Source organism: Molothrus ater, chromosome 5 (assembly GCF_012460135.2).
Source record: "Molothrus ater isolate BHLD 08-10-18 breed brown headed cowbird chromosome 5, BPBGC_Mater_1.1, whole genome shotgun sequence".
NCBI lineage: Eukaryota > Metazoa > Chordata > Aves > Passeriformes > Icteridae > Molothrus > Molothrus ater.
In genome coordinates this window covers 61185681-61474038 of record NC_050482.2, presented here as the reverse complement: position 1 = coordinate 61474038, position 288358 = coordinate 61185681, and the positions used below count along the sequence as shown (strand labels likewise).

The 288358-nt window shown below is 41.0% G+C and overlaps 2 protein-coding genes across 13 annotated transcripts; both read left to right on the top strand.

Moving 5' to 3' along the window:
* Positions 1–41881: 41881 nt before the first annotated feature.
* RESF1 (retroelement silencing factor 1) lies at positions 41882–78778 on the top strand. Of its 6 annotated transcripts, XM_036400539.2 has the most exons (6): positions 41882–42094; positions 50452–50629; positions 57232–57316; positions 62578–67864; positions 68604–68678; positions 69829–76166. In XM_036400539.2, the coding sequence occupies exons 4-6, from the start codon at positions 62617–62619 to the stop codon at positions 69969–69971; spliced, it is 5466 nt and encodes a 1821-aa protein (XP_036256432.1). In that variant the 5' UTR covers positions 41882–42094; positions 50452–50629; positions 57232–57316; positions 62578–62616; the 3' UTR covers positions 69972–76166. The 6 variants fall into 6 exon arrangements, with proteins under 6 accessions (XP_036256432.1, XP_054370787.1, XP_036256430.1 ...); XM_054514812.1 differs by lacking the exons at positions 50452–50629; positions 69829–76166 and adding an exon at positions 78632–78778; XM_036400537.2 differs by lacking the exon at positions 50452–50629.
* Positions 78779–96783: 18005 nt separating this feature from the next.
* On the top strand, positions 96784–263030 carry BICD1 (BICD cargo adaptor 1). Of its 7 annotated transcripts, none has more exons than XM_036400293.1 (10): positions 96784–97050; positions 182461–182673; positions 218678–218830; positions 221959–222396; positions 228425–229519; positions 235193–235344; positions 241985–242302; positions 243261–243451; positions 257028–257103; positions 262849–263030. In XM_036400293.1, exons 1-10 carry the CDS (start codon positions 96838–96840, stop codon positions 262934–262936), a joined length of 2937 nt encoding a protein of 978 aa, XP_036256186.1. In that variant the 5' UTR covers positions 96784–96837; the 3' UTR covers positions 262937–263030. The 7 variants fall into 7 exon arrangements, with proteins under 7 accessions (XP_036256186.1, XP_036256187.1, XP_036256189.1 ...); XM_036400294.1 differs by having other exon boundaries at positions 257018–257103; positions 262849–262953; XM_036400296.1 differs by lacking the exon at positions 243261–243451 and having other exon boundaries at positions 241985–242192; positions 257018–257103.
* Positions 263031–288358: the final 25328 nt, after the last annotated feature.

Genomic DNA, 288358 nt, shown 5'->3' with positions numbered 1-288358 from the left:
GCATTAAAGAATGCCAGATGGATTCTGCATACCTACTTGTGAAACAATGGCACACACATAACTAGTTCATTTTGTAACACAAAGATCACCCTGTTTCCCATGGTTGTTATACAATTCTTGACCAAAAGTTACATGACTCAGTGGTTGGCCGATATTCCAACAGGCAGTGCCTTTCCCTTTTAGACATCCTTCAAGATACATCTTTCTAATAACATAGACAGTGTTTTGCAGATGTGGCATCTTGACGATCTTTGCTCAAGACACCTGTGCATAACAGACATTCTTGATTTAGGGTCAGTGAATAGATTGTGCATGCATTCTTGTCCAAGGCTTAATTTCTTTTAGAGACTATACAAACACACACACACACACTCGCACACACAGCTTTTGCATTAGTTATTACTATTTGCTTAATTACGGCAGTGTTACTGTCATAGTGATGTATCAGGTTTACCTAAATGTATTTGATTCCCTTCAGGTTCTGACACCAGAAGGACCTATGCTGAAGTAAGTAATCATAAATCTTACTTGATTTGTAATTCAGAGCTCTGTTTACTGCTTAAGGAGCAAGGAGGTCACTGAGCTGTATATAAAAAAAGGAAACATTGTCAGAGTTTAAATAGCAGTAAAACAATTTTATAGTTTCTACTCAATCTTGTTTGACAGCTTTTTTTTTTCCACATACACAATGATGGCTTGGTTATCCAGGCACAAAAGATGATGGTATTCACTCAGTGAGGATTTCGTTTTCCATGATTTGAACTCATGTACTGTGTGGGGTCTTGAAAGCTTTAGCCAGCCCAGCTCAGCTGCAGAGCTTCAGAATGACAGCCAGAGTGAGGGATCCCTACAGACATCCCTGTGTGGGAGACTGCAGTTCTCAGAGGTGTTTAATGCATCGCATATACAGGGTGCCTGGAATGCCTCTTTGTAAAGGGTGAAGTCTTTTCCTGTCTTGGAATAAGATAAGGACATATGCCTAAATGGCCTCCTGGGAAAGAAGGGACATTTAGACACCCCAAAGTAATTTTCAATTGATTATTTATTTACAACTGGCAGACTTGTATTATACCACGGATTAAATCTTACTCATCTATCATGTTCAGCTTGAAACCTTCAGAATGGCTTCCATTTTTTTTATACTACAAATCTTGTGACCATTAACTATCTGTAAATTACAGTATTTTTCTTACATAGTGCCTTTTAGCCCACAGCATGTATTAAGGGCTTTCTAATTACTCATGGAGATTCTGGTTTTCTTGGACTACCCGATATAAAATCACCCTGAGTTCTTCCAAGTGATGTAGCAAGTGTAACATATTATGTTCTTTGAGGTCAACAAGAGTGGTCTCACTGCATACTTTTATTTTGAACATAATATTTATGGCACTTCCATGGATAGTTCATCGCAGGTATCACATGGTATGAAGAGTGACGGAAAGGTAATCTGAAAATGTCTTTTCCAAAATACTTGCTTTTTTGTTGTTGCAATATACACTTATCCAGACTGCTAGAACAATTCAGCAGAGGCAATGACATTTCATGGAGATTTTGAAAGATATTCCATCTTACATTAACTTAGAGAAGCTAAACACACGTAGAGGTTTATTGCTTTGGCTTCCCAGCTGAGATTTGTAGTAAGAGTATTGCAATTACTCTGAATGGATTACAAATGTAATATTTGTATGTGAAAGGAGCAGGAAAAACAATAGAGGAAGGGTTAAAAGGATGCCTTGTGTTGGTCTCTAAGTAGGAAGATGACTAAGAGCAGTAAAACTGGCAAGCACCAAGGAACACACCGTTCAAGGGTACAGCATGTACCTTATCTCTGATGCCAGAAGGTTTCTTTGCCTAGCAGTCTCTAACTTCTGCTGCTTTCTGGTTTGTTAGGCTGTATGAATTCTAAGATGCTCCCTTGTATCCTGCTTTTGTCTTTTCAAAGGATGACTGTAAGTCAGTGGTGGTGATGGGCTCAAATCCCAGGTCATGGGCAGGTAAGGAGAAGGTACTTTGTACAACAATCATTTTAGAGCTGGAGCTGAGGTGGTATTTGTGTAGGAGACCACAAGCAGTGCTGGGGTACAGCCAATTCTATAGTGATCCATCATGATGATATATATTGTTTTCGGTGTACTTCCTGGCTAATACATAAACATCACCTTCCCTAGAACTAATTTGCATGCATTTACCTCCTACTGGAAGTCCTTTAATGGTCCTAGAGTCTTGTCTGGAAGGGTCTCTGGTGGTCACCAGAGTGGTCAGTGGAATGTCCCCAGGGTTATAGATGATTTTGCCACTAATTTCTTTTAGCACTCCTGTTTCTCATTGCATGGCTTTGCCACAAAAGCCACTATATCCCTCATTATCTGTCTATCCACTGGTTCCAGCTACATTTAGCATCTTGTGTGTCTACTTCTACATTCTGCTATCTGCTTCTTTGAAACTCATTGTTCCCATACTTGGATAAGTAAGGCATCATTATATTCCATTCCTATTATCAATTGCCTGTCATCAGGAGTGTATAAGGGGGGCAGCCCCCCAAAATACTCTTGTCTCTGCAGGAAGTTGCTTGGTTCATGGGACCAGCTGGGGAATGTAAGTTCCCAGTACTGAGCAGTAAACAAAGTTTTGTGTGCTAAACTGTGGTCTAGATGTGTTGAGGCACTTCCTAATTGTTCCGGGCCTGTTACAATCCATAAGTGCTCCTTGTTTTAAATGAGGCTGTAACTGAAGCTGAATAAGACGTCCCTGCTGCTCTGTGTTTGTGGATGACAACAGGCAACAGCAAAGACACTATTTGTGGGGCAAATGTAGATCTACTGTCTGGCTTGCAAGTCTCAAACAGAAGCAAGGCAATGCTGCTCACATTGTGTGCAAAATAAACATCTCCTGGGAAATAACGTCAGCTACTGCTAGGAATTATGTAAGCAGAGGTTAGAGGTAATTGCATATTTGGCACACTGCAAAGGCTCTCAAGTGAAGTAAATATTAAAGGGAATACCACGTCGATATATGAAGGAAGTGGAGAGTAATTGGAGTAATGCAGGTCTTTCAAGAGATGCAGTTGGAAAGCAAAAGGAAAAACTATGTCTAAGAACAATTTGAGGAGTTGGTATTGGTTGCAGGTGAGTTATTTTGATCCAAATTTTTGCAATAAGTAATTTTTTCTTTGCTCTTTCTGCTTAGCTTGCAAACTGTCAAAGATGACAAAGATTAAAAATTCCCCTAAATAAAGTTCTGTTCTTGAATTAAACTTGTATATAACATAAACTGAACTTTCACAGAACACCCTAGAGTTTTCAGGTGATTGCAGGGGAATGGCTGGCAAATTCTGTTGGCTGACCAAGCAGTATGGATGGACCAATACTGGCTGCACATAGGAAGGGAAGAAATATGTTTTTCAACTTCACTGCTTCTCTGAGGATGGCATCCATCAGGAATTGTCTAGGCTCCCCTCTCCTCTGCTTTGAATTTCTTTATCTGAAGCTTAACCCTTTGAAACAGTCAGCCTGGCTATCCTTGTCCTTGCCCTCCCCTTTTCACAGAATCATAGAATTACCAGGTTGGAAGAGACCTTTGAGATGATTGAGTCCAACCCATGCCCCAACACCTCAACTAAACCATGGCACCGAGTGCCACATCCAGGGTTTTTTTAAACACATCCAGGGATGGTGACTCCACCACCTCCCCAGGCAGACAATTCCAGTCCTTTATCACTCTTATACTCAAAAGTAAAAAACTTTTTCCTAATATCCAATCTATATTTCCCTTGGCACAGCTTAAGACTGTGTGCTCTGGTTCTGTCAGTGCTGCCTGGAGAAAGAGACCAACCCCACCTGACTCCAACCACCTTTCAGGGAGTTGTAGAGAGTGATAAAGTCACCTCTGAGTCTCCTTTTCTCCAGGGTAAACTCCCCCAGATCCCTCAGTGGTTCCTCGCAGGGTTTGTGTTCCCAGCCCCTCTCCAGCCTCATTGTCTCCTCTGGACGCGCTCCAGCGTCTCAAGGTCCTTCCCAAACTGAGGGCCCAGAACTGGACACAGCACTCGAGGTGTGCCCTCACCAGTGCCAAGCACAGGGGAAGAATGACATCCCTGCTCCTGCTGGCCACACTATTCCTGACACAGGCCAGGATGCCCTTGGCCTTCTTGGCCACCAGGGCTCACTGCTGGCTTGTGTTCAGCCAGCTGTCACCAGCACCCCCAGGTCCCTTTCTGCCTGCCCTCTGTCCAGCCACACCATCCCCAGCCTGTAATGCTGCAGGGGGTTACTGTGGCCAAAATGCAGGACTTGGCACTTGGACTTATTGAACTTCATCTTATTGGACTCTGCCCATCCATCCAACCATTCGAGGTCTCTCTGCAGAGCCCTTCTCCCTTCCAATAGATCGACACACACTCCCAGCTTGGTGTCTCTGCAAATTTACCAATGAAGGACTCAATCCCCTCATCCATGTCATCAATAAAAATACTGAACAGAACAGGCTCCAGCACAGACCCCTGAGGGATTTTAAATCAAATTATCTCACATATGTTGTGTAATTTAGAGAAATTCTATATAAATCATACTTCCAGACTGATTTGTTTCTGTTAAATTGGCACCAAACTTGTAGTGCTGCTGAGGAAATAACATACCAGCAAGACAGGGAAAGGTGGATGGTGCTGCCTGTTCATGCCATACAGAAATGTGTATTCTGTGCCAGATGTTAATACAAACATTTCTGGGATATTCTGTTTAAAGTAAAATAAAAGCTTCCAGAAACAGCTTTGTGGAATGTTTAGTTAATGGTTGCAGTAGGAAAAGCTGTGGTTGTCAATAATCATGCACTAGGAAGGAGACAACAGGAAAGTGTGTCATGGGAAAGAAACCACAGGAGAGAGATTTGAGGATGAAGGTCAGAGAACATATGCTCTTGGCTGCTTAGACATCTGTGTGATCTTTTAGCCTAAATAAGGAGAAGCTTCCTCTAAACTGCATAGTTACATAATAGTGAAACTCAAAAATTTTTTTCAAGTGTCTTTCTCTTTGGTGGTGGCAGGAAGGAAAGAAAGAAAAATAAGGAGCTAAATGTATTTTACAAAAACTAACCACAAAAAGAAGTGGAAAAAGGCTACTTCTCCTTCAAGATAGATTGAGTAAATCTCATTTTTGAAAAGTCTAGTCTTATGACTCTTAACCAACCACAGACTTGCTCACACTCTACTTTATCTACTGCCTAGTTTTGTCTTGTGCAAAGCCACATTGCCTGTTACAATGCTTTGTGTCTAAAAATTACCAGGAATATGGTACTGTTAAGTTACAGGAGCATAGATGAGGAATACACGGAGTGCAGGTAGGTTGAGTTGCAAGCTGCAGGTTGAGCTCGGGGTGGTGGGAGCCCCAGGCCATGAGAAGTGACCAGTCCCAACCCTTTGCAGGACAAAGGGCACACGGGGACATGAGGGCCAGCTGGGTAACTGGACACCCAGAGCCATGCCAGGAGCCCAGGACTCAAAACCCCAGGCTTAGACTGTGAGAGTATAAAGGCCCATGGATTCCTTCTCCTTTGGCGTCCCTTCTTGGAGGCACCTGCTCAAGCTGTTACTTTAGCTTGTTCTCAACTTAGTTGTTGCTGCACCACAATTAAGTTACTTGAAGGAACCAGAGGCCTGAGACTGTGAAGGAGCCTCAGCCTCAGCAGTGAAAGCCTCTGGTGGTGGGAGTGTGACTGCCAGAGTGGCTCCTGCATGGTCAGACAGGAAAGTTTCCTCAATGATGTAGTAGCCTTGTATAATTTGAGGTCTACCCTGCAGCCATGGGGTGATGTGATGGACACACTTGACCCTACCTGTCCTTTGGTTCAGACTCACCAATGACAGGCCCTATTATATTTGCGATCCCCCCAGACGAAGGAAGGAATGATGAATCTGACTCCATGTTCTCAGAAGGCTAATTTATTATTTTATAATACTATATTAAAGAATGCTATACTAAGTTATACTAAAGAATACAGAAAGGATACTTACAGAATGCTAAAATGATAATAATGAAAACTCGTGACTCTCTCCAGAGTCCTGACACAGTTTGGCCCTGATTGGCCAATGAGTGAAAACAACTCACTCCAGAAACCAATGAAACAATCACCAGTGGGCAAACAATCTCCAAACACATTCCACATGAGCAAAACACAGGATAAGCAAATGAGATAATTATTGTTTTCATTTTTCTCTGAGACTTCTCAGCTTCCCAGGAGAAGAATCCTGGGCAAAGGGACTTTTCAGAAAATGTGAATGCGACAAGGCCCCATGTCCTTGGGGTGCACTTGCAAGCTGTTAAGCCCCTGTCTCACCTACAAGGCAGTGAAGGCATTTTGAAAATATGTTTCAAACGATGGTTTCAAAACCCAAGGTTCAAGATAACCAAAGGTACAGAATGAGATATCAGAGCTAAGACAGGATATTTGTCTTGCTATTGCTGTTGACTTGCAGCCAACTACTTCAGTGCACAAGCATGGAGAGCCCATGCAAAGTGTTAAAAACGAGAGCAGGCTCCCGGTACAAAAGTGATTTCAGTATTTATTGTAAGAAAAGAAAGGCCTAAAGCAAGGGGCCCGGGCTGAGCAGGAGCGCTCCTGCTGAGGATGCTGCAGCGCCGGCGCTGGGGCTGCTCAGCAGCGATGGCCCCGATGGAGCAGCGCACATTCAGTGGGTCAGAAGCCCCTTTTTATCCTGGTTTTTGTCCCTTTGGATTGGTTTCTTTTTGGATCCTTCATTTGCACGAAGGTTTAAGGCGCCTGATTGGCCCATTACAGCTCTGTCCAGGCTGGCTCGGGGACTGCTGCACTTTACTGAGGTGTGTTATGGTACATTGTATTTCTTATAACTACCCTTTAAACCCCTTTTACAATATAACAACCAAACTAACAGTATATGCTTAACAATCTATCAGCTATTTTACAACAATTTCTAACCTGTTTTTAACACAAAGCTTTGAGCTCCCTTTGCTGAAGCAGAGGCTGCATGGCAATGATACCTCCCTGAGGCCACTCCTTGGGCTTGAGAGATCCCATACCCATGACAGGTTCTCAGGAAGGGACTGGGAGCATGCTGAGCTCATACTGTGAAGGATTACTGACCTGTGTAGGTACTCAGGTGTTTGAGTCTGGGTAATTCCATTAAAAGTGAACCTGATTTATTAAAAATATATGGATATTGACCTAGTACGTATATCAACTGTGACAGACAAAAACTCTCTAAGAATTTAGAGTTAGAAAGTTTATTATTGCGACGCCAGGCAGCTTGCAGGATAACTCCCAAATACACACCACAATTTACAGGTGATTACAGAGTTCTTTTATCTATACAAGTATTGAATACTTAAAATACAAATACATATTCATAACTTTGGTACATCCCATTCCCCGCCTAGTACGGTAATTAGTTCAAAAGCTATTAAGCATGCGTAGTTTGTTCCTTGAAATGGGTCGGTGGTCCTTTTAATGGGGAGGGGTCCCAAAATGAGGAAGTAAATGAAGTCTTCCTCGTTCTGACCTTTCTACCTTTTCAATGTAGATATGACAAATGAACCCTTGGTAGAACTCCCATTCCCCGTCTTCAATTGGTTTCAGAACAGAGGAGGCCTACAATTGTCTTATGTTCCTAAAAGCTATTTATCAATTTCTATATTCTTCATTATAAACCCAGCTAACCAAAGATTGTGTTGACAAGCAATCAATTATTAGTTAACTACTAACTCTTAACTTCATCAAGGCCTACCCATTTATTTTAATTGACTCTAATAAAGCTTATCTCTAACTAAAATCTTAGCTCCTCTAAAATCCCTAAATTCCTTAAAGTTTATGTCTCAAACCATTGATGGAGTCTCAGACCAAGACAGGATCCAGATATACCCAGGCTCTGGAAAGGAGTGAAGGGATCTACTCAGCACCTCATGACTCAACAAAACAGTCCTTCTTACTTTTCATGCCTCCAGTCCCTGTCTGAGCCATTCTAACTCAATTTTTCTTTGTATGTCTCCCCAATGCAGTAATTAATAAAGTGAACTTTGCCATTGAACTTTGTCAAATTCCATCGAACTTTGTCAGAAATCATTATTCTACCTCAATAAAACATTTTACTGCTTCTCTCTTTTGAGTGTGGTGCATCCTTCTTCCATGACAGAATCTGCAAATATTTAATTTAATTTTCGACAGTGGATCTGATTTGCTTGCCAGATTGTCTCTAAAGAGATGTACTTCACACTTATGATGAGCACAATAAAAGCAGTAGGGGAAACTCACATTTTATTCACCCACTAAAGTAAAATTATTCTTCTTACTGGTAGAAGTTCTGCAAGATTAATCAATAGAACTGTAATCACAGAGTTAGCAGAGCAGAGTTTATTGGGGATTATAACTAGTCCTTTTATTATTCGAAGTTTTTAAATTGCTTTTTAACAATTATTATATATAGCAGCAATGGCTCAAAATGGGAGTTCCTTTTCAGTCATGATCTGTAGGGATTGGGTCACCTTGAATCAAACAAATGACACCTTGTAACGTGGGGAAGAACTATCAGTTTTATTGATTGTGTCTGAATGTCATCATATGAGCACACAGAACAGATTTAGTGCCAAGAACCCATCTCCTGACATTCTGAGTTCACTGCAAGTTCAGGGGTGGATTCTTCTAAGCTCAGCCTCTTTCTCTGGCAAGAAGGACTTTATTTCATCACACTGTTACATGCTAGAATGAAAAATTGTACAATGGGCATTAACTGTTTTTCACTGTAGCAAGTATTAATAAAACAAAATAATTATTATAAATAAAACAAATTAAAAATTTGTTTCATTGGGGTCCCATTCTCCCCCATCATAATTTTCATCAGACCTGACTATAAAAATGTATGTATTCAGTTTGTTGCCTGCAGCTGTCCCCCCTTTGCAGGCCCTGTGGCTCAGCATTCAGGTGACAACCCTGTATGGCAAGAGTTAAGATGCAGCAGAAGCCTGAGAGCAGGTCAGTTCCATCACCAGAATATTTTCCTCATTCAGATAATCACAGACAGAAGGGATTGAAGATATTGTTTTTGTGTGGTGTAGAATGAAGCAAGGGATAACACATTGAAAGAGATTTATACTAATACAAAACTGGGCTATGTCAGATGTTTGATAAGTGTATGGAATTAGGCAGAAAATAAACCCCCCCACATTCAAGCTTGTCCTCAGAGATCAGAGGGCCTGAGTGAGACATGTTTTAATTTCTGATTATAACCAATTTGGCACTATAGGTCATGTTCAATAAGAACTTTCATAATCACAGATTAACAAAAAGTGTAGTTCATTCAAGCAACAGGTTCTGGGTTCTTGTTAGATTAGTGGTGATAAATGCACTATGTCCACAAAATATAAGTGTATAGTGCTGTGTAGAGGTGTTCCCAGGTACACTCCAGTGCAGTTTGGTGGAGGTGCAGATCCTAAAAAAGAGATGTTGCTGCTCTGGGGAGGACAGAGCAGCCAGCCCACAGTCTTGTCTGCAAAGTGGGTTCATATTCTTGTCCTCCCAAAGTAGAGGATTTGAAATATAAAATTCATATTTTGGCAGAATGGAGATGTGACTGTAGTCAAATATGGTTGGTTCAGGAACATCATATGCTGCAAGTGCAGGATTCAGTTCAGGAACAGCTGTGTTCTTGTGCTGATATTGGTGGGGACATTTTTAATATTCAAATTAGAGACAATGAAGGTCTTTGGTTAGAAGGAGTTGTGTGACTTATAGAGAAACAGAGACAGAACAGAACCATGACACTTCAGCATCCTCCTCCTCCAGCTGAGGCAGCAGCAAAGGCCATCTGACCTTCCCCAGAGAGTCTTTGCATCCTCATCTCCTCAAAGGACAAGAATTATCACAAGGCTCCCATGGATGAGAGGGATGAGGCTGGTACAGAGCCCCTGTTGTTGTTCTGTGCTTCTCAGAGACAACACTGGGCTGTGAGGTCTCTGCTTCCTCACAGACAATGCTCTGTTGTTGTGCCTTGCCCCAGCCAGGTGCAAGACAAGCATGGCTTAGCTCATGTTTTTGGTCAATCTTCCTCATCAATTCTTCATGAAAATTTTGGCTGCCACATCATGGTAATTATCAATCCTGACACAGCAAGCCTGGCAGATTTCAAGTATCATCTAAAGAGCAAATCAGAAGTGTGGATGTGAGCATTTTGAACTGTTATGAACATTTTACAGATGTGATGTACTCCTGTTCCTTTTCTACCCACAACACAAATGAACCTGCATGGGTATGGTTTTGAGATGCCCATCTGGCACACAGCACAGTAGGATGGTTTCCTAACCCTTCTTAATCTCTTTAAAATTAAATGTTGACATTCTGATATGCTGAATACCATGGGAATCAACAGAGTCCCCGATGAGAGATCAGCTTGCAGTGGGTTTCAGTGAAAAAGGTCAGAGGGAAAATTGTGTGATTAATCTTTGACAAGACCAATTGACAAATTATTACAAATATTTTAGAATCATGATAGGTCGCAACAAAGTGATAGAGCCGCTCTAATATTAGTGTTTTGTGTAACATGTTAAAGATTACCTGCACTCAAAAAAGCCCCAAACCAAACCGAAACAGTAAGTAAAAAGAGTCCTTGTGTTATTTTATTGTTCCTTTTTTTAATATAAAGGATTTCAGTGTCTTCTTAAATTTGTTGGTTTGGGTTTTTCCATCCTAATGTTTTACCTTAAAATTGTGAGATAGTGATGGAGAAAGTCACCTAGCCTCACCATCTGAAGCTAACTTTGCAGGTTTTTTTGTTATTAATCAGTAACTATATCTAGGCAGCTGGGATTAAGCAGCAGCATTGTGAAATTTATAGAAACTTGTAGGCTTGGCTAATCCTTTGTTTTAAGGAAAAGGGAGCACAATCCCGAGATGAATGGGCTGTCTGGATGAGAGCCATCAGCAGTGAAGTCAGCAGGACTGAGCAGTAACTGGGGGAAAAGTGGTTCTGGCAGGGGAATTGTGACCATGGACCCATTGACCACCTCCTCAAAATGGACCCCCAATGCAAATGGAGGGAAGAACTGTCCAAGAGGACTAATCAGCATCAGAAGAGAAAGATACAAATTAGCAAATACAGGTTTGAGTGCGAAATAATGAAAAACTATGTAATTTGTTACCACTTCACACTGAATTGCTTAGTCATTTGTTAAAATGTGCTATAAATACTAAATGATAAAGTCAAATCAATTATATATATATATATTAACAATAATAACATATATCACAAATGTATAAATACTGTGAAGTTTTTATGATTGGGGAGTCAAGCCTTTGGGGCTTACCACATACCTCCCTACTTTGTGCAAACTACAATAAAGAAATAGAAGTATTTCTCCTTGGTGTATGAATTTGAGTTGCCCGCTGGGTAATGACCCTTCATTTGGGACAATAAAAGCACAATGAGGACACAAAAAATATGCTAAAACTCACATTTAGAGGCATAAATGAAAAAGTTCATTTGTAGGAGCAATGATGGTTATTGTGAGGATGGAAAAGGGCTCTGTGAAAAGTGCAGATTATATGGCTCTTCACAGATATTTACTATATGTATTATGTTGTATTGATTAGTAGTGCTGTATTAACATTTTAATAGTATGGTAAATGTAGTTTTGTAGTTAAAATGTAGTTTTTGTAGTTAAAATAAAAACTGTGTATGTGGGATATTTTTTTTTAAGGAGAGGAATGAGGTACTCACACCGAGATAGCAGCCACAGGACACCTAAGTCTTTCAGAGAAAGAGAATTTATTGCACCATTATCAGAAGAAACCAACTTCTTCCTGCCTCTGACACTGTCAGGATTAAGAGGAAGAAGTTGACACTGACCAGAATCCTTTGTTTGAATGGAATTTCTGCATCATGTATGAGATGTATGAATATGCAACAGGTTATTACTTTTAAGGGTTAATCCTCTGTTAACGGGTGTCTTTTTTTGGGCTTATTCTGCCCAGAAAAAGGTACCCAGACTGTCCATAACTCTTTGTTTCTATTGTTTTGTATTGTCCTAAACCTAATTGTCCAAATTTTTATTACTCTAATTATATCACTATTTTAATAACCATTTTATTACTATTAAATTTTAAAATTTTAAAAACAAGTGATTGGCATTTTTCACAGCTCCTCTCAAGTCAGTTGAACTGGAGATGGTCAAAAGATTGGATTTGACCTTAAGAGAGTTTGTTGACAGGAAATACTCGCGCACCATTGTATGAACTGCTTAGGAAACACCCTGGTGAGAACTTATGGGGGTGACTTGGTTTGCAGCAAACTGAAACAAACCTACTTTCAGTCGTCCACACATGCACCAGAGGTGTGTGGTGTCCAAGGAGGCCACCCAGGGTTCCAGATACCAGGGCCTGGGCGTTCAAGCTGTGTGACCACCAGGAGGGCACCACGAGGCCATCCAGGTCTCCTATCCAGAACTGTTGTGACAGGGAGGACAAGTGATGCTGTGTCTCAAGGACTCCTCAGCTCCTGGGTGGTTGTTGGGTTGCTGACTGTGGGGCAAGGTTTGGATAGTCTTGTGTCTTCACAGTGGTCAATTGTGTTTCTGTCTCTGGGCATCATCAGAAGTCCTTACAGCTCTTTGTCTCCATGGCTGACCTGTGAAACTGGATGGTTCTTGATGAGCTGCTAGCTGGGTGCTGTTAACACAGGCTCTTCTCCCTGATGGGTGCACTTGGCTCTCTCCACACCCTAACACATTCCCACTTATGTCCCATTCACACCAATTTTAGCCTTTCTATTACAGCTCTCACCATTAAGCTCCTGGACATCGTTGTTTTCAGCTGATTATGTTGCAAAGATAAGACCTAGGGCCAGGCCTAAATTCCTTTCCTTTGACCCAGAGCAGTGTTCATCACCAGGGTGGTTTTATTTATTTTGTAGTGACACAGCTGTATTGACAGAAACTAAGAAGCCTCAACTATACTAACAAAAGAAAGATCCTGCCAGTGTACATATGCCACTTGAGGATGAATCATTAAAACCAAACATCACAAAGACTCTCTAACTAGTCAAAGTTAGAAAGTGGTATGTTTATTAAAGCTGCACGAGGATTTTTGCCTTCTTTTTATTTCTCAAAATAATACATATGCACAACCCCAGCACCTCCCATCCCCACTTTGTATTAAAATGAAGTTATTAGTCCTTCACACATGCACAATTCTTCTCTCAGATTGGGTTGGTAGTCTCGAATTGGGTCAGTGGTCCCAGGGATGAAGTCAGGGATGTCTTCACTGAGGTCTCTGTGACCCTCTGGCACAATCCAAGGCCCCCTGCTTCGTGATGGATTGACACAGAGTCCAGGTTCTGGGCGTTGTTCTACTGGTTTCAGTATGTTCCTAGAATGGTTCACTTGCTCCTCTTTCTTCTACAAATGAGCTCATAATATAACAATTAGCTTTAGCTTAAGCATCTAATAATCATTAGCCTATTGTTGGTGTATCTAACTTCAATATTAATTGGTTCTGTGAAAAACACCAATCACTTGCTTGTAAAATTTTAAAATTTTAATAGTAATAAAATAGGTTATAAAAATTGTAATAAAATTAGAGTAATAAAAATTTGGACAATTAGGATTTAGGACAATAGGAGACAATTAAAAACAAAGAGTTACAAACAGTCCAGGTACCTTTTTCTGGGCAAAATAAGCCCAAAAAAAGGACACACGTTAAACAGAGGATTAACCCTTAAAATCAATAGCCTGTTGCATATTCATACATTTCATACATGATGCAGAAATTCCATTCAAACACAGGATTCTGTCTGGTCAGTGTCAACTTCTTCCTCTTAATCCTAACAGCATCAGAGGCAGGAAGAAGTTAGTTTCTTCTGATAAAGGAGCAATAAATTCTCTTTCTCTGAAAGACTTAGGTGTCCTGTGGCTGCTATCTCGGTGTGAGTTCTTTCTTGAAAAAAGTATCTTACATAGAATAGTTTCTATTTTAACATTATGTTATAACCTAAAACTATATTTAACACACTACTTAAAAAAATACAGCATAAACTTCTAACATAACACATATATTCATTTTAATATTTGTGAAAAGCCAATCATAAAATACGCATTTTTCACAGTTCTAGCCCTCAACTAAAATTCTAACCCTTTAAAATCATGATTCAAGGAAACCTATACGAACTATGTATAATTGTCTTCAGCTTTTCTTCATCTTTCTCTTATTTTTGCAATAGCTGTGCCCTGCTTTTATTATAGTTATCACTTAGTGTATATATATCTGTTGTGGGAAGGATGTTAGCAGTTTTTTTCCTTCCAATGATAACAGAACACTTACTACATGTAGCAATGCTGATCAGGATCCAGAGTTCTGCACACCCAGTCCTGGAAAAGACAGGAATCCCAGCAAACCCACACTGTAGAGGCACTCCCACCTCTGCAGTGAGAATGGTTGATTTTTCTCTGGGAGGTTGGGGCTTTCTTTACCTTGGTATCCTGTTTATCTGTAGATTACCCAGGAGAAGACGGTACCTAAGATTCTTCATGCATTCTTGCTAATCAAGATAAGTTTATTTACTTCAGATGCAGACTAAGAGCTTTTCAAATGTTGCCATAGGTGTCATGTTTTCCTAAGGGTGATTCTGGATAGCCCTAATACCTTTTTTTTGTCTTGTATAGCAGTTTAGAGTTCCCAAATATTCCAATTACACGGTCATTTATTATTTAGTTTACAAATTAAGCTGCAAATGGCTGGCAAATACAAATGTTCTTTCTCCTTCCCCGCCTTCTGAACATACTTACCTGCTCTTTACTTTTTAAGGTCATCAAACAAAGCTGTTAGAGCCAAGGAAAATTAAATCAGAAAATTAAATCCTCTAAAACCCTGTTTGTCTGGCCTTCCTTCCAAACCTATTCCACCCTGGTCATCCAGCCTTTACCTTCAGAAATAATAAACAAGAATGAGCTTTGCTGATGAAAATTCAACAAACATGTGTTGAAAAGTTGGTTTGTTTTTTCCTAACAAAACTCGTGCATTGCTGCCTGCTGAAGCGTTTCTGTGGTGCACTGAAGCAGCATACATTGTTTGTGCTGAAAGCAGAGGAAAAGGTATAGGTGGCCTGAGAGCAGAATTTTGATGGGAAGACTGATCAATGACAGCTCCAGAGGTGAGTCAGCCCACACAATTTTTTTCAGTCAGTAACTTGAAAATAATTGAATAGGAACAAATAATTGAATAGGAACAATTCATGACATAGTGTAGGCTCATATCATCCTACAGACACATGCTGACTGTGTAATGGGAAAAGCCAGGTAGAAACCCAGGCAGAGGAGATTCCTGAAGTTTCTGAAGTGGTTTTTGGGTGGGCAATCACAGCTTTCCAGAGAGTGCTTCTTTACCTGTCCTCCATTGGGGAAGGCCCCTCAGACTTTAGGCAGCAAAAAGAGACTCAGCCCTTTTAGAGAAAAGTCCCTTGGCCTCCGTAGGGGCCTGAGGGACAGAAGTGTGCTGGTGCTGTGTCCATCTGCTCCATTCCTGCACAGTGAATGCATCTGTCCTTGAGGAGGGGTACCTTGAGATGCTGCTTTCTTGTGCAGACTGTGCTAATGCAGCCCTCGGTATAACCTTTTATATATTCCCCCTCTTGATGCCTTGAGAAGGCTGACCTAGAAGAGACTAGACAGAGTTAAAGAATAAAGTATTTATTATCTATTTATTAGAAGGCTTCAGTGGATACACCTTGGGCAGCACAAGAGCCCAGCCAGGGCTACACCCAAGATGAACCCAAAAGGGTCACCGAAAGTCGATGACCAGTCACGGTCACAGTCTCACACTTTGATAAGTTCTGGCCTATTTGCATATTGGAGTTAATTGCCCAGTTACAGCTTTAGCTTATCAAGTCACATCCTCCTTGTTTTTCTCTCTTGAGTCCACCATTGTTTATGCTCTTGGGCCTGAAATTTGGATAATTTGTCCTTGGTCCCCAGCTAGAGAAGGAATTGTTTTGTCTCCCTACTCTGTGAAGAGAGCTCACCGTTCCCTAATATGAGGCTCAGAACTACACACCAAAGCAGCACAGAATCTGAAAAACATAAAAGCTAAAACCTGAAGCATCACTCCACGATGCAGTAAAAAGCTGCACTTTTAGGGGATTTCCAGCAAGTCCTTTCTGAGCTGAGTCTTCTTACCAGAGAGTAGAGAGAACCCAGATTTCCTCTTGGGGCCACAGTGGATAATAGGCCGAATGAGCCTTCCTGAGGCATATTGTCCCCTTCAGAAAGTGATCAAACTGTGTGTAGGATGGAGGTCCTCCAGCCTGCCATTTGTGCAATCCAAGTGGAAGGAAAGATCTTTGGGAATTATCAAAAAGACAAACATCTAATAGAAATGAATGGCACCTTTCCCCCCTTAAAATTACATATAAATAACTGGACTTGATGGTACTACTTCTCTTAAGACGTGAACCTGTAAAAATGTATGAAACATATCACAGCTTTTCCATGTTTAGAAAGTTCAGCCCTGAGAAAGAAAGTTCTATTAATCTGCTTTTTATTCAGTGCTTGTCACCGTGAGAACATGTGATGCATTTTTTGGGAAAGATTCTTCATTTGGCATAGTGTACATGACTGTACACTGCCAGTAATTTTGCTGATTAGTTAAATGAGGGAGTAAAAGATTGTGAGATTACTCTGTATAGATTTTGGTTGGGCTAGTCAATCTTTAAAGGTCCCTTCCAAGCCACTCTGATTCTGTGATTTTAAAGTATGTGCCAGGCATTCTGGGAATGCATTACATTTGATTTAACAGGGTTAAAAAGCAAAAGCTATCAGTATAGGGACAGAAGAGAAAACACAGTTTAGCACAGAATAATTGGCTACTCAATCCATGTTTAAATTCTTGGGCTGCTTCTCCTTTACACCTGATATGACCAAATGCTGTTTATGGGAGAAAAGTGTCCAGCTACTGATCTGTATTAATTTGATAGAAGTGCCTCCCTAAATACATTCAGTGATAACATATATCCAGGAAAACAATGGGATTTTGTCAGTTTGTTCCCATGAGATTAAATCACAGCTTCTCTGTGTGACCTTGCCTCCCCACCTTGCTTTTCATTTATCCAGGCAGAAGGGCTTACACTGTGCTTGGAGATAGCATTTAAGTATGAATTAGCTTAGTTGTCCTTTAATGAGCTGGTTATATTCTGGCAAAAGAACAGCTATTCACTCATGAGAAATCACAACCAGGACCACTGCTGTCTTTAGCACTACAGAAAACATGAGCTCAGTGACAGAGCCACCTCTGACACAGAGTGGTCTCACCAAATCCTCTGAATTCCTGGCTTTCCCCAGTAGATGATCATGGACTGAGAGCCATGAGTACATTCAGAGAGTGAAAAAATAAACGTGGTTTGATAAAATTAATTTAAATGGTACCTTACACGCTTAGGATCTCGAAAGTCATGGGTAGCAAGCTTGCAGGTTTGATATCCAAATTCCCAGTGAGACACACAAACCACAGTGGTCAAAATCAGAGTCTTACTTGACAGAATCAAATACAGGAACATCAATGTACAAGTGTACACATTTTGCTGCTGGGCTCCTTAAAAATCATCGCTGGTTTTATGGGTTAAGAGTTGCTGCTTAGTGTACATCCAGAATTGCTGGGTTATGCCAGAAGGTCAAGATGACCTAAAGAATCAGTAAAGCATTCAAAAGCATACCTAGGAACAATGACTTTGAAGGCCAGCCTAAAGATCTTGGCTTCAAGGTCCAACTCAAATCAAGAATATGAACTACATAATTAACTGCTTTGGCTCAAAACCAATGTCCTTAAAGAAGAAGTAATTCCAGCAGCAGGAGATTGTGACCAGTGACTGAAGAAACCCCCTGACTCAAAAGATGAGCAGTAATTATGTTGCCTGCAGGACCAGCTAGCAAACAATGAGCAGGTATTAGATAGGGAGAGAGAGGCAGATCCAAAGCATACAGTGGTTATAAATGACTACTCCAATTTAATAATTAAGGAAATTTATTAAATTATCAAAGTATAAATTTGGAAAAAGCCACAAGCAATTTATCTCTGAGCCAGGCAATCAAAGTTGGGGAGACTCAGGGTTTGGCCTCTATTGCACCAAAGTCCCTGTGGGTCCCCGAAATGTCATTTTGAAGGGGTCGTTTTATACAGTCTTTTGCGCTCTGGAAGGGGGCTCCTCTTTAGCATATTTTAGCATATTATTGTAGCTTCTTCTTTCTTGCTGCCATGTTTCCCCAGAATCAGTGGATAACTCCTGGAATCCTGTCAGGTGAAAACTTTCTGGATAAAGTTCTGATGATGCCTATCAAATGCCTCCTGCTGGGGTCTTGTCAGACGAAAAATCCCTTGAAATATAGATCCCTGGAGACAGTGTCCTCCTGGTGTTTGAATCTCCATTCTTTATCACGTAGTCTATTACTGCTCATTGCCCAACACTGGCTTGATACACAAGATGCTGTGGTTTTAATTTCCTTTAGCACGAATTATTGTATAACATATATCACACAGTTATGCATATATTCTTCAGATGGTGTGCTAGCTTTGTGGAATTACCTCCTAGCACCCAAGCTGAGCCTTCAGTCATGTAACTGACACTCCTGCTCCTCTTTGATAGGGAGATGTTTGCCTGCAGCCACACAGCTGAGATCCCCAGGTCCCTGATAAGGGCTTGGTGATCCAGCCCATGCACCCAGATCCCTAATGTGGCTCACCTCACTTCTAGCTCCTCATTTCAGAGCAACTGGAGTCAAGGTGCATTGTGTGGATCGGACAGACCTGCTCTGCTGCCTTCTGGTATTTACATTGATTCTTATGGAGCCTTTTTAGGTTTACTTGTGTGAGGAATAGCAACTTGTTTTTCATAGTTTAGGAAGGTTTATTAAACCTTATCAAAAATGTTATAAATGAGAAGCTTGACTAGGCCAATATTCAAGCAGCAATCAATTTATTAATTAACATGGTGAAGTATGAGCAATACAGCGCTGGGTACAGTGGGGGAAGTTTTCCCTCCAACTGCACACCGATAGTTGAGGCTTACAGGTATTTACAGGGGTACTCATCAGCTTTCTCAGCAGTTTCTGTTCCCAATTTTTACATCACAATTCTATACACTATTGTGATTTAGTTTTTCTCAGGATGTTTCTCAAAAGGAGTATCCCAGATGGTGGTGGTCTGGTTTCCAAAAGAAGATGAATCCCATCTGGTGAAGTCCAGCTCCCCAGATGTGGATCCACCTTTTAATTACAAGGACTATAAATCTCATAACAGTGATGTCCAGCTTCCCTTGGTCAAAACTATTAATCCTTGAGTTGATGTTCATCTTCCTTTCTCAAGCTGCTTTTCACTGTTAAGGTGTGAGATAAGCATGTTTCCTTTTTATATATTCCAAAGCTATAGTTTCAAGGATACAAGCAATATTCTAAAATTATACTTCAAAAGGTTATTATTGCAGAACTCTCTAAGGCTTAACTACCAGCAAAAAGCAACATCCTTAACACTTTAATTCCAATGCTCCTAAATCAACTAAGGCTAATTGCAAACAAAAGATAGGTTCAAAGGCCTTCTTCCATGCTTTACTTTCCTCAGTTATTATTAGAATTTGCAACTGTCCCATGGTCGGTCTCCACATATATTGCAATCACAAATACACACATTGCCTGTACATACCCGACACGAAACACAGCTTTGTATTTCACAAAAATACTACAGAAGACTGAATAAAGAAAAAAGGTTACAGCGATGGGAGCAAAAGATTTTACCTGCCTTGTGCTCAGTCCCCTCACAGTGGAGGTTTTTTCCTTTCTAACCCTTTAACCCCTCCCAAAGTTCTGTCCATCAACCCCCTCTTCGCTGTCCAGTGGTGGAGATCTCCTCCTCAAATCCTGATTGGAGCTCAGGTGTCACCACAGTGACAAGCCAGCCCTCCCAGATGTTCCCACTCCAGCTGTCCCTTGATAACCACGTGAGGGGTACAACATAACTATAAATCTATAAAACTTTTCTTAACCTATATACATGATATTTGTCTATTAATTGTGAGAGTCAATCGTCACATGACTCATCTATCACACTTGCTTTAACAGAAAGGGGCTCTTCATTTGGGGGAGCAGCAGCAGCAGAGAATGCAGGTCCTGGGCTGAGTCAGGAGTAGGAGATGACTGCTTGTCCTGGGAACAAAAGGGAGAATCATTCCCTTGAAAGGCCACTCAGGGCAGAGACATCGAGCAGCTAACAGCTCTTTCAGCAAGCTAAAAGCTCTTCCCAGCTCCAGACACTTGTGCTACCGTGCCTGGATGAGGAACTGCAGTCTAGAAAATTAGAACAATGATGATATTCAAGGGAGAGTGAGCTCAAAATTTACGCTGCTGCTGAAAACCTAATAGATTTGTGAGAATGAGAGTATTTTCTTGGAAGTGGTTGATTTGCTTTTGATTCAGGAACAGGAGTGATAAGATCCACCAGAATGATGTTAGGATCCCACTTCTGGAATAATGTTAGGGTCCAATAATTAAAAGATGCCTCTCCCTGAATTAAGGTGCAAACAAGATCATATGCCAAAGTCAATGGTACAAATTTTACCTAACAATAAATGTGAGGTAGAGAGAGAGATTGAAATAGGAACAGAAGCAGAAGAGAGAAAAATTATTGTCACTACCACATGGGTTCTACCATGTTCATCTCTTGCACAAACCTCCACTTGCTCATCTACTCAGAATTTGTGCCTAAATCTGTTCATGTGATTAAACCAGATACTTGGTGGCTAAATTTACCTGTGACAAACACCATAAGATTAGTCAAATGATGTAAAAGAACTCATCATAAACGTTCTGTACGACATAATGTATGTGCACATGGTTCTAAAACCCCACAGAAGTGCAGGTCATTTACAGAGGCAGAAAGGTGGTTGTAGTGGTCATGGCAGATAGGGATTAATCCAACAGTCCTGAAAATCCTCCAAACAAGCACTAAATACCTACACTCGAAAAAAAAAAAGCCCAAAACAAACCAGCACTAAATAGCTATACCAAAGGAAAAGAAACAAAAACAAACACAAGAAACTCCAATGCTCTCCAGCTTAATTAATTAGAAAAGCCACAGCTTTACTGAGCCAAAGGAGAATAAAGATTCAGTACCACAAAACCCAGGGTCTTCACCATGACTTTTGCATCACACATGCAGGGTTCCTGCAAACTACAGCAAGGAGAAATAACTATTTGGTTGTCTTTGTTGATGTCATTAACCAGCTAGATTGAAATTCTCCCAGGAAAGGACAGCATGGAGGTTTTTGCCCTTCCATACCTGACAAAATGCATGGTTTCCAGAGGATGCCCTTTCATAAAATCCACTCGTGCTTCAGGGAATTAGTTAAACTGATTTGGAAAAAAAAAGAGGTTATAAAACATACTTCATGGTAGTAGAAAATCCTCAAGTTAATAGAGATGCAGAGAAATCAAATCAAACCATTGGAAAAACCTGAAAGGAAACAGTAACTGCAGCATTTAAATCATCACAGGTCCCAGAGGCTGATCCTCTACAAAAGCTGCAGCCAAGCTCAGCCTGTCTGAATCAAAAATGGCAAAGGTTCCCCCTTCAGAGCTGGGGTACTCCAGACAACTTCAGACCAATTTACAAATAAACAGGAAACTGGCCCTTGAAAGGCAGCATTCTGTTTAGTATTTAGGTAGAAAGGGAGTGTATTTAAGAGGGTTTGTAGTCAGCAAAGGGTCAGATCTCTGGATTACCTGTAAACCTAACCCTGAACAAGCAAGGCATTACCAGCTGAGCTTTGGGGTGAAATATTTCTAGCAGACTCTATCTCACTGGGACTCCTGTGACAATTATGGAAACTCAAGAGAGGAGCTGAACAAATGGTGGCTGGTGTTGTAATAAACCCTATCTCTGCAAGATAACCATCAGAACCCAAGAATCAAGGCCCCTCTGCAAGAAGTGAGAACAAGATGACAACCTTAAATCTGCCAAACAAGGAGATAACACTGGAACAAACCATTGATAAGCCAAAGAAAAATTTTGGTTGAACTTTTGCCCTAACCTTTAGTTATTTGCATAGTAAAATGCACATCCATAAGCTGTACTATCCCCTCACTCAAATAAGCCCTTTCCCAACAAAGCATGCATGATAAAATAAATGGTGCTATGCCTTTACAGGAAGGTGGGAAGGTGTGCTCACAAGGAATGTGGATCTAGACTTGTTTGTAGGGAAAAGTCTTGAGGCAAGAGGGTTAGAAATTAAAGGGTGATTGATTAAGAATAGCTGTTTAGAGGATGGATATTGCTTGACATTTGCTGTCCTTGCAAAGACAGAGGAGAGAATGCAAAGATATTCTGATAAGGGAGGAACTGCTTGCAAATGCAGGATGGAAGGAATGCCAGACTTGCAAGGCTATTGACATAGGAGAGGCTCCTTGGACCCCAAACCAGCCTAAACTAGCTTTGTGGCTTGAACTGTGACCAGGAGACCAGAGAGCATGAGCAAGAAGAGAAGGTGAAAACATCTCTGAAGAAGATAAGGAAAACTAGCTTCAGGGCTAGGTGGGACTAAGAAATGAATATGCATGAATACATTGTGAAACTTGATGCATATGGAACATTTCAGGGAATAAATAGAGGGTGACTTTTCCATTTTTCAGAGGGCACTTGTTTTTGTGGAGATATCCCACGCACACCCAGCGCTGAATAAACACACATCTACTTTACTTTACAACTTTTACCAGTTGTGGAGTTTTTCCATCTATCAGTCTGAATGCATAAAAGCAGGTAGCTGGTCTACTGAGTGGGTGCTAGCTTTGGATTTACCATGTTGCACCAGTCTCTGAGCAGACATGAAATAAATTTCTGGATTCTATGCGAATTGGCTTCTTGCATGCTGGGTAGACCCCATGTTTGGGGTTGCACTGGGACTGCTGTAGCTGGCAGTCACTGGCCTGGTTTTGCTCTTGTTTTGTCACAAGATGCTCTGTAAGGTCTCAAGTTCTCTGCAGTGTTGTGCATGACACACATATCCTCCAGAGAGGTGAGACAAGAAAGCTGTAAGACTGCTTTTAGGGCATTTGATAAGTTCTGTTCTTAAGACACTACACAATCCTGGCTTGCTAGGTCCACAAATACTGAAAATGCCTTAGCAACTTTTAAAACAGTGTATTAACCTATACTGAAAGCATCCTTACTGTGATAAACGAGTTCACTGGATTTCAGGATCATATCATTATCTTTATTATTGTGCAAGCGAGAATAAGCAAAGTTCAGCGCTGGGCGGCCGGGAGTCTCCGCTCCTCTAGGCTCGCGCCGTTCCTGTCCCCAAGGTTCGCCTTTTATTGCCTTCTTCTCCCGGGTCCCAGGGATGACGTGGTCTGTCTTTTGCGCTTGCTCGTTCAGTTGCTAGGGGGTCTTTTTCTGCCTTCTGGTGGTCGTGGGATGAAGGCTCCAAGTCTTCCTCTTTGACCGCTGAGTGAACTTTCCCTTATAAGGCATACCTATACAGTGGAATTTTCAGAACACTCTGCGATTCCTGCAAGCCCAAGCAATTCTTGCGAGTTTAGGGACTGTTGTTACAGCCTTCCTCTGTGACCTCTGGGTGAACTTTCCCTTATAAGGTATATCTTTACCACGGAATTCCCAAAGCACTATGGGATTCCTGCAAGCCAAGCAACCATATGTGGCTGCACATTTAAGAATCAAGCGGTTTTAGCTATAATTATTTAGCTATTGATTTAATTAATGCACAAACGTACTGCTACTTATTACACTTACTAAAAAGAAGAAGAACTGGAAAGCATAACAGACAATGCACCTCAGAAGCAAAAAAACTTCCCTATGGTGGGTCCAGCTAGAAGTTGTTTGGCAACAGAATAGACAAATACAACTAGCATTTTGACTTATATACATGATGTTTGTGATTGATTGTGTTCAAATCAAAAGCAACTTGGAATCCTAACCTGCAAATGAGCCCCAAACTTTTATGTCGAACTTATGCAGACAGTTGCATCGTGAAAACTCGGGTTGTTCTGGAAGTGAGAGTGGAAATGTGCCTGGGCAAGTGGAAATATGAGAAGGAACAGTAGAATAAGTAACAAAATAATGGCATATATTGTTATCTAAGGTCAGAAGTTCACCTGCATCAAAGTGCAACATGGGAATGGTTTCATTCCATGACAGAGAACAAGAAAATGAAACCATGAGATAAGATGATAGGAGGGTAAAGAAACTGGGCTAGAGCCAGAATGGAACTAAGAAAGGAAAACAAAACCAAAACAATGACCCAGCAGTGTTGTCTGAGACTCACATGCAGTGAAGCTAAATACCAAGATCACAGTCACTGTTGACTCTCGAGGGCTAACCAAATGCTGTTTGTTTTTAGCAATGAAGAGGAACTTAGGAAATGTAGACAGGATTCAGTACTGGCATCTCCTGTCCAACATGTTGTGCACAAACTGTACTGGCCAGATTACCTGGACACACACATACTGATACTTCTGCTGGTGAAAATATGAGTAAACAGAGCCAGCTGATTTATGAAGCTGAAATCACTTTCCTTATCTGTAGGGCCTTGAAGTGAGTTTCATTTCATTAACTGCCATATAAGTTGTCAGGGAATCCAAAGTGAGAAGGCAAGAAGAGATCTTTCCACCACTTCATTGTGGAAGGAAGTGGTTAGACTCATTCATTGGAAAAGAAAGAAAAGGTAGGAACCACACACAGTGACTGATAATTTAGAGCATAAAAAAGCTGATTTCTATATAGTCGCGGGGTCCCTTGATGCAGAAATTTGTGGTAGGAAAACTAAGATGTGCAAATACAAAATGTGTCTGAAAGCACCAGCAGAAACAAGTAAAACAGAAGGATTAAAAAAATTGTGACTGTTGACAGCACAGAGACCAGATTGTTACCAAGACCCCAGAACAGCAGTGAGTATACCAGGAAAATGAAGGATGGAACTGAAGATGTGGAGAATGGCAGGAAGAGGAAGAACAGTATTTGATCCATAAAATCTCCAGAGGGAGACACAATGGAGGACTGTATCAGAAAAAGTAGGTCAGGTAGGTTGGACAGGATGAAAGAAAAAAACATTTACAGTCACTGCCAACACAAGAAGTAGCTTGAAGAGTGAAAGGCACATTCAAAAACCACTTGTTTTTCCCCAGACAAAAGAGACACGATGAAGAGTTTCAGCTGATATTCCCTTATCATATCCAAGTCATCTTGGCCAGACTCTCTTAGTGATCTGGCCAAGACAAATGAAATATGACAGATATTCTTAGTGGTTGTGTGTTTGATGCTATAAGACCATGAATGGGTGTTAAATCAGTATTGTTTAAAACAAAAAGCACTCTCTCATTCTCATTTTGCTACATTAGCAGCAACACAGACTGAGGGGTGGCATATTGAATAAGGAAAATTAAAGCTCTGGGTGGATGAGTTATAGGTGTTGGCTGATAATAAATAGGTAGAAATAGAAAAGAGAAAATAGAAGTTTCTGGTGGAACACCCACCTGAATATAACTGAAGAACAGGGGCTTGGTCATTGGACTGATGATGGCATGGCACACTGCTCAGACCCTATCCATGGTGAGGGGGGCCAGCTCTGTGGTCGCCTGTGCACTCCTGCAGTGAGTGCTTTGCTCACAATGTCTTCAGTCCCAAGAGCAATCAGATTTGGGATCAGCTTTGGAAACTCTCTTGGCAATACATGCTATTATCCTCATTACATTAATAATCATACAGTTCCTAGGAAGAATAAATGCAGCTGGTGATCAAAGAGACATGGTGTTTCCCACGGACAGAAAAATATGCTGCACATGTGCTCATGATTAAACACACTGATTAATTAATTGCACAATCTTTAAATTACACATGTTAGGCACATGAACACCATGTGACTCTTGCTCAATCCAATTAATGAGTGGGAATGGGGTCCTGTGGGGATGCATCCTCACCCCCTCTTCTCTGGCCTGCTTACATCTGCTCTGTGATCTCAATAATTGTGGGTAAGAGCTGAGCAGTGAAGTACCCCTTGGCTGTACTGGGAACTCTTGCAAGGCTGGGGTGGGGACAGCACTGACCCTACCAGGAACTGCTGCTGCCTGGCCAAGGTGGAAGAGGAGAGTAGGAATGATCTGTCATCCTCTGGCAGCCCAGAAATACCCCTTATCTGGATTGCAGCCTGAGTGGAACAGTACTACCCTTACTGGAATTTTGAAATTTTCAGTAATTTCCAGTCTTGGATTGCGGCCAGAAAATTTACTGGTGACTGAAGCCAACCATCTCAGGACCCTATAAAACAGCATTCCTAAGCAAGACCCTTTCAGCTCTTCTGAAGTGCAGTGGGCTGCACCAACACCTCCCTCTGAGTGGGACCTCTCAGTGTGTGAACTCCCAGTTTGTGAAACTTGGAGGACTTTTGGCTGGTAATGGGACCTGGGTTAATATCCCAGCTACTCATCCCCTGCCATTGAGAAACACCAAAAGGCATTAGATGTGGGTGTTTCACTCATTCTGGAGGGAAATTTTTAATAGGTGTGCCTTTGTAAATATACATATTGTGTGTGTGTGTATTGACTTGAACATTCTACAGCAAATATAGTAGACACGTTATCATGTTGAATCCATAACTGCCATTATTGTCATGATTGTAATTGATTATTGGCTAATTTAATATTTAAGGGCTCCTAAATCCTTTAGACTTAAACTATTGACCAAGTCAAAGCCTAAGTTTGTACCCAGCTGCACCCAGGCTCCTCTCTAAGAAGGAGAGAGGGCCACCCTTACCCTTTTCTGCCTTACTCCTTTTACATCGCTGCCCTCCACCTAAATCACTGGTTCTATTTTGCATTTTGTTTATATGTATTATGCATGTAATATGTAGTAGGTTGAACCTTGCCATCAAACTTTGTTGTGCTTTTGCAAATTCATAATGAAATCTGTTTTCACCAAAACCTTTGATGGTGATTCTTTAAGCAAGCGAAACCATTTTGTGACGGGTCCAAGGCAGAAAGAGGCTCTAAGACAATTGAAATTGGCAACTTTTCTGCAAGCTGCAAGACTAAACATGCCGGATTCAACACATCCTTCTTAGCCACCATGCCAACTGCATTGCCAAAGGCAATATCTTGCCACAAAAAAAAAAAAACCATCAGAAAACCAGTCAGCTGCAAATCAGGTGATACAGTCCATGTTTGGAAACACTTAGAGAAAACAAATGTTCCAGGTATATGTGGTCAGAGATCCTGAAAACTGCTTTAAGGCATAGCTTATCTGATTGACTGGGAGGAAAAACTTTATTTGATTTGGCATTGCCTGAACAAGAAAATACTTCTGTAAATAAATCTCTTGTCCCAGACAGTTGCATCCATATTACAACAGGCTTCAAGTGGAAGAAATGGGAGACAACACAAACCTCAGAGGTGCATTTGCCGTTACTAAGGTAAAACTGAAATAGACAGCATGGTTATAGAATGGCAGTGATTGATTCTGCTCATCTGATTCTGAAACAATGGTGCCTGTACTATCAGTATTCATTGTTATATTGGAGTTATAACTGTTACCCTGCCTGTGGCATGTGGGCTTTGTTGTTGTTTTTGTTCCAGTCCTAGGCATACATCTAAAGATGGTTCCTGTTCTGATACCAGTCATACACGTCCTCAACAGACCCTCCACGTGGTCATGTTGCAGGTCCCTTGTGCAATGTTTGAATTACAGGGTTGTGGTTTCCTTTGACATTGGGCTGCAGCATGCACCATTTCTGTGAGCTAAAGAAATACGTTCTACTAGTAAAATTTATTGCTTGCATAATTAATGTCTTAAGAGCAAAGCATTGCTGTCAGTCTGGTGACAACAGTAACAACATGAATAGTTTAAATACCATAATTTTTGTTAGAAATGAGAAGCTTGACTCAGCCAATATATCAAAGAGTAATTAAATTTTTTAATGAATATGGTAACGTATGAGCAAAACCAGCACTGGGTACAGTGGTTGGGGATTTCCCCTCCAACTGCACACTGCCTGGCTTGCTGGTATTTAGTGATCATATTCATGCATATTCATAAGCTCTCTCAGCAGTTTCTATTTCCAATTCTTTACGTCACAATTCTATACTTCAGGACCGTAAATCTATGATGGTGATGGTTTGGTTCCTTTTGGTTTGGTTCCTTTTCAATTTCTATACTCTATTGGGATCTATTCCAGGTTTCAACATCCCAGGATGTACATCCCAGGATGTGTATCCCAGATGGTGGGGTCTAGCTTCCAGATGTGGGGTCCAGCTTCTATTTTCTAGGACCATTAATCTATGATAGTGATGTCCAGCTTCCCTTTTTGAAATCATTAATCAGTGATGTTGATGTCCATCTTCCTTTTTCAGGATGTTTTCACTGTTTCCTTAGGAGCTTGAGATAGGTTCACTTCCCTCTTTTGCTTAAATCCGTTATACATTCTAAAGCTACAGGTTAAGAATCCTTAATACAAAGCTATAATCCAAAGGTTCTTATTACAAAACAGCTTTATTCTTAATTACAAGAAAAATCTCTTATCAAAAAGCAACATTCTAAAGTTATAATTCAAATACTCTTACTACAAAAGAGCTTAAGACTTATAATAGTTAATTGCAAACAAAAGATTGGTTCAAAGGCCTTCTTCCATGCTTTGCTTTCCTCAGTTGTTTATTAGAACTCATCTTTATAACTGTCCCATGGCCGTGTTCCACACATTTCACAATTACAATTACACAGGTTACCTTTATTTACCTGACACAAAACACAACTTTGTAATTCACATTTTTACTGAAAAAGCCACATTAATTAGCAGTTAAAACAGCTGTATGGAAACTTCCTAGTAGCTGTCTCTGTTCTCTGGTATTAGAATCACTCTCCCAGTACCCCTCTGGCCCCAAAGGTTGACCACGAAATAGGAGATTTGTTGGTGTCTCTTGTTCTTCGTTGGGAGAAATTTGATGCTGGTGGTGGAAACTTCCTCTCTCTAGGGTCTGTGCTTAGATTTATTTTTATATATTTTGTAACAAGCACCACATCTTCCTCTTTCTTCATTGCTTCACAATTTCTTATTATAACAAAATTCACTGTCTGCTATATTTTATATTATGTTAGACACTTCCTCTTTGTTCTCTCTCTTTTTTTTCCTCTCCTTAAAACTGGTTTTATCCAGCTCCCAAGGCTACATTCCTTTAGTGACCAATAACTGAGTGCCAGTAATCTGTTTATGACCCTGGGGTCTCTGGTATCATCATGTGCCTGGACTTTCAAGGACTCTGCTATCATCCTGCACTCCTACTCTTCTAGGCAATTCTAGGTCACAGACACAGAATAATGACCTATTTGCACTAACCACAGTTTCACAAAAAAAAAGTTCTAATACAGTTTAGTGTACAATTGCACAAAGTTCACTAATGTCAGAACCAGTTAGATAACACTATATGTAATCTGATTGTTAGGCAACTGCTGTTACAGCTAAACCAACAAATGCAGAGCCCCTTGCGGGCCAAAACAAGCTCAGACAAAGCAACTCTTGGCAAATCTCAGCCCTGAAGCAGTACAGAAATTAACTGCAGCCTCCTGCCCCTGTACCAGCAAACACAACACCAATTTACCTGGGCTTCAAGGCTACACCATCAAAATACAGTGTCCTGACAGCATTTCCATCTGTGACTCCATGGGTTTTACATCTATTGAGATACAATGCGCTGGCAGCATGGCTCATGTTTTCTCTGCTGTAACTTGATGTGCTTTAATATACTGTATCTTGATAGTTTTATCTGAGTGCAGAGTTTTAATAGTCTTAGCACACTCAACCTTCAAAATTCGCTTTATTTATTAGTGGTAATACAAGAAATACATACATTGCCTTTTTTAAACTGCTTCTCCTTAATATCTGTCTCATTATGGCTTATTACTGGTATTAGTTTAAATTTGATTCTGTTCAGATTTTGATTCCATGCCCTTAGAAAGGAAGGACCAAAACAAGAATGCACAACCACTGTGAAAGAATATCATGTGGGTAGAAGGCTTTGGAGCACGAATTTATAATTTCAGCACAAGCAAAATGCGGCTGGCTGTTAGAATTTCAGTGTTAAGTGCATTGGATGTGCAGCTGTGAACTCCTGGGCAGATGATCCCAGAATGCAGGCCTGACAGTGATTTTAGAGGTCATGAGGTGATAAAAGGATGAGTGTTTTGAGATTCAGATTATTGAGTGCAGGGATTATGATTCTGGATATTTGCTTGAGCCAAAATGCGGTGGAGAGATGGGAAATGGGAAGGTTATTTCAATAAGTGAAGAGATTGATAAATGCATGAATCTGTCTAGGAACCATTTGTGGATCAGATGTGAAAGCTCATCAGAGAAACAGGATTAGGAAACTGACTGAAAGAATGGTGAATATGTCTGTTAGAGAGAATGCCAGCCTGGGGCATGTGATGCGGTCAGTAAAACCAAACATCGGTGCCCAACAGAAACAGGAAGATTAAGAAAACAGGAAACTGGAAACTGGAAATACACCCCACATGTGGGGTGTATTTGTGACTCTGCAAGTCACTGACTCAGCTGGAGGCCCTGGCTTCAAGGGTTTAGTGACCATGACCGGCCTCCAAGGTCTGAGGATGAAGCAACAGTAGCAAGCGTTGACCTTCAGCTGTCCTGACTACATAAGCGGTGCACGAAAACTGTTACAGAGTTGGAACAAAGACAGTGGACAGGAGTGGGAAGAGCTGAAATTACTGGTTATCCCTGATCTTGACAGTTTAAAGAAAATCGGTTGATGGGCATTGGGGATTTAGTTCTTTGAAACCTCTTTCTGCAATGCAGATGCTGTTCATTATGCACTCAGCTTCACTAGAAACTCCTTCAGAGTGAGATATTTTAACGTGGATAACTGAGTTGCATCAGGAATGGTGAGAGATGCAAAATAAAATAGGAAAATATAAGAATAGAAATGATGGAAGTAGAGGTGCCCTTTTGAATATGCATATATGCAGCTTTGTGTTGGAAACTTTTGACAGAACACAATTTTAAGGATAAAGGTGAAGGTCCTGCTGTGGCTATAAATAGGATGGGTTGTCTGTCATATAAAATCAATGAAATGACATAATGAAAAATGAGTACTTGCACCACGGTTAAAATGGGTAGACTACAAAAAATATTCTGCTGGTTTAGATCCCTTTGATAGCTGTGAAAAACGAGGTTCAGTCTCCTGGTAAAATTTAAAACTTTAATAAAGAACAACAGGAGACAAAGATGATAGAGCAAAGTTTAACAGCTGGGTGCTTGGCATTCAGCCAAGAGCACACCTGCTGTTTCAGAGACAGCCTTTACATACCTTTTCCATTGCACCAGCCTATTACCTACTCATGAACAATTATGCATATTTAGACTTTTCCCCAAACTAGTTTACATGTTCCAAGAACTGTTTAGCATGGCTCCTCCTCGATTCACCTTTTTGGAGCATGAGTATTCCTTGGCTGTGGTTTTAGTCCATCCTTGTTATCACATCCAGCCTGGGCTTTGGTCCATACTTTCTACAGATGGTGGTTGCTGATAGCTGGCTTATCAGTAGCAGGGGTCTTCATCATAACATTAATTGGATGTTATCTCAACCAAGCAGGCAGTTCAATTACCACAAGCATAACTATATCAGCTATTTCACTACTATGTCTAAGTTTCGTTAATAGCAGAAATAAAAACTGTATCTTTATAGCAAAGTTACTTTAACATTATACATATAGCATCCATTTTAATATCTGTGAAAAGCCAACATTATAATGAATATTTATGACAATAGCCATGTTATTCACTGCAAGGGGAGGACTTGGAAATATTGGCAAGGAGTCAAGGACGGGGCTTGGTGTGCATGACCCAGTCTCAGTTCAGAAACATGAACATCCAGTGCCTGCTGACAACCATCAGCTCACAGTGACCCCAGCTTCTAATTACTGCAGCACTGAATTGGTTGAGTGCAACTGTGTGGGTGTGATAATCGGCTGTCAAAAAGGAAGGAGTGTGTAACACTGAGCTGAACCTTGGATGCCTTGCCCAGCTGTCTGCTCTTGCCACGGCCAGTGGGGCAGGGCTGACTGGGGCACAGCCTCAGGGTGTGTCAGCAAGGGCCAGGGGATGCACCCAACCAGGGCTGTGATGTGGATACAGGTAATAAAAAAAGGATACTGTTCAACAGCATCTCCATAACAAGCAAAACACTGTTTCTTTCAGTGAAAACACAATTTCCACCTATTATTAGCAAATATCACCGAAATAACAAGTGTGGGAGTGTGTCTGAGAGTGTAATTATTCTGAGAATTCATGTGTGCCTTCATTATTCTGCGAATTATGGAAAGTCAGTGCAATGGATCAGTAAGGTTTTTTGTGTTCCAAGATGCAGGGAACAATACTGTTACTGATGGTGGGTTTTCAGTGGAATAAAATTAACTTTGTGTGGACTACAAATCATAGTGACCTGACCAGTTTATTCAGACTCAATCTTGTCAAAAATCAACATAATGTAGAGCAATTATAAATGGAATCTGAGCAGGTAGATGAGCTGAAACACACAAATATGACAGGCCATGGACTGCATGTGAACCCGTGACAGAATGGATATTGAAACCAGAACATGTTTAGGCCATAGTACCTCCATTTTAAAATGGCATCATTGATAATCACTCCCAGTCCTGGCACCAAAAGATCCCATTCTTCTTTGGTTTTTACCTCATATTATAACTAATTATCCATTTGCTCTTTTCACTGTTCCTGCACACACCTGACTGTCTCTGCCCAGATTCCTCCCAAGAAACCCAACACTCACCATAGTAATTCTATCTAGTTTACCTGAATTCTGCTGCTGCTGATGTTTCTTCTCAACTTGGTGATTCCAACACTGTAACCTTGGCAATTTGGCCCAATGCAGTGTAATGCATATAATTGCTGGACTGCACCAGCCTTCAAGTAGAGCATCCTGACACCACCTTCCAATAATTAATTCATGGTGGTATGTGTCATGGACTCCTTTACTTTTTCAGAGTGCTCTCCTGTGCACAGTTCAGCCGTGGCACACACCAGGGCTCAGTATACCTGATTCCTGCAGACTACAAGGTGTAGGTTTCATAAATCAAGCACACAGAGGGACAAAAAATTATCTCTTTTACAAAGTAAAATTCACAGGAACCCATCTAATGCATAGCCCCTGCCTACCTAATACATATTTATTAGGGATGTGATCTTACACAATGCTTAAGTGACTTGAGTGAATATTATCAGTTAAAAAAAATCGAAATTCTTCTTTAAGCAACTTCCATTGTAAAAGTTATCTGACAACATCAGTTATATTTACAAAAGGTGACAGAAAATTCAGCCTTGGGGGCAGATACCTTGACTCACAGAGTGCTGGTCACACCTCACTGTATTCCAGTTCCTGTTTGCACAGGATACTGTGCAAGTGTACATACTTTACCAAGGAGAGGCCGTGGAGGAAGGGGCAGGGATGCCACACCAACAGCAATAGGCTGGGAGGTATGCTCTGACAGCTTGGAACCTGGAGAATGCAAAGGTCAAGGATCCCCAAAAGATTAGGCACTGGCTGGCAAGGAAACCAATTCACAATGAGCATCCCAAGTGCATCTGCTGCAGCAGACTCCTGATATCTCTGCTGTGATGGGAACTTGTGAGGGTGTGAAAGGGTAATAGAAATGTAGCATGATATTGAGTTTGTTTTAATTCAGAAACAAGTTTTAATTCCTCATTTGTACAGGCCTTTGAAATCCCTTTGGCATGTTGAGAAGGATATTCAACTCTGTAGCTACTGATTTTCAGATGACAGAATTATAGTATATCTCAAGTTGGAAGGGACTCATAAGGATCATCAAGTCCAACTGTCTGCTCCTCACAGGACTTTCTATAGCCAAACCATATGACAAGGAGTGTTTCTCAGGTCCTTGAATTCAGACAGCCTTGGGAAGCTTGTTCATTGACTGGCCATCCTCTCAGTGAAGAACCTTTTCCTAATGTCCCCTGTGGACTCCCCTCACACAGCTTTGTTCCATTTACCAGAAACTCATGCATGACTATAGTCGGAAGGCACTGCCCTTAGCAGACGCTTCTGTTGCCTGACAAAGGACAAGAGATAATTAGCCATGCCCTGACAGCCTTGGCACATTACCTGCCTCAATCATCCTGGAGACTGACAGGTGACTGAAGCCAAGCATTTTGCAACCCTGTAAGCAGCAGTCTTAAGCGAGACCCTCCGAGCTCTCCTGGATGTCAGCAGCTTTGTGTCCCAGCCTCTGACTCCAGGTGGGACAGCTCTCAGAGCTGCCAGCTCTCACGCTGGTACTTGGAGGACCATCTCTGGAAGCTGTGTTGAAAGGGGGCCTGTGTTGATCCACCACTCTTCAATGCTCAGCTTGCTCAGAGATGCAAAGGCATTCCTTCGCTGACCTCGGCGCGGGGGGAATTTTTAATAGGAACCTTTGTAGATGTTGCCTTCTGTCTGTGTGTCTGAGTGTCTGATTGGCTTTAGATCCCTTAGGGCAAGTACTGTATGAAAATTGCCAGCTTAGATTTATAGTTCAGTTACTCTACTTATGGCAAACTCTATTGAATAATTTTCTAAGTGTTAAAATAATGATTACGTGCTTCTAAATTTTTTAGACATAAAACTCTTGAGCAAGCCTGAGGCTAAGTTTGGCAAGGGGATCCATTCTGAATATTGTGACCCAATGGGTATGTCTCCCTCACTCTTTAGCACTCCCATCCTTTTGTAACCCAGAGTCTGTGAAAATTATTTTAAACATTTTTGGATGCAGTTTTTCTTTGTATGCTTTATTCTATGTGGTAGTAAACTTTGCCACTGAATTCTCTCAGTGTGAAAGCCACACTTTCAAAATATATATTAAAACCTCTGTTACTAATGACTTTGATGATGATGATTCTTTAAGCAGCCAAAATACTCATTCATGACATCCCTCTCAAGGAAGTTGTAGGCTGCCATGGGGACACCCCTCAGTCTTCTCCAAGCTGAAAAAATGAAGTGGCCTCTGCCACTCTTCACAAAGGTTACAGTTGAGGCCATTCACCACCTTGGTCACCCTCTTCTGGTCACTCTCTAGTAATTTGATGTTATTCTTATATTGGGTTGCCTAAAACTCACACACAACTCTCCCTACAGTGGTGGGGTCACACCAATACAGGGTAGAGCAAGACAATCACCTCCCTCAAAAGGCTCAAAGTGCTGTGCTTGATATCCACCTCAGGATGTGGTTGGCCCTTTTGGCTGCCTGGGAACTCTGTTGATTCATACCCAACTTGCCATCAATCCAAATCACCAGCTCTCTTTTCAAGGGCCTTTTCTTCAGCCTCACATCCCCGCTACTAGTGAGAGATGACTCTGCCTGAATTAAGAGATTTACTAGTGAGAGATGACTCTGCCTGAATTAGAGAGTTGCTAGTTGAGAGATGACTCTGCCTGAATTAAGGTGCAAATGAGACCATATGCTGGAGTCAACTACATGGACTTTATTTAACAAACATGAGGTAGGGAGATAGAAAAATAACTAGAAAACAGAGGAGAGAGGAGGAGAGAGAGAGAGAGAGATATCAAGCAGATCCACCATCCATGGAGCCAGGGGTGTCCCATTGCTCCTTGCTCACCCTGGGCTTCTCAGTGGTGGGGTGATACTTGTTCTTTTGGTGGTCCCATCTTTATACAGTCCAAGTTCTGAGTATCAATGGAGGTGTGTTCATGTTCCTAATTTACACATGAAGTGAGGTTGGGGGTGTCTTCATGGCATGCAAAAGTGAGGGTAGGCAAGGTCCTCTTTCTGAGAATGCTTCCTCCAAGGCTTTGAGAGGCTTCTGTTGGTTGCAGGTACTGTCTGTCCATTATATGGGGTGATCTTTGTTTGACCAGTTGTATGTGTATGAGTAGTTGTTTCCTTTCACACAGCTTGCCACAACAGAAATTTGTGTCTGGATGCATTGACCAGGATGTGCTAACCAGATAAAGCCTCCACCAGGCCTGGAATGGGAGCCTTCCTGTTGTAATAGTGCAGAAGAGCATTTCTTCGGATAGGGGTACACATTTCTGTGCAAAAGTGGTAAGGGCAATAAGCAAAGCACTACAAATCAAATGGCAATTACACACGCCCTATCGCCCACAGGCCAGCGGCCAGGTGGAAAAGATGAACCATCTTATTAAGCAGCAGATTGCCAAAATATGCCAGGAGACTAATTTGCATTGGTATCAAGCTTTGCCTATTGCTCTGCTTAGACTGAGAGTCAAGCCAAGATCGAAAGAAAGGCTAAGCCCATTTGAAATTCTGTACGGCAGACCTTATGCTATGCAAACTGTAAATGGGGACGCTGTAGATCAAATAGGTAATCAGTATATTTATGACTATGTGATTATGGTGGGGAGCAATTTGACAAGAATGCTGCGGTGGTGATTGACCACCAACCTAAACAACCTAACTGTAAGTTGCATCCTTTAATCCCGGTGATTGGGTGTATGTTAAGAATCTTTTAGGAAAACCCCTACAAGAAAAGTGGGAGGGACCTTTCCAAGTGCTGCTGACCACCTTCACCGCGGTTCGAATCAAGGAGCGACCTACGTGGATCCATTACTCACGGGTCAAGAAAGCACCGGGGAGTAAACAAGAGGAGTAGACACCGTGACCCGGATTCCACTCCAGACCCCTACTATCCTGATCATCAGACCCTTGGGGTTCCATATGAATGCCAGCCAAGTTCTCTTTGGATCCCAGCTAAATGGATAAGACCTGCCTTGGATGTGGAGCCTTCTGAATCAGCTGACCCCTCGGGATCACGAGAGAATCCAGCACCACCCACACTAAGGAAATACAAATGGTAGGAAGATCAATGGGGGAAACCATACTTATGATAGTTATTTTTCTAACATCCATACAATTCGGGCAGAATGTAGTTTTTCCTCGAAACTCTGCCCCAATAGACCCATGGTCCAATGCACACCAGTGTATTCACCCGGAGTCAGGGATGAAGGGGCCCTATTTCGAGGTTTATGCCTTACGTAACAATCAGCCATACCCAAAAGAGGAATGGGATAAGCGGACATACCTAGTGGCACAGAAGGGAGATCAAATCCAAATTGGGTGCCGGGAACTTGACCCAGTAGAAGGAAAAACAAGGCGGCTGGTATTAACAATCCAACCCTTGATGCCAACTTTTAAACATAATCTGATTACCTTTAGTCCAGTGAAAATGGGCAAGCCCACCGTTTGGATCCAGCAAAAGGGCCCAATTTCATGTCTGTGGAGTGACTTCAGGGAAGACCCACCTGGATCACAACCCCGAAACTCGGTAATTTATAGAGAAGATTCACTTGGGGAACTACATCCTCAAAATATAACCTTTGACCCTCACCCTCTCCTCTTTCCTGTGGGAAAGATCGTAGCATCTAGCGGTCCCGAGGAAGGGAAAGCACAGTGTGAGATGGCATTTAGATTAGATCAGTCGATGACGTTCGCATGTGAAAGGGAGTCGAAAACGCTGGAACAGGGTACTAGTTTCCCCAGACGTGTTACCAGATACGAAGTGGCATCACCGGAAGACGTGATCTCCTTATATCTAAATTTAGACTTGCCCCAAGAAATTACTCCACCAATTGAATGTAGAAAGGTGCATAACTTAACCTTTATCGGGCCCCAGGTAGTAAAAAGGTCAGATGAACAGAAGATTTATGCTTAGATGCTGAAAATAGTGTATGCACTTTTGAAATGCTTCCACACAATAGAGTACGGTCGCAGGTTTATTATGTAGGGAATGGATGCACCTGCGTCAGAACAGCTTGCAGTAACGTAACTGTAGATAGTTGCCAAGAAGAAACTAACAATACTAACTTTTGTGTATGTAATTTTACCAAGATACCGCTCCTGTAACCACCCAGCAGCTAATTAATGCAGACTACGACCTGTATCATGAGTTGCCAAAATTACAGATAGGTATGGATGTTGAGGTTCTTAAGGCGATGCTCGTGCATCCAGAAGTAAGAAGACTGGTGTAAAAAGTGAACCAAACAGTTAAGCGCATGGTCCTACAGGTGGAGCACAACTCAGAAAGAATAAAAAACATCCTGACTGAAGTAGAACAAGTAGGCCAACATCACTGGTGGGACGTTTTCACAGGATTTTCCCCAACAGCAACACAGGTCTTTCATTACCTGGTACACCCGATACTAATCTTAACTATAGCAATGCTTATACTGACTTTTATGAACCTATGCTTGTGGTGGAGGCTGAAATCCTTGATGAGTAAGATCCAAATGATTTGGGCGATGGTGCGGGCGTATCAACGCCCCGAAGGATTAGAACTTGACGAAAGAATTCGTAAGTTATAAGAAAAGGAGGGAAATGAAGCCCCTAAAACAGTTACTTTCAAGAGATGATGGGTTAAAGCATAGAATATAAAGCAGTTATGGGAAATATTCAATGTTAGGAAACCACATAGAGCAATAAATTGGGTAAGGTATGGAACACAATGACAGGGAAGAGATAAGGACAGACAGTGATAAGTTCAGTGCATTTCAGAGCCAAGAAGAACTGCTGGGTAAAGCACGTTTAGGGCCAACATGTCAAATTGACCCTGAGACCCTTGCCAAGGCCTGGAGACTAAGCCAACTACACCGGGAATTGACCAAATTTGGGGAGAGGTTCAAAAGTTTAAAGAGGAAGACTCCTCGAAGCTGATGAAGGCCGACCGGAACGACCCCTGAGAAGATCCTCAAAAGAGAAGTCCCCGCCCACGCTCCGCCTACACCACTCCCCATATGTATATGCATGAATATGATGTAATCCCAAACCTAAAACTGTATAAAAAGGTACGCTTTTGCTGTAAAGATTCAGAAATCCCATTTTAGGATTTCTCCGATGTCGTAATAAAATACCTCCTGCTTATTTGACTGAGTCTCTTAAGCAGTAATTTCTCGCCTTTTGGGGCAAAAATCGGCATCAAATCTCACACCTGAGGAGTTGCAGCTGTACTAATCACCAAAGATTAGGAACAGGCCTGCCCTTCATAGGCCACAGCTGTGTCCAATAAGAAGACGAGTGCTACAAAAGAGTGGGTTAGCTGGATGAGGAGAGAGCTGGAGTTTGTTGGCTGTGCTGTGAAGAAGAAGTAGAAGTCAGTGCTGTGAGGAGCTGCATGTGAGCAATCACTGAGAAGGTATGGGACTTAAGCAGTAAGATGACGACATTTATCCTGTTGCAAGTCCTTCCCTAGCCTTAAACAGTGTTTCAGATAGGCAACTGTGCTTTTTAACTCCTTACAGTTCCCAATTTGCACATGTAACCAGAATTACCCTCTCCCAGGTGATGAATCCAGAACTTGCTCTTGATATACTCATAGAGGTGGATGACTGTGAGAGCTCTCCAGTCAATCTAGATCTCTCTGTAGGATATCTCTAGAAGTGGGTTGTGGGATTTTTGAGGGGGTCTTGGGTGGTCTCAATTCTTTGGTCAACAGTTCATGCCTGCTTCTTGACTTCATCTTGGTACTTGCACTGTTTTTTGGGTGTAGTCTCAGAACAGGGAAGTGGGCCCCAGAAAGGTGCTGCTCCTCCTACATGCAGATTTCCTCTCCCGCCACATCCTGTTCAACTCTGCCCACTTGCACTACAGTGGCTACTGCTGCTGTTTCACACACAGCAGAACACAAACTCCTTGGTGCCCAGGCTTCTGCACAGCCCTAGCCAGGGACAGGACACAATGATGCTTTATTAGTCCAAAGAAAGGAACAGTGTGTCTCAAAGAAGCAGATAACAGAATGTAAAAGTAGACACACAAGATGCTAAACGTAGCTGGAACCAGTGGATAAACACATAATGAGGGATATAGTGGCTTTTGTGGCACAGCCACGTAATAGGAAGCAACAGTATGTGCCCTAAGAGAAGGTCAAGACATGGTCATCTGTAACACTGTGGGCACTTGGTGAGTGGGACCACCAGAAACCCCTTCAGATAACCCTCTACAAGTCCTCATAAGAGGACTTCCAGTAAGAGGGAGATGCATGGAAATTGGTTCTAGGAAAAGTGATGTTCATGTCTTAGCCAGGAAGTACACTGTAATCCATATGTATGAGCATGGTGGAATAACTGCGTTGCTGTAAAGTGTCCTGACACACCTAATTAGAGAAATATTCTCCAGGTGACAAGGAATGCCTGCTTTCTAATACTTCAAAACTGTAATAGAAAATTTCTTAAGAAAAAAAGAAGGACCAGGCTTTTATATGGTGAAGTTATTGACTGCCAGTCATAGGCCAGCTGTGTCAGCCCAGCAACTTTAAATACCTTATCTGTAGTATCACTTGTTGGCTGCTTAATAAGGAAATTTGCCTGCCACATCCTCACCTGTGCCACTGTTCTTCACATCCTCAGAATGTCAGACTTCAGCATTGTTGAGTTGTCACTAAAATGCAGGAATAAAACTCCCTAACACTGGGAGTAGTTTTAAGAAGCAGGCATTGCTTCATGATGGTGCAGGATGCACTGGGATAACTCCAGTGAGTTTTTATTAGTCTCCAGTTGTATGAGCAAATGGCATGAAAGAAACTTATCCAACATCAATTTTATGTTGATAGGAAAAATATTTGCTAATATCTTCACAAAAAACTCGATGGGTGGGGGTCTTCACTAATGATAGCAGAAATAGGGCATTATTGTCTCCAGGAATGACTGAAAGAGCCAGTCAGGTTCTGGAAGATGGCTGTGGGGGCCTTTAGGGGGAATGGATCTTCATGTCTTTATGAACACCAAACTGAGCAAGTTACAGAAGCCAGACAGCTGGACCCAGGCAGTTTGATTTTCTGAGTTGAGAGTAATAGGAGGAAGTCTATTTTGGAGCTCAGGAAGCCTGAACTTGAGGGGAAAATGACCATGCATGTTCAAGAGGGAATATGTAGTAGGTGGTTCAGGAAATCCATGCTTTCCTAATACCTCAGCCAATGAGGAAAGGAACACAGCAACACACAGTCAGGAGTTTAGGATAAAAGGAGGCTGTGCCCTCCAAAACCTCGGGACACTTCACAGGGGTCAAGCCCAGTGTACTCTCTCCCTGTATTGGAATTTGCTGGACTCCTCTCTCTCTCTCCTTTACAGACACTGGCTTTTCCACACAACGTGAATAAGCAGATGCTTCTTTATTTTGGCGCCAGGAAAACAGGGAATTACTCCTCCTAGCACGTTCTACTTTGTAAACAAAATCCATCCTTTTGATGCTGGGTCATGGTTATGTAAGTTCTTCTACATTTTATGCATAATATGCCTGCTCTTAAATCTAACCTTCACCGTAACTCGTTTTGCTAGATAAATAAGTAACTTCATCAGTATTCCTACTTTAAGACAATTGGGGCATCTCTACTGAGCTCTACTGATTGGAATCCTTGCTATTCCAATCAAGGTGGGAAGGGTAGGGGGTTTCCAAGCAGCATAGCTGCCCTGCATGATGATCTCCAGAGTTTCTGGAACAAAACATAAGACATTCATTAGCTTCTTGGCGAGGTTTCTGCTGCATATTTTAAACACAGCACTCCTGGCATTCCCATACGTTACACTTCACAATTTTCTACTTGTAATCACCACCACCTCTTTTATATTATTAAAACTATTCTTTTATAACATTTCTTCCAACTGAGGTCTCAACTGGCCCTCAGTCCTCGGGGGTATGTGAAAGAACCACTCTCTTTTTCTTAAAAAAAAAAACCGTGACGCGCTCGAAGCAGGGAGCTGTGGGAGCTCTCCGGAGAGCTGAGGAGGCAGGAAGGGAGGCAGGGAAAGGGGCAGGGAGGAGGGGCTTAGCCTGGAGGGATCTGAGGACCAGGAGGCTCAATCTATCGCCGGGTGAGCCCCGGGGCAGCGCGGCCCCGATCCCGCAGAGCCGCCGGGCGGGCAGGGCCGGGCCGGGCAGGGCAGGACGCGCCGCCCCCGCTGCCCGCAGCTCCCGCCCCGCTGCCCAGCCGGGCTCTCCTTCCGTCTCCCATCGGGGCCGACACTCGGGGCTCCGGACGAGTCGCTGCCTGGGCTCGGTGAGGACGTGCGGCGGCGAGGAGGGAGGGAGGGAGCGGGGCGGTGGGGCCGGGCCGTGCTGTCCTCCCTTCCCTTCCCCTGCGGCCCCCGGGGCTGCCAGGAGCCGCTCCCCGGGAGCTGCCTGGCCCTGCGGAGGGCTCGGGGCGGGCGGAGCCCTCTCGGTGGCCGGGCCCGGGAGCGGGGAGGCCGCAGCAGCAGCAGCAGCGAGCGGGGGCCGCGGGCTCGGTGGGGCGGCGGAGCGCGGGGCCCGGCGGCTCGTCCGCTGCTGGTCTCGCAGAAACAATTACCATCAATTAGCGAGAGAGTCCTGCGAGTCCTGCCTGAACAAGGACAATGCGATGCGCAGGCTCCGGAACGCATCCCCCGCCCCGATCACCTTAAGGAGGCAGAGGTTTGTTTTTGCTGTTTCTCCGTAGGGTATGACAGTGCAGGGAGATGCGGTTGAAAGATACTAAAACCACCTAAAACAACAACAAACGAGGAAATCCCTCCCTCTTCCTCTCCCTCACAAAACTGACAAGAGAAAGTAATCGCTGTCAGGGTTGAAGATTGGCTGCTTCGAGTGTCCTGTGTTTAAATTCTGCGATCAAAGTCCAGCGTTAGTGATTTTTGTGCTTCAGCCTCTCAGATAGGCATCACAAGATGTGCGGTAAGGAGCCGGTGCTCTGCTTTGTGTAAGAGGGACACCTGCAGTCGTGTTTTATGATATAACTGATAAAATTGTTTATACTATCAAAGAAAAAAAAAAAAGCAAAACCAGAACGCATTTAAAGAGGTATAGGCTCGCTATTTCTGCTTTGAGTTGTCTGAGTAGTGTAGCTGATAGAATGAACTTATTTATTCCATCTGCAGAGGCAGATGGAAATATGAGAAAATAGTGCAAGTACCCCATCAATGTATAGCAGCTTTCTTCCCGTGCTTTGTTGGTCCGTGGCATCAATGAAAACCGGAGGCATCAGGTAGAACATGAGTAGATTTTCTGCCAGAGCACTGAATGTGTTTCAGAAGCCCATAGGAATGCTGGCAGTTGTTTTCCTAGAAGTTGTTAGGGGCTGACTCAACTCTTTCTAGGAGCTCCGTGGTAACTTTGGGCATTTCCCTGCTCTTAACTAGCCTCCTGGGAGGACTTAAAAATAGAATAAGACAAACCCAGCTCGTCATGACTCCTGGTAAATAATTTCTCCTGAGAAAATATTTGTCTGAGAATGATGGGAGTAAAACTTGTTACAAACATACATCAAAAACTCCTACTGGGCTCTTATCACCCTGTTCCCTTGAACTGGCCAACTGATGTCCCAAAACATTCAAACAGATATTCCTGGCAGAGAAAACAGACTTGTGATAATGGTTGCTTTTCTTGATGCCTGTGCCAGTATAAAAGTTCCCCTGGGTCTCAAGGTGCAAGGTCTTGGAAAATTCACTGCTGTGGTTCCCAAGATGTTTACCAGGACCCGTTAGTTCAGTGTGTTTGTGTGGCTCACTGCAGTGATTTGGGAGGCAGAGTTCAAGGATCCAGATCTCTTTGTATTTTGAACTTAAACAGTATTTTTTCCCTCAGAAAAAATATATTGTCTGATGTCTTGACAGAAGGCAGAAAACATTACAGCATGCTTTATGTCAAGTCTGTTATGGGGTGTTTTGGTCTAAATAAAAGCTAAAACTTTCTCCAGTTCACTGGTCTGCTAGAATTTTTGGAAGTTTTATTTTTATTGTTATGATTCCGAATTCTGTTTAAAATACAGATGCTTTTTCGCTCTTCCCCCTTCCTACTAATCTTCAAAAAAGTAGTTGTAAATCACTAAAATACTCTGATTTGAAGGAGGCTCTCCCTCAAATATGGACTCTTTAGAACCCAACAAATTGCTGACTTGGATTGTTTTTTGCAGGCTAAGGTGTTTCGGTAGGAGAATATTTTTATGTGTTTCTAAAATTTACACAAATCAGCCTTTCCCAACTGTTTTATTTGCCTTTTTTTGTTCAGTTTCATTTGCTGCAGCCATGAATGTCATATCAGTGCATTGGGGATGTGAGACTATGATAGGATTTGTGGTCTTGTAATAATTAACCTGTTACATTGATGTTGAGCCTTTCTTCTTTGTGTTGAAGATTAACAGTTGTCAGAGGCAGAGCAGTACTCCCCACCCCATAAATTAAAAGGCATGGATGAAGACACAGCAAAAGGAGTAAAAGAGGGAGCAGAAAGACAAGAAGGTGCAGTTCAATTCTCTTGATGCCTAGAGGAGCTTCTGCTTTGCTAAGCATAGCTATGAGAGCCTGCTGGTGACTTAAAAGGAAAGAAAAAAGAAAAGTGAGGAAAAATGGTGAAAATACCCATTATGGTTTTTAGCATTAGGTAATGCTAATCTTTGCCTTTTTAAACTGTTAAAGTGAACTGATGAAAGGAGACTGGTGCTGCACAGGAAATTGGAATTCAAAATCTGCCAGGGGATCTTTTGATATACCACTGGTAATCAGGACATAGGAGACTCTGGTGGTATTGTTGGTATGGGTCATTGCTGCTTTGGTAAAAGCAGCACTTGAAGCTTATTGACGTCCCTTCTAGGAGCCAAGACAACTGAGGAGCTCCTGTTCCTCCACATCTGTCTGAAGAGACACACAAGATTGCTGAAGTGATCTTTTTTTCCTTTTTAAAGTGAAATTGTGGATGCCATTTTATTGTCTAATTTGATTCATCCTGAAGTACCACAAGTGGCAGCATCAGTGCAACTGAAGAGATGGAAATGGGGAAGAAAATAGGGTTAAGGAAAATACAAACTTACCAACCTGCCGTTGTTACTCAAAGCATTTCTAAGCCATATTCAATACTGTTACATGCTGTTTTTCAAAGAACTGTAGAAATTTCCCGTTGCTGACAAGGAATGGATTTTTATTTTTTCACCCATTTGATTGCTAGACTCTACTATCATGTTTCTGACTACTATTTGTCTTTCTGATAAACACAAGCAATTCAAGTTCTCAGGAGTTTCAAAACTGCATAGGGCAGTGGAAATGTAGAGCAAAAATGCTGCATGAATTTTTACTTTGAGGAATTTCAAGGAAGCTAATTTAATGGAAGGATTGATATTATAGCAGGTAGGAAACTTCACCAATCAGAAGATTTTTAAAGAGACATTTTAAAAACACTCCTGTGACCTTGAAGGTAGCGCTATGCCTTCATGCTGGATAGAAATGGTCTCCATAAAATGCAAATATGCCAAAGAGGTCTTCTAGTAAGTATGTGCTTGTGAAAGATTCCAATGACTGAAATTCAATTAATGTCTTAATTTGCACTTCAGTCAGAATCCTGTACATAGATTGCAGACTTGTCTCCAATGAGTGGTCTATAGGCTTTGGATGGATGATTAGGGATCAATACTTCTAGAAGTGGATGTCTACAACTACTGGGGATGTAAGACAGTTCTTTAAATGTGCATTGAAACTTGAAAAGAATTTGGAAATTCCTCAGAGGCTGAAGCATGTTGATGGTTTCTCCGCTTATTTCTGTGAAGCACTGAGGCCTGAGCAAAAGGCCCTGAGCTGAAGTTGACTCTCAATGAACCTTCCAACCAAACACTGTATAATATTTGTATCCATGTATTACTGAAAGATGCATGATCACTAGTGAAACAAGTAGTGTGATAACAATGTACTTCTTCCTTTGTTTAGAGGCCATGAAATCAGATACCTGGCCGTGTTTAGAGGTACATGGTCAAAGCCAAATCCCTTGGTTCCCCCTTGAGCCCTGGCCAGGCTTTGGGTGGAACTCAGGAGGAGAATGAAACCAGATGTTCCTGCAGAGAAGGTATGGAAGCTTGTTTATTCACCAGCATGGAAGCTGGACCCTCTCACAGCAAAGACGGAGACCTTGCCTGTGGGTGGATGTGCCTGAAGAATTTCCCAGTTACCAGAAGTGGCTCTTGTGTCCTTGGCTGTGGCTGGAGCTCCCCAGCTGAAGTGCAGATCTGGATGATAATAAAATATTAGGTGATGTACCTTTCTTAATGACTGTAGGCAATCTTCTGTAGTAGTGATTACGTGCATTGTTTAGCTTATCTTTTTGTAATTCTTTGTGGTTATAAACTATAGTAAATTACACTTATTTCTTAAAGTTGGTGTTTGTGTCTTTTGTGCTGACCATGTCCTGCTGGCAGACCAGTGTGATGGTAGATAGAAATTTGCAGTTGAAGTGCAGGAGTGTAGGTATTTTCTAAAAATGTTGTTCCATCCAAGACAAGGCAGCTTTGGACTCTGCTTCATCTTTAGCTTCCATCATAGTAATCTTCCATCATAGTAATCTTCTTTCATCATTTTCTTCCATCATAGTAATATTCACAACCAGGAAAGCATGAGCTATAGGTAATACTTACAGCCATGTGTTTCAGTTATATACATGAACTTTTCTGCAGAGGCAAGGATACTCCTGTATAAAGGGGTCTGATGCTACCATTAGAAAAGCCTTCATCTGTAGGATTCTGAATAGAATGTTTGGTGACGTCAATTTGCCTGATGAATCCAGTCCCTGTTATTAATGCCTTTTCCCCACAACTCTTTTCTGTTGAAAATTGCTTTCTCAGGCTTAAAGCTATTATTCAAAAGCAATAAATGCTTGGTCGATACAATGAAGCAATCAAATACAATCTTGAAGATTTGATTTTGTTCTGAACAATGGCATCGCTTTTGCTGGTGTTGGTATGTTGCTTGGTGCCGTGGAGAGCTAGAATGTTAAAATTCCTTGTGAAGCATGGTTCCTCCAAATGCCTGATGTGTCCCTAGTGCTTGCAGAAGAGTCCCTTTTACCTTTCAGAATAACCTCTTGGAGCTCAGTTTAGGTGTTGCTTATGACAAATTCCGATTTTTCTGTATCTAGTGCTTCTGGTTGTTGATATGTGGAATGGTGTTTATCTCCATTAGCTCATTTGTGGTGAGAAGAATGAAAGAATGACTTCTTTATTCTTGACCTCTTGACTATGACCACAGTTCCCATGACACTTATGACAGTGTTGCTGGGTGCAATTAGTAGCTTTAGGAGAGCAGATTAGGACCATTGCCAGCTGCCATGGCATGCCTTTTCCTTGATTTTTGATTTTTGTACTATCCCCTGAAAAAGTCCTAAAATGCAATTACAAAATTGTAATTTGTGAACTGCAGAATTACTGAGTTCCCACTAAGATTTAAGGCACATTCAGAGATTGATGCTCGTTTCGTTGTGTTTCTAAATTTGTTTTGCCGTGGGCAGGGTCAGAAAAGACACAGACACCAACTTAAGGAATAAGGGTAATTTAATACAATATGAAACTGCAAAGAATTACAAAAATATAAGATAATTTAAGCATCAGCTGGGGGAACCTACTGTCACAGCAAAGGACTGGAGAACCACTCCTGGTAACTGGGAAATCCTGCAGGTGCTTCCACCCACAGGAAATGAGGCTTCTGACTTAGCTGTGAGAGAATCCCATTTTTACTCTGCTAAATAAACAAGCTACCATAACTTCTAGTGCAGGAACATCTGTTTTTTTCTTTCTCCTGCTGGGTTTCTTTCAAAGCCTAGCCAGGGCTCAAGGACGAACCAAGGGAGTTGTCTTTAATCCTATACTCCCAACCAAGGCTAGATTTGGCCTTGCCTGGGTTGTAAATACTGAAACCATGTTTTGCCAATGAACAGATACATACAACATTTGGTTGGAAGGTTCATCTAGAGGTCAGCTTTGGCCCAAGGTCTGTTGTTCAGGCCTTAGTACTTCAACATTTCGCTGTTGTTACTGTGAAGTGTAATAAGTGGAAATCTGCAGCTGTAGGCCTGCATCAAACATCCTTGTTGAAATGGAATTTCAAAACTTTTTGACGTAAGTACTAAAATTGAAAATTTGTGAACATAACAGGATGTTCTTTTTGTTTAGGTGGGGGTGAAACAGCTTAAACTTCACCCTACTTGCAGAAATCACCAGTGATGGAGGGAGGGTGGCCATGTTGTTTTTGATGTTAAAGGATGCTGATATCAGCCTGACTGAAACACCTCAAAATTAAACAATATGAGGATGTTAAGAAACTGGTGTTTCCTGATGGGAACTGGCACTGGCATAGATATGGGAGACAGATGTTTCCTGATAAAAGGAACTAATGAGTGGTAGTACTAATCATGTATTTTAAATGAATTATGCTCTGCTGAGCTAGCCTAGCAATGTAGGTCATCACAGTCAACCACATTATCATATAAAAGCCCAAGGTCTCTTTTTTATGGTAGGGATTTCCAGCACATTCCTTTTAGGAGAATGTGTGGAGATTCTTCCTTTAAGTGGGGATGCTTCTTGTGGTAACTCCTTGGGACTGAGTGAAAGAGATTTGCCCATGGTCATGAGTGTGGGTGACCAAAACCAATCTCTTCTTGACAATTATTAAGCTAGTTTTGAAAATACCAATTAATAAATAGTGCACTATAATAGCAGTTAGAGCCTTTTGTACTGAGGAAGGTCATGGAGCATATAATCTTAAATGACATCACATGGCACCTATACGACAGCCAGGGCATCAGGCCCAGCCAGCATGAGCTTGTGAAAGGCAGGGTCCTGCTTGACCAACCTTGGTTTAAGAAGGCAATTTAGGGGAACGCTCTAAAATGAATTACTTCCCCTTAGTTTTAACCAATCCCTTTCCAGCAATGTGGAAAAATAACAGTTTACTAAAGAAAACCTGAAATAGCAACAGGCAAAACGTATCAGTAAGAGCACCAGTTTTTAAGGAAGTTGCTGGAATCTCCCAGACTCCCAGGGAACAAAGAGAAACTCAAAATGGCAAAGTGATGGCTTCCCAAGATTGTGCCTGCCACGGGGGAGACAAAGGGGAAATGGCAGCAGCCCCCTCCTCTCCCTTTATCTCTCTGGTGGCTGAACTCAGTCAAGGGCTGGAACTTGTGGAGGGATTTTGCCTTCTCCTGGGCAGAAGACAGCAAGGCAAAGCCTTGGAGCCTTCTGGCCTTGGCTGGGCACTGCTGGTGGGCTGGGGTCACCACGCTGGACCACCCTCTCCACACCAATGGAGAGGGGACTTTAAACCAGGCCCTGCCTCTGCCCCCGCCCTTGACAGTAGACAGTAACTTAATTGAGGTGGCCAACACCCCAAAACTTATTGTCATTTTGCAAGTTCTTACAAATGGCCAATTAGGTCTATTACAAAATGAATGATTTGTTGAATAGACCAAGGAAAGCAGACATAAGACGTAAACCAGACTTGTTACCACACAGGATTAAAAAAAAGAGACATTGCTAGCAGATAGACAATGCTGTGTGATTGAGGTACCTATATTACAGCTAGCAAAGAAATAATATAGGTTAGGATTCAATGTATTTTATCATCCAATTGCTGATGGACTGAATGGTAAGATACATTGAATCTTACATCAAATCTTTCCTCTCAATTTCTGGAAAAGTATCTACAAAGATGCATCCAAGCTTCGTAGGAGAAACCACACTACACATTTCCAGGGAGTGTGTGAGAGATTTCCATCTCTGTAATAATTTGTGTGGCTTTTATAGTTGTAAAGAGCATTGTCTTGGTCAATGACATTTACTTTTCTTAATCTCTTCCCACATCTTCCCTCCAGACCAAGATGTTGATTTTTAGTTGGGGATCTCAGCCCTTCTGGCAGAGATGGCCCCTGCCAGGCCTTTGGCCTTGCCTGAGTTATCTCTTCCACGTGCACCAGCCATCTGTGGTAGGGAGCGATGTCCTGTCACAAACAGGGAGCTGGGCTGCTCTGCTTCTGTGGGCTCAACAGCATGGCTGCAGGCAAGTGTTGCAAAATTCACTCTGAAATAGTTTTTGATTGGGAAATGCAGCTTCTCGAGTTGCCAGTAGAGCCTAAAGGCATGCCAAAGGCAAGAGAAAGCTCCACCTGAGCACCTGGACTTTTAAAGACTGTGGGAATGAAGTGTGCTCGCTTCATCTCCAAAGAAAAAAACCCACTAACAAACTGAGAAATACTGTTTATTCAGTATTGGATAACACTGGTTAAAATCACATTGAGAGTCCTGGTCTTGGGAGAAGACAATGTAAAAAACAAAAAGGAAGGCTGGGAAGGACAGCCTGATGCAACATGAAGGCTACAGGAGTAAAACATAACCATCCTATAAACATTTTACTGAAGTCCAAAAAGATTAATGTACTGGCTTTCCTAGATCAGCTACATGGGTAATCTTGTTTTAGAAGGAAGTCAGGTGTGACAAGCTGACTTTCCCTTCATGAAGCTGTGCTGACTGTGACTGATGATTGTCCTCCAAGTGTTTTTCAGTACCTTTCAGAAAAATGTTTTCCATGATTTTACCAGACCCTGAAGTGACACTGACAAGTCTCTGCTTTCCAGGGTCCTCCTTCTTGCTCTTCCTGAAAACTGGGGCAACATTCACCAGTTTCCAGTCAGCTGAGGCTTCTCCAGACTCCCAAGATCATTTAAAAACCACCAAGAGAGACTTTGTGATGACATCAGCAGCTCTTTAAAGACTATTGGATGAGTCCCATCAGGATTTGTCAGAAGTCAATAGGTAAAAGGGGGAAATACACTGTTGGAAGTGGTGAAATGGGAATTTGCAAAGAGAAGTGACTACTGGTCTACAAGTGCTTAAGTTTACTGTAAACATTCTGTGTTTAATTGGCAATCTGAGATTAAGGCAATTTCCAGCAAATTATCTCATGTAACTAAAGAATTTTGGGGCAGGAAAACTCCTGTGTGCTGGTGCTATTGTGACATCCAAAATGTCACATCTAAAATGTATCTAAAATACAGTTATAAAGAGAGGAAAATGAGAATTATGGATGTTTATGTACTCCTTTCTTTGTGTGTGTTTAGTTGATTCAGGCTGTTTTTCTATAACACCATAAATCAGATGTGCTAATTAGATTTAAGTACTTTAGGTTAAATGAGATATGCCACTACAAGTCCAGGAACAGAAACAGGAGAGCAAAATTTTGCTGGCCTGCAGCTGAACTTTTGTCCTTTCAGTTCTTAGAATCTTCTGTTTGCTGAGCTACATTCTGCAGAGGTACAAAATAGCTGTGATCACAGTGGCTGGCACTGAAATGCACATTTTATAGGGTTTTGACTCTATTAAAGGGAGCTTTTAGCAATGAATAAGAATATTTTAGAGCTATTGTGAGTGCCTCAGTTACACTTGTTGCAGAGGAGATTTAGACCACTTAAAGAAGCACTGGAACAGATAGCTGGAAAAGTGAATTTTATTGAAGTAAAATGATGTGAAAGTGAGGCTTAAGAAAGTGCCCTGGGGAGGTTTAATCTTACTGTACAAATACAGTAACAATAATAATTCAAAAGTATTAATACATTATCTTAATGCCTTATGATACAAAGTTATGCACAATATCAATCACCTGAGATCCAAGTTTCTCCTCGAGGAGCAACTTAGAGGTGACCCAGCTCAAGGAGAGGTTACAACTGTGCATCTGGGAGAGATCAAAAAAAAGCTCACCTGGGCTTTCATATTTGTGGGATAAAATGGTTGGCTTGCAGTCAAATTAAATGTCATGGAATTTCCATGAAATTCCTTGCACCCACAACTTCATTTGTTCCTTTCTAATTAGTTCTGGAAGAACTACCTGCTATTGATGTCTTATTCACTTGGCTGGTGTTCCCAACTCTCATGCATCAAAGCTTTTTGTCTCCCTGTTCCTATGTGGGTTTTCAAAGAATAGGTTGGAACTAGGAAAGTGCTTGACCTGGTCATGGCCTAGGCCTTTACCTCCTTGTGAGCCTGAGCCAAACTGTCAATAACTTGGTCAAGGAGTTGAGCTCATTCCTATGGCTACAGTCAATCCACTTTATTGACTCTTAAGAGTAGTAGTACAGTTATGTGCACTGAAATGCACTCTGTCATCAGTGTGTGTTGCACTGCACATAAGTGGTGAGGGTACAGTTATTTGATGAGTTGCTTAGCTTAGTAATTATAATTAATGCTTATTATATACCATTGCACATACAGATACCAATATCATTGAATATTTTTAGGAGAAGGGTTGGAAGTGTTTGTGGCTCATACTCCAGTCTCAGGTGCAATGTGTGCACAGCAGGGAATAGAGAGATTAGCCCAGCTGACTAAACCTGGGCCTTTCATGACAAAAGTTTAGAACCTAGAAGACTTGATATTTGCATTTGGAGGAGGGAGTAGATTGGGTAAAGAAAAAAGACTGCAAGACACTTACAGAAATACCTTTGGTACTGGCATGCAAAAAGACTCCTTTAAAAGTTAGCCCCAACACTTCACATTCTGAGCAGGACCCTGGCATTTACCAGGAAGATAAAAAAATCCTGATGTTCTTTAAGGGCTGAAATTTGGAATAATTTCTTGTGTGAGATTCCAATCTACGTGTGGTAGGAAAGCCAGCAAGATAATGCTGATGAGAGACATCTGGAGTGGGAGGAATTTCAGCTAATACTGCTGGAGCTCCCTTGGCATCAATGGCAGGACTGTAGCCATAGCCTGCAGGTAAATGAGTAAAGGTATAATTAATGCAGGTAAATGAGTAAGGTATGATTAATGCCATTCCAAGTACAAGCAAAGTGAGCTTGGTAGGCCTGGTGGGTGGGACACTGGTGTCATGTCTTTAATGTCCAAACTGACTGTGCATAGATAAGAGGAAAGACAAATGGTGTTGATGGTTTTGGCAGCTTTTGCAACTGCAGTATGAGGCAGAGAGGGGACAAAATTTATGCCTAGGTAGCTGTCACAGGCAGAATGGAAGCTTCACCCAAGTTTTATCACGTGTAACCTCCTGTTGAATCACAGGGTGCAGAAAGGATCTGGTTTCTTTCTAGACTCCTCCTCAGAGAGGAGTCTGGGTGTGGCTGGATCCAGTCCTAGCTCCAAACTTACTCAGAGGTTTATGTCTAAAGAATTCCATGGGTGTAGTTGAATCTTTATACAATTTTATCACACAGGATAAGGGAAGGTAAACCAATATGAAAAAAATTATTTATTTATATGGTGATCTTATTTATATGGTCATCTTATACTGATGATCTTGATCATAATACTAGTTAGACTAAAGAACCTTCATCAGAATGAATTACTACACAGTATAGATAACTATAATTACAGTGACACAAAAGCTGGCAAAATAATCAGGTAGAGATTGATGTTGCTTACTTATACCCATGTCTGTGGGCATAGCTCTTCAACTCAGCCTCAGGAAATAACCTTGGAGGTGTCCCCACTCAAAGGAGGAATCTCCACACACACTTCTAGAAGGGGGTATGTTAAGAGTGTGGGAACCATGAAACAGTGAAGAAAATAGCAAAGCTCAATGTGAGATGGGCCCCACACATCAGAGCATCAGTGATCAGAGCAGACATGGAAACCTGATGGAGGTTTTTGTTGCCATGGCATCGGGTGGGAATGTGAAGTGGGAGAGGAGCAGTGCAGTCTTAATACCAGGAAATGTTTTGTACAACTGCTACCAGGTATACCTCCTACCAAGAAATACTGCATACGACACAGCCACTAAGAACAGAAAATTTGACCACCCACAGCACTTTGCACAATAATGGCTAATAAGGTATAAAAGGACTGATTTTGTGTTCAGCTGGGGGATGAGAATTTGACATGAAAATTGTAGGAACACATTTTCTTCGCCCTCTGCAGAAGGGGCACCTTTTGGTAGGACTTGTCTCCTTGGCTGTGCTGAGTGTTTTGACGTGAGAAATTGAGCTTGTGATTGCCATTGTATTGTCAGGGCTATATTTAGCCTCTCTGCAGTTTATGCGCTCTCCAGTTTGTGCTGGCACTCCAAAAGAGCCATGTCTGTTGCATTTAGTAAACCATAGTACTTGTGAGCCTGGCTGGTTCTTTTGCATGCAAATAGACTGTTGGAGCACCCAGTGCCAGGCCTTTAGTTGTGTGTTCATAACAAGTCTCTGCTGTTAAAAATTGGGACTGGGTTTTTATAGAGATCCACTGTCAGTCAGATGTTTCTGGGCCAACTGTTCCGGGTCAGCAGCCTTTAGCTCAGCAGTGTCAGGTAAATTATCAATATTGTCACTTCTTTGTTGCTTTATCAGGAACTTTTTTACATTCTCACCTGTGTCAATTTCTGCCAGGAAACATTGTTCCTCACATCCTCAGATGTTCAGCTTTGGGATTATTAAATCAGGCTGGTCTCAGCATTGCTCTACACCAAGTGCAGCATGATCCCCCTTCTCCATCCATCACTGACAACTTTTACAATCAGGGTATTGTTCGAGCTGCTTTACCCCCACAGAGGCAGTGTGTCCTGCTCCAGTAGCCCTGGTCAGATGCCAGGACCCACTGGACTTGTGAGCTGACTGGCTGGGGCTGTTAAAAGGGGAAGTGGGTGCAAGTGAATGCTCACTGTTTTTTCTGTTCTCTGGAAAGAGCCATGAAGAAGGTCCCAACCGGAGAGTCGGCTGAGTAATGATAATTACACCAATGTGGCTACATGTCATCCTACTTTATTCGGCAACTTTGGCATATTCATTTTCATTTTTGGCATATTTATCCTTCTCTATATAATGTTTCACACCACTAATGCTTAAAGCTCATTGGTTAAGTAGCTATATTCATGCATACGTGTTAATTACTGATTGGTTGTCATGCTATAAGCATTTTTAGCTAAGGTGTGTCAAATTAGCAGTTCCCACAATGTGCTTGGCATCTGGTCTGGTCTTGGCACAATGCTCATTCTTCCTTGTTGTATCTATTCGAGGACAGTACATGGTCTTCAAAGTAACTGTAATCTGCAAGCCAGGGTTGTCCAATTCCTGTAGGAGAATAGCATGGCCTTGTTCTGCTAAGAATCCTTCTACAGAGACACGATGAATTTTGGGGCTCACAGGATCACAGCATGTTAACAGCATGGGTCACTGGAGGTAGGGGAGGTGCTTCTCAGAGTGCCCAAAGTAGGGGGAAGTTTGATTCAGAAGTACCAGGAGATTGTAATTTGATGCTTCCCTGGAGCATCATGGAAGGTCTGGTCTGTGACTGGTTCTGTCTGTGGAAGTAAAAAAGCTTTGTACGCCTTTCAGTTAGAAATATCTGCAGCACGGCCTCACTGAGTAAGAGTGGCCAAATTATTGGGGTGGAATACTTGTAAAAGGATGTACTGTCTGGAGCTTACCTGAAGCAATCTGTATGTTACCATTCTTTCTCGTAGCTTACTGCATCTTGTTCATCTGACATGTGCCTGTAGTCCTGTGAAAAACAAGGCATGTAACACAGAGGTATATAAATATAAACTCTGTCACTGACCCAGCTGGGCAAGGTTCAGCTCAGCAGAGGCTGTTACTTGCCTGTTCTTTGTGGTGCATGGCTCTGCAGCTGCATGCAGTGATAAACTGCTGCTGTGCAGACCTGACTGGGATTGTATAGGAGTTACTCCACAGCAGAGGTTAGAACCTCTCAAAAACAGATCCTCAGGCTGGCTGGCTCTTAGGGAAGTCACACTTGACTGATCTTGGGAAGGGCTGAAGGGGCATCTGTAACCTGTGGACTACTGCAGAGGGTGAGAGAAGTGTTCCCCCTCCCTCGTGATCAGCTGAAGGCAGAATTTTGACTGTCCATGAGGACACACAGATGATGATGGCATTGATGATTGACTTTCCAAATGGAAAGTCTCTGTAAGGTATGCCTTCCATGGCACCTGAGAAGGATCATCAGGTTCTGTCTGGGGTGCTAACTGTGTGTCTGGTAAGTCTGGGTAACCAAGGGCTGGGGGGTTTCCAGCTGATGAAGAGATGGGAAGGGCCCTAGGGCCCTTGATCAAGCCCTGGTGTGAAAAGGTGCAGCAATGGGGCTTGTTGGTAAAAGCTGGTGAAACAAGTGTTGGGGCTCTGTGTGCTGCCTGGTTGGAATACCTGGATCTAAAGAGGCTTTCAAGATTCCTTGGGTCAGGACCCTTTAGCACAGGCTTAAGGGGGTTTTTAGCTCCTCTGACACAAGGGGTTTGGTGGTAACTGTGGCTGCATCCTGACAGAGGAGGCAGGATGGCAGAACAAGCATAGCAGAAAATAGTTGGTGGTACATATAGGTAAAACCTTATAAAAGAAAGGTTGTAAAGCATGGTTTAGGCCTTGCTATTCTGGCTAAGCTGGCCTGTTGAGTTCTCATGAGAAAAGAATCATAAGAATGAGAAGCAGTTTGCATAACAATCTCTTTTTGTGAGAAAACAGTTTGCACCTGCAAAAATAAGGAGTCCATCCTGTGAGAGTCCGTGAAGATAAAAAGTAAACATACCTAGAAAGAAAAACATTTGATGGACATGGACGCTAGCCGTTACCAAGCAATGAACTGAGTTTCAGTGATTTTCTGACCCATTGGATTCCAACATGGTGCCTTCTGATACCAGATGAAAGGAGCTGTGTGCAATGAAGATTCAGCTATTCTGCTCGAAGAAACGAGCGTCTCATCTGTCTCATTCCTGTCTCTAACTCAAGGCCATAGTGACAAACTGGGACCCTGTGGTGCTGGGCACCATGCTAGTGGGCTCTGAGTGAGCCAGGACTCTTAACTAGTGGGTGCTGCTGGGCCTCAGATGGAAGACAAACTCATAGGACTCTATCTGGCACATGGGCAACATCTAAAGAATGATTGATAACCAGCCTAATTCTGTTTAATCCCAAATCTCTGGGACTGCCCCAGGAAATAGTCAGGGGACCTTGGTCATCTCAAGGCCTTTATCTTTGAGCATATGTTAGTGTAGTGTATCTCAAAACAACAGGCGATTCTTGGAGATGGTCCTGTGTGGTTCCTCTAATAATAATTCCTGTAACATATAACTCAAATAATGGTTTACAAGAACCTCAAGGTATATCCATTATAAGTTATAGGACTTAACATGGCAGTGAACCCCTCCCCTTGTCTCCAGCCTGTAAGGGGTTCCTAATTTGTTTTGATCTTGACAGTGATAATGGTAGGATTCTACTCTTATTGAAGTTTTGGGCTGCACGTAGTCAAAGTTCCTCCTCTAGCAAGGATTTTACAGTTACTAATGGTTGGTATCTTAGTCTTGTTTGCCTCTCTCACAAGTTATGTTCCCAGAAAATGTAAATATCTTAAGTTTCCTCAGCATTTGTCTAATTCAAGGATGTGATTTTGTTTTATCCCCACTCATTCTTCAGGAAATACCCAGTGTAACGTTAGCAGCCTGAAAGGTTTACCTTGGATACAAAAGTCGGTTTTCTTTGCTAAGATTCCTGCATCACTGTAAGTATTGCCTGGACACTGATGTTAATGTTTTTTAGGAATTTTATATGCCACTTTGTTTTCCTGTCTTCTTTTGTTATTGGTGTCTTATGAGAGCAGAGAAAGTAAAAGAGTGAAGAAGATAGAGCTGTATTTGAATCTTGAAAATAACACCTATAAAATTATAACACTGGGTCTTTCATTTTTTATGGGCTAGATATGAGTGATATTTTTCATTCTCAAATTTGAGATCAGAAGAATCTTAAAATCTAAAAGAGCCCATGAAGGAAAGTCTCCCATTGGTGATTTGGGAGAAATGGCATGAAACATTCTGTTTAGAGACTGTCTAAGACCCTGCACAAAGCAAGGTGTTTGTTCTGTGCTAGCTGGGTGTGACCATACTGAGAAGAGCTTGTCAAGATGCAGGCAAACATTCATTCTTGTATTTTGTCCTGGGGGCTTTTGGGCTTTTTTGTGCATTTTTGGAGGCTGAAATAGTGCTTGGCTTTGAAAATACTGCCTCTAAAAAACTTACAGAATAACATGCTCACCCATTTGGTTTGTTGGTTGTAGCAGTGGGGGACAAGTGACATAAAACGCCTTATGCATCTGTAGGAGATCAGTTTATCAGTAGAAACTGCACCCTTTTATACCTTTAATCTCTACCTGACATAACTGAAACCAAAGCCAGACCTAACAGAACTTAACAGAAAGAAGGCACCCATTGGCTGACTCAGCTGCCATGCTGCTGTCCATGTGTCCTATCATCCAATCAGCTTCCTGCTCGTGGGCTGTCCATGTGTCCTATCATCCAATCAGCTTCCTGCTCATATGGCTGTCCATGTGTCCTATCATCCAATCAGCTTCCTGCTCGTGGGCTGTCCATGTGTCCTATCATCCAATCAGCTTCCTGCTCATGTGCTGTCCATGTGTCCTATCATCCAATCAGCTTCCTGCTCATATGCTGTGTTATAGTAAGCTCCTGGAGCCAGGTCTAATAAGCTCTCGGAGGCTTTTTAACACATCCAAGATTGCTCAGCTACTCTTGGAGGCATAAAAATCAGCAGGATGGCTTCTGTTGCAGTGTTGGAAACAAAAAGTTTAGTAAAAGGCAAAATAAGAAACAGAAAAGCCAAGCAAGGTGCCAGACGTTCTTGCTCCTGGTAAAACACTTTACAAAAGTGATTACTTTCTTTGTTCACTTTTTTTTCTACTAAATTGCCCAGGCAGGACCTTTTGGCTTCTGTCCAGTTAGCTAACCTTAAGTTTGAGGTGAAGTTTTCTGGGCCTATGAGGTGCCTTTCTTCACCTAATTGAGGAGAGGGACTTCTGGGCTTCTTTCCTTTTTGAGGGGACAGAGGATAGTTTTGTCACTCCATCAGCGGGGGAGCACACTCCTATGGTGCTCTCCAGGCATTCCTCCAGCCAAGGACAATCTCCCAGCTGTCACTCAGCTCCTTGGCAGTGCCATCCCCCCGCTTGGCCCAGCCCCTCAGTGACAGCTGCACTATGGCAGGGCCTGCACTCGGGGAGCCCCCACCCGCTGCTGGTGGCCTCACGCCTCGGCAGAGCACGGCTTGGCCGCTTTCATCGCTGGTGGCCCTGTGCTCTGGCTGCCTCTTCTGAGTGGATGTGCGAGACAAGTGTTCTGGTGACAGCCACAGGCCGGCCATGCTGTTGTCACCAGGCCACGCTTTGTGCGTGATGTTGCTGTACTTGACAGGCTGGCAGTCCCTGATGTGCCTGTGGCTGTGCTGAGGGCCTGAGCTGCCATGAGGGTAGGACTGTAGCAGAGGCTGGCCTGCAGGCCACCTGCAGTGAGCTGAGCACCACCAATGTGCTCACCAGGACCATCCTGATCCCCACTCACCCCGTTCCCCATCCTGGGGCCGGCCTGCCTTGACCCCTGCATGTGTGTCCGGAGCCTGGAAGAGTGTGGCTAAACCCCCTGCCAGAGTTAGTGTTTTAAGCAGCAGTTCCCACGTTTTAGCACACTCTAACCAATATCTGCTGTGTCACAAGGATGTGGGTTACGAACAGCAAGCAATGCTTGTCTACAATCTTCATTTGTGTTTATAAAAGCAAGCTGCTGCAACAGAATAGTTCTGGCCTCATCATTGTCGACTTATCGGGAGAGTGTGGCTTGCAGTCTGTCCAGGAACTGCACAAATTACTGCGCTGGACCCTGTAGGATCTTAGCAAAAGAAGATTAGGATTGGTACCCATTCCTAGGAGTCACCACAGGGCCTGCAGGGCTAGGTGAGCGATGATACCACATGCACCACGTGGGCAGCCTGTCTGCGCTGCAGGGACTGCAAAAGCACTCTGGTCAGCTGTGCAGTGGTGATTGATGGATTTCTGTCCTGCAGCGCTTCTGCCTGGGCTGTACATAGCTCTCAATAATTGGTTAGCCAGACTGCAAACTGCCTCACTGTTAGAATCAGTTTTGTTTTGAATGAGGTCCCATATGTCTAATTTAATAAACTACAGACTTAAAATTTAGCAGTGGTTTTAATTGAGATAAAATAATATGATCAAATCCAGTAGTTAAAGAAAGAAATTTGGCAGTGGTTCGGATAAAGCATAAGCAAAACCAATCGATCGGGATATGGGGAGGGCTTCCCACCCTGCCTCACGTACAAAAGGATCCAATGCAGCTTATATACTGTATGCTAATACATATTCATTAATACTTTCTGTAAATCTCCTCCTATTTTTGATTCCTAATATCTACATCACTATACTACACAGTGCATGCTCCACTTGTTTCCAAGGGGTCTTCTGGCTCTTTGGTGGGCTTTTCACAGGAAGGCTCATGATCTTCTGTCCTTTGAATAACCTGGCAGGTGGCGCATGCACATTAAGCTTGGTGTTATTTAAGTAAGGCACTGTTTTCCAATTAAATCTTACTTATTTCATAGATAAGACCACTATTTTAGACTCCCTGTCGGGAATTGTGCCAACTTAATTTAGTCAGTCCCTGCTCTGGGAGTTGTCTTAACTTCAGTTGATGCCAGTTTTGGTTTGGGAGTCTTCCTGACTTCATCCATTCCCAAGGCCAAATCCAACTTTTATATCCTGTTTCCCACTTTTATCATCTACAAAGAAACCCATCTGCTTCTCTAATCACATATACTTTTCCAATTATTTTCCTAAAATATTGTGGGGTGTGAGGACGTATGCAGTGCTGATGGGTTCTAGGCAGTTTAGCATGATGGATTGGAGGATAAACTGCTTTCTTTTACCAGCGCCCTCAGTTCTTTAATTACCTTATAGTCCAGCTCTTAGTATGCTGGGTGTTGGTTTGGCACATATATTACTGGGCAGGCTGTAACAAAAGAGGCCAATTCTGCCTCCTTCGTTGTGGCTTTCCTGCATTTTTGCCATTGCTGGACTACTTCGTCGCCATCTTGGGCAGGGAACGAGCCCACTGCCTGCTTGTAATGTGGGAATTCTGCACTGAGGGGGGCAGCTATGCAGGGATTTTTATCAGAGTAAGGCAGCTCTGCAGGGCTGGGATTATCTCAGGATAAGGCAATTCTGCAAGGTTTGGGTCAATCTTGGGGTTGTATTCAGGTTCTGGTGGCGCTGAAGGTTCAGGGGACTCAGCTTGCAAAGCTGTGTAATCCTTTAATGGCTGCCATGGTTGTCCCCCATGTAGTGAAAAGTGTCTGTCCTACTGCTTGCCAGGTTTCTGATTGAAGGGGTCCATTAAAGGGGAAATCTTTAATGTGATTAGGCACCCAGTCCAGCAGGGTGCTTAGTTTCACATCAGCCATATTAACAGATTGCTGAGGTAGGAGCCACCGTACCCGGCCCAAGCTCCTGCTTTGTTCCAGGGATATTCCACCTCCCATATTTGCTCCCAGTGGGCTATTCACCTTCCAGGTGAGGTGTGTGCACTTTTAAATTCCTGAGTTCTTTCCCAAACTCTTCTTGGATCCTTCCCCAGATCCTTTTCCGGACTCTTCCTGGCCGGTTCCTTGACCTAGTGGGAGTTGCTTACTGGAGCAGTCCACTCACTCTGCAGCACCCTATAAGTCCCAATTTGGGCCAGCCATCTGTAGTAGTGGGGAGCAAAGCGACACAGGCTCCCTTAAGCATCTGAAGGAGATCAGTTTATCATAGAAACTGCACCCTTTTTATACCTTAAATCTCTACCTGACATAACTGAAACCAAACCTAGACCTAACAGAATTTAACAGAAAGAAGGCACCCATTGGCTAGCTCAGCTGCCATGGTGCTGTCCATGTGCTCTACCATCCAATCAGCTTCCCGCTCATGGGCTGGCCACATGTTCCTTCAGCGAATCAGCTTCCTGCTCTTGTGCTGTCCACGTGTTCCTCCAGCCAATCCCAATCTCACTCCCGACTGTCATTCACTGGCTCTCTCCTCGCTCCTAACTTCCTCTCCCTCTTCCATTGACTTCCATGTGTCTGTCCTGCAGCTGTGCCTCTGTCCAGGGCCTTCTGGTGAGCATAAACCTTAACCACTCTGATAATTACAACCCCATGTCCTACAGTTGGTAATCCATGTGCACTCTGGAATATGGCACATGAAGGCTTAGGGATATGTGGCTTTGTCAGCTCCAGAAGTGCTGCTCTCGTCTCCATGCTTCATGCTATGAAGGTGTCATCTCCATGCTTTTCCATGCCTTCTCCCAGCTGAGTAAGTTAATGCTACCAACAGAACTAGGGGCTCTTTGCTTGTAGCCTGCTAGAGACACATTCTCAAAATTAAACTAGTGGGTCACATTATTATGAGAGATTTTTACTAAACCCAAATTATTTTTTTCCATATATTTTGTTGCATTTAAAGGTGTAATTGAGATTGAGTCTTATTGTCTGAAAACCCTGGCCTGTATCTTATTCTATAGTGTTTCTTATGTTCAGCTCTTAAGTATTGCTATGTTGTGTTACACACGTGCCTTGGGGGTTTTTTCCCTTTGTTTTTGCATGAAGAAGGCAAATGCAGCAATCTATTGTTAAATTAAAAGGTTGATAGATAATAGAATTAGCAGAATAATGTGAAGGTTTTGTTAGTCATTAGATTGTCAATAGAGTTGTTAGTTGCTTCTCTTTTTATACTTTACTGTGTTCTGGGAAACAATTTATGCAACTTGACATTGACAGCATTGATGTCCACAGGTTGTGCTGGGGTTGCTCTCCTACCCAGCAATTTAGGTTCAACAGTTCTGTTCATGATGCATTCTAAATCACTTCTTAGTAAGTGAAATAGGTCTTGATCAAAAGGTTGTAATTTTTTATAAAATTTTTTTTCAGCATTTTGGTTTTGCCTGAAGAAAAAGAAAACAAGAAAAGATGGACTGGAACGTAAGGCCAGTCCAGAATGCTGATGCAAATACAAACCTACAAAGTGAAGGAGCATGTTTCACTCAGTTACTTCCTAATGGACATGGCTTTCCTCAGACAAATGCCAACTCCTCTAAAAATACATGCACTCGTGCGGAAAATAACCAAATCGTGTATATGCCAACTATCAATGTTGCCTTCCCTGCTGTAAATGCCGAAGGATTCAAAACTTCAGATCAAACCTCGCCAGGAGCATCTGTAACTGGTAATAATTTCTTTATGTCAAAATTCTCAGTTAAAAGACATCAGCCGATGTATGGAACAGGTCTGAAACCTCCCCTTCAGAATTCCCCTTTGCGGCCAGAGATGACTCCGACTTCTTGGCCAGTGTCTAATCCCTACAGTTATCCCTGCAGGAATGTGCCCCCCCTGTCCTCCCAAGTGAACACAGGGAATAATTTGAGAAATGTGCTTGGGGAGCCCCAGTACACCAACACCAACGCTTACACGGCGCAGCCAGAAATGCTGCAGCATAATTCCCTGAGACTTGCAACACTACATCAAGGTGGCATTCATCCCCAGAATAATTCTTTTCCTCTCCCTACTTCCGGGCAACATGTTCAACCCCAAATGTTTAATTCCAATAATCAGTGTAAAGTTTTGTATTCGGTGAATCAAAATACTGGGACAACTGTACAGCTGCCACAATTTCAGCAGAGTCAGATGGCATCAGAAGCTCCTAGAGGATGTTCTGCACCATCTTTGTTGCCTGCCAGCTGTGTTTCAAGGCCTGCAGCACAATCTTCAATGGGTGTACCACAGGAAATGCAAAATGTACCCAATGGATACAACATTACCCAGCAGAGGTTCCCACTGGACCCAAAAAATGCTCCTGGGTTTAACAGTATTCAGCAACACTGTCAGAAGCAGCAACCTGGAGAAGTCAGTCAATCCATCAGGAATGTCTGTAATCCAAGTGGAAGTGTGACAGTAAATCGGTCTTTTAGTGAAAGTTCTGTGTCATCCCCTGGCATTCCCAAAGAACTGCTTGATGTTGTGAAAGAAATAGAAGCTCTTTCTTCTAAGCCTCTGAGTGATCCTGCTTCAGTTCCAGAGAGCCAGACTAGTGGTTTGATAAATGGGCCTATTAATGCTCAGATTTCCTCAGCAGCAGCAACACATGGAGGAATTACAAAGGAGAGACTAGCTTGGGAAGCTGAAAAGCTGAAATGTCTTAAAAAAAGGGTTGTCCTCCTTGAAACGGTTCATAATTATAAAAAAAAAATCTATAATGAAAAAAATACTCATTCTCTTCCTCCTGGTTATCCATGTTCTCCTTCTAATTGTCTTCCATGTATGCCCAAACAAAATGTACAGCCTCCCCCATCTGAAGCAGTGAGGACAGAGAGGCCCACATTCATGGTTCCACATGAAGAAAGAAATGACAAAAACCTAGCCAGTGCTGATAACAGAAGATTGGAGGTGACTCAAAGTAGCCCTCAGGTGAAGCAGGGAAGTCTTTCATCAAGCTTCACTCCTGTTCCCTCTCAGAGCAAAGTCCCAGCTCAATTTAATAATCCTGAGAGCACCTTGGAACAAAGGGATGTGCATGCCTTGGCCTCTTCTCCAGGAACTGTGACTTCCTCGAACAGTGCTTCGTGTTTTACTCCAGCAGGGAGCTCTGTCAGGGCTGCATCAAAGACTGTGCAAATTGGCCCTGAGAACTCATCATTTCTTCAGTTTGTATTGAGCAGCACAAATGCACTGAAAGAGAAGACAGCTGGTGCTACTGCTGATAAAATACTGACAAATCTCCTGTGTAGTGAAAAACCGCTGCTTGATACGTCTGTCTCGGGTGGAAGCTTGCTAAAAGACACCAGTGAGAAGAACGTAGAAGGTCTTAAAGGTGAGCAGGCATCTGTGGCTCACACAAACTCTGCTGCATCAGAAACAGCTGCATCTGGTGATGCTCAGTTGCAGACTGAGGTAGCTCAGAAAAAAACACCATTTACTGAAAATGCATCCTGTAGCCAGAGCAATTGTAGTTACTCTATGGAAGAGGTGGTTGCGTGCCTGCGCCTGTGGGGGAAGTATCCACCAGAATCTGTAAGTGTGGAAAATAAACAGTCAAATGAAAGCCTCACAGCAAATCAGGTTTCACCCTCTGACCAAAACACAAAGAAGGGAGAAAAAAATCATGTGCTGGAAAGCATGGATGAGGCTGTTTTGCCTGTAACAACTACCTCTGTGGGACAAAAGCTTGATACACTGACTTCCAGTTTGATAAAAAATTTCGAACCTCAAGTTGCAGTTGTCTCTCCTTTAGTACTTAGTGAACAAAGAGCACTAAGTGAGCAGGCAGGCAAGATCCCAACACCTGAAGGTAAAACCTATCCAGTGATCAACTCGGGGAGCACGTGTAGCTTGCAAGAAGAGGGGGAAAATGGTTTAAGTGTGGCAAGTACTGTCAAAAGAACTATAGAAAACGGTTGGTCATCACCCACTGATTGTGTTCTGGAACAAATAGTGGACTCACATTTGCAACAGATCAAAGCAGGTGATGAAAACCAAAGCAAAGTTAGCCAATCTGCACAAGATGCAAGAAAAAATCTGCAGCTTGGATTACAAAACAAGGCTCCTCTTCCTGAATCAGGCACAAATATTTGTAGTCAAATCTCTCAAGAAGGTACAAGAGACCATGAAGACAAGCAAGCTGTGTTAGAGGCAGGGGATGCATCCACAGCTCTGCTGGAAAATGACATGTTTTGTATTTCTAGTGTATGCTCTCTTGTTGAAGGTGATAAATTTTATAACCCACAAATAGCAGGCATGTTCAAGTCAGTCTATGAGACACAGGCATCAGAAGGAAACACATCTGGTGCAAGGCAAAAGGAGCAACATCTGGACTTGAGTAAAACTGAGCTGAGGAATAACACTTCCCAAAGAGAGAGCTTGCTGCTAAAAATGTTGGAAGAATCATCAAGTCATTCGGAGAAGGAAAGCAGTGGCAATCCTCCTAAAGCAGTTTCTACCTCTGAACAAAGCACGTCATTCAAGGCATCTGCCAAGCATCCTGAAAATTCCCTAGAATGTCTTGCTAATATAAATCAGAAGTTAGCTCAAAATTCACTGGATTCCTCTATCAGCATAGCTGCTAAAACAAATGCACCTGCTGTTTCAGGAGACCACAGTAAACAAAATTCCATGCCCAGTAAAAATAGCATGGAAAAGGACGTGAACTTTTTTGGAGCAAAGCCTAGTAAATATCTAAAAGATCAGCTGCTTGCTCTAGTGAAGGAGTTTCCATATGGCATTGAAGGTGCTGATATGCTAACAAAAGAAGCAGCACAAAATCGTTCAGCAGCTGAAGGGACAGAGAACCAGTCTCAAAAAGAGGTTAAAATTTGTGACAAGAATTCTCATTTGAAGGACCCAGTAAATCAGACTAAAGTTGCAGTGTTAAGATCTGAACAGGTTCAAGAACTGTCTCCTGGGCACAACCACTGTCCCTCTAGTGACAGCAAGAGAGAAGTGAGTCAGCAGTCAGAAAAGGCTTCAGCTGACAAGGACAACCTTGAAGGCAGTGTCCAGCCTAGTCAGGATCTATGTGAGAAGGAAAAAACCCCACAAGAAACTTCTAAGCCCAGTGAAAAAAGTGAAGATTGCTCTTTAACGGGTGGTCCATCTGTAGCATATAAAACATCACATTATCCCTCTCAATTAGAAACATCTGGTTCAGAGGAAAATGATTGTCAACTTTCAAAAGCTGAAAATACTGACTCTGCAGAGACAGAAGAAAAATCCAGTCAATCTGATGCCTTGAAAAAGGAAAACTGTGCAGTGGGAGGAGACCTGACAATTTCTGAAAAAATCCCAGACAGTATTAGCAAAAATAAAGATATTTGCAAATACACTTCTGAAATGAACAAAAAACCTAGGCTGAAGGTGGATAATGAATACAAACTGCCTACAACACAGCAGGAAAAAACTGGACCAGTTAATTCCTTTGAAAACCAGGATGCTGATAAATGCAAAAGCAGCAGTTTGAAGGAACATCTACAAATTGACAAAGGAACCCAAGTGTCAAGTAAAGAATTGAATTCTTTCAAAAAAGAGCCCCAGACAGCCTCCGAAGAGTTAGGAGAAAAAACTGATCATACATATGCAGACAACAGGGCAAAGTTGTCCGTAAAGGAGAGAGTTTTCAAAACTGAGTCCCTTTCAAAAGATACAACCAAACCAGGTCTGACCATAAAATCCAAAACAGACATTTTCCAGTCTGTGAAGTCAGAAATGGTTGAAATTAAGCATTCTGAAGTCAGTCAAGGACAAAAAATTAAAACTTGTGAAGAGAACTCAGCTGAAGAACAAAACTGTAGGGAACAAAAGGAGGTGCTTAGGCAAGATGTAGGAATTAGCGTCAAAGTGCAAACAAAATTACCAGCAGAAATGAAACTCAAAAAATTGAGTAGTTACCGAGCCGATGCTGTAAAATTCTCAGATAGTAGCACTGTAGACTTCAAATCAAGACACACAAAATATTCTCAGCATAAATCTGTGAAAGTTCATCCTTTGCAAGAGCAGCCATACAAACGGAAGATGAAGGAAAATATGGTTGGGAAGAGAGAATTTAAGAAAGCAAAGCTGGAAGAGGAAGGATTGAAACAATCCGAAGGAAAGAGTTCTAAGCAGCTTGCACACAATTGTTTGCTAAATGCTGACAAAGCTAAAAAACTGAATGGAGAAAATGGTTGGAAACCAAGGAGTTCCTTAGCAGATTGCTCTGTGCTTAAACTGCAGAGAAAAAGGGCTCGATCTTCTAGCATGTCTAAAAACTTCTTTTCTAGCAAAGAAAGACATCTTGATGGTCAAAACAAAGACAAGTGCTCTGAGAAAATGTTTCCTGATAAAAATCTTCTATACCTAAACAGAAGAAATAGACTAAAGCTGCATCTTCAAAAGGAACCCAAAAAGCACTACCTGAACAGAGTGGCATTTAAACGTACGGCACAAGAGCGCATCTGTCTGACAAAATTAGAGACATCACCTGTCAGACATGTCTGGCATAGAGCCAGCAAAGTGCCACAAAGCAGCAACTCAAAAAAAGATGTGTCTGTCTCGACAGTTGAGAAATCATGCAAACAGGAAGTCCTTGAGTTCAAGCTGTGTCCAGAGATAGAGTTCAGGAATCCAGCCCCTGGTGAAGAAAGCTTAGCTGCAAAGAATTCTCCAGAAAGAGATAAAGTCGTTGTAGAAGGTATGATGTTCTCTTAAATATTCATTTGTAAATAAAAACTATGTATTCATTTTTGAATTCATGTTGCACAAAGCTGCAGACAGTGAAAACATGGGACTGTGGAGGCTGAAGGCTGAGATATCCTAACTTGCTCTCTGACAGACCACAGCTGTGTCTTCAGCTGAAAAAGAACATGGGAGTTTTCCTTCAATTTTCTCTAAGTCTTAGTGAATGAAATTAGAATACTTAAGAGCATGGCAGTTTCAAGTAACTTTGGGAGAAGACTTTCTAAACTATTTGTAGAAGTTGTAGAAAGTAGATTCCCTTGGTGTAGTGAGGTGATCTGATCAAAGGTGATCTGATCTGTATTCCCTGTTCTCCTGCTTGTGCATCAGTCTGGCTGGGCAGAGGAGGGAGAGATCATTTGTGCCATTGAGGAATAGAGTGGGCTTAGGCCAGGTGTATCCTGCCCATAGCCCCCATAATCTTTGCCATCTTTGCTTTAAACATTCATTTTTCCTGCTCTTCTCCCCTACCCCATTTTTCAACGTTTTACATGGTGCATTCTGAAGCATATTTATATCAAATGTTGTATTTTATTTTTCTCAAGCTGTATATATCATCACTTGGAAGCCATTTTCATACCCAAAGGAAATTTCCTTTTGCGTGTGCTAGTATATGTGTTAGAATTTAATGCTGAATAGAACCCAAAACTTATGATAAAGAACCTCAGAAACATTTTTTGAAAATTTCTTTTTAGGTGTCAAGAGTAAAAAAGAAGATTGGTTAAAATGTGAACCAGTGAAGCAAAAGAAACTGGAAGAGATCTCTACAGGTGAAGTGACTTCTGAATGTCCCATTTGAAATACAAGTTTAATCCTCTTTGCTTGGTTTTAAAAGGTCCTTTACAGTAGTAAACCTTAATAAAGTATTTAAAATTATTATTTACTCATTCTCCTGATTAAATGGATACCATAGAATAGACTTAAAAGTCTCAAAGATTTGTATAGCTTTTTATTGCTTTATGAATATGTTGTTGGAAATGTTGAAATTTTTCTGTGCCATTAACTTGGATGTAGCACTAGTAACATTTAAATACAGTTTTCAATTGTATATAAAGACTCTTTCATGCTTTAAAATATAGAAAGTGATGTAGCAGAATCTAGTGCAAAACCAGAAAGTGATTTTTAAAATAAATCTGACTTTCACAGTACTTTGCTGCTGTCCACACACAACACCTGTGCTCACAAGTTCCAGGACCTGTGTGTCCCAGTAGTCTGGACAAGATAATCTGTGTGACACCCAGAGGAAAAGTGGGGCCACTATGACATCTTCCTCATTTCTCTTGAATGGCAAATTGCTTTTTGGATGGTCTTTTATACCCTCTAGGAATCAACTGTCACGACAGTGGCAACTTTCATCTCAGGATCTTGTTTGTTCCATCCTTGTGTAAATCTTGGGTGAGGTTGCTCCTAGCTCTTCTTGTTTCTTTGCTTTAGGTACCTCTCTAGCTTGGGTTTTGTTTTTCTAGTGGTATAACAGGAAACAGAATGCATTCTGTAGCCTTCTTGCCATCTGCTTCTTAGCTTTAGAACAGAGGGCTTGCATGCTGGTACTTGTGTTGTGATGTTGCAAGTAACATAGTTTGCATCCTTTGCATCTTTTGTTGCTGTTGCCTGTGTCCTTGGGCTTTGGTGTCTGCCATCATTTTAGCCCTTCCTCTTGCTTCTTCTCTTCCTTTCACAAATGCATGTTTTCTATCATACCTTTCTTAATACTCTCCAGAAATCTCTCCTGTGAAGACACCCAAATAGCCATTTTGTGCTGAAAGATGCATTGGAGATGGTTTTAAATCTGAAGTGCCTGGTGCTTTAGGAAGGAAGTTTGTGGCATCCTTTTTTGTCACTGGAAGGTCTTAGGTACCACATGTGTAAGGAGTGGAGTCCTTTGTGACTCTTGCTTTAACATGCTTGTCTGTCTTGCAGCTGAGGACAGTATTCCCCTTGATACAGCTATACAGATCCTGGGAGGAGATGGAGAGACTCTTCACATTCCTGTCAAAGGCTCAAAAGAGATGTTTCAGACCTACAGGAAAATGTATCTGGAAAAAAAGATGCAAAAGTCTTGATAGCACTCCTGTATCAAAGGTCTTACTGTCACTGAGAAAAAAATGCCAACACTAAGATGATTTTTTTTCTGTTTACTTCACGTTGCTGAATAATTGTAAAAGCCCACAGTTTTCTGGTGGGTGAAGGAAAATTTCCTTCCCCATTTCCTCATATTTGTGAATAATTACCATCTTCTTCTGTATTTATTGTCCAGATATTCTTTGGTGCTGTAAATGCTGTTTTAAAACGTATTGTTTCTTTTGGCATTTTTGATTCTTTTTTTTTTTATTAAGATAGAGTAGCTCATTGAATCTTGACCGAAAAATAACAAACTCATTTAAACTGTTATAGCCTCTTTTCTTTCCTGATTCTCAAAAACTTCTACTTATTATACTTTCCATTGCTGGCAGTAGAAGAATATTTCTGCTGCAAAGGGACTGCAGTGGATTCCAAAGCATTACACTTCTGTTTCACACTTATGGTAGTCTGATGGTTTTGCTTCTGTTTTTGTAGAAACTTTTTTTTTTTTCTAAACTGGGAATAGAAATATAAAGGCCTCAATGCAAGCATACAGATCCAGGGGCATTTATGAAGTATTTATGCTGCTACCCAGTTTTGTTACATTTCTTTTTTTGGAGCTTGTATGAATGGTTTGAACACAGTGCTGCAGACCCTTAGTTTACTGGAGACTTCTCTTGTTTTTCTTTCTCTCTTTCTTTGCATTTCTTTTGTTGAAGTGCAGGGAGTTCAAATTCACTCTTGTCTGGATTATGCTGCTGAGTTCAGCCAGACTGTGATTAATTTCTTTGTTTATAAAGTGTTAGATTATGTTTGCTTACACATTCACTGTGACATAACAGTTGTATTTGTCATTGGCTATCTTTTGTTTAAGTGCCTTTTCACTGTTACTCCAAATTTAAAATCAAATAGTATTTTTACAGAGATTTGGTACTTGATTCTTTCTATCTTATTAAACCTTTATGCTGAACAAAAAACCTGTAGATACCTTACTGAACAATTTTTATACTTGAAATAAACTTTTGAGGACTACACCTTGTCTTTTTTTCCTAAAAATATGAAGTTGTGCTTATTGCAGTTAGTTAAATAGGAATTGAAGATATTCTTGCAGATGAAATGCAGCTTTAAAATAAGTGATAGATCTTCCTGGTTGTAGTTGCAAGTTTATTAGTTTGTTTCTGTCTCTGGATGCCAAACTATTAGTCTGTGGGGAATGTTGCCACTGGAGGATTTTGTAGTAATGTTGTCAACTCTGAAAAGGTTTTTCATTTTCTTTAATTACCTGTATTATACTGCCTGCATGAAGGAAGATTTACTGCAGCCTTAAGTGTACCCAGTACAAACAAAACAGAGTTCTTATCAGGAATTTAATCTGAGTTTTGTTCTGCACAATGATACATGAAGCTGACATAAATGCTTGAGTGAATTCTTTTCAGTAGGAAATTTGATCCATTGACCCATGATGTTTATATTCTAAATATTTGGAGAAGTCTTCTCACTGATCTTGTGCACCCAATGAGCAAGAATGCCAGTTTTGAGTCCCAGTGGATGCAGCTGTGTCTCCTTCCTCCCTTATACCAGGAAGTGCATCTTGGCTCGGTGACAATGTTTAACGTGACTTGTGCCTGCACTGATTTGCTGATACTGGAATCTCTCTGGTAAATTGCTGTGGCTCCTAAGTTGGCCACTATCCATTCAGACAGCTGCTGGAAGGAAAACATCTGTAAGGAGCAGTGGTAGGGCTGCAAGGAGTACCTGCAGAGAAAAGCCTGGAGACCATCTGCTCCACGGAATGAGCACTGTGGATGTGTGCATAAATGTCACATGTAAACACCAGGCCTTACTGTGGTCATGCTGGCTTGACAGACAGATACAGAGCAGACACAGCTGTCTCTAACACTGCCTGTTCCACCTCTGGGCATCTCCAGCAGCTACAAGATAAATGGGCAGCTACAGGAGCCAAGAAGAAAAACTTTCCATAGTGAAGCCTGATGCTGCTTCTCAGCATTTCTGCTCTTCATCTCATGCAGCTAACTATGGCTGAACCTGTTCTGATGTGCGAGTACATCCAATGCAAATTTCTCCCCTGATAGGACCTTAAACAGCTGCAGACAAGATGCATGAGTCCCTAAACCTTAAATTTTAAAACATTATGACAAAAATAAACTTTTTATAGAAAGAGTATGGTAAAGAGAGCATAGGACGAAGTGGACATGTTTAACATTTGGAGGTGACTATTCCATACACATGGTAAGTTCTTAGGGTTTAATGGCTCTGTAAATGTCACTGTTTTTGTGGACTTGTACTCATTTAGTACTGTGATGAAAAGTTGCCATACACAGTGTAGAGAAAGTCTCTCAGGGATTGGAAAGTGCAGTAAGATGAGAAACTCCACTGCTGCCTGGGAGGGAGGCACTCTTCTGGGTTAGTGCAAGGGGCTTTCAGCTGTTCTGTACTCCTGGGAGGCTTTGTGGCAAGGGAGATAAGCAACTGCAGAGAGCTGTTCTGCAGTGTTTTGATGAGAACCTCCCTCACTCTGTGTGCTGGGAACAGGAGAAGGGCCAAATGCACAGTTAATGAGCACTAGACATGGGTGCTATCTATACCTGCAAGCACTGTTTTCTATATGGAGCTGGCCAGAGGTCTTCCTGGGATTCCAGCAGAAGAAATCCCTGTTGTCTTTTCATAGCCCTGTCCATAGGTCTGTCCATTGCCTCAATGAAAAAACTGAGTGTATTGCACCCTGCAATGATTGCAAGAGGGGGAGGAGAGGTGCCTGGGGTGATGGAGAGAAGCTGGGCCTGAAATGAGGGTTACTTCATATTAAATAAATATTAAGTATAAAAGGGTTACCTGTGTATAAATACTTCTTTTTTTCCAAAAGAAAAATCCAAATCACTACTCAAATGTTTTTAATAACTGGAAATTAATGAACTTAAAAATTCCTGAGGCAAGTTTCATCCTGTAGCAGGATGCTCTGCCTGGAGTGGGGGTAAAACAACTCAAACCTATTTGGAGAGCTCTCAGTGGTGAATGCAGAGCAGGGTGTCACGTTGCTTCCTCCCAAAAATGAGCTGAAGCACCAGTACCAAAGTAAGTATATCTACTTACCTCACTTGGGAGATTTAGTCTGTGTATTCATGATAAAATACAGAAGGGGAATTCTGTTCTGAAATCGCTGTTCTCCTCCTGGCTTCTGTTACTCCAGTGGCCCTTTCAGCAGGGACAGTTTCTGTTACAAGCTTGGTGAGAGGGTGGATTAGCTGTCATCTCCCAGAGAGTGGCCACCTGTTAGCAAGGTCTAACACAGACTTGATTTCCAGCACTTGTTGTTAGCTCCTACTTCTTTGTCCTTTTTGTGTCATGTCCTTCTTTGTTTGCTTATCATCATTTGAGTCGATCTCAATTCTTGAAAATTAATTGCTGAAGAAGCCAATCCAGGTTTCTCTAGAGGAGGTTGACTGATTCACTGGTTCCTGCACTCCCAGCTTTTATTCTGGAGTCAGCCATGAATGTGGCAATGGGTTTCTTTCCCTGATAGATCAATACTGTGGCCTGTGGAAGATACCTCTCCTTTTTTTTTTTTCCCAGAGGCTCATTAAAATGATTATTAAACTGAAATTTTTTATTAAAAATAACCTCTGCACTCATCCGAGAGGTTTTTGATAGAGCCTCTGAATGCAGAAGCACAGATGCAGAGAAGAAAAGCTGCTCTGGAGCATGGATTGTAAACTGTTAGACTGAATGTTTGAAGTTGCATTTCTCCTTTCTGATGCATGTCAGTGCCCTCATATCCTTTGTTTACAACTTCTGACAAATCCTTTTCCCTTCTCTCTCAGTTTTTTAAGAGAAGCTGCATGCAGTCGAGGGTCACAGAAAAGGGACCATTGAGCTGAGATGGGCCAGTGACAAAATTGCCAAAGCAGCACAAACATATTTAGCATTTCTTCTGTGGGACAGAGACTGGCCAAATCACAGACTTACTATAACTGCAAAATGGTGAGAGAATTGCTGACCTGGAGGTAATATATTTAGCTAATTGCTGATTTAACATCTGGTAAGACCATAGGGTTGATGTTGCAAAATCCCAATGCTTGAACCAGCTGCAGAGCGAGAGAGAAGGGATCAGTTTTCTCTGGGTGAGCCTGGGGAGCTGACTCCTCAGGAAAGCAGCTGTGGGATTCACATTCTCTGAACCTGAGAGAAGCAGAGACCAAAACAATTCTTATCTCATTTACTGCTCCTGTGTTTTGAAACATGTAGGATGTGTTAGTGTAGGGGGATAGAATATAAGAAAATAAAGGTAGTGTAGAAAGTAATCTTACTCCTAAGGAGTTGCAGCTGGGCCAATTATGAGAGATTAGGAACAGGCCTGACTTTAACAGGCCACAGCTGTAAGCAATGAGAAGAGGGCTGTAAAAGAGTGGGGTGGCTGGTTGAGAGGGGAACTGGAGTTAGTTGGCTGCTGCAGGAAGCAGCAAATTCAGTGCTTAGAGGAGCTGCCTACAAGAAACCTCAAGGAGGTATGAAACTCTTGCAATAAGGAGACAACAATATGGAACCTTTGCAATATAATGTCAACATGTTAGAAAATTATTTGCCTAAAAAAATTACTTAATTAAATTCTAATATAAGTGGTTTTTTTTCCTCACCAATCTCTACAAACTGTGTCCTGATGGTCGGTCAGGAGACAGTCAAGAAATCTTGTTGAGTCGAGTGCTTCTGCAGTTCCAGTTTAGATGTAGTGTAATATAGTATAGAATAATACAGTATAATAAAGTAATTAATTAACCTTCTGATATCATAAAGTCCTCATCATTCTTCCCTGCATCGGAGGCCCTGCTTATCTGATAGTAGGCTGCTTCCCCAGGAATGAGGAGCAATCTGGCTCCAGAAATGAGCAAGTACAGAAGGTCACAGGTCACTACACCCTAGAGGATGAAAGGGAAAATCAAATACCAAGAGGTAGGTGTAGCAAAACAGGATCAGCATTGAAAACCCCACTGTCTGGGAGTCCACAGCTACAAAGCTGGACACGTAAGGTGGGACACACCCTTCATGAGCATGGACCCAACAGCTGCATCTTGCAGACCCTCTTGAACTGGGAGAACTCAGGATTTTGAGGTGCTTGTCATACTCCACGTTGCTAATATCTATCATACCTGCACACTGCCAGGTTTATCATGCTTCCATACTTGTAAGGTTTAGGCAAACATAACTGGCATAATTTTGTTTTCCTTGTGTTTGTAGTACTTGAATTTATCTGGCACTTTTTCAGAGCAGGAGCCTGCAAGCTGTGGGGCTGGAGCCTGGGGAGTCAGAGGCACTGTGTAGCTACAGACACCCAGAGTGCTCAGCCTGTAGAGCTGTCTTTGAAGCCTGGAGGGGTATCAGAGGGCACTTACATCACTCATGATAAATCTCTAAGGGCATTTATGCTGCCCTGGCACACAAGAAACTTATTTCTACTCTATTTTAAGGAAAAGATAGAGTCTCCTAAAAGAAAGGGAAGTACATTCTGCAGTCACTGGCCAGCAGTGGAGAAATAGCCTGCCTGGGAATTACAGTAGCCCTAAGAAAAAGGCATTGTTGTAGTAAAGGTTTAAAATGATGAGAATAAAGTTATTGTAAAAGGACGATTCAGAAAGGAGAAATCCCAGGAGAACTGGATGAGAAAAGGCAGAAAGTACAAAAGAAAAAGTTTTAAGCTGCAGTTATGTTCAGTGAAATTACAGTGTAGTATTAAACTGAGCTCTGGCTATCACCACTAAATCCACTAGATGACAGTGTGGAGACTGCATTCAGCACTACAGCAACATCTGCCTGTTCTTTAAGGGCCTGTGGCCATTGTCTTGCTGCTAGAAACCCAAAGTTTGCAGTGGGCCTCTGCTCCCACTCAGGGGCTTTAGCCCTGTCAGCAGAGAGAAGGTTGTCTTGGTCAGTACTGTAATGTTGCTTTGTTCTTTTAAGTTTTTTTTTAAGCTTTTTGATGTTTATGTTCTTGTAATGGACTTTTTAATGCATTTTTTCCTAAATAATTATTGTTGTGCATTCTTTTCTGGAGGAGGAGAAATTTGATGGACTGTTGGTTTGTCCAGTGTCATTAGAGAGGTGGCACTGTCACCCTCCAATCCACTGTCACTTTTGAAAATCTATAAATGTTGGAGTCAGAAATTAAATGACCTTTTTACCTTGCAGATTCCATTGTCCACGTTTTTTTATTTCATGTCCTATAGTGACACTGTAACACTGGCATGAAAGAAGTGATCATCATTTCTATGGCACTGGCTGCTTTTTCCAAAGCCTAGAGGTCTGGGGATTTGGATTTGGGGAGTAGCAATGAAAAGTGGTCTGAAGGATGGAGGGACACCTGCCACCTCTCTGCTGTGCCTTGCAGCCAGGCAGGGAGGGGGACAGACTCTTTAGCAGAGCCTGTTGTGACAGGACAAGGGGCAATGGGTCTAAAATAGGAAAGGGTAGATTCAGAGAAGATAAAAGGAAAAGATAAGGGTGGTGAGACACTTGCATAGGTTGCCCAAAGAGGTGGTGAATGCCCCATCCTTGGAAACATTCCAGGTCAGGTTGGATGGGCTCTGAGTCTCCTGGTCTTCATGTGGTGGCACTGGCTGTTCTTTCCAAAGCCTAGAAATCTGGGGACTTGGATTTGGGGAGTAGGAATGAAAAGTGGTCTGAGGGATGGATGGACACCTGCCCCCTCTCTGCTGTGCCTTGCAGCAGAAGGGGGGGACAGACTTTTTAGCAGAGTTGTGACAGGACAAAGGGCAACGGTGGTAGATTCAGAGAAGATAAAAGGAAAAGATAAGGGTGGTGAGACACTTGCATAGGTTGCCCAAAGAGGTGGTGAATGCCCCATCCTTGGAAACATTCCAGGTCAGGTTGGATGGGGCTCTGAGTCTCCTGCTCTTCATGTCTACCCAGAGCAGGAATGTTTGGGGGGCACACACTGGTCAGAGGGCACTGAACCATCCCATTGCTGGCAGTGAGGCTCAGCTGATTAGCCCGTCCCTTCTGCTGGGTCTCTCCCCTGTTAAAAAAGATGCCTTAGTTTGAGAGACATGAAATATTAATCTGTTGTGCCATTTATTCTAGTGCAGCTTACCATGTGCTGGAATCCCAAAGTGCCCTGAATTTTGTCTTAGCCTCTTACAGATGCCTTGAAACTGGCATTTGGCAGTTGTCCTGGTGATTTTATAACACTCAGGGTTTTAGGATTTTTGATGCATATGCTGCATAAACTTGGCCTTATATGGGATAACATGAAATTCCACATGTGAGAACAGATGGATTTTCTTTTGCTCTGCTTTTTCTTTCCATCTAGGGGAAGATTTGTCAGTCTAATTTTTCTTACTGCCTTTTCTGTGGCTAGAAAGAGGAAAAGAAATGCCATGAGTGATCTCACTTAATAACAACCAGTCTTTCATGGCCTTTGTATCAGGCAGCTCTGTGGAAAAGGATTTAAAAATCAGCATGTCTGTGAGTCTTTCTTTTCTTCTAAATTAACTATATATTGCAATTTCATAAACAATTATTTCAGTCTCTTTACTTCTCAAACACAGTATTATTTATCATTAAAGGCTGCTTTGAACATAAAACTATTAGGATGCCCCTTATTAGAGTGGCTTACTGCAGCTCCCTTTCTAATGAATTTTTGCTTTATGACTTGCTGGCTGAGTTTGGGCTCTTGCTTTAAATCACACAATTGATTCAGTGTTCAAAGTCAGTTTATCAGACCGTATCTTCATGGAATTGCCTGCCAGCAGAGCAGCCGAGGCAATGAGAAATTAGGATGGAAAACAAAGTAACCTTGTTTTTATAAATTGTCAAACGTTTGGGCTTTGCTTCTGCAACCCTTAAACTCAGAAGGGCGGGGAGCTTCTGACGCCAGCCCAACAAAGCCAGAAACAATCCTCTGAAGTGGCACTGCTTCCTTCTGGAAGGGATGATGGACAGCCTGGGACTGGGGCAGCTTCTCTGATGGGTTTGTCACATGGCTGGCTCCCTTCTCCTAATTTTCCAGGGAGATGTCTGCAAATGCCTTTGCTGTAAATTCATTTTGGCAGTGGAGTGCAAAGGGAAGGTGTCAGGCCCCAGGAAAGCCTTTGCTGATGCTCCCAGCGATGCCTGTCAATCTCTTTGCCTGTTGCATAAAACTATGTAGCAGCAAAAGACCCTTTACAAGATATCACAGTTGAAGTGGGGATGAGAGTCCTCATTGGAGAGGATGAGGTTATGGTGGATACTTTAGGAAAAATGTTTGTCTTCTCTCAGCTAGCCTGGTCCTACCTTGGTGAAGCAGAAATCGAGGGATGCCACGAGGGAGACGTTTAAAATTGTGCTGGGCATAGACTGGGGGGTGGTTTGTGCATCAGAGATCTGAAGTCACAGAATCATGGCATCATTTATGTTGGAAAAGACCTTTAAGACCATGGACTCCATTGATTAACCCAGCACTGCCAGCCCACCACAAAACCACATCCCCAGGTGTCACATCTACACATCTTTTAAATATCTCCGGGGATGGTGACCCAGCCACTTCCTGGGTAGCCTGTTCCTAAAGTCAAGGGCAAGAGCTCACCTGCCCAGGGATCAGACAACCATCTCATCACCTCGATAATCAAATTTATCTGCTTTTATTTTTCAGTGCATCAGTCACAGCAGCTCAGCTGGGCCAAGCTCGGTATCACACATACATCAGTGGTTTTTAGGCAGGGACAGAATCTGACCCTTTAACAGAAGAAAATTCCATGATGTAAAATCTCCTGGTACTTATGGATTAAGAATTACCATGGTAAGTACTTCCTGAATGTGCAAGTGCTTAATTTGGGTACTTGCACTAAAAACTCCTTGTGCTGTGATGCAGTATAAAATTTTACAAATACTTGATTGTGTGATGCTGCCAAAACAATTTGTAATTGACCAGCAGAACAAAGAGTTAAATAAGTAACCAGGAAAAATCCTGATTTTGAAAGAAATATCTCATTTTGCATCTTCTTCTCAGAGAAAAATATTCATATTAAATATACATCAGATCTTTATACAAGTTTTAGGCACTTTTAAAAATACAAATATGAAGTGTTTTCCCTCTAAGATTTTGTTCTGGAAGTGCTAAAAATTTGTGTGAAGACAAAGCAGCTTGACATTGAGCAAGGGAAACACAGTTTGCTCTAACTTCTTGTGAAACTACAGTAACACAGACCAAATTTTGGGTTTAAATGAGGTAGTGCAGCCCCACTTGGAGTCAATTTGTTGTGACTGCTAACAGAACTTGATTCTATAACCAGTGAATGCTGCTGCACTGTGCAATAATCATATTAATAACTTCATAGGACCAAGTCATATTATCTGGAAAAATAATTCTTAATTTAAAAAAAAGACTTTAGTGTGATTTTTCACGTGAAGCTTTTCCAACATTGTGCATTGCATCTTGGATGTTACTTTTGAATAACCTGATGCTATTCAAAAACATAATTATAAAGCACAATTTTCTGGTCAGACACATTTTCCATAATGCTATGAAAATCCTGTGGCTCCCACAATGAAACATTCATGTTTTTTAAGTAAAGAATGCACTGAATTGTGTCACAGATACCAAGACATTAAGAAAGAATGGAGATTGACACGAATTTATATCATACAAGACACTGCAATTGGCATTTGCAGTTAATTGTAGAAATCCTTCAGAATGAAACATTTTGGGTAACTTGGAAGAAGTTGAACTTCAGTATATTCTTCATTGAGTACAATGAAAATAATATTTCAATTGTTCTAATTGCAAACAGAAAGTTTTCTTAGTGGAAAATTTTAGTTCTGCAAAAGTTGTTTTTATATTCGGAAAGGAGCCAACTGTTTAATGCCAAAAGGACTTTTAATCAACTGTTCAGTACAGGGTCCATATGGCAGAAAAGAAGACCTGTGGTCTTTGATCTTATTTGGGTTTCATCAAAGAGAAGGAAACACATGATCGAGACTACTCTGAACTGTAATTAAACGTTGTCCTCCTGTTGACCCAGTTATCAAGAGCTACTTCTTCATGTGAGCTGGAAAAATCAAAGTAAGGTTGGTATGACAAAGTGGTGCATCTGGGTTTGGAAACCAGCATGTAGTAACTGTGCTGCTCTGATGGGCCAAAAAAGGGCAGAAATGCATTAATTGCCGCTTTGATGGGGCTTGATGAAAAATACATACCTGCAAAAGCAGAAAGGGTTGTAATAAATTACTTTTGACTGGAACCTTGGATCTTTGGGTGTTGCTTTAATATTTTCTGTGGAGAAAATAAACAAAGCTCTAGTTAAAGTAATCTGAATAACTCTGTCTCCTATCTGAGGAGCAGGTAATAAGCCTTGCATTACCTGGCAAAGCATGGAAGTCCTCAAGGAAAGCCATGTGGTAGAAAAAGGCAGGGTTTTTTTAGAAAAGGAGTTGTTTGATGACCAGTTCCTGGGGAGACTGAGAAGGTGGAGATCTGGCCTGGAGCTGGGTGGAACAGAGCTGAAGCTGCTTGCCCAGAAGTTGAGGACCGGAGGGGTGGAATGTGGAAAAATGCTGAGGAGAGGAGCTGCTTGCAGTCCTTGCTGCTAGCAAGCCTTAGCTTTGTATAATTTCTTGATCAGTTTTTAGAGTAAACTGGTGTTTAGACACTCTTCTGCAGGCTCTGTGACCAACTTGCTATGTCACATCCCCCCTGAACAAGAAAACTGGACCCAGCCTGTGTTCACAGCCTGGGGCACCCTTGGGCTGTGCAGAAAGTGCAGGTAGCATATGGATGAGGAGTTGTTTTCTAGGTCAGGCAAATCAAATACATCAAATTGGTGGCTACAGGACATTTATTTGGAATAAATGGAGAGGAACTGAGAGCACTGGATCTGAAGGACACAGGACTCGAACTCATGAACAATACTAGTTCGTGAGTTATTATTATTTTCTTGTATCTATTAGCACAAGATACAAGAAAAAGGAAATTTGGGCTCAGCACTGTAACTTTTGCACATGAAGCTTATCTAGGGCTTTACCAATTGGATTAAAGTTTATTAATTCTGGGAAGAAATAGTGGGGTAGATGATCAATGGAGGAAGAGAGAGGAGATGGCAAAGAACTATTAAAATCTGCAAATCATTATAGGAGTGCCTGTTCTGGATTTAAATGTGTTAATATAAATTAATTATGAACTTGCAATCAAAGGGAAGAGTGGAGTATTTATGGAAGGGGTACAAAGTAGCATAATCTAAAAATAAAGTAGTTTGGGCTGAATAAGAGAAAAAATGGGCCAAAAAACTTCCAGTCATCTATCTCCAGCTTCCATGTGTTGATGATAATTTGTCTGAGTTTGTTCCTCAGTGCTGCAGAATATTACAAGATCAAAAAGGCTGACCCATATGGAAATTTCTGCTGGAAAATAAAAGCTATTCCTGCTGCTTTTCTGACATGAATGAGGCCTGATACAATGCAAATCACAGGAGTATAGAGAAATGCAGCTGAAAAAAATTGTTTTAGAAGAACTTCTTCCTTTTCCAAGGAGTATACACATACACCCTTCTGCCTGGGTACAGGCACCAGGATACAGGTCTTTGGGGGCAAAAAATCCCATGAAAAAAATCTGATGGAATTTATTAGGATTCCCTCTTAAAAAAAAAAGGTAAACGTGGCCTATCCTCCCAAGAAAAAAATCTGAAACATTTCAGTTGAAATATGCTGAAGAAACCCAAATAAAATATCTACCCCTATGCCTAAGTTTTAGACTCTGAAAAGATTTAAAGGTATACAGACATGAAATGGAAGCAAAACTGTCCTTTGTATCTGGGCCAATTAACTTGATATTGCATTGTATTGAGACACTAATTAGATCTTCATACCTGGTAATGTGATTTAAATTTCAGTAAGATGTCTGATACCAAAAATTACAAATAATCACCACCTTTAAACAACAGCATTCTAAAATTGCAAGACTCAGTGGGGATATAAAGAATCTCTAGTATGTACCTGAATAATATGCAGTAATTTTTAGGTTGAAATGATTAATCTAGCTGTCCTGTGGTTGGAGATGAACATTATCATCTTTCCTGGGCATGAATACTTTGAAGAGTCTTTTCCCAAAATCTGTTAAAGAGGCACTGAGGTAACCAGTGCCTCTATAGCCAGTAAAACCAGTTCATTATTGTAGCTGAAGAAACAAATTTCTCTTCTAGCAATACTAATTTCTTACAGTACCTATTTGTCAAGATGGTTCTAGTAATTATAGTTCCTTATCAAAATGGAAATCAGGTCTCTTGTTGATCAAATTCCTAATCTATCTTTGGCACTGGCTGGGATGTGAGCTGGAAGGAAATTAAATGCTGATGCTTAAGGCAACACTTTGATTTAAGCCTGTCTTAAATTTCTTGGCATCACCTTTAGAAACAATGTGAAGAAAAATGCCTGGTTGTACATGAGTGCTCCATTCTTTATTCTTCTCTTATTTTTCTGCATTTCCTGAGTTTATATGATTTGATGACCAAATTCTGAGTTCAATCAGCTTTTGGAAAAAAAAGTCTAATTTTTCTCCTCCCTGATGAGGGAGAAAAATTACAGATATAAAAACATCATTTTGCCCTATGGACTCCTTGCAAAATCTAATCCTGCACATGAAAACAATGCTGCAAACAGCAGAAAAGCTCACAATTTTACTGGAGATCAGATTTCAACCTCACAGGAGGGCTACTTCATTGAGTTCTCCATTTTTTCCCTCACCTGTAAAAATTTCTATTGTTCTCATGTCTCCACTCCTCCAGCTTTAAAACTTTGAACTTTCTTTATGATTCAAGATCCATAGATTTTCTCTAAGGGAGAAATAGTGTTGGTTTTGAGTGTTTGATGTTCTCATGGAAACATTCAGTACCAATTACTAATTGAATTTCCCATTTCTGACTATATGTAGCTTTTGTAAATAGTCATTCTGATGAAATAGAAGACAAACAGCTGTACTATATACATACACCCCATCTGATGTGTTGTCTCTACTACAGCACTGGTAGTAAAGAAAAAGTCATAAAACCAATCTTGGATTCATATTTTTTCCAAGATACTTCTCCGATTTCCAGCAAGTTTTAGTTTAGAAACTTTCTCATCTAGAAATTGTATCTATGTAATGTTGTCTAACTGTCCTTAACAGATCTTTCCTTCTAGGAAGCCATCTAGCAGCTTTCAGAATTTATTTATACTTTGGGCATCCAAACAAATCAGGATTTTATAAAATAACAGGATGTTATGTCCTGCAATACAATTAGGCACTACATGTGCCGGTGGATTTTTTTCATTTGTCTTTGACCTGCTGCTGAATGGTTTTACTGAGTGCCCCATGGTTCTATCTAATGAAAAATAATAACTAATCATTCCCTTGCTACCTACTCCATGTCAGTTATGTTTTTCTAGACCTCAACCATGTCCTCAGTTAATCTCTTTTTTCAAAATGAGGAAACCAAATCTTTTTGCTTTCTTCTATAGCAGAGATGAGTCACAAATAGGAAACAATCTGACCCTTATCTATACCCTTTCTAGTTGGAAAATCTCATTTTTGCAGTGGCCAGAGCCTCACAGAAGCCTGGGTACACCACAGCCTTGTGGAGTACCAAAAGTTTATCCATATATAAAGATAGTTAATCCATATATTGCCTTGCTGTCCTTTTGCTGCTCAGGGGATAGAAAGGTTCATCCTGCAAGCGCTGTCTGCAGTGACGCGGGAGAACGCCAGGTGACAAAAGCTGTTGTGAACGTAGAATTAAGGTCACTTCACCGTGTGCACTGCTCTGCATTCATCTGTGCTGCTTTTCTCTTGCTGCTTTGTTAGCTGGGCAGTCCTGCCAGATCTTTCTGCAACTTCTGGCTAGCAAGTTAAATGCTGTTTGTCTGAAGCATTAGCCCTCCTGGATTAAAAAACCCCAAACCCAGAAATGATAGAGGTTTACATGCCACATCTCTTTGAAGGTTTTTTTTTGCTCCCCTTCTGTTTGCTTGCAGTTGTTCAGCACCCTAGAGTGAAAGAAACAAAAATAAACATAAGAATTCTTTTTTTTCCCCAACATACTTTGCCTTCCAGATTTTCAGGCAAACCATTTCCTTTAGTTATAAACTGAAGGCAGAGACTAAAGCTACGTTCCCTGATCTACTTGTGGAGTCTCCATGAGCAAAATTTTCAAGACCAGGCTATAAAGGCACTGCAAGGAGTGGCATAATAACTGCTGGGAGTGGGAGGTCTGTCTGAGAACTCCTCTGATGCTGCAACCAGAAAAGCCTGAAGACAGGGGATCGATTTGTTCAATGAGTCCTTGCTGGCTTTGGCACATTTCATTATACAGAGTGAACAATAATTGGTCTCATTGGTATATAGCTCTTTTATATGTGTTTTTAAGGATGGAGATACATCACATGTGTATTTTATCAGTACTCTGTCAGCACATGGCAGCTGAACCCAGCAGTAATGACAGGATTATTTAGATTAGGGCTTATATATAGATATGCTGTGAATTTTCACTTTATTAATGGCTTTGCAGGACTCCTTGTCTTCTATGCAGTATAAATATGAAATTAAATCATGTAAAGAAATGTAGCTTTTGTTGTATGCCTTCATAGTATCAGTGGTAGGGTGGCAGGAGAAACCTGAGGAAAGCAGAGAATGTAAAAGGGGAATGGAGAGAGGATAAAAAGAAGAGGAATATGCAGAACAGAGTGCTACATAGTGTTGAAGGTGGATTTAAGAAAAACAAAGCTACTCAAAGACCAAAAAAAAATTTTTTTGACTCCCAGGGAACCAATTGAAGCTTCTTGGGAACTACTGACATATAAATCAGTGAGGAAGAACAGGGAGCAGAAATGTAGAACATCCATGTCTGTGGCAAATAATTCTTGTAGTAGGCATGAGCTGGTCCTGCCTGCTGCTCCCTGCTGTTCAGAAATGTCTGCAAGTGATGCAGTGGGAAGTGCAGGAACACATCTGGAATGTACCACAGGAACCTGCCCTGGCCATTTGAGAGAACAAACACCCTGGGCACTGCACAGCTCTGCTGTCCCTGCAGCTGTGTCAGCATGGAGCTGTGTTAGTGGTTAAGATGATGAAATAGTCTGTGGAGCAGGTAAATGTGATTTTCCACATGTATTGGCAGGTCTGCAATATTCAGCATGAAGGATTGTTTAGAGACATACTCATTTATTCCAGATCTCATTCCCAACTCAAGGAATAAACACCATTAATTCAGAGGCATTCACTGAAAACATCAGAGAATGTGATGTGCAGAAAATGAAACAAAAGGCTGCAGAGACCTTTATCTTTGAAGGGTTTTTTTAAATTCCCACTGACAGTCAGTACCTCACGCTCCAAAGATTGAAGCATTTGTTCATGTAGAGGTTAACTGCAGTCAGAGGAAGCAGTTTAGCCATGCTCAGACTGATCCAGAATTGGGACAGCCTGTCAGTTTAGGTGGGAGGGTGTCTGGGGAGCTGTGCCTCGGGCACTGCCTGATCCCAGTGTCCCAGCATCCCCACGCTCCCAGCTCCCTGAGCCAGCCTGGCAGCTGTGATGCTGTGATGCTGTGCACTGAATAAGGTCAGGGAAGTAATCCACCAGCAAATTTTGAGCACCTGTAATACATTTTGCTTTTCTCTTTAAGCAGATCACTGGTTAGAAGGAAAATCAGGAGCCTCAGAGCAGCTAATGTAACCTCTACCTACATTTATTGTATCCAATCATTACAACCACAGCTTATTAATAGCAATAATTGAAAAGAAACTTTGCTTAATAGTGAGGTTTCTTTTCCCCTTAGGCTGCCAACAGCTTTCCCATATATAATCTCATTTTTCAACATAATTTCATCTATCAGGCTGGCTATAATAAGTTTTTACTTCATTTTTTAGTGCTTAGTCACCCAAGTAAGTTTTCTTCTGATATTTTTGTTCAAGCTCCTCTATCAAGACAGCAGAATCTGGAGCACACAGAGACTCAGACTGAAGAGAGAGCTGCACAGGAGAGCAGGCAGCTGGCTTGTCATCCCTAGCAGCTCCTTCCCTGACATCCATTTCCCATGAGAATGGCAGCAGCAAGGTACTGTTGGCCGTGTTTTCTGAAGGGAAAGGAAGGGAGGACCTGTTTCAGTGTGTGGTCATATCCCCAGACATTACTGACAAGGATCAGATGGCAGATTGCCATCTCTGAGGACAATTCCTTTCACCCTGGGTTCTGTCTCCAATCCACTGACAACTCTCAGCCAGTCACTGAAGCCTCACACATTTCCCATACACTTTCTGATTTTGGTTTTTTTCTTATTGTCATATTGACAAAGACATCCTTCCATCCCTCCTTCTCTTTCCCCTCTCCAGCCCTGATTTTCTAGTTCCCATCTACCACAGGTGGAAGAGAAACACCAATGTGGTACTGCCAAGCTCAACCTACTTAGTTCCCCAAGCAAGGGACAGGCTGCACAGAGAAAAACTGCACATACAGGGCTCACATGTCGTCACCATCATATTTTCTGAAAAATCCCTTTGCCAGGATTTCTTCTCCTGGGAAGCTGAGAAGCCTCAGAGAAAAATAAAAACAATTATTATCTGATTCGCTTCTCCTGTGTTTTGCTGCTTTGGAATGTGGTTTGGAGATTGTCTACCAACTGGTCATTGTTTCATTGGTTTCATGTGAATTGTTTTGACTTAATGACCAATCCCAGCCAGCTATGTCGAGGCTCTGGAGAGTCACGAGTTTTTCATTATTATCTTTTAGCCTTCTGTCTGTGTCCTTTCTCTATTCTTTAGTATAGTTTAGTATAGCATTCTTTAATATAGATCATAAAATAATAAATTAGCCTTCTGAGAACATGGAGTCAGAATCTCAATTCCTCCTCCTGTCTGGGGAACCCAGAAAATACTACAACACGTCAGAATTATCTGGGGTCTTCACCATGCACAGTGAGCATGCACAGCCAGTCCTGGAGGAACATGAAGTTGCTCTGCCCAGTCTGTCTCTGTGTTGGGCAATGGGCAGCAGCACCTCAGTGCCAGCATGTGATGGTTCCACCTGGAGCAATCTGCTTCCATGAGATGTTGGATGTTTTCAGAGCAATGAAATCTGCACTACTCAGGGACTTCTGGCTGGATGTCAACATAGGCCACTAGCAAATTTCTCCATGAAACCACCTTCCCAGCAGTTTCAGATACTGTTCTTCAGTGGCTTTTTGATCCATGGCCCATTACAAGGCTCACCTCACTATATTTGTACTATCCTACCAACCACAGCTCATGATGCTCAGTAACTCAGCCCCCGATCAAGGCAAAGTCATGATTCTCCTGTAATATCAGTATTTATAAACAAGTGTATAAATAAATGTTTGTCTGTGGGTGTTTAACTCTTGTTTTATATTTACTTAACACCACATCTCAACTGCTTTTTGTAAAAGACAATGAAAAATATATTCTGCTTGCCCTTTTCTTTGGATAACCCTAAAGTGTATGTCAGTGAAAGCTGCCTGTTCCAGCTTTCTGTGAATTGATGTCCAAGAATGCCAGCTATGGGCCACAGAAGTCATTCAAGAGACTTGACTGCCCTGACCATTCCAATGTTCAAACCAATTCCCTCATCCTGCTCATTCACTTTCAAAACATGTTTCTACTCTGACATGACTCTCTCTCTTGCAGAGAGAATCTGTGACAAGCTTGCAAATCAAGCTCCCCTCTGCGTCTATCAGTAAATTGTCAAATCCCTTAAAATGTAGCAGCTACCATTTTCTCACAATATTAAGGAGAGGGATTGCTCTTAAAGAAAAGTAAGGAGGAGAGGAGGGTTAGTATTTGATTTTCTCCTTCTAGCCAGGCACTTGTGTTTTCTTCTCCATGGTGGTGAGTCTTCTTATGGAAGGTGTTTGCTATTTCTTCATTTGCCTGTCTGTGACAGCCTTGGGTGATCTGCAGCTGACAGCACAGCAGCTGTCAGTCAGGAAGAAGCAGGAAGGCAATCAGGTGCCCACATTTACTTTTCTATGGCTGTACTGAATGCTCCAGATGACCGTCTTTCTTACAGGGAAGTTGACATCCCCATATTTGCAGACATTGTTCCATTCATATTGCACACATAGATAAATGTGATGAGAGCAGCTGCCTGTGTTCTCAGCCTGAAAAGCAGAAAGATTTATGAACTTGTTAATTTTAAAAGGAATAATAAATGGTAGTTGTCAGGCATCAATGTTATGTAATATCAAGATATATTACCTCTGCTCATCAAAGCAGGCAAGAGTGAGAGGTGATGAGAGAAGATGTCAGTAGCAGAAGTGAGCTGCTCTGCAGGACTGTGCACCCTGCTGCCACACTTACTGCATGAGCTTTGTGTGGACTTCCCTTGCAGCCAGGTTTTCGCAAGCTATTCTCACTGCTGTATTCAATGTGGGACATCAGGGAGCAGCTGCTTTGCATGTTGTCCTATATAACCGAGTTGCTTCAACTTTTCACAAGCCTATTTTGGGACTTACCAAGAGCTGAGCAGAAGGACAGCTCCCTTCTTGTAATGTCCCCTTCCACAAGCAGAGCTACTCTCTCTTCCATCTTCTCCCATGCAACCCACACTCCCATTTGCCTCTCACAGCCTTTCTGAAGTTTTCCACACAGTATCTCCAGCAGCTCATAAGGGGGAGCAGTAGCAGATGGGTTCCTTGCATCAAAGGAATTGCCATCTGTTATTTCTCTTCTCAATTTTGTGCACTGCTGGCAAGAATTTGACTGCTTCTCCTATTCTCCCTTGATCCTCTGCTGCCCAGCTGGGCAAACAAAGGTAGGCAAAGAGCAGCATCCCTCTTGCCTTTTCCTCTGCTTGTACCAGGAACTGCTGTGAGCAAGGGTAGCACCCAAAGGTGGCTGTATCCCCACTTCAAATACTCCCCACGCCGAGCTCCATCTGCTGTGCCTTCAGAAACTCCTGATCATTGAGAAGGAATAAAAAAAGCCTAGCAAGACAACCTCACAGAAACTCCCAATTAACTTTATCCCCCTCCCAAATGGTAGCACAGATCAGGAAAGGCTCTGACACTATAGGATTGGTTTACTCTCATCTTACACTGTATTAATATAGCTAGATACATTCAGATAGCTATTGTTAAAATACAACACAACCTTCCTATATATCTGCACTGATGAGACTTTCTTTTGAAAGAAAAATGTTTCACCCAAAAAAACCCTCCCATGTTCTTCTCCACGAGACCTCTAGGAATTCAGTCATGTTTTGGGGACTGTAAGGTGAGGGCTGGAAACTGCTCCATGCTCATGATGTTTTTCTAATTTGCAGGTTTAGTTAGAGTCCATCTCTCCTGGACCTCAAAGTTCATAAGTTCATTCAATAATCTCTTGGAAGTGTTTAATTTTTTTGTTTGTGGTTTTTGTTTTTGGTTTTCTGTTTTGTAAGAATAAAGCTCTTGATTGTAAGGAAATCTGGAACAAAGTACCAGCCAGTCTTGATTTGGCTCAGAGAGCATAAGGCAAATTATAATAGCCCAAAATATTACAGCAAAACAAGCCATGAAGAAAATATCCTTAGAAAGTTTTATGGGTTTTAATTTTTTAAAGGGTTAGATTTCACAATACAGAATTCACATGAGATAATTTTATGTAGTACCTGTTTCAGCTATTGCAATCTGTGTCTGTAGGTTGAATAATGTGATTATTATAAGAAGAAGCATTTACAGTATAAATGCAATTATTGAAAAAGTTCTAGAAAGGATATTAAAGTGGTTAAGTTTGCAGTATCCTGCTTTGTGATAGAACAATCATTTAATCCAAGATGTACCAAAAGTGATTGGGAAAATTCCCACGGAAGTCAGTCTCCAGTTCAAGATCTTAATCTCCTAATTGGACTTTGACTCCTCTCTTAGCTGAGGAAAATAATTGTACCTTTGATCCAGATGCCTTCTTTGTAATCCATTGTTTTAGTGCTTTGAATACACACCACCCATTCTGTATTAGGTACTTTGATAAAAACCTAACAAAGTCCAAGTTTATAGGATAGTGTCATAAACCTGGCATCTTTCCCAAATGCCACACTCACTTAATAGAAATGTAATGTAATTTTCTTTGTGTTGTGTGTTCTGCATTCATTGCAATGTGTTTTTAGAGGCTGAGTGATGAAATATTAGCTTAGAGCTCTTGAAAAAAATCACTAAATCATATCCTTTTTATAGTATCTGAATCAAATTTTCTTCACATTATCAACACAGCATAACAGTAAGATTCCACATAGAAATTTCAGTTTCTCTCTCAGTGATCACTGTCTGTAAATGTTTTTAGTCATTGATGCACAATAAGAAATGTAAGGCAAATGCTAGCTTTAGCAGAACTAAGTGCCTTTTGAAGCTGTATTTAATAGGTGCACTGCAGATTCTAGGCTGTCAAATTCAAGACAAGGCACATTGTTATACAGAAATTTGTTCTCCCACACTAATGACTTCTGAGGAGAAAAACTAGTCAAAATGGGATCATCACCTGCAGTCTGGCTCTTATTTTACAGTCAGATCACATTTCAAATGTGGGATCTATCTATTATTCTGGTTTTGCCAGCTGCTTTTGCCCATGCTGTGGTGATGGGAAGAAGCAGGGGAACTGAGCAGCTCTGCACATCCACTCACTCCAAAGCTGTTGGCAGTGACTTGACATAATAAAAGGAAGAAGAAGACTGGAGGAATAATGTATAACCTCATTTCACTTCCCAGAAACACACTAAAGATGACTGAGAAATTGATTTGTGAGAGTCTGGAAAAAAAACACAACAAACCAGAGGGTTTGAAAAGTGCCAGAATAGAGCTGCCAAGAAAAGAGGGCATTGTGCTGTGCCTTTGGGCATTGAGGACAGCAGCGGGCTGGGGGTGCAAGCAGCCATGAGAGGCTTTGGGCATCTCTGCTGGAGCAAAAAGCCTCTGCTCCATGGAGGGACCAGGTGTTCCAGACAGAAACTCCCTTGGTCATCCCCACAGGTGCTGCACCTGCCTCAGGAGGGTCCTGGCTGGCAGCTTGGCCACAGTGTGACAGCTGTGCCCAGGGTGCTGCGGAGCAGAGGGGACAGTTTGGCAGCCCCCAAGCACTCAGATCACTGAGATCACTGCTCTGAGGGTGTCAGAGCCCCCAGGCTGTAGCTGGGCTGATGGGGATTGAAGGAAGACGAAGTGGGAGGGAGTGGCCATTACAAAGCAGGGGGAGCCAGGCACTGTGGCCAGCAGGCAGCCCCGAGGAGCACTCCAGCTTCTTTCTGTTTTTGGAGTATTTCTGCTGTAAATCTGAGATAAACTCTGTTCTCCCTTCTCCTCCCAGGTTTACAGCTGTTCAGTAAGGAACACTGTGACACTGATTTATCTAGGCTAAATTGCTGACAAGTTGTTTGCACAAAGGATTCTCAGTGGGCAGGTCTTCCTTGTGTCACAGGAAAGTGCATGGTGGTTTAAATAGGCATAATAATCTTTTCTGTGCTCCTTTCAGCCATTATTTATTTGTGTTCTGAGTCCCTGCATAGAATGGAAGAGCAGTGTCCTGGATCTTGAGCCTGGGGCAATGCTGTCAATTAAAAGACTCAGCTTACAGTTGTGGAGCTGAACCAAGACCCATGTGCAACACTCCCTGAAAGCAACACCCTTTCAGGCTGAAATTATTTATTCAGTACAACAGTTATAATTCACATTCTTTGCTGCAGTCTGTAAGTTTTCTATATGCAAGTAGCAGTTGGCTGCTTAGTTATTGCTGACTGTATTTTCTAAATGTTCTTACACTTAATTTTTTGTAGTTTTCTTGTAAAATTCATTTTTGAGTCTCTAATCCCTGCTCATTACACACAAAGCATCCTGACAACCATTTTTGTGCAGCCCTTTTCCCTGGTTTCCCTGTTGAAGTGTTCTGTTTTACTCCATTTTCCTTTCAGGTTCCATATGTTCTACACAAGTGGTTTTCAACCTCCAGCTTTTTGGAGCCCAAAATGATTATCTGGTAAAATTACAGTTTCCTGTATATCACATTTAACTCTACCTGATAAAAGGCTTATAAAAATTAAAATTATTTACCTTTGCAGGCAGTTCACAGAGGACTCACATAAGGACACAGCTGTTTGAAAGCCTCTCTTCTGAATGCTGACACTCATTAATCAGCGAAACATCATTACTTTTTATTATATGCATTATTGTTTCTTAACTCCTGTGTTTAGTTTCTCTTAACATTCTCCATAAACTAATTTTCTTTAAGCCTATTACCATTTCTATTGGACTAGGATCTCATAATATCTTTTTAAATTTCATTTTCTTCCCAGTGTCTCCCTTTTATCTCTAGGCTGACCATTCATTACAAAGGTAATGTTTATATTCAGTGCTGGAGAAAAATAAAGCTTTGGCAGTGTTACAGTCACTTGTTTATTTCCTAACCAGACCCAGCACAGTTCCCATAGAGACTTCTCTCAGTGCTTTTCCTTTTTTCCCCATTCAGGAAATCAATGCCATTTTCATTAACAATGACAGATTAGTCCTCATACCTTTCTTTTTCTTGTTTTTTTTTTCCCCCTTTGGCCACTCTGGTGAGCCTGCCAAACACTGCTAATTAGCAGTTCTCAGTTGGTTTGAGCTCTGGTGCTCTGAGATGCTCCATACAAATGAACTCACAGGGATGTCTGTGAATGCTGCAGGTGCAGATCCAGCCTTCTGCCATACAGTGCAGGCTGCTTTTACAGCTGCACTGTCACTAAGGCACAGAACCAATCACTCATTTCATAGAGGTCATTAAATGCTTCTTAAATGATCTGAAATTTAATAATATCTCGAGTAAGATTTGAATTGTGGAATTTTCCCTGTCCTTGAATACCTGATTGGTTAAAAAAAATGTGTAATCAGTACTGGAACCTATTATCCTTGGTTTAGGAATCCAGTGGTATCACATCTCAGGAATTCAAAGGAATTCAGTTTCATGCCCGTGAAATGGATGCAGTCAGAATGAAGCTTGTTTTATTAAAGTATGTGGTATGACATGTAGACGAAATTACTTGAGACTTGCTTGAAATATTCATGTGAAGGTGGTGCACAGGGCAAAATGAAGGAGAGATAACAATGTAGGGTGATATGCCAACCTTTAATAAGACCAGGGTATGCTTTTTGAACCTAGGGAGGCAGAAAACCCGAGAGCATCACAGCAGGGCTTAAACCAATGTGAGGTGATCACACCAGGGCAGTGGAATTATTTGAAATGCCAGTATCGTTGTTTTAGGGCTATCTGCACTGATGAGTGAGCTCCTAAAGGTACCAGAGCTGTGACTGAGACCAGAGCTTTGCTGACACCACTGAATCCATAACTTGAATCCATAGTTTATCACAGGCACCCCAGAAAGCCAGAGATCTCCATCAGAGGAGGTCCCACTGCCTCTGTTATGGGATAATCCCTAGGGAATGACCACCTTTGGGTCATGCTGCAGCACCTCCTTCTTTAAATGAAGAATTTGGCTAAAACTTAGATGCTATTTATATTGTAAGATCATCCATCTTTTCTCATCTCCACAGAGTCAGGAATGAGGCAAAATCAGAGCTCCTTGTAACAGGGAAAGGAGCTTGAATATTTTCCAGATCCATCAGTGACCTTAGTAGTCCATTATAAATACAAATGGAGAACCCTGATAACAGAATGTAGGTGCTGGTTTTTAGGCCTAAGAAAAGACAGAGAAGTGAAAGGTGGGATCCACTCAATTAAATATGTATGTCTGAAGGTATCTATGTGTGTGCTGCCCAGCCCAGTCAGTGCAGAGAAACTGGCAACTGACAAATGGGGACTTTTCAGAGAAGACTTTTAAAGAAGTAGATTTTTAAAACAAAGACAAATATCACCAAAGAATCCAGGTCTGATATTGTTTACATTTAGGAGGCAAGAAGAGGGATAAATGGGCACTAGTCACAGAAAATCATGGGCATCTTGGTGTTTTCAATTCAGAGGAGCTTGAGGACCTCACAGTCACTGTGCACTGCTATTGTATTTGCTGGGAATGTCCCGACAAAGGCAGGAATGAGGATTCTGACTCCATGTTCTCAGAAGGCTAATTTATTACTTTATTATACTATATTATATTAAAAATACTATACTTTACTAAAGAATACAGAAAGGATACTTACTGAATGCTAAAATGATAATAATGAAAACTGGTGACTCTCTCCAGAGTCCTGACACAGCTTGGCCCTGATCGGCCAATGAGTGAAAACAACTCACTCCAGAATCCAATGAAACAATCACCTGTTGGATAAACAATCTCCAAACACATTCCAAAGGAGCAAAACAGAGGAGAAGCAAATGAGATAAGAATTGTTTTCCTTTTCTCTGAGGCTCCTCAGCTTCCCAGAGAAAACTCCTGGGCGAAGGGATTTTTTCAGAGAATGTGAATGCCACACACTGCTGCACAGGGCACCACACCTGCCTTCCACACTGCACTTTCTTTTGGGGTGTTGCAGAAAAACTGACACACTGTAAAATACCAGATTTCCCCTCTGGGGTGCAGATGTTCTGAAGAGGTGAGGTTGCCCTTGGCTTGTGAGTGAGATTATCAACCAAATGATGCTAAGTGGAGTTATACCCAGGCTTGTTTAGCTGTAGGCATCCTGTGCTTCAGCCAGTTTCCACACTATCCTTCACCCAACCACTCATTTTTAGCACTGGTCTCAAAGATGTTTGTTTTCTGATCTATTCCTGTGCTCAATAAACATTTCCATGCACAGGGGCCTAGGTGCAAAGTTGAGAAAGGCAACTAGACTAGAACTTAAAAAGGTCTTGAGACAACATTTTGCTTCTCCTTTGAAATTTGGGCTTTTTTTTTTCCTTCTGATTTGTGGAATCTCTCATTGTCTTTTAAGAAATGGGTGTTGAGGTTCGCTGTATCATGGGAATTACAGTTGGGATACTGGGGTTCTCCTCTCTTTTGACATTCACTCATCAATGACAGCCACTCACTCTTCTCATATATTAATATTCACACTTGTTTCTTTCCTATTAATATTCACACTTGCTTCTACAGTAGAATTTATTGAATATGTGCATTTTGGAAGAGAATTTCAAGCTAAAAATTGACAGAACTTCCATTACTTTGCTTGCTTCTTCCACGAATGCTCTCTAGACAATGACAAGTGTTTGTGCAGGCTGGATTACAATGTATTAGTTATGTATGCATGCACATATATTTATAAAATTGATATATGCCACATACTGTATGCATACATTGTGTAACTAGTGCTTCCATTTGCAGATCTCAAAGAACTTTGCTGAGCAATCTAATAATTTTTACCTATTTCTTAGTCATGGGGAAGCCATGGTAGAAAGGGAATGTGGCTTGTTTAAAACAACATTATCAGGTCAGCAAGAAAGGAAATCTCTGTCTTTGATTTCCGATACAGTGCTGCCTTGGTGGGCATTGACATCCATCTTCTTACAGGTAACTTCTATTTAAAACAAACACCACAATTTGGAAATTCTAACTCAGTTGTCAACCTTTAAAGGAGTAAATGTAAAAGTAAAAAAAGTCTGTAACACGTGAAAAACAGGTCCTGCCAGTACTTAGAGCAAAAATTGACCAATATCAATTCAAATCTATTTGCAGGCCATAGTTTGAAGAAACATTAAATTGGAGTCGAAGACTCTGAGTATTAAAAAAAAGGCTATGACATTGATCCAGGATGAACTCACTCTTCCAGTTCAAATATGTAAAATGCGCCTAGTCTGGTGTGTTAACTTTTTACTGGCAGGCTTTGTAAGAGATCAGTTCCTGTCTGTCTGCACCACTCCAATTTTATGCTGGACAAGTAGCATCTGTCTTTCTGCAGTCAGCATAAAGCCGGCATAAAACTGACATAATCTATGCATCAGGTCCCCCGGTTAACTTGACAGAGAAACAATGGTGTGACTGCATCTGAGCTGAATCAGTTTTGTCCTGCTGTCTAATCAGTGGCACTGAGACCTTGTGCTAATGGTGATGGAAGAGCAGCCCTAGCCCAGTGCCCCGACCCCGCTGCTGTTTCGCATTCAGGTTGCCTTGACCAGAACCAAACGCACTGATTCACCGGGAGCAGGGAATGGAGCAGAGCTAACTCCGCTTTCCCAGTTTCCCGAAATAGCAGGGGAATACTTGCTGCCGCGCTCCCGCAGTTTGCTGGGCTGCATCTCCCTTCCTACTTATACTCGCACCGCCGCCGCTGCAGCAGCATCACGGCGGGCAGAACCGAGAGGCGCTGACACGGCGGCGGAGGGGCGGGAGGGGAGCGGCAGGGAGGGGGCCCGGCCGGGAGCAGCCCCGCAGGCGCAGCGCCCACATCCCGGCGCGGCTCCGCACCGCCCGGGCAGCTCCGCCGCCGCTGCTGCGCCGCCTCCCCGCCCGCCCGGCGGCGATGCCAGAGCCGAGGACGCTGTCATCTTAAAGAGCGCAGGGGAGGGACCGTGTGGAAGGGAGGAGGCGGGCGCCAGCGCCGCAGCAGCAGCAGCAGCAGCAGCATCAGCAGCATCTCCGCGGGAGCCGCCTCACGAAGGCGCGCTCCCGGCCGCCCCGCTCGCCGCCCCGGCCTCCAGCGCGCCGCCGCCTCCCCGGGCAGCGGGGCTCGCCCGCCCGCTCGCCAGCCCAGGCGTCCCCGCTGCCGGGGCCGCCGCAGGGCCGGGGGAGGCGAGCGCGGCCTCGGCGCGTCCCGGGCGGCCGGCGGGGGAGGAGGGGGCCGCGGCTGCGGCGGGGCGGACCGCGCTCGGCGGCGGCGGCTGCCGCAGGCGGCCCCGACCCCCATCCCCGGGCCGGGCCGGCCGTGCCGGTGCCGCCCCTCGGCCGCGCCCGCCCCCTGGCTGCCTGCTCGGCGGCGCGGCAGTGCCGGCGGGGCTATGGCTGCGGAGGAGGTGCTGCAGGGCGCAGACCACTACAAGAGCGAGATCGAACGGCTGACCCGGGAGCTCTCCGAGACGACCCACGAGAAGATCCAGGCGGCGGAGTATGGGCTGGTGGTGCTGGAGGAGAAGCTCACCCTCAAGCAGCAGTACGATGAGCTGGAGGCGGAGTATGACGGCCTCAAGCAGGAGCTGGAGCAGCTGAAGGAGGTGAGGCAGCCCGGGCTTTTGTCTCGGGGGCTGCGGGCAGGTGCGGGGCCCCACACGCGTGTCCCCACACGCGTGTCCCTGCCCGGCCCTGCAGGTGGGCGATGCGCGGGCCCCGAGCGGCTGCGGGCTCCGCTCCGGGCTGGGGAGGAGGGGATTCCCGGGGCCGAGGATCAGCCGGGACCGTGGAGCTTAAGGACGGATTACACGAGATCTCAACCCCCTTGCCCTGAGAAATTTCCCCGGGGCCGCGCTCCGGCTCCGGCAGCTTCCCTCAAGTTGTGGGAACGGGCGTTTGCGGCAGGGGAGGGTCCCCCGTCCTACCTGCACCACATCGCCCAAGGGTTTTTTAGGAAGAGCAAAGGAAAGAGTGGGATGAGAGCTGGGCCAACGCAGTGCATAAGGAGTCGGGATGTCTGTAAACAGCTGTCTGCAGTGCGTGAGAAGAGAGACAATTCCTTTTGAAGTTATTTATAGACCCGCTTTAGTCTGCCAGTGAGGGGAACCGCTGCCATTGGGAGGGGGGGCGGGTATACAGCACTCTCGAGGTCACCCATCAGTGGAAATTAAACTTCTGCGTCATGCTGAAAGGGTGAAATATTTGATTGGAGGAGTGATTTGGGGTAATCTTTCGAATGTGTTTTTGTAACACTCCAAGTATGAAGTAGGTGGGTGTTACACCTTGCCTTTCAGCTCTGCTAAACATGACTCTGACTTCGAAAAATCATCACCGTCCCTATGTTCATCCTTAAGGGAAGTAACTTGAGGCTGTTAACAGCGCACGTACGTGGGAGCTGCGGGAGGGCTGTGTGTGCACACGTATGCAGCACTCACAGCTCTGCACCTCATGCTGTTTTTGTACCGCCTCAGAATGTAGTTCCATTCTGACTAGGTTTTGTAAACAGAAGGGAAAGCATAAAACAGATCTCCTCCCAAATTTAGAATGTATCTTTTTGTTCTACAATAAAACCCTGCTGTATAGAATGTACAGAGATTCTGTTAGAATTAGTGACATTTCTATTAGAAACCATGAACATATTCCATATGGAGGAAATGCACTTAAAAAGTCAGGTTATTTCTCTTTATATTCTTTAGACTACTGACTGATGCCCTTTTAGAAGTGTTTTTAATAAAATAAGGGTTTCATTTTACTTGCAGGTATATGAGTTATGCCACAGACTTGGTTCAGTGTCCAGAAGAGTTGAGAACATTTTATTTTCAATATGAAGAATAAAGCTGTTTTTCAGAAAAACCTATTGGTCTCCTTAAACTTGATCTCTACCTCCCTGCCCCCCCTGAGCCTATGGAGTAGGCTCAGGACTTTTGAAACCAGTAATCACAGAGTGAGGGATGGAGATACATAACTTAGCACTGGCATGAAGGCAGTGCTGTTTGAAATGACCTGACAGTAACAGAGGAACAGAATTAAAAGGGGAAAGTGCAACAGAAGTTTCTAGGGAAAAAAAAGAAGACGACAAAGAAGGAGATAAGCAAAGCTGCAGGTAGCTGTTATCCCACCATGATCTTGTACAAAGGAGGACTGATGAGAAGCCAGGATGGCACATGGCCATGGATAGGAGAGATAGTGCAAGGAATAGAGATGAAATTATGAAACTAGAGGGATTAGTCAGTCAATGCAATTAATTGAAATCAAAGATGGGCATAAACTCTCTTCCTGTTTACCTCTCCTTGAAGTCGGTGCATGCTCTGCAGCCCAGAATATCTCCTGTGGGGCCATGCCTTCATGCTGTGCCAGCCACAGCATGGATACTGAGGGGATTTTCACAGAAGGAGGAACAGGAGAAGTCCTGTAGCTTGCCTGATGCCAACCAAGCAAGAGTGGAGCTTTTCCAGTTTCCAGTCCAGAGCCAGGGTTCTCTATTTCAGAGCTGTCCTTAGCAGCAGGTAGGGGCATTTCCATCCCCCACCTAGGGTGCAAGCAATTCTTTTCTTGCTTTTAAGCTTCATAGCAGGAACCACACTGATTCTTACTGCACATGCACTCTGCAAAGGAGAATTTTCTCTTAGCCCTTGCTGTTGCTGCAATCTGTTTTCTACTTCTGTGTTAGCACCTCCATTATGACAGTTCCCTCAGCACAAGTCAGACCTGTGCTGGTGAGACAGAAGCAAATGGTGCCTCCAACAATACCAGTGAGGCAAAATTCTGAAAGCTCTTAAGGGGGCAGAGAAGTCCAGAGACACATTTTTGGTTTAGTAAAGCACCATCCAAAATGTGTGGAGGAGGGTTTTTGTGTCCTTCCTCCAGCAGGCCCTTGTAAGAATATGCTGCCCAATGGTAGGACACTGAATGCTAAGAGTGACTGACTGACAGACGGACAGGAATCTGTGCTGTGCTCTTACTTCACTGTGTTTGCATCCTCTTTGAAGCCATATTGGGGCATAGAAACTAGGCCTCAGATTTGTGCTAGAATAAGCAGTTTGTCTATTCCCAAGGAATAGTAGGTGCAAGAGGGTGACCAGGATCATGTTAGGACAATTTCCTCTCCTTCTGCAGTCCTTCTCTGAACAGATTCAGTTACTGGGGTTGACTTTTTGAGACAAATCTTAATTTTTTTAACAGTTTTATTATTGATTGCTTGTGTTCTGTTGTTAGGACCTCATTGTATTTATTACTCAGTTGAAGAGCTGCCTATCTTTAACTTTACTCAGCCATGGTTTGGCAGACTGGGATCTGAAGATTTCTCCTATCCTCCTTGGCAATCCAAAACTCCAGTGGACTTGAGCAGTCCTTTTCCATATAAATGGCAATACCTCTGCTGTACAATAATTTCCATCATTGGAGAGTGAAATGGGAAACTAAGGCCATTATAGGATGTTGAAGTAAAAGCAAATTATGATATATTACATTAAATATTAATACTTGTGTACAGGATATATGCTATCTACCCTGCAGTATGAATTGTTTTGGTAACCTCTGATGTTTCTTCTGCTGAGTTCAGAGGTCTCTGCTTTAGCCCAAGATTTTGATGTTTTGGGCTATGAAATAAATTTATGTTGCAAAACCAGTATTATTATTTAAAGCTTTATTAATTTTCATAGGGTTTGGGTTGTTTTTTTTTTTTCTCAGTCTGAAAATGATGTTTCTCTAGTCAATTACATCTCAGTCTAGTAGAATTTTGGATCTTTGGTGAAACACTGTCATTTTAGGGCCCCTGTTACCAATGTTACTTTAGCTGATCTGCCTTTTAATCTACAGTCCATAAAAATTCAGAGACTAGGACTTGATATTAGCCATGGGATTGAAGGTAGCTTGTTTTCATTGTCTTGCTGAGCTGGGAGTTTAATTACCATCATATTTTATGTAAAGCATCTTCCAGTGGTTTTATTATATCTGCTCTTACATGTTCACATTGCATTTGCTGTAAGAATAATGTGAGTTGTTAGTTCTATTTCTTTTAATGGAAGTGTAAAATGGCTTCATATTGATCTTCTTGCCTGTTTACTGTAGCTGTTCCTGCTTTAGCATGGAGGTCCCTTCCAACCTCTGCAATTCCATGATTCTCTGATCAGCCACTGGACACTGGTGGTCCATAAAGTTTTTAAAGCAGAGAATTATCAGTCGCATCTGCTCATGATTAAATGGAGATAGAAGGCTTTGGTGTCCAACTCTGCAAGAGTTAGGCCTGGGAAGTCCTAGCAGAGATTTCTCTTTGGGAATCAAATCATGAACATGGCAGCTGTTCCTCCCCTTGACTCCCTCTCTGACTGACTAATTTAGGCAATATCTCACTTGGCTTCTTGGCTTTTATGTATTTCATTGTATGGAGACAAACTCTTCTGGGTTGCACAGGGCACTGGATATCTGATTTCCAGGCAGTTTGGTGCTTGCTTTACTTAAAAGCAAATTATCCATGGTAAATGCTTGGAAACCAGACTAGTGGTGAGTAGCCCTGTCCTTGGCAGGTGTTTATTTTCTTTACCTCACAGAAATGTTGTATCAATGATCATGAAATGCTTACTCAGTTTACTAATAGGGCTTCCAGAAGTAATTCTTGGTCTGTGTCTGAAAGAGTTTTTTGAGGAGTAGAGCTGAAGGTCTCTCTGGCAGCTTCTTTTCTGTTCTGCTCTTCCTTGCACTATTTCAGCACAGGTGACTCAAGCTCCACCTCTCCTCTTCTGAAGTGACGCTGCCCCTCCAGCTCCCCCACTGTTCTCCAAAACCTCTCACCCTCCTGCTACTTGAATCATCTCTGCCTCTTCCATCTTTGAAGTGTACATTTGGTGGGACTTCTCTGGATTCAAAAAGGCTGGAGGAGAGGGAGACTCCTCCCAAAAAGTATCCCAAATACAGCCGTCTTAAATGTGGATTCTTATACACACCCATCTACATCGCAGGATGGTTAGGAAAGTGTGAAGCAGCTCATAAATTGCACTGAGATGTTCTAAATTCTGCCCAAAGCTAAATGTGTTCCAATTATGGAGCTTGGGAGCTGTGAACTGCTGCCATCTCAGTATATCTTTACACCTCCTTCCAGTGGCAGCGTCTGTGGGCTTGTGTTGGATGAGGCGAAACATTTGGGCATCTCATCCTGATCTCACCACTTTGTCCTTGGTGCCTGCTCACGTTGTGTCACTCAGAAAGGCTGTGCTGCCCAGCACCCAGCTCAGAGATGAGCACATTCAGTTATAACAGGCTGGGGATGGACTGACTGACTGACTAATGGGTCAGGTCTGTGGCAAAGGATTTGGGAATCCTTTGGACAGTAAGCTGAATGTTGGACAGTGGTGTGTCCTGACGCAGAATTCTATCAGCATCCTGGACCTTTAGTAGCAGAACTAGAGCTGGTAAATTGAGAGAAGTGGTTCTCACTTCCAGACTGGCAGTTGTTAAACCACATCTAGAAAACAGCATCCAGTTTGGGTGCCCTTAATACAAGAAAGACACAGATAAACTGGACTGCATTCTGCAAAGGACCACCAAGATGGTCAGAAGCTGAAGCACTTGCCCTGTGAGGAGAGGCTGAGGAGGCTGAGCTTCTTCAGCCTGGAAAAGAGAGGGCTGTGAGGGACCCAGCATCAACCTGTGCATGGACACAAAGTGTGTTGAGATGCCAGAGCCAGGCATTTTGTGGAAGTGCCCTGTACCTCTAGTTGGAGACCTGTCACTGGTGGTGTCCCCCAAGGGTTGGTACTGGGTCCAGTACTGTTTTAACTCATCAGTGACTCAGACAAAGGGGCAGATGCCTCTTCAGCAAGTTCACTGCGACACAAAGTGGGAGGAGTGGCTGATACCCCAGAGGGCTGTGAGCCCTTCAGAAGAACCTCGACAGAGATGGGAAGGATGGGCACAGAAGAACCTCCTGAAATTCAGAAAAGGCAAGTGAAGGATCATGTACCTGGGGAGGGATAACCCCATGCACCTGGCTGGGTCTGGCCTGCTGGGTCTCTCCAGCTCTGTAGAGAAGGACCTGGGGGTCCTGCTGGACAACAAGCTGTCCATGAGCCAGAAAAGTGTCCTTGTGGCAAAGAAGGCCACTGGTGTCCTGGGGAGCATTGCCGGCAGGTTGAGGGGGGGATCCTGTCCCTCTACTCAGCCCTGTTGAGGCACATCTGGAGTGCAGTGTCCAGTTCTGGGATCCTCAGGACAAGACAGACATGGAGCTCCTGGAGCAGATCGAGCAGAGGGTGGCAAAGATGATGAAGGGGCTGGAGCATCTCTCTTACAAGGGTAGGCTGAGTGAGCTGGAGCTGTTCAGCCTCAAGAAGAGCCAAAGGAGAGGGGATCTTTTCAATGTCAGTAGTATCCATAGGGAGGGTGTCAAGAGGATGGACCAGGTTCTTCTGGTGATCTTGAGTGATAGGACAAGAGGCAATGGGCAGAAATTGTTGCACAGCAAGTTCTGCCTTAACATGAGGGAGAACTTCTTCACTGTGTGGGTGACTGAGCACTGGAAGAGGTTGCCCAGAATGGTTGTGGGATCTCCTTCCCTGGAGGAAGGGAGGTTGGAGCAGCTGACCTCCAGCTGTGCCTTCCAACTGCAGCCATTCTGTGATTCTGTGGAGGGTGGGAAGACAAGAGATAACTGGCATAAATTGAAACTACAGAGGTTCAGACTGAATTTAAGGTAGATCTGTTTCCCTGTGAGCACGGGCAGTCCCACAGGTGTTGACCAGAGAGGTAATGCAGTCTCTTTCCATGGAACTTTTTAAGCCCCAACTGGATGCAACCTTCAGGAACCTGGTGTGAGGGCAGAGCTGGTCCTGCTGTGAGAGGAGGTTGCACTAGGGGAAAAAGGGGGCAGAGAGCAAGGGGGTTTGAGCAGTGCAAAGTCTCTTAAGGGTGCCCACTGTGCACAGTTAAATTTGAGTGGCATGTTGCTGTGAGTTACCCTATGCACAGTCATGTCCTGCCTGGAAACAGTGACTGTCAGCAGGCCCACAGCCTCACCCTGTGCTTGAATTTCATTTTCTCTTGCTTGTTATTAAGTCTGCAGTGACCTGGGGTTACTAAGGGCGGAGTTGGATGTGCTCATCTCTCAGCAAGACAATCCTACATCTCCTTCTGCCATTCCTGCCCCTGTTCTGGCTCTCAGCTGTGCAACTGTTCATACTGTCACAGCAGGATAGGAAACTAGCCTCAGTTAAAAATAACTGAGGAGGGGTTCTTGCTGTCTGTAACCCAGATTGGTTTCATCATCTGATTCACAATACCTCCCAAAAACTGTTTTACCTTTGCCTAAAAGTCAGCACGAGGAGAGGAGTGAATGCAGAGAGAAGAGGGGGATATTGATGTTAAAAGAGATGCTCATCGAATTACATCAGGATTGCTTCCTCCAAGAGGAAATGAATCCTGTGCATTAGCCTACAGAAAACATAAGCAGCTGGAATCATGTTAGGGGAAATTAGAACTATTGTTGGAGCTTTGGCAGCACGCAAAGAAAAATGTAGATGAAGCTTTTGGGTTTTTTTCCAGGAACCTGTATTCCCAGTTGCTCTCAGTTAATTGTGTTTTATCCTTAGCAGCCAGTACAGATGAACATGCAATATTAGTCCTCCTATGATAGCCAGCCCTTTAGCAGGGATGGTCAGCTTTCAGCACTGGGGGCTCACATATTCACAAAACAAATCTAAATCTTCAGTTTGTTTTCTCCCAATAGTTACATTATTTTCTTTCATTTTATTCTTTCATCAAACAAATATCTTTCTAATCTGAGCAATTCTGATTGAATCAGTCATCTGGGTTGAACTCTTCAGAGATAAATGGAAGTTACAAGTGGATTTATGTCATGGAAAAGTAAATTTTCCATAGATTTTCTAGGAAATATCGGATTAGTACCAAATCTAATATTACTGATTGAGGTGTTAATGGGTGAGCCACACATTATCATTACGAACTACTTCCTGTGTAAGGCCTATGAATGGAAAATTGGGGGTCACAGGAGAGATTTTAATCTGAAGGTCGCCATCTGTTTGGAATTACGCCTTTTTATAGTGGATTAGAAAAGAAATCATTTGCTACCATCTATTGACCTTCCTTTAGGTGAAATACTTTATCCTTCCCTTCTGTGTTGCCTAGTGGATTTTCTTTTTCAGGGTGTGTGTGTGCAGTCTGTGTGCACAACAGCATCCAGGGTGAACACCTGGCTTTATTGAAAGTGCAAGAGGGGCAAAACAATGGTGGAGAAAATAGGATTTGGCATAAAACAGTAATTTGTGAGCATTCATCATGGTAAAATGAGGAGCATTCTCAAAGTCAGATAGAGTGAATTTGCACCTGGGCAACTTTTATATACCTTATGCAGTTGGCAGTTGGAGGAAAATACATGCAAGATCATGTGTTTTTCTGTATTGAGGGCTTCTAGAAGAAGAGCTTTCTTCTTGAGATTGAGTGTGGTTTTTCTTCAGTACCTCATCCTCTCTTATGTTTCTGCATCAGTGTTTTCTCCATAGGGACAATGAGAGTAAAATCCAAATCACCACTTGCTCCTGCTTCAGTTTTTCCTCTGTTATAGATTTCCCTTCCCTCTTTGTCTGATACCTGAGGGGGTAATGTTTAATTCAGCACAATTCTGTACTGTACTTTTTTTTGGGGGGGGAGTGATGATTTTAAATTATAATGACAGAGACTGAAAAGCATGTATTCATTTCTGCTGAATTGTCTTACATTCCTTCTGTGACTTTCATAGCCTTCTTCTTTTCTCATTTCCTTGAGAAATCAAAACCACTCATTTTATGTGGGAGGAGAGAGAGTATTTGCCTAATTTAGGGGAACTGATATAGCATGTAGAGACATGAATGTGCCCTTTGTCCCTTTATCACTTGCATCTCTCACAGCAGATATTTATGAGGAGAAACCAGCAATTTTTTGTACTGTACTGTGAATGCACACTGTGAGTACAGACCAACTACAGATGGAAGTAGCTAGTCAGAAGGTGAAAAATTTGCCTGAGCAAGGGCAGGTGCCTAAAGCTGAGGTAGGCAGGTAGAAATTAAGCTAGGTTGCTGATTAGTATTTTGTTGGTGTCTCTACTTCTCTGCAGAGAGCAGTATTAAAAATAATTTTGAGATTATAATATTTATACTTCTGAATTTCTTTCACTATCAAAGTTTAATTAACTTGGTAGTTAAAAGAAGGAGCAGGCCACTGTCCTAAATCTATGGTTTTGGGACAGACCTATGAGACACCAAAAGGCTTTCACTAAGACTGAAATGTGTCCAATCCCATTTTCTTCATCTCTCTTGGGGTTCCTCCCTCTCTGTCTGCAGCCTGATTCTCATTCTTGTACAGTTCTTGTCTCCTCATGATGGTTTATGTACTTTCACATTTTTTTTCAGTCTTTGCCCTATATCTTACTTGGTGTTCATTTGCTGCTCTCTAAGATGTGGAACTGATTTTTTATATTAAAGAGCCTTTTTGTCATTGTGTGAATGTAAGAAATCTGACCATTTTTGGCAGATTAGATCTTCCATACTATGCTCAGATACTGTAAGGACATGAGGGGCTCCTAGAAATGTTGTTTCAAAATACTTTGAAATGTTTTAGCATGGACTGAAAATGAAACAACCAAGGATTTGTCCACTTTGCTTTGTAGCAGCCTCACCATTAAAATCATCCTAGGAAAGATCACTATTAGGGCAGCTTTAAAATCAGATTGGCTGTGTGGATGCAGAGGAAGAAGACACCTTTCCCTAAGGCTTTAGGAAACTCAACCCCCTTTAAAAAAAAAATTGTATGGCTTCTGTAATTATTTGTTTAAGCCCAGACAAGACAGCTGATGCCCAGTGAGGTTAGATAATGCACTCAGACCTTTTGATCAACACTGGATATGGGGCCCATGATCCACATGGTGCTGCCATACCTTCTCCACACCCTTGCTCCCCTGAATCACACCTAAGTTACCCCTGCACTGTTTTCAACCCCTCTACACAGCCAGTAGTTATGTAGCTGATAGAGACAACACTGCTGAGCCAAGAAGCATCAAAGACATCCTCAGTTAGCTGAGCTGGTCACCTTTCACTTCAGTCAGTCACCTCTGGGGATGTTTCAGCTAAATTATATGAACTTTATTTCCTGGTGGTTTGGGTTTTTTCAGTCTGTGTTTGTTTGTTTTTAATTCTGTGATCTCTCAGAGCTCACAGGTGACACACAGGTGGCAGGGGCAGTGCTGTGAATTTGATTTGTACTCTTAGAAGTACAAATCTTGTACTCTGTCAGCACCAAACAGGCTTTCCTTGGATGCCTTAGGCACTCTGGATGGATTTAAATGTCAGTGTACTTAGAATGAGCTGCACAGTGCTGCTGTTTGTCATCGCTGGCTAATGACTGATTTCCACTGAGGAAGCTGGAAGCTGCTAATAGCTGCAGTTTTAACTTCTGTTTGGGATACTTAGAGGGGAAAACCCAGCTGCAGCTCGAGTAGTTGTAAAGCTCAGATAGGAAGACCAAAGCAGACTTTTAAGGATAAAGATAAGAATTTGGGTCAGGCACAGGGAACAGGTGGCTTGGTGAAACAATTAATTTATAAAAGGCTTGGCTCTTGGCCAAACATGAGCACAGCATGATTTGGATTTTGTCTTCTCAGGACTGGAGTATTGTCTACTCACAAGGCAAGGTGCAGGATGCCAAACTGCACTGCATCCTGGCCCTGCCCAGAAATGTAGAACTCTCAACCTTTTGGCATTTGAGTTTTAAGAGAACTGGAGCATTTGGTCTGGAGGCAGATGGAGAGTTCACACTTGGATTAAAGTGCCTGTGTAGTCATTGCCTCTGGTTCTGAATTTGATGGCTAAGCCAAGATACTTAACAACTGTATTGTCCAACTTGAATCTGTGATTATTTTTATTAAATATGGGCTCTCAGTAGCTTGTGGTTCCTATAATAAATACTATCAATAAAGAGAAGTTTGTGGGGCTTATTTTTTTTTAGGTGAGTAGGAAAAGTTTTGCTCATACCCTGAGTACCTCATAGAGTTTTTACAAAGCATTAAAAGTTTGCTTGGTTCTGGATAATTCCAGGTGACTGCACAGCAATGGCAGACATGCAGAGCTCACCTGAGTTTAGTTGAAGAGAACATTTGCATTGTTCTTTCTTTCTTTGAAAACTGCTTGAAATTCTCACCTACAAACAGCGAGGAAAGGTTGGATTTAAGCATCCCATGCGAAGAATGCTATCTCTAACAATAAACCCTCTACTCAGGGCTGTGCCTAAGGGTCATTTATAGCAGGTATGACTCCAAGACCAATGCTGAAGTCCTGCCTCCATGGGTAAGTCAAAGATAAAAGGGAGCAATGATTTATTGCTGAATCCCTGCCTACCACCTGCTGGCAAACAGCACTGTCATCAAGATGCAAGGGATAAAATATGTTACAAACTGAGAATTCAGATTTTTTCCCACCAAAGTGGGAAGAACTGGCGTAATTATTGTGTCTCAAGCATGTGATCTTGTTCTTGCAGTTTAATGAGTTGTTATAACTCTGCTGAGCTTCTGTGACTGCTCATGTGCATGCACTTGACCAGCCCCAAATGTGTGAGAACAAGGTGAAAAAACCCCCACAGCCAAACACAAAACACAGCAGAAATCTGAAGGAAAGAGTTTTCAGCTGACATGGATCTTCCCATCTGCAGTAAGCTAAAAATGTGCACTAGATCAATTACTAATCCATAAAATCTCAGTCATAAATCTGGGTCCTTGGTGACAAATTTTAAAGTAAATTATAAGGATATGGTACCAAGGACTCTGTGAAATAAAGTGTATGGTATATAACATCAGAGAAGAGGAACAGAATTTAGATGGAATATAATTGTCTGTGTATACCAATAAGGGAGATGGAGTCTTGTGGCATTGTTAGGAGTACATTACTTTGGGCATTAGGTAATTCCATTTCTTGGGCATTAGGTAAGCTTTTAATTTCTCTGCCAGCTAAGGGCTGATGGCTGCCATCTGATAAAACAAAACTTTCATTTAAGATGCTGTAAGCTCAGCTGTGTAAAAATAGTAGCAAATCTGGAACAACACAGTTGAGGGACAACATTTTTTCCAAATATGCTGAATTTAATGTTACAGTGATGTTGTAGATTCTTAGATGCTTTGTATTCACAAAATAAAATCCACATTAAAGTAACAGAACTGAATTATCAAGTTTAGATAAGATTTGGAAATTTGTCCTCAAAGTCTGTATTCTATTTGTATTGGAAAACATTGGGTTCGCTTTATGAAGCAGTCTGAGCAGCTTTGCACTGAAACCTATATATCTAGACTTCTTTTTGCCCACATACTTTGAAATTACAGATCACATACCTGAGTGATTGTTGTGTTACACACATAGGCTCCTGGCTTTAAGCATTTTTGCTGTAAAAATTATTTAATATTGCATCATAATTTGTAATTTAAAGTATTTTCTGTCTAATTGCTCGTGGAAAGATAGGTATTCAAGAGCAGAAAATGCAGTGATACCTTGATTATAGTTTTAGCACTTGTGTTTGAAAAGTACTTTACTCACAGTTCCCTGGGCTGATGTTAGAGACACTCAGAGGCATGCCTGTGTTTTTATGGTTGTTGAATTTGCTTTTGTAGCAGATTAGACTGATGGGAAGACAATGTGGCATTCACATTCTCTGAAAAAATCCCTTCACCCACGTTTTTTCTCTTAGGAAGCTGAGAAGCCTCAGAGAAAAGGAAAATAATTCTTCTCTCATTTGCTTCTCCTGTGTTTTGCTCCTTTGGAATGTGTTTGGGGATTGTTTCATTGGATTCTGGTGTGAGATGCTTCACTCATTGGCCAACCAGGGCCAAGCTGTGTCGAGACTCTGGAAAGAATCACAAGTTTTCAATTATTATCTTTTTAGCATTCAGTAAGTATCCTTTCTGTATTCTGTAGTACAGTATAGCATAGTATTTTTTAATATAATATAGTATTATAAAGTAATAAATTAGCCTCCTGAGAACATGGAGTCAGATGCATCATTCCTGCCTTTGCCGGGCATTCCCTGCAAGTACAATAACTTAAACCTAAAATGAGCCTTGTTTGGGTACACATACCTATTTTCCTGGGTGTAACAGGCAGAGTTGCAGGTGGAGACCATGCTGTGCTCACTTTTTATTCTATAAAAGTCTCTCAGTTGCAAGATGTTTCTTGAAATGCGGGCCTTGGTTTCTGAACCAGTGAGCCTGAGGTTGGCACCCCCAGGTGATGCTGAGCTGGGTACTGAGAGCTGCTGCTTTGTTGCCATCACTCAAGGATGTGCTTGTCAAATATTCCAGTCTGAAGAAGCAGGTTTGGGAAAGGGGATCCTGAATTCTGCCCCAAAACCCAGCAGCAGAGATTCTCTCCTGCCATCAGTTATTTTTGTAGCAGAAAGTAATCTACCCCTTGAAAAGGCATCCAAAATCTGATAAGCAACCCTTTTTGGAGCCTGCAGTCCGATGGTTTGTGCTGTCTGTGGAGAAAGGAATTGCAGCTTTGCAAGTGGCAGTGTAATGAATAGTCAAGCACTTAGCAGAGCACTGGCACTGGATGGATGCAGGGAAAAGCCAGAGGGAGTGAGTCAGCATGACCTTGGCTGCTGCCAGAGTATCACATCCAGCCCTCCAGGGGCACTGACACTGGTTGGGGTCTTTAGTGGAAGGAGACTCTGGTGAAATAAATCCACTGCAATAATTAACCACTGCTTGTGTGTATTGTATTTGCAGGGAATGCCCCGACAAAGGCAGGAATGATGCATCTGACTCCATGTTCTCAGAAGGCTAATTTATTACTTTATTATACTATATTATATTAAAAAATACTATACTATACTAAAGAATACAGAAAGGATACTTACAGAAGGCTAAACAGATAATAATGAAAACTGGTGACTCTCTCCAGAGTCTCGACACAGCTTGGCCCCAGTTGGCCAATGAGTGAAAACAACTCACAGCAGAAACCAATGAAACAATCACCTGTGGGTACACAAGCTCCAAACACATTCCATATGAGCAAAACAGAGGAGAAGCAAATGAGATAAGAATTGTTTTCCTTTTTCTCTGAGGCTTCTCAGCTTCCCAGAGAAAAATCCTGGGTGAAGACATTTTTTCAGAGAATGTGAATGCCACACGTGTGTCTGAAAAGTGTCACTTGCACACAGAGTAGTTTGCAAAAAAACATCAACTTATGCCAGTCATAGTTGTTCGAAGGTGGTTTTGTTGGTAAGCAGGTCTAGTTCTTTGTTACCCTATGGCAGCACAGGCTGCACTCGGGCAAAGCAGAAACAGCCTGAAAATTTGGAATGCTGCTCGTTCAGTGAGCTGCAGTTTGGCACACTGAGTCCCAGCAGGGTGGGATAAATGTTATTTATTGCATGGCAGTAACACCTGGGGATTCTGCAATGCCTGGCACAAGGAATTGCAGGTGTATAAATAGAAAAATAGCGATTTTACTGTGGAAGTAGGACTTTCCACTACTGTGGAAGTAGTCAGGGTTTTGGTATTAAGGAATAATAAGGGGATTTACAGACAAGTAATAGAGGTTCAGAAGCTGTGGTGGGATAGGTTGTTCAGCCATAATTTAAAAGGAAATCTGTGACTAAATCACAAGGAAAACATGGATTTTTCTCAGATTCAGTCCAATCATTTATCTTCCAAATCCTTCCATTTAAAAAAGCCAGTCAGCCAGAAGGCAAGGGCAATCAAGTGCCCTGTGCTCACTGACCAGGCTGTGCACTGGCAGTGTCTCTCACCGGTGCCAGGGTGACCAGTAAGGCCATTTAGGAATGGTGTTATGGTAGTTTTGCTACTTTATCACAATCAAAGCTAAAGGAAAAATGAGGATGAAAAAAACAAAGATAAACCTCTTCGTTTGGTTTCTCAGTTCATTATTTGACAGTGTTTCAGTGGCAAAAGCCCTTGTCCTTAGAGATCATCAGCATCCTTCCCCTGTGGGCTGTAGGGTCCATTTGTGGTCCCCTTCCCACATACTCTGCTGATGCAGAGCATGTGTAGAGTACCTGGGGTCCTGGAATACATCCCCATCTCTCACCCCGAGCTGCCCTTTCTGCTTTGCTCTTTCCCCCTTTGAAAGCTGACTGCTTCTGGCTGCCATCCCACAATTTGTTACAGTCTTCCTACTCCTTCCCACTTACCTCTTCCTGAACCACAACTCTTCTCTGCTGGGACTTTCACATCAGCATTTACTAATCCCAGCAGCTGGTTGAAAGCCTTAATTTTTCCTTTGCTCTTTCCATACACCTAGTTGTTCATTGCTGGTGGGAGAAACCAAATTCCAACCACCTCTCCCTGCAAGGAATGCATCTCCTTGCCTGCTGTCTGTCGGTAGCCTCACCCCACAAAGTACCCCTTGTTTCTATTGCTGTATGGGGAAAAGTTAAGTGACAGGCTTTACTGTAGTGAGATCCAGCATGTGGCATGACCTTTACAATGGGAATATGTGGGAAATCTTAATTTAAATCTGTGAGGTGAGACTTTTGCAGTTCTTTGGGAATTCAGGCCAGCTAAAATCTCCTGGGGTGTGTTGAGCACTAGATGAGGCTTCTTGCAGTGCTGGCAGTGGTTAATGTGGAGCTTGGAGCAGGAGTTTGTAGAGGGCAAGGTCCTTGGGGCAAGGCCTGCCCTTGCCCTCCTGTTTGTGCTGAATGAACACACTGAGCCTCTATTCTTGGCTGGGACAATTAGGTTCTATGGCAATATGAGTAATTAATAATAAAATGGGGCCTCTTCTGTGGATGAGCTGTTAGAAATAATTTCCTTCTGCCAGTTGCTTCTCTAGAATGTGGTTTTGAACTTTGAGATCCTGAAAGGGATAGTGGAAACACAAGCAGCTGTCACAAACCTTTAGCTCTGTTTGTTTAGGCAGTGGTGGAAAATCACAAAACTAAATTGTGGATGGTTCACTGGTTTGTGCATCTTTTGTTGTAACATCAAGCTCTTATGCAATGGAGCCCTGTTTGATTAAAGACTCTTCTCACCAAAAGTGGGTTTCAACTGTCTAGATTTTTAATAAGAATTGAAAAGAAGCAAAGCAAACTACTGATCTCCTGATTGTCCTTCACCCAGTTCATGTGTGGCACACACAGGATCAGCTGTACTGGATCAGGGTGATACAGCTGCTGCAACTGCAAGAGGTAGGCTCTTGTTCCCAGGTGTGGTGGATCTGAGCCCTGCCTTCACCCATGTGCCACCTGGAGCCCAGAGGTGGATAAAGCATTTGGTTGCTTTGTCACATCACAGTCCTCCTTCAACAGCTGTTCCTCATCCCCTTGGCAGCAGGGGTGGCATCTGGCCATGGAGATGGGCTGTGAGTAGTGGCAGCACAGTGCCAGGAACAGTGTGACACAAATCCTCCTGTCCACATGCCTCATCCAGGTCTGAAAACTCCTCTTGTCCATCTTCTTTCCCAGATGTCACATTCACATTTCTGAAAAATCCTTTTGCTCAGGACTTTTCTCCTGGGAAGCTGAGAAGCCTCAGAGAAAAATGAAAACAATACTTATCTCATTTGCTTCTCCTCTGTTTTGTTCATGTGGAATGTGTTTGGAGATTGTTTATCCAACAGGTGATTGTTTCATTGGTTTCTGGTGTGGGTTGTTTTCAGTCTTTGGCAAATCAGGGCCAAGCTGTGTTGGGACTCTGGAGAGAGTCACCAGTTTTCATTATTATCTGTTTAGCCTTCTGTAAGTATCCTTTCTGTATTCTTTAGTATAGTTTAGTATAGCATTCTTTAATATAATATAGTATTATAAAGTAATAAATTAGCCTTCTGAGAACATGGAGTCAGATTCATCATTCCTTCCTTTGTCTGGGGGAAACAAACACAGTACCCAGATGTCAAGGAAGCTGAACATTAGGGGCCTTCAGAGGCTTCTTTCACAACTTTCTTTTTATTCTTTGCCAGACCTCTGCCAAAAAAGATGGCAATGACTCTGAAATTTAAGCTTTTATATCCAAGGGTATGTTATTCCTCCAATTTTTTTACTATGACTAAAAAGAACCTTCCTTCAGTGAGCACAAAGCTGACATTTTCAGGAAGCTGACAGCTGGTACCATGATGCTGAAGATGAGTGACTGAGAATCTCACAATGTCAGTCATGATTCAGGGGTTTAGAGTACTGGGCTCCCACTAAGCAATGCAAGAATGCAAGTATCCTTGGTAAGTTTGTCTAATGAGGAGGATATTCATCCCTGAATTGCTTTTTAAATTAATGTTCTGTTTCTACTCTGGTAACCTAGTAATTACAGTGGAACTTTGTGTTTTAACATATTCATGCCCAAAATTTCTTCTGGTGGTCAGTTTATTTTTATAAAGGTCATGTTGTGGCCTGCAGCCAAAAGCACTGGTGCTAATACAGAATGTGATTTCTATCTGTTCTCACTAGGTATGCAGAGCCAGTTACAGTGAGTATTTTTTCAGGTTGTTTTTTTCAATAAAAGTATTGGACTCCATGACACCAGTGTGAATTATGATCTGCTGCAGCACCTCTCCTGAAAGCAACAGAATTATGCTGGCAAAGAACTTGGTTCTTCATAGTGTCACATCACACAACTCTGACAGTGACTTCATTATGGCATTCCCAGAACTATAAGGTGTTTGGATGGGAGGACTTGGCAGCACACTGGAAGCACTGGTGACTCAGTGCACAGTGCTCTGCCTTCTGAGTCAAAAATGACCTGGTGTCCTGGCACTGCAGTTTGTAGTTTGGCTTTCTTGTTGTTTTTATGAGATGCAAACCCCTCTGTTTTCATGAAATCATTGCATAGTACTTTTTGTAAAGGAAAATTAATATTCTTGCTACCTTTTTTTTTTAATTTAATATCAAGATAGCTACTGTTGGCTGCCTGTTTTTACAGAGCTGGTAGGAGAGATTAATCCTCTTTGCAATCTGTGTCCTTTAGTCAAATTTGATCATAATTTGCCATCAAGATGTTTCAAGTTACTCCATAGAAAACAGGGTAAGAATTGTTCCTTGTTTGCCCTGGATAGTTAGGCCTAAACTTGTGTTCCTGAACTTGGCTCACCTTCCATGCTGAAATGCAGATGACCTCCAGATGTCCTTTCCTCTTCAAATGTGGTTTGAGTCTGAGTGAAGGAGTTCTTAAAAGTGGCTTCAAAACTCACTGTGTACATGTGAAATCTATGGAGGATCTTTGATTCTCTGTTTGAATTCCCTCATCCCATCCAAAAAGGTGAAGTAAAGGAATGTAGAACAAGAGGTCGGATTTATAAAAGGAGCATCTGACCAGACAAGGCTGCATACTGGATTGTGCCTAGCAGAATTAACTTTTAATACCTGTGGAAGACCTCCTGAACTAGCTGGAACTGAGATACTGGTGTTGAGTAAGCACAGTAAATTAATTGGTGTTGTTTTTATGAACTCATTGCTAAAGGTTTGTTTAACCATGTCTTGATGGAGAGTGCTGGGGGTGTCATTTTTCCTCATTATGCAATAATAAGTGTAATCTAAATATGAAACTTGGACGTATGCAGGCCTCTTATTCTCCAGGAACAAACAGCATTCAGAGGGCAGATAGATACTCATGGACCAACAGGATCCCTGAAATATCCATCCTTCCCCCTGAGATACACAGGGCTGGATCTGCTGTGGCTGTAATTTGGGCTGTTCTGTGAACCACCACTACCAGGAGAGAAAATGGACAGTGTTGGTTCTTCTTCCCTCAACAAGCAACAGTTAAATAAACAGCAGCTCCCCAGTCCTCTCTGTCTCTATGCACACTGATTTGTAGAAGTATATAAATGCCAGCAGGAACTGGAATGAGATGGCATCTCAAACAAATCTCAAACAAATCTTCATTTGCAGCAATCGCTGTTGTATTTGTGGTCACAATAACTTTGGCCATAATTTACAAGTTAGGCTTGGATCTGTAACTGAAATGAAACAGTTTCAAAATTAAGCTTAAAGCAATTTAAAATAAATTGTGGTTCTGCCTTTCAATTCCAAAGGAAGCCTTTTTTATTTCCCAGGCTGTATCTATTTTGTGCACATATATTTGTCATTTGGAGTGGGTGGGTTTCTACCTTCTTTGCTATAGCAGTGCAAAGTAGTTTGAAAAAATATGGGGTGGGGAAAAGGTTGCAGTAGGTATTAATTTCAAGTTAAACTATTATTTGTGTCTTCTGCAATAGTTTTTATTTGTTTGTTTGGGGGTTTTTGAGCCATAATAGTATAATACATTCCCAAAATATTTCTTCTGAAAATTAAACTATTATTTTTATCTTCTGCAACAGTTTTTATTTGTTTGTTTGTTTTATTTCTGCCATAATAATGTAACACATTCCCCAAATATTTTTCCTGTCTTTAAATCCCTTTAGAGGGTTGTGAAGGAAAGTGAACTGCATTGCAAGACTATTTTCTAGGATAGTCTTCATCAGATGTGCAGGTGATCATGCTCTGTAATGGATGCAACAGAGGGCAAGAAAGCAGCAGAAAAATAGCTGAAATTTACAGTTGGTAAATTGTACTGCCTCTGTCAGCATCAAAAAAGCTGGTTTGTTTCATATCTGCTAAAGTTCTCATCCAGAATAATTTAATCAGTTACAGGCTTTATAATATTGACATTTTAGTGAAGCATTGCTCTGTAAACATCACATTTCTGTGCAGTGCTGCATACCTGTAGTAATTACCACGGCTTAAAGAAGTCTAGTTCATAATTTATGAATGACGCAGACATTCCCACAAGTCCTGAGTGATAACATCTTTGATTTGAGCTGTACACAGGCACGAAGAAGCTCATTTTGAATTCACAGGGATTCAGTCTTGAGTGAGGTGACAGTTTTAGTGCTAAACATACCACGAGAGAGGAGAATTTTTGTACATAGGTACATGAAATCTGCTGGTGGCTTCTGCTGCATTGCTGGTGCCTTACTGGAGGTGAAGCCATTTGTGTGCTGCCAGCCAGGGCTGGGTCCCCCATCTTCTGCATGCAGAAATAACTAAAGAGATGTTGAATTTTGACAGCATTTCTTCCAGAGAGAGCACCTCAGGATAAGAAGCTGGTTTGGAGTGTTTGAAGAAAACCAGGCTGACCCAGTTTTTCTGCACATTTGGCATTTACAGGAATGAATTTACAGCAACTCAAAGAGACCAGGTAGTCTCACTCTCCCTCAAGTCCCACCATGAGAGCACAGGAATAATTAAGCCTGCAGTCATACACATTATTCCTGCTGTTGTTTTGCCAAAATGAGGGATTACTGCCTTTACTTACCCACCCTTACCTATGGAGGTCCTCCTCATTGCCCACTGCTGATTGTTCTTTAATGCAATTCTGGAAACATCATGTGAAAAGGAAAGTCTCCAGTCCTTAACTAAAAAATTTCAGTAATATTGTGTGGAAAAAAGATCTGTAGGGGATTTTTTAATTTTTTTTTTTTTTTTGGTGCATGGCTTAGCAACAGGATCAGCTGCAAAATAAAATAGGCTATAAAGGAGAAGGGAGAAGAGGTAGGTCTTGAGGGGCAGAGATATCCTGTGGTTACAACAGGGAAGTCATGGTGATTCTGATTAAAAAGCTACAGACTGATCCTAAGTAATATTCAAGGAACTATTTCCCTGCCTTAGTTTTCACACCAGAGTTGATAACTAGTGCTTTGATCTGTGTGTTTTCAGTGCCATGCAAAGTAGAGAGCAGCTGGGTTTGAAAGCTTCAGGCAGTCTGTCTGCTTCAGCTGTGTGTCCCTGAAGGCTGGGCCAGCTCAATAAGGGCCAGCACAGGAGCTGTGATTAAGCTTTGGCTTAGGGTCTGCTATGCTTATTCTGAAGGTTTCTGATGCTTCAGGGAGGTTGAAACAAATAAATAAACAACCCTGCTGTGTTTACAGTGAAGAAATAAGATAAACCATCTTCCCAGCTGCCTGCTCTGCTCCTCTGCTTGGCTTCAGCCTCCTTATGCTGGGGTGATGCTGCTGGGGCAGGGAGCAGCATCCTGGTGGGTTCACACTGACCAAGGGGCTGTGCCTTCTGCTGTCCTGGGGGAGGGCTCCTGGGGCTTTTGGGGAGCTTTTTTGGTTGGCTGTGCCTGTCCTATGGAGACTTATTTCCCTGCCAGAGTATTGTATTTGCATTGCTCCCAGACAAAGGAAGGAATGATGAATCTGACTCCATGTTCTCAGAAGGCTAATTTATTACTTTATGATATTAAATTATATTAAAGAATACTATACTAAACTATACTAAAGAATAGAGAAAGAATACTTACTAAAAAGAAGAATAAAAATAAAATAAAAAGAAGAATACTTGCTAAAAGAATAATAATGAAAAACTCATTACTCTCTCCAGAGCCCCGACACAGCTTGGCCCTGATTTGCCAAAGAGTGAAAACAACTCACTGCAGAAACCAATGAAACGATCACCTATTGGATAAACAATCTCCAAACACATTCCATATGAACAAAACAGAGGAGAAGCAAAGAATAAGAATTGCTTTCCTTTTTCTCTGAGGCTTCTCAGCTTCCCAGGAGAAAAATAGTGGGTGAAGAGATTTTTTCAGAGAATGTGAATGCCACACCAGAGAAGAAGGGAGAGCACCCAAGGAGAGTTGTTGGCCTGGCAAAGCTTGCCAGCTGGGTGAGTGTCAGAGCAGTGGGGTTTGGTTCTGCTGGGATATCTGGGGAGTCTCCTTGGGGCTGTGAGTCCTGCTTACCTTGGAAGGAGATTCTGCATTTTTATCAGTGTATATTTACCTGGTTTGCATTGTTTCCTGTGTGGTCAGGAATGCTGGCTGTGGGAGCTGTCTGGTCTTGTGTAGCCATTCTTTTTGCTGTGTGTCTGTCTTGACTGTGTAAAATATGCAGCTTCTGCTGGTGCCTCCTGAAAGGTATCAGAATATTCTCAGCCCTGGTCGGGTAAGTAAGGGCTTAAATAATGTGATTTCTTCTGTCTTACAGCTTTAGTAGCTCAGCAGTGGAGCTGTAACTTGGGGGTGGTAACTGAGCTTCTGGAATCCTTTTTTTCTGGGGCTGTGTGGGAAGGGGTGAACTCTGTGACTTTCTTATCTGTTTGTGAGTGGTTGGGAATGGTATTTAGAGAAGTTCTTTTTTTCTTGTTAGCTCTCCCATAAAATTCTAAGCATAGAATCCTAAAATGTCAAACTTTTTATCCTCTTTTCTGAGGGAAAGAAAGACAACAGTGGAAGAGAAGACTTGATAATTTCAGCACAGGACTGTGCTTTTATTTTGGCTGCAGTCTGAGTTGATCCTCTGGGCTAACTAAGTGTCAGATATGTGATAGAATTGAAATAGAGATTGACTTTCCTGCTGGTTAGCTGACAATTTAGTGATGTTTCTGTGTTAGGCAGTGCATGAGTGTGAACATTTGTAGCCTGCTCTACAGGTATGAGTTTAAGAAATGAAATATTTTGATGGTGTTTCCTTTCCCTCCTGCCATAATCTGATGGATGAGGCTTCTGTGTTCTGTAAGGTGCTGCATGGGTTGGTCCAAGGACTCAAGTTCAGTGTTAAGGGTTTTGTGTTGTGCACCTCCCCTTGCCTGAAGAAGGTGCTGGATGCAGCCTTCAGTTCATCATGGATGGTCTTCAAAGAGATTTTAACTGATAGTTTAGGGTGCAAAATTTGTTACAGACATCAAGTAGCCTGGTTTTTAGGCCTCAGCTTTTTATGTTTTGTGCCATTTGTTTCTGCATACATGTGTAGGGGGATAGAATATAAGAAAATAAAGATAGTGTAGAGAGTAACCTTACCCCTAAGGAGTTGCAGCTGGGCCAATTATCAAAGATTAGGAACAGGCCTGACTTTAACAGGCCACAGCTGTAACCAATGGGAAGAAGAGTGCTATAAAAGAGTGGGGTGGCTGGGTGAGAAGGGAACTGGAGTCATTTGGCTGCTTTGTGAAGAAGAAAGAGTCAGTGCTCTGAGGAGATGCCCATGAGAAAACACCAAGAAGGTATGGAACTCTTGTGGTAGGAAGACAACACTATGGAACCCCTGCAATAAGATGACAACATACATGTGTATATTAAATATGTAAGGTTTGCCTTAAGGATAGCACAGGCTGTTAAGTTTATGATGATTTCCCTGAAATAAAACGGGGTTGGATGCTTACGCATATTTAGGGTAATTGCCCAGTAGCAAGTCTCTGTGCTAGTGGCTCTGATTAAATGGAAATTGTGCTGAAAAGAATGATTTTCTACAGTTACACTAACACATTTTTTTTATTAAAAGAATTCTTGATTAGACAGGGCCTTCCTAGTAGAAATTATACTGCCAGGTTATGTTTTTATTTTATTTTCCATTAATTAGACCTGTGTTTTAGGAGAGTCTATAGGGAAGCTTGAAATTCTAGTCTTGTCCTTACTATTTGCCTGGGTGGATCAAACTGCTAATAGAAACCTAAAATGTGATTGTTATTCCAAATTATTGTTCAGGTTTAAATGTCAGGGGGCACTATGGAGGCCACTAATACTGGAGGTACGAATTAAATGTAAATTCATACTGGTTTAATTTCTATTATAGTAGGTTTTTCTAAATACCAGCTAGCAGGTAATTTTTCTAGTCATGGGCGTGACAGTATTTCAGTGTTGTTTACTGCATTGTCTGAATTTTTTACTGCCTCTCAAAAGATGAGAGTTTGTGTGCTCAGTATCAGCTTATCATCTTGTCATTCTTTTCAAGCTACAAACGTATTTTCAAGGGCTGTAAGGAATGTGTGGATTTTTGTGGGTGTGAGATCGTCTGGGTTTTTTTTTTTCCTTAATTGTAGCTGTGTTGCAAAGCTCAGGGACTGGAATTCAAGAGCCTTCCCTGCATGGGTGCAGAAATGTGCCCTCAAAACCAGGGGACTGTTAACAGAACTGGGCTTAATGGATAACTGTAATTTTAATGTTTTAAACCTTACTTTGTGTAACTTCCTCTGGCTGAAGCGAGACCTCTAGCATGCTCTTTTTCAAACTTGTAATACCATCTATCTGTCCTTTGAAATAATCTCTAAGGATCGTACAAAACATGCTTCTTGCATGGTAATAAATCACAAATAATTGCTGATGCATGTGTGTTTTCTGTCCATCCTTCCTGCTGTGGCACTTTAGTCTCTCTAATTTCCTGTTCTTCAGTGGTTTTATCTTCTTTTTCCAATTACTAGGATTTTCTCTCTCAAGTGTCTGGAGTAAATCTCTGGAAAACTGCATCATGTACAGCTGTTTAGATTTTTCCAAAATATTTCTTTGGCTTGTACTCAGAGACTATTTAAGTGTCAAATAAATTAATGGGATTGTTTTAGAAGAAGAAATATTTCTTCACTAGCTAATTTTACATATGTAAAGGGGTATTTGAATTTTTGTGTTTGATTGAAATGAGTAACCAATTAATGGATTTGTCTTTAATAGTGTTACATCCTGTCACGAAAGCTTCCGTTCATCTTGCTCACCTTCTTCCACCCAAATGTTGCATGAGTAGCCTTTGGGGCTGCCCCCTTACCTAATGGAGGGACAGACAGTTGGACTGCAGGAGGTCACTTCTGGAAGTGCTTCTGCTGTGAGGAGCCCCTGGCTTGTTTGGGGAGGGCAGCAGACTTTGAGATGAGTTCATGTTGGGGAAGATAACTACTGACGTACCTACAGCTGCACCATTCAGATTTGCTCTTGGCTGGATGAACAAATTCGTGGAGTGCAAGGGTTAAAAAGTGCTTAGGGCTTGTGTAGCCTGGCCTGGGGAGTAAGAGCTGGAGTATAACTCTGCTTTAGCTTTGTGCTGAACCCTATGGCTTGCATTTGTCTTGTGGGCTTCTTCTGAGAAGGCATCCAGTCTGCATGTGAAGAAATTGAAAGGCAGACTTGATTGTTTCCTTCACAATTAATTTTAGTAGTTCTCTCCCTCTGATTAAAAATTCTGTACCTAATTGTGTTTGGTTTTAAATTTAAATTATAGATGAAAATTTCCTTTCTATGTGCTTTTCTTTGCCAGAGTAAAAAGCCTCAAGGACATTGAAATTTCTGCCCAAGGTGATTTTCTTCTTTCCTTTTTCTTTTTACTAGATGTTGTAGTCATGTCACTCAGCTATTGGCTTTCATCTCCAAATCAGAGTGAGCTCCTTACCCTTGATGCTGAGTTTTCCTATAACCTTGAGACAGAATTGTAATTCTCTGCATCATCTCCTGATTTTTGGTGTCCTTTTTAAGTGAGTTATTGGAACTCTTGGTTAATCCTACATCTGTGCAGCTAATACCTTATTAGGGGAGAAAAATTGCATTCTTGCTTCCTAATTCCTTTCTATATGTCTGAGGTTTATGTTTGCTCTTTACTGACAAAGAATCATATAGAGACTTGTGCTGACTTGCTCATCCTCTGTGTCTCATTTTTCTTCAGAGCTTTTGCAGCTGCTGACATTATTCATAAAAATACTGAATAGCATCAGACCTGTGCTTTGTTAATTAGGAACAGTCTCTGCAGCCTGTAGCCTTCAGTAGGAAATGGTGAAAGTTTAATGAAAAAGCATCTTTGACCCTGTGTTTCATCTCTTGTATATCATCTGCCTGCAGTTATGCAATTTTCCCTGGATAATACTGTAAAATTGAGAGAAAATGAAGATTTTTGATAGCTAATTTCCAGGATCTTTTTGTTGTCTTTCAAAAGACTGAATTATGAAGGAAAGAACTGCTTTGTATCTGAGATACAATTGTATGAATCTTGTACTAAAATCTTTCAAAGAGCAGCATGAAAAATACTGACTAATATCTTCATTCTTCCTCATTCCATAGCTGCAGATAATGATTTTTAAATTTTTTTATAGTATTGTAAAAAGGTTGTAGAGAATTCCAAGGTTGCAGAGTTTCTTTTGTGAAGCTACACAATGAATTAAAAAAAAAAAGAACCAACCAAAAACCAACAAAAAAAACCACAAACCAACCCTGTATCCTCCTCCAAAATAGTGGTGCATTTATCTACACCATTATATCCCTGACAGTGTATCATACTAAATTAATTAACTAAGCTAAGAAGAGAAAAAGCTTTTAGGGTACTAATGTACTTCTTAACCAAATCCCCTTTAAGATGGGGGTGGTGGTGTGTATCTAAATCTGTGTGTTCATATAATGTCTTTAAATGTCAATCTAAAATAATGAACATTATCTGGGGCTGTTTGAACAGAAGAATTCCGTTTTGGAAATGCTGAAGCTTAAATCAGAACAAATCTGAGTTTTCTGAGCAGTTAAATTTATTTAGCTGGGAGAGAAAATGTCAAATGAGCCAATGCTGTCATGGCCTCATCACTCCCAGGTGATCTGAAAGGTCTGGAGTGTTATACTTCAAAACTAAGCAAAGTGCCATTGCTATCCTCTTTAATCTTCTTTGTTTGTTTGTTGTTTTGTGCTGTTGTTGTGTTTTTTTTGGGGGTGGGAATCACCTTTTACTGAGGAGGAGAAGAGATGGGCTGAGGGTTGAAAGAAATTCTGGCAGCTCTTTAATGAGAAACTTTGTGAAGAGCAGATGTCTCCGTGCTCTTAAGATGCAAAAGTCATTTTTCATTGGCACCATATCTGTTTCAAATCAAGCCTGGTGAGGTAAAAATGATGGTAATTGAATCACACTTTCTTAAGCAGCCGTTTTCTCTTTTTCTGAGAAGAAATGAGCAGGAGCACAACTTGCATTGTATTTGCACTGAACTCCTTTGGTGCAATTTAATTTTTCAGTTTCCTCTAATTTTACCCCCAGCCAGCTTGGATACTTCAAATCAATGGTTATGGTAACTCAGGTGATTGTCAGGATTCCGCCAGAGGGTGAGTAGCACCTCACTGATCTAAACCCGTCACAGGGCTAGGAGATCATTCATGTCCTTGAAATCATAGAATGGTTTGGGTTGGGACTTTAGAGATCATCCAGTTCCAACTCCCACTGGGTCGGGTTGTTTAAAGCCCTTTACAGCCTAAAATATGCTTCCAGGGATGGAGCATTCACAGCTTCTCTGGTCAACCTGTGCCAGGCCCTCACCGCCCTCACCACCCTCACAGGAAAGAATTTCTTCCTAACATCCAATCCAACCCTCTCTTCAGCTGAAAGCAGTCAACCCCTTGTCCTGTCCCTCCAGGCCCTTGTAAAAATTTCCTCTCCAGCTCTTGTAACCCCTTTAGACACTGGAAGGTGTCACTGTGATATTTTGTTAAAAATCCCTTCACCAGGATTTCTTCTCCTGGGAATCTGGGAAGTTTCAGCTTCTCCCTGTTTTGCTGCTTTGGAATGTGATTTGGAGAATTGTTTACCCAGCATGTGAATTGTTTTGACTTAATGACCAATCCCAGTCCAGTTGTGTCAGGTCTCTGGTCAGTCACAGGTTTTTATTATCAATTCTTTTCCAGCCTTCTGTCTGTATCTTTGCTCTATAGTTTAGTATCGTTTTAGTATATAATTTTCCTTTAACATCATAAAATAATAAATCAGCCTTCTGAGAACACGGAGTCAAATTCTCATCTCTCACTTCATCCTGGGGACCCAGCACCACAGCAGGAAGGTGCTCTAAGATCTCCCCAGAGCCTTCCCTTCTCCAGGCTGAACACCCCCAGCTCTCAGCCTGGCTCCATAGCAGAGCTGCTCCAGCCCTCTGAGCACCTTTGTGGTCTCCTCTGGATTTGCTCCAGCAGGTCCAGCTCTTTCTTAGGCTGGATGCAGTGTCCCATGTGGGGCCTCACCAGAGTGGCTCTTTAGACTATGAGCCAATGGTGAAACTGTTAATGGCTTAGGTTTTTTGTATGAAAACACTTAAATTTTGTTGAAATAGGTTTTGTAATGATGGATAAACTGGCAGCTGAGAGGAGTCTCACTTAAAGAGAAAAATGTGTTTTCATTTGGAAACAAATTCAAGTGTACATTTGATTTAGCAGCAGAATAAATATATTTTTACAGGCAAACACACAGGTGTTGGGGTTGGGATTCTGTTGAAAAACCTTTTTCAAACTGATACTTTAGTTGCAATGTCACTGCTTACCCATCACCAGCATCACTTTCCCCAGTCATAGTATTTTATCCCAAGAGGTGAATGGAGGGCTGCAGAGAATCACCTGACCTTGCAGGTCATCAGAAAGTAGTTTTTGTTTTGTTATCACAGGAATTTCATCAAGGCATCTGTCCTGTTTCACAAAAGTTTGTCCAGAGAGGGGTGTGTAAGTTTGTACTATCTACTTTGATACTTAGAAAACTTACAAATAAAAAAATGTGCTGTGCAATCTGATGAAGAAGGAAGAAAGAGAGGAAGAATCTTTTGTAAGTTCAGAAGACAATCTTTTGGGGCAAAAGGCTTGTGGCCATCATTAGTCAAGGTGTAAGTGTACTTGGAGAAGGGGACAACAATCTCAGTCTTCATGGAATTCCCATTTGGATATAATGAAGGGATAACAACTCCATTGTGCTTTCTGTCAAGGGACTGCACAGCTGGAAAGGAATGACAGGAATAATTTGGCTCAGATTCCAGGGGAATTTTCCTGTAAGGGGCTTGAGATGGAAAAATTAATTGGAAAGTGCCAAGAGCCCTTTGGGAAGATCTTTTCTAAGTGACCGTTTGCACAGGAGAAATTGCTTCCCTGCCTGAGCTGTAGAAGGAGGAATAAATCTGTTTGGTTTAGGAACCCCCTGATTATTTACCCCTTTGAGTACTGGTAGTTCTGTACTGGGATAGCTCAGCTTTGACAGTGCAAGCCATTAAATTTATATGCAGGTGCAATTTAGCCTGTGAATCTAAAGAAAGCTGCCTGATTTGTTAACACAGTGTGGAAAACGTGGTATGTTTTGAGCTCTAATGAACTAGTAGCTAATGAACTTTGCAATCAGACCATAATTAAAATCACATAAATATGTTGTCTTGTGGGTATATTTGTGGCATTTTTTTTTTTTTTGTTGGTTGGGTTTTTTTTAAACCTAGCATTCAAATCTGTCATTAATTTAAGCATAGCATGTTAACTAGAACATTGCTCTGTATAGCCTGTAAATGGTTATTTGCTAAAACAAGATAAAATATTGCAATTGTTTTGCTTCAGTAAGGATGTAAACAACCTGATTGGAAACTAATTAGTTACTGGTTTCTGGTGGGATGTGTTGTTGATCAGTTGGCAATCCAAGTGCTGCTATTTCTCTACATTTTGGTTGCTCCCTGATGTCCTGGAGATTAAATGCAGGTGACCCAGAGTACACCTTTTTGCGCTAGTAGTTCTTAATGTGTCCGTTGTTTCTAAAATATTTTTTACAGGTGAATGCTGCATACATACATGAATAAAAAATATAATGTTGAGTGGAAAAGTACTCTTTGTGTATGTGGGTTTTGGTGATGAGGTTTGATGTACCACAAAGCTTCCAAGGACTTCACTGACCACTCAAACAGGAGACCTTGATATGTTTTGAACTCCTTTGTTGTGACAAACAAGAGGTACATTAGCTTCTTCAGTTGAGGTAATCTCAAATGGAAGTGGCACATTTGCTGTTTTTGTTTGGTTCAGCTGCAGCAAAAGAGGGTTTCACCTTGGCTCGTTTAAAACTTCAGAATATTTAAATTTGGTTTTGATTTTAGGGCATGGAATGGTTTGCCAGTAGTAACAAACAGCTTTCTGTAGTGCTCTTAAAATAACATGGTTATTTCAATGACTTATAGCATTGCACAGTCTATTAGAGTGATAACACTGCACCATGTGATTACAGTTTGTATTTTTTCTTCTGCAGTTCCAGTGTTTTTGTTTCTAATTATTTTTTCCTTTCAATTTTTTTTTATGGAGACATATGTTGCTTATTAAGCAATCCACTATGCAGTTAAGTACAGAACTTGATTATTTGCCAGGTTTGCATCAGCAAGGCTGATGTTACATATACTTGTTAGGCAGAACTACTGTGAGCTTATTCTTGCTACCCTGCTTTGACAAAATGAATTTAGTAGCATTGCCAAAGCCTCCACATAGAGCTGCAAGCTCTTCTGTTGGGACTGTTTATCTGCTTAAAGGTACACTTTTATTGAAATCTGTGGTGGATGTACTTGAGGCAGACTATAAACTGTTATGAAAATAAAGTATTAAAGCAGCTGCATGCCAGATTGTATACTGTAAGTTAATAAAAAAAGGGTCTGCAGAACAAATGGAGATTTTGGTACTATGAAAGGAGAGAATCCCACATGGGGGGGTAGTGGTGGCAGCACCTAAATAAGCAGGTTTGTACATAATTCCTGACCTTCTTTCTTCAGGCTTTGGCCAAACTCAAAGCTTTTAGCCCATGAGGACCATGCCATCATCATTTAGGTGAGAGTCTTTGTCAGCACCAGGAAAGACTCAGGTCTCTGAGGCTGTGCAGTGACTCTGTTTTGAAGGGTGATGTAAATGAAGTGGAGCGCAAGATAACAGGGCTGAGTAACAAATGTTTTAACTAGTTAATTGGTTTTTTACTTTAATCAAGACAGATGATCAAGATGCTCTTTTTTGTGTGGGTGATATTGTATCATTTCTATGCTGGAAATCCTCATGCATCCAGGCAGAGGAAATGGGCTCTAATGAGTACATCTCCAGTCAGACACTGGCTTAATGGATCATAATGGGAATTGAGTGCTTCAGATTTCTTATGGAAAAGGCAGAATCTGTAACAGCTGTTCTTTGAAATATAATTTTTCCTTCCAGCAAGATATGAGAGAGATGAAGAAAAGAATGTGTGGAATCAATCCCTGCCAGTTACATCTCATCTCTTATTGTAGCTTACTCTGCGTTGAACACCTTTCAATGGATGGTTTATTTCTCCAGCATAGCTGCACTCTTCATTTCCTCCTCAAGACTGTTGCTCTCTCCCATCCTCCTCTATGGAAGCACCCCCCTTTCTATCTGTAGTTGTGCAAATTATACTGGAGGGATAAGTCTGGAGGAATGCCTGAATTCATGGGAGATGGGAGAACAAATCTGCTTACAACTCCTTTAATCAAGCAGCAGATGGTTGTGTGATGCTGGAGCCAGTGGTTCTGTGTGTTTGCACGAGGAAAAGGAGAAAGGTAAAGCAGCCATGGCAGCCTACCCTGGCAGTAGTTCTCTATTTTTGTGTTTCCTACATAATTAACTAGCTCTGCCTGGATCTCTTTGCTCATCATCCGAACAGCTGATTTCCTGAAAATGCTTCCAGTTTTGTTCCAGCCACCTCCAGCTCTCTTGCTGAGATGTTTCTGGAAAGGAGCCCTACCCTAAACAAACACTTTAGAATTAACCAGAGTGATGGTGGTGGCTTCCTGCTGGCACTGGAGTCCTCAGTGATGACTCCTTGCTTCCCACACTTTCAGCAGGCCTTTGCCAGACAAAGGGATGGCTCCATAACACTGCAAACCAGATCCAAGCTGTAGTCTGGAACAGAGCAGTTACTCTGGTCCTGTGATGCCAGCTGAGCCAGTCACAGGGCTACATGAGGGAAAAAAAAGCAGCTTCTGTCTCATGGCAGCAGCTTGTTCCTTGAAACACGTGCCTTCTGCCTTTTTACAGGCTGGCTTGTGGAAAGAAGGAGAATTCAGCAGTAACTGCCTTGTTTACCAAAAAGTATTTGTGTATCCACTTGCTTAAGCCATTTAGACTCAATCTGGTGAATGAGTTGCTTAAAGGAGGATGATGAATGTATGCAAACCACATTGTCCAGCTGAATCTTGTTTACCACACTGAAATGTCAACATTATTTTCTGCTGCTATCTTGAAGTGTCAGTATTTCTGTTTTCAGACAATGCAGCATTGCTGGAATACCAATGAGGAGTCAACAGACTTCTGAAGCTCATAAGTCCTTCTATAAATCCATGTGTAAGATTCACTTCATAGCTGTCATTTTGGGAAATAATGAGGTTTTGGTGCATGTTTATCAGAATACCTGATTTTCTCTCCACTACTTCCAGGGTCTTTAGCCGCATAAGAAGGAATAAAAAACTTTATGGAACTTAATGGATACTAGTATGTGACTTATGATTGACAAGTGGGAACATGTTTGTTTAAAATTAAGGGTACTATCAAAAGTGTTTAAAGTCTTAAATGATGGGGCTGTCTGCAAAAATCTGGGTTTTTTTTGTGGTGTGGAACAAGCCAATAATTACAAACTGGAGAGAAACATGGATTATTTATTTCAGAGTTGTGCAATCCAAGGTGCTTGGTGGAATTCCACAAATGAGGCACATCAGCTATGTTTTACTACCTCTGCATTTTAGCAAGGGAAAACCAGTAATTATTAGGAGAGCTATGTAACTTGTAGCCAATGAAGAGTCTGTTTCTATCAGTTAATGATTCTCTTGCTTCTCATGCTGGTTAGTCCACTTGCTCAGTCTTTCAGTCCTCTTGGGTTGGTGGTCCTGATCTCCCCCTCCTGGAATTACCTTTTATCCAGTTGAAGCTGATTTCAGCACAATTGCTTTCTTGGGTTTATCAATTTCTTCCTTATCTTGAGAATTCTGCCTGAAGACTTTGTGGCCCATAAATTCTGTGTTCTTCCTGTCTGCTATCATTGGGCATCCTTCTTCCCAAGGTTTGCTAACCTACCCCTAGGTCTGAGATCACTGAAGCATATCAAGCCCTGAACTTTCACAAGGCAAGTCTTCCAACAGGTAATCTGGTTTTCTCACACATGGAAGTCATTTAGAGCTTGCTTGTTAGCTGCTGTTTTATGGATTAGATCTCCATTCTTGTTGATCAGACTTGAAAGTATGCAACAATCAAAGAACATCCTTTCTTAAGAAAATTTTTACATATTCCCCATCTTGCAACAGTGAAGGTTTTTTCATTTATTACTTTTAAATTGAGTCTTTACCCTGGTTTTAGTGGCAAAACACAACTTCTTAAGCCTGAGCCTTGAAGATACAGCCAGGATATATCTGCAAGTACTAGTTTGCAGCAACAGACTTGGGCACTTGTAAATATTTTAGGGGCTCAGTTATTTAAAAGTTTGACCTGTCAATGCTTTAAAACTCTGCCAGAAGTAGTTATGCCAGGGAATGTTTGGTCATAAAGGATGACAGTAAAATCCCAGTATCCATCAGAGCAGTTGCTGCTGCTGTAACCAACATGTCTGTCCTTATGGAGGCAGAGGGAGACACCAGGGAATGTCTGTTGGAATTTGTTGATATCCAGATCCCAGAAGGGAGAAATGGGGTCTGGGGACAGAGCCCCCACGAGCCTGGAGGAGGGTAGCGGGGAGCAGAGGCTTCACTTTGCTTCCTAGCCTGGCTCTCTGCACCGAAGCCTCCTGAAGAGGCAAAGCTTCTTGCTTTCTGGTTTTTACCTCAATGCAAAAAAGGAATGCTTGTGGCAGGATGGGTGATGTGTGTGCTTGCTGCTCATTCCCCAATAAGAGGCCAAATGTGCCAAGACCTAATGAGACAGATGCACAGGGAGTCAGAGGAATGAGTACCTTGAACAGATGGGAAATAGTATTTCTGGGGATCAATGCTTTTGAGACGATTGAATGGGAAGTGCAGGCTAGAGAGGAAGCATCTTAATCAGCTGTGGTTTTCTGTAGCTTGTTGTTCAGTAGCTCTGGCTCTTCCACAGTGCTGGATAACTTTCCAGCATCAGCCATTACAATAAGGAGTTCTTTACTGTGTGATATTTTAGGAGAATTTTAAACAATATCAGAAATTAATTGCTCATCCTCACTTCTAATTTATATCCTCTAGAAAAGCCTGTTATACTAAATAGTTTGAGTTCTAGTCACCCTCTAAGATGCTTTGTTGTGTATCTGATCTGGGGGATAGATAATGATGGTTTGTACCCACAATTGTTATCAGCTGTATCTTCCAGGCTGATCTGGAGGTGAAAATCCAGGATGTTTGGAAGTAACACCTGATTGCTGCAAGAGTTTTCTGATAAGGGTTTTGGGAAAAGGAAACCAGATCTTGGTATCTGAAGGTTGAGCTGAAAATTTGATCCCAATCTTATCCACAGCACATTTTTAAATTGTGTTGGAGTTATTCACAAGGATTGTAATTGTAAATTTAAAGGCTCTAGTGCAAAAAGCTGTATGGGATTTGGTTCTCTGCCTCCAAGTCCTGTCCTAGGGCTGCAGGGTGAATCCTCTACCTGCTGATATTGACAACATCTCTAAAGGGAGAGAGCAGTTGGAGAACCTCAGAATCCCACAGGCAGCACAGCATGTGTGTTCTCTGGAAGGTTCCAGATACTTGCATTGTGTGATCGCCCCCTGACCTGGGGTTTCCTTGTGTGTGTGGTACCTGAGATGAGCCTGGTGCTGCAGAGGAGGTGCTGGAGTGTGGTTTGAGCTGCACAGCTGCTCCTGTAGCCCTCTTCAGCTCAGTCTGCTCCACAGCAATCTCAGATGTGCCAAAATAAACCCTACTGAACCACCTCCAGCTGAACTCAGCAGTTTTAAGGGCTCTGAGGGTCTCTAGTAATGCTTGTTAGCTCTAAAGAGGATTCTTGATTGCTTAGTGCTTTTACTGCCTTTGTGCTCTTAGCCTGCAAACCTTGCTGAAAGGACAGAGAGGGGCAAGATACAGCTCAGTCAGTGAATTAATTTAGAAAATGCATCTTTGAGAATGCTGGCTGTCAGGGAAACCTCTGCCTTTTGGAAAAATCTCTAAGAAATCTCCAGGAATTGCCACTTTAAGATGTTTCCACTCTAATTGTTCTGTCTATAGTTAAACCTTAGTTCTTGCAGAGCAGGTTTGCTATTGGGCACTTTCATGGTCAAGAATCAGAACGTCTGAAATTGAGTGTTGTTCTATGCAGCAAGGAGAATGGTGGGCTTCAGTGGTCAGAAAACATTGTTTGATTTTAAACATATTTAATGATCCTTCTTGGATGTAATATTGTTGTTTTATTCTCTCTGTCAGCCTGTATCTTTTGATAATTCATAATGAAACATAGGATGCTTTGTAGCTAAGTATTTTTAAAGAGTATCTAGCATAGCAAAAGCTTTTGTGTTACAGTGATCCAGCTAGTAACAATTAATAAAACTTCCTGAGGTTTTTCCCTGCTCCTTCTTCCAAATGCCCTGAGACACTGAGCCTTTAAAAAACTCATTTATGGCTCCTTCTTCCTTTATTCCTAATATAATATGCCTTTGCAACTAGTAAATTGTTGTTGTTGTGGCTATAAAATAAACTGATGAAACAATTTTTGAATTGTTGAGCTGCACTTGGCTCCTCTTGGATAAGTGACTTTGCTTTTCCAAGCTGGAACATGGAATACCTGCCCATGAGAAAAAAGCAAGGCAGGAACCTTAGAGGTGGGATTTAGTTTACTGTCTCAATGGGAATATATGCAATATTTGGGAGTTTTGGATTTGAAGGTTTGATATACACTGGCATTTTAAGCTAAAAGACAGAAAATATGATGAGCAACTAAGAGGGAGAATCTAATTAATGCTAAATCTGAAGCATACTGCTGTGACTAATCCATCCAAGTTGTGCATGCTTGGGTTATTGTGAAGCGACCTTTGCAGCATTCAAAGGGCAAAAAATATCTGGAAACAATAATTAAAGCTTTATATTGTGATTTGGCATACTATACTTGGCATAACATACTTTTAGTTGTGCATTGACTTTCCCAAATGAGCTACTTTGTGTTACCAGCCAAAAAACCCTTCCACGGCAAAATTTTCTCTGCTTCCCTGTTTTTTTCTTGAAAGTGATTGTGTTTTTTCCAATTAAGATGGAATTGGGCAATTATGTGTCAGGGACAGAGGGCTTGGTCCAAACTGCCTGAGGTTTGATGGTTTGCATTCAATGCAGCTAGCTGGGTGTGGAACCCCAAATGCTTTTTTGGGGGATGGGTGTGTTGCAGGCAGAGTGGAAACTTCACAAGTCCATCAGGGGGAGCCTCCCATCAGTCATGAGGTGCAGAAGGACCCTCTTGCTTTCTCAACACCTCCTCCTCACAGAGCAGTCTGGGTGCAGCTGGATCCAATCCTAGCCCCAGACTGAGTCAGTGTTTATATCTGAGGAGTTAAGGAGTATAATTGAACCTTTATACAACTTTGTCCTGCAGGATTAAGGATGGCAAATCAAATACATTAATATAAATTATTGCAATTGAGTATGATAGTGATTAGACCAAAATATGTTAATCTGAATTGCAGAGCATCCTGCTGCAGTGTTGATACTCAGCAGGTGATGTGATCTGTTTGTGCATCTGTTCAATTATTTATTTAAGAATTGTAATAGCTGAATGCAGCTTCACAGAATTCCTCTGGTTTTCAGGAAGTGTGGCAAAGAAATTCCTATCATGAAGCTAAACTTTATGAGTAGTCTTAAAAAAATAAGTAATTCCACAGTGAGTGATGCTTATGCTTCTGGCACTAACCTGTGTGTGCACTCTATATTTTGACCACAGCAGCATTATTGGATTTGGAAGCTTCAGAAAAGAGCTTAGAACTTTTAGAAGGTTTTCAAAGTAATGGTTATGTTAGTAAGGCTGTAAGAAGTGAGGTGAGGAAGGAAATGTGATAACTCTAATAAGAGTAGAAGAACAAGTGGTGAAAAGTAAAGAAGCTTTTCAAGTCAAGGAAGGTGCTGGTTTCATCTGGCAAGATTTTGTAGTGCTCTGGCAAAATCAGGAGCTGTGCTGTAGTCTTTATTGTAGACTGCCTTTGTGTGTGGCCTTGAATTTGATGTTAGCTGAAATTCATGTAATATCTTTATAGGAAAAAGTGAATTTATTAAATTGCATTCATTTAATAAAACTAAGTATTCTGATATACCTAGGAAGTTTTCAGAGTTTTAGATTTGTTGCGCTTTTTATGATGTCCATAGATGAATTGGATAATGTTATGCTTAGACATGTAGTTAATTGGGGAACCCCATGATTGGTCTGAATAGGGACTGATTTTAAAATGGGCTTCTTGGATAAAACATTCTTGCTTACAAGTATATAATAAAGCCTGGGCAGAGAGCAAAGCATAGTTTGTGTTCTGCGTGTGGTTTTTTAAATGTTTTATTTTGGTTTTTTTAGAGATGTCTTAAAATTCCATTAGTTTAAATTTCTGCCACAAATACATGTAATTTGTGAAATTCCAAATTTGTCACTAGGTCTGTTCCTAGGCTTTCCAAGGGTATCACAGGCACCTGCAAAAGAGCTATGTATCTCAGAAAAAATGCCTTTATGTCAACACTGGAAGCACATTTCCAAGAGACTTTAACCCAATTGTTTGGTTTTTTTTTTTTTAATAAATTTTTGGTACTGTGCCTGCAGCTTCTTCCTGTGTGGAGAAGTGATAGGTGCAAGTGTAGTATGGCTGTCATAGAGGTGCAGCTTGTGCTTCCACATTTCTTAGGTTGAGCAGAAGCCCCATGGAAAATGAGGTTCAATCATTTTATAGCCTTTGTGTTTAACACATCATGTTAAATGTATTTGTCCCTGTCCTTTTGGCAGTGATAAATGGCTTATTGGATCAGAGGTCTGGGATAAATCAATAAGGAAACTTCTCCTTCAGTATGCATGTGTCTGCTGGTACCTGCTGGAGGGATGTTACTGAGGATCAGAGATGAACTAAAGAGCTCTCTAACAACTGGCAATCTGCTCTTTCTATCAGATAAGCACACAAGAGTTTTGGAGGAGTTAAAAAAATTTAAGCAATTTAGATATAGAATAGATAAGTATCTATGCTTCATGTACTATCTATCCAAGGGTGAGGCCTCTTGCATGGATCTAAAAGCAGAGGTTCAGTGGAGACTGGAAGATGTCTCATCCAAGCAGTCACCTGTGTCAGCACCTCTTCCTGCACTCAGTAGCATGAATAATTGAGTTATTTGTAAATGTCAGTAAGAACTGCTTTCAAAGGTTTCTTTACATTCACTTTCTACTCTTGATACCTGGGCTTTCCTCCTGCACCCCAAAAGGACTTACATACAGGTGATTCTTTGTTTCATGGTGGCACCATTGCAGAGCCAGTGTTGTGGAGAAAGAAGTGCAGTGGCAGCAAAGTCAAGTCCACTCCCATCCCTATTCCTCCAAATTCTGATGCCAGTGGAGAGTTGTGGCTTTTCTCACAGCACCTTGTCTGTACATTGCTGCCCTGAATGATGTGCAGAGGATGTGTTGCTGTGTACTTTTAGGGTGGTTTTATGTTGTTCACAACGATGGAATGCCACTGTCATTTTTATGACAGGTTCAGTGTAGGGTGTCATTGGGGATTTAGGAGTGTCTGCTGCCAGGCAGAAGTAGGGATATTTAATCACTTTCATGTTTGTGCTTCTCAATTTCCTGCTCTGACTTTGCAAAACATGGTTTATCTTTGCTGCTCAGAACAGCTCAGGGCTGTGGGAGCCAAAGCTCTCCTAAGCCAAGGGAAGCTGATGTGAAGGAAAGCTGGGAATGGAGGGGCTCAGTGACTCTGCTGTTCCTGGGGGGAGTTTGCTTTTGGGTCAGCACTGCTGGTGTTCCTGAGGGAAGGGGAAAGGAAGCAGAGGAGCTCATTTAGGAACGTGTCAGGGCTGAGGGATGCCAGTCCTATCTCTAAAGCAGCAGCGCTAGTAGCAGCAGGAGGGTGGTGACTTGGTGGTAAGGCAATTGAGTGTGATCATGAGCTCTTCTCCTTCTAACACGTGCCATTGCACTGAAAATATATTCCCAGGCTTTCGGAAGTAGGGGGAAATATTAAATTAAGGGGAAAATATTAAAGCCAGCTTGTGTTAGTCAAGTAAGGACTGCCTGGTGAGGTGCTTGTTGGGCATGGGGGTGGTGGTGGGCATGACAAGGTGTTTGGGCAGGTTCCTAGGAAGGGAAGAGGAGCACTTAGTGGTAAAGGCATCTTGCCTGTGTCCATGGTGCAGTGAATCTAGAGGTTCTGGAAACAAACCCTAGACAGTAACTCCTCAGCCCTGCTCTGTGTAGCTCCTGAGTTGTCCCTTATCAGTACCTAGGTAGGAAACAGAAGGGAAGGGGGGAACCCAACGAAGTGCTACTTAAACATGCACAGAGGAAAACAAAATCAACTGATTTTGATACATTTCCTCTGTATTTCTGCATTAATCCCAGCAACTGAAGTACTCAAATGTACAACTAAATGCTTTTCTTTAAAAGAGGATGCAGGTATAAAATGCATCTTAAATGTAGCCAGGAGGGTGACAAATGCTGGGATAATGCAGTGTCAAAGTACACAGAGAGCTGGGCTAGGTTGAGCTGGCAGAGAAGCTGTGCTGTATTTTGAAGTTTAAAGTCAAATCAGATCAGCAGCCTGCTACATGTAACAGAAAAAATCCCAGGGAGTTCAGGCATAGAAAAGAAAAAACATGGTAATAGGATTGTGTTATTACCATCAGTGCTGTGGAGGAAAATGGGGGAGACTGTAAAGGGAATGGAGCACAACAGCTGTGTCATATTGGGATGGGATGCTGCAAATAGGCTTTAAACACTGTCAGTGGCAGCTGCATAAATGAACTAGGGGAGGGGGTTTGAAAAGGGAGAGGCAGCATCTGGTTCCTGAGCATGCAGAGCAATTTCAAAATGTCACAGTAAAGCTGCCCTGTGGTAGCAGCTACAGGGTGCATAAATTCAGCATCTCTGCAGGGACAACAGAAGTGAGAAGGCTCCCCACCAGAAGTTGAAGACAACTCTGAGAGAGCAGAAAAGGAGAATATTTGCTGTGGGGGTTGGTTTTGGTTAGTGGTGTTTGTTTTTTGGTTGGTTGTTTTGGTTTTTCTAAACAAATACTGAGTAGTTAAGGGTCAAATCTTTGTGGTGGTTTAAAGACAGTGCAGGAGACTCCAAGGAAAAGAATTTATCTAACAGACCCTTTTCTGTGATGTACATATCTGTTGTTTTTTCAAACACATCCAAAGAAGTAGGTTACAACAGTAAAATCAAATTATTTTATCCCTTTTGCCATCCCAGTGGAGAATGTGGGAGTTTTAAATGCCCCAAAATTTCCCCTTTGAGGGTGGCAGGTACCAAAGGATTTGTCTTGGTGCCTGTAGAAAAGGTGGCTGGAGGAATAACATAACTAAAATAGATTGTGACATGTCATCACTGTAGTGTGATGTGCCTTGAAGGACAGAAAAAATGACTTGTGATATGTAGCTGCTCACTTTAATATGATTCACTTAATATGATTTTGCACTTTCAGAAGACTGAAGGGAATGGTAAAGGACGAGAGGGAGGCAGTTTCCAGGGAAGCCCAGAAAGCCCATTCATTGTCCTTATCTGGGAGATTGAGTTTACTTTTAATCACAGAATTCACCTTTGGGTGAACATAACAGATGGCAGAATAGTCAGTATGGCTTTTGCAACAGCAAGGCTTGCCCTGTTTTTTTAATTGGAGCTCTTTGAAGCACATGGTGAACACGTGAGCAAAGATGATTGTCAGCTGAGGTGATATATTGGGATTTTCCATAGGTAGTTGACAAAATCACCAACCACACTTCATAAAAAAAAAAAAAAATTAAAAAACCCTAAGACTGCAGTGAACCAGCAAGGTAAATCTTCAAATGAATGAATAATGGATGAAAAATGACAGAATGTAGGTGTCAGTAAAATGGGCGAATCTCATGGTGGAAATCAAACCACCAGTAAAGGGCTGCAGAGGTCTCTGCTGCAGCCTGTGCAGCTCGATGTATTGATGGGTAACTTGGGAAAGACAGGGAACAGTGAAGTGAATGAGCTGCTGCTGATACTTTAGCATGCAGGGCAGTCAGATGGGACCTGTCTGAGAAATTGCAGACAGGCTTCATGAGGTTGAGCAACCAGGCAGCAGAAGGTCACAGGAAAATCAATGTATTGATTAAACTGCCAGTTTACCTTCAGCGGTAATGCTTCAAGATTGTAAGAGACGTTCTTATGAAAACAGCCTCTCAGTAGTGGGCAAAAACCCCACCCCAAAGCTGAAATCAAGAGGAGTGATCATCTCTAAAATGACACAGCCTAATTGGAGGAGATGTGGACAAGAGCAACAGGGGTGCTTAAAGCAAAGAATGGCTCCTGCAAGTGGCAGGATGGACTGCGGTATAATTTTTCAGGCTGGAAAGGAGCTGCAGTGACAGGTGTGATGGAGATCTGTGACTGCCACGCAGGGGATGCCTGGGGAGTGAGTGTTGCTGTGCTCTCCAGCAGAAGAGCTGGCAGCATCCCGTGTAGCTGGTTGGCTGCAGGTTTAAAGCACAGGGCAGAAATGCTCTTCTGCACGGTGTAGTTAAGCTGTGTAGCTGTCCCATGGCCCTCTGCATTGGTTCACACAGTGACAGAATTGGTTTCAGGAGCATCTGCTGAAGGCTGTTAAATAGGGAAAGGGTATTTCTGGCTCAAAGCCCTGGCCTCACCAGCTAGAGTGTGTTCTGAGGACCTGGTGCTGCATGCTTTGCCTCTTCATGAGCGGATTCCCTGGGGCTCTGCTGTTGCTGGCTGCTGGAGAGCAAAAGAGGGCTCTTGCCTGGCTTGTACAGCCTTTCATACCTCACTGAAAACAGAAAACAAGTGAATGTATGACAAATACCTTGAGTTACACTGCTGTTCTGTAGACCTTGTGGTTTACAGTAGTAATTTCCAACAAATCCTCTTGCCATCCCTTATGTTTCTAGGGCTACTTTTAGAGCTGCTGCCTCGAAAGGAGCAGGTGAGAGCTCTGCTTTTTTATAGGTAAAGCAGGTAGGGCTCTAGCTTATTTGACCTCAGCAAATAGTAGACAGGATCATTGGTGGCTGAAAAGGGAATTTAAGGCTTCTTTCTTTTGGGTTTTTTGAGTTGTGTACTGGGTTGGCTTTTTTGGATCCCTGATCTGGCAGTCAGCACAGTTCCATGCATCCCACTGATGATGGGGCTGTGGAAAGCAGGGGGAAGACAAGGAGCAGGACCAGGGAAGGCTCTTCATGCAAGCAGCTTAAGCTTGGTTTTTTCTGTTAAGCTGCACCCCTTGGCCTGCTTGTGGAAGGTACAAACACAGAATCTTTGCTCAAAAGTTGTATTCATTCAATTAAAATTGCTTTGATTTTTGAAAACTGGTATGAAATAACAAGCAGGGTTTCTTAAACCTATGTGAACCTGTTGGCTGCTGGCTTAGCTTACATTAGCAAATAATATCTCTAAAACATGGCTAAAAACCCCCCAAATTATAATTAATGACAAGAAGTTTTACAATAGGCATTTTAAAGTAAGTAATTTTTTAGTTAGGTTGCAAACACTTTGTGTCTGTTTTGCTACAGGGCTCAGAAGCTTCAGGAAAGCTTCTTTAGAAATCTTTTATGCCCATTCTTTGAGAATGTGACCTAGCAACCATTTAAAGAGCTGGACTCTTTAAATGATTTCTATTTTGGGTGTTTGCAGAGCAGAACAGAAGAATAAGCCTGGTACCAGGAAATATAGGAAGAGACAGGCCCTTTACTTCATACAAAATAGGTCAGCATTCCCCACTGCCCTGGGGTAACTCTGGGTGCCCCAGAATATCAGCTGCAGGGAGGATGAGGGTGAATGTGCATCTCCCAGGGAGTGAAGTGTGGAGGTGTTTGAGGGTCCCCAGGACGAGGGAAGAGATGAGAATCTCGACTCCATGTTCCAGAAGGCTGATTTATTATTTTATGATATATATTATATTAAAAGAAAATGATCTATTAAAACTACACTAGAGAAAGGAGACATCAGAAGGCTAGCAAAGAAAGGAATCAATAATAAAATCTTGTGACTGCTTGCAGCCTCGACACAGGTGGCTGTCATTGGTCATCAAGTAAAAACAATTCACACGGTGGGTAAACAGTTCTCCAAATCACATTCCAAAGCAGCAAGACATGGAGAAGCTGAAGCTTCCCAGCAGAAAAGATCCTGGCAAAAGGATTTTTCATGAAATATGTCAGTGACAGTGAAGTGGTTGGGAAGCCGAGAAGCTCACTTGAGGATGGGTGCTGGGTAATGGAAGCTCAGTGGTGAGCTGATAGAAAAGTTGTGTCATAGTTGAGATGGACAGAAATGACACACTGAGCAATGTAGCAAAGGCTTTTTTATTGCTGCCTCTTCTCCTTTTTTATACAGTCCTTAACTAAATGTGTTTCTTGACAAAGTGTGCAATTAAATAATTGGTCAATAAAAAACTCATTGTATTCATTGGTACAAAGCAATCTGCATGAACGTATTGGGTGAGCATTTACAAAAATCCTGAAGGCATGTGTTAGTTTTGTTTCTCCAACTGCAAATATCCCTTGCTTATCTCTGTTCTCTTGGTTCCCATGTGAGTGACCTTGTCTTCTTCCTTTCAGGGGTAAGCATGAATTTTTATCTACCTGTTCTTCTGCTAATTTGGCTCATAGACCAGCCCCCTCCACCAAAGTTGCATGATTTGCTGAACCTCATAGTGCTTAGCATTAAATAATTTGCATTAAATAATGCAAATATTGCCGGCAGCTCATTAGGAATGGTGGTGTATCAAATCATGTTTTTTATAGCAAAGTGTTTTCCAGTACAGCATTGAAAAGCAAGTTGTCATCCCTCAAACATGTGGTAGAAGTTTGATCCTGCTCATATGGCACATGGGAATTTGGGGTGCTGGAAACTGGCCTGTTACAGGGTATGTATGTGCAAAATGGACATTTTTGAACTAAATTCATCATCATAATTTTTTTTCTTTAAAAGAAAACAATTCAAAATAATATGTATCTCTTCAAAAGGAGAACTTGCAAAATAATGTGTAAATGCTGATAGCATTTACTTAATGTTAGTGCCAATAATGGAGACCTACAGAAGGAAATATTAATTGTCCAGATTTAAAATAATCATTATAGTAATTCATGATGTTAATGTTCTTAGTAGCTAATGCTTGACATATAATCAGCTTTGTAGTGGTTTTTCACTTCTTCTCCTAGCCTAGTTCTGTGTATATTTAATTGAGCTAGCATGGCTAATTCAATTTCTTTTATCAACTCTACCCATGGCAAAGGTCTGTGAAGCTCTTTACATTGTTGAACTGGAATGTGAGGGAGACCTTTCCCTTTCCATAAACTCATGGTTTCCTTTACTACTGCAAGGTGCCCTGAAACACATTACTTGTGCTGCAAAGTACATCTTGATTGAATTACACTGCTGACATTTCTGCCTATTCAAGCTCTCTTGCTCCTTTTAGGTTGTCCTGTGAAACTGCTAGAAATGTTTTCAGGTTTTGCTTTTTGCTTCTCCTTGAAATTGTGATTTTTAAAAAATTATTATTGTTAATTTGGGTGCATGTAAAATGGGGAAAAAAAATCTAAGTACTGTGTGGCAGCAGCTGCCTGATCCCTTGAAAGGTTGGAAGCAATGGAAGCTCTGAGGAATTAAATAACAGGAGTGAAGATTGGTGCTGCAGTAGATAGATTCTTTTTTTTTTTTTAATTTTTATGTTAGACTTAAACTTCCTTTACTATAGAAACACTGTGACTCAGCTTCATAAATCATGAAGGATTGAATTTGTTTATAGAATCTTCTTGAATAAAGGTTCTTGTTTCATGAGTGACTTTATTTTCATCTAGGTGTGCTGCTCTCATGACCCAGACAATCCTTTGTACAAAATATTCCAATTATTTTTCTTTTTCTGTGCTCACTTCAGTGAAAAAGAAACGGACTCTTTGAAACACTTGAGTTGTGATACAAAGGAGGAACAAATCTGACTGGCTTAACTAAAATGCAGAGGTGGAGGGCATCTGAGGACTCACTGGTACTATCTTCTGCACAGCTGTGACAAAACCCAGCCCAAATCAAAGCACTAAACTGTTTTCAGGTCACCACAGATCCTGGAAGCAGAGATGGTACTTGGTGAACATTTAGAATGTTTTTGAGATTTAAATTTTTTTCTAAGAATGAAAAACAGTAAAATGGTTTGATAAAATCACTTTTTCTGAACATCACAGAGGATCTGTGGTTGTCATACCTAAGATTGCAGCATAAACTTTTTTCAAATGTATCTTCTCTACAGCATCTTCAGTTCAGTGATAAGGTAACTATTTGGATAGTATTAAACAGCAAAGTAGCTATTTTTTTTTTATAAGTGTTTCCTAAAGTGTACCATATCAATACTTTTACAGCAGGAACTCTTGGGAGCAGTGAGACTTTGATGTCCATAAGGATTTCTTTGCTTAAGAGCACTTGCCACCTTTAAAAACAAGCAAAAAACCCTCCAAAACTTCCCTTTGGATAGCCGAAAATCCATGTCCTCTGTGAGAACCTGTTAAAATTTGACTGTACCTGATCATTATTCTTCAGAATTATTTTTCTGCATTTTTGCATTTTTCTGCATTTCTGAAGAAAATAGGACAGCTTATGAATGCCATAGTTTTTTTAAGTAGACAGAAGTAGAAGAACACTTACATAGTTAACTTCCCCCAGAGGTGAAATGTGTTTAACCCCCTGCATCCTTCATTTTGGCCATTGGGCAGAGGTCCCTCTACTGATGACTAGAATTCCTTTTATCCCCCAGGCTTTTACCTGTTTGCAGCCAGGTAAAGCGTAAAGAAAACAAAGTAATCTGAATTTGTAGTGAGGCATCATCCAAAGATAGTGTTCTGAGCTGTAGAACAAGGCAGGTTACAATTTTAGAAGAGATTTGGCAGGAGAGGAAAGTTGTATGATTTCTAAAGAAGTTTCCTGGCTTTTTGACTCTGACAGATGGGGGTATCATTTTTCAGCATTGAGTCATCTTGTATGTTCTAACTATAGTTATAACACTTCTCTGAGAGACATTTCATAATTTATTCACTGACAGGAGTTATCACAGCTGTCTGCCAGATGAAGATTTTTCTCAGCACTTAAAGGAATAGTTGCCCCAGTTTAAGTGGGATCCTGCTCTGGATTTCAGAAAAAGAGGCAGGTGGACCATGGCTGCATTATTACAGCTCCAAGCCTGCTGTGGTCTCTGCTGCTTGCTGAGAAGGTCAATGAGAGGGGTATCAAATGTGGGGAAGGAAGAAGGGAACAAATACATCATAATGAGATGGGTGGGATTTAGCAGAAAACAGGTCAATAATGAACTAATTTGCCTGCACTTACAGCATAAAAATCAAAGATGAATAACCACAAATTCTGCTGTTTTTAAGACTTAAGCAAAAGACAGTTATTTAGACTGATAGGTTTGCATCCAAAAAGAATTTACCCTCTCTTTTCCTTATTTGAAACAATTCTGTTTAATAATGATGGTAGAAGGTGGCTGAGTTGAGGAAGGGAAAGGAATTGTATTAAAATTTGTCCTGGTCCTACAGGGGATTGGGAAGAGAAGGGTTTGGGTTTTGATGGAGTTTACTAGCAAAACCTTTTGCCATCAGAATTTGCTGGATCTCTGCAATTAGTTTGGAGCTTCCTGTGTCTGCAGTGTGGTGACAGAAGTAACTCACCTCTCCCCAAATCATTTACCATGTTCAGCATATTTAAATGTTCAGCATATTTAAATGTTCAGCATATTTAAATTGGGCAAGCTTAAAATGTAAGACTAGCCATTTAATGGAAAAAATAGTATTTAACTTGCATAGTGAGAAGAGATGGAAAAAAAGAACAAATATTCTGACCACAAGAGCCCTTGAAGCAAGAACTGAAATGTTGATTTAGTGTTGCAGCACCTTGTTCTGTAACTCCTGCAGCTCTGCCAGCCTTCCTTGCCCTCTTTCTTAGGACATGCCTGCCATGTGGAGGTGTCTTTTACTTCGATGATGGAAAACCAAATGACTGGAATTAGGCATGACCAGATTTTTTTCTTAGCCAGCAGTGTTAGTGACAGCATTTGAATGCAGGATTTAAAATATCTTTGCTCCTTAAAAAAAAGGCAACAACAAAATTCAAAAAACTCCAGCAGCAAAACAAAACCTTCATAATGACATTGGATGTTGTCCTGCATGACCCTGAGTGTGGTTTAGTATATAGCAAAGAAGTATTTTGCTTCCAGATGGCAGCATGGAGGAACATTAGCGAAATCAATACCCCATTAAAGATGCAGGCTGCATTAGGTTGGTGTGACAGATTATTTTCTCTGAGTGCTGACATCATGTTTTGTTGTGTCCATTCCTGGATCTCCAGGAGGTGGTGGTGGGGCTGACTCAGCCCTCCTGAGCAGCTCAGTCTCTCAGGAGATCTCCTGCCATGGTGCTGCTGCCTGGTGGAGGCTGCAGCCCTGGGGATGTCCCGGCACTGCTCTCTGCCCTGGCCATGGTGCTGCCTGGGATGGTCCTGGCAGGCCTTGCCAGGTGGGCGGATGGAATGTAAGAAAATAGAGGTAGTGCAGAAGGTAATCTCACCCCTAAGGAGTTGCAGCTGCATTAATTACCAAAGATTAGGAACAGGCCTGTCCTTAACAAGCCACAGCTGTGTCTAATAAGGATGAGTGCTATAGAAGAGTGGGTTAGCTGGGTGAGGAGACTGCTGGAGTTTGTTGGCTGTGCTGTGAAGGAGGAGTCAGTGCTGTGAGGAGATGCTCATGAGAAATCACTAAGAAGGTATGGAACTTTTGCAATAAGGTGACAAGGTTGCCAGATAGCTGAGTGAGCTAAAAAGGGAAAGGTAGGTGGGAAGAGGTCTGTAGAGAGCCAGCAGAGCAAGGGTGATGCTGGGGAGATCAACAGGACAGGGGATTTCTCTGTTGCCTCTGTTATTTGCATGATGAGGTGCAAAAGCAGGGTACTGGAGTGGGGCTGAAGAGCCTCAGCTTTGCTCCTTAGTTACATCTGTCTGTCTGTGGCCTTGAGCAAGTTGCACCCCAGTTTCCCCATAGGTAAATCAAGAAAATAATGCTTCTTTATCCTTTTATGCCCAACAGAAAGGTGGTGAGTGTTGTTATTCACAGACTCACATCTTTTTCCAACTTCTTGTATTTTGCTGCTTAGAATTAAGTATTTACATGTCCTAGTCTGGGAAGATGAATTTTCCACTTAAAGGTGATGTTTCATGCTTGCCAAATCATTGCTTTAATGATAATTGCTCCAACATGCATCAAAGGAAAATGCCAGAATGATTTGGGATTCAAAGGCACAATGTTTTTTACTGTATTGTGTGCAGTGGCTGGTAGGAAGGGACTTCCCAGCTATGTTTATAGGAAACTATTGGTCTCAATCAACAAAGTACCTTCAAAGCCCAGGAGTTAAAGCTTGCAGTGTTGTTCATGCAGTTAGAGTTTTCATAATTACATTAGCACATCTTGAAAAACTTGGTCAAGTAGGGGAGGTGAGGTGAGAGTTTGTAAAGCAGCTGCATAACTCTTTTGTCTGCAGATCAGATCTATGATTTAGGTTTCTGACTTTAGATTTAGATTGTTTATACTCTTAGTATTTAATTTTGGATGCACCATTATAAAACTTGACTACGAAATGTGATTTTAAAATGCCTAATCAGCTATTCCTCCTTCAATTTGATTCTCCATCAATGCAGAATTACATCCTCCCCTCACTAATGAAGTAAATAAATCAATACAAGTGACTTGCAGTCATAAAGTCTGCTGAATTATAAGCTTATGCAGCACCACCAAGTCCATAAATGCACCATTTTAGTGCCTCATCCTTGGCTAATAAAGCAGCAAGTTGAAAAGCGAGGTAATAAGGCTGATGGGAAAGTTATTAAGGCAGAATTTCCATTCTGGAACAGTCCATATTGGACTCTTTCCTGCTGTTCTGTTTGGAACATTCTCTATGGGCTTCCCAGTCACTGCTGCTGTCCTCCACAGGGAGTGTGTGGGCTGGGGCTCCCAGGTGCAGTGGTGGCATCTGCATGGAATTCCCAGTGCTCTGGGCCTCTGCTCCTGCTGCTCCTGCCCTCCTGCTGGCAAGTGTGCTTCTTTGTCTTCTCACCTCTTGGACTTTGCTATCACTTTCTGCTTTTGGCACCACCCTCAGTGGTTTTTCCTTTGGAAAAACGAATTGCTTCTCTACAGAGAAATGGATTTAACAGTCTGGAAGAAGCAGGTGACCAGTCACCATTATCTATGCTAGAATATATATGAAGCATATGTATATCTATGTAAATTTTATAAGTCGTAATACGCAGTATTTATAAAACTGTAGGTTATATCTGTCAAATGCGTATGGGGTGTATATATACAAGTATTTATATAGAAAGATGCATAGTTATGCAAATATGTATATACATATGCTGTATATAAATAAATAGAAGGTTTTAATCCTGTGCAGAAGAGGTTTAAAAAGCTGCTCAGATGAAGATTTCTTCTGACTGTGATATAAGTTATTATTTTATTATTAATAATGCATTTATTTTTGTTGGGTCCTGGAATCTCTGTGCAAGATTATGGTGCTGTATAAAATAGATAGTAATCTCTTCATGGCAGAAATGGAATAAACAAGGTGAATTGAAGGCAGAGGAGAAGTAGACATGGAGGACCTGGACTCTGCTGTTCTTTACTTACAACTACCTATTTTTGTAGGTAAAAGCATTAGCTTCCCAAAATCAGGATAAAACATAATATGTTGATATGAGGTAACAATTGTTTACTAACATTTTTCTCTTGTAGTAAAAGGGATGTTTGTTTGTTTTTTAAAATCGCCTGTCAGTAAAGAAAAAAAACCTGATGTTGTGGTTTTGGAGAGCAGTATGTGTTACTCTGCTACTTCTGGCTTTACAGATTAAATCAGTGGGAATTATGTCATGCTTTGGGGATCTGATAGGTGGTAGTAGCCAAGCAGAGACCTCAAGCCTGCCCAGGCAGTTTCACACCTGCATCGGGGAGGGGGTGGTGGAGCAGTGCTGGAGGTAGAACCCAGCAGTGAGGCTGTGGCAGTGTGCGCTCCCGTGCTAATTGCATTTCAGCTTATGTCTAGATCAGATCAGAGGCAGAGCTGGGAAGCAAACTGAATTTTCAGTCTCATTCACTTAGGAATCTTCAGCTTGATGAGGAGTAGGAATAGTTGGGAGCTCAGTTTGACTCATGTTCTGATGGAATCCATTGTTTGATAGCCTTGTCTAAAGGCAAACTCTCGCTGGTTTAGCATGATGTGTGTCAGGAGAGCCTGGGCTGTGACTGCTGAACTGCAGCAGCCCTGCTCAGTCTGTCTGCAGATGAGCTGCTGGCTCCTCTACTTTAAATTACAGTCTTTGCTTCCTGAAATGGATGTTCCCTGACTTCCTAGGTCATGGTTTTAGGGGTTGTTGGGAGATGCTCCTGTTTGACTGCCCTTTGACTTTCTTCCATTCCATGGCACAGCAAAGTTCTGTGGCCTCTTGTACGCTGCCACAAGAACTAAACCAGACAACAAATTGGAAAGGAATGCTGATTTACTGAATTCTGATGAGTAAGAGAAAAATAAACCTGGAATGCAAAGGAAATTACTCACTGCCTCCCACCCTCAGACTGAGAAGCGATGGCTACCTGAGACAGACTGTCCCCAGTTTAATCCCAGTTTGGTGTTCTGTGGTTACTGCTTTGGGTGGTTGGGGTCAGCTGTCCCAGCTGTATTCCCTCCCAGCTTCTTGCCCACCCCTCTCACTGAGGAGGAAATTGGGGAAGAAAAGGGAACCTTGATGCTCTTCAAGCACTGCTCAGCTTTTGCCAAAACACTGGTGAATTTCCAACAGTGTTATAGCCACAGATACAAAACCCAGCAGCATCTGGGCTGCTGTGAAGGAAGTCAACTCCACCCAGTATACCACGATATGGTTAATTTGAAGATACATTTTGTATCAGCATCTCTAAGCTAGTATTTAATTAAGGGCAATTTTTAATGTTAATGAAGTTTCATTTCACTTACTACGTGTAACTGTGGGTAGCAGGTAAAGTGAAAATACTTGGTTTCTGTTTTATTGCTCTCTGAGAGGCAGAATTGAAGCAGATGAAATATAAATATTAGAAAGAAAAACTGTTTCTTTTTAATAAATGCAAGCTTCATACTTTGCTTTTGCCAAGCCTGCAACTTTATTTGCTGGAATATTTTTCATTCTTCTTTTCTTAGGTATAGATGATATTCAGATGGTTTTGTAAATGAATTTTATGTGGAAAGGTTCAGATGCAGGAGCTCTATAACACCTTCTTTAACACCATATTAATTCACTAGGATGGAAGTTTATCATGTCATATAAAATGAGACTCTCTCTTGATGTACGCTCCATTCATGGTAGCACCTAATATATTCTTCCTCAGTGACAGCTTTAGTAGGAGTCTGTTTCCACTCTCCAGCTCTCAGATGATTGTGGGTATTACAGCTCCCTGCATGCATTAGCTAAGATGCTGTGGTCTTGCTCTGCTTCTTTGGTTAGACATGGGGTAAAAGTTAAATTGGAGTTCATTGATGCAGAGGATGTAATGCTGTGTTCAGCAGCTGGATAAACTTTACTTGGCATATTGAAAATAATGTTTTCTGGCAGATACCAGTATGCTTTTCTCCATTTTATTGTTTTTGCTTCTACTGCAGTAAAAAAGGGAATTTGCATAAGACTTCAAAAACATCATGATATCTGAGAATTTATGTGGGTTTGGAGGGTGAAATTGAGGGCTTTTGCAGATTTTTTCCTTGTTCTTTCTTGCTCTTACACTTGTCCTTGCCCTGTTGTTCATTGTGTTATTCCTCTTATGTGAAGTGCTCTGCAGGCTTTGGGGTACTTAATCTCTTCTTGGGAAGACTAGGGAGGCATCATGTGTGTCATGGGCACTGCAGTCTGCAAGAACAGTTCCATGGGGGGTGATTTTTGATATGAATTTGGGGATAACACTGTCCTAATGGCCAGGCCTACAGGTTATCTGGGACAAGATATAGGTAATTGAGTAGTCTCCCATTTAAGAGACTGTCTGGCACTTCCTTTGTTGAAATAGTACAGAAGAGAAATTATGTAGGAAATACAGTGTTGATCTAGTAATTCTATTATTGATCTTCTAACAGCAAAAAAGTGGCATGCTGCAAGATGAGGAAAAACAGATGCAGAACTGCCAGAGGTCTGGGTTTAGCATTCTAATAGGTCTTGGGAGCATGCACTTTGAAGGTTTGCATGCTTCTACATGGTTCAGCAAATCATTAAAGAAAAATTGCTCAGATTGTTTTCAGTACTATGCATCTGTAACTTGTTCACTGTAATGATTCAAGAGATTCCTGGAAAATAAGGGCTGGTTCTGCATCCACTAAAGCAAGTGGAGAATGAATCTCATAAGCAGAAAATGTCTGTGTTTGCACCTTCTTGACTTTTATTGATAATTGATTTTGGCAAGCATATTCAAGAAGAAAGTTGTGAAGAACCTAATGTCAGGATCTGTTTGATACATTTCTTGAAGTAGTACTTTGAGTCCTGTGGAAAGAGGGGGGTGTATAGCAATACAATTAATGGGAGAGGTAGAATGAGAAATTCAGCCTGTTGAAGGATCTGTACAAGTGCTGCTGCTGAGGTACAGCTTGTTGGTTCTCTGCCATCTATGATATAATCACTGTGCTTTACCATGTGGTTGGAGGAAGTCTGGTTGTTATTTCAAATTCATGATGATGTCCTACTGCTATTTCAAACCTTGTATCCTCAGTTAAACATGAGAATTTGTTCTTCTTGCAATTATAAGGTTTAAAATGTTAATCTTCTGTGTTTTCCTCTTCTTTCTGCTGTAGTAAAGTTCATTAGCATCATTCTTGGGAATTAACTATTTTATTAGTAAGCTTAATGCATGCTCTTAATCCCCTTTTAAGCAGAAACAGAATGTCCCTGGTTTGGGTTGGGACAGAGGTTTTTTTTTCTTCAGAGTAGCTGGTTTGGGGTTGTTTGGGTTTGTGACTGAAACAATGATGATAACTCAGGGATGTTTTGGTTACTGCTGAGCAGGGCTGACATGTTGTCATCTTATTGCAGGGGTTCCATACTGTTTTCTCCTTATCACAAAAGTTCATACCTTCTTGGTGTTTCTCGTGGGCAGCTCCTCAGAGCACTGACTCTTTCTTCTTCACAAAGCAGCCAACTGACTCCAGTTCCCTTCTCACCCAGCCACCCCACTCTTTTACAGCACTCTTCTTCTCACTGGTTACAGCTATGGCCTGTTAAAGTCAGGCCTGTTCCTAATCTTTGATAATTGGCCCAGCTGCAACTCCTTAGGGGTAAGATTACTCTCTACACTATCTTTATTTTCTTATATTCTATCCCCCTACACTGATAGACAGTCAAAGCCTTTTTTGCTTCTTGCCCACCCTCACTGGTGAGTGGGCTGGGCTGCACAAGGAGTTGGGAATGGACACAGCTGGGACAGCTGATCCCAGCTGACCCAAGGGGTATTGCAGACCATATGGCATCAGGCTCAGTGTATAAACTAGGGGGGAGCAGCAGCAATGTGAGGGGAGGATGTTCACAGTGGTGACATTTGTCTTCCCAAGCCAGTCAGGTGTGATGGAGCCCTGCTGTCCTGAGCATGGCTGAGCACCTGCCACTATTGGGAAGTGGTGAATGAATTCCTTGTTCTGCTTTGCTTGTGTGTATGGATATTGCTTTAGTTGTTAAACTGTCTTTTATCTCAATCTCAGTGAGGTTTTTTCCCTTTTTACCCTTCAAATTCTCTCCCCCATCCTGCTGGAGGGCAGTGAAAAAGCTGCAGTTTTGGATTTTGTTGCAGCCTGGGGTTAAACCATGACACAGTCCTGATTTAAAACTGTAATGGCAAATAAAAAATTAATGGGAATTCATTCCTTCTGTCCAGGGTGGAATGGTTCATCTTTTGGGACAGTCAATAACAATGCTATCCCATGCCTTCAGGTAAATTATGGCCAGGTAGGGAAATAAAATTCCTGTCTCCCTTTCTCTCTATCTGTGGAGTGCTTGGCTGAGCTTGGTCCACCCACCACTGTCACTGGCTCTGCCTCTGAGGACAGCTTCACGTGATGGGACTGAGGTAAAGGCTGCCTTTCAGGATTCAGTGTTTTGACAGTTGTTTTGAGCTTAAAATCCAAATTTGACTTTCTGACTTTTTCTTGTGTGTGTCACAATGTTCTCATGCTGAAAAGATGCAATCAAGCCAGTCTTTGATCTCAGACATTGTCAAAGCAGATGGAAATTATTCGTTCAGGGGAAGCTGGGAGTTACAGGTGACTAACTGTAGGTGAAATATACATTTTGCATGTGTATGTTCTTTAAGCATAATAAATTCAGGGGGTTTTTTGGTGTATTCTGAATAGATGTTTTCATCTGTCATCTGATATCCAGATATCTCCATTTCAAGCTCACCTGCTGGCCAGAGCCAGCAAATGAGGATATTTGCAAGGACAACACTGAGGCCTGAGTTAAAATCCTCCAGAGTAATGCTGGCACCCACAATCTCTTCATCAGGGTATATGCAAGTGGTAGTAATGTATGATGTGCTCTAGATTTAGGTCAAATCAGTGGTTTCAGTGGCGTTTTGGAGTGCACCTTATTCTGTATGGCTGAAATTTGTGGGTTTTGTGTGTTTTTGTGTACATGTGCACAGATACTGTTGCATGTCTCAATACTGTTTAAACTGAAGAATCTGGGTTCAGTCAAAATTTTTTTTAAATTGAACAGACAAATTCTGTGGCTCAGTCCTTATTTTAAAGTTTAGTGTAGTGTTTTTCAAATGGTTAAAAGAAAGAGAATACTTTTTCCTTTCCAGGCCATGGTAATGAAAAGGTTTTCTCTTGATCTAAAGAGAAGCAAACAGATTATCATCAAAATCCGATAATGAGTGAGTACAAAGAGCTGATTTTCATCTCTCCTGCCTTTTAAAATCAAACTTATTTTTGCCAGAGTTCAGCCACAGACACTTTTACAAAAGGAAGGACAAAAGGGTCAGGCTGACGACAAAGGACTGAGAGTGTCATGGGGAGCAATCCCTGAAGCAGCAGCAGCACTTGAGGTGCTCTTGTGACAAAGGAAGTCCTGAGGGTTGGTAGACTTGCAGGGCAGGACTCAAACTCAGGCAGGAGCTAAAGACAGATTTGCAAACAGAGCAAGCAAGGGATATTGGCAGCTCCAGGAAGGATAAGGGCAAGGGAAGGCATGAGCAGTGTAGGACTGGAAGGACCCAAGAGATACTTGGATCAGCAGAGCTAACATCACCCAGGGCTGCCAGCTCACATCTAAAGGCCTGAGAACATGCCATGCCTGGATTACTTTGTCATAAGCCATCACTGCAGAGCCTCAGGAGCTGAAATTGGACTGGCATTTCGTCTTTAGTGATATTGCAGGGTTGCAGTCCTTATGAATGTGAAGATGGCTGGGACTTGAGATGTGGAGGATGTGCAGGAGAAAATAAGAATTCTTCCTAAGAACAAAATGGCTGGATTTTAGGTTGGACTTCAAGATGGTTTTCCATGATGGTGTTTGGAAGTAATTAATGTTTTTAGCTGGGGAATCAGTGAAGAGCCAGGTGGAAGCCTGCCCATGTCATTGAACAGTCCTTGGCAGGGCATTTTATCTTTCCTTAGTCTGATTTCTATATGCTGTAGAGGAAAAGATTTCCAGTAGAATAAGAAGGGACTTAAAAAAAAAAAAAGCCCTCTGAGTGCCAAATTTATCATCTGCTTTATTAGTATGTCATTTGCTGTGTTTACTGAAAACTCCAGTCATGCTGGGAGTTATCCATCCGATATGATCCATGTGCTGTGGCTCTTCTTCTGACTAAATGTGATTTTTATCAACTCTGTTTGCACGATGGAAAAATCATGCAACTTCTGCTGAAGCCTTTGAGTGTCTCAGTCGAGGTACTGGAAATACCAGTTCTGAGAGGATCTTCAGGATAAAAACGAAATATGAATTTTGTCTTTAGGGTGACAGAAAAGCAGAGCTGTCAGAGCTGCAGATAATATTTCTGAAACGATGCATAAACTGTACTAAGAGTTTAGACATAAGAGGAATATGGTATGGGAAGGGCTCCATGTTCGAAAGACTGAAAACATGTCTGTATTGTGATGGAAAGAATCAGTTTGAGAAAACAACAGGCTTTGAGAGTAACTTCAGCTGTATCCCATTGTCATGACCCCCTGAAGCACATAGAAGAGGGAAGAGGGAAATACCAGCCTCCTCATCCATAAACGAACTGCAATAAGAGTTACTTGGGGGATTTTTGTGCAAGAAAGTAATAGCTTGTTTTATTTTTTCATCTGTGTTACTCCAAACTTTAGTATTCAAGGAGTGTCTTCCAACTTCAAGACAGATTGGGCTGCAACCCACTTAAGGCAGGAGTTTATGCAAGACAGTGTGTGTGAGATGAGCCCATCAGTGCTGTCCTTATAGATGTGAATCCCAATTATTGGAGGGAATACTGATCAGCCACTCCACCAGCTGTGGCAGATCTGTGCCCTGGACAAAGACTGCAAGGCTTCTTCCTTGCATGCTCACTTTTGTGCTAGCTCAGGCTAACCCAAGGATCTTCACCTGGGCTGTAAAACCTTTACTGCACTGCTTCCCTCCTGTTTGCTATCTGTGGGTTTGACACTTGAATTTGTTAAATACCTGACAAGGCAATAACCTTATCTCACCGTCAAAACCTTGGTAGCAGAAAAGCTCATTATTCTGCTCATTCTCTCCTTTTTCTTCCAGACAGAAACAGTGCCTAGGAGTTTCTTGTTTCATGTCTCTGTACTTACCATTATGACTTCTTAAATCTTCCATTTCTGCCAATTAAATCAAGGTTTGTGTGTACAACTGGTACAGGGCTCTGGGTACTGTAATCAAATCCTTTTTCTTCACGAGAATGAATTATATTTCCATCCTTATTTTTGTCTAGTGCTTAGACTTGTCACAGAGAGAAGCTGACAGGCAGAGGGCACTTTGCTGCTGTGTTTTTCTGGCTGAAATTGAATTATGTCCTTATGAAGTAACTGATGGAAAAGAATCTTTGCTCCTTGTAATCAACAGGTGTCATACTGAGTGTCTCTCATGGATGGTATCTCCACAGACTGTAGGCACTGGGGGGGTTCTTTTGTGGTGCTTTTATATAATCTCACATTACTAGCATCTTCCTCCAGAGACTTCCTGTCTATAATTTTCTTTTGCTTAAACTGGCTATTTACACAGATGTGTATTACTTTGAAATACAGAAGATTTTACTTCCATATTAGTGCTTAACATGTTTGAGTTAGTAAAAACTAGTGTTATCGACTTTGAAATTAATTCTATCCCCTAAAACCCCCAAACTTCTCTTCTATTTACTAGCAAATAGAGGGATCTCAGTTGCTCATATGTCTCAACAATGTCATCCTACAGCTGTCTGGCTGTGGCCAGACTTGGGGGCCAACCCAGTGCCTTTGCTGGAGCTGGCTGGCTGTAACCTTAGGTCAGAATCCAAAAATGGGTTAAGAACAGCAGTATAGGCTTTTATTCCCTTCCATGAGCCATAGCAGAAATACAATGAATATTAGTTCTGTTAATAAGGGCATGAAATGTCTGCAATCCAATTAACCTGATTCTTGTGGTGAAGTATACAAGAGTATTTGAAATGTAAATAGATGCTTTTTGAGTACATGTGACTTCTAAATAAGAGAAATAGGTGTATAGGCAGCAACTGCAACTCTTCTGTTACTTGCTCTACACTTTTTAAATTTGCATCTGAATTAAAGATGCAAATTATTCTGTGTATGCCTCCTTGGAAATATTGAGAGATGGTGATTCATTAAGTTTTTGGAAGAGAAAACTTTTCAGATTAGGCAACTGTCGAACATACTGTGTCTCTCCTGAAGGAAGTTGCAAAAAGAATTGCTTTCACTTGTGTGTTTTGCTGCATTTTTAATCAAGGAGGTAGAAGGGGAATTGTAGCCATGTGCCAAAAGTATGCAAGTTGAGTGAAACATGCTGCCAGCTGACCAGAGGCTTTCTCTGATCCTGCAGGATGTGTATTAGCAAAATCAATGCTAATATATTTCTCATGCCATTCTCTCTCGTAGCCTCCATTTTTGTAGTTTAGCTGACTGTACACCAGAGAAAGTACAAAAGAATAAATTGGCCCAGGTAAAAGCTCTCAACACAGGTGGGTGTTAGATAAATGAGAGGTGCAGCAGAAAGAATCCTTGGACCACGATCTCCAGGCAGTGGCTGTCCTTTATACTCACCCTTATTGATTCACAGAGCTATTACATTTTCCACATTGCTCACTTTGAATCTGCTGTAGTTTGGCCTGTAGGAGGAGTAAATAGATTAATGTACTAAAATAAGGAACTTGATGCATTTTATTTTGTATCCTTTTTACAGGAGAAATGATTTGAGGTTATGCAGGGAAAACAGGAAGTTTTACTGAGATAAACAAGCTTGAATTACATCAGAAATATAAAACATTCATTGGCTTTATTGATGTGGCTTTATTCTAGGGGTTTATTCTGGATCCCCTCAGTAAATACATAATATTCACATTAAGATATTTTCTTGATAATGTTTGGAATTGTTTCTCTTACATACAGTGCTTCAAAATACTGTGTTTGTTGTTTTCACTGGAAGAAGCTATACAGGAACTCTTATGCTGCTCTCTCCTCTATTGAGAGCAAAGTGCAGAGGTTAAAATAACCTTTTGTGAATTTGAAGAGAAATTGGTTTAGATTAAATCCAACAGCAAAAACCTGTTGTCAGATGAACACTGCTAATAACAATTTTGAGTCAAGATTAGGAACATAGCAGGAATTTATTTGCCATGGTCAAAGAAACAACAATTTGCAGGTATTTATATACATTGTAACAGCCACGATTTTTAATAGACACTCCCGAAAGTCCATGCAGTTTATTGCGCCGTGGTGTAGGTGTTTCTTTTAGTTACTACCAGAATGTCTCATCTGTCTTAGTTTAATGGAAAACCCAAGTTTTATCCAGCCAAACAGTGCTTTATTAAATTTGCTGTCCTGGTTAGACAATTACTATTGATTAAGTTTTCTGAGGTGTGCAAGCCTATGAAATGGCTCCCTTGCTGTACCTGCAGTGTATTAATCAAGTTTCCTGGGTATATAGACCTGTGACTCTAACTCTCTCCAGATATCTCTCTTGTTCTATGATATCTCATTCATCTCTAGTTACATGACAACCATGAAACAATTCTTTATTGAATTTTGTCCTTTGGCCCTTAAGTTCTCTAAGGGATATGGGTCCATGGAGTTCCTTTCTGCAGGCATAGTGAGGCAATTTCTACTGACACTTGGCAAACACAGATCTAAATCAAAACCAGCTAAAATAACAGTCAAATGTCCCTTAACTAATTAAACAGAGTTCATTATAAAGTTTTAAAAGAAAGTCTGTTTCACTTTTATTTCCATTTAGCAATGTGCTAAATGGAAATAAAAACTACCTCGGTGGTTTTTTGGGAGAGAACTGCATGAGGGAAATTATTTGGAGCTGATTGGCAGAGTGAGGACCCTGACATAGGGCTTGGCTTTGGCTGTGATGGCACAGTAGGACAGAGTGGGTAGGAACTTGAGTGCATGTTTTGCTCAGGATTATATGTTTCCTAAATTTGTTGCAGCTGCTGGAGGAAAACAAATTAGCTTGTTTTGAATTTTTATGCTTAGATGGCTTCAGCTCTTTCTTTCATTGGAGCTGTGCTTAGTTATGCTTTTGTTACTGCTGCAGATGGCAAATAAAACTCAATTAGTCTAAAAAGATACCATAATCTTTTGAGGTGGTTCCCTAATTTGTTAATGGGATGGAATTTTGTTACAAAGCAGACATGCATTTGTTTCTCTGTATTAAAGTGAACCCGAAGGTTCTTTGGGGGAAACAGACCAAAACCCCATTTCTTCTGTGAAATATTCATTTCTGCATATTACTGTCTCTAAAACATAGCTAGAGGATTGGCTGTTTTGAAAGTAGTTACCCATTATCTGATTCTTCCAAAATACTGCTAGGATAGACTAAATATAATAGAAGTACCCAGAATTGTGTTATGTCGCCTTCTTTTAAATGTCTAAAAAAAGCAAAAGATTGTTTATAGATGATACTGCATTACTGGTGTATTTAGAGATGATGTGAGTTTCCCTAAAAGCTTGGTTATCCCCTGTAATAACTAAGAAATTTTCAGTTTGGGGATTGTGAAAAACACCCAGAATAATACACTGGTTGGTATATCTGACTGGTCTTTTTATCAAGTAATAGTGAATCTGTCTGTGAATAACCCAGACCTTATTCAGCCTGAAATAATTACTTGAGTAACTGCAAGGAGGAAATAAGTTGTTCTGTCCCAATCCACTGAAACATCTTCTTTGTTGTTAGTGCCATGGAAACCTGGAGGCCTATTTACATGCTAAGGTTATCACGTGTTAAGTGCTTTCCTGGATTGAGAATTCTTTTGCATCTTTATTGAAAATCCACTTAAAAAACAGCTGGATCAATCTCGTTGCCATTTTGGCTCCTAAAAAAGATTTTGCAGTGCTGCTGCTTTTGCTCTACTAATGCTGAAACTTTTTTGCACTGCTTTTATTGTTCTTTGTGACTGGAAGTGAACCTGGTCCCTATTTTTTTTCAATCTTTTTAGGGTGACATGCTTTTCTTACACTTAAAGAACAATGATATTGCTGACAATGTCAGTGCAGGGAACTTTTGTGATGTTGACATTCATCTTACATGCTGAATAAAATCACTACCACTTCATATGGCCATTAAGTTTGTATGTTTTATCAGGTAGGAGAGTAAATCTGCATCTTAAAACATCAGCTGAGATGTTTTGAGCTTCCATTTAAATTTGATAGGGCTAAAATTTCTAAAATCCATTTTAATCCCAAGATGCTTCAGGATAGTTGTCATTCTCTAGGTCCAGGTGAAGAGAAAAATCATGTTTGACAGAAACATCAGTTGTATTTGGGGCAGAGGAAAAGGGAGGACAGATAACAAGAAAAATATTTAAGTTTTCTAATGTGCTTAAGGACAACATTTTACAGGATTAATGTGTGTATACTTATTCTTATCTCTTGAGTTGCTAGGGAATTGAACAGCTGTTTCATTATTCAAATTTAAAGCATAAGTAGAGTTCCTAGCCAAGATTTCTGAATGGTGTATGTGATCTCACCTGTGATTAATGCTGGGCCCAAGGCAGTGGGCTGAATCCAGCTTCCTCTAAAGACTTTGATCAATGTGTTTATGTAACTAGGTGTAGTAACTGCTGCATCTGACTTGCTTTAGGAATGAGGTTTTTGTATCACAAAAAATGTATCTGTAAATCATATCTGTAGAATAGAGGCTGTTAGCAGTTTCTCTAATACAGAAGGAACATCTTTAATGGAAATTTGTATGATAGGAAGGTGTGTTTGTTTGTGGTTGGAGATTTTTTGGAAGGGATGAGGTAAAGGTGATCTTTACCTGCTGGGAGACCCTGCCTCTGGAACAGAATTAATCATTCTTTAGGTTGTGTTACCTGACCTTAGCAATTACACAGTCAAACTAAAGGGAAACATAGCAGGATAAAATCTGTGGATCCCAGTAACTCTTCAAGATTTGTGTAATGATGTTTCACATAATTCAACTGCCTAAATGAGACCTTGTGGGTGGCTCTGAGTGCATGATGTAGGGATGCCTCACAGCTCTGAAATAACTTCTTTTAAGGGGTGAGTGACTAACCTAAATATAATCTTGTTCTCAATTGATTTAAATTCACTCCACAGCAAAGTTCTTACAGGTACCTGGAAGAAGAGAAATGCAGGAAATTGCTTATCTAAACTGATTCTCTTGAATCTCAGATCCATATGGGTAAATCTCTATTCCAAGACAGCAATATATGAGGGATGGTAAAAATAATTTGAATAAGCAATGAAGGTATAACATGGGCAGCTATTCTAGTTTCTCATGTTAGATAAAGTTCATATGACCATGAAATCCATTTTTTGGCAGGGATATTTTCTCATATAGGAACAACAGTTGCCTAGCTTAATTCTCACCTCCTGTCCTGGCTTTCTGCAATGAGTTGGAAAATATTTGTTCGAGACATCATTAGAAATTATCTTTTTTCCTTGCCATTACCTTCAGCTGCTCTGTAGCATTGACTTCAGGTGGGCAGATGCATTTCCTTTTCTAAGGTTAGGCATCTCAGAATCCATGTTTTCCTTACCCTGAGCCCTGTAAATGCAAGCTGTATGTATGAAAAACTGTAGGGTTTGTCTTTTACTTGAAACCTACTTGACCCGAGAACCTGCAAACATCTGAGAGTTGGAGGGAGAACAGTACCCAAGCAAAGCTCACACTCAGTTTGGTGCCTGAGCTGGCTCATTCCCAGCTAACTGGGTGCATCTAAAACACTGGGCAGTGTTTTAGATCTCACTTTGCTGTGTGCTATCAGTGATATTCTCATGGACCCCATCCTGTTGGTGGAGGCTGATAGAAGTACATCCTGTCTCTTTGAGCTGTAAGAGAGGCCTTTGTGTCTTTCACAGGATAGCTTTTATCTTTTTATCTCTGGGATAATATAAAAAAGTATAAAATCTCAGAACCGACAGCAAATGAAACACCCAACCAAAGCAGAAAAAGGCAAGTGTTTTTTGCCCAGACTTTTTTTCCAGCTAAAAAACTGTGCTTTGAGCATATTGATGTTGTGCCAGATTTTTATCTGTGGGTGGCACTTGATGCTCACTCTTCCCTTGGAGCCTGGAGAATGTTCTTGGAGGCTGCAGCCCTTGCCAGTGCAGTGGGTCAGTCTGCTCCTGTGCCCACCTGAGGAGGCACCTCTCTCTGAGCTGCTCTAGGCTCAGTCACTGGTTCTTCCCAGAAACATTCTTGTTGGAATGTAAGCAGTGCAGCCAGTACCCCCCCCCGTGGGCTTCTTATTCCACCCATGGCCAAGGCAGCAGCTGAGCAGCAGGGGACTGACAAATATCACAGGCTGGCCTTCCTCCCCTGGCAGATGTAAGGCTGTGCCCTCTCTTCCTTTAGCACTAAGATGTGTACAGTAGTTACTTGGAGCATTTTGGATTCAGAACAATTGGTTGGATTTCCTAACTCATACAGGGCTCGTTTTTATTAAATTGCCTAATTCACTGAAGTATGAGGTTGTTTTTGCCATCTTATTTCTTTAGCATCTATCAGTCAAGAAAATAATTTTCTTTGTCTTATCTTCTTTTCTGCAATTTGTCAGAAAGGTCATTCAGTCAGGTTTGGTGTTGATGGCAGCCACAATTCACAACTGCATTTTTTTCTTTCCCCCCTCCTACTTGTGTCCCTAGAGCTGGTCTGTAGCTGAACAGAAGGCTGACAATTCCCCACTGAATTTCCAGGACTGCTGAATGAATAAATTGTGTAGGGAAGTGAGTGGGAGGGAAAACACTTCTTTATTGTGGCTTTTTTAAAATGAAAAATGTATTCTTTAAACTAGCAAAGCAAATAACTATGGAAGTGAGCAGCACCAACTATAGAATGGGCTTGAAGTGTGCAGGATGTAATATCCAAGTATGGTTGTTCTGTAGATAAGCCATATGATTTTATTTTTCTCTTCCAAAAGAAGTTAAAAGCGATCTGTGCTTAATATATGCATGGAAAATAACCTTTAGTATTTCATTAGGCTACTTTATATTATAGGCTGTCAACTTGGACAAAATCCAAGCAGGGAGGGGAATTCTTAAAAGCAGCCCTTCCCCTGCCTCCCTCCCCCATCTCAGTGAAGTACAAGATCCAACTACTTTAAATGTGCTTGCATGCTCTCACTGCAGTAAATATCCTTATTTATAATTGCTGCATGTGCATACATATCCATGCATAACACTATCTATGAATATTGAAAAGTTTTCATTACCATTGTCATAAAGCAACTATGGCATTTCAGCTTGGTGGTGTTTGGTTTTTTTTTGTTTTTTTTTTTTTTTTTTATGCTGCTGATGTATATAGGGAAACCAAAAAATACTCCTAAACCTTGAAGAATCTGATGCTGTCAATTTGACAATTTGATGCTCAGAAAATACAGGCTGTGCAGGCATGAAACCTCCATGGGATAATAGGAAAGACATTCTGAAATAATAGGTAGAAAGGGATAGGTGATTCAAACCAGCTTATTTAGTCGGGGAAGATAAACTCAGTCCCAGACCATTATAGAAGATATTGTGAATAAACCCAGAGGGTACCTGCAAAAGGAAATGAGATGTTTTCTGGCTGATAGAGTAAGCAGAGTAATTAGGTGTGAAAGTAGATATATCACAAAGCAGCTTGAAAATATGATTGATGAGTCTCTAACTGGCTCCTAGCAAGGAAAGAAGGGACAGTAAATGGAGAGCAAAATACCAAACTCCCTGATTTTTTATTTTTTTTTTTTTTTTTGGTCAAAGATGTTTTGATTTTTAGTCATTTTTCTTTGAGGGTAAATCACATATCAAGGAAGACAGAAATGCTATTGTGAGTCTCTGTTGAAACAGCTGTGGTCCCAATAGGCAAAAAAAACCCAACACAACAGCCAATTATACAGCCAATTTTAATGCTGCTGAAATAGCCTCACAATTTGCAGAAAACATCCCTGATTTTCCCCAAAGTACTGTGCATGTCATCTGTGACTATTACTCAAACCATAAGGGTTGCTGCATTTCTGTACATAGAATTCAAATTGGCAAACCCCTACTAGAGAGAGCAGTTCTGAGATAAACTAATTAGGTTTTTAAAATGACAGATTACAGCCTCACTTGACCACCATGCTGACACTGTGGGCATGTGTTTTCCATCTGACCTATGTATCAGGTGTAGTTTTAATGCAGGGGAATGATCATCTTTGTAGGAGTTTTTCATTTTACCTAGTGTGCTGTGAGATTCCAGACTTAAGTTTCAGCTTCATCCAAAGTCCTTGGCATGCAGGAATTGAGTGGCATTTCATCAGTAAAAGCAGAGAATTGGTCTGCAATTGTTAGAAACATGCTTAGAATTACTGAGTGTTTTTCTCCTTATTTCTTTTCTTCTGGTGTTTTCAGAAGAAAACACTGTGGTTCTGCAGTGCTTTTCACAATTGAAACCTAACCAGCCTTGAAACTGAATTTCCTTTAGCTCTCTGTGTCAGCACCTTTTGTGCTTATAAGAAGCTTCCTAGCTCCCCATCTCTCTGAAGTGTTGAGATGCTTTTGTGGATGAAGAAATGTGACTTTAAATGTTTGAGCCTCCTTCCTTATTTTGCCTCAAAAATCATGAGCGACCTCTGCTAAAGAGGGATCTGATGTAAAGAAGCAGTTCAGGATATTTCCTTCAGATGCAGTTTTGGAAGGGGCAGCAGCTTTGTTCAATAACATTGATCAGGCTGTTAGGATGCACAAATATGCTGCTGTCTCTGCCATGTCAGGAGATTAATTGCTATTGCCATGGAAGAGCTGTGCATCCTGGACAAAGCAGTTTGCTCTTCTCACAAAATGGATGTTAGATGTGCTATTAGTGAGAAAATGGGGAAAATATCTGGCCAATTCAGTGTGCCTTTCTTTTGAAGTCAAAGCTCATTTGGGGTTCTAACAGCACTGTGTATCTTGGGACTCCAAAATTAGGATTAGTCTTGCTCAGAGCAGATATCACAGGAGTGGGAAAGGTAAGGATCTGAGAGGATCTGTCTTGCAGTGCTGAAGTTCATTTCTCCTCTTCTCTCCCATAGCATTTCCTGCTGATTTGTCTGTTATCCTTTCTGCTACCTTACAACTGATACAGATAATTTCTCTTGGAGGAGAAATTTCTCAGGAGGTCTGGGTTCTCTTGCCGTGGTCACATGTGCTGGGAAAAAATTTGGGCCGAAGCTATTGATCCTTGTCCATGAAGAGAGAGAAACTAACAGTCAAAATGTATATATTCAGCCAAGCAGCCTATTTAAAAAAAAATAAAATTGCAATCCTAGTGAAGAAAGTGAGGCACATCTATAGCTGGCACCCCTGGAACTCTGTCCTGTTAATAGGTTCAGGCTTTTGGCATTAACATCTTTTTTGCCTTCTAGAAATATGTTTATGTGGAGGTGTGTGTATATAAGTACGGTGTTGTAGCATTATCTAGTATTTAAACTAATGATAACTTTTTAGGCTCTAATTTTGTGACTACTGAAGATATGGCAAAGTCTTGTGATAAAGCATTTAAGTATGAAATATAATTTATTTTTACCCTATTCTGCTTTCCTCATGACTGTAATGTATTGCCTTCTTGGTGAACTGCTTGAAATGAAAAAAAAAAAGCAATCTAATGCAAGAGAAATTTAGTGGGAAGGAGACTATTATTTTATAGAATAATGTCCAGAGATGAGTGATGAAAACTGATTTCTGCTTATTCTACCTGTTTCTAGCTAGTTTTGGGAAGCTTTGTAATTTCAGTGCTGTCCTTCATAATAAGCTGAGTAAATGTCACCAGTGCTGGCTTTTAACACCCACTGTCACCTTCTGATCTTTCAGGGACCTTTGTAAAGCACTTTGAGATGGCTCTAATGGGACCTCCTTATTACAGGGTGGTGTCTTATCTCAAAACACTTGTAGTAATGTACTGTTATTAACATAAGGGTTTCTTTCTGGTTCAGCAGAAATAATAGGGCAAGCACCCTGGCCATCACTCACTGTCAGTGTTTTAACAGCTTAAAATCTAATTAGTTTATCTCAGAACTGCTCTCTGTAGTAAGGGTTTGCCAATTTGAGTTCTGTGCACAGAAATGCAGCAACCCTTTATGGTTTGAGTAATAGTCACAGATGACATGCACAGCACTTTGGGGGAAACCAAGGATGTTTTCTGCAAATTGTGAGGTTATTTCAGCAGCATTAAAATTGGCTGTATAATTTTACTGGTTTTTTTATTTTTTTTTTTTGCCTATTGGGACCACAGCTGTTTCAACAGAGACTCACAATAGCATTTCTGTCTTCCTTGATATGTGATTTACCTTCAAAGATTTGTGGATTTTTCTGAAGCATTTTGATAAGTCAGTAAAAATACACAATTGCAACATCAACTGATGACATACACACAAAATACTTACAAAGTAAAATTTTTTTTGTAATTAGAGGGAGCATAGAGTTTGTGGCTTATTTTCTTTTTAAGCAAAATGGTTTTTGCTATCTCATTTAAAAAGAGACTATAACTATACCTTTAGTGTGTAAGCATTTCTAATTTTTTGTCACTGCTGTTAATAAACTTTACAGCATGTGTCTAGTTAAAAACAGACTAAAAACTTCTGGTTTGGGACTGCCTTAACAGAAATTCCATAGCAAATTAAGCAACCAGGTTGAAAACATTAAGACTGCCATATCCTGTTTGATAATTTGAACAACATATTCCAAGTACATGATAATGGCATCACCTCTTTTGAGAACTAAGGAAATGTTTACACAGCCACAGATTGGCAAAATGAGTGTGGGGAAAGGATTTGGATTTTTTTCCCCTTTATTAGATCCCAGACTCTTCAAACTGAAAGGTTAATGTGTTTTTTCACATTTAAAAGAATGAGATGTCCTAGATAGAGAAGGATTTCTGCTCCATTTTTTGAGGGGAAATATCAACTAGCATTAACCTTTCCAGGAAGCTTCCAAAATAACAACAGCAATGAATTAGTTATGAGTGCCCAGTTTGAAACCAGGTTCCAGGGGATTTGATATTTAGAAAGCACTGACTGCCTGGCTTTTAAAATTCAAAGGCCTTTGAGGCACAGAGTAGGTACTTGCTGCTCTTTGGAAAATGTTGGGTATTGCCTTCACTTCAGTACTGAAAGCCATTATCAAAATGATGTGGTGATGTATAAAGCCATGATTGCTGTGGTACCTACTTAGTGTATAAATTAGGCATTGGTCGATCTCCACCATCCTCCTGACCCTCTGAACACCACATTCCTGTCAATATCTTATCATTTATTCATACTGAAGTGGTATCTGTAAGTTTCAGCTATCTGAGGAGGAAAAAGAATTTTTGTAAGTTAATGAATAATTAACTTAGTCGAGTAGTGGAGAGGTCTGATGTACCCAGGGTTGATGAAAAATGAGTGTGGTTACAGAGAAAGTTTTCCTGCATTCATAATATAGTTTATATTTCTTTTTCGCTTAACTTGTAACTCTAACTTTTACCTCTTTTCTGTGAAACTCATAGACAACTGATTTCTACATGGAAAGCATTCTTTGCTGTTGAATTGTCTTAGTATCTCAGCTAAGATAGGCTGTTGATAGCAACAGTGTCAGAATAATTGTGATATTAAACTGTTACTTTGAGTTAACTGGAATCAACTCAGTAGTTACCGGCGTAGGTTCTTCAGTGTTAAAATTATAAAAAGAGAAAGGTTAATGAGCTTTATATATATATTTTTAGAAGGCCAAGACTGCTCAGAGATGAAGCAGTCTGTAGGCTGGAAGAGACTGTTGTATCAGTTTTCTTAATGTGCTATCAAATACAGGCAGTAAAATTTCATAGTAATTTTTTTCTATTGAATTTAAAAGCTTATGTCTGGCTAATGTGGTCATAGGGATTTAGCTGCAAGTCAAACTGTTTGTGAAGTGGAAAGGTTTAGGACTTGTTCTATTGGATTTGGGACTATTCTGTGTATTTAGGATTCAATCTCCTGCCTGCTGCAGCCCTGACCAGACTGCAGAGCTGTGTGTGATGCAGAGCTGCTGCCTGAGCTGCTTTTGTTCTAAACTGCAGTCCCTCCAGCTCTGTCAGGTATCTGTAGTGGCACTGTGGGGCTCGACCAGTGAGAAGTATATATCCACTTGGACACTCCCACCTTTGTGTTTCTTTTGGGTTGGGCACTATTATTGCCCAATTTGAGTAAATCACAGAATCTATTGTATCTATTATAATAGATACTATCAGTTGAATAGGCTCTTCTTCATGCTTTTGAAAAAAAAATATAAACATTCATCTCAGTCTTCCTGCAAAATGTTTCAATCTTTCAGAAATTATCTGCAAGTTCACCCAAGAGAGCTCCTTATAGCTGCTGGGGTAATGGTCGCCTTTAAAAGGTGACTTCATCCTTCTTACGCTGTTAGTTTGAAGCTGTCTTCATTTTATTCATGTTCCCTCTTGTTCTTGAGCACAAATGCAGCTACAGTTCCCAGCAGTCACTTTTTTGTGAGGAGCAGTAAGAAAATGTGAGATCTGAGGGGATGTACAGCATTAAGGCAATCTTGATATTATAGCCAAGCCTTTAAAGCACTGCAGGACTCATCAAGTCCATCTTATTAGCTCATTTTTAGTTATTAGATTAGCTTGCATTTCTGAATTGAGCCCAACCCTGTCATCAATTATTCTGGTTCCTTGAGCAATTTGATTTTGATCTGTATTTTACCCTTCCATTGCAGATCACTCATGTCTCCCTGCTTAAACCCTTAACAAAATTTGGTACAGTTTTAACTGGATTGGCATCTAATTTTATTTCAGTAGTAATTTGCTCATTTCTGCTTTGCTCATGATCCCTGGCTCTCTGTATTTAATAAGATGCTCTGTTACAAAGTTTTTGCATCTGGCTTATTTGTTCCAGTGGTGTGTGGGGAGAATAAGTATGCTCTAAAGTCCTACAAGATGTGATGTACAGGTGTTGCTGTTCTAGCTCTTTGAATTTCCTTCAACTTCTGTGGCTGTGCTTCTAACTGAGGGTTTATTTTGCCTGTTTTCTGAGGCAACAAGAGGAAGGATGGAGATTTTCAATCTGTGTTTTCAGGATATTACTAGTTGGGTTAGCATCCCCTGGGTAACTTTGTGGCACTCAGTCATGTAGGTGACTTGAATGTTTCCAACTACCTTGCAGTGAAACAGTGAAAGTAAAAGTTTATAACTAGCTACTTCTATCAAAGCAGAAATGAAAAATGGACTTTATTTGTTTTTTTGTTTTTTGTTTTTCCATTCCCTCTTTGATGCAGTGGTAGTCATGATACAGTTGAAAAGTTTGGGTTTCTCTCAGAGCTGTGATGGACCAAGAAGATGGCCAGTCACAGGACCTGAGTGACTTCTTCAGTCCATTTAGGGACTTGGCCAGTCCCTGCTGAAACCAGGCTGGTAATTCACGTGCAGTGCTGCTGTTTCTTAGGGAGATTGAGTAACATGTTCCCAGTTATTTAACTTACCTTCTTCCACAGCAAGGAATTAGTGTTGTTAGGCAGGCTTGCTGTCATTGGTGATCCCTCTAAAAGAAAGCTAATAAATTGCTTTTTAATTAGAAATGCATTTCTCTGTGCCACCATTTGAAATCTTTTATGTAGGAAATGCTTCCAGAAATGTAGGTTACAACAGAGAATCATTCAGTTTTTAATAATTGTTACAAAAGTTTGGTCTAACCTTCTGCATAGCGTGGGGCATATAAAACCTTGCTCTATGTTGAGCTTGTAATCTCAGCCTGAATAGAAGAAAATTTTATGCTCGTATCACAAGATGAAATCTTGCCACTTTTTCTGTCATTTTCAGTCTTTTTTGTTACGAGCTCAGCCCAACAGAACATTCAACAAATGGCATTATAGTATTTCTACACAAAATATGTTGTCTTCTTATTCTGACCTTGACAAAATCCCAGACCTTCCTCTCTTATATTTCACTGAAGTTCAGAGCTCAAATCCCTGTTTTTCTCCAAATACACCTATTTGTCAGTGAGGGTTGCTGTGTGCTGCCATCTAATATTTGTGTTTGTGCTGCATTGCCAGGGTCAGCAATGAAACATGATTATCTTGGGATCTAATGAAATAGTTTCCTGCCTCCTGTAATTCTCACAGTGGCTCAGACATTTAACCTTTTCACCCCCTTGGGACTAGCCTCATAATAAATATACTGCTAGGACAGCAGAGTTGTCTCAATTGTTTGCTGTATTTCCAAGAAGTCAGATATTTTAAACACTTGAACCTTTTGCTTTTCTTTAATCCCCCCACATAATGGGGTATTTTTTTTTGAGCACAGCCTGATAAACCTAGTATGTGTTCAGTTTGAATCTTAGTATCTACATGAGTTTTAGAGTCATAAATTGCAGCATGCCAGGTATTGTCTGGAAGAATTTATAAAGGCAGGAGTTGAAATATCTTCTTCTATATTATATGGTTGGTTTGGGATTTTTTTGGCCCATTTTCCATTATCTTTATCATCTCTTTGTCATTAGAATATGTGGTGGGTTTTACCCTAGACATAGCTTGTGAGGAGGTTCTGGATTTTTTGATTTCTCTCCGTTTTGTGACTGTTCCTGTGATGTCTCTGGGAATGGTTTCATCACGTGCCTGTGTTTGTCAGCTGTGAGAGGGCAGTGCTGGAGCATACTGCTACCAAACAGACCTGCATGAATTTACTTGGAGCATGTTAGTAAAAATGGATTGAGTAACCCTAAAGAAACCCCAAGGAGTTGCTATTTTCAGAGCAGTTTGAGTATTGGACAGTCTTCTAAATTAAAAAAAATAGTTACCAAAAATTGGTAAAAAGAACTCCTTAATGCCAGTGCAGCATTAAGAAGCAGGAATTCTTCATTCAATGCTGGATGCATGAGGGGATATTTCCTCTGTGATATCGTGCATGCTGAGGACAGAAAATGTTCCTGTACTGTTTTTTACATACATACTCATAGGTGTGAAAAATGCGTATTATATAATTGGCTCTTTGTAAATACTAAAATGAATACTACATGTGTTATGTTGGAAAGTTAGGTTGTATTAATCTTTTAAGTAATGTGGTAAATATAGTTTTTAGGCTACAGCATGATATTAAAATAGAAACTATGTGATGTAAGATACTTTTTGTAACTAGCTCATGGAATGGATACGATAACCAAGAAATTCTTTGCGTAGAAATTACAGCAACAAGACACAAAGATCTCAAGAGAGGAATTATTGCTTCCTTATCAGGAAAAGCCAGACTTCGTGGGCACCAAGGGGGTTGATTTACAAGATGAGGGGGGGAAGTTGACAATAAACAGAAAAATCCCTAGTTTGAAAGGAATGTTTGCATCATGTATGAGATATATGAATATGCAACAGGCTATTGCTTTTAAGGGTTAATCCTTTGCTAGCAAAATGTGTTTCTATGGCAGAGTGCCAGACACCTGGACATCTATAATTCTTTACTTTTCATTGTCCTAACTCTGATTGTCCAAATTCTTATTGCTCTAATTTTTATTACTATTTTTATAACTCTTTTATTACTATTAAACTTCTAAACTTTTAAACAAGTGATTGGTGTTTTTCCCAATAGGTTTTCCAGAAGAAGCATTCCTATGATAACCATTTCCTCAGAGTCATTAGCATATATTTCCTCCCATTGGCACATGGGTTCCTTTTCCCAGGGATCCCTCCAGTGGTTCCTGGTGACCTTGAATTTATACTTTGACAGCCCCATGAACACAGTGCTTCTTTCCATATTAGGACAAAAGTTGACATAACTGGTGTAGTTCATTAATTTGTGGGTCCTAGATCAATAAAGTTAAGTTTTACTCCTTTCCTTGGTCAATGTTTATCATAGTTTTGATTGTATGGCTCCACAGGCTAATGATTTTGCAAAATGATTCTTGTATTACCCACCAGGTGCAAACAATTCTTCATCTGGCAATTAATCAATCTCCATCTTGGAGTGTTCTGGAATCACCAGCACTGGTGTGCAATTAGGTGTACGTGCAGGTAATTACCCAGCAGTGTCTTTGTGCTATTTCTGTCTTAAGCAACAGAATCATGATGTGTTAAGTTCATTTTTTTCCTTGGAATTCTGTCCTAATTGATTTCTTTTCAGAGATCTAGCACTGTAAGTGTGAGTTCTCCATATTGACAACCTTTTAAATTGGCATTAGGGCAGAAATGTATGCTAACTTTATACTTGAAATTCATAAAAAATAGCTCATTCTGTTCTTTGTTCCCTGATATTTCCTTCAAAGCTATGCTGAGTGAAGTTTGACTGAAATGTCATCTACACAGATTTTGTATGAAGTTACCATTGTCTTTAGAAGTCTGGCTTAAGATTCCCAATAGTAAAGGTGGTTGCAATGATATTTTGACTCAAGGGAGTATCTATGAATCAAAAAAAACCACTCATATCTATGAATGCAGAAGAAATATGTTGTTTGATGACACTGTATTTTCACATAGTGCTTCTTTTTCTAATGATGTGTGTTCCCTACAAATTAACTTATAGATGTGCAGCAGCTCAGAGGTTCAAGTTTAAGACAACAGAAAAGAAACCATCGAATCTCTCAGGAATTGCCTCAAAGTGGGAGTCAACAGGGAGCTCTTTCTCCTCCTCAAATGTAAAATACTTCAATTAACTGACATATCTTTCCAATGTGGATTTGTCTGACACTCAAAAAGCTCTTTGTAAAGCAATGAATTGGAAATGAGCATCCCTATAGCACTTTTTAATCTAAAAAGTCATCAGATATGGTACAGTATAAATTACACACGTAGATTGGAAATGCTTTTCCAGTAATAGAAGTGTTTCATAACTCAGGGTATGAGAGGCTAACAATAAATGGAAATTGCTTACAGCTTGTTTTGCACTGAGGTGATCCTGGTTCTTTTGGGATCCAGGTAAGAAATATAAACAGCCATTGGGTATCTAAGTTATCCAATGACAGATAGGAATTATAGTGGGAGACAGGAATCTTGCATCCCTCCTGACACTGGAACTCTGCCTGCTGTGGCATTGGGTAAGCCCAGGATGGCACAGAGCATCCTGTGTCCCTTTCCATCCATGCTCAGGGTCACCAGCCTTTTTGCTCACCTGGAATTCTTAGAGGGTCTTGATCATAACACATGTTCATCAATCACTGATAGTGGTCAAGTTTGGAAGATGCGCTTTGCTTTGAAAATTCTCTTGGATGATTTGCTCCACTAGTTTCTATCAATAGAATGATAGCTCTTGTACAGCGTGCATATACTATTTCAAGAACATGACGATGCATTCACATGGACTTACAACTGAGTATATATTGTGCATATGCACGTTGATTTTGCATGTCCTAATTATGATATAGTGTAGAGCAGCCACACAGTATCTGAGGCATGCACAGGAGCAGCAGTGGTGGTTGGTCTGCCATGGCAGGCTGGTGTGATGTGCTACAGGGACCACACACATGTGAAAAGGAAGAAAAGTTGTGTGTCACTGACTCCAGACTGCAGTTTTGCAGCTTCACCACTCACTACAACACTGGAGAATGAATTCAAACTTGTGAATTGTGAGGTGTGCTTTTGACCAAGTACTCACTGTGTTACCTGCCCAGTGAGCCAGTGTACTTCTGGTAATATGAGGAGGTCTTACAGTGGATCTTTATGGTTAAGGGAGGTAGACTTTTTTTAAACTTAAAAAAAAGTCATATCCCAAGTAAGGCAAATTATTTGTCCTTCTGGAGACCTTATGGAGTGTGTATCTTATAAATGAGAAGCTTGACTAGGCCAATATTCAAGCAGCAATCAATTTATTAATTAATATGGTAAAGTATGAGCAATACAGCGCTGGGTACAGTGGGGGAAGTTTTCCCTCCAACTGCACACCCATAGTTGAGGCTTACAGGTATTTACAGGGGTACTCATCAGCTTTCTCAGCAGTTTCTATTCCCAATTTTTATGTCACAATTCTATACACTATTGTGATTTAGTTTTTCTCAGGATGTATCCCAGAAAAGAGTATCTCCAGATGGTGGCGGTCTGGTTTCCTGAAAGAAGAAAGACAAATCCCATCTGGAGAAGTCCAGCTCCCCAGATGTAGGTCCACCTTTTGATTGCAAGGACTATAAATCTCATAACAGTGATGTCCAGTTCCCTTGGTCAAAACTATTAATCCCTGAGTTGATGTTCATCTTCCTTTCTCAAGCTGCTTTTCACTGTTTTGTTAAGGTGTGAGATAAGCATGTTTCCTTTTTATATATTCTAAAGCTATAGTTTCAAAGATCCTTACTACAAGCAATATTCTAAAATTATACTTCAAAAGGTCATTATTGCAAAACTCTTTAAGGCTTAACTACAAACAGAAAGTTCCTGTCAAAAAGCAACATCCTTAATGCTTTAATTCAAATGCTCCTAAATCAACTTAAGACTTATAAAGGTTAATTGCAAACAAAAGATAGGTTCAAAGGCCTTCTTCCATGCTTTACTTCCTCAATTATTTATTAGAATTCATCTTTATAAGTGTCCCATGGTCGGTTTCCACACATATCAGAATTACAAATACAAGCGTTGCCTGTATGTACCTGAGACGAAACACAGCTTTGTGTTTCACAGCGTAGGTGTTGCTAATTTTGCAGAATGAATCAGATGTCTGACTTCCACTGACCCACAGTCCTTTTTTTACAGATTTCATTCTTTCACACTCTTATGGATTCTTGAACTCTCAAGACGTGTGTGTGCACATATGTGGTCACATCAGGAGCATTTGTGTGATAAGGGACAGGGGACATCAGGTCCTTAGCATGTGTCTTATTGACTGGTTAGGACAAACTACTTATGTGCATTAGGAGTGGATGGTGGGTTTGATATTGTGCATTATATTTTATTTCATCCTTCCAGAAGAGTGAATTTCAGAGTTGTCTTTATCTGGATATTTTATGGTTTCACTCCTGTTCTTCATTATCTTAGCACCTTATCTTTGGGTCAGCTTGTTCATCCTTTCTTTACACGAAATCACATCTCTGATACCGTAGCAAATACTGCTAACTTTGCTTTTAACCCCTGTTCTGCTGTTTCCTTTGGTGTGTGTGAGCACATGCACGCACCTATAAATATCTTTTTGTACTTAATTGGAGCTGATGTTAATTGTTTTGCTTTAATTCTCTTTAGAAAAGCAGGAAACCATCCACCTCCATTTGTAGGAAGTGTTGATATTTGCATTCTGCTGCTGCAGTTGTGCAAATGGCCATCACCCTGTGCTGTGATGTGTGCTAAGTATCACGTTCAGGGTTGTGGGAGAGCTTTCCTTTCTGGAAAAGAAAGGGACAGCTCCTGCATCTGGTGCTGGGACAGATTTAGGCAGCCAGCTAAGCACTCCCTGGCTGGCTGCTGACTGAGGTGTTCTCCTGTCTGTGCTGCTGATCCTCTGCTCTGCAGGCCACCCATCCACTTCTTTCCTCAAGGGAGGAAAGAAGACTTCCTATTTAATGGAAACTGCTGCTGTGAAAATCAAGATGCTGGAGGGAAAATCCTGGTGATGCTGAAGTGGTTTGAAAGCCTCTGTGAAAATAAAGTGGTTGCTGAAAGAGCTCAGAGTGACAGGTGTTGCTGGTTTTCAAAAGTTTGTTGTCTAAATGGTTTGTAATTTGCTGGCTATTTCCACGTGAGCAAATACAGTAAATCAAGAGCCAGAATACAGTATATCATCCAGAAATAAGTACCCAAGGGGAAAATCTTGGCTTCACTGAAGCCAGTGAAATCTCTCTGGTTACTCTTTCAGTAGAGCTAGGTAAGTCATGGAAGCTCAGTTTGCGTAAGCTTCTGTGGTTATCTTACAGTTGGGAAGATAGGTCACCCTGAGACAAAGCTGCTGACAAAGCAAAAGCATTTTATACTCTTAAACTTGTTATCATTTGCAAACTGCTCACTGGGAGACAATATATTTCACAAACATCATCATCAGGCAGTATCATATGTTTGACACTGTCAGGCAACAAGGCTGGCAAGAACAAGAACTTAAGATTTTGTTTGACCTAAGACAGGTCCATCCTATAAACATGCCTGCAACCCTGGATGTTGCTGCTGATCCTGGTCTCATTGTTTTGTGTGTGGTTTTCATACCCCATCCTCTCCACAGATGAATTCCTCTGTGTTCATGCAGGAAAAGGCAAATAGTGCAGGGAGAGCTGAGCCCTTGAGTAAAAGCATTGGGGAAGCTGTGGCTGGACACATGGCTTGGGTTGCAGATTTCTCACTTGTAAAGCCAAATCTTTGTTGGATGACTGCCTTTTGCTTCTGTTGGGGTGACAAATGGGATCAGTCTGGAGCCCTGCTGCAGTTGGACGTGTAGGTTTACAAATGCACAGCATGCGGCCTGGTCTGTCTTCTTCGATTTCTCGTTGGGTTGGCTTGAGGCAGACACGTGTGGATGCAGCAGTGCCTGGAGCAGTGCCAGGCATTCCACCTTCTCACGCAGCCTTCCTTCTGTGTCAGACACATCCCTCTCTCCTCCTGAATACATCTTCTGGCCAGCAAACACACCAAGTTCCTTTCATCACTGTCTCTGCTTTCATTGGATAAATGGACAGGGTTTTTTAAAATTGGGTATTTTGTGTTTGCTTGGTGTTTTTTCTTATTAGTTTATGCTAAATGAATTAAAGCTGTCTGAGGATTGCAATGGGACAATTTATGGCAATCCTAGTCTTTGAGTCTCACTTTTTTGAGGGGGTTGAGTAGGCCAACTATTGTTGCTGTGACATGATTATCAGTTTTAAGGTATACCACCATATACCTTAAAAACTCACTTGCTCTGGAGACATGAGATTATCCAGCATTTGCTGTGAGCACCCAGCTGCAAGAGCATTCCGTGCACTGCATTGATCAGTGCCAATGGAAGCATAAGGTTCCCCGTGGTAATTCTGTGGCTGGCAGCACTCTAATCAAACCTTCCTTTGAAAATAAGTGAGAGGTCTGTAATCTTGGCCTCTTGTTCTGAATGGCATGCTTTTATTTAGAGATTTTTCCAACTTTTTAGCATTTTCTGTAAATGCCTGAAGCAGCAGAAATCTCTGGATAATCTTTCTCCTTTCAAACATTTGTTTAAAAAATTATTGTTCTGAAAGTTAACGTGTGCCTCCTGCCAGCTTACACTCCATCTCCAGGAACTGGAATGTGGAGCTCTTTCCCTGTGTTCCATTGTCCGAGGTACTTGCTAAGCACAACTCTGGTTTCCACATGCTGACATTGAGTCATGTGTGATCACAAGGAGAGAGTTAATTCTTATGAATTATGTGGAGTAATCAGAGCTGCTATGCTGGCAATTCACATAAAGAACTGCAGAGAATAGGAGTGTAAGTGTTTCCAGGCAAATTAAGGCTTTAAATTGAATGAATGTGATTACTTTAGTAGGATATACAGAAAACATGTGTTCTCTAAGTGTAGTTGTTAATGAAATTGTTATTTTGGAAGACCTTTTTCTGCTCTGACTGCTATAGGCCCAAGACTAATCTCCCTTCTTAGTAGAATTTGGCTTTGATGGAGCCTTACTCTCAGGGTCAGATTTTTTGAATGCTGCAATAAAACTGGTTGAGGTTGTTGGTGGCACAAGTAGTTAAAACTCCAGGTCCCTTTGTGCTCTTGGCATTAAAACTTCATGTCTCTGTATCCTCCATTTAAATAATCAGATTTGTTTATTGCAGTAAAACCACATTGTTCTTGCTTTCGGTCATCCCCAGTTTTAGGTTGGTGTTGAAGATACCTAAGGAAATGGCCAACTGTGAGTCATGGCTCTTTCAGCTGCATGGTCCATGGGAAGTGTTGTGTCTGCCAGTCCTTCCAGCACAGAGAGTTGCTCCCTGAATCATAGTGGGATTTAGTTTGCAAGAGGTTCCTGAAGGTGATCTTGTCCATCATCTGACCGGGGTTCAAAGTTAAGTATTCTTCAGGGTCCTTGTCCTAGACCCTGAGTTTGGAAATCTCCAAGGATGGAGGATACACAGCCACTCTGGGCGCTTATTTTGCTGCCACGCCACTCTCAGGGTGGGTTTTCCTTTGTTTTGTGTGTATTTCCTTGGTTTCAGATTGCGGCCTTGTATCTTGCCCTTCTCCTGTGCACTGCTGAGAAGGGTCTGACTCTCTGCTCTATCCCCCTTCAGGTGATTCACTAAGCAACTGGGTTGTTTTTATTATTCACTACCAGCATGGCTTTGCTTAGACCATCCCTGAAATGCTCCATTAATGTGGTCTGACTATGGAATGTGAGTTTACATATGGGGAGCTAATGTGAAATAACTAGAATGTCCCAGCAGGCTGGCAACTCCTAAAGAACTGGATTTTGGCATTAATTCTTTGCTGCTTTATTCAAGCAAGCACAGAAGAGGGAACTGCAATTATTTCAGCCATTTCACAGTTAGAAAAAGAGAAGAAAATCGGTTAGAAAAGAAATAATTAAGGTTTTGTAAAAATGGGATTTTAGTGCTCCGTGCAAATGTAATAGGGCCTCAATGGAAGGCTGGTTTCATCTCTGCCTTTGGGCACATTTTGTTTAAAAAAAAATTTAAAATCTCTTGATAGTCTTACATGCTTGTTCTGGTAGTGCTTTTATTGGTTTTAATTGAAATTTTGTAGTAGCTGGATGTTGGTCTGATAGTAATTTGTGCTAAATTGTAAGCCACCTTATGTTTCATTAACAAGATATGAATTATTTTGTTTATAGAAATAATTTAATTTTTGGCCATAGGAATTTTGAACAGAGCTTCTCTACAATTAGCCAGCATGAAACTAATTTGTTGCATTGTAGATAAGTGGTGCTCTTTGTTACAAGCTTCCCCCTTCTGTGCCTGGAGGGAATGCTTAGGGCTGGGGAATTGAAATCCCCATCTAGAGTGCAGTTAAAGGCAATTAAATGGAAATTCTTACTTACTCCCCCTTTTGCTGGATTGCAGGTGAACAATGGATATTGTCATTGAATGCTCATTTTCATGGTAGTGCTTTCTTCTTCTCTATAAATATTTCCTAACCATCACATTTAGGAGTGGTTTTGTTCCTTATTTATAAAAAGGCAGAGTGGTTGCCTGAGGCCTCACATATTGATGGAAATCAGCGCACTGTGTAGTGGGACTGCAGGAGCATGGCTGTGTCTGTAGCTGAGCTGAATATAAATCTCTCTGTGTTTTCTGAAGGCTTTGTTGATTAGCATCTGATATAAGAATTTCAAGAGGACTGTAGATACTGAAGGGATCCACTGAGAACAAACAGGAGCATCTGTGTTGTTCACTCTTTTACCCAAATCGTCCTTGGGGAAAAGCCTATGAATTGTTGACATTTGTCCTACTGCTCTACATCAGTAAATAGACTCAGGATTAGTTATGTTTTCCATGTAGCTGATCTCCTTAGCATTTCTGGCAGGGGTAAAACCTCCATCACCTTGGCTTGCAAGTCCCTTTTGCAAGTGAAATCTCCTATGCTGATATTGACTTGTGTGACTTTATCATTGCAGCAGCATTTGCATTTTTATTGGAGAGGGTTGAATTAATAAGCTGGTGTTTGGAGATAAAGCTAAATGCTTTTTGCCTTTAGGTGATAGCTTCTTCAAGTGTCCTTTATAGATTTCTCAGTTGCTTGTACCATGCTCATAGGGTCATAAGGTGATTTCCTCTTGTCCTGTCACAACTATAGTATCTTAAATTTCAGATCGTGAATGGATCTATTCTAACATCCTTTTCACTCAGCAGCAGATACTCTCCTCTACACTTTTCATATGGAAACTTGAGCTTCCTCAATTATCTATAGTAAAGCATGAATTGAAAAAAATATATCCTTTAAAGTTTATTTTCACCATTTTCAAAAGGCAGACTGCTTGCATGAGAACAGATAAGAAACCCCCAGTTTGTTAGCTTGCTTCGTATTAACTGCAAAATATTTATCTTTTATTTTTCTGCAAGATGGGGCTTATGAAGTAAAAGGTATGTTGTCATAATAAGAAAATAAAACTCAAACACACAAAAATCCCATTCATCTTTTGTTCCATAGAGCATAAATCTGATTATCTTGAGTCTGGAAATTTTGAAACTACCAGTGCTTCGCCAGGTGCTTGGGTGCAATGGAATTTTGATCAATTGTCTGATTCCTTTTGACTGGGGAACAGGTTAAGGCTAGGAGCCTTGTTTCATGTTCTGAGCTGAAAGCTAAATTAGTGATGAGATAGATGCTCAGTCTTCTGCCTCTGCAGAAGAGTTCAGTATCCTGCTTTGCTGAACACAGGAGCAATCAGACAATCAGCTGTTTTCTGCTAGCCTGTCAACCTAGAAGTTCATGATCTAGTTTTCTTGCTTATAAGCCCATGCTGATTCAGGCTGTGTTCTCAATCTGGTTTTGAGTTTTCAATCTGCTTCCCTGCATGTGCTGTCCATCTCACATGCACTATCCACAGAATGCCTATTAATTTTTTTCTCCTGTCATCATTAAGCATGCATCTGCCTGTATTTTGATTGCAATATGCCAAGTATTTGCATTTGAGGGCTTTAATAATTTCAGTATTGGCTTCCAAAAGGAAATTATTGACCTGTCTCAGCCATCTTGAATGAATGTGAGAAAGTAATGCCAGCTGCATAAAGATTTAGTCTACGTTTTCACAAAATTTAGAGGTCTAAAACTTGGTAAAGTTTTATGAAAGCAGATATAATCTGCTTTCATGATGTTGGGTTTAGATTCAGTGCCGCATCACAAGTTATGGAGGAAGCAGCTTTGTACCAACTGAGTTTGAGGGAAGGAGCAGATCCTGCTCAGATGCTGCTCAGCCTTCCCTGGAGGGGATTTTCTCACAGACCTGTCTGCTGCTGATTGGTCCTTAGCAGAAAAAGTTTAAAGAATCCTGAGCAGTTTGTCAATGAAACAGAAAAAACCCTAGAAAAATACCCATATATAGTAAACTTAAAAAAGTCTTAGCATAAGGACACAGGACTAAAGGAATATTTGGTGATAAATGGGCATTCAAGTTGTGCAACAAAATAAGACCTGTTCCTGGAATTAACCCATAGCATCCTGAGCAAAGGTTTCCATCTGTGGTGCCATACTGACATTTCACTAGGAAATATGCTACCCTCTTGGATAATCCAGGCTGTTTTTTCCCTGCTTTTGTGCTGTGAATGTGGAGGTAACTAATACATAATACATACATGGTTCTGCTTTGCAGCAAGTTAGCAGCTCAAATAGGTAATCATCGGAAGAAGTCCAATGCTGTTGCATTATGCATCAGAAAAAACTACAGTCAGTGTCAAAGCCATAAAGGCAGGCTGCCTGCTTCTCCTGATAGCAGTCAAGGTCGTGTTTACTGCTTCTTAATTATCCCAGAGTAGAAGAATGAATTTCTGTGAGGCATTTCAGAATTCTAGCCCCAGGAGGTTATTAGTAAAAATAAAAGTGAAATTCAGAAATAGCAGTCTTCATTACCTAAGTTTTAAACTAATCTTTTGCATGTGTGCTGCTTTCTACACCTACATTAGAAATCTAGCTTCTCTTTTAAGTTTCTTTCTTGAAATGGTAAATATAAGTTTTGTTTTAGACATCATTTTATGTCACTGCACATTAGCTTTAAACTGCTGTTTATATTTATCATATAACTATGACGTGTCTGGAGCAGTCAGTTTTCTATTGTTCCTTTGTAGATCTGTGCCCATTTAATTCACAGCATTATTTCTGTCATACTTGCATGCTTCTGACACTAGAATTTCTATTTGGGGTTACTTAGAGTTCAACAGTAAATGGTGTTTTTCCTCCAAAGTTACACCTTTCTGCATGATCAAATTTGATCTTCCTTGTGTGCCCTCACTTTTACTATCCTTTATCATGACCTCAAATATTTTATTGTTCTCGAAGTTCCAATTTTAAGATGCTTTTGAAAAATCATGGTAGTGTTACACAGTTCTAAGGTTTCAGGAGATACACGTGTATACATAGTTTAATGGTATCTTGTTATTTGACTTTTACAACCAATTTATAAAAAAAAACTCAATCAAGAGCGTCCTTCCAAACAAAAATCTTGAGAGAAGTGATGGGACCAGAGTAAGGTGAAAATCTGGCTGCTGTCTGTTAGGACTGTCTTTGTTAAAGCAGTAAACTTGCCTCAGTCTTTGTGGCTGATTTGAGCTATTGTGCCCACTCTGGGAGGGGGTTTCTCAAGGAACAGAAGCCTTGAAGGACTGCACAGCCCCTTCTGGGTCCAGACTTGAATCTGGAAAACGTCAGGAAATCCCCACGCTGTGATTACTGAAACCAAGAGCCAACAAGGGACCAATAGTGATTTCTAAGTGGTTTTCATGACGAGTCCCAGCAAGCAGAACCGTGCTGAAAAGAGCAGTGGTAATTAACTGATACATCTGCACAGATGTACAGTACAGCACCTACTCCGAGTACTTGAGTCCATTCCATGAAAATACCATGACCTTATTCATGAATAAGGGAACATCTGCTTTGCTTTTGCATTGTTTTTCCTCTCCCTCAGTGTCATGTCACAGGAAAGCTGTTTCTCCACTCAGGCTTCCGTGGCAGGCTGGTATTCCCACATATACAGCACTTGTAAGATTTTTCAGCAAACCAGTTTGTATCCAGCACATGACTCAATTGCAAGTGAACTTCCTTTAACTTGCCGTCCAGGTCATCAGCTTCTCATGTGAGCACAGTTACTTGAAATATTTCACATCATAGCAAGGTTGTAAGGTCTTAAGTAAGTGTATTAAGCAAATTATTAAAACATAAAATCAAAATAGAACAAACATTTAGCTACTAGCTGAAAAGTATTGATATGTGATTTAATTTAAAAGTGGTCAATCTCATGGAAGACTTTAAGTGGACATGTCTGGAAAGTTGAAACCTTTTGGTGTTCTGTACAGTCTATGAAACAGAGAAGCAGAACTTTTTGCTTGCTTATACTTAAAAGGTATTTCATATTCATCTCCTTGTTGTGTTGATCTGCATAATTGCAATATCAAAAGTGAACTATGCTTGCTTGCTTTCCTTCCCCTGATTTTAACATCTTGATAGCACATTAAGAAAGAAATTAAATATTCTGATATGGATGAGTTGGGATCATCATGAGGCTTGGCCATCAAAGAAATTATGAAGAAATTCTACTATACAGGTGACTGAGCACTTGGACAGATTGCCCAGAGTTTATAGAGTCTTCCTCACTGGAGCTATTCAAGAACTATCAGGATGCAATCCTGTGCCATGTGCTCAGGGATGACTCTGCTTGAGCAGGGAGGTTGGACTAGATGACACACAGTGGGCCCTCCTAGTCTGTCCCATTCTGTGATACAGTAGTGTTCAAACGGGTTTCATAGGAAAAAAAAAGTTTATATATTTTGTGTGGTCATAGGTACAAGGAAATTAAAGTACATATTGTATTTGGGTCACCTCCAGACCAAGGAAGGAATGATCAATCTGACTCCATGTTATCAGAAGGCTAATTTATTGTTTTATGATACTATATATAAGAATACCATACTAAACTATACTAAAGAATAGAGAAAGGATACTTACAGAAGGCTAAAGAGATAATGAAAACCCGTGACTCTCTCCAGAGTCCTGACACAGCTTGGCCCCAATTGGCCAAAGAGTGAAAACAACTCACAGCAGAAATCAATGAAACCAGGGTCACCTGTGGGTAAACAATCTCCAAACACATTCCACGTGAGCAAAACACAGGAGAAGCAAATGAGATAATCATTGTTTTCCTTTTTCTCTGAGGCTTCTCAGCTTCCCAGGGGAGCGATCCTGGGTGAAGGGATTTTTCAGAGAATGTGAATTTGACAAGTACACAGTAATTTTCCACTATGCTGTGCACCATCCCCAAAATCTATATTCATAGCTGTTCTCAAGCATCACACATGCTAAAAGTGCACCTTCAAAGTGCATTAGGGAAAACCTGGCATGCATCTGGAAGGCTGTCATCACTGTGTGCTGGTGTTGAACTGTAGTTCTCTGATAGAGAGAGGGCTCCAGGTAACATTTATTCATGAACTTCTCCACCCCTGCAAATCCTACCTGCTCTTCTGCTGTGTTTTGATTTTACCCCTTTACATTTGTCTTGTAGGGTCTTTATTTGACTGGTGCTTTTTGCTCAGTCTCAAACTAGGAAAAGTGAGCCATAAGTATGTAGAGGAAGATAATTTATTAGCAGTGTTCCCAAAACAATTGTCTTAGATTCACAGATATCAGTGCTTAAGTTTCATTAAATTGAATTTCTTGTTATTTGGAAAATCCTATTTGGCAAGTTGCTGATGCTTGCTATTTCAGTAACTTACAGCTTTTTGAGAAGACAGCTGGGTTAATACATTATTGAATATTTTTAGAATCCTTTAATGCTGAGTTCACAGGATTCTCCAAGTGAAGTAGACTTAAAAGCTGAGAAGTTTTTGAAGAGAGTTTTTCTTTGAAGTTTCTAAGGGTTGCTTCAGTTCTAGTGCCAGTAAAGCCTAGAACGTGTTCTGAAAGGCTATAAATAGCATCAGTAAAACAATGGATTTAATTTGGCAAGGCAAAGGAGGCCACAGCTTACAGTGGGTTCAAATGTGTGCTGTGGTTTTACAGAACTGGGTAGAAATGAGGCTTTTAGGGTAATTTTTCACTGAAGTAGCATGTTACCATGACTCAAATTTCTCTCATGTAGTAGGAGAAAAAAAATAATGGTGGTCTCTCAGATGTGTTTACTTGGATTTAAGATACATGAGAGAACTTCTGCCTGTGTTAGGCTAAATATTCTTCACATTAGAAGCCCTCTTTTGTCTTTCTCCAGAATCAGGTCATGTTATTTTCAACTAAGTGTCTTTTTGTAAAATGTAATACACTCTAATCAGTTTTTGCTTTTATATTATTTTATATTTTATTGCTATTTTTATTTTATTTTTGTGTCTATTATTTTATTACATGAATTTTTATATTATTATATTATTTCTGGGTTTTCCCCATTTTTCGTAGTTAAATGATACCTCCATCATGTCTACTGTCATGGCCTGTAGTTTGCTTTCTTCCAGGTTGCTCCAGAGCTGTCAAAAATAACATCAGAAATTGTCCCTGAGGAATACTATCTTATTAGATAGATCAGTGTAAGCCAGTAACAAGAAGACAAGCACTGAAATTCCCTCTCTATTTAAACACTTCTCAAACAGTTAAATATCCAACAGAAGCAAAAATCACTGAGTATAAATGAAGTGACAGGGCTCACAGAGTCTGTGTTTAGCATCCCAGAGGTGTTGATGGCTACTACCTGATTCTCAGCTCTTCCAGGAACATTTTTCCACAGCAGGAGATGAGCTGTGGAAAAGGTTGTTGGAAATGGAAAGCAATTCAGTGAGATTTGTCAGCTATTTATGCTCTTTAAGCCAAAACAAACCACGTGTTTATTTTGCGGAGCCAGAGAAGAAAGGAATTGATGAATTATGGGCTGGCCTCGTGCAGGAGGATTAAACACTGGCACTAATTAATGGCCAGTTAGCACCACCTTGATCTCACTGGTGGTGAACTGGATGGGGGCCATAAATCCAGACTGCAAACAGGAGCAGCCTCAAGATGCTTCATTCCAGTTAAGTGGGAGGTGGCCCTCAGCTGCTGGGATGGTGTTTAATAGGTCAGAGTTTGGGATTTGCAGATCTGTCCCATTCCTGCTGGCTGTGCAGCTGCTCTGTACTGTAGATGATTGTTCTACTGTTGATAATTGTTGCTTCAGTAGGTTTTTACTGTGCTCTGTTTTCCCCTTGCAGGCGTTTGGCCAGTCCTTCTCCGTGCACCGCAAAGTGGCCGAAGATGGCGAAACGCGGGAAGAGACTCTTCTCCAGGAGTCTGCATCAAAGGAAGCCTACTACCTGGGCAAGATTTTGGAGATGCAGAACGAGCTCAAGCAGAGCAGGGCTGTGGTCACCAATGTTCAGGCAGAGAATGAGAGGCTCACTGCTATTGTCCAAGACTTGAAAGAGGTAAATGGGGCTGAATTTCTTTTGGGTATCATGGATAACGTGGCTCTGAGTAAACAAAATATTACAGGAAATGAAAATGCTCAACTCCCAGTCTGTGATAGTCCCAGAAACCATGTGGCCTGAGAAGGCTACAATTTAGAAAATACAACTTCTGTTGGTTTTAAACAGCACCACCACCTTAAAAATATCATAAAACCCAATTCAAGAAGCCGTAATGCCTAAGCACCCTTAGCATTTTGCATTGCATTTTATAGTACTGAATTTTACATAAACACATTTTCTGCACTCTTCTGGTATTCCTGCCTCTCTTCTCTTTCTCAGCATTTAAAAATATAATAAAACCCAATTCAAGAAGTTGTAATGCCTAAGCATCCTTAGCAATTTTGCATTGTATTTTATAGTACTGAATTTTACATAAACACATTTTCTGCACTCTTCTGATATTCCTGCCTCTCTTCTCTTTCTCAGCTTTTACATAATTTTGCAGGTATTCTGGACTGCCTAGAATTAAATGAAGCTTTTGCTGGTTTTCTTCTACTGTAAAGCAAAATTAAAATGCATGCTCATGTTTAGAAAATGGGTAACACTAAGGAAGCCAGATGTAGTTATTCACCATATGAGACATTAAATAATTTTGATGGAGAATTAAGTAATATTTAATAACTTGTCTTTTTGATTCCATTGGAATCTGGAAATTATGGAATGCAGCAGAACAACTACATACAGGGGAAGGCAGCACTTGGAAATGAGCCCACACCTTGCCTGCATTCCCTGGGAATGCTTAGACATAGGGATTCTCCCCACTGTCCAGCTGCTGAAGGAGATATTTCCGATGTGAATCTGGAAAGTGATTATTAATGCATTAATTCGTTTAATATTAACAGTTACCATGTTTTCTGTAGCTGGATGGAATAGCATCCTTTTAGCCTACAGAAAGCCCTGGAACAGGGCTATCCCTGGAACTGAGCCTTTACATCCACTGAACATTTTTATTGTACTGCACTTGCCCATAATACAGATCAGGTTTCAGGAAGAAACACATGCCAGCTGTTCACATATTCCAGTTAAAATATGGGATTGTGATTGCTGTTGCAGTGGTTAACAAAAGAAAATCAAATCTATTTTTAATTATTTTTGATCTACTTGTCCTAAAATCCTATCCTATAATCTTCTTGGTGGCAGGCCACCAGCTGCTGACAGCCCTACCTGTTTGGTTTATCTCACAGGCCCTGATGACTTGGGGTTCAGACACAAACGAACAGCCAAGTTAGAACAAATGCACATTTGTCTTTGTACTCCATACTTTTCCTCTGGGACTCCTTCAAATGCAAATCTCCCTTCCATTTTCCATCATGGTTATTGATCTGCAGTTTGTTCAGGAGGCAGTTTCAGTACCTGTCCTCCCTGGAATATTGATTGTCCTCGTTTCCTTGGTGATAATAGTAACTCCTAATGTGAAGCCAGCTGCAATTATTTCCTGCTCTAATGGTAAACAGAATCAAGCCATAGTAGTTAATTAAAGTGCAATAAAGGAATTTACCTGAATAAAAATAAGGCTGATAAACTGATTGTTATTGCTAAGATGATGTTGTACCCCAAGTACCAAGTCCTTGACTAAGTGGAACTTCCATTTGTGTTACTACAGTCAATGTAGGAAGCATAAATGGAATTAGTGCAGTCAGTTGATTACACCACACGCTATTATGATTAATTACTTGAATAATAATAAGAGATAGGGGGTGATTGGTACCTACTTCAGTCTCTTTGTGATCTTTTCACACTGAATTATGCTGGTATTTCACCTTGTGCTCAAAGGAGTCTCACTTGTGCTCAGCCTGATATCCCTTGGTCCTGTGGCTGTGATATCCAAGTGCCTGCTGAAAGAACATGACCTTCTCCTGTAAGTGTTTATGAATTTGTCTGCTTGGTTCTGCCTCCTGCAAGCAGAAAAAAACAGACTAAACTTACTCCAAATCTTGACAGCTACAAAGGTGAGGGAAAAACGTATGAAGTGTCTGGTATGTTTTGGGGTAAAGCCAGAATTAGCTGCTGTGTGGGTGGATTGCTACAATGAGGAAGCAATTTTACTGCCTAAAGAGACAATCTGGAAATCTAATTAGAGAAAAAAATGAAAGAAAAAAATATCATTTTTATGTGGGCCTCTGAGTGATGCAAAGATAGATAGGGTAGATTCTGGACTGAAGTTACCTGATTGTATCCTGTCTTTTCCCCTCCCTGCTGTTTACCTCTTCCCCTCAAGAAAAACATACTTTATGGCTGTTTTTTAGGCGTTAATGAGATATTTTATAAACTAAACAAACAAGCAAAAAATAATTGCTTTCACTTTCAGTCTAAATAGAAAGGTTTGAATAGCTGCTGTGTGGTTCTGGGAATAGTGTTTTTGCATGGATGACACAAATGTATGGTCGTTTCTCCATGCATTCATTCACTTAGGATACTCAAGACTGATAGGTGAGTTTTCAAAAAATGACCTCTGTTATTGGTATCACACTGCTAAATAATACACTCAGTGCTTCTCCACTCTCCAGCCTGTCCTGGGAGTTATCTGATGAATTCATTGTGCTCTCTGAATTTGCACAGAAATTCATAGTCCTATGAATGTGTATGAGCATTTTCTGAACCAGTGTTAGCGTTCAGAAACACATAATCATGAGAATGATTATATGCAGGTGCTTTTATTGAAGAGCTCTGGGTGTCAGGGGTACAAACCCAAATCTGACTCCGACATAGGTTTGAGGTGAACATGTTTTTATATTCTATCGTTATATAACTTTCATGTTAATTATTAAACTTATGTTGTTCTATTGTATACATAGATGTCATTCAAGAATAGGCTCCCCGTGATCCCCCTCATGATTCTCATGAATCTCATGATTCTTCTTACGATTAAACAATAATTATATTTAATTACTAAACAATCATCACATCTAACAATTATATCATTTATCATATACTGCTTACGCAGGTGCAATTTCACATGATCTGGCAAACACAAAGCCTAACATTTTCAGAGTCTATTTTTAACATTTTTCCAGGGCCCAACTAAGTCTAGCTTCTTTCTAATTCCCCAGATTTTATGATTTTAAAACCTTTTACTATCACCAGCAGAATATACTCCCATGAATGCTGATGGCTTTTAGCAATCCTGGGAATTCCATAGCCCTGGAGTTTAAAAATTCATACCTTTTAGCAAGTATCTGCCCTGCAGTCACAGCTGATGTCTGCAGGGCAGCTTGACCTGGATCTCCCTTGCTATAAAAGGGAATGTATCAGGCTCAGGTCTCTGAAGAATTATGCACCTCAGACTGCAAAAACAAACAAGCTGATTTCAGTACCCATATCTTGGAAAAGAAGTTTTCTGAGAACTTGATGACATTAATCCCCTGATGGGCATTAATGAACCAGGAATCTCTGAACATAGATAGCTTTCTACTTCATGTTAAAATGATTAAAGGAATAAAACACCACTAGCTTTATTTTTGATGTAATAAAAATCCCTAGGGTGTTGCATAGGAATCTTATTAACTATCACCTAACTAAATAAAATATACGTTTTGAAAAGCTGGTAGATTTTTTTTCTCCCACCAAGGCCTCAGATAGGGAATGTAGGCTGTTTAATTTGAACCAAAACTATACAGATTTTAAAACTGAGACCAGAAGGATAATATTTTGCAGTCAGAAACTAGATTTACAAAATCTGAATGTTAGACATCACACAGTTTATGGTGGTTGGCCTCTCTGTATGGAGAGATCATTATGGTTATTAGATCATTCAACCTTCTCCAACAGTGTATAAATTGCCCTCATTTATTATAAATATTTAAAAAATACTTTTCTTTAAAAGAACCTCTTTTAAAAAGACAATTTTTATCCTTTTCTAATTTTCTGGAGTCTGTTTTTTGCCTATTTAAAAGCACTGTTCACTTACAGTTGGGAGATGAGTAACTTTTTCTCATTTTTACCAGTAGAGAAAATCTCTTCTCATGATAACCATAAGTATTTTATTGGTGTAGAGAGATGTAATCACCACCTTGAGAAGCTGATAACTGACAGAGGTGGTTATGAAAGGCCAGATGACCCAGCTCAGAAGCTGGAGAAAGTTTTCCATGCCCACAGACAGGAAATCTCCATTTAGAGGTGATGTCTGTATATACTCCTCCATCATGGGAAGGCTGAATACCTTGCAGCTGGGCACTTGACTCAAAACAGGTGGCAGCTGGAGGGGAAAGAGAATGAGGCAAAGATTGAAGCAGGTGACAGTGTAGAAAAAGGAGATGGGTGATGGTACAGTTCAAGATTTGTAGGTATTACAAGACTAGGCTGATGAGTTGTTTGGGGTGGATGGGTAAGTGGTCTTGGTGTCTGAAGGGGCTGGCAGGTATGGATCAGCTCTTTCTTCCCATTAAAACTAGTGAAAGGGAGAAAGCCAGGAAGAAAAGGGTTAAAACTCATAGGCTCTCTACTAAAAAGCCACTGCAGCAGCTGTGGGGATTGCACAAAGAAATCGGCACCTGGGTACCTGCAGCCCTTGAGATAACAGATGAATAGAGGGGTTTATGTGATGGCAATATTAATGGGCCATGGAAACAGCACACACCTGGGTTTCTGGAGGGCAAAAACAGGAAAGAGGGTAGTGGAAGAGTGGGGGGAGAGAAAAATAGAAATTTGTGATGTATTATTTGCTGAAAGCAGGGGAAAAAAAGTCTAAGGTGAAGTTGTGCTGTCCTGCTGCCTTTGAAATCAGTAGCTAAACAATTATTTGCTTCAGCAGTACAAAAATCTTGCACTTCGTGCTAATTAGAAAATGTGTGGGCATGGTAGCTTGGATTTTTTTGAGGGGAGCTAATGTTTGAAAACAGAAAAAAATTTACAATTGTTGTCTTCAAGCTGGCTTTCATCTAAAAAGTTATATTAAGAACTGGACTTTCTATATTAAACATGGCTTAAATCAAAATTTGCTGTTTCTTGTTCAGAAATGTTATTTTTTCGATCTGAAAAATTAGGGGTTTTTTCTCTTTTACAATTTTGAGTAAAAACCCAAGACCTTTAAATGTGAACACCTGTAGTCAAAACCCTGTCATGGTGTAACCAGGGCAAACACACCAATTTCAGATTCTTGTTTTGCTGCTTTGGGTTTAGATCTGAGTACATAGTGCATCTATATAAAGTAGGTAGTCTGTAGTAAATGCAGGTCCACCGATGAGGGAAGAGAATGATGCATCTGACTCCATGTTCTCAGAAGGCTAATTTATTACTTTACCATATTATATTAAAGAATACTATACTATACTAAAGAATACAGAAAAGATACTTACTGAATGCTAAAGAGATAATAATGAAAACTCGTGACTCTCTCCAGAGTCCTGACACAGCTTGGCCCTGATTTTCCAAAGAGTCAAAACAACTCATACCAGAGTCCAATGAAACAATCACCTGTGGTAAACAATCTCCAAACACATTCCACATGAGCAAAACAGAGGAGAAGCAAATGAGATAAGTATTGTTTTCCTTTTCTCTGAGGCCTCTCTCACTGCCTTTCAGCTTCCCAGGAGAAAAACCCTGGGCAAAGGAACTTTTTCAGAGAATGTGAATGCCACAGTTGTCCTTAGGCCCTTTGTACATTCAATTGTCATCTACTGCTGGAAGCTTTTGCACACATTGTGTGTTTCAATTTCTACCTTTTTTAAAAGTTTCTGTCCATCTAAAGGTCTGGCTTGGCCTGAGGCCTGTCAGTACCCTATTGCTGCATGTTGGTCACTGCTGTAGGAGCTACTGGGGTCTTCCAAGGAGAGGTTTCCCAGCTGGCCACCTCACCCAGTGATGCCCTTCCACTCTCTGGTTCTGTGATTGTGGTGAGGTTTGGGGCTGCAGTTTATTCTCTGTCCTAGGATTTGTGAATCTTCTTCTTTCTCTGAAGGAACTGCCCTAGCAGTTGGTTAGCAGGCTCTTTGTTCCTGCAGATGAAGCTGTTCCACATTGTTGGGAGGTGGTGTTTTGTGGGCCAGGGAGAGTGGGACTGAGCCAGCTGATGAGAATGACTGTAGCCTAAAGGCTCAACCACTCAGATGGGAATAGGGAACAAGTCCTAGTCCCTATTTCAATTAATGTTGGGTAAGAAATACTAAAATATTAATTGGGTCAGAGAGCAGAACCCCAGCCTCTCCTGTGTGAGGTGGCAGCCCTCAGCAAAGGCTGTCTCTGTCCCCTGCATGGCCTGCAGCCTGGCTCTCCCATGGTGGGTGGCCTGACTGCTGAGCTCCTGGAGGGAGGGAACTCTGGGCTACCAAGTGAGGTGATGTGAAAAATGCCAATCACTTGGTTTTTAAAATTTTTAAAGTTTAATGATAATAAAATGGTTATAAAAATAGCAATATAATTAGAATAATAATAATTTGGACAGTTTGGAGTAGGACAGTGTGAAACAATAGAAACAAAGAATTACGGATGTCCGTGTACCTTTTCTGGGCAAAATAAGCCTGAAAAAGGACACATGTTAACAGAGGATTAACCCTTAAAAGTAATAGCCTGTTGCATATTTATACACCTCATACATGATGCATAAATTCCATTCAAGCAAAGGATTCTGGTCAGTGTCAACTTCTTCCTCTTAATCCTGACAGTGTCTTCAGGGCTGAGCAAGGCAGGAGGAAGGTAATTTCTTCTGATAAGGGAGCAATAAATTCTCTTTCTCTGAAAGATTTAGGTGTCCTGTGGCTGCTATCTCAGTGCAAGTCCTCTCTTGAAAAAAGTATCTTAGATAGCATAGTTTCTATTTTAACATTGTTATAACCTAAAACTATATTTAACACACTACTTAAGAGAATTAATACAGCATAACTTTCTAACATAACACATATAATATTAATTTTGATATCTGTGAAAAGCCAATCATAAAATATGCATTTTTCACAGGTGACTTCACCAACTCTGCCTTGTAAAAAGGGCACAAAAGCTAAGTCTGGGAGAGGAATCACTGCTAGGAATGATGTACTGCAGGAAGCACCTTTTAGCTGCTTGACTGTAGTGACAGAGCTTCACTTTTGTTAGCTTGCTTTTCTAGTAGTTGTGATGTAGTTGTGGTGTTGTGAGGTCCCCAGGATGAGGGGAGAGATGAGAATTTGACTCCATGTTCTCAGAAGGCAGATGTATTATTTTATGATATTATATTAAAAGAAGTGATATACTAAAGCTATACTAAAGAAAGAGAAAGGATACATCAGAAGGCTTAACAAGAATGATAATGGAAGCTTGTGACTGACTCCTCAGAGTCTGAGACAGCTGATGGTGATTGGTCATTAATTAAAAGCAATTCACATGGAACCAATCGAAGATGCATCTGTTGGTAAATGATCTCCAGACCACATTCCCAAACAATTGGATAATTATTGTTTTCATTTTCTGAGGCCTCTCAGCTTCCCAGGAGAAGAAATCCTGGCAAAGGGATTTTTTAGAAAATATCATAGTGACAAGTAGTTGTCTAATTTCCTTCATGCAAAGAACAGGGAGCCTGTGATTGTGCTTTGGTCTGGTGGTTAGTGAAGGGATTTAAGTGACTGCAGTGTTGACTCTGACCATGCATGCGATCCTTACACAACCTCATCTGCTCCCATGCTTTCCAGTGTCTGCATCTGCAGCCTTATCCCACTCGGTCTCCTCCAGAGTAGAAGTATGCTTTGACACCTACACCAGTTAAAGAAAGCTTGCATTGTAAATATTTATCTGCTTGTTAATATTGTGGTGGCACTTGCAGCAAGGGCCTTGTATTGTGACCTGGACAAGGGGATCGGGTGCACCCTCAGCCAGTTTGCAGACAGCACCAAGTTGGGCAGAAATGTTGCTCTGTTGGAGGGGAGAAAGGCTCAGCAGAGCGACCTTGACAGGCTGGATTGGTGGGCTAAGGCCAATAGAATGAGGTTCAACAGGGCAAATCCTGCACTTGGACCACAACAACCCCGTGCATCACCACCGACTTGGAAGTAAGCTGTCTGGTGGAAAAGGACCCTGGGGGTGCTGGTTGACAGCAGCTGAACCAGAGCCAGCTGTGTCCAGGTGGGCAAGAAGGCCAATGGCACCTGGCCTGTATCAGCAATGGCGTGGCCAGAAGGAGCAGGGCAGTGATTGTTCCCTGGCCCTTGTGAGGCTGCACCTCGATTCCTGTGTCCAGTTTTATGGCATGAAAGACATGGCAAGAAGAGCATCGAAGTGCTGGAGCAAGTGCAGACAAGGGCAATGAATCTGATAAAGGGTCTGGAGCACAAGTCCTATGAGGAGCAGCTGAGGGAGATGGGGGTGTTTAGTGTGCATAAAAGGAGGCTCAGAGGAGCCTTTATCACTGTTTGCAACTTCCTGAAAAAAAGTTGTAGCAAGGGGGGATTGATCTCTTCTCCTAAGTAACAAGTAGTAGGACAAGAGGAAATGGCCAGGGGAGTTTAGATTGAATACTAAGAAAAAAATTCTTCACCACAAGAGTGCTCAAGCATTGGAACAAGCTGCCCAGGGAGGGAGTGGAGTCACCAACCCTGGTGGCATTTAAAAGACACATAGATGTGTTATTTGTGGATGTGGTTTAATGGTGCACTGGCCACGCTGGGTTAATGGTTGAACTTGATGATCTTAGAGGTATTTTCTAACCTGAATGATTCTATGATTTTTAGAGGGAGAATAATTAAGAAAATATGCTGAAGTATTCAGCATGGACATTGTTAATGGTGTTTTGATCCTAATGGACCTTAATGCAAGCACTGCTTTTTGAAAAGAAGCTGTAGGAGTGAGATAGAGTGAGCTCTAGTGCTGCTACAGCAGCCCATGGACATGACTGAGGGGTGGGTGTCAGATGTCTGAGAAACAAAGTGGAGCTGGGTGTGATAGAGAGATGGCAGAACTGTTCCTCCTGTCAGGAGAGTGCTCACATCAATTTAGGGCATTTTCAACGTAAGCAGTAGAGTTGACAATATTTACATTCCTTTGTTTTGGAAGTCACTGTCAACTGGTTAGAACCAGCTCTAAATTAGGCTTATAATATGTGTTATTTTGCCCACTGAGAGGTGTTTTTATTTTCTCTCTCCTGTGTTTAGAAAAGCCTGCCATAGGGAGATTCTCTAGGCCACCCTCATAAATGTTTCTCTCTTCTTTACTGATAGTGTTAATAGGTGATATTTTTGCCTTAAGAGGCTGAAAAATTTGCTAAAAATATATTGTTTCCATCTGCTTTCAGGAAGAATTTCAGATGGCGCTTATTCCGAAAGCTTGTTAAATGGTTCCTCTGCTCTGTACATGTACTTTCCCTGTTCACAGGACCTCTGAAAAGAAACAAAATAATTTTCCTTTCTTGGATACAAAAAAATACAGCAAGCTGTGACTTGTAATCCTACCAAATCTCTCTTCATGCTGTGAAATTAATGGGTATACTAATAGACTGATGCTGTCTCTCTGTGAGAGAAAGAGCTTTGAGTATAGACAGTAAGACCACTGCAGACTGCTTCTGAGTGTTCCTATTAACAAAGATTTAATTACAGATCTGCCATTCAGCTCTGTCTTCTGACTTACCACCAAATGCTTTCTTTGGGTTCTTACTTCACAATTTGGCTGACAAACCACTCAGGTGAAACCTAAGGTGGCTATGGTGAGATTCACCTTTTTGTTTCCTGAAATGTGGTTTATGATCCTAAATTGCTATAATCACTCATAAGATGGTTGTGTTTCTGAGTTCATACTCCTCATAAGCACCAACTGTAATAGAACAGGAAGGTCAAGAGTTCAAGATAAATACATTTTGTTGTGGCACTGTTTTCTTAGGGTAACCAGCTTGTTGTTTTGCTGCTCTTACCCTCAAATATACTTGCAAGCTACCAAAAGCATCTTTGAGGGTTTGTGTTTCCAGTTAATGAGCCCAAACAAGGATTTTGGATACAAATTTGGGATTTGACACATTCATGACACTGTTTTCTTTGGCAAGGCTCAGGCATTTAGCTCCGCTGGGAATAGCAGAGTCAAACAATGGACGCTAGGGAGGGCAAAAAAAGGCCAAGTGGGATAATGGAGCATAACCAAGGGACTGTTGCATAAAAACAGAGTCCCTTATTAAAAATACTCAAATTCCCAGCTCCTTCTTTCAGAAAAGGGGCCTCAAGTAGCAAATGAAAGAGGGTGCACTTTCAGCTGCCCTTGGTAATCTTTGGGCAGTAATTAATCAAATCGGGATCTGGCAGTGCTGGGTCTTACATAAGTTCTTTGAAAGAATGACCCCTTATTTGTGCCTTGGTGGTGTTTCCAAGCCCTTTGTGCAGGGTATTGATTGAGCACGTGCTGAGAGAACAGCTCTGGAAGCCAGAGGTGTTTCCTGGGCTTAAAGAAGAGTGAGACACATTTCTTGGAGGGTTGAGTGCTGGTAGGGGATGCCAGGGAAAGCATCTTCATATGATATTCCTGTTTCCCAGGTATCACACACCAGTGGCTGCTTGAATATTGGACTAGCAGCTCTCTGAACTTGTCAAAACATTATTTTGTTTTTCTTTGTGGCCTGTACATTTTAAAATGCATAACTTTTCTGCCTGGCTTTTGTTTCTAGATGAGGAAGCCCTCTTAAGAACTTCTTGTGCTGACTCATTCTTTTGAGTACTAATTTGCTGGTTAAAAATAACTTGGGCTTTTGTCTATTCAAGTGGTGTGGAGTAAGATGGGTTTTGGTATTGCTGGGATTAGCTGCCTTGCCAGTTTTTACAGAATCCTTGCAATGTGATCTGGACTCTGAGGAGCAAGAGCTCAGGAGCTGTGTTGACTTGTACCTTGTGATTTCATTCATTAGCCCGGGATTAAGTGAGGAAAGGAAAAATACCTTGGGTGCCAGACTTTCTGAAACTTGAGTCCAAAAGCTGAAGCAACCTTCCAGATAAAGTAAAGGCATAAGGAAAAGGAGAAATTTTTGCTGGAAGTCCTCACTGCCTGAGTGCATAAGTAAATAGGGCATAAATTGTGATGACATGTGTCACTGATAAAGAACATTAAAAAACAAATGAAGGTAAGTTTGTTGCCCCCTGTTCTAATTATTTTCCTTTGACTTTTTTATTAATATCCTGAGCAGTTTTCAGTTAAAAAAAAAGGTAGTTAAAGCTTCCCTAAGAGACTTCTTCCCAGTCATTCAGTGTTAGAATGGGCCTGGCAATTGTTGAGTGCCTTCAGTACTCGTTGGGATCTCATTGGGCTTAGAGAACAGCAATGTGGATGTATTCCCAGCCATCAGTACACAAGCAGTGTGGTCATACTTCTCCTCTCTTGGGAATCCACACATGCACTGTAGCAAAAATCCTCCACCAACAAAAAGAAACCATGTAGAATCAAAACCTATGAAACCCTGAAAAATATGAGCAAAGTCAGCATCTTTGGGGTTTAGATTTTTGTGCTCTTTATGCTGCTTTTTTCTCATTTGGGTTCATGCAGAGTGCACCTTACAAAACTGAAGTCTGTTCTGTATTGCAGCCTGAGGGTATCCTTAAATGTGATCCTCTGTGGGGCAGGTTCTTCTCTTCAGTTCCCCACTTCTGCCTCCAGACCTCAAACTCATTACCAGTTTATCATTGGTATGAAATCATTAATAAGTTCTTGGCTCCCATCATCTGTACTAATTGTGCTTTCTACAACAAACTCTGTTCTCAAGGGGAGAATTTTTATAAGAGGAAGGTGACAGAAGGGTGAACAGTAAGAGCCTCAAATATGCCACCACTTTTTCTCCCTTTGCCCTTATTATAATATATGACACAAGCGGGTTATTTTTAGTTATTCTCGACAGTCAGTGCCAGTCAGCATCCAGGAGGTGGGCAGCAAGTCAGGCAGAGGTCAGACAGTGTTATCACTCTTTCATTGTGATGGTCAAATCCACTCTTAAGCTTCAGGATTGAGAGAAATGCACTTTTGCTGGCAAATGTTTTAGATGTGTACGTGCAGATGCTCATACATAATCAGAGCTTCTATGATGTTATTGTTAAAAAAATCCCCATCAAATAGGTAGGAGTAGATATGAATGCAATTTTTGCTTTCACTGCTCTTTCATTCTGCCTGTGTGGCCTTTCCTCTCCTCCTGAAGCACAGTGTGTTGGCTCTTTCAGCTAAATGTGCCTTGAAGGCATCATCATTGCGGAGCTGTGATTTTTCACTTCAGTGAAATGGTCGGGCTGTCTGCTCTGACACTCACTGTGAACTCTGCCTGAAGAGTGGCTGTGGCATTACAGAGTCAGCTCAGAGTGAGGTGGGTTAAAAATGGGTCATTTCCCACCAGTCCTGCACACCTAGTCACGAGAAGGGCATCCAGAGGCAATGCTCTTCTTCACTAGTGCAACACTGTGAGGTTTGGCTCATGATACAATCCACTTGTTCCTATGGATCCCTTGTGTCTTGTTTTCCCAAGGGAAGTGGCAACACAACAGAAGTGAAGATACAGGATTCTCATTCTTTGCTTGGTAGCTGGATGTGATTAAAGTGGCAAGGGCAAAATTCTGGGTCAGTGTGGAGGAAGGAAAGTGTTTCTTTCACAAACAGCTTCTCTCATATGCCATGACTATCTGCCCTTCCCAGATAAGACTGTGAGAAACAACTGCTCACTTTGAAAATTTAAAAAGGTTTATTAAACCTTAACAAAGATACAACAAAGGACTACATAAGGAAAAAATTCACAGCACTGGGAACTGCTCCTCATGCTCACCATGTGGCCAGTTCACCTTCAAGATGGATGCTCAGCTGTATCAGGCAGCCCTGGCCCCTCCCAAAGTCTGTCAGTCAGCTCCTCTTTGCCATTGATCAGTGGAGATGCTTGCTTGTAACTGGGTTGGAGGTCAGGTGTTGCCATGCTGCCCCCCTAAGCACCCCCAAGCTTTTCCATTCCCCACTGCCCCATGCCAGGGACACCTGTGCAGCCTCTTTGTACCTGTCCTGGACAGCCCAGGCTGTCTGATGGCAACAGTACAGGGCGGAAAGGAACTGTGGGGAGAACAGAGGACATCTAAACTGCAATAACATAACTGTACATCACTAAAGCTTTTCTTAATATTCACACAATAGTGATCTTTTAATTGTGAGAGCCAATCATCTCATTTTCCATCTATAACAGGGCACACAGAGATGCATGAGAAAAGCAGGGAAGAAAGAGTAAAAAATTCAAGAAATAGGTATGGATGGGGTTGGGTTGGTTGTCAAATAAATGGGAATATATTAAAGGAACACTTGATATTTTGGTCTATATCAAGTCACTCTGCTGGTGTGCTCCAGAAATGTGAGAGGAAAATGATGTCCTTGGTTTGTTATCCAAGACAGAAATGCAGTGAGGAAGGAGCACTGAATCTGCAGACCCCTTTGCAAGATGTTCATAGGCACATTGTAGAGCTGGAGCTCACCTTATTTTGGCAGCAATTCCCACTGCCGTTTTACTGCACAGTAATTGCTAAGCAGATAAGACATAGCTACAGATGTAGATTTATATGATTGGTGTGTTTTTGATATTAATTTTATTGAAGATCTTTGAGTCATTATCAGAATATTTGAATTTTGGAGGCTAGGATGTACAGCTGTTTTTTATACAACTTGGTTTGACTAGTGCTCTGTAAATGTCAGTGGTGATTTGAAATCAGCCCCTTGACAGCTTTCATGTATTCTGTTTACATTTTTATGTTTTTACCCATTATAAATACTTGAAAAAAGCCAATTATGAGTTTTGCATTGCCCCTTTTCTTGCCCTCTAGAATTTGACTTAGTCTTTCTTCCTCTTAACCAACCTAATTTCTTCCAAACAAATCTGTTCTGAGATAGAGCTTTATGCCAGAGTCATAACTGCCATAACTCTGTTTTAAAATAAATCACTTCATTGGCTATAAGAGAAATTTAATCCTAAATTGCTAATAGAATTTAAAAACATTTCAGTATTGTTAGTCCACTTGAAATTGTATTAACATTTTCAGGAAAGAAGTAATGACCGTACATGTTTTGAAGTTCAAAAAGTGAAAAATTTTAGAGTATTAGAAAGGGAAAATAAAAATAGGTGAGTCTTTAAAATGAGAAATGTACAGCCTTGGGGATGTTTCTGTTGAAGAAAACCTCCACCTTTTAGCACGTTATCAAGAGTAATGAACTCTTATTTTGTGGGCAGCTCTAACACAGGGCAGCTGCACCACCTGCCTTGTGCTGAGCTCAGGCTGTGGATTGCCTGAGTGTGCTAAGGTCCAATTTTCAGGAATTCAATGCAAGCTATTACCCAGCTTCTCACTGCAGCTATCAGAAAGGCAAGACAAATCCACCATCAGCTCAGCTTCAGCAGCATTTTTGTAAATTAATCATTCTTTAACCATGTACTTTGGGGAATCATATTTCCTTTCCATGCCCACTAATTGCATGTTGCAAAGTGAAATGCTGAGTTACCCTACCACAGTCTATATTTTTGTTCTTAGCTGCATTCAGAAATATCAAAAATACTGATTCTGGGCACAGTCAGAACAACTGCTACAGCCTCTGTAATTCTGTGCCTTGAGGCAGAAAGAGCCATGATCACCTATTTAAAAACAGGATAGTTAGCAAAAAATGTTTTGACTGCAACTGGAAAGCTCCTTTGCAAGGTTGCAAATGTATTGGAGATTGTTTTCATCCCTGTTGTCATTTCATTAAAAATCTTGGCAATAGCTCAGAGTGAACTGGAGAGGTAATCTTTCTTTCTGTTAAGAAGCAAATGCAAGGTCTGGTTTATCATTCTGTTTTTCATATCATATTGCACTGACCTCTTCCTCAGGGGTTGTAAGCAATTCCAGGACATTAAAACCAAAATAGGCTGGTTTATTCTTTATTACATGCCCCTGCTTAAGGAAATTTAGCCATGACTATTTATTTTCTGTCCAACACTGCAGCAAAGCTTGTAAGCTACACCATCTTGCAATACTTGTCTTATTAGTGAAACCTAAAACCACAGTCAGTTTTTGTAACATGTGTTTAAGCACTTTTCTTTAACAGGATTTTTTTTTTTTAATGCTGAGATTTATAAGGGAATCACTTCTCTTAGCTGTGCCTTGTAATAGTGGAGGCAGCTCCAAGCATCATTCCCATCTGAGGGCTGGAAGGTCTTGTTATTTTTAAATCTAGTGCTGCAGCTGAAAAACAGTTCAGGCCCTATAAAGGTGTAATTCAATGGGATGGTAAAATGGGTTGTGAAAACAATAGTAAAGTAAAATACACACATGTCACTTCCTCCACTGAAGCACATAATTCAGGGTCTGTTGGGGTGAGGAGCCATGTGCCTTCTCCTCTTCTGGCTTTCTCTTTCCATGTCCTGTCTGTAATCCATTAAGACTTTCATTATTTCAGCATGATTGGGGTTAACTTCTAAACATGATTTATTGCTGCCTTCTCTCATGAATACAAAGATGGAACCTCTTTTTTCAGCGAGGATATTCTCCAGCTAGACTGTGATTTTTTTTTTTCTTGCTGTAATTTTCAGTTTATCATGTGGGGTTTTATTGCACAGCCTTGATAGCCTATTATTGTTCCATCAAGAGTGAGGAAAATTAATTTGGTCTGAGAGAGGTTGTATATGAAGCAGACATTTTGATTTCGGATTTAGGAAGCACTTTCTTGTTCTCCGGAAGATAGACTTCAGAAAAAAAAATTATTTAATATTTTCATAGAAAGTTAACTACTTTTCATTTAGAAAATACCAGTAAGCACTGAAGCAGTAATTTGACCCATCAGCAAAGTGCATGTGTAATATGAAGTGTCTCTCACCCTCACCTTTATCCTGTGCTGTAGCTCCTGCTGATGTGTGTGGTGTTCATGCACTGGGCCAGCTGAACAGCAAGCCCACTGCAGTACCAGTATCCAGAACTTGCACATACCTTGGAGAGAAGCTTTGCTGAAAGATAAAAATGTAACCTCTTTCAACAACTTCTGCAGCTAGATAAAGAATAAGCAAATTCTTTTAATCAAAATGTTCACCTTGGGAAAATGTTCCCAAGGTGAACATTTTCTCTGTATTATCTACTTAATTTTTCTCCAAAGAGGCCTCAAACTGCCTTTAAAGCAAATTGTTCATCGTGTATCATTGTCACACAGTCCAAGCCACGTCTCACCCCTTAAATCCAGTCAGATTTAAGATGTAGCAGTCCTGGGAGGTTTACCTGTGATGATGGAGATGTGGCTGGGTGTGCTGAGCTCCCTTATGCATGGCTGGGCTTTCAGAGGGCACTGATTGCCAGAAACGTGGTGCTAGCAGAGGTTTCCTGTGCTGTTGCGTGGCTGTCTGGCAGCACCTGGGGCTTATTTGAAGAGGATTTTTCTCCCAGAGGAGATGGATGAATTTCATGTGACTCCAGAGTGGCTTTTCTGGGAGTGGACAAGCAGAACAGCAGTTGACACTTATGAGGGGTCATGGATATGAAAGAAAATGAAAAGCACTAACAGAGCATCTTCTCTGATGAAGATAATGAACATGAAGAGGTTGTATCTGGGCCTTGTCTCTGGACTGATGGGATGCTAGGGTTTTGTTTGTTTGTTTGTCAAGATTGCTGCTGTGTAAGGTAGGTAGGATTGGAGCTGGTGTTTTAGGGGGAGCTAATGGAAAAAACAAACAACATTTAAAGCTGATTCCAGGTATTTTTTTTAGCTAGGAAATGGCTTTTGCAGATGTCACTTGCTGTTGTTTCTGAGTAAAGGGAGAACTATAGATATGTCTTCTCTTGTGGACTCCAACATTTGTTCTGTGCATCCCCTCCCAGGAGGACTCTCTTCCATTCTTTACTTGTGCATTATTGACTTTCAGTGTATTTTACAGCCTTATACTTCTAATAATTTCATGCCTTACTCTGGTCAGATAAGTGCGTTTCAACTGTTTTTGGTGTAAAAATAGCCTGAAGGCAAACTTGGGCATGTACTGCATTTTCCTTAAGAATCTCCTTATTACGGGAATGCAGTGGTTATGCCCTCCAGCACTGTGCCATTACAGAAAAATCACCATCCCTCAGCTTTGTGCACTTCCCCTGATTCCAGGGGGTTAAACCTCACAGTCATTGTCAAAAAATCAATGCAAGATTTGCACTGGTCTAAAGTTCTGCAGCACAGAAAGCATTTCCAACCTCCTTACATTGACAGAGTTACCCCAGAAGGTCTTTTTTCCTTTAAGGTACAGCCAGCTGGCTACAAGAAGCATCTTGAGAAGACTTGAGAAGCTCTGCTCCAGAGGCTCTGTGGCCTCATTTGACTTTGACTTTTCTAATGTTTATGTGAGGGATAAGTTTTTGAGACTTTAAGTGTGTGTGGTTTTTTCCCCCTTCCTCTCTGGCATCAGCTGAACCATGACTAGCATATGTTCGCCTCATTGTTTGAAAATTGCTACTGAAAATTGCTCTGTGTTGCTGTTTAACCATTTTCATGATGGCTTGCTAAGTCAAAGGAAAAACAACTGCACAAACCCTCAGTGCTTCTCTTATCCATTCTGTAGAACTGAATTAATTTTTTTGTCATCTGTGTGCAGCACTTCATTTAGAGCTCACAAATGGAGTTTTTAGCTGTTAATGATAATAGTGATAAAACCAATTTTTTTTTTTTTTTTCTGAAAAGGCTCTGCAGTGCTTTGTAGGCAGGGAAGTGCTTCAGTAACTTCTGTAATTAAAACCTTTGTCCTTTGCAACATATGGCAGGATGGGATAAACAGGCAGGAAGAAGGAAGCTTTGTATGAAACACACAGTGGGAAAAAGTGCTTTGGTCAGACAGAGAAGCAATTTTATAAATTCACATATTTATAAATTCAAAATTATAACCAGCTATGTTTTCCCTTCTGTGACTAGGATGTTTGCTCCCTGTGAATGCTGTCACACACGTCATGGCTGGGCACGTTGAGCATGCTCTAAACTTGTCTTTTTTATGGGTAAGATGAAGGTGCATGTGCAGTTCAAGATAATCTCTCCAAAAGAACACCCTGCCTACAAAGAAAGCAAACTCAAAGTTGCTACCAGCAGACAAATTAGCAGAAATGAGCTGTCTCTGAATGGGATTTCCTTTTAGAACCACTAACATTATCATGGTGGACAGTCCATAATCTTTGATTCCACAGAAAACAAAAAAATATTTCTGCCTCACCCTCAGAATGTTGTATTTCATAGGAGAGTAATTTTCTAATCTTATGGAAGTGATAAAGATCATCTCTATAAGTGAGGTCTAGTGATGCCTGGTGCTGCCATCTGTTCAGCTCCCTGCCTACTTGGTGAGATAATTTTACCAATCTGTTCCTATAGCACACACTTATCTTATTCATATGAGGGATAAAATACTGTGGAAATAAATTCTGTTTGAAATAATACTATTTTATTTTAACCAGGACGTGTTTTGCCAATTTCCCACCTCTCTATATAAATGCACGCATTGTTTTGACTCCTAATAGAAAATCTGCACTGTTTTGAAAGTGTTTTAATTTAAGATGTGTAATTTGTACAGCTTTGTTTTAATGAGGTGATTTTTTTCCTGTAATGGGATGTTGAAGCACTGAGGCTCAGATCTCTGTTTTTAGTAACTGGCTGCCCTCTTACATTTTGTGGTTTCTTTGACACTTGGTGATCTATGTGAGATGAGGGAGGAAGCTTGGATGAAGAGGATGCTGGTTGCATCCTAAAACTCAGAAATTCCTGGGATTCTTGTACCCCTACTACTAACTGAAGTGTGCTCCTTACCCTACCCAAAGTTCAAAAATTGTAACCTTCTTTCCAGTGTTCCTAATATTGAAGAGCTTTTGACAGAGCTAGTATCAATCTGTTTGTTTCTTCTTTATGTATTGAAAAGGGGACCCAGACTGTCATGTAGCAGCTCTCTTTAACATGTATTTTGTGTGCTTAAACATGGAAATCACTAGCAACACTCAGCACTTTCCCTGATGGAGTAAAGAATCTCCCATAGTTTTTTTGTTTGTTATTCAATTACAGGTTATTACTGCTGTTTTTCTCTTTAAAGAAAAGTTTTTTGTACTTTAAGAAATCCCTTCTACATAAACTCTTCTGTTCCATTTCCCATTTACTTTCAAAGCTGTGTACCCAGGCTAAATCGAAGTTTCTAATTGTGATTCTAGGCAGGAAAAGTTGCATCATTGGCTTTTGTTCTCCTGTGAAAGCCCATACTAATGGAAACTGCCTTATATAAAACAGTCCCCTTTCACCTTGGAAAACAAAGAAGAGTTCCTGTCTGAAACAAGTACTGTGGCATTTCAGTGTTTTCAGAGTTGTGCTGAGCTTTGTCCAGAGCCTTGACTGTCCTTACCAGCGTGATTCACACTCAGCACCGGTGTTGTGGTGATGAAATAAATGGCACTGCCACCAGTGGGGCCATCTCTGAGCCACTGCCCATGGCTGGGAGAAGCCCTCAGGGTTTGTGCAGAGCCTGGCACACAGTTGGTGCTTGACCTCTGGGCCAGAGCAGGAAAATTGCTGTGCCCAGGCTGGTGTAGGCTTTGAGACCTGCTGCCCTCTTTACCTTCCCTTCCAGTCCTGCACTCATCAGAAACACAGGATCCTGTTCAAAGCTCACCAGACTGACAGTGTGTCACCCTGGTCTTCTAAGTTCTTCTAAACCTTCTGATGTTTACATTTTTGTAATCCAGATGTCACAATATGACACAAAATGAACGACACTTGCACTCTGGGATGTCCAAGGCAAAAAAGGCGCGTTTATTTCCCAACTCTGATATTTATAGAATTCCAAAAGTGACCATGGATTGGAGGATGAAACTGCCACCTCTCCAACCACACTGGTCAAACCAACAGTCCATCAATTCTCTCCTCCTCCAGAAAGGAATGCAAACCAATCATTATTTACATGAAAAGTGTATGAGAAACTCCATTACCAAAATGTAAACATCAGAAGGTGTAGAAGAACTTAGAAGAACAGGACAACAACAGTGTGTGAAAGCTTCCTATTTGAATTCCTCTCCTGATTCTCCCAGATTTGGGTCAGACTTAGGATTTCTGTGTAGAAGAAAGGGGATGATGCTGTGGCTTGTGGCATGGGGTGTCTCTTACCCCAGCTGGTTACACCGAAGTGTGAAGGGAGCTCTATAATAAAGGCAAAATAAGATTTGTTTGTGACTAGTCAAGTTCTGACTAGTTTTGATTTATTACCCTTCATCTGAAGCAAACATTCAGGGCCTTGTAAAAAAACCCAACCCAATTATTATATATATAACAGGGATATCTATCATATGTCATATATATGATACTATGATGGACTGTTTCCATTGTATGCTTTTAATTTGGGTTGATTAACACACACTGGTTGGTATATGTTTAAAATATGTCTTCTCACCCATGATCTTAAAATGAAGGGAGAATTTGGGAGAAAACTTTAATTGGAAAAAAAGGCATTTGATTGCCACAAGATATCCTGAGGCTCACTAGGATTATTAGAGACTGGTTTGTCTCTGTGCCCATGAGACAGACAACAGTGACAGAGACTGTTACTATTGGTCTTTATTATTAGGGCATGAACAGTGACAGGGACTGTTACTATTGGTCTTTATTATTAGGGCATGATATTTTCTTCTGTTTTAGCAAATGAATAAACAGCTTAAAACATTTGACAAGATTGAGATATGAATGCATTTTGTTGATCAGGTTTGGCAAAGCATCAGCTTGCAAGAATAGCAATCTTTTTTTTAATTTCCTTGCAACTTGAATTTAGTTATTAAACATTATTTGTATGTTTTCCACTAAACACCCGTTTAACCCAAATGTCAGATATTGGGGAGAAATTAGTATTTGATGCAAGTTCAGCACACTGATGCCTCTGTTGAAAAAATGGTAAAAAGTAAAGGTTGGAGAGGCAAAAGAAGAAACCATTTTGACAGTCTTTAGTGGGAAGAAAAAGGACCAGAAATGGTCCTTTCCTCATGGCAGAAATGGTAGTGAGAGCAAAAATGGAATTGGGGGTGTTGTTTGACAGGGTGGCAGGTTTTTATTACTGAGTGTAGAACAAATCAGGGCAGGAAAAGCTTTCAGTACAATGTTTAGATTTAAGAAAAGGTTTACTGGAATTTCTCTGGGTTGCCCAAACACATCCCTGAGAGAGTGAGAAAAAAGAAAAGGAAAGCCAGAACAGCAGCTCCAATCCCTTAATGGGATGGACTGAGGAAAATAGTCAGGCTTTATGCTGCATTTCTTTACAAAAATGTTCCTGGTTGAAGGGGTTGTGATACCATAGTGTGCTGGGCCAATTAACAAGAGCACATCTGCATTCTGTCTAGGTGCTCCTGAATCTCAGCTGATCTCTGAGGGACTCAAGAGTGTGGTGTGGAATCATTTAGGATTCAAAAGCTCATATCTTATCCTTTTGTTGCTCTGTGAGAGCTGTCTTCAAAAGCTTCCCATTTAGTGATGATAGCTGGGAAGGTCCTCAGGGAAAGCGATGGTTCCCACTTTCTGAGGACTGAGGCCAGAAATGGATTTTTAACTTATACTTGAAGCTTTGAACTGCACATTGAAAGAATTCCTTACTTTATGGAAATGCAAGGATTTTGACTTGGTACCTCTCAAGGTGCATAATCAGTGTCTCTGATTTGTCATGCAGATTTTCTTTTCCTAGAGCAGTTCAGCTCTCTTCCCTGTGCTTGCTGCAGCTACAGCACTCCTGCAGCAGACTCCAAACTGCTGCACAGCGATGGCCACCCTACTCTGGAATATTACAATGGGTGGCACTTTATTTTCACATACTGGGGCAGTTTGGCCACTTGATCTTAAGGAGCCTCCATTAATTGAGGGAGGATGAGGGAAAAGAACAGATAGATGTGGCTGCAGGGTTAATTTGTCCTTGTTTCTGTCTTTCACAAGAGGTACCGTACAGGCTGAAGAAAAAATACCTGTTTTGGAAGTTCTGATGTGATCAAAGGCAGAGACTATTAAACAAGGGGAAATGCATTGCCAAAAGCTGTGACTACACTAAAAGTTCTGTTTGGGGCATTTTTCCCATTCTGCCCTTGTATTTGGCCATGTCCTACATTGCCCTGCCAGAGAGCATGGTGCAAGTGTGCTGTGCATCCCATGATCCATACGTACATTTGTAGGGAGGCACACAGGGTCAGGAAGATGCCAAGTCAATTCTCTGATTGATATGCTGGGTAAACTCACCCTCAGCATAAATAATTAAGAGCCCAAGGAATTGTTGCAGCCTGGATTGTTTTCCCTATGGAAACTGGTAGCAATATTTCAGTGATGAAAAACCTGACCATAGTCCACAATTGTGTAGGTATGACATAGAATATATTGATCAGTTAACAAAAGGGAGTTCATAAATTTCATCTTATTCCTGTTGCTTGTCTGAATTCTGACCTGGTTCAAGTGTGATGTTGCTTTTTCTCCCTGAGGTTGGCTGTCATTTTTAGGTTGATTATTCTCCTGCACTTTTTTGCAGTGTGTAACTGAGTTCAGTTGTGCCATATCAGGCCATTGGGCATACAGCAGAATCAGAACTAAAAAACTTGCATGTAAATAGTTATTTGCTGAAACTGGTACTGAGTTTCATTAGTAATGATGGCATGTTGAGGCCATGGCTGAGAGCTTTAAGAACTCAGAAAATTTAAGAGCACTAATGAATTTGGAGCCATCCTCTAATGTTTTGTTGTGTTTTATATTAAAAATAAGTTAGAAAAAAACAAAGGGAGCTTAAGCTTTCAATCAGCAGTGGTCTAATGGGAGGGTAGGAAGCAGAGGGAGTCATTAAGGCTTTGGACTGCAATCCTTCACTGCCAAGGAAGTTTCTGAGCAGTACCTGGAGATTTTCAGTCCAGAACTCCCCTGTTATCCATGGATGCCCTTGCACCTTGGGGGCATGACTGAGGGCTGGATCAAGCTGTCACACTGCCCTCATCCCCCAGGCCACCGAGCTGCCAGGGCCACCTGCAGGGCCAGTCTGGCACCCCCATTTCACCCAGCTGTCACTGACAGGCTGGAAGGCTTGAGAGAAGGCTCAGTTCAGAATTTGGAAACACTGATATTGACATAGATGAGGCTTAGGTGAACGTGTCTTTTCAAATTCAGTGTTTTCCCTCTACTTTTCACATGGATGTGTTTTTCTAGATTTCCATAAATCTGGAAAGAAAGCAGTCCTTCATTTATCAAGGTCATTGAGCACAGCTTCAGCAAGGACAAGAAGACTTTCTTTTCTTGCTGCAAATGAGCCCCCAGAGCTGCTGAGTCTTTTTGCTCACGTGTGCTATAATGATCATCGAGATTACTTGCTATTTGCCACTGTCCTCCTCATGCCACAGGGGTGTTTATAGAAAACGATCAGTGCTTTAGGTAGATTTATCTTTTAGATTTCTGAAGGGCTGTTTGCAGGGTATATTTGTGGGTGTTCCCAGTTAGTTCTTTTATCTGTATTTTGTTACTGTATCAACGATCTCTTTTAGCAGAAGGCTTCTGCTATCAGACCCCTAACACCCACTGTGAGCTGCGTGGAAGTTCAGTAGAAACAAATGGTGAAAGGAAAACAGCAGTGGTTTAAAGAGAGAGCACAAGAGAGTGGAAAAAAATAGATTTAAACATAATTTTTATACCCATTGCTAAACAATCCCGTAACTTGCTTGATATTTTACTCCCTGAGCAAATATAGGATTTATGACTTTTTTTTTCCGTTTTGATGCATTGCAGGCAGTTAATGATACTCAGTGTTTATTCAATTCCCAAAGGAATAATTTGATTCTGAGGCTGTGCAGCCATAGGCAACATGCTTCAATAATCTATGTGAGAACTGCAGCATTAATAGTCAGTCCTTGCACTGTGTTCTTATGGCAAGTATTACATCTGTATTTGTCCTGCATGCTGAGCAGCAAGAATCTTGTTTGTGCAGCCTTTAAAGAAAAAGATAGAAAACTGTCAGCATGAAAATTATTACTGTTGACTGTAAGATATATTTACATACACATATGTATAAATAAGTGTGTGAAACTTATGGTCTGTATTAGAATAAAAAAAAGGGCAGATTATAAAGCCAAGATTGGGTTTCAAACCAATTTATATTGAACAGTGAAGAATTACAGAATTACACTGTTACAGCCACACTTCCTGAGTACAGGTATTTTTACTGACCATAAATAAATTCAAGTAACCTTCAGTGCAATTTACTCTGCTAAATCTTTTATGAGAGCATTTGTATTCATGAATCACCATGTGTGTTGTAATGAGTAACAATTATGTGTGAAATTCGGTCCTAAAAGTTGTGGTTTACAGACAAATGAGGGACTTACCTTTGACTTTATTTGCTACCTAGGTCATTCAAATATATGCTCTAAAATAAAAACCCTAAGCCTCTGATGGAAAAAAAAAGCCATTAGTCATCAAGCCATGTTCATCTTTTTAATATTAATCAGCTGCTGTTTCTGAATTGATGTTTCTGCTCATGCCACAGAAGAATTAGTGGGGGTGGGTGGGTGCTCTGAGCACAAGGTCAAATAGGCTGCAGAATGCTGTGCTGCTTTTTGCAGCAGATGGATAATGTTACATGGACTTTAATTACTGAAATTGCTCCTGACTTTGAGGAAGTACTCTCCCTTAATAATGACAGATTTGGCCACGTAATTATATTTAAATTTTGTGGCTCAGATGTGTTTGTTTAAAGATGCCATGTCTTTGCCCATCTGGAGGAGAATAATTAGCGAAGTTTAACTTTCTTGTTGTTCCTGTTTTTATAGCAAGCCTTTATACTGTATTGATATTTTTCAAGGGGAACTTGAAAGAGCCTGTTGTCATTGGGAGGGTGGTGGGTGTTGGTTCCCAGAGCTTTTAAAAACCTCTGCAGCTGATGATCTGCAGGAATAATTTTGTTGAGGGATGCTCTGCTATGAGCACGGGCTTACTGAGCTCCTTTGATGTTGAGCTCTCACAGCTCCTCTGCAGCACAATAGAGAATATGCCAGCAGATGACCCCTTGAAATAGATTTGTACCTGTGAAGAGGTTTTCTTATCTCCTTTAGCCACTTTTCCACTCCACTTTCTAGAAAGTATTGAAGATCTCTTCTTTCAATGTATTTCTCCTCCAGTGTGAGGAACAGTGAAGGAACACTCTGTTATTTGGGGTCTCCTATTCTTTCCCCCCCTCCAATATCTACATTTTGTTGTAGATCATTGCCCATCTCCCTGCATGTCATGCAAGGGCATCTAAAGAGTTTGCTCTGTGGTGGGAGCTATTTGGAATCCTCATTTCTTACCTGCTCTTCTGGTTGTAGAGGACAGAGAGATGGCTGAAGACTAATAGATAGTAAGGTAAATGGAAGTCTCCTGCAGAGAGGAACAGATGCATTTGATCCTTGCCTTCGCTGGGTAGGAGAAGAAATATTGTTTTTGTCTTTCACTGTGGAAGACTCTGTTTCAGATGCAAGATTCAAAGTAGATCTGTGACAAAAGCAAAAGTAAAGCCAGGAAGCAAGTGTCTGGGAAAGCTGATGGGATTGTTGGAAGTCTTTAATAAGAGATTAGATAGATATCAAGAATGGCATAGATGTAGTTGCTTTTATCCTGGTAAAGATAAATTGACTACTAGATGCTGCCTAGGGGCCTCTTTGAGATCCAGTTTTTATTACTTTTATGATCTTTGGTAAGCTGAGAGTCAGGACTAGTTACGTGTTTGATTAATTTGAACTCAGCCCTCTGCTAATTTAACTGCACTGACCCAGGGACCAGATTTATTGGTACTGCTGGCCAGCCCTGGCTCTGCATGTCACCTCTGTCATCTTTCTGTGCTCTCACCCAGTCCTGCAGCACAACCTGCCCACAACAGGGCAGAGCAGAGGCACTTGTGTGGGGGTCCCAGTTGTTGGTTTCTCTGGGTTTGATTGAAGGCACTTGAGTATTTCATGTTTGCACTCAAGTGTTGATTATTTCTTATCAGTAAAACAGTCTCATTACTGTGAGTTCAGCAGCTTTTCGTTAGAAGGCACAAAATGGCCAACAATCTCTTGTTACAAAGTCTTTTAGACTAAACTATCCACAGTTAAGAACTGACACCTAGATTATTTTCCCTTTTAACCCAATAACTGATCCCAAAGGGCCCCCAATGCAGACTTTTCTGCCCAATTACAAAATGCCACCCAAACCCATGAAAAAGAATGAAGAAGAAGCATGAAGAAGAAACCCAGGATGACCCCCTGTGCCCTCCATCTTGCTTCCCTCCACAACATACCAAAAATCCCAAATCCTAAATTTCTCACCAAGTGATACACCTACACTACTCTCTAGAATCTGTTTCACACTTTAGTGGATTCCAGTCTATCTTGAAGTCTGGGAAACTTTCTCCATGAATGAGGGTCAAAGTCAGTGCCTCCCCTGGGGGTCAGGGCACCCCAGAGCAGACAGAGAAATATTCCCTGTGCCCTGGGTTTCCACACACTTGCTCTCAGACATGGATGTTGCAATGCCTAGCTGGTGTTTACAAGACCAAAGATTGGTTTGGTGTGTAAATTGGGAAAAGCAGAGCTTGGGTAGTACTTTAAGGCAGGGCAGGCTGGGGAGGCTGAGCTGAGAGCCCTGGCCTGGCATGTGCATCCCTCAGCAGCTTGATTACTGATGTGAGGAGCAGAGGGAAGGCAGGACTGAGCTGGCAGCCAGCTGGAACTAAAATAGCTCCAAGTCCTGGGGAGGAGAGGCAGTCACCAGTGGGATGGAATGGAAAACTTGCAAGGAGCAGAGCTCTGTGCCTGAAACCTGGGACAGTGGAGCCACTGCCCAGCATGCCTGTGTTATTTATAACTCTGGGGTTGTTGGCTTTTGCTGTTATGTATTGGCTTTTGCAAATTATTATTAATCACAATAATTTTGATGTAGTACAGTTTGTAATCACTTTTAACTGCTTTAATATAGTATAATTAGTCAGCTTTTGTGGCCAATATATTAATGTGAAGAAGCATATATTATAGTTTAGGCTTTGGCAAAATACTAAAATAGAGACAGTGTGTTGTGCATTGTAACGTTAACTTTTGCAGAAGTAGCTAATGCTTTTATTTGTGTAACTAACTGACAATGGTAAGAATAAATTAGATAATATTGGTTTAATTTAATTGTGAAGTATCTTATCTGTATGATAAGATAACATTGACAAGAACCAGGAAAATAAACTTTGAAAGAAAGAATGCAAGGAGGAATTTACCACTTTCCCTCTGGTTATCAAGAATTCTGTCAAACCACAGAACAGGGCCTCATGAAGAAATAAAATATATAAATTTCATCTACAGTATGGCATGTCCTTTAAGAAGACAAGTCAAAGATCAAACCAAGCAAAAGAATTCCCAGAACGTGTAAACTCAAGAGTCTTTGAATATGTATAATCTGCATGAATAGGCATTAAACCAATGTAATGGAAAAATATATAAGAAAAAATGTTTTAAGGTAACTGATGTGCTGCTGTTGCTGTAGGACATGAAATAAAATGGTGCAGACACTGGAACCTCCAAGGTAAAAAGAAGGGAAGTTTAATTTCTGACTCCAATATTTATAGATTTTCAGAAGTGACAGTGGATTGGAGGGTGACAGTGCCACCTCTCCAATGACACTGGACAAACCAACAGTCCATCAAATTTCTCCTCCTCCAGAAAGGCATGTTAAACAATAATTATTTACATAAAACTGCGTGAGAAAGTTTGTTATAAGAATGTAAACATCAGAAGGCTTAGAAGAACTAGAACAAAGGAACATGCCTCTGGCAGTTGCCAAGCACCTAGCATGCTGTTTACTGTCCCTTTTATCCCTCATTAGGCTTTTAAATATTTTGAGGAGTGAGCCTTGTTTCTCACATGTGGAGACAGGTTACCACCAGAGCTCTGAGACCATCCTGACAGCAAAAGTTAGGGAAAGACAGAAGAAAGCAATGTGAAAGCAAGGAGCCAATGAACAAGGATGTATTTTTCCATACCAGCCAAGCATAATGAAGCCTAATCTAGTAGAGCTCACCCCTCTCATTTGGGTGCTTTGGTGTTTTTTCTCTTTCCTCCTTTCCACCTTCAGGCATTCACTTTACTGCTCCTGGCTCCTCAACGTTTCAGTGCATACAGTGAAATCTTAGTCCTGCTGAAGGCTATATTTAATTTTATAATCTATAGCAACAGGGCCGGGTTTCCACCTCTGGAGCTTGGAGCAGGTCATACAGTTGTTGCTGAGCAGCAAGCATACCCAAATTAGAAATGACATGTTTTCCTGTTCCCTACCTCCTGCTAGCACCCGTGCCTGTGTATCCAGCCTGTCAGCAGAGTCAGGGAGTATAAGCGCCATTAAAACTATCTTTGTTTGTTTTCTGGAGTGGCTTGCTGCCCTTGATCTGGCTGGTGATGTGGAAGGTAGCACTGGCCCAAGGGAGGGTCAGGACCTGGGAACAGCAGCTGTGGGACTGATGAGCTTAAACTGATCACAGCCCCACACCCTGTTAGCACAACTTTTCTTTTGTTGGTTAGCCAGTGCCCCTTTTGGGTCGGGAAGGAGATTTGGCATTTTGGACCTGACAGATGGCTTCTCAAAGAGATACATGTAACTGGCAGATGCTTCTCCTAAGTGATCAGTTAGGCTTTAAAACCAGCTCTTGGCCTCTTGATGAGCTTGAAAAGGCCTGTGCAGCTTCTCCATCAAAAAGCCTGCCTTGAGGCATTGTCATGTAGAATCACTGCTGTTGGCTTCCTAAATTGTATATAGAAAGTGACAACATAATAGGAAAGGTTATAACTGGGGAAAAAAAAATCCATTCAGTCCAAAATGCCCCAGATCCACCCCTTCTTTTTTTTTTTCCTTAACTAATCTGTCAAGAGCAATTTAGGTTTGGTATTTTTATACTACTACTCATCCTGCTATAAGGTGATGTGGAGTGAGCAACAACCCTGCTTCAGAGAGTGCAGACCCGAAGAAAAGGAGGCTCAGGGGAGACCTCATTGCTCTCCAGAACTACCTGAAAGGAGATTGTAGCCAGGTAAGGGTCAGGCTCATCTCCCAACTAAAGATTGATAGGTTAAGAAAAAATGGCCTCAAGTTGCACCAGTTTAGATGAGATGTTAGGAGAATTTTTGTCGCCAAAAAGGGTTGTCAAGCACTGGAACACGCTGCTTAGGAAAGTGGTTGAGTCGCAAATGCTGGAGGCAGTTAAAAGATCTGTAAATGTTGCACTTATGGAGGTGGTTTAGCAGAGGCCTTGGCAGTGCTTGATGTGATGGTGATGGAACATGATCTTGTCAGATCTTTGGTCTCCATGTGCATCCTCCCTCCTCCAGCACACACTCTCCCTTGCCATCCCTGACAGGCAATGTGGTTTATCCTAAGATGAGTACATCAGATGGGAATTGCAGGAGGAGCTGTCTGGAAGCTCTCATAGCATCCACAATGTCCTCCTCATGGCAAAATTTGTTCCAGCTAATTGATATTTTACTATTTGCAATGATCATGTGTTCATGCATGAAGCCATTCGACAGAGATGTGGAAGAGTCATATTAACTGAACAGTGCTATAACCCTGGAGTCTGAATTTTCTCTCACACTGTTTTAATAAAGTTTAATTTGGTGAAATTTCTCATTCTTTGAAGGAATTAATATTATAACAGTGTTTGTAACAGAGTGCTGATATTAATTGTAAATAAGTATAATTAATACATTGAGAGATAATTTATGTGTAATTAATGCACTAATCGTAATGCATTAACTCCTATAAATACAGTCAAATCAAACCATTATTTTTCAGATAATATGCATAATTTGTGGTTCATACCATCTTATGAAGAAGTCATCATAATATTATATGGCCATGATACTCAGCAGGAAAATTTAATACCTGAACCACCAGAGCATTGCTATCTTTTAATATATAATGATACATGAAAGTCAATAAAATAGCTACTTTGTAGGGATTTATATGGGGCAGGATTTACAATGTTAAATATGATGGGTTTCAAACTCTGTGATAAGTACATAAATGAGCCATTTAATTGCCCTTGATACAAATTCACCCTACTTCTTTAGATTTAGCTATTCCAATTAAATGCACTGAGCATTTCAGATGATTAAATTATTAGATGTATTGTAAAAGCTTTATTTGAGATCTGTTGCTGGTGAGGGAACTTGAAACATACATTATCATAATCTGGCTTCTAATCCGTATGCTATAGCCAACAAATATTTGGCTTTTTTTCATCCTCCCCTTTGATAGTGCTGTTATTCTGTAAGAATATCCACAGAAGGGAAAGACTGTAAGTACTTATGCCACAGATACATCTTCAAAAATATCTTCTGCACAATAGTGTTTTTTGTTCCCTGGTTTTTAGATAGTGAGTAGTGTATTTAAAGGCAAGGAATGGCAGAATCATACATAATTTCAAAATTATTTCAGTGGTTTCTGGGTTTGGACAATAGGAGCTGAATTTGTGTTCTTGAAGTAGGATGCCAATACAGCTGCTTAGAGCAGATACAATATCATGAAGTCTAACAAAGCCACCTGAATGAAGCTTTTTGAAGGATGAGACCAGAAAAATTCAGGTTAAAAAGGAGGATGTATACTTCTGACAGTCATGAAAATATCTTTGAAATAATTTATTTTGGGATGTAGAGATAACCATGTATTGGAATAGCAAAGTTAGTTCTGTAAGAGATGGTCCAGCCCTCTTAGCTGGACATCTGCATGTATGAATCGGGAGGATTGGGGTGCAAATTCTGCAAAAGGGTCAGATAAGGTCACTTTAGGTCATCCACAAAATCCTTTTATGTTTTTAAATATACCTGGAAGCATGGAAAATGCCATTCTTGGTGTTCAAGTTGAGTGTTCCTGTATATGCAGGAGGGAAACATTAAGGCTACTGTAGAGGAGTCTGGGGACTTAAAATGCTTGATGACAAAAAAAGAAAATGTTTTTGCTCTTCTGTTGTCACTTTCATTCTCCTCTCAACCCCTGTTAAATTAAATTTTCTATCACTATTGCTGTTCTTCATAAAAAATACATATTTTATTTTCCTCTGCAGAATAAAGTAAACACGGCAGAGAAATTTACAGTGAGACTTGTCAACAAACACATAAGATCATGGATATTAGGCTGAGCATAAACTTTCTCTTATATTCAATTTGCTATTCTTATTCTCTTATATTCAATTTCCTAGTGCAATAAAACTGTCATCAGATGGAGTGGGGTTTTATCCTGCATCAGCTAGAAAACAATGCCATTAAATTGGAAGGGTACAGTTTGAGTTGACACCATATATCATTGTTCTCTTGCTCTCTTGTGAGTTATGAAAATTAAAAAGTTATGTACAGCATCCTGCTGTGGATTGCATGGTCCAACATATATAAGTAGGGATTTAGTCTGGGTAGTTCAGGGTGTATAATTAATGGATGATTTTTAAGGCTGTTTTTCAGTGTGAAAAATAGTATGTAAGGACTGTAAAAAAGTAAAAACTGCAGTAAAAAACTGCAGTAAGGACCTGGAGGCTCTGAACATTTGTTTTGAACAGAGTGGATTTGTTTGAACAGAGTGGATGGAAAAAGCCCAAACACTAGTTCCACAATTTTTTTGTGGGGGGTAAAAAGCAGTAGAAAAAATACAAAAATAACACAATAAAAAGTCCTTTATGTACTCCAGCACTGGGGGAACCCAAATAGTTAATGAGAATGCATTCACTTTAAAAAAAAGGCTTAAAAAATGAAAAAAAACCCCCAAGGCTGCCACTTGCCCAAGAAATTCAGTCTATTTTTTCACAGTTCAGGAAACCAGAAGCCATTGGAATTCACAATTCCCTTCTCACCTTGGAGATGAGAGTACTTAGCTTTAGGGGTCCCTTCCTTGCCCAGTTTGGTTGTTTTAGGTGAATTGATAGGCTACAGGAGCACAACAAGTGGCTTCCTAAGGCAGCACTTGGGAGTGACATGAAAACTGTGTATTTTTTCATACTGTTCAACCTTAGCCACTTCCATTCCTTAATTTTAAAGTACCTTCTCACTTGTAATTAATTGATACTACACAATGTATTGCAGTGTATCTGCACATGATTAATCCAGCATGCTCTGTATGTGGCATATGAAATAAACCAAACTTTGTATGTGGCATATGAAAGTCTAGGCCAAATCAAAAATGAACAATATATTAATATATAGTCCATTTAATTGACTAAGAAGTACAAACTTCTGTCATTTAATGTTCTCTGAGCATATATTATGTTTAATTTGCTAAGAAGTACAAACTTGTGTTATTTAATATTCCACTGATACTCAGAGACCTGTCAGGATTGATGGCTGGTAGTATGTGGACATGGTCTGTGGCTCTGCAAAACCTAGAGGTGTCTTTCACTTTTCATATATTGCAATTCTGAAAATATATCTGAGTAGCAGTAAATAGGTGACCTGAACAGACTTTATCTCAACTGAGCCTCCTGTTTTTCCTTTGCCATGGTCTGCTCTGTGATGTGTACGTTCATTAGAGGTGCTGTGGGGCTGACATCTTCCACAATTAGTGCTCATGTATAATGAGATGCATTGCTGACAAGGACTCTCTTGTTTTCTATAGTTTCACTGAGAGGCCTTTTCCTTCTTCTTTGGCACCAATCCATTAAAGCTGTTGCACCATGTTCAGCTGGGTGGCTGGGATTGAAAATAATTTTCAACCATTAAAACTCGTGTGTCATCAGCTCCACCTCTTGGATTAATTTGGCTTCTGCAGACCCAGTACATAGTTCATAGGGGAATTCTCTCTGGGAATGTAAAAAGTCCTGAGGCAGTGCCCTAGTAAAAGCATCTGGCTCAATTGCTTTGTCCTGCAAGTTCAGTGCTTGATGAGTAGCAAAGTTTAATTGCAAATTCCTTTGCTAATAACTTGGGTTACATTGTCCTCTAGTGGCTCATGTAGATAACAGCCCTGCTGGCAAAATCATTTTGTCTTATGTTTTTAAATCCTCTCATATTCTTTTCATACAAGTCCACCAAAAAAAATTTGCTTCTTCCTGCCATTGTATCAGTACAGCAAGATCTCTCCTCTGTAACTGGAGATATTTTGCTTAATAAACGTGTATTTTGAAGTGTTCAAAAAAACAATAGGATTGTGAGAAGTTAATATATTTAATCAAAGCATTTGATGAAAACCAATATATCCTTCATACCAACAGTAAAAGAGAATAAACTCAACATGGTTCTTTTTTTTTTAATAGGTTCAGGACTAGTTCACTTCCAGAAAATATACAGAGGTCTTACATAAAGGAAATCAGAATGGCTCTCCACATGTCCTGTGGGTACTCACTCATAAACCTCAGAAACACTGGGTTTTGGGCCTCTGGAGTGGAATCACTGCCTTTCCTGGCACTGGAGTGCTTTGCAGCTGTGTGTTTGCCAGCATAATGCAGATGTTTGCAAGTAGGAGGAGGGATCTGAAGCATGGAGAATTACTCCTAGGTGTTTGCAGTGATAAAACACACATTTTATATTGCTTTGAAAAGATGATGCCCTATTCTGTAATGTGCTGAGTTGCTTTGCCCCTGTGTCAGAGCAGCAGGATTGCTTCCAGTAGAGGCCTTGGCCCTGGCCATGGGAAGTGTAGCAGGCAGTGTTTGGGCAGAACATGGCACATGGGATGCTCCAACAGGCAAGTCTTCCTTTTTCCTGCTCTTTCTTCCTTGATGAAATGCCATGAGTAAGGACAAATAGAGGCTGCACTGCAGAAGGAGTTTCTCTGTGTGTAAGAAGAGGAGAGCAATAGAAGGTTCTGTTTATATCTCCAAGGTTATGTAGGAAGCAGCAGTTATAAATGTGGTATCTCTTTTAAAGAAATAGTGGTGCACTCCAGCAAGGTGATAGATCATGTTTTCTGTTGCAGTTTGCTATGACAGGAGGGACAAAGCAGTACTCCTGTCTTACAGAATTCATTTTCAAGGCTTTTTCAAGCTGCACTGCCTTGTAGTCTATCAGGATATCAGGATTCTGTAAAAATTCCTCGTTCATGTCCTCCGTTTCTGGCCACCTCTTTCATTCTTCCTTTTTAGAATCACAGAATCAGAAAGTGGATTGTGTTAAAAAGGACCTTAAAGATTTTGTAGTTCCACCCTCCCCACCATGAACAGGGACACTTTCTGCTGGACCAGGGTGCTCAAGGCCCCATCCAGCCTGGCTTTTTGGGGAGGCCCTCCTCTCCCTCAGCAGTGCTGATGGCAGAGGCAGTTTGGATCATGAGCAGATCTGTCCTGGCTGCTGCTGGTGGTGGTCTCACCCCAGTGAGGTGCAGGCAGCGCTGGTGGGAATGGCTGCTGAGCTCTTCTGGGATCCTGTCAGGATGCTCCCTCTCCCAGGGCTCCTGGCAGTGTTGGATGGATGCCAGCCAGCTCATTCCCTGGGCTGATCATCCTCAAACACTGGGAGAGTTGCAGAGCAGCTTAATTTACCCTTGACACAGTGGAGTTGAGCATTTGGTGTTGTCCCCACACTGCCACAGAGTGGCACACACCCCCACAGCTGCCGTAGCTGGGAATGCAGCTGGGCTGGCAGAAACAAAAGGTATAAAGGCAGCCTGGGGGTACAAAATGCCTTCACCTTTTGAAATCATCTGTGGTGTTGCTCTTACAATTTGTACAGAGGTTTGTTAGGCAGTGATGGATGCAGGAATATTTACTTTTAGCTGATGCTCTTCTGCTGGTGTTTCAGGTGTTTTCAGTTCAGAAATCAGGTAGTTTCTTTACTTCTTATTCAGCTGCTAGGAGGAGGGTGGTGGTTTTTAGTTTTCTCTAACAAAAAGTTTTCATTTTTGAAAACTCTTTTGTCATGTCTTGCATCAACATTTTTTTTCATGCTTTGTGAAATTCTTTTCCAGGGGTTTGTACTTATTTAACCAAGATGCTAAGTGAAGTTTTATCCTTAGTTCAGAATGTGGGGTTTTATCCTTCATGTGCCACAGAGGGAGTGGTGCAGATTGATTGATTTAGAGCTCCCTGACTACAATTTCTGCTTAAACATTTGACTTTTTTTCAGGTCTCCATCGGGCCAGTGGTTCCCTTCTCCATACTGAAATCTTTTACAGAAACTCATTACTGCTTCCCAGGTGTGCTCTCTCTGACATCTCAGCTGTGAGGGGACTCTGCCCCATCAGTAAGGTCTCTCTGCTACGGCAATGCCCAGGAGCCTCCTGCAGGAAAGGGGATGTGATTGACCATGCCCATTTCTCTTAATCAGAAAAATGCAGGCTTCCCTTCGAAGCAGGGCAGGAGGTTGTTCTCCAACCAGCTGTATTGGTCACGGTTCTCTTCCAGCTGTGTTAACTCCACCTTCCTGTAGTGCCTTTTACACCATGGTTACACCAGCAGAGTCTTTCCAGAATAACCTGACCTTTGATGACAAACTCAGAGCTGGAATCTGATGGAATTGATTTTTGGTGAAACTGATCCCTCATGTTCTCTCTGATAAGGCTGTCTGGGCTCTGTATGTGCTAATGGGAAAAATAAAATGGTGACCTTGTGTGTTCCCGGCGTGCCGGGTGTGATCCTGCTCAGCACAGCCAGGTGTTTGTCAGGCTTTTGACAAGTGCTTTCCACCCTGTGCCTGCCTGAGAGCCTCTCTGGTGCCTGCAGATGCAAATGTGAGTGCACCTTGCTCCCTAGCAGATGTCTTTGGAGAACAGATGTCAGCGCTTGCTGCTTTTCTGTATGAGTGTAAAATGCATCCTACAGTGGAAAACAGGTGGTAATTTTATTTAAATCCTGCTGTATTGGAGAGCAATGAGACTAATGAGATATGCTACAGCTTTTCCAGGGTTTCCATTTCAATAAGCCTCTAATCTTGAAACTGTTTTAATCAGGCTTCTCTATCAGATGCTCTCATTTCTGCAGCGCCAGCACCCACCTGAAATGATTGCTTGGCCTCGAATTAATAGGTGATGGTGTTTTGATGTGCACTGTTGAATCATTTCTATTTCAGGATTAATTTCTGTTTGGCCTTTTCTGAAGGTAGTGTTCAGCATTACAGTGGCTGTGTGTGGATTGTAATGTCCTTGTGTTGTCTCCTGCCAGAATAACGAGATGGTGGAGCTGCAGAGGATACGGATGAAAGATGAGATTCGAGAGTACAAGTTCCGAGAGGCGAGGCTGCTGCAGGACTACACTGAGCTGGAGGAGGAAAACATCACTTTACAGAAACTGGTGTCCACACTGAAGCAGAATCAAGTAAGCCTGGAAAGATTCAAGGCACTGTACTGTAAATTGTCACTATTTTCTCCAATTTCCATTATGTGATCCCATAGGGCAGTTTGATAGAAGTTCCTTTTTATGTTTGGGGTTTTTTTTCCAGTTGGGTTTTTGCTAATCACTTATTCTGAAATGATGTTTGTGCCCATTTTTGAAATATGGGCAAGCTCTTATCTCAGTTTTGAAAAATTGTGAAAAATTGGAATATTTAATTGCAGAACTATGGAATCACAGAGGAGTTATTAAAAGAGATATATTTTTACTTCATGCTTTTCCTGTCCCTCAGGAACTCAATGCCCAGCAGCCAGTTGTCCATTAAAGTGAGCAAAAGAGCTTTGGTCTCCTGTCAGAAGAGTTAACTTGTGGTGAGGAAAATGAAAATATCCAGGTTGGATGGTATAACACTTCCTCCCTTTTAGATGCTGTCTAGGCCATCATAACATTGTACTTCATAACACCCTCTCCTCACCTGCCCTCAGAGGGTCACAGCTCTGCTCTGCAGCTCCTGGTTGTGTCCTGACCTATTGCCTGGTGCTCTTGGGGCTTCTGTGGAAGAGCCAGCCCTGTCACAGTTTCTAATGGCAGCCTGGGAACAAAGCTGCCTTATTCCTGCAGGAATAAGCAGTGCTATTTCAGCTCTCTTTTACTGCCTTTTTTTACTGCTGCAGCACAAATGCAATTGAAACACTTGAAACAACAGAGCTGTGCTGCAGGGAATACACAGGTAATAGAAATGGGTGCATAATTTCCTTATTTATGAAGATGCCTAGTCCTTCACAGTCCTGAAATGGAATTCATAGCAGATCATCTTTGTTGCCAGAGTTATTTACCCAGACAGCAAATTCCTCCTTTGAGGCTTGGATTTTTTTCTCATTAACCTCATAGGGACATTTTCACATTTTCAGGAAGTAAACCACCCCTTTATGACTGTCCTAGTTTCCCCCAGAAATGAAATCTATTTGCAGGCTGTTTATATTTGTCATAATATTTCATTCTAACTGAAATCAAATGCCAGCAGTCTGTGGAGAGAAAAAGCATTGCCACATTTTGAAGAGCTTTAAAAATCAGTCATTTTGCATCAGAGATTCATGCACTTGTGATTCCTAAAATTACTTTAATCTACAAGATAAAATTTTAAGAGCATTTTATACTTTAGTGGTTGAATTTACAAAACCATATGTTATAAATCTTGGTGCTAAAATGTCATTACCTACATGTTGGGGTTTTTTGTAGCTTTTTAAAGTAAGAGTCTATGAGAAGGTAACCATAGAGATAGAGATCTTTAGCTTTTATGTGTGTTTAAAATTGAAAAAGTGTTGGTTGTTTTGTTGGGTTTGGCTTTTTTTCATGTACTTAAGTTATAAATATAGGTACTTGATTGCATTTCACAATTTTTCCAGATGGATCTGTTTCTCCAGTAAGGAAAGATATTAAATTGCCAAATTGCCAGTGGATTTGAAACTCTTATGGATTTTCCTTTTCTATTTAAGAATGCCCACTATGACATTGGGACTTCCTTTGTTGTTTGATATGTTTCCAGTTTCTGGGTTTGAAGATTAGTGCTTTGGTTTTTAAGTTTGCCTTTCCAAAGGTTTATGAGTGGAAGACTTTTGACAGGTTGATAAATATTCTACTTCAATAGGAATGGTTGAGATTTTTTTTGCCAGAGCCTTATTTTAGTTTGATTAAAAATCCATATATGTCAAATATTAAAAAATTCTATACAATGCATTAAGCTTGCAGATAATGTGTTCGACTTATAAAAGTATCAACTGCAAAAAATTTGGGCTTTTTATGGAAACATGAAAATTTGGTATTTTTTCCCTCTTTCACCAAGCTATTAAATTCTCTCCCCTGATACTGAGACTTTTTTTCGTTCTGAAATTAAGAAGCAGATGACTAACATGACTGGAATTAAATTTAAAGAAAATCAAAATGTCATCATTTTTACCAGGAATGCTGGTCAAGTGTAGGCATGGACCTTGACAAACAAAGCTCTTCTTTTTCATTGCTGTGGGGTTTTCCAGCAGTGAAAAGGAAGATGAGGAAGGATGGCAAAGGGGAAGCATTCTGCAGTGGGGATCTCTTGCACTGTCTAGGTATTGTTGATCAACTGGTTTTGAGATAGGCTGGGTTTTTCCAGGCTTTGTTTCTTGTGAGGTGAAATGGAGAGGACTGAACAAGGGAGCTGCCTGTAAAGGACAGAGAAGAAGCTGCTGTTTTGCTCAGCTCACAATGCCCATAAATACCTTGATAAAATACCACACCTTGGTGTGGGGCAGGACAGAACAGTGAGCCCCTCCAGTGCTGCCAAGGGGTGTCACTGGGACACATTCCAGGCACTGTGGTTGGAGCAACAGGTTCCTGTGTGCTCCAGAGGGACAGCCCTACATGCAGGCACTCCAGGGACTGTGGGGGGCTGCATGAGCTGTTTGCTGCATTGTTCTGGTAGTTAAAAAATCTCTAGCAATTTTGGGGCATCTTGGAGTTTAAACTGACTGTACAAATAGATTCCTGTTTAATTTTTAAAATTAAATGCCTCTGGGGTAATGGAGAGCCTTGTAGAGTGCAGAGAAGAGAGTTGAGGCTCTTCTACTGGTTTTGTACCTTCCATCCATATTTTTGAAAACTACCAAGATACTTGAAGAGTATCTGTGCCTGAGTGACTTTACATCCAGTAGGAATTGAGATATGAGGTCATCTTCAGAATATTTGTAAATCATATATCAGGCTATATTAACCCTAAGATCTACGAATACCATGATATACCAACATTGCTTGTGGCAATTCAAAGTAAATCTGCTATTACCAGGACATCAGGTAATAAATAGCCTTCTTCCCATGAGATTTCATTGCTTATCATAAGTTATTCAGAAAGAGGTTTTCTATTTCTTGAGTCTCACATGCTGAAAAAGTGAGCACTGAAGTATTTAACAGAGAGAGCTCCACTTGCACTTTTTGCTCAGTCAGTTCCTTGCAGCAGCAGGCAATGTCTGGTGTTCCAAACCATAGTTTCTCTAACACTTATCTCAACAGGGCTGATAAATGGCAGGTTTCCACAACTCAAGTTTTAGTATTATGAATGTTCTTTGTCTTGTCTAATTCAGGTTGAATACGAAGGCTTAAAGCATGAGATTAAACGATTTGAGGAGGAGACAGTGTTGCTTAATAGCCAGCTAGAAGATGCCATCCGGCTGAAGGAGATTGCTGAGCATCAGCTGGAGGAAGCTCTGGAAACTTTAAAAAATGAAAGAGAGCAAAAGAACAATCTGAGAAAGGAACTGTCCCAGTATATCAACCTCAATGATAGTATGTACAATAACCATATTAATATATCAGTAGATGGGTTGAAGTTTTCAGAGGATGGGGGTGAGCCCAACAATGACGACAAAATGAACGGACACATCCACGGGCCTCTGGTGAAACTCAACGGTGACTACAGAACTCCCACGAGTAGGAAAGGAGAGTCTCTGCACCCCGTCTCTGACCTCTTCAGTGAGCTCAACATATCAGAGATACAGAAACTGAAGCAGCAGCTCATGCAGGTAAGGGCTGAATTTAATGTTCTTGGAGTGTTTAGACACATCCTATGAACCCTTGTGCCAGTTTTGCACTGATCATTCCTGGTGATGTTCTTGACCGTGTGTGTCCATTTTCCAGACTTCTGCTTTGGTGTTTTTTTATATCCAGGTTTTGCCAGAAATATCCCTAGTAAACATGGTAAATACCCCTAGTAAACTCTACCCCTAGAATACATGCCTGCATAAAAGTCAGTGTGACTTGAGCAGATATTTAGTGCAAAGGGGAGAAAGGGATGTAGATGCTGGGGTCACAGAAGGTTGGATTCCTTTTTTCCTGCTTTCGTAGTGGTAAATGTCCGTGAAATTGCAAATGAAATAAGGCATTCTTCAATATGAATAAGCTATCTGGAAAAAAACCTCATTACAATACCTGCATCTACAGATTTGATTATGGTCCCTTGCAAGTCAGAGGCAGTTTTTGCCATTAAATTCAGCTCAGGCAAGGTTTGGCAGGCGGTCAGGGAGAACAAAAGGAGGGGAGGGCTGCTCTCTGCAGCCGTGCTCCAGGAGCATGTGGCGTGTGGGCTGTCACAGAGCGCCCTTGTCCCACTGGCAGCCCCGGCGGATGCGCGGCTGCAGGGGGTGCCTGGGGCTGGACAACCAGCGCTTGTTCCCTGTTCATCCAGTGCTTGTTCCCTGCTCATCCGTGCCCAGGCAGAGCAGGAGCCTGGGATGTGAGCCAGAGGAAAGCTCCGGCTGGCAGCCCCAGTGTTGCCATCATCTCAGAAGGGGTGCGGTGCCACGCAGAGAAAGGGTCGTGCTGCCCGAGCTGCTGAGCAGCTCGTCTGCCACAGCAGCTTGAAAGGTTTTGGCACCGTCAAGGAAACGCCCAGCATCTTCTAGCTTCGGGCTTCTGAAAAGCACCTCTTCTAAAGAGAGGAAATTTGGGCCCTTTACTGCTTGAAATGTGGAAGGTTGTTTGGAAGTGAAGTAGAGCAAAACCAATTTTCAGTGCTTGCTAGAGAACAACAAATCCCTATGTGGTCTGTCCTGTTTGCTGAAGAGTTAATTGTTTTACTTATCTCTTTGCCAAATTCACTGTGGGATGTTTTGATCTGAGCTGTGACATGGTGAACATGGGTGATATCTAGTGCTTTGCACCAATAACTTTGACACAAAGCATACATCGTTTGGGTGTGAAAGCTTCAAATACAGGATTTTATTTACATGAGAAATTTTGTTAAACTTTTCCAGTTTTAAAGTAAACACAGAGTGTATATTGTATATATATGCACCTGGAAGAACATATACATGAATATATATAATATATATATTTTTTTAATATATATATAGATAGAGAGTGACCCCAATGTAGGGAATAATGTGCTTTGACTCCAATGATTTCGGAAGGCTGAACAATTGCTTTATGAAGCCATACTATATTACACTAATACTATACTATATTAAAGAGATACTATACTAAAGAGATACTAAAGAAAAACCTGTGACTGTCTCCAGACACAGCTTTGACGTAATTGGCCATTCAATCCAAACAACCATCAGCAGAATCCAATTAACAAATCACTCTTGGTAAACAATCTCCATAACGCATTCCACATGTGCCAAACAACAGGAGCAGCAAGTAGAGATAAGAATTGTTTTCTCTTCTTCTCTGAGCTTCTCACTGCCTTCCCCAGGAAAAATCCTGGGAGAGAGAATTATGTCCCTCTCTGTTCAGACAATGTGAATACCACATATATGTATGTATGTATACATATATATATATTATATACCTTATATGCAGCTTCTAATTTGATTCAGAAATAATTTGATTCAATGTTAAAATTTTAAAAACACAGCTTCAAAAGAAATGCTTTTAAATGGTCACATTTCAAAACACACTGTTTTTAAACCATAATTTACAATGAAATATATGCAATATAAATTTTGAAAAGTGAAAGTTGTTTTGAAGAATGAAAATTACTTAGAAATTTTTAAAAAATGGTTGCTTTGAGTATGTTTTTTCTTGATTTTATTACATTAAGTGCTGAGCATGATGAGTTAGCAAACTTCTGCTTGAAGGATACTGTAATTGTCTTGATCTTCTCTGAGTTAAAAACTTGTATCTCTTAAACAAAGAAGCAGCCTTCTCACAGTCACTGGGAACAAACTTAGGACCCTATAAAAGAAATTATAACTATTTTTGGTCGTAGCATTTTTTGGTGCTGGGGCCCAGCACATCTGTGCCAATGGTGGCCACCATTGTTTGGCATTTACATCCTCTTAAAAGATTCATGGTTTAAAAAGGCAGACTAGACCTCAGTGAGAGCCTGATTCTTTAGATACCATAAAGAGTCACTGCAAAATGCTGATATTTTATAAAATTATCTCCTTCTCTGTGGAGTTACATCATTTCAGATCACACAAATTAAATTTGGATCATACAGATTAAATGTGAAAAATTCGGCCAAAAGTTTTCCATGTGGTAGATGTGAGACTTAATCAGGTTTAAAAGCTGACAAAAGGTAAATAATCAGCAAAATTGGATTTTTTTTTTCCCTCTACAGTGTCTTTGCCATATGGTGTTCATTCAGCTGTATCTCAATATTTGGTGTGAGTTCCTCCTGTTTTCTGTGAAGAGGCTGCACTAGGACAGAGTTTCTGAACGAGCTGATCATTTATTGGGGACTATTTTAATGGCTATAGGACATCAGGTTCCTTTTTAGGATAAAAGTAAACTTCAGATTTGCCATTTTGTAAGGGTGTCTGGCAAATTATTTTTGCTCCTCTATCTCATAAAGAAGACTTCTCTGAAATAGCATGACAAATAGAATTCTTTCTACAGCTTTTGAATGCTGCTGTTTCATGGGCTGTGCTGGTCCTTGGAGACATTTAATTGCACCTATTCCTGTTCCATGTATATATCTGCTGTGTAACAAATGTCCTGCTGAAAAATTTCATATTCTGAGATTTTCTTAGAAAAGCTCAGGGCTTTGTGGTTTTCCTTCCTGTTTGTTGTCCAGTGGAAAAAATTCTTTATCTCATCCTTGAAGTCTTCGTTTCTTCCCATGGTCATGCTTTCCTTTTTTTCTGAGGCCACAATCATATTTGGAAAACTTTAGATAAAATTCTCTTTAAAAAGGCAGAAAAATAAAAAGTCCCTCCAGCTCAGTTTCTGACACTCCTCTTCAGCTGCCTTGTACTTTTGTGGCAAATATGCTATAGCTGAGATTCAGGGTTCTTGAGATGAGTTCTCCTGTTAATTTGTTCCAGTCTCCCCCAGGAATTGTTCACTGAAATTCTGATGTTGTTGAAAAAAAAGGAAAATAAATAAATGGCTATGGTTAAATTGCTTTCCATAATTGCAAGCTATAGATGCAAATTGGGAAGGAAATCTCCTCAAGCTGAAATCTCTGAAGAGAAGGATGCGTCGCAAAATCGGAGACAGCTACTTTTGAATTGCTTTTATTTTCATTTTAAGATGATAAAAATCCTTCCTGCAGCTACCAATTCCAGTGTCAAAAAATTGCACCAACTGGGCTGCAAAATACCTGGAATTGCCATAAGTTTGCTGTGGTGGAAATAAGAATATAGTATTGTCTAGAACAGGAAATATTATTACTGTATTTGGGAACAGCAGAGTCATTAATATGCAAAAGGTGTGCTCAGGACTGAGCTGGAGCTTTGGGGTTTTTCCCTTGGCAGTAGGAGCATGTATTTATGGTTTTAAACAGAAGGGGATTAGCTTAATCCATTATTGCTGATCCAGAATGAATAAAATTGAGAGATCTGTGAATTTCCTTTTGCTTGCTGTGCAAGTTGATATATGGGTTTTAAAAGTTTAAAATGTTTTCTTTGGAAAGAGTCCTTTCTGTTTGAAATGAGTGTTTCCAGAACACATTTATGTTCAGAAGAGAAATTATCATAAGATCCAAATTAGCTCTGCTACAGTTTTTCTTCATGATAGGGTATAATGGCTCAGATCAGTAGTCCTGCAGGATCAATTCTGTCTGCTTAATTTAAGCAGGCACTGAATCACTGTGCTGCTTTAACACACAGGTGTTTTCTCAAAGGAAAGGCTTTATTATAATAAATATTATTAAAAATAAATATTTATATTTACATGGGTACAATATACAGTGAATTGGCTTCTTTGTTGTGAACATGCCCACAGTGGACCCATACACTTTAATAATCCAACTGCCCTTGGTGTGTAATATATGGTTCTTTATTATCACTACAATTTCTCACTATAAGGTTAGAAGATCCTTTAATTAGCCAAAAACCAGATTTTTTTGTGCATATGCATAGCTCACCTTACCAGCCTGAAGGAATAAATACCTTCATCTGCTGAGGGCAGTGTAGCTAACACTGAAGCCTGAGATACCAAGTGGTAACAACTGGAGTTCAGCTGAAGGTTTCTAGGGAAAGCAGACCTGGGGCAGGCAGCTTGGTGAAAAAAAAGATTAAAGCTGGTAAAGAGACTCCTGCTCGGTTGATCTCGGAGGGTCCCCAGGACAGGCCTGACCAGGAGATCTGTAGAAAGTGGTCACTTTTAAGAAGATGCACTTGGCAAAAGGGAAGTTTACCCTATTTTGGATTTTCTCAGCAAGAGTGGGCTGACATGGGGGCTGAACAACAGTTAGGTTGGCAGACATACTGGGGGAAGGAAAAATGAAGAAGGGTGCCAAAATACTTGTAGTTCTTGGCTGTCCTCTTCTGCACTGATAATGTAGTGCCAAAAGTGGAACACTTCATATCTAAAGAGAGAAACTCTTCCTGGATCATAAAATAATGATGAGGTTTGGCACTGTTTTTTTAACTTTGTGAGATGATATTAATACCTTCTCAGTTTCTCAAAGGCTTTTCCTTTACTAAGTTTTGTGGTGGCTAATTGGATTCTTTTCCACATACTGCTGATAGGAAAGGAAAGTTTGTGTTTACTTCTTTTTTCTTTTTTAAGGTTTCTTCATAATTGAAAACTTTAGATTCTCAGAATTAAAAATTCCAGCACTTATGAAGGGAAGTGCCATTTTTACTGCATGTGCTGAATGAGATATTGCAACAGGGGAAGAGAAGATCAATAAACCTGGTAGGCTCAGGGTCTTATTGTAGAAGTCCCAGTTGACACCTCAGAACAGGACAAAGGCACAGGAAAAAGTTGGAGCATTACACGTAAAACTTGGAAGTCTTTCAGGGATGTTATGATGAGCAGCAAATACCTGAGCAAATCAAACTTGTAGGTTTGTCTTGTTCACTTGCTTTAAAATTGCTGTGCATTAAAACTTCTAGAGGTGTCCTTCATGATGTCTTCTGTTGTTCAATTGTTCTGTTGTCCACTTTTCTATGTGGATATTTGGAAAGAAACTTACTAGGTCACAACCAGTGGCTTGTTAGTTGCACTACAAGTCCTACTTTTTCTGGCTTGAATTTAAACAGATGGATTTTGCTTACAGATAAGTGCTGGGGTGGAGCAGTCCTGGGAGTTGCCTGTGCTCAGTGTTAACTGTGTGATCTGTGCTACATTTCCACAGGGTAGATTGTTCAATCTGTGGAAATGTGCACAGCTAGTTTTTTACTGCGTTTGCCTTAATGAAAGTGTGCAGCAGTTCAAAGATATAAATGAATATTGTGAAAGATTGGTAGAACTGTTAAAGGGAAATATAAATTCAAGCTGTATTGAGAAATGGCTTATAGCTGACAGTGATGCAGTTTCTGTGTTCAGGGAACATATGTCCTAATGAATCTTGTATCATCACTCTAGCTGATGAGACAGTGCTTGGGCACTTGGTAATTCTTCAGTGGGCAACATATGAAATTGTGATCTAGTGGTATTGGAGGTTGTAACAGAGCCTGGGACTTCTTAAACCTCTGAGAGTTACAAGGTGCTCTATAAATTAATTTTATGTTTCAGGTGTACATGGCTAAAATCTCTCAGAAGCCCTCAAGCTGCAGGCAGTGGTGGGGTGGAAGAGGTGACTGGGACTGCAGAGTTTGGTGCTCAGCATGGGTAGGATGTGATCCTGGGTTTCTCACTCTGACTCTGTTGCAGGTGGAGAGGGAGAAGGCCATTCTCCTGGCCAACCTCCAGGAGTCTCAGACGCAACTGGAGCACACCAAGGGAGCCTTGACAGAGCAGCACGAGCGCGTGCACAGGCTCACGGAGCACGTCAACGCCATGAGGGGCCTGCAGAGCAACAAGGAGCTGAAGGTTGAGCTTGACTGTGAGAAGGGCCGAGATTCCAGCGAGGAGGCGCACGACTACGAAGTGGACATCAATGGCTTGGAGATCCTGGAATGTAAATACAAAGTAGCTGTTACCGAGGTGATAGACCTTAAAGCAGAAATCAAAGCCTTAAAGGAGAAATATAATAAGTATGTGGAAAACTACACTGAAGAGAAGGCCAAGTATGAGAGCAGAATCCAGACATATGACGAGCAGGTGACAAGCCTGGAGAAGTCGACCAAGGAAAGCCAGGAAAAAATGGTCCACATGGAGAAGGAGTTACAAAGGATGACAAGCATAGCAAACGAAAACCACAATACCCTTAACACTGCCCAGGATGAGCTGGTGACGTTTAGTGAGGAGCTGGCTCAGCTCTACCACCACGTCTGCCTGTGCAACAACGAGACGCCCAACAGGGTCATGTTGGACTATTACAGGCAGAGCAGGGTCACCCGCAGCGGGAGCCTGAAGGGGCCCGATGACCCTCGAGGTCTCCTTTCCCCACGACTTGCCAGGCGGGGGGTGGCATCACCTGTCGAAGCCAGGACCCCGACCGAGCAGGTGACGAAAGAGGCCGCGGAGCCTGGCAAGGAGCAGAGCCCCACAAAAACACCTTCCATTTCTCCTGTCATCACAGCCCCTCCTTCCTCCCCCGTCTCTGACACCAGTGACATCCGCAAGGAGCCTATGAACATCTACAACCTCAATGCCATAATAAGGGACCAAATCAAGCACTTGCAGAAGGCTGTGGACCGGTCGCTGCAGCTGTCGCGCCAGCGGGCCGCGGCCCGCGAGCTGGCGCCCATGATCGACAAGGACAAGGAGGCCTTAATGGAGGAGATCCTGAAGCTCAAGTCGCTCCTGAGTACAAAGCGAGAGCAGATCGCGACCCTGAGGGCGGTGCTGAAAGCCAACAAGCAGGTAAGGTGCTCCTAACACACTAACAGGAAAGTCTGTTATTTATACAGGTCACTTACAAGCTTTCCCAGGGGTATTTTGGAGGAGAGGTTTTACTCACAGGTTATTTAGCCTCTCACTCACTCACAGCAAGGGTACACCTTTGTTCCCTCCCCTCCCAGCCTCCTCTTTAAACTCCTCTTCAGTTCTGCTTTTCTCAGCACCCACCATTCACTCATCAGAGGTGTAACCAGGGACCAGCCCAGGCATGCTGCTGTTGTTACCACAAACTGTTGGTTGGAAAACAAAACAGAACATCCCTGGAGAGGCTCTCAGTGGTATGCTCTTCTATTTAGGAAAATAAAAATCTTCAAGGAATTATTTCAAGTTTTTTTTTTTTTTCAAATCTTAAGAGGAATTCATCCAACCACTTTATTTTTGATGTTTCACCAATGAAAAGAAGCCAAAAATTATAGTACTTCATATCAAATGCCAAAAGAAATCCATCTTATTGCTGTGTTTTTCAAAAGTACTGTCAATTTTCTTTGCATAGTATATCTACCAAGCCCTTGGCATCCATTAGATTCCAGGTTTGAAAACACTGTAAAGAAATCTAAATTTAAACATGCAAATAGTTTTATTTACTTTGATGCATCTCTGTTTGCCCAGAATTAAATCTGAATGCAAAAGGCTGCAGTGGCAGTGGTTTTGTTCTAGGTTGCCTGGCACTTTCCCCATCTGAAAACAGTGCAGTGATCACCACATGGGGGCTTGAATCCTGGTTAACAGCTTGGCACTCTGTTAGCTGCTGACAGTGATAGGATTTCAGTGTTAAAATTCCCAATAGTCAACTATTCTGAAGTTACACCAATCAATTAAACTTGAAATTGTATCTGTAACTGCATAGGGTACTGGGGATTTTTAAATTGCAGCCATATTTCATCATATATTGAGTCTTTTATAGTATTTACCCCCTCTCTGATACAACACGTGTTAAATATTAACTGAAGTAATTAAATGCCATCTCTAGCTAAGCAATAATAGCTCTGAGCAATTATATGTAGATTTTCCATGTAATTAAAATGTAATTTAGATGGAATTGATGTATGTGGGTATACATTCTGTGATTCCGAATTAAAGATTTTCCCCATTAGCACAGAGCTATCATTTATTTTTTGCTGCTGCCAGAAGATATATCTCAGTCTCACTCTTTTATTGCTGTCAGAAATAATGCATTATCCTAAGGCATGCTCACTGAAATGGAAAAGATAGATTTGCTGACTAAGGAGCTGCTATTAACTAATCTTTTATTTATTAGATAGCAGCATAGATATTGGTAACTATACAGCTGGGTACAGAAACTTGCAACACTTGTTCATGCAAACCTGATATCAGCTTCCTCAAACTTTCAAGCTAAAAGACATAATAATGTAAAGGGAAGGAGAAATTTAATGTTGGAGAGGGGAAGAGTCATTCATTATGTGCCAGCCTCAAGTGGTGGGTGTATCCCAGAACCCAAATTCATGTTTTGATTCATGTTCAAAAAAACAGGAGTTAAGATTTATTCTCTCGAGGTCTTCCCCTTCAAAAGAGTAAGTTTCTAAGCAGCAAAAGCTGGGGATGTTTTTCCCTTATGGAGCCCTTCCTTAGGTCTGGTATTTTGGACTTTACTAAAAACTTTAGTAAAAAAACATCCTTGACTAGGGAAACACAGTTGATATGTAGTGTTGGTCAGTAGTATTTGCAAATAAGCATTCTTATTTTATAAATAAATATTATTTAGAAATATTGTTTTATTTTCACAAAGCTCTAGTCAGAAAAAGATAGCAAGATTTGGTGTAAGAAGATGCAAAGCTAAGTCCATGAAAATGGATTATTAAATCAATAGCCCAAGAAAGCAAGGCACATAGATCTTGCTGGCTTGCTTGCTTACCTTGTCTTGATTTATGTATCCATTTGTTCATAGCCCAAATTACTGTGTCTGCACCTGAGTGGTGGAATAAACATTAACAATAGCAAAAAAGAGAAAGTAAAATCAAATTAATGATGCAGTAATTTTTAGGACTGGTTCAATAATGGGTTTGATTTTGATTTCTAATCAGAAAGCAAAGCTGCCCGTGAGGGGAATTTAACACCCTGAAGTTCTGATAGAAAGCTGATCAGTTGTTTTCATAGGTAAATAGTTTAATGAGGCAAAATTGAGTCAGCAAGACCTTCGTGTCTGCATTAGTTAATAAACTGTGGTGTCTGCAGCTTCCATAACTGCAATACCCATGAAAGTCCTTCAGAAAAAAATACCTTGATAACCCCAGACATACAGAATTTTATCTATAAACTAATGCTGATAGTATATGGACAGAACACAGTAGAATTTCTGCTGTGAAAGAGAGGCTTGATGAAAAGTCAAGGTGCAACTTCTGCTCTAAAAATACAGGCTAGTTTCCTGCTTTTTGTGTGACATAAAAATCCTACCAGTGTAGGACTTAATATTTATTAACAATTATTTTAAATTATCTGCTTCTCACGCTGCTGATAAAAAGTAAATGGGATACAAAGGTGTCTTAGAAAATGAAGTCTGTTCACAGAGTTCAGAGCAAAGATGGCAGCCTTTGGGCTGAGTTTGGGCAAACATCTCTTGTGTAAGGATACAGAGGAGGATGGAAGGGACCCTGTTAGTTCTGGCAGTGCTTGAGGCTCAGGTGTGTGCTGACCTCAGCCATTTCACCTCCAGGGCTGGGCTTTGGGGATGGGGAGGGAGCTGAGCTCTGTGTGGTCCCCAGCTCTCTTTTCTCACTAATATTTCACACCCTGCTGAAGTCCAGGCCTTGGAGCTCTCTGCTCCCTCCTGGCATTGCTGTCAATTCCAGGTGACTTCTTCTCCACAGTAAATGCACAGTGAGCCATCAATCTCAATCCCATGCCTGCTGGCTGCAGAGCCTGGGGACTTCACTTGCCCAGCTCCTCAGCGTGCCTGGTCTGACAAGAGAGTGTCATGAGCACCTCTGCTGTCTTATTGGATTATTTACTTCACTGAAGAATATTCATGCTTTTTTCCTGTGTTTTCATCTTTTTTCTTGTGCTCTCCATCTACTTGTGTGTTGTGAGATTGCATTTTTATGTGGAAAAAAATTCTCTGATTTTTTTTGATTATTTTTTTTTTTAACCACAGCTTTAAAAAATGCCAGGACCTGGCCTCTGCTTCCTTGTGGCACCCACCACTTGGAGATTAGGGCTCTTTTTTGTCCCATCCTTCCTTTCAGAGAATGCTCTGTATACACTGTTCTAGATTCCCTAAATCTAGATTATCCTACTGGCACCAGGCATAACCAGGCATATATGGCTCAATGGGTACAATTTGGGGATTGGCTGAGATGGGGAACAAATAGAAATAATTTCAACAAGAGCTGGCCCTGGAGGAGTAACATGAAGCTGTGTCTTCAGTCCATTTTGTCCCTGTTAGTTTGGCACAGTGTGACAGTCCAGCTGAGGTGACCAGACGCTCTAAGTGTCTCTGGTAGATGGAGGCTGAGTTCCTCTTCTATCCCCTGTCTCCCTCTCCATTACATATTCAGGCTTCAGGGTGTTCTCAGGATTCAGGCAAGTTTCCTGTCTCTTCAGGCTCCCCAAATTTCCAAGAGAAGCTTCCTCAGCTTCTGCTCCCCTTCTTTGTTTTTCTAATAACCCTACTTTTTTTGTTTGTTTGTTTTACTTGCTTCTCTAGCAGAGCCCTTGTGCCTATTTGTTCTTCACTTAGGAGACTTTCAGGAAGGGAGATCCTAAAGCACCTTTGGCTGGTGCATGGAGAGACATGAAGTATTTCCCATAGGATTTGAAACTTATGCTTTGTTTTCTCTATGTTGTTTTATAGGAAACTTGAATAGGAAGAAAAAAATGTTAGAAGATTTGACACAGTCCTTCCTCTGTTACTTTTATTCACCAAGCAAACTATATTTTCATCTTCTAGTGTTGCACATCTGTTAACTTACCCTGGCATCCAAACTAAAACATGGGAATCATGGTCTGTCTGATCATTGTGCACAGTTTCAGTGATGTGTAAATTACTGTAATTTATGAGTGCACATTTTTGGTCACAGCTGAAAACAGACAAAAAGCTGATTATTTCTGCTTTATCCTGCTAAGACATAGGCTGGTGTTCACCATCCTACACTGCACCAAAGCATATATCAGCAAGGTTGAAAAAAGCAGAATTGATTTAAATAGATCCCTAAGTGATTGATAATTTTAACATGTATTGCTGATGACTTCAAATCTGGATTGGAAAAACACATCTATTTAAAATGATAGGTGGTTACTACTGCCCTTTAAAAATCTGTTTTCTTAATGTAAATTGGTGTGAAAGTAAGAAAATATTATTGGTGAGTATGCAATTAAAAAAAATTAATTATTTTAAAGCTGTTATTTAACAAGACACAAATGAATAAAGTTGTAATTTATAGGAGATTCTGATGTGCCCTTTTGTTAAGAGATCTTGTTAGTGGGAAATGTATTGAGTTTTGGAAAACTGGGTTTGAAATAGGTTTCCAGCTGTTTGGTCATTACCATCTTTTGTCCTGTTGCTGTTGCTAGTTACTTTAACCTAATGTTCTTCTCACCTTCTCTCCCCTGGTGGTGGCTCAAGAGCTCATAAGATCAACAGAGGAAATTGATTGCCTGTACGAATTGCTGCAACTTATGCACTAAATGAATTGCAAAAAACAACCATAACACCCTCTGAATAAATGTAAAAGGAAGCAACTTTTTCTTCATTTCATTCAAATGCAGTATTTTTAAATGTCTCAAGCAGCAGCAGGGTATAAAGCCTCTATAAAACTATCTATTTTGAATAACTTCAAAATGATTCTAAATTCATAGGTAATGCAGAATGTTCAAGTCTTGAAGATATAAGACAAATGTAACTATTAAAAACGGTACAGTAGTAAATTAAAGGAATTTAATGGGTGAAATTGAAAAAAGAAAGAAGTGTGCAGCAAAAATTTAGGAATGGGAAAAATACAAAGCTTTGCTTTCCTGTTAAATGAAAACTGTAATTTGCAATTTGTAATTTTTTTCTTTTATTGCAAATTGTAGTTTTTTTCTTTTATTCTTTTATTCTTTTTTTTTTTTTTTTTTTTGTGGTTAAAACTGCTAAAATAATGCTGGTTTGCACAGCAGTGAACATTGCTAGTTTTCAGGCATAAATCAAGCTTCCAGGTCCTGGCCATCTCTGTGCCCAAGGAAAGCCTCAGCCAGCAGGAGGCTTGAGGCCAAATACAGTGGTTCACAACTTGGCTGCAGAGGCTGAGCCTCATGTGCTCTGTGTCCTGTTTGCAAAGTGCCAGGGGACACACTTGGTTGTTTATTGCAGCTCAAACCAGGTGGTAGCAGCTCCTGTAGTAAGTTTACTCACTTGCCTGAGCCCTCCAAAAACAGCTCCACAGTTTTGCAGAGATACTTGAGGTTGCTGAGTTGTTGCCAGTTGCCATTGAAATGGGCTTTGTCCTTTCAGCTGCTTTCTCCTTTTCCTGCTTTCATGGAGTACAACTTAGAAGAAGTTGTTAAAGTGTGCAGTCCAGTGAAGATCAGGTTTAATTTCTTTTATTGTGTGAATGAAGGGCATCAATACCAAAATCAGGCATGGGATTTTAGCTGTTCTCAGATCTCTGTCTCGTAAGCACATATCCTTGTTTGTATTTTCAGACAGCTGAAGTGGCACTGGCCAACTTGAAGAACAAATATGAAAATGAAAAAGCAATGGTGACTGAGACCATGACCAAGCTACGGAATGAACTCAAGGCTCTGAAAGAAGATGCAGCAACCTTCTCATCCTTGAGAGCAATGTTTGCAACCAGGTAAGGGAAAGGTGTCACCATCTGGGTCAGCACTGCAAACAGGTGTGTGCTAAGTGAGAACATACTTAGCTGTGTGTGTTGGGTGCTTAGGAGGATAGAGAAATTATTTTCTGCATGGTCAGGGGTTTCTTGGATGAAGGTGAATGAGTCCTAGAATGCACGCTGTGCAAAACTTGCAGGCTTTCAAGTGCTGCTGAGATGTGCGTCTTGGAAAATAAAGCTGAAGAATAGCAATGTCAATACAACCTTGAGTAAAGTGTTATAAATGACAGTATTTGCCTACAGAATATTTGCATTTATAGGGTTTTTTAAAGTGGAAATCAAATAGTGGATTTATGTGGCTGATTTTCCCATTCAGAAGTACGCAGTGATTTTGTCATGTAAAGCTGTCATATGGTTAATGATGATCTTCAGAACCCCACATTTTCATTACAGTGAGATTTATTACTTACCAGTAGTAAAATCTATTTAATCAACCAGCCTATGCTATAATCCAGTGCTAATAATTGTAAGGCCACTGTAATTTCCCACTCCAGCACAAATTCTTATTTTCTTCCACTGTCATGTTCAATTTATTATCTTCTCCTTCACAGGATAAAAGCTTCACTTACCTTCTGTAACATAGTTCCTGCTGGCAGGACAGTAATTAATCAACTTTCATCTTTCCTTCTCCCACATCTTCTTCAGAAGAGCTTTTGGTTTTACACAAAATCACAGAATCAACTAGGTTGGAAAATACTTCTGAGATTGAGTCTAGCCCATGACCCAACAAGACCTTGTGATCCAGACCATGGCACTGAGTCAAGTCCAGGCTTTCCTTAAACACCCCCAGGGATGTGATTCCACCACCTCCCTGGGCAGTCACTCCAATGTCTGATAGCTCTTTTTGTGAAGAAATTCTTCCTAATGACCACCTAGACCTCCCCTGCCACAGCTTAAGACTGTCTTTTCATCTTAGCTGCTTTTTAAAAGGTTACCTACAAATATTTTTTTTTTTTTAAAGCTCCAGCATTTTAATAAATAAATTCTTATTTTGGAAATACAGAAATACTTTTTTCCTCCCTCTTCTGGTCAAACACAATACAGATTTCTTGTTTGTACCTTAGTCCATAAATGATATCTTTGTGCCTTCTGCCAACATCTCTTCAGTGCTGCTGGCAGTGACATCGCACCACTTCCAACCTTCTAAGGTGCTTTTTTGCTTGGTGACAGTGGCAGCAGCAGCTGGGAGAAGTGGGAAGGAAGGAGAAAAGGGGAATTTATATGTCATGACATTGGTGCTGTGTACAAATTCATCATAGGTCCTTCGTCAGAGGAGCACGTGTAGCGACATAATGGAAACGAAGACCCAGCTCAGCAGGTGGTGTGAACCAAGGTAGCCTGATTGATTTCATTGGCATCTAAAGGTTTTCTTCCACAAAGGAGAGTTGTGTGTGTGTGTGTGTGTGTGTGTTGGAAATGCATGTGTTGACCTTTCTGTGCAAGCTCCTTACTCTAGGAGACACAGGAATGTTCTAACTCTGTAAGAGCTCGTGGAAGGCAGGTAACTGCGGAGCAGAGGAGTGGCCTCGTGAGCATAAAGCAAAACAAGGGTCTTGAATGGGCCATAAATCATCAATATATGAGGTAAAAGTAGTTTCCAAAGCTTTAGAAGTTAAAGGGAATGTTAGATTGTTGGTGTACTGAATGCTCCTTACACAATTTGGGCATCCTGAGTGCAGACTTCAGTTGAGTCTGCAGCTGGAGATCCTGGAGCTGATGGGAGGCAGCAGCATTCCCTCCATGAGAATTAGGCTTCAGTGATGCCACTCATCCAGGTGTCTTTTCTAGATGTCTTGTGTGTAGGATGTAAAGAAACTTCTGTGCCTCTTCTATGAGCTATAAAAGGCGTCTCTGTGACCTGCTGAGTTACACATTTTTAGTTTAAAAATTTCTAATGTTAGTAGCAATAAATCCTGCCCCAAGAATTTACTGCTGTTGGTAAACTCCATGTAGTAGTGATTAAACACTCAATGTATGGCCTATGGGACATGTCCCTGCCCTTGACATCCTAAGTTTTGCCCAGTATTTTCTGAGCACAGTTATAAAAAATTATTCACTGCAAGGTCTTCCACATCATTATACTCCTATAGATTTTTCTGTTGTAAAATATTAATTTTTCTTCCCTAGCATGGAGTTTAATGGCCTTTATAATTAAATCAATCTTCCTAAATGGTGAAATCATTGACTCATTCCAAATAGTCCATTTGGAAGAGCATTTGTTTAAATGACAGAGAGTTGATATATTCTACAAGTCTTTTGAAGAGGAGAAATCTGTTTGAAAATACAAGGCTCTAAGATTTTTTTGCAGTAGCATTAGATGCAGTAGCAACCCTCAGCATAAAAAAGCAATTGTTTAGTCTTTAGTTGAATAAAACACTGGTTTCCATGGTTATAGTGCATCACATGGTAATTATTCCTGAATTTGTACCATAGGGAGATCATCCTTCTGATAGTAGAGTTGTATGATAGATCTGAAAATGGTTGCTTATACTGTTTGATAGAACAATATCCTTTCTCTTTCCATAAAGCATCATTTTGGCCCCCAAGTGGATGTTCATCTGGTGTTGTATGGAATTGTGTATTTCCTTCCTCAAATACACTGGATAAAGGTCATAGCACATGTCCTAAGGAGAGCCACAGCACTTCTGTTTCTGGTCTGAACAGCAAAGTTCACACTTCCCTCCAAAGCTCCCCTGTGCAGAAAGCAGGAGCCTTCTTTTTCTGTGCTTTTCCTGAAACTTGTTCATCCTTCACTCCTTAAGCTCTTTTTTCAGTTCTTTGTCTCAGAAGTCATTCTGTCCTGCTTGTCCCTCTACTTTTGCCCTTTTTCCTTCTGGAGCAGCTTATTTGACCCAAAAATCTCTGACATTCTGATCTCTGCAGCTTCCTCCTTCCTCTTTCATTAGCCTTGTGATCCCTTTCTGAGATTTATATGCTTCAGACCTGTCAAGAATATTTCCTGGAACACCTCTCTTAGAAAAAGAAAGCTACAGCATATAAAACCTCTTTTGTGGGATTCAAGGGATTTGCAATACAGAGCTGAAGTTTCTGTTAGATACCAGTACCATGTGCAGCCTTTAACCTGCTTATTTTGTGATGGGCTGCTTCTGGTATTCCCAGAGAGAATGAGGAATTCCCAAAGAAACCTTTCCTGCCCCTCCTGTTGTTTCCCCTCACTCTCACCCTGAGTTCTGATCCAGGATAAGAGTGGTCTGTGTTTGTGAAGCAGTGAGTAGCACTTATCCAGAGGAACAATAAATAATAATTTAAAACATTAGTTTTCCAATCTAGAGTAGGTGTTGTCCTGAGAGAGGAAGTCCTGAGCTGAAGGATAGAAGGAACTACTTTTAAACAGGATCCTTAAGCTATTCAGGAAGCAAACTTCACTGAGTCTGCTTACTTTGCCAGCCTAAATTGAGATGTGTAACAGGAGAGAGCAGGAAATATTGCCATAGACCTGACACTGCATGGATGGATTTTATTCTTTATCCATCAAAATATTTTCTTATGATAATTTTAAAAGAAAAATGTGTGCTGAAGAGACTGAGTAGGAAGATTGAACAGATCCTGGAGCTGAAAAAACATTTTTGAACAGAAGAGAATTATGATTATCTAGTTAGAGCAGAGACCTGTCACTGTCAGTGTCACTGGGTTTTAGCTCAAGCTCTGCTATGATTTATGTTACCTAAATTACACATAAGCCTGATTTGGTATTTGGTTTATGTTCCTAGACGAGAGGGATAGATGGAACCAGAAATCCCTCAAAATCCTATATAAGCTTCTTGGATCAGTTCATAAAAAATAAGTGGGCTTATGTGTCTGTCTGCTTGCATTCTGAGATGAGAGAAATGAAAAATAGGTGAAACCTTGACTTTTGCTCTAAGTACACCAGCAGACAGCAAGAAAACAGTGCCGTTTATTTAATAGTCACTTGCAGCTTACAACCTGTACTGGGGCAAGAGGGAAATTAGGGAAGAGTTCTGACTCAGTAGGACATAACATAAGTTTTGCTATTACTATTTGAACCCTCCTGAAACACCCATTCAGAGCCCTGGAGTATCCTGCAGCCCTGCAATGGTCTCTGCCATGCCAGAAGTCATCTCTCCTAGGAGCTCTTTACCCTTTTCTCTTAGGAGATCCTTAACCTTTTTCTTCCTTCTGTGAGACTTGATGAATGTTTATCAAATGTGTGGGTGAAAGGCAATATAGATGTGTGCAATGCTTTTTTATTTTTTAATTGGAAACACTTCTCCTTTTATCCCACACTTGCACATAGCTGGAAATATCTCAGTGAAGGGAAATGCTGTGGCTGCAGGCAGTTGTTACCTCCCACTACACAGAATAACCTTCTCTGCTGCAAAATTCCAGGAGATCTGAGGCTGGTAATTCAGCAGTTTCTAAAGTTAATTGAGGCCTTTACTTGCATGATTTAGGTTCAACCTTTCTTTTAAACTTTCTCAAAAAAAAAAAAAAAAATAAGTGGGCTTGCACTTATTGGGATACTTCTAGGAAGGACATGAGGACATGCAGTTAATCAGAACCAGCTGGAAAATGTATTCATGAGACTGGTGTTGTCTCAAGTATGAGACCAGCTAATAGCATCTAGTATATGCAGATTTCTCAAGACAGCTTGATATAGTTTATAGCAAGTTCATCAAAGACTGCATTAGGAATATCCACCTTCATGGCTTGTGTTTCTTAATGATTTGGTTGGGCTGTTTTACAAATCAGATGTGCAAATACCAAAACTACTTCTAATGCCTGAGAAAAATCAGTCTTTTTCCAAAACCAAAATTGATGTACTGGCATATTAATGAAGGCAATTCATTCCTCTAGTGGCCGTGTGCCACAGGAGTTGCTGCAGGTGTTACATCTAAAATTTTCAACAGGAAACATGTTTGGAAACAAATGAGGTCTCTTGGACAAAGAGGAAAGCAGGAGAGAATAAAGGACAAGGATACAAGACCCATCTGGTTACAAGAATGAGACATTAAAGTAAATTAATTTGAAATAGGATGTAATATTCAGAATGCTAATTTCATGTCTCTGTCAAGGAAACTGACTTGAGCATCAACATGCATCTCACAGCCTGGAGCAGAAATAGGTGTGCATGTTGGCTTTAAGCCAGCTGGCATTTCATAAATACCTCTTTTCCTCAAGGCTTGGGTAGCAAGAGTCATGCTTATTCAGGTCCTGTAGAAGAAAGATAATACTGAAATGGTAGATGAAGCTGTATCTGACACAGTAATTTTGCTTGCAGTGCCTGAATTGTTCAAAAGGGAAGTGCAATATATATGTAAGTATTTGTGTGTGAAGAATAACTAACTACACATTTTCAAGTATACTTTGGTTCTGTTTCCCAAGGGGAAGATTAAAATTTCAGAGAAATTACTTTCATCCCTCAGTTTGCAATAATTCAAGTTTATTGCATCACCCATTTTGATAAGGAAGACTAAAATAGTTTTCTATGCTTGCTTTCTGTAAGTGATACTGATAAAATTACATCCTCATCCATTACACAATTGCAATTACACAGCAAAGTTATCTTGATTCACCCAGATCTTGTGGGAAGGGGATCTGGTGAAAGCTGCATCATTCAACATGAAAAATCCTAGGGTGTTTCCACAAATGTCTGATGGTCAGGCAGTACTGCTGTCTGTGAAGCATCTTACTGCTGGGATACATTTAGTTTTATTGCTCTTGGTGCTTACTGATTAGATGGTCTATTGCTATCAAACTGAGGCTATTGCACTTCAAAAAGTGTTTTAAGACAATTTTGAAATGTTTTGCTTTTCCTGTTAAGTTTGGGAAGTTTTGCTAAAAGCAGAAATAAATTGAACTTGGTCTTAAATGGAACAAAATCATAAGAAAGGTGGTTTTAGTTCTCAGAGATCTAAAGCAAATGAAAAGATAATTTTTCATGTGGGTAAAAAAGGCTGAGGATTAAAAAGGAGTAGCGATGAATGCACCTCCAAGAGATTGAACAGTAAATGTGAAATACCTTCCAGGTGTGGGGTTTCCTAATAGTATCCTTTTAATCAGTGGTAACTAATGGTAATCACGGTAATAAGTGGTTAACAAGGGTAAATAATGGAAGGTTTCTCATTTCACAAAATCTGGTGTGTCAAGTGTTCCAACTGCTTGCAGTCTTTTTTTTGTAATACTCTCTTGAAGCGGATATTACTGCCTGTGGAAAATAGTATTTTCTAATTGGTAGCATTATTATCTATGGTTACTTACTGGTAGAAGCAGCACCCAAATTTGTTATTTGTGGTCTGAACTGGAAATAATCCCATACCTCCCCTCTAATTGCTTTTTATGTGCATCAGAAACACGTTACATTGTCATAGACTATGTTAATATAGGCACAGGTTGTCTTGCTGAATGGGAAGTTCCATTCTTGCTGAATGGAACATTCAGATCCAAGTCCAAATTGATTCAGAGGGGAACAGAAGAATTCAGGCTGCCTGCTGCCAGGATTAGGGGCAGCAAAAGCTGGGATCTGAGTCTGGCTCTGTAACAGAAGCCTGGGAATGTGCTCACAGGTAGAGTCGGTCCTTGGGCTGCTTCCCCAGATCTCTGCCCTGTTTTTCTGCAGGTGTGATGAGTATGTCACACAGCTGGATGAGATGCAGAGGCAGCTGGCGGCTGCAGAGGATGAGAAGAAGACCCTGAACTCTCTGCTGCGCATGGCTATCCAGCAAAAGCTTGCCCTGACCCAGCGACTGGAGGATTTAGAGTTCGACCACGAGCAGTCGCGGCGCAGCAAAGGCAAGCTGGGAAAGAGCAAGATCGGCAGCCCTAAAGTAAGTGAGGAGGCATCAGCCACCGTGCCAAGCATAGACACTTTCCTCCTGCATAGTCAGGGCCCACAGCAACCAAACTTACTGGTCAGCAGTGGCACTCAGAGGAAAAGGTATGCATGCAGTGATCTTTACAGTACAGTGCAGTAGCCAGACTTGCATTAAAGTCGTTCACTGAATTATGAACATAATGATTCCTTTCTTTATTTTTATTTTTTTCTTTCCGTCCTTTGACTGGGGAGAAGGAGGCGGGGAGGATATGAGTATGAAATTCAAAGCCTGGCAACATGTGGTTCTGATCCACCTACTCACTGTTATTTCCTCCTTCTGAATGCAGTGTTTTAAACTATATTCTGTCAGTGTCTCGGTGCATCTTGTATGTCTTTAATATTAAGTGTGAATGTATTTTCTTTAACAAGTTTTCTTTAAGTTTTCCCTAATGAGCATCTGAAATAAAAGAAGGATTGTGCTCTATGAGCATTTTAGTGCTTAATATGAAAGAAGCTGCCTTCCTTTGTTTAGCTCTGGTGCTCACTTGTTCTTTATCAGTGTGAAAAGAATATGGATGTGTTCACTCCGATCAATTTTTCTACACGGGAGCAAGAAACCTTTTGAATGGGATGGCTGCCATTCATAACCTAATGCAAATATTTTGCTGTTCAAGCAGTGAGCTCATGTCTTGTGCCTGCCCCTGCCAAAACTCTCTAGGTGTGGGCATCTCCATGGTTTTGAAGATGAAGGGGACTCTGTTAGAGAGTCCTAGATAATCATCCCCTTTTCTTGTATGCGCTAATCACATTGCAAAATGAAGAGAACAATCAGGGAACCTTGTACAAGCTGACTTGAGGATGCTGAGATACAACCCAACCTCATTTCCTCTTTCTCTAAGGTGAAGGAGGATTTCCAATGCAGGCAAGGTGTCCTGCTCTGGAAATGACATGGGGTATCAATGATAGTTGATTTTTACCTGTTAAGCAAGTTAAGATGATATTGTCATTCATGAGGCTTTGAAAGGTAATTAAAGTAAAACTCTTTTGTTTCCATATGTATTTTTCTTGGATCTCCTGCAAGACTATTCTCACCTTCCCTTTGTGATCAGAGCCATCCCAGGACTTCAGGGACCTACCTCCAGAAATTATTAAGAGCCCCCCCTCATCCCGCCTCCACAGAATCATATCTTCTGAGGGGCCCCCCTTCCATGAGTGAATTCATCCATGGGCACCGTCTCAGCAAGGAAAAAAGGTTAACCGTGGCCATACCAGGTAAACATTTTTTCCTTGGGTGCATGTGGTGCTGAGTGGTTAGCAGAGCAGGGGACCCTCCCAACACTGCAGATGCAATTTAATTTGGGCACCTTCTTGAAAAGCAAAATGTCTCCTCCTGTGTCACGGGTGGCAGGAGATGACGTTCTGCTGGCAGTGGCCCAAACTGGTTTCAGATGCAGTGTGGAAAGTCCTGCTGTGGTACATGTGGGTGCAGTCCCACTGGCATCCACAGAGGCTGCACCCCTGTGCCTGGGTGGAGCTTAGCCTGCTGGTGGCATTGGTAGTTTCCCCTGGAAGACACAAATCCCATGGGATAGAGGAGTCAGAGGTGTGAGCACCAGCGAGGGAGTGGCTGGCAGTGTGCAGGAGCCTCCACAGCACCCCTCTTCTCACCCTGGAGCATCCAGTCAGGTTTTTCCAAAGGGTGGTGTTCAACTCACAGAAGGCTTTTTTTATACAAATTGAGTCATGAAATTAATCTGTGCAGGAAGGTTTTGCTCTTAATTTCCTGCCAAAACGTAGCATCTGCTTTGAATGAGGCACAGAAAGAAAATGCAAACTGGGATGACATTTCAAAGATGTGATAGCTTTCTCTCTTTTCTCTCTCCTGAGAGAACAGCTAATAATTTCTTATCTTCTGCACCTGAGCAGGACCTTTAGCCTTTAACTGGGCACAGTCTTGTCTGATGGTAATTTTGTCAATTCTTTGTTTTGAAATATGTTATACACAAAAAACATAAGTAGAAAATATGAAAGCTAAAACCCATAAAAGTAGTCTCTGCTGGAGTAAATTCTGGGAAGCTGAGCAGTACCCTGTAGTAGGTTATATTTCTTACCTAGTGCCTTCAGTGTCAGAACTGCCTTTGAGGAGTGCCATGCAAGTAACACTCACTCAGAGGACAAGTAAAACTGCAGAGAGTCTAAACCAGACATTCTCCTAGGGTGTGTTGCAGTAAATGAATCAAAGAGCTGTCTCCTGAGGAGAAAAACGTGGGAGTGGGGGGAAAGAAGCATCTGATATCTCATGGAACATCACATATGTGTGGACCACAGATTGAGAAACACTGACACAGTCTTTTGTCCAGTAACAGAGACCAAAGGATGAAGCAGCCTGAGTGGTAGAATTGTCCAGAAAGTTGTTTATCTGGAGTCTTACCTGTCACTTTAGGTACATCTCTACATATTTAAAGTGTAAGGGTCTTGAGACAGGTCACTGATTTATGTTACAGTTGTCCTTATGAATCTGCAATAATCTCAGCCTTCTGAATGTATTTGTCAGAATTTTATATCATCACATGCTTTAGTCTCAGCCTGTGAAACTGACAGGTCCAAACCTGAGATTTTCTGAGCATTCAGATTTCAGTGTTGGCAGGACAAGGTTAGTTCAGGATTAAGCAGGGAATTATTCATCATTGTTTTTACCAGTTTCTGAAGATTTCTTACTGTTGTTAACAGATGAAAGGAATGATGCACCAAGTAGGATTTTTTGCCATCTGTCTAATTATCTATTTCCTGAAAGTAAGGAACAGTGAAGAATGTTATTCTGCTGCTTTTATTAAGAATGTTTAAAGCCTTGTCTCACAAAGAGCTTTTGTTCTCAGATGAGTTTTGCAGTCAAGCAAGGCAGCAAAAAGCGTAGCAACCCACACCTGCTTCTTCATTAGAGAGGGTGCAAAAAAGTAGCATCCAAACTCAAACACTGTGAAGCAAAGTGGAGCTTGGCTTGAGGCTGAGTCCCCAGGAGCAGAGTGAGAATTAATCAAATCTACATTAAACAGGAACACGTTTTGATTTTGTTCTTTTAAATTTGTGAATTATTTCCTTCATAAGGATTTTTCCCCTGTGTGATGTGAGAGCTTCCCTATCCTTTCATGAGCTCCCAGGCATGTGGGGACTGGGAGGCTTTAACTGGCAATGTGTTTGCTTGGAGATGGAGACCAAGAGCCAAAATAGCTGAAGTTGGTGGCAGGACAAGCAGGGCAGGTTCCTCTGCCCCATGAGCCCTGTGCCAGTAGCGAGCTGTGCCTGTGTTTCTCTTGCTCCTTCTTCTGGACTTGGTGCTTGGCACAAGAGGCTGCTGCTGGATACCTGGAGAGGGAGAGATTTAGGGCAGAGGAAGAGGAGCTGAATTGAAGACCTCTTAAGCAAGAGATTGTCATGTCCTGCTCCATTTCCGCTTGAATGCCTTCGGCTTTAGGTCAGCCCGCAGGTACCTCTGACACAAAGCTGAGGCAGCACGACTTGATCTGGGCTTCCTAATTGAACTAATGGCTCCTAACTGCCTGCAGGGGCTAAAAATACCACTCGGGGCTCTTCCAAAGTATCCTGTTCCGTTTCTCCTAGGTAATGGCATGCATTTAACTTTGTTCTTTGTTTCTTCTTTGCTTCTGTTCTGCTGACATGTATTTTTAATCTTTCAAGTCTTTATGCTTCTAATAACAGCCAGTATGTGCCCAGCACAATTCTAGCCCACCTTTGGATGAGTTTGTATTTGTTTTCCTAACTACATGAAAAAGTCTGGGCATATAGTAAGCCTAGTGCTAGGTTTGGCAGTGTGTAAACACTGCCAAATTACCTTTCCTTGTGTTGTGTTCAAACTCCTTGAATATGAAGTCAATAGGTGCCTCTTAATATACTACAGTCCCAAATACAAAATATGGTTCTCTCAACCTCTTTGAGGAAAAAACAAGACTAAAAAGGTCTCCTGTAGTATCTGTCTTGACAACACTCTTTTCTCTGCCAGATACTTTAGTGTGGCAGTTCCAAAAGTTGAATATAAAGTTCTGCTATTTTAGCTTAAATTTGAATCAAGATCCTTATGTAGAAGATGTACCTGAAGTAAAAGGTTTCCCAACAGGTTATGAGAAGGACAGTTACCAGTGGCTGCAGTTCTCCCTCAGGGTCACCAACAAACCACCTGAGAATCTCCTTTGTTGGAGCGCTGTCCAAACAAAATGTGGTGGATGCTTCTTTCCCCTATTGTTTATGCTTAGTATTTAAAATCCCACACAGGAAAACACTGTAAAAAGTAAAGTATTTTATATTTTGAAGGAACACAGATCATGAGATCATAATGAGCAATCCTTCCTTTTATAGAAATCTGTATGGTCATATCTATTTTATTTTATCAAAATAGAAAAAGGAACGTAGGAGCCTTAAATGTAACAAATTTCCCTCAGATTCCAAGCCCAGCTGAGGTCAGATATTTGTTTGACCCAAGCTAGGATAGACCCATGGATTTCAAGAGAACCATGCCAGTTTGCTATGATCAAAATTGTGTATTTTTGTAGTGCTTAATTGTTCTTCATTGTTACAAATCATTTCATAAAATGCCTCTTCTAAAAACCTCTGAAAAAACCCCAAAAAAGAAGAAATCTGCAAAATTTGGTGGTTTTGTGGGGTCACTCATTTCTGAAAGCACATTAAATCTGAAAGCACGCTTGCTTTTCAGCTGTCTTTCAAGAGTGATTTACAGCCTGGCATTTAATTCCCACAAGAAGAGACTGATGTGGAAGATAAAGACAGCACAAAGAATGCCACATAATAGTACAGCAACTGCTCAGGCACTGAGCTCACCACCTACCATACATAATTAAGGGTATATAATAGTTACTCTTACTGAAAAAATAATCCAAGATTAATTTCTGACGTAGCTCTATACTTTCAGCAAATCAAATATGAGTCACAATATGATACAAATAACTAGCTCTTGTTTGTTGGTTTGCATTCTTACCATAAAATTTAGCTTCATTTGTAAAAACTCTATCCCAAAGGCAATTCCTAGAGTGTCACCAAGAATTAGCTTACAGCATCTGTAGGTGGAAAGTATTTTTAAAGCTAACAAGGAAAATTAAAATAAAAAATTTCAATGATCCAAACGTCGAGGTCCTAGGAAGTCTTACAATTAAATCTTTAAGCTGGAGCTCAATTCAAGGGAAATTGCTGAAGAGCTGTCTTTGCTACTTGCCTTTACACTGAGAGTGGTTTAAAATGTGAAGAATAGGTAAGAAACCTGGGTGTGCATTGATCTGTTTGATGCAGCACAAACACAATTTAACACAACAAGGATCAGAGGGTCTTCTGAGTAGGGTGGTACTTAGTGTTATAGGGAATTAAGGGCTTTTGATTGGCCATGTGAGGTATTAAGTAACCCCTCTTGGCTCAAGGGATGAGGAATACACTCTCATGCTATTTTAAAATAGTTGTTCTTTCTGGATTTTGAGCTTTTCAGAAGTGCAGTGTTTTAGATGTGACTTTCCAAAATATTCTATAAAAGATTATTATTGCACAAAGAATTTGTGCAATCAGAAGCTTATGTTCCTTTTCTATTTTTCTTTAAATAACTTTAAACTCGAACTTTGCATTTGGGGCAAGATTGTTGGTTTTGCCTCTCCTGCTTGCTTCATCTTGCTTAAGTAGTGTGAAGAGATGGGAAATCCTCTTCAAAAGGTGTGTTGTGAGTAGAAGCTCCCTTCCATTTTGGATGCAGAGGTTGGGAAAATGAGCAGAGATTTTTCAGGCTGACACCTCTCTGCAGAGGAAGCTGTTTGGAGAGGTGTGCCTGTGTACAGGTCAGGGAAATACATTTTTGATAGCAGGTTTGTGTCCTTTCCTTGTGTGATGAAAAGGGTTTACATTCAAGGTCTTTAGCTGTGTACATTTTTTGTTTGTTTAGGAGTATTTTACCAAAACCAGTTTCAGCTTTGCTTTTGAGCTGAAATACCAATGAAAGTGCCTCACAGATTTCTAAGCCTTGCTGCTGTAGGCATTGCTCCAAAACTCAACTTTGCTTTTTTATGCACATCTCAATTTTGAAACAGCAGGACTGTCAGAAATCTGCACACAGAAAGCACAGCTTCTTTTAGAAATGGTTGTGGAGGAAGTCCTTTGAGGAACACTGTCAGCTCAGAAATGAATTTTGCCAGGGGGGTGTTTTGTAGATCTTTGTGATTGCTCAGGTTACACAGTGAGGAGTTTTAAATATTTCTTATTTCTCTTTTGGGAATGAATTTTATAGATTGATGAAGAGGAAAACCAACATGATTAGCATCTAGATACTCCTTTCTGTGCTGATTTTAAGTCAGATAATTTTATAATGAGCTCTTAACAATGTGAATTTTTCTGTACATTAAGTGAAAGAGTTTATTCTTGAAAAGCAGGACAGGTGGTTAACCAAGCCACCACTATTATATAAAATATGCAGCCATATAATATTTAACTAGTCAGGCTGAACTGTTCTGAATTGTTCTCTCAGGAAAGTTTGATTTCCTTCATCCAACCAATCCAAAGCATGGAAGTTCTTCAGAAACATTATTTTTTAAAAAAACCCCCACAGCTTTATTCTGGTAACACAAATTTAGTCTGAGTACAAGTTGCATTTTGCTTCATTAGAGATCCACGGACAATCCTTCCAAGAAAGTATGTTGTGTTTTTATCTCCTGGGAATGTACTTGTGTTGATGATGATCCTGTACCTGCAAGATGTCTCTGAGCTTGTGCAATCAGACAGGCCACTGGCTGTTGTGAGAGTCATGAAATATTGGTTTAATCTGTCTCTGTTCTTCATGAAAAATGGATTTTATGTGTTTTGAGTAGGTTTTTTAAAAAGTCACTTGTAAGGGGTTTTTTTTTAAACCTGAATATGATGCTCTTCACAAAAGGGATAATTCAATCATTATTTACTTATTATCTATGTTCTCTTTTTTTGTTCTGCATTGTCCTGTTTTCTGTGGGTTCTGTAAACATGCCATATTTGTGTGTCTGTGTGTGTTCATTGTTTGATGAGCAGTGTCAGTGCATATATACAGATCCATGTATATATCTTCCTGCTCTCAGGGCCATGTCCTGCATCTGATATGCTCATTTAGCTCAGCTTAATGAGCAGTGCATATTTATGCCACTTCAAGCATGGTGTGTAGTCCCTGTGGAGGCCATTTTGAATTTGAGGAACAGTGTCCTTGCCAAGGACATTGGTTGGCTGTAACTGATGAAGAATTCAGCTGGCTAAATGTACTTTTACCTCTTGGTGCCACTGTGAACAGGACCTTTTCACTCTGTGCTTTTCCTCTCTTGCATTTAGCTTTCCAGTTGCCACTGATGAGACCAAACCCATACATTTCATGCTGATCAACATAATTTAGCTACTTCAATATGATTTAGCTATTATGGCATGAATTCACTGCAGTTCTACAAGTTTAGTTTATTTTTATTTATGTTTTTTCACTTTATAAAGAAAGCAATCCTGAAATAAAATCTGTTTTTCATAGAAGCCCTAATTTGTTTGATAAGACATTAAACAACAATAATAAAAAAGGCTGCAGTGAAATCCATGCCTTACTGCTGTATATTTTCATTAAAAGGTTATTGACATTTCTCTCTCTGTCTAAGCTATGACATCATTGCTGGATGGAATGGTTTACATTAGCATCATTTGTTGAAGTTCTCCAGTGAAGTCTTATTTAGACTTCTGTTTGCTTGTTTGTTTTTTTTGTCTAGCTAAACAAGTACACAGATGACACATCAAATCTTTAAGGCTTGATATTTGTTGCTTTCTCTGAAAATTTTAGGCTTTGGAATCCAGTCCTATCAATTAGCTAAAACAGAGATTGAAATATCCTTACAATGTTGGTGACAAAAGTCATCCATCTCTCTCTTCTTTTATGACAAGATTTGAAGCAGTTTCATGACTTGCTGATTTTTGCTATCAAATAGACAGGAATATTCAATATTGTGCTTTTTGCCTCATAAATTAGGCAAAAGGGAAGTGAGTCTCTGTTTAAATTAGACATGCTGACAGTTTAGCTCTGTAATAGAGCAGTTCCTTGGGATGTTGTGGTGTTTGGAGGAAGCTCACAACAATTCTTAAAACCAGACTAGTGTCCTTGATTGTAAGTATCTCCCTGTCTGCATTTTTAGAGGTGTAAGAACCTTCTAATTGTAACTTACATTGTTTCTTTCAAAGCCTACTAAAGTTACTGTTCCCAATGACTTCAAACTTTGGATCAGGCCCTTCTTTACCCATATAATAGTGCAAGTATTTTTGCTCTGGATGATTTTGTGACCTGAAATGTGTCCTTATGTTTCCATGGTAAACAACAAGATTGAAATGTGATGATTTATGTAATTTTAAGACCTTTCTTTTCCTCGTTTGAAATGTTTAAAATGTGTGTGTCTTTTAGTAAGTGTTTCATGAATCATCAGACCTTTCTAAATGTGCTTTTTATGAACTGTATATGAAAGAAAGGAACTGAAGATATATTTTTCAGCTTGTGCCATTTCCATTTCTGCTATTTTACTAACCCATTATTTAGCTTCTCAGTAGATTTAATGAGGAATTATTTAAAGCATTCACAGAAAACCATTTGAGAAATAAGATAAGCACGTCGTGATATAGAAAGTGTGAAAAAGGCTACAGAGCTGACAAGGAACCTCTTAATGTTCTGAGCCTGTAACTGGAGAAAAATGCATTTCACTAATTTTGTTAACAATGAGGTATTATTTCTTTTTTAAAAGCTATTCTTAATATGAGCTACAGGAAAAGGCAAGGCTGGGATACGGCTTTGTCACTATACTTTGAGCTAGCAGGCACATTACCACTGAAACAAGTGAACTGATGGGGGAACAGCTCTCTAGATTTTGGACAATTCAGGTCTAAAAGGAAATTACAGGTGAAGTCAAGCAGAATAAGGAAATTAAGGGTAAAAGCACTCCATATAGCATAGCTGCTGTATAGATGAAAGAACTCACTAGGACAGGGAACTCACTCAGCCAAGGAACCTGACATGTTCTGGAAAGCCCCTGAATCAGTGACCTACTAAACCTTGATAGGGCTGTCTGTGCTGTGTGCCAGGCAGGGCCTGAAGTGGTTAGTGATGCCCCATGAGTCTGCCTGTGGAAATCACCAAGACAGACAGCATTTCCCTAAATGCCAGAAGAAAATAGCAGTTAAACTCCCTACCTGTTCTTACTCTTGAGAGTATTTAACAGCAAGCCCTCTGTTAGGTTAACTCTGCCTGATCTTGTCCTAAAGTGCCCAGAGGAGCAGGAGCAGAAAGAGGGCCTGTGTCAGGAGCTTGTGATTGTAGAAACAGTGGGACATTCCTGAGCCTGCTTTGCAAGAAAATGAAGATGGGCACAGGGAGATGACAGGAGATGAGGATTTTACATGCATCTTTGGGCAATGTAAAGATATTGGTATTAATGGGAGTTCAGCAGCGTGCTCACATCTCTTATTCTTCAAATAGTTTTTAAGAAGACTAAGAAGTCAGTAGTGGAAGAATTAATTGTTGTTGCAACTTCTCCAATTAAAAGTAATCTAAGTTATTAAGCTTCCTGAATAGCAAGCTTAAGATGTGAGTTACCTGTGTACTCACACTCTCAACATGGGAATTTCATAGTAGGTTATCTTTACCATGAAGAAAGCTGAAAAAGACACTTGGTTGACACATTTCTCTATCTCCAAGCTGTGATCCATTATTCAGTTTAATGGAACTGAGGTAGAATTGAGACAGTGGGAAATCACACATAATGTGGGTGCTGGAAAGTGTGCAGGAGCTAAGCAGCACCTGGTGAACTTGATTTGGCTGCCAGTGTGCAGCTGTGCCAGGATGGGGCTGGCCCTCATGGAGTGATAGAATGGCCCTGCAAAAGGGTCCTCCTGCTCTGCTCCTTTGGCTCACAGGACGAGCTGAATCAATCCTGCTCTGGGCAAGCTGGAGTTAATTAGGCCAGCCAGGCTCCAGGTGGAGCCCCAGTGGCTGCTCCACCAGAGCCCTCTCCTTCCAGGGCAGCCTGCAGGAACATGGAGCTGTGTCCACTTTTCAGCTGACAGACTGATCTGCTGGGGCTGTGTGTAGGGCAGAGGTAACTGTGTTATTTACAGACTCAAACTGACCCTGGGAGCAGGAGAAGGGAGACACTCATCTAATCTTTGACCTGGGTCATTGTTTGTGGCTTTTTCTGAAGGTAAGTCACAGCTGTCCTCTCACCAGCTGTTCTTTGTGATAACTATTACCTCTTAAAGGTCCCTCTTATTCTTTGTGATAACTATTGCCTCTTAAAGTTCCTCTTGGATTTGAGGAAGTTCAAAGTTTTCTTGGCATTCATTAGAAAAAGTGAAGATAAATTATAAATGAAAACAGCTGTCAAATAATTGTATAAACTTATGTCCTTGTCACTCCTGTAGATAAGCAGTTTGAGGACTTTTTTCATCCTGTCAGATTGCAGCTTGAAAGCATCTCAGCAAGGAGAGCAAGCATCTTGGTACCCTCTGCCCCATTCTTCTTGACATCCCACATTTGTCTTTTGGTTGGAAATTTTCCTTGTTTCTCACCTTTGAGCAGAGAGGATTGATTTATTGTCTTTGTAGGTCTTGCTCTGTGATGTGACACATTTTTACATCTGCACAACTAGAAGGCAGCTGATCTGTTCTTTGCCCAATAGTTTCAACTCATGCCCAGTACTTTCAACCCCTTTATTCTTTCCCATTAAATTGACATTTCAGGGATGAAAACAATTTGTGACCATATTAATGGAGACAGCTTCTCTTGGCAAGTAGATTTTCAATTACAGCTTCATAGACATGTTATCAAATTCCTCAGACTTGGTGGAGCAAGTTCAATTGACATTGGGTAGCCTAACACAAAGTCAGATAGCCTGAAAACTTTTACCTAGGAAAGAAGGAGTTTCTGTTGGCCTGAAGTGTTTAATGGGATACTAGGAAAGGTTTGTTTTAACAGACTGAAAAAGCCCCAGTCTCACATTTGGTCATAAACATTTATTGACAGATTTTCATTTATCAAGAACAGATTTTTCCCAGTGTTTTCATATCAGAAATGCAAAATATGTAACTGTACCTGTTGATTGGTTTGCTATTTGGCTCTCTATGTTACCCTTTCAGATAAAAGAGGAAAAACAATTTCATTGATTAACTGAACAAAGTGCAGTTAAAAGTCTTTTATGCTTATCTTGGGATTCTGAGTAGTCTTGCTGTTTGAGAGTACTGTGTAGAGATTAGGAATTTACTGAGAGTCAAAATGTGCTGAAATGTTCATTGCAGTGTGCTGGGTCCTGAGCAGGTGGGACTGGAAATGCTTGAATGTAGATTTTTCACTGAGGACATTGCTGATGTCAACAGAAGGCAAGCCCATCTCAGACACAAATAACCCAATAAAGCAGACCTGTGTTGGTTAGAGTCACCCAGTTCACAGACTGGAGGGCAGAGCACATCTTGTGACACCAGGGAAATGTGTTGTTTTTGTGGCTGAGCCAAAGGGAAGCACAGGAAAATACTCTCTTTTTGGTGAGATTCGCTCTCAGCAGATAATTTATAGAATTTATAGCGGCACATTCAGTGCTCATGTGAGCAGATGTGGTTTCTCTGAGCCTGTTTTTTTTTTAAATGCTCTTACATCAGGAGCTGATTAGCCTGATTAGGACTAGGCATTAGGTTCCAAAGAAAAATCAGCAGTGGCTAATCTGGGAGAGAGGAAATCTCGGAGCCCTTTACATCATCTTTGTACAAGTGGCTAAAATGTCAGGAACTGAAAAATTGAAACAGGACTAACATATAGCACAAGTCAAAGCTCACTTTTCCAATAGACCCAGGGGTAGGTGTTGTTGGATAGTGTCACAAGTCCTGCTGAATTCAGTGAAAAATGACATGTGAATTTCTGGCATGTGTACAATAGCTCCTCTTTGCCATCTCTGGTTGAAATGAGCGCTAAAATTAATTTCTTTGTTTTAGGTTTATGGAATTGTTAAAGGACTTGAGATCAGCCAACTCATTCCCTGCCCCAAAGTGGTTTATTTCCTAACAGCAAGTGAAGATGATGGGGAAATAAGATTGTCTGTATTTAATAACTTTATTGATGATTTTCTTGGTGATAGTGTCAGAAGACAGAGCAAAAAGTGTTATCTGTGTCTGTACCCCAAGTACCTTCTACATAAATGACAGATTGTCCTTTCACTCTGTGGCTTGACTGACAGGCCCTGATAATTGAAAAGTACAAGTAACAGGGGTCTTTCAATGTGATTTTAAAATTTATCTTTACTTTTTTTTTAGTAAAAACGAACATGTCTTTCTTACCTTGTCTTTATGGCATGTGACAATAGAATTAGTAAAGACTTTTTGGAAACTTTTAACCTTCCGCAGAATATTTCAGAAAGAAACAAACATTTCCTTAATACAGGCAGGAGTTCCTTAGTAGAAAGAAGTCATTTTATGATTGTCATGACATTAGAGAAGGGTGTTATAAATCCTCCAAAATACTTAAAAGGATTAAATATAGAAGGAATAAAGTTAGCTCTCGCACAGCTACTTGGACATAAGCAGATAAGAAGCTCCTTTGAATTTGAAATGTGTCTATGTAAGCCATATGCATTCTGCTTAGCTCTTTCCTAGCATAATCCTCAGAAACTTCACTCCTGGAGGATGTGGGAGGACGATTCAGTCATCTTAAGACATGTGGATCACTAGATCTGGTCCTGATGTGAACGTGAGCCAGACTGCAAAAGCTTTGCTGACACCAGCTAGAATAGTGTTTCACACAAAGTCAAGGGAGTATGCTCACTGAAATATTATTATCCAGCTTGCATAATCCTCCCAGAACCTGGCTCACTATTCAAGCATTCTGCCAAATGTAGCAGATCAAGATGCATCATAAAATATTTGCACCATGTTTGAGATATTAGAACAGGATCATAAATCAGGCATTTGTGTTGTTCTGGGAAAGCCTGTCAGAACAACTTCTTCTGTATTAGTGAAACCTTTCTGCGCCTTTTCATCACACAGCATTCTATTCTGTATTTCTTTCCTCACTGATGACCTTGTATACCCTATCAGGCATGACTTTACTTTGGACTTCTGCAAACTATTTTGTTAAGAATAAAGCATTAATTAAATTTTTTTGCCATCATTTTCTGTCTGCAGTTATCCTGATCTGTCTGTTTCTCAGACACCTCTTCTTTTAGTTGAGCTTTGTGCTGAAATGACAGGCCCTTCTATTCATGACTCAAATACATTGCCAACTCTTGCACTCCTCTGCTAAAAGATGTAGTGAGGACTGTAGTGACAATCCTGGTAAATGAGAGTGCCAGAGTGTTCTTTCTTACTCCATTTCTGGTGCCAGCACAAACTCTGGTCTTATTTTTCTAGAAAATAGGTTCCAAACCCTTCTTCTCTGTGCTGAAGCAGGAAGAAGCCAGTGATTTGGGTGCACTTGCTTCTTACCCACTGGAGGTCAGCACAGATCTTCACAGGAACTAGGGAGAGGCCCTGTGGGCTGGCATGGAAGGGAAATGTTATAACAGTGGATATGATGCTCAGTGTGCTATGAAGATGTGTTCCTCTGCAGTACCTGATGTCAGCTCAGCACTCTTGGCAGCAAATTACTTGTGTGTTCTTCTATTGATTGAGGTAAAGAATAGAAGGGGGTTTTGAAACACATCTACATTGTAAAGAAAAATGAATATTGGCATTGAGCTTTAAGTGGTAACCAATTAAAAAAAAAAATCAAATTCTTTCCAAGTACGTGGAGTTCCCTTGTTTTGTTTTTATGGTTTAGGGGAAAATAACCGTGTTCCATCAAACAGGTTGAGAATCAGGTTGCAGCAGGCAGGAAGGATGACAGGTCTGCAAGTCCTGCTGGAGACAAAAAATAATCTCCAGTGATTTTTCATAGGCTCAGAATTTCACCCATAGATTCTAATGTTTGAAAAGATCCGGATGTGTGACAATCTGAATCACACAGACAGTGGAATGAAAGGCCAGAATGCTGCAGGGAAAAAGAGAAATTCTTGAGATCTGGAAATCTCAGTAAACACTACTGACTTAGAAAGCAGGGTTGCCTTGTTCAACTACTTCCATGAAGCCCCACAAGTATTATCCAGTCTAAAGCTGTCTTCATCTTTTGAATGTCACAGGAAAACGTAGCAATGAAGGATTATTTGACTTCACTGTTATTTAATAAATAAGGAACCATAATACAGCTTTGCAAGTGGTTAATGTGGAACGTTCTTTGACAGGGAATTGATAAAATAATTGAGACAAAACAGTGAAACTGACTGTATCAAGTTCTCCCTTTTTCCTACAAAAAACCCCAACCTCACAAGTGTTGTTCAGAAATTGAAAAGATTTTCTTAGAGCTCTTTCTTGTATTGTTGTAATGAGATGACATAATAAAATTATATAAGTTTTTTGGATAAATTTTGAGTAGCTTTATTGACACTTTTCATATTAGATGTGAGCAAAACAAGATGATGAGCAGAAGAATGAGAAGTACCAGGTTTAAACCCACATCCTGAATACAGCCCCATTACTGCTGTCTGCTTAAACCAAAATTTGTCAGTGCTAAGGGAAAACAAACAAAAATGTTTCCAGTGCTCCTTCTGAAAAGGAGAAAAAGGCAAGAGCCAATGTCACTGCTATCAGAAAAAAGGTGTTTCTGTCAGATAAGGCACCAAGAGCACATTCCTCACTAAATCTCTCCCTGAGATGCCTAGCCTGTGTAGTGCTGTTACTAACCCTTGCTCTGTAATCTCTCTGTATATATGTCTAATTTATCAGTTTCTTGTAGATTGTCAGCAGCCTGCTGCCTCCATACCGCCACACGGCTCACAACTAGCCAGGGGGCCAGATTGCCAGACTGTCAGGTAAACTCCACTAACTCTCCTCTCTTTGCACAGAGCTGCATGCATGCCTGCCACCCCCCTCCTCCTCCTCCTCCTCCTCCTCAGACAAAAGCTCTTCACTTTTTCTCTAACAGCAAACCTTTAACAGCTTGAGGAACAGTGGTAATTTCTGCAGTGACAGCACCAACATGAGTCACAGCATTCATGCACTTGCTTCCCTCTAAAAATATGGAAAAAATGCCAAGCTGGATCTTGCAGCCCTCATTTGATATTTTGATGCAGTTTCTCAATGATGCCAAAGTAGTAATGAATTTATTTTGTTGCTAGAAAGATTTACTGGAATGGGGGACTTTTAATTTCAGGGGTAGGTGCAGGCTTCTCTTTGGTAAGGTGGCATTTTAAAGGCATTTGTGAGATTTTAGCAGCCACTTCTAAGTTCTCCCTGACTTGGAAACTCAGACCTAAGGCAATCAGTTTTTAATCTTGTTTTTAAAAGTAAACTCCTGGTGTCCTTGCTCATAGGTGGTGCAAAGGCCACATCATGCTTCTGGAATGGCTGGGTTAATCAAGGCACAACCCCAAACCTAAGCAAAGCAAAAGGACATTACAACGATTTTATCTGTTCATGGCACATTCTCTGCTAATATTCACTTATGTCCATGCTCTCACTTGAAATAATTTACATTGTTTTTAGGCATTTGCCTGAACTGCAGTGACCAAGTTAGTGCCTTTCTTTTACTGCCTACAAAGTGGAAGTACTATTATCTTCTTTACTATGTAAGAGCAATAAGAACATTTTACTGAGAAGTTGGTGTAAACTCATTATCACTGGAAAGTATAATTTACTGATTTGCAGTTTGGAGTTCTACAGCTCACTGAAAAAAATTACAAGTTACATTTAAAATCCTTAATATGCTGGTAAAGTGATGCTCCTGTATTTTAGATGTTAGAGCAATTTAAGATTAGCAATAGGTGCTTTTAGACACATGGAAAGTTAACATCAACACATCTTATTTTAACCCTATTAATTAATTAAAGGCTAGTCTGTTCCTTCCAGAACTACTCTCCAGTGATGAATATGTTCAAATACCATCCCTCTCTACATGCAAAGCAACAATTGCTTCTGTAATTTTAAAATATCTTCTCAGAAATCTGCAAACATTACCTTGTTCTGAAAATTAAAATATGGTTAATATTTTAAAAACTTCAGATCAGTCACCCTACAAACAGCACACACCTTACACACTTAGCTGAAAAACTGACTTTCAGGTGGCTATTGTTTTTTACCACTAGATTTGTACTTGTCTGGTGAAGTCAAAACAACACTGATTTTAGTATTTTCACACTGCTGCCTTGCTTGCCTCAGCCACATCACCTGCCCAGCTCTGTAAAGCAGTGAAGCATAACAACAGATTTAATGCAAGTCAGCATGATGACATAAATTGTTGAGCTGTTTAAATAAAGTAATTGGAATCTGGAGTAAAATTTGAGGGCATTTGAAGACCAATTAGACTTACTGAGGTTTGGATTTTCTAAATGCAGCAGAGAAGGAAGCCAGGAGCTTGTCCCACCATTCCTTGTCCTATGATTGTCCCTGAAGTCACTCATTTTAAGAGAGAGCTGTGCTTGTTTTTTCTAGTCTCCAACACAATTCTTGCAATAATGTGACCTCTGAGAGGCATTTCAGCCAGGACTAAACAAGAGCTGGTTAAGGCTTGTGCTTCACACAGATGTTTTCCACATCCTGCAATATCTAATCATGTTCAAACCAGTTAATACACCTGACCATAGCACAGATAGATTCACAGAGAGCTTTCCCTCATTCATTAGCTATACTATGGTTTTTAACTGGGACTTGATAACTCTGGCATCTTTAGTAATTGTGATTCCAGCACACAGGCTTTGGTAAATCTCACTACATAAGCAAGGTAGTTTCAAGCCAAATGAGACTCCAGGACAGATGTAGTCAATTCATTTTAGCTTTACATTGGTCTTTTTGCTTGAATCTGCATGTTTCAACTGAAACTTGATTGGAGGATCTGTGAGAACTTTCCTTTTTAAAATTAAATTGATGCAACAGTGCCCAAAAGTCTCACTCCGCCTTGCATGCATCACCTCAGTTTCTAGGTCTAGGGATATGGGGCAAGCAACCAAATCCAGGCCTGCCCTGACAATGACTAGATGCTGTTCCCCCTTCCCTGGGGTAGCACCTGTAGCTGTCTGTCTGATGGACTGTATTGGACAAGACTAAAATATTGCCATTGTCCAATATCAAAAAGAGCATGCCCATGTTTGGATTGTGTTCAGGTTTCTGTTGAATGCACTGAAAACCTCATTTTCATTATCAAAGGCCAAAACTCTAGGCCCAAATTATCTATTAAAAAAACAAAAACAAACCACAACTCCCCAGTACCTCAAATTAAATTAATAATATAAAGTAATACAAAATAATGCTTTTATTTATATAAAGTAGGAAATAAATTTTTAAAAGGGTAAAATATGCAACGTAACACATGCAAAATTTCTGCATTCTGAAAATATCATTGGTCTGTTTGTATTTTCCTTTGGTGATTTGTTACAGTTACAATCAATGCCAGACAATGTTGCATGTGAATGACATCTCTAAGCCAGAACAGAGTACTTACAAACACTGAAGGGCTTTGCACACCATTTTCCAGTTAATTTTAGAAATACATGATTAGTATTTTGAGTGCCAGGGAAATAAAATAGAAGAGCTGCATAAAGCCAGACAATAATAGTAACACAAAAAAATTGCACAGGCTTTATTCATCAATTGAATGAATACATCCCCAAATGACACTGGCATTTAAAGAGATGTTCACAAAAAGTCTGTAAAAAACCAAATGTTTTTAAAACTACACATATCCCATTGGGTGAATGTAACAATGTTCTTCCTTATTCTCTGTTTATAGTCAAAAACTCAAGTTCTTCCATGTCTCTGTCTTGCTTTGTGTTATTAATCTGCCCTGCCATCCTCTGCTGTCTGTGACTGCCAGTGTGTCTGATAGCTCAGCTCCAGGACCTGCTGCCACCAGCACCTCTACTGCCATAAAAAGCACATTGAATGCCACGTGTCACTTGCTGATTCTGATACATTTTTAGTTTATGTACTGCTACAGCAAATCTGCATTAATGAACTGGATGAATTGTGTTTCTGAAGAAAGAAAGGTATAACAGCAGAGTTTTAGAAAAAGATTTGAATCTATTGGAGCTGCAGGTGATGTGTTTATGTATGCTACTATAAAGGTGCCTGATAACCCTGACATTTTTTTTCTCTTCCTAGTGCCCTTAATATTTAGTATTGATTGAAAAGGAGATAGCGAGACAAATTTTTCTATTTCTTCTGTGCACATTTCAAAGTGTGTGTGTATTTCAAAGTAAGAAGCAATGCAGAATTACCAGGAGAAGAAAATTAACTCCAAGCACAGTGCTTAGAATTGCTAATCTGAGCATAGCCTGGGATAGTGTGTAGTACAGCTTTTACAGTCATGGCTGGCTCTGTACTGAAGGCCATGCCATAAAGTTGTTTATATTTGTGTAGGGGAGAATCTTATGTGTCTCAAGGAAGTTCTTTCAGGCCACTGATGCTGTACATAACTAATTGCAACTGCATCCATTTCCTCACCAGTCCTCTCCCTCAGAGCATGAGCATCTTTTGTTGCTTATTTTTAAAGTTAGGAAGGAAGCCTCAAAAGGCAAACACATCTCTGAGCAAGGAATGTGTGTGCTGAGTTTCTGTTCCTCTCTGGCAATTATAGGAGTCCTGTTTAAAAAGAAACAAGGCCGCAAGGGAGAAGAGTAAGCCAGTCTTTGCAGGGTTGTGTAATCACCTCCTTGTTTGTCTTCCCCAAATGGGATGTTAAGAGTCTAATTCAGTTTTCTGTCTCTGAAGGAATTAAGGCTAGTGCTTCTCCTAAGCCTATCTTGAAAACTTAGGAGGTGCTGAAGCCAGGAGCTGGCTCTTGATGAGTGGATAAGTTTGAGAGTAAATACAGAGCTTTTGGGTCAATCTGCAGTCACTCCTGACACAGTCATTGGTGTGGAGCAGGTAAAGATCTCAATGAGATCCCTCTGTGGATGCTGTATCTGCATCTGCATGTGGCAGAATATGACAGAAGGAAAGGATGGATACAGCCATGGAAAGAATTACTTCTTCTGAGGGGTCATAGTCCATAACACTACACACTTTGGGCCTGAACTGTTAGACAGCTGAGCATAAAACAAAGCTTGTGTGACCCTGAGCTTCTATAACCCTCTCACCACCCATTTTGCAATCGGGAAACTCATCTTCAGGAGCATTACTGGGAGACAGGATCTAACTTAAAACATGCAATTTTATGACCTTCAAATAAGCCCAGAGGTGCAAGGACTGTAGCTCCTGTAGAATTGTGCATTTGGGGTTAAAGCCTCTCAGATTTTCTGATTTGAAAATGTGGACATTGCCATCAAGTTACTTAATGGTGATGGTGCGCACTTTCTTTCTTCAGTCAAACACAATATCATCTCTTTGTTTCCTAGAGTAAATGCTGTGTGTGGAAACCAAAGACATTTTCAGTACTGCTGGCATTTCCAGTAGCATTTTTCCAAACAATTTTTTCATTTCCAGCAATAGGCTAATTGCATTCCTTCAGCCAGAACTCCAATAGTCTGTGCTGCAGAGATAATATGTAAAAGCACAGTTTCTAAAGGAGGAAAACAGAGAAGGCAAATTCTCTTGAAGACAGAGACATAAATGATGGTGCTTTATCATACATCACAGTGCTGAGCTTGGAATAACTTCAACACTGTAGAACATTTGAAGCATTAGGGGAAAAACTCTTCCTAGACACATTAAAGAACTGGGGGTTTTGGTATTTTTCTCCTTTTTTTTTCCTTTTCCTTCTCTTTATAATGATTTTTTTTTTTGCATTTTGTTTTGGTATCTTGTTTTTCTACAGCTCTGCACTAGGAAGTGGGGTGTGGTTGTGTTAGCTGCCCCTTTTCTTTGTTGCTACTCCAGCCCCTGTAAGCTGGTTCAGACCTTTCTGCACAATGTGCCAGTGAGTGCTATAAATGCACTCTAGACAGGTGAATTAACAGTTGTTATCAGACAAATTGTACATGAGAAACAGTCAAATGACAGAAATATATGACAGAATGAAAAGGAATTGAGCAGCACAAAACCCTGAAGAAAACAAAACATAAGAAATCCCCACACTTCGGGAGTGTAAATTATATAACGTGTAATTGTTAAGGGGCCTGATGAAGAAGGCTACACTGTATTTGTACAAATCAATTAGTAAATAGGTGAAATTCAGTAAGATACCACATTTTCACAGAGCTATGAAACCTGATTTCCAGCCTGGCACTGTCCTTCATTTCAAACAAGGGAATCAGCTGCATATAGAAAATCTTTAATACTCATGTAAAGATGGCACCTGCATCTTGTCCTTCAAATTTGCTCTCCCATTTCACAGATGCATTTTTTTCTCCACACAGTCTTTGTCATCCCAGCATGCAAACAGCAATTGTGTACAGGAATTGTGAAGTGGGATATCTGGTCCACCTCACAAACACATCCAGGTCTCACTGACTTGCTGTGCACTGAGAGTTTTCTGTATGTATGCTGTGTGTCTGAGGATATGGATTTAGAGATGAGGCTTCACCCCTTTTTAAAGTTCATTTCCAGCCCTGTACTATTTACATGCTTGTAAAAAGTTTGCCTTGTATTTTAAGCACTTTTTCTCTTTTCTTTTTAATTTTCAGTCCTAATGCTCTTCCAGAAGAGCAGCCACATTCCAGCTCTCAGTGTGCCCCTCTCAGCTGTCTCTCTAAGCCTCCTCCTTACCCCTAATCTTCATATGCAACGTAAGAGAAAATGCAAACAGAGTGGAGCTCATGCAACAAAGGTTGGGATTGTTCCCAACAAGTGGGTGGACAATCCTGCCTTGTTGCTGCATTGGCAAGTCTGGATTCATATCCCCTGCTCTGGCAACTGAGGGAAGGTTGAGAAGAAGAACACAAAGCACAGAGCCCAACCTATCAAGAAGACTTTTTATGGTTCCTCTGATTGTACTCAAACTGTGCTATCACAACTGAAGTGTAGTGAAATTTAACATCTCAACAAAAATGTTCCTCCCAGCTGCTTGGCTTTACCTCTGAAATGATGAGAGACTTAAGCCAATGTTAAAAAAATATGTTACAAAAATCCTACCCTCACATCCTCTAAGTTCAGCCGTAGGAACCAGTTCAAATTTCTTTTTGTCTTCAAGGGTGTGATATTTATTTCTTACTTTATTTGCACCAGAATTTTGTGTTTATAAAATGTAGTCCTTTTTTTTTTTTGGTGAGAGTTGTATTTAACTAATTTTATTTTTTAAATCCAAGCAGAAATAGCTTCAGTGAAGAATGACTGTGTTAATATTAAAAAAGGCTTGTTGCATTGGCCAGCATATGGCCAATTCTTATTGCACAAAAATGTTGGAAATGGGTTGAATTGGAATGTTAACAATGACTGTATATTTTGCTGCTGCACTGATATTGTTTATGCACTTGTTGTTTTTTAATTCCTATTACACTAGCTTCTGGTTTTGTTCTAGCTCTTCACTGAAAGATAATTATTAAGCCTAAGAAGGAGATGAAAGGATAATGTACTGATTTGTTTTCAGTTGTTTGCTTGCATTGTAATTATACTTCTCGCATCATGAATTGGTGCTGTTTTTTGGGATTACTTTCTATTGGTATCTGAGAAAGAAAATCTAAAATAAGTAAAATGCTGTGTGCTAATTGAGAACATTCTTTCCTCCCACTCCCATATTCAGGATCCTAGCTCGAGGCCTTACCAGGAAAGGCTAGTTTGAGTGGGGAAGTCGTGTGCATTTTGTGTGAAGTATTCTGTGGAGAAAGAACTCATGCAGGTAGGGTTGATGGTGTGGATCAAAGTCAGCAGGACTTTACTGTAGTGCATTTTTTCCTTGCCAAAAATCAACAGACACAGAACCTTAGCTCATGTCAGTTTATGACAAATACTCAGGTGATCAACACTACGCAGACTCTATCGCAACAGTGCACAGTGTTCCTAGTTAAAGATTCTTTCCTGTAAAAGCTGAGTAAGCCTGTTTTTTTTCTTAAAAGCAGTGAGTTTCAGAAGAAAATCAAGGATAGAGGAATTTATTTTGCACAGTATACCTGGCAGCGAGGGAAGTGGCTAAACAGAGGGTTCAGCATCTGTGGGTTTCCCATCTGGTCATGGAGAAACTTCTAGCTGGAGAAACTACTACCAACCTACTTGTTGGTAACTAGCAGGCTCCTTGTTTTGTTAGGTGGCCTTAATTTATTTACAGAAGAGAGGCTTGGATATTTCCACATGTCTTTATTCCTTCTCTGCAGCACATGTTTGACCGACAAGTGGGAAACACAGTACAGCCTAAGGTACAGGGCAGCTGGGGAAAAAAATTGCTGCAGGTGTGGCTGGAACGATTCTTTCAAATTCTGCCCGAATCTGAGAAAATGAAGTCAGTTTTTTTAGTAACAGTGCTTACCAAATGTTACAATACAGAAACCATCAGCAGAGGAAAGAATCGGTGACCACTCAGTGTGCCTAACAAACCATTCTTACCATAGTACCAAGAACAAAGGTGCTGTAAATAGAAATATTTTATGTCATCAACAATGTCTGTCGTGTAACCTTGGCAAAGCAGCTGAGCTGTAGTAACAGAACACTCAGAGATAGAGAAAATAGGAACAAACTGATACCCAGTCCTGATCAGATCAAACAGATAACACTTGGCAGTGTTGTGACTTTGTTTTCCATGGGATTCACATGATTCTTCTCATATACCTTTACATCACTATTCAGTATCATAATTAAACTGCCTGTTTTCTTGTCATAGAAAGGTCAAGTAAAACTTGTTCAGCTCCATCATGGTGTCTGACACTGAGTTTAGCTGCTATTTTGATTTTTTTAAAAATCCCCATAGTATTTTGTCTGAGGCAAATTCAGCTTTCAAAAAGCATCTCCAGATTCCTGACCTTGTCTGACTGGTGTAAGAATATCTGTGTCCAACAAAGACAGCTACTGTATATTGTCAATAAGAGAAGGAGTTTGCTTAGCACTTTGAATGCAGTTTCCACTGACTGCACTTGGAATAGTTTTTCCTATTTTCGTATCCAAATCAAAGGCATTTTCCTACACTTTATTTAAGCAGTAATTCCATGAAATACATTTCCTTTTTACATAGGTACAAATTTATTGGGGAATAAAAAAGGTATCAAAACAGTTTAGAAACATATGCATGTCCATGTGAATCAAGAGTTATGAAAGAACATCCAGTGGTATAGAAGTTGTGGCCCTGTTTTATAGAAATAAATGTTTTTATTCTCTTAAGTTTTAAATTTTTAATTCCTAAGTTTTCAATTTGCATTTTTTTATATGTAATAAAATGTAATTGTTGGAAATGTGAGAGAACTAGAAACAAATCAACTTTGATGTACAAATGGTTGTAGTTACTGCATTGTAAGTTAAAAAACTCTGTAGGTCCCTGGGACAACTTTTGTCAGTTAACCAGTATAAAATAAAATACATACCTTGAACTTAAGATGAAAACCTCTTCTTTGTTATATATTGATTGATAATATAAAACTTTGTGAGAGATTTTGTAGGAAATATTTACATGCAGACAAAACCAGAAACAAAAGCCTGGGGTTTTTTAAGGGTTGCAAAATACTACATTTTGCCCATTTAAAATTAATTAATGTTGTGTTGATATCTATTCTGATTTTTAAGGATTAAGAAAAAATGATACATATATTTGTAATGGTTGAGTATACTTAGAAACACTACTATGTGTTCTACTCAGTAAGGAGGCAATTCAAATCCCGACTTTTATGTCTGAAACACAGCTTTTGTTCTCTATGATAGCCTTGAAATTTCTTTGGATTTGAAATAGCCTACTCAAAATAGGGTAATTTAGGTCAAAACAGGAGCATTTTGGTTTGGGTTTTATTTTCTGATGTAGTGAAAAATGATTCCTTGTTCAGTGAAATGATCTGCTTGTGGAAATCCAGTTTATAGGAAATGTGTGAGGAGAAGAAGAAAAGGAAAGAAATAGAAAAAAAAAAACAAATATAAAAGGAGAAAAAGATGAAAAATAAATTTTAAAATATAATAGTAGGGAAAAATATATTTTCTATCAGTCAGAACATATATGGAGGTTTTAAAGAAAGAGGACATACCTGTTTTTCATGCTAATTGTATAGAATTTTCTGCCTTCTAAATGGGGGCAGAAGTGATATTCTTTCTGATTGATCTGATTGACAGGTTGGCATCTCTGTGCTTACTCTATCCACATTTTTCACAGTAAATTAACGTAATCATAGCTATACAGCAGAGTTCGTAGAATGAAACTGTAATTAACGCTGCAAGTTTTAATGCCAAGTGGATTTTCAGTTTGTTTTTTATTTTAAAAACAATGAAGAAGTTGTTTAAGCCATTTACCATATTAATGTGTGTACATAAAGGAGATTATGTTATGAAATATAACCTCACTTATGAAATTTGACCTCACCTATGAAGGCTGCTCACCATAATTATGTTGGAACTACTTAAGTAAGCTGTTAGTAAAATGTGACCCAGTCCTTATCCCACTGGGAATAGGAGTCCAGGAGTCCAGGCCCTAATTTTGGTACCAACCTTCTGGTTCATCCTGCATTGCCAAAGTCACTAGCTGTGCTGCCAGCTCCACTTATAGCTGGACTGACCATCATCATCATCATCATAAGGTATAGATAACATCAGCCTTTCTGAGGTCTGTTCCTTTCTTTGGCAGAAGATGCATATCCACTGAAGTTACAGTAAATTTCTTTCTTTTGTTCCTCGGGAATCTTTGTTTGAGAATGGCAGGGACTGATGTTTTACCTTTGAAGTATGATAATTGCTATAGTTACCTCTTTAAAAATTCCAGTCATCACTTCTTCTTCAGTTTTCCTTTGCTGTGTGTGCAGTGAGTCTGAAAGGGATAGATACTATTCAGACTTTTTTAACCATTAAGGGGTTTTTTTTTTAGCGTAATTAAGCATCCTGTGGAAAAGAAATAAAAAAGCAATTGCCTTTTGCCTTCAGGCACAAATACATCAAAATATGCAATGGAAAATGTGTGCATGACATTGTTAACATCGTGTAGCTTCTCCATATCCATAACTAAGCTAGAAAATTCTTATTTCTTGTGTGATATGCATATTCCTATAGCTAGGAGGGCAAGAGAACTATCACAGAGAGTCTGTATCTTTTATTTGGAGGTGCACAGCTTAAATCCTTATTGGTTTTTAATCTGTTTCCTGTGGAGTTCTTGAAAATCCCCTTTGTGAAATGTAATGGCAACCAAGTGACAAAGTGACAAAAGGTAAAGGAAAAATCCAATATTTCATTACTGGAGTTAATGTGTGGGCAGACTCTGGGTGATAGAGCCTTGTATTTCAAAAGTGTCTTTCTACAAAGCTATTTGTTTTGATTATCATGATTTGCTGTACAAGAGTGGATAAGAGTGTATGTTTTTTCTCAGTGTTAGTAATCGGAGTTTTTATTGAATACGTGGTTGCTCGATTTCAAAAATATTTTGGAAAATCAATAAAGAGAAGCATTTGATAAAAGTTTCAAATAGACTGGCTTGCTAGCTAGTTGGTATTTTATCAGCTATGAGCAAGAAATAAGAGTAATCTAGCTTATTTTATTATTATTTCTCCTATTCACAGATATGGCTATGTGTGCTATGCCAGTGGTAAATTAAGTCCATTTTATTACTTATTTCCCTTTTGATTTTCAGCCCTGTGGTTTGACTGTTAAAGGGTTAATTAACTTGATCCTTTGTAAACAATTAAAAAAAAAAAAGAAAACTGATGTTTTGTGATTTTTGTAATCTATTGAATGTTTCCATTTGCATGATGTTCTGTATTTAATGAACCATACAGATTGCTGTGTTCCTTTCAAAAGAGTTTTAGCATTGGTGGAGTTTGTGACAAACACAAATTTGTATACTGTATGTTTACTGCTGTAATAACTCAGCTACTCCTATGTTGAATTGACATTATGTTGTCCTGCCTTCTTGGGGTTAAATGATGAAGTGTTTCTAGGTGGTGAAGAATATAAAAGTATATATGTTCATTTGCTAAAGACTGAATATTGGAAACTCTTCTTGTTGCTACTTTATGCTGAAAGCAAAAAAGTTAAATAAATCTTGTTTCCAAAAATGCATCCTTTATTTTTAAAATTGAAGTAATTCTCATGTTAACTTTTCCTTGTCCTTGTAGACAATCCTAGATTAATACCTTGTGAGGGATTCATAAAGTCTGTGCTTGTACATGTGTAATATGATCATGCAGTCAAATGGTTGGGAAAAACACTCTAGTGCTGAAGAAAATAATTAAAAGAAGCTGATATACTGATTCTTACATCTTTATGTTCCAATTAAAATTACAGTGTAATGCATAACTGTTCCAGTGAATAAACTGGCCATTTTTGTTCATTTAACACCATTCTGTCTGGTCTACTTCTATTTACAGCAGTCTGCAGTGCTTAGAATTTCACAGTCATTTCATTCTTAGAGATCAATCAAAGGTATCAAAGAGGAAATTAAGAAGGGAAATCAACATTAAAGGAAAAGGGAATCAGAATTAAGCCAAGATGCTTCCTCTGTTTTCTGAGTTTGAGGCAGATACTAAAATACAGTTTCCTCATATAGTGTTTCTAGCAGATTTGTGTGATCTCTGAAATGCTGCAACCTCTGCACAAACTTTCAGCACAAGGACGCTCTGTAAGATGAAGATCTCTATCCTCAGGGGATGTGGAAGCAAAAGAGCTGAAGTCAACATAAATTTGGCTTGGGAATGCTGTACCATACCTGCTTTTTTACAGTTAGAAACATCCTTTTGCCTTGCAGAAGAGCCATGCTCTGAAAGCAAAGAGGTGAAAATCCCCCCACGTTGATCCAGGAGCTCGGCCCTGGCAGGAAGGTGGCTGCTGCAGCTCCTCCAGTGAACCTTCCTGCTCTTAGGGTCCCTGAGGGGTAGAAAATGTCCAGCTTTTAGAAGTGGGTCAGGAAGATTGTGGAGGAAGGGTTGCATCTCCAAGCTTGCTGTGGTGTCAATGGGAACTGTTGGACAGCTGGATTGGTTTTTTGCTGGCTGGGGAGGTGCTTTGAATAGAAACACAAATAGTGCATGGTCACAGAAATGGAGTCTGAGAGCTCTATTTAGCTGGGTTCTTCCCACTTGTCTCTTTTCTTCCTTTTTCTCACCTAGCAGGGGTTGTTCTCCCACATTACCTTTTCTCATTGCAGAAGTGCCTTGGGCAACCGTGTTCCACTGTGATTTAGCAGAAGTGTGACTGCTAGAATTTTTTTACCCTGGCTACTCCTCTTTTTCAGTTTTGAGTTAGGGGTTTCTGTGAGTTGAAGCAGACTTCTCTTCTTCAGTGTGTTTTGAAAGCAGTTTCACAGAGGACTACGCCTTGTGGAAATGTTCTGATTTCAAAGATGGTTTGAGAAACTTCTAACCCATATTGCTCCTTCTCCTTTTTCTGTGTCATCCCTTCAAATGGTCCTGTGCAGGGCTCTGAGAGGCAATGGTATGAGTAAGATCACTGAAATAAACTGGGGGGAAAAACCCAACAAACTGAAAAAAAACCTCAAAAATATAACTTTTGTTTCCAAAGAAAATGTCTGTGTAATTTCTGCCTTGGGAAGAAGCATTAGTCCATATTCTGGAGCAGGAGGTAACTTCTGACCATTGTGAACTGTTGGTTTTCTGCTGTATACACACCAGATTTTAATTGGAAAGATCCTGAAGCTGAAGTTTACAGTGCCTGTGGCAGCAATTCTTGGTTTCTAGCTACCTCCCTTAATAAATCCTGCAGTTATGCATAAAGAAATGCAGAGCACTTCCAGTTGTGCCTAAAGGCAGCAGGAGCTGTGGTTTGACTCTCCTAACACTATAAAACACTGACAGGGCACTGGCAAGTGAGGTATGCAGGAAAAAAATTACAGCATAATTTTGAACAATGCTGAAACCTTGGTTTCATTTGACCAATAATAAGAACAGAGATACTAATTATGGAGAGGGTCTGACAGCCACATCTTCTAGCAGCCCATGAATGACAAACATGGAAGATTTTTTATATAGAACAAGATGGAGGGGGAAAATGGAGCTAAAATAGATAGTCATAATTATGTGCATCCTGGGAAAAATTATTTGGAATAAAGCCAATTCTCATCTATTTGTTTATGGTAAAGGCACAGGCACAACTGCTTTCTTTTCAGCAGAAGGTTTGAGTGATTGCCTGGATGGAAGAAGAAAGTCTTAACTTTGCACAAAAATAAGGCTCAGTGCTATAGTTGTCAACTCAGCAGAAGCTTAATAAACTAGTAAAAAATATTGACCTTTGCAAGATGGATTTTCTTTCCTTCTTGACTGGAGTGGTATCTTAGAAAACACATACTTCCTTCATTATTATTTATATATTCTCTTGTATCACAGTGGAAGTATCCAGCTTGAGGAATATGATTTCTTGGCTGGTTTTAGAGAAAAAAAAGTTTAATTTATTGTAACAACAATTTATGATTGAGAAAATATTATTTGTGAGAAAGCTCTATGTGAGAGGAGGAAAGAAGGAATTTCATATCCTTTAACTGAGTTATCGGGGACCTTTGGAAATAATGAGACACTTGTTTCCATTTACATTAATTCATAGGATTTCCTACCTGTGGAGGGTTTTAATATTTTTAAGCATTGATTATGTCTCTCAAGGAAATTGATTTTTGCTATTCAATGCTGTCATATTGGTTGAAGTATTAAAACTGAAGCTATTTACTCAGATTGGAAACATGTTATGGAAAGTGACATTGAGTGCAGAGCTTCCTTGAAGAGCAAATTCTGAATGTAGAGGATGTGAGCCCAGTATCTGGCGACCAGTTTGTGATTCAACTTCAGCCTTGCAAACCATAACATCAGAATTTACATAAATGCACTCAAAAAAAAATACCAACAATCTTGAATTCCTACACTACTCAAAAGGAAAATGCCTCTGTGAAGCCACCATGGCTTTCAAAGGTTTTTGTTATCTTAGACAAATGCAGGGTAACTCTTTTTATCTTCAGAGCACTCTATGCATATTAATTCTTTCCCAAAACATCTCTGCAAGTTGGGTGCTGTTATCTCTCACCTGCAGATAGGCAAATTAAGAGTGTGTGATGGGAAAACACCAACACTCAATGAAGTGATTACGTGCAATCCTTCACCTCTCCACATACCTCACCCTGCTCAAGCTAAATACCAAAGTGGTTTTAGATGTGGCCAGGAAGGTGAGTTATGTACCCCATGTGGTACATACACTGCCCCAGAGCCTGCGTTGCTCAAGGGCTGGACTTGGTTCAGAGCTTTTTTTCCTATTTCTGCAGTGCTTAGTATTGATAGAGATTCACTATAAATAGCTGGAGTTTAACATACTCTTGCTGGTTTTAATTTCTGAAGACCTATGCCCTCCTTCTGACTGTCTGCCAGGCTTGTAAACTAAAATGGCAATTTGACTCACAGACCCAAGACAAAAATAATGCCTGAACATGGGAAAACTTTTCTTTCCCCAACAATGATAGCTCAGTAAAATATAGATGCTCTTACTCTGGTAAAGAACATTATTTTCCTTTTAAGTGACTCAAACCCATTAAAAGGGTGTTCAAAACCATGACTATAAATCTGTGACAAAGCACAAATGGAGATTCTGGAGGTTCTGGAGTTTCAGACCCCTCATCTGTGCAAATGTGCTTAGTTTATCTCTCCTGGAATATAAACACATGCCACATTTCATTATGGAAAGGTACAGCCATTTGCAGTGCATAAAGCCTAGCATAGCTATACACTGTAAAGATAGTTTGAAGTACTAAGTTCCAAAATTAGACAACGTTAGATATCTGGGGGTAAAAATAAGTTTAAAAAATTATGAATAGAATGTTATTTTTTTAGATTCAGGATAAAACAGCAAGTTGAAGTTGAATACGAGCAACATTTATATCCTTTTCACAGTCATATAATAACATTTTATCCCAGAAATATCCAAGGGAGTCTGTGGAATGCAGAACAGAATGGAGGAAAACAAGGGAGGAAAACTTAAGAGGAGTCTGCAAATGCAGCAACAGCTTTGAAGTCTTCCTGTTTTAAGTCCCCATAAATTATTAAGAAGTATGCTGAAACTCCTGTGCATGTACCATATGCCTTTTTAGAAGTAATTTGAAGTACCTGACAGCTTGGTTTTTACAACAAGGAAAAACCAAAAGTTAGGACAGTATTGCAATATTAAGACTGGTATATTTTCTTCCAGAGCTGGAAGTTATAATTAGGCCTTTATTTTCACAACATGTTTTATCAGCCATATGCTCTACCTGTGTTGATTTGTTAAGCAGAGAACCAAAACATTTTGCTTTACTGTTTAGGTAAGCATTCACGGAGGGACAGTGGTTAATATTTAATGTATCCAGCACCTTAGCAATACATGACTCTTCAAACAAAGTGCCTCTCCTATGGAGACAGAGGGAGTTGGGGTTGTTCAGCCTGGAGGAGTGAAGGCTCCAAGGAAATCCTAGAGCATCTTCCCACTAAACCCCACTTAAGATGTCTCAAATGATGAGATCTTTTAAATTTTTTATTTTTTATTTTTTTTATTTCCAACCTGGCTGTTGATTGTCACTACAGAATAAAAGATGAGAGAGAAAAGTAGAACGTTTTCTGGAGCATAGCTTGCTTCCTCTCTCCTTTCTGCTAACATGACCTTATGGAAGTTTGGTTTTGCTTGCAGTTAATGCCAAGTCAAAGCTAAAGCCCTGTTGCTAATGGAATCTAAATGACTGACATCAATTGGATAGTGAGACACAGTTCATTAATCTGTGGCGATGATAATGAGGAATATTCCAACTTCTAAAAGCAATCAGTCTTCTACTCTAAAAGCAATGAGTGCTGCTCTGCAAGACTAACAAAACTGATTAGAGGAAGCAATTACTCCCTGTAAGCAGCAATCCTTCAGTAAAACTAAGGGATGTGTTTGATACCTTTATCTCAACCTATTTTCAGTGAATTCCAAGAATTTGCTTGCAATATACCAAATGCTTCTGTGCTGCAAAAAAGGGGTGAGACCAAATTACCAACGAAGCAATATGTAGCACGGATGTTTCTTCCTCTAATTATCATTCTGCTGTTCTTGCAAGGCTACATGTTAGCACCCATCTGTGTGATAGAGGGAGAAATCTTGGCTCTAGGGCGCTATAAATAGCATTCTTTATTGCAGTAGCTGAAACTGGACAGAACCTGCTGCTGGATAGTCCCCATCATTATCTTCAATGGGGCCTAAAATGATAACAGGGAGAAAGAGATTAAACACAATATTGTTCCCTCTTACCCAGTCAAGCAAGGCAGAACAGAGATTTGTATTGTATGGTATTGTATTAGAAGCATGGTTTGGACAAAAGAAGCCTGCCATGGATTTTCTCCTGAGGCCTATCTACCCATCCAGTTTTTTTCCAGCAGTTAATACTTGGGATTTGTCTGACCCCTCTTAGATTGCTTGCTCTGGGTTACTTCTGATGTTTGACCCCAATTCCCAGTGTTGACCCTGCAGCTCCTTCCTAAGATATGGCAGTAAGTCACAAAATAGCCCAAGTGCGTTTTCGTATGCTGGAAACCAGAATAATGCCACACACTGAGGCTCCCCACCCTGTTCTGACACACACACACACATTGGGTGCTATGCAGGGAACAAGCACCAGGTCTCAGTCCCTCTCCTCTGAGCCACTCCCCAGTCTGAGAAGCAAAGCCTGCAGCCCCTGGCTGGAAGTCCCACTGTGGCTTTGGGTGCTGGGTGCTGCCTTTGCCTGCATCGCAATTTGGGGGAGGTCAAGTATCTGCCTCAAATTCTCTTGCTTAGCCTGGGTATCAGTGTCACACACTGCAGTGGCTTTGTGCACTCTAGCTGCTGCTGCCATGGAAGAGACTTTTCATCTGGAATGTGCATGAGGGTCTGAGTGAAATTCTTCTCTAATTAGTATCCTACTCAATCTTCTGCTCTACTGGTTCTTGTTCTTCATTATACTGCCCTGCCTGCAGAACTGGTTTGTTGGCTTAAATGCAGTTCACAGAAGATTCAAACTGTCTGGTGAATTAAACAATAACTTAGGCAGGACTTGGCTTGGTTACCTATGTATCTAATATGAATTTTCTATATTATAGCCTATATTCTAATTCAGTTTTTATCTGGAGTTTCATACCTAACAGAACACATCTCAAGGCATCATTCTCTCGGACCTCTGAGAAGTTACTGTCTAAATCAGTTTGAAATAAACTATAAACAAGTTGATGTTTTTATTGTTTAGAAAGTTTTAGAAATCTTCTTGTGTTAGGTGCTGAGTTCATGCATCTTCTCTCTCAGTGTCCTGTGGATTAATGCTCTAAAACTATGTTACTACACAGATTTTCTGTGGGGTACAGCACAAGATAGTACTTGGAGAAATCAAAGCTAGATGCCTTGAACTGAATCATGGAACAGATTTATAGTGCAACTATGGAGAAAGTAAAGTTAAATTCCAGCAGAAAAAAAGAATCTTGACCAATGGCAACAACAGAAATGGTCTTACTCGAGGAGTTAGTGAAAATCAAGTCTTCTGAATGTTGCTTCCGTTAGTAAAATATTAATCCAAAGAGGTTTACTGGAAGAACAATGGTTTACATGCAAAGTGATGCATTTGTTTTCTCACAAACTAAACCAAGATTGCCTATAAAGTCCTGTTTCCCTGAATGCTTTGGGTCTCCAGCAGCGCAAGCTGAATGCTTCCATGACTTTCACACACCAGAAGCACTCTTTCAACTTTTACTTGTCTTGCCAGCTGTCCTTGCTCTCCTTCTCCACCTCTGTGGCTTCTGCAGGGTTTCTGGTGTTGCTCCCACATGCAGACAAGGTACAGTTAAATCAAGTCTGCACCACTGCATTTCTCACTGCTTCCACAAAAGCCTTGGAGCTGGATGGCCCAGCTATTGCCCATGCTGGGTTGGCTGTGCCTTGCTGGTGACCAGGCACCAGAGGGGTGTGTAACTCCTCCTGCCCTTTTCCTGGGGTGGGAGGTGTGCTGCAAGGCTCTTGGCCAAGCAGTGCCATTTTCTGACCTTGATGTTTTAAGTAGCATTGACAGTACTGCCTACATGTAAGTTTATTTTTCTGTTCTCAGATCCCTTCTCCAGTTATTACACTAATCTTTTAATCATTTAGGGTGACGATTTCCAAGATAATACTTATCTCTGACTGACCTTTTACACTTAAAGTGTTTCTGCTTTTGCTGACGCTGCCAAAGGACTCTGTCTGTGCCCAGAGATGGAGAACAAGAGGGATTGAGAGTACAGAAAAGGAGGAAGGTCGTGCCAAGAGGGGCGGAAGTTTTTTACCCTGTCAAAGCAGGCGGAACAGAGCAGCTGCTGGTGTACAGCAGCTCAGAGCCAGCTTGAAGCAGCTGCTCCAGGTCTGTGTGTAACTAGCTGAAAAGAAGAGATGGTAAGCTGCTCTGGGAACCCTGCACCACACTGCAGCGTACAAATGCTTTGCAATTACTGGGAACTTGCTGTCTGCCTGGATTTCTTCTATCACAGGCTGTCACCTCACTGCTTTAAATATGTCAGTGTGCTTCAGGGGGATTTTCTCAAGAAAAGGAGCTTTTGTGACCAATTTTCTGATGCCACAGAGTTGGCATGAGTCTCTTTTCTGAGGTGACCTTTATTTTCCAGAGTGACACTGTAATAAGCTACCACTCACTGATAACATCAAACAAAATTAGCACAGTTCCTACCATTTGGATAAGATTTGTAGGGTGTGTTTGCCCTTGCTTCCTTAGCTGCTTTCCTTCCAGGAGCAAAGCTCTGTGTTTAAAGAGGTAAGTACAAAGTTCAGTAATAAGTGATACATGCATGTCCATATGCCCAGCCCTAGTCAGGTGACTGAAGTCAGGACATAAATCAATCTTTTATCTCTGAGCCACTGCTTTTTTTTTGAATGTTTGCATAAGTCAAACCTAATGTTTGCAATTGCAAGCAGACAAAAAGGATCCAGGAGATGTATGATTACAGAGACCAAAAGAGTGAGATCATTGGCACATGGTGGCAGATGTCCCAGCTGCACCAGTTCTCCCCCAACCCCTGCTCACTGCTGACACTGAAAGCAGAAGATTTACTCACTTGGCTTCTGCCTTATGATCCTTCACTACTTCATGTGTGGTATGGGAAAACCACCACATCCTGTCTCTCCTGCCGTGTCCCCCAGGGGTCAGACACTGCTGGTGCTTCACACAGCTGGTCCCCTGACATCAGCAGGTGGTGTGTTACTGTCCTGCATGCCAAGAAGGCCTCCTGGAAAAGACTCAGCAGGATCCTCAGAGCCCTGTAGTGCAGGACTTTGATGCCCCATCTTGTGGTTCCCCCCTGCAGATGTGCTCTGTGGGTGCTGACAAAAGGTATCCTTGTCCCTTGGGACTCAAGGAAGTTGTGAAGTCAGCAGCTTGCCTGAGCAGTCCATAAAATCTCATTTTGGAATATGTAAAAGCCTAAGAGTGGCTGTATGTGTCAAATGAAAGGTCTTGCCTGCCCACTTCCCATCTCTGACAGTGGTCAAAAAGAGATGTAAGAGCAGGGTAAGTACAGAGGGGAACTTCCCCAGTATATTCTCTCAAGCCCCAGCAATTCAGGGTTTCCTGGCAATTAAAGGTTGTGTTGGACTGCTGCCAAAGAGATACCACTCCTGGAGCGTAGCTGACTGCACTCTTCTTTTGTGAGGAAATCCTCCAGCTACAGCTGATGGCAAATGAGGCAGCATGCTCCAAAACATGAGGCCACCTTTAGGGAAGCCCTAAGACCTTGGGTTTCCAAAGGTGAGGAAATCCCTGTGTAGTGGGAGCACTGCTTCTCAACTGCTTTGCCCCAAACTGCACCACATCAAGCTCCCTGACAGACTTCAAAGCTTTTAGCAGGCTTGCTCTCACAGTGGCACAGGTGGAGATGTTTTTCCTCTGAACATCGTGTTTTGGTCAACCAGGTAAACAGCTGCTTTCAGGCACTGCTGCTGTAGAACCGATTCTAATCTCAAAGCAGCATAGCCTGCTGATTGCCTTTCCCATTGATGAAAATTTAGCGACTTTGGCAAAGAGGCAAGAGCTCTGGCCGGGATGGAATTATTATTGATGAAAGAATTGCAGCTCCATCCTTGGCATCAAAACTCACTTTTAAGTGCTGGGACTCAGAGATACCTTTAAGTCCCAGCACTATTGAGACACCAATGTTCTCGCTGGACACTGGGGACTGCGTTACGGGCAGCTCATTTAATGTCAGGTACGGTGTCTGATACCCCCGGAGGAGCTGGGCCTCCCCTGGCAGGGCCGGCATTGCGGGGGGACAGCGCGGCCCGCCACAGGAACAGGAAGGGGAGCGGGGCCGGGGTCTCCCGGCGAGGCTCCGGAGGAAGCAGAGCGGGTGCGGTGCCCTCAGGGGGAACTTGCGCCGTGGGCACCGGGCTCGGACAAAGTCACCGCGCATCGCGGGCCGGGCCGGGGCCGTGCAGGGCTGCGAGTGGCCGTGAGTCGCCATGCAGGCGGGGGAGCTGGCCCGGGGCAGGTAGCGAGGGCAGGGCTGCGGGCGGGAGGCGGTGCCGGGCAGGTGCCGCTCCGCTCCGGGCGGGGCGGGAGCGGCCGCAGGTGAGGCCCGAGCGATGCAGGCGGGCGCTGAGGGAGGCGCTGCCCTCGGGGCAGTGCGGGGGGCCCTGCGGAGCCCCCGGCCCCTGCCTCAATCCGCCTTTCTCCGTTTCTCGGCCGCCCCGAGGACCAGCGGAGCGGAGGGAGCGCCCTTCAGGAGGGTGGCGATCCGCAGGAAATCCAGCGCCGCTCCCGGAGCCGCAGGAGCAGCGCCCGCCGGAGCCCCGAGCCCGGCCGCAGGTGAGAGCGCAGCGCGCCGGTCAGCGGGAGCCTCGGTCTGCCCCCGGGTGGGCTCCCCTGGGCTCCCTGCCTTCCCCTCCCTTCTCTGAACGAGCAGAGGGTGCTGCTCACCTGCCAGAGCCGGGGAGATTCCCCTGTCCACTTCCGCCGTGCGGGGCTGGTGGCCGGCGTGGGGCCGGGTGAACTCGGGGGCTCGTCGAGAGAGAGCCCCCCGGGCCTTCGGAACTCATACCTTCAGCACGAAACGTACTCAAGTTGTACTTTTTATTCGTGTCCATTTACACTGTTCCATATGAGACTATTGTAACACGTATTTTTATACCTAAGAGTTTTGTGCTGGCAGTTCTTAGGATGGCAGGAAAGCAATGTTCCCCCTGTCGCAGACCGTGTCTTGCACCTGCCCCTCCCCAGTGCCTCCCTCTTTTCCCCCTTCAGCAACAACCTGTGCTGGACTTGTCTGGCACGTTACACTTCAGGAGGCAGCTGCATAATGTCGAAAGGGACAGACGGACTCAGGCTGGTTACCTGCGTTGCCTTGGCCACCCTGAAGAAGTACTGTGGTAAAATCTGAGCTTCAGAAAGGTGTCCTTTATCAGCAAGTTAACACACACACACATGCCCACACACACATATTTCCAGGTCTGAGCTCTGTGGTGTGACAGCAAGTGTGACGTGCTGGTCTCATGCTTGTGTGCCACGGCACCTTGGTTTTATGGGTGTGTAAGGGCAAAGTGGGTCAAATAAAGCTTGTAATCCCTGCCATATGGTTGTTACCATGTTGGGAATTATGACAGGTCAAACACTAGGGTGGGGTATTTTGCTTGGGGACAGTCATTCCATGACTTCCCGGGCAAGAGGCCTGCTTAATTAAACCATGAGTATGCACAGAGAAGAGCAGACTACCACAATGCTGTTCAGGACCCTTTATTTTAGCTTTAATGTGTAGTGACTTTGGATTTGTGCATGAAACCACAATTTTTAATGATGGTGGGATTTTTTTTCTCAAGGCTTTATGTGTTCATTTACATCGGGAAAGAGGAATTGGTAATTGTGTTTGCAGCATGTAGACTTGGATTTTTCATCTCCTCCAATAGAGGTATACTTACAACCAGGACTCTGCGTTTTCTGTTAGTTTGCAATTTAGTTCCTTTAGTCTTCTGCAGTTACTCCAATTACCTTAGACTCCTGGGTAGTGTATTTTTACTCATCTACAATCTATTCATTGTTGCTCTTTTCATCTGTGCTCACACCAGCTCCACCAGGTGATTTATCTACTAAACATTGGTGCAGGATGCATGCAGCCTTTCAATGTGACTGCTCTCGTCAGCTGTTGGGCTGCAGGAAGGTTGTGAGGGTCATGATAGGAGCAATATCCTGCTAATCAAATGTCCTTGCACTGCAATAACCAAACTCACAGTAGTTTCCTGTATTGTGACGTCTAAGTATGAAAACCTCACAAATTAAGTATGAAAACCTCACAAATTAAGATAAGGAAATGAATTTCAAATATGTGGGAAATAAATGGGAGATTTGGTGATGATTTCTCCATGTAAGTTCATAAAGCCTCTCTTTTTTCTCCATTCATAATCCATTTCTCTCAGAAAATGAGATGAAGGAACCTTCTGAACAGGACTTCTATTCTCAGAGGGGAACTTTGGCCCCCTTCTTCCTGTTGCAGAAGCTGCTGGAGCCAGTGCTTCAGCATCCCATACACCCAGGATAGCTTTGCAGCTTCTCTCTCTGTAGTCAGAATGTGACTGCCACTTGCTTCTGTGGCTGACAAGAGCTCACCAGACTGCCTTGATTCTGCAATAAAATTAATTTACAGTTGCAACACGAAGCCTGATGTTGTTCTTTCTTCTATTAAAAAAAAAAAAGGCAGGTGTTTATGCTTTTCTGGCTTATAAAATACTAACTGGATGTGAAAAGGGTTTTCTAATGCAGCACCATGCCTTTGACCTGCTTGAAAATCTTACAGGAAAGGAGTTAGTGTAGTCCATCCCCAATCCTTGTCTCTGCCAAATGTTGTGCAAGGTGAGAGTTACTGACATTACTGCCTGGGGGACAGTTCTCAGGCAAGTCCCTCAGATCTGTATCTGGAAAGGAACTCGAGAAAGTAGATCTGTTTTATGAGCTGTAAATGCATTTGAAACCATTCTGGATGATGCATATGGCAAGCATATCAGAGCACTTCTCAAACTAGTAAATTGTGTGTTAATTAGTGCAGCGACATAATAAAGACTATTGTAACTCCTGTACACTCAATATTGCCTCACAGCTTTTGACATTGGACTGATGAAGGAGGCTATGTGCAGCTTTTATGTGCTGGGAGGCAGAAGTTCAAGGATTGTTTCCATTCTTGGTGTTACTTGAAAACATTTCTGAGGCTGATACAAGCTACTGAAGTTTTCTGTTACAGCATCAGCCTTTTGTTATGCACTACAGTCAAAGTGTCTGACCTGTAACAGAAAAATCTTTCTGCTCTTCCACTTGCTATAGCCCAAATTCACCTTCATTGTCATGTGCAAAGTGGCAATTGGATTTTATTAACCTGTGAGTTTGAAAAGCTTGGTGTGTTTAACTGCCTACAGGACAAAGCAAAATTTATCTCTCAATAGAAGTTGACATTAATTTAAAAGTTTAGACCAAAGAGTACTTGAATCTTCAGAGATACTTTGAAATTGATGGAAAATGCCAAGCTAGGTATCTGGAAACAGTTTAGAAAAGGGTGTTGTGTGGAGTAACATAATTAACAATCTCTTTTTGAAGAGAATAGCTGTTGTGGATTTGGTGCCTTTTTTTTTTTTCTTCCTGCTGAATTAGAATTCAGAGTTTGTGTGACATGAGTGAAGCTTTGCTTCAAATGTGTGTGTGCATGTTAACTCAAAATTAGCCTCCCACTAGGAAACAGGTGTTTCACAGCTTGCTTGTTCAGCACTTTCACAAGCCAAGAGCTCTGCGAGGTGTGAGGGTGGCACCCCTTGGATTCTGCAGAGGATGGAGCTGTCCTAGGAGGTTCTATCTCCCCCTAGCAGACTTAATCCAGGTGTGAAGCCATCACTCAGGATGCAGGGACACAGCAACTCACTTTCATAGCCAGAAACAGCTTACTCCTGTCATCAGCACAGTCACCTCTGGCCTTGCTGCACATAAACTAGATTAGCTTTTGTGGCATTCAAATCCTGCACTGCTTCCCTGGCTTTGCCCACTGCAGTGCAAATTTTCACCCTTTCTGAAAAGTTTCCCTCTGACCACTGACTTCTAACTGTACATCTGCTGGCTCTGTGCTGTTTGTTGGCAGTCTCAGACATTGCAGAGTGCCTCGTGGGGAGCTGAGGTAATTTGCATTCAGGACAGCATTCACTGCAGCAAGGTGTCTTCTAACACTGACAGGAAAAAAAAAATAGTTCCCTGCTGCTGCTGTTGTAGCTCTGCCTGTAAATGGGTATGAAATGATGGATTATGGTAAAGAAACTTCAGTAATCTTTTGGGTTTCCACCTTGCAGGAGGAGATAAATAAATGAGACTCTAATAGCATGCTGCTCTAGTCTATGAAAAATGTCTTCGTTGTTTATTTTTTAAATGCTAGAAGGATCACTGTGCCCTGCCTGACAATTTCTTATTGTTGTTTTACCTTTGAAAATGCAGCAATGAACATTGGATTTTGATTCTTCTTGTTCCTAGCTTTATATAACCCACTGCATTTTGTTGACTGGTCTACAGTGACTGAAAATTTGCTATGCAGTGTGTTCAGATAAAACCTATACAATCATTAGGGCCAATCTTAGCAGTGATTTGCATCTCTAGGTACATTAGAGACCACTGACAAAGAAAATTAGCTGCTTTACAAGCCTTCCTGGGGATTAGAGGCTTTTTGACATTTTGCTAAAACTGAGCTTTATCAAGGAGTGTTGATACTTTAAAATGTTGAGAGAGGAAGGTGAATATGAGGAAACTGCTTCCAAACATTCCTCTCTCTTCAAAACTGAGGGAAAGTAAAGCATAACAAATTGCTTTATGCAGAACTTGCATGAAAATGCATTTTTCTCTCATTAGAGAGCTTCCTGTTTTAAGCCAAATTAATCACCTCTGCCTCTTATTGAAGCAAAGGTGGGGAAGGGCCAAGAAATGGAACTTTGCTTTTGCCATTTCTTCTCCCACTTCTCCTCCAAACATTTAGGATCAAAATTATGCCCTTAAAGCCAGTAAGCGTGTACTGTTTGGTTCATACACTATCCAGTCATGCTATGTGTATTTTGGGTTGGTTTGATGTTTCTATTTAATTCTTGTCTGACAATGTCTACTTTACCCAATAATTCTTGTTTGCCCTGTAATATTGACTTCTTGGTGATCTGGGTGTTGATTTCCTGAAATAAACTAAAGTTTGTATTCACTGATTGACTTTCAAGTGACAATACACAAAAGATTTCAAAGGAGAGTTGCAACTGACATGGGTTTGTTGAAACTTGCCTGCTCCTTTCTCTAAAAGCTTCTTTTCAGTGTAGCCTGAGAGGCCAAAGTCAGGTAAGGTTCTGGTAAGTGTCATCGCTGAAATGCTTCTAGGCATTGCTGAAACTGAAAGTAATAATTTGCACACCCAGTACAAATTAGTTTGTTGTACAGGATCATAAATCTGATTTCCTTTGTAGATAAATTAATAAATGTCCTTGGGAAATTTCTAGATTGGAAGAGTAGAGCTTGTTCAGGGAATGTGTTACTTTTGGGTACAAGTAAAATAGAATATTGACAAAGGAAGCTGTTAATAACGAAAAAAAAACCAAAAACAAAACAAAACCAACAAAACCCAGTGGTTTGCCCTTGGCTATTATTTTGTTCCTCTTTCTGTCAACACCCATGCTGCTTGAAACTGCAGCTATCAGACTTTTTCCCCACTTCTTAAGTCCCAGTGAGAGACTATCTCACCTCCCAGCACTGCAGTAAAAATCCTGCTCATAACTGGGCTGTGTTTGGCAGTGTTTGTCAGTATGTCTTGGGTGCAGTGAGATCTGTGATAAAGCCCTCCAACTGCTGTGTTTTGCACTGTTGTGTCTTAAAGCAGTATTATGCATTTGATAGATAAGTTGTCTTCCCATGATGAAGGTTTTGTCAGAGGGAAAGGAAAAATATGAAGCAAGAAAATTTTAAAATGAGGCAGTTGTGCGCTTTTTCCTCTAGTTCTCTTAATATTGGGTAGATTTTCTTTGAAACATTTCTGTCAATTCAATATTTTAATCAAATAACTGACTGTGAATTTTGTAGCTGAAACTCTATGAGAGGAAAAAATGGCTTTCTGTTCCAGAATGGGATGCTGTGTATATTAGCTGTCCTAAATATAAGGGGATCTGGGATGAATGTTTACACTCAGATAATCAGAATGATCCTTTTCATCTGTGTTAAATCTGTGAATAAACTTTGCCTCCAGCTCTTGATGGTCAAAACATTTTAATCAAATGCGTAGCAGAGGACAGCTCGATAGATTCATGCCATTGTCAACAAACTCCTCCTGACAAAGGGAGGGAGAATGCTGCTTAGGGAGTGTGTCCCCAGAGCACCAGGTTGTGTAAATAACCTGAGCATAAAGGAGGAAACTGAAAGAGGAATTTTTATTGGTTTCTTCACCCAGCTGCCTTGGAAATAGCATTTTAACAGAGATAAGCCTTTAGCAGAAGAAAAGTCTTTTGAAGGAAATGGAGGGAAGGGAGGGTGGGGTTCTGTTGAAATGTTGGCAAGCCATGTAGAAATCAGATGTGGTCCCAGGCTGCAGGTACACAGCAGTAAGGTGATATCAGAATATGAGGAGAATTGAGTAAAAACAGGGGAGAAGGAAAATTACTGCTACAGTAGTCTGCAAAACTAGACATGTAAAGAAATGTATTTCTAATGAGTTTCAGAGCAATTTGACACCTCTAATTGCACTGAAACTCAGTAAAATGGAGCATAAAATGTGTTAAAATTAGAGGCAAAAGACACTGAGTGGAAGGGAGGATAGTGCAATGAAATAGCATTCATTATAAGTATTAATGCTAAGTATGTCAGATGTTACTGTGAAACAAGTTAAATAGCCTGGAAAGAGGGGAAAATGTGGTGAAACTGTACTCTCGCATGGGAAATTCTGTGGTCTGTTAAAGACTTCTGAACAAAGGTCTTGCAGCACAGGTGATAATGTAGCTTAGAGGTGCAGCCTTCTCCTCATGGGTAACTGCAGGCACTTTCCTTCCCACGGAGATGCTGGTGTGGCCAGAATTGGATGAAGCTAGGAGAGGGACAATGGTGAACAGTGATTAAAAGTCACTGGTTCAGTGGCTGAATTTCTTCTGGCCCTTTTAAGGGTTTGGCTTTTTATTGGCTGAGCATTTGATGTTTCTGTGCCAGGCTTTTGGCTCTGCTGGTTGCCACTGGGGACTTTGTGGCACTTGAGAAGTCAGCAGAGAAGTTTCTGACTGCATCTTTGGTATGTCTCCTGCTTCTGTGCAGCACGAGGGGCCTCAGCCTGGAAAACTTGAGGGCAGATCCCCCTGCCCATTCCTGGTGGCTTCTCAAGGTAGAAAATCTAGGGTAGAGTGCAGAGCTCCCTGGCACTGCCTCTGCTTCTGGCTCAGCATCCTGACCCGACCAGCTGCTGTTCCTTTTGGGTGCTGCCCAGACTTTAAGCTCCAGCTAGAAAGCTGGGGTAGGGAGACCTATTTTTATTTACTTAAGGCTTCATCTTCCTCCTAGGCTGAGACATTTGGTTGCTTAAGCTCAGGAGTCTGTCATATGCCACATGACTTTCTTGAATGCTGTAGTCGTGCCAGCTCACAGGAGAGCAGGCTCCTGGCTTCTCTTCTACCGTGAAACAGGTAGTCTAAATCAAAAACCAAAGTTAGTGTCTACAGCAGACTTAAAAAACTCCTAACTCCATAAATTCCCTGAATTGTAAAATTTTTAAAGCAAACAATATTTGAAGGCAGGCTGCTTTTTAAGTATTTTGTCTTGTATCACAAGGGCTTGATGACAACTTGTTGTAGTGAGTTATTAGAATGTTTTTCCTCTTTGCCATCACTTACCATAATTTACTGTCTTGTCTGTGATACTTCATTTCCTTAATTGAATACTAGTATATATGCATTATTTATATTAACATCAGTAACTGAGTCAGGAAATTAAACTTACTGACTAATTAGGTCTCTCTTCAGAATTGGTGAGTTAAGAATCAAAGCACAGTCACTGATACAGAAAAAGTCAATTGTTTTTGATAGAATTGAATTTTTTCTCAGTTTTATGCAATTACACTGCTATCAGCCTTTTCTTCAGCTGACTCTTGCCAAAATGTCCCTGTCTTAATGCAAACATACTGTACATTCCTTTTTATTCAGTCTGACACTAACTCTCCTTATTAAGTGGTTGCATTTCATCTGTGAGGGTAGAATAGTTTGTACTTCAATTATTTTCCTATGGATTAGTGGTACTAGAGCATTCAAGAAAGTAATATGAGATGAGACACCAGGGAATGGCTTTCAAAAGCCTGAAAAATCTTAATTCTTGAAACTTTAAAAGAGGGCTTTTATGCCTTTATGACTAAAGCTTGGAAATTTTTGTGTGAAAATGTGGTTTTAGGAAGGCTTTGCAAACCACCTGTTTTTTTGTGGTATGTACAATAAAATCAGAATTGCTATCAATGCATAAAATTATTCAGCATTTGTGTTTTGGCTTATTTTGATTCTAAATATAGAACAATGTGAATTCTATTAAGATGTACTTTAAACTTGAGAGCAAGTTGCACCAATCTCCTACTAGAATCATTGTCCATTTCAGCAAGCAGAGCGGTTGGAGTGCAGCAGCTTAAGCTGAGCATGTTCTGGTAATCTGAGCTGACTGTTGCTCTGTAATTACCTCTGTGTGCTCTTGAGTTATGCATGATAATGCAGGAAACAGTGTTCCTCATAATTTATTAATCTATAACTGATCCAGGGGGCAAACAGGCTCACCAGACCTGCAAGTCAAGGGCAGGCAGGTGCCTGGGCTGGCTGTTAAGGTGCTCTTTAAGCCTGCCAAGGCGAGTGAGGCAGCAGGAGGTACTGCCCTGGCTCTTGTGTTTGGGGAGGGGTCCAAACCCAGCAGCCCTAAAAACTTCCCTACATCCTTTCCCTGTCCTGGATCAAGCATAGAGGGTGTCCTTAGAACAACATTGCTGACATGCAGTCAAGGGTGAGAGAAATATCCAAGTGCTGTGGATAGCCAGCAGGAGCCCTGGCTGGTGCTGGTGTGGGCTAACCTTGGTCTTCAGTCTGCAGGATTGCCCCTTTAACTGTTCCTTTTATTTCTTTTCTGTATAAGGGCTGCTTGTGCACGGGATATATGAAAAGCTTTTTGTTCATAGAAATGAGAACAATATTAACATTGTGTGTGTTAATAAGGAACTTAAAGGAACTTCAAATCCCAAGTGAGTTACCTCTTCAAAGGATTTTCGTGGAGCTTAAACAAACAAGTGTCTGTTCATCATAACTGTGGAGAATTATTATTTCCTGGTTTTAACAACTGTTACCTTTTAACACTGTTATGGTTGCTTTTTCCCAGGTGGCCAGTGCCAACTGTCAAGTTCACTAGTTTTTTTATGGGATTTTTTGGAGCTGTTGTCACTAAATGCAGGTGAGCTGCTGGAGAAAAGTAGCCTACCATTTTAAAACCTGAGTAATATCAGGGTGTTGTAACGTGGTATATATCATGTACCTTATCACTGTGAATATTGTGCCCTCTTTGCTAGGTCCCCAGTGCCATTTAGGTCTTGTATGGGACTGGATCCTAATTAAAATGAATCTTAATTAAGTTTTTTGCCTCCTGTAGCTTACAGAAAATGTTGAGATAGGACAGTGGTAGGTTCTAAATGAAAAAGGGATCAAGTAGTTTCACCATGCATGTCTTATGATTTGTTGATTTAAAGGCTTACATGAGGCTTAGAAAACAAGAGTATTTTAGGGGTGTTGTGTGTATCTCAAACTGTCACATTACTTTTTTCCCCCCACAGGTTAAACACTGTTGATTAAAGGCATCTGCCAAGCCCTTTACCGATTGCTTGTGTTCTGCTGGGGTCAAGGCATCTGTGACCAGCATTTATCTGAAATAGCATGCAGTATATGACAATGGATCAGGATTCTGGAATAGGAGACATCAGAAAGTCTTCACAGTCTTCTAAAACTACTTTGATGCAGATATTTCAGACTCTTCTTCTCTAAAAGCTCATTATTTTCACTATGGCTTTCTGAGAAAATATTAATGTAGTCCTTTCAAATAACAAAGAGGTTTTAAATCGGACACAGAGGAAATGGCTGGTGTATATAAATGTGGGCTGGTGATGCTGCTGAAGTACCTGCAATGGGGCGCAACAGTTTGTAACTATTTTCCAGTTCATTTGTTTAGGTGTGATATTAGGAATACTCAAATATGGTGAAGTTACAGAATCCAAACACTCACTCGGTGACTCCAGAGCAATGCAAGTGAAAATTCCAGTTACTGTGCTGGGACCCATAAAGTGTCACTAGTGTTCCTTTGCAGCACCAGCCTTTCCAATGGTTTCCTTTTGCCTAGAGGTGGAGGTAGGTGATAGATCAGGGAAAAAAATTACAGAATTCTGAGTTAGAGTGTGTTTTTGGAGAGAATTTTCTGCAGGAAAAAGAATTTGGTCAGTCTGCTGCCCTGTGGTGTGCACTGCTATTGCTCACACTGTTGCTGGCTTGACAGAAAAAAAAACCACAAAACCTTTCACTCTTTGCTTCCTCTCACTGCAAGGAAGGAGATTAGAAACCTGAGCAGAAGTAGATGAATTGTTCTCTGTGGACACCACAAGAGAGCGTATATTTAGTAATCATCATTTTCCACAGTGCTCCACTGAGCTCTGTTTGCTTGTACAAAAGTACTTATGGGAGAAAAGAGCCACTCCTGCCCCTCTCTGCTTCCCATACATTCATTCTCAGGTGGTTCTTTGTGCCCCTCTACCACCCTGAATCTATAGTTTGGGGTGGAAATGGAGGAATTTCTCCAAGTACTTTTCCTTCCTCAGGAAGTCAAACCAAGTAGCTGCTTGCTGTCAAATGTTAGCTTCAGTTTCAGGAAGGAAAAATGCTTTTTAAATATGAGAAGTGAGAATATATTATCCTTCCTGAGACTGACAAGGACTACATGCTTATTATAGTCAGTGAGCTGACAGGCAGCACTAAATGTGGGTAAGGCTAGCAGAGCTGGAAACTGAAGTACACAGAGCTGGGGGATCTTAAATCCTGAAGTTGGTTTTCTTTTTCTTTTTT

Excerpts from the sequence above, each read along its gene's own strand:
- RESF1 (XM_036400541.2), top strand. The coding sequence starts at position 62,617 with ATGGACTGGAACGTAAGGCCAGTCCAGAATGCTGATGCAAATACAAAC. Across the intron at positions 67,865-68,603 it reads AGATAAAGTCGTTGTAGAAG|GTGTCAAGAGTAAAAAAGAA; the intron begins GTATGATGTTCT and ends ATTTCTTTTTAG. Across the intron at positions 68,679-69,828 it reads ACTGGAAGAGATCTCTACAG|CTGAGGACAGTATTCCCCTT; the intron begins GTGAAGTGACTT and ends TCTGTCTTGCAG.
- BICD1 (XM_036400293.1), top strand. The coding sequence starts at position 96,838 with ATGGCTGCGGAGGAGGTGCTGCAGGGCGCAGACCACTACAAGAGCGAG. Across the intron at positions 243,452-257,027 it reads GTTAACCGTGGCCATACCAG|ATTGTCAGCAGCCTGCTGCC; the intron begins GTAAACATTTTT and ends AGTTTCTTGTAG. Across the intron at positions 257,104-262,848 it reads CCAGATTGCCAGACTGTCAG|TCCTAATGCTCTTCCAGAAG; the intron begins GTAAACTCCACT and ends TTTAATTTTCAG.